General features: G+C 35.6%; 3 protein-coding genes and 1 long non-coding RNA gene across 13 annotated transcripts; 2 read left to right on the top strand and 2 right to left on the bottom strand.

Annotated features, from left to right (window-relative positions):
• Positions 1-12,586: 12,586 nt before the first annotated feature.
• Positions 12,587-53,737, bottom strand: LOC149807460 (adenosine 3'-phospho 5'-phosphosulfate transporter 2-like). Its single transcript, XM_089966858.1, has 10 exons — positions 53,597-53,737; positions 47,729-47,996; positions 44,100-44,221; positions 42,234-42,388; positions 35,044-35,151; positions 32,871-32,968; positions 26,556-26,648; positions 25,399-25,510; positions 22,263-22,332; positions 12,587-21,602 (listed from the first exon to the last, which is right to left on the bottom strand). Exons 2-10 carry the CDS (start codon positions 47,972-47,974, stop codon positions 21,437-21,439), a joined length of 1,170 nt encoding a protein of 389 aa, XP_089822984.1. The 5' UTR covers positions 47,975-47,996; positions 53,597-53,737; the 3' UTR covers positions 12,587-21,436.
• Positions 53,738-53,806: 69 nt separating this feature from the next.
• On the top strand, positions 53,807-131,821 carry LOC149807459 (THO complex subunit 1-like). Of its 3 annotated transcripts, none has more exons than XM_089966760.1 (21): positions 53,807-53,904; positions 59,019-59,092; positions 64,421-64,481; positions 67,650-67,716; positions 72,228-72,346; positions 75,540-75,588; positions 76,086-76,181; positions 79,342-79,418; positions 82,496-82,554; positions 83,463-83,571; positions 85,172-85,303; positions 85,660-85,760; positions 87,440-87,557; positions 95,704-95,816; positions 101,276-101,407; positions 102,502-102,585; positions 106,680-106,827; positions 111,271-111,436; positions 122,691-122,738; positions 127,673-127,860; positions 131,202-131,821. In XM_089966760.1, the coding sequence occupies exons 1-21, from the start codon at positions 53,854-53,856 to the stop codon at positions 131,298-131,300; spliced, it is 2,091 nt and encodes a 696-aa protein (XP_089822886.1). In that variant the 5' UTR covers positions 53,807-53,853; the 3' UTR covers positions 131,301-131,821. The 3 variants fall into 3 exon arrangements, with proteins under 3 accessions (XP_089822886.1, XP_089822903.1, XP_089822894.1); XM_089966768.1 differs by lacking the exon at positions 53,807-53,904 and adding an exon at positions 54,011-54,037; XM_089966777.1 differs by lacking the exon at positions 122,691-122,738.
• On the bottom strand, positions 114,600-154,227 carry LOC149807457 (uncharacterized). Of its 8 annotated transcripts, none has more exons than XR_016422682.1 (7): positions 152,626-154,227; positions 143,844-143,999; positions 140,925-140,995; positions 138,891-139,101; positions 132,914-133,050; positions 118,441-118,546; positions 114,600-114,921 (listed from the first exon to the last, which is right to left on the bottom strand). XR_016422682.1 is itself a non-coding variant. In XM_089966812.1 (3 exons), exons 1-3 carry the CDS (start codon positions 138,694-138,696, stop codon positions 114,898-114,900), a joined length of 252 nt encoding a protein of 83 aa, XP_089822938.1. In that variant the 5' UTR covers positions 138,697-138,878; the 3' UTR covers positions 114,600-114,897. The 8 variants fall into 8 exon arrangements, 3 of the variants coding, with proteins under 3 accessions (XP_089822938.1, XP_089822924.1, XP_089822917.1); XR_016422680.1 differs by lacking the exon at positions 152,626-154,227 and adding an exon at positions 148,294-148,347; XR_016422683.1 differs by lacking the exons at positions 118,441-118,546; positions 132,914-133,050; positions 152,626-154,227 and adding an exon at positions 149,008-150,029.
• Positions 139,110-143,310, top strand: LOC149807458 (uncharacterized). The gene is made up of 2 exons (XR_016422685.1): positions 139,110-140,578; positions 142,696-143,310. It is a non-coding gene; the product is annotated as an uncharacterized LOC149807458 (long non-coding RNA).
• Positions 154,228-239,712: the final 85,485 nt, after the last annotated feature.

The raw sequence follows: 239,712 nt of genomic DNA, 5'->3' as shown, positions 1-239,712 counted from the left end.
TCCAAAGAGTTACACCAGTCAAGAACAATAAAAAACAATAAAATGCCAAGCAGGACAAATATATTTTTGCAAATGCTTTTTTAAGATGTGAACTTTAAATGTCATTACTTTTTATTTCTACTCTGTGGTCTTAAAGCAAGCAATAGAAAAGAGAAGCAACAAGCTTTGTATAAATTCAACAGATAATTTATTTGCCTAGAATACAAAAGTGAATATGTAAAAAAAAGTAACTTACAGTATTGCAAATTAAATCCCAAATAATCCTATAAATACAGACAAAAGTCACATTGATTACAGTTTCTGAATATACTTTAGTGGAAATCCAAATTAAATCCAACTCTGGAATTGTGTTGATGTCCCTGTGGTTGCCTATGTAAAGTTTTTGTTGGATCACAATAATGCAGTCCACAAATATATTCTTATAAATATTTCACTATAAATTCAAGACTATTTCCAAGAATGTTATTTTTGATGATCATTTTGTATTTCCAGTCAATAAATAATTTAAATAAATAAAATTCCAGCTCAAGTGAACTACTGGACACAACAATGATACAATTGATTCTGGTTAGATCTTAAAGCACCGTTGAAGAATTTCTAGAAAAACAAGATTTCGTAGTCCTCTACTTTCCCTCAGGTCACAATTAACATTTTCTAAAAACTATTACCTAATGGAAATTAACCTTGGCTTCTTGTTCTAAGGTTCTTGGTGTTTACAAAATAAAATCTTAATTATGATTAGAATATAAAATGTGGTAAACAAAATGTCCTTGAATCTGGCAAAAATCATAATCCTAATAGTTCGCTGTCTATTGTTTACAAAAATAGAAGAGATCAGTGATTCAGGTCAAGTAAAAAACGAACTTGATCTTGGACAAGGTCGAGTCCAACAACAATTTTCCTTAGCATATAATGAAATAAAAAAAAGAAATAAAAAACTGACAAAAAACAATGCAAATTAAATATACCTAATATCTGTGTGATGAAGTTTATACCAGTTATATTGACAAGTTTCATCGCTTGGTATGGAAAGCTTAGCCCATGTAAATAATACATGAGATTGCATTATTTTTTTATATTTTTTGTTTTATTGCCTTTGTTTTTTAAAGTAACAAATAGAACAAATAAAGAATAAACAAGTGGGGTGCCTTTGTTTTTTAAAGTAACAAATAGAACAAATAAAGAATAAACAAGTGGGGTGATAATCTTTAGCCAGCTTCATTCAGCATCTTACAGAACCCACTCTTAATCTTGCCTATTGCTTTCTGTTATTAGAGTTAAACCTTGGTGTGTACATGCAAGCATCATGTTCATCTTACAGTGAAGGGGATGCATTGAGAAAATTATGATGGTCTTTATCCGCTTATCATACAATGTAAAAGACAAAGTGCCTGATATTCATCAGCGATAATGGCAAAGCAAGATTCAGTGAGAACATAGATGATGTATACTTTCTTGTATTAAAAACACCTACAGATGACTGATGGAAAGGCACAAAGTGTATGTGGGGGGGTTATTTGCAAGGCTTCTTAAGAGAATGTGCTAACCAGGGTTGAGCAGAAGTAGTAACTCACTGTTGATAGAATTTGGCACCATTCTATCCAAGAGATCACCAGCATCTGAATTTTATCTGAGCAAGCAGTTGATGTTTTAGCACTTTTATGGCTAAAATAAGCCAGAAGACATGGTTAATGTATTTTTTGGCTTAAAATGGCTGGATTTGAGAGGTAGTTGTTCTTCTTATTATTATTGGGTAATATTACTGTGGTATTCAAAGCATTTTAATACAATAATTAATGAAGGTTATAAAAAACCTGGGATAACTATTTTAGTGTATCTTTTTTCAGCTAATAATATACAGCCTGCTGAAAGACGGTATTAAACCCAACAAAACCAATTAAATAAATGATGTATCCCAAAAATATTATATTGATTTGTTGACCTAAGAGACACATTAGTGATAAGTTTGATTTATCATCGCTATGATAATGTTTTACCAGATATTATATTGATTTGTTGACCTAAGAGACACATTAGTGATAAGTTTGATTTATCATCACTATGATAATGTTTTACCAGATATTATATTGATTTGTTGACCTAAGAGACACATTAGTGATAAGTTTGATTTATCATCGCTATGATAATGTTTTACCAGATATTATATTGATTTGTTGATCAGATCATGTGCATCTTTGCCACATACTCAGGTCCTTTGAATAGGTACCTGATCTGTCAATAGATATTAACATACAGTTGTGATAGTTTTGCAGATGAAGTCCTTATATAAAACACATGTTGGTATCCATACAAAGTAGTACCCAATACTGGGATCTGAAATATGTGTCTGTCTGTATCTATACCAAGTAGTACCCAGTAGTTGGATCAAAGATATGAATCTGTCTGTATCCATGCAAAGTAGTACCCAGTAGTTGGATCAAAAATATGTATTTGTCTGTATCCATGCAAAGTAGTTCCTGATACTGGGATCTAAATATGTGTCTGTCTGTAACCATACAATGTAGTACTCAGTGCTGGATCTAAAATATTTATCTTTCTGTATCCAAACAAGGTCGTACCAAATACTGGGATAAAAAATATGTATCTGTCTATATCCACACAAAGTAGTACAAGATACTGGGATCAGAAATATGTATTTTATGTTTGTACACATACAAATCAGTACTCAGTGTCAGGATCTAAAATATATATCTGTCTGTATGCATATGAAGCAATGCTCATTGCCAGGATTTAAAATGTGTATCACCTATATCCAATCAAAGAAGTACCCTATACTGGGATCTAAAATATATATCTGTATCCATATGAAGCAATACTCAATGCCAGGATCTAAAATATGCATCTGACTGTATCTATGCAAAGTAGTACCTGACACTAGGATCTAACATATGTCTAACATATGTATTTACATTTGTATACATACAAGCATTACTCTATGCCTTGTCTTAAATAAGTATATGTCTGTATCCATACAAATCAGTACTCAGTGCCAGGATCTGAAATGTGTCTGTGTCTGTATCCATAAAAAGCATTGCTCAATGCCAGGATCTAAAATATATATCTGCATCTGTATCCATACAAAGCAGTACTAAATGCCAGGATCTAAAATATGAATCTGTCTGTATCCATACAAATCAGTACTCAATGCCAGGATCTAAAATATTTATCTGTCTGTATCCATACAAAGCAGTACTAAATGCCAGGATCTAAAATATGTATCTGTCTGTATCCATATAAATCAGTACTCAGTGCTAGGTTCTAAAATATTTATCAGTCTGTATCCATACAAATCAGTACTCAATGCCAGGATCAAAAATGTATCCGTCTGTATCCATGCAAAATAGTACTAAATGCCAGGATCTAAAATATGTACCCATATGAAGCATTACTCAGTGCTAGAATATGTATCTTTCTGTATCCATATTAAGCAGTACTCTGTGCCAGGAGATAAAATATATATCTATATTTGTATCCATATGAAACAGTGCTCAATGCTGGAAGTTAAAATATGTATTTATGTTTGTATCTTTATGGAGTAATACTCATTGCTAGATTTTTTAATGGCTAACATAGTTCACGTACTTACTATATTATTAATCATGCTGCACAAAATGTGCAGTATATTTGCTACTTAAATTGATATTATAAACACATTTGCAGATTTTGAGTTCTTAAAATTGGAATAGGTCTTAATATTGACTGAAAAACTGTTGATTTAAGTAATGAACATTTCTTTATAGGAAATTTCTTATCCAGTTTGATCTCATACAGAAAATATATATTACTGTGTCCTAATAAATGGAAATTGATATCCATAACAAGGAATATATATATATATTGTTGTGTTATTGCATTAAAACATAAGATGAGACGCTGTATTCTATTTATCAATAACTTTAATATATACAAACGACTACTGTGAGGTCTTAACACAGAGTGGTATCAAAGAGGCAGATGCCTGTAGATAGTACCAGTGGAGCCATGACTCGTGCACAGAGGGTTATGATTGGTCAGTTACACATATATAATGTTACATCTCTCTCTGATAGCAATGATTACAATGATCAACGACTATCTCTGCGACAGACTAAGAATGCATTGTACATTTGTTAAAGATCCTGTTGCTTGTTTGATTGCTATTTAATGTACACAGCTGGTCGTTATCTTGAATCACCATCTGTGTTTATCAACAAAACCATACATTGTGCTACACTAATGACTGTTCTATTAGCTGAGTCTCTCTTATCTGTGAGTACAGGATTTCACAACTGTTTCTTATCCAGGATATGTACAGGTTTTCGGAAGTGATATTACACTGACTCTGTTATCTTTGGTTTTACAAGCCTTCCAGGGGCCCCGAGTGGCCGAGTGGTCTAAAGCGCTCTTCGTTATGGATCACTGCCATCTCACCTCTGTCTGCGGCGGTTCGAGTCTAGGATTCAGCCAATGTGGGTATGTGAGAAAGCTTGCCAGTAGCTTCTCGTGGGTCGGTGGTTCTTTCCGGGGTTTTCCCGGGTTCTTCCTCCACCATTAATACTGGCCGCCATGTATAGCCTATCGTGTGCTGAAAAATGGCGTTAAACCCCACAACAACAACAAGAAGCCTTCCATAAGGCGTGTAGTATCCGCTTTGCTGACAGTCTAGTGGGTTTGTTGCATCAGGCTCAGGTGTACTTTGACTGAAACATTGAGATTCCACTGATTGTGAAATTGATTTACTGGCATTTGCAGGAAGTGATACAGCTGTACACAGTGTTTTCAATCTGAGAGAAGAGTGCATTTATATTACATTGCAGGGGGTGTTTCATTAGTTTTCATGAGCTGATGTCTATTGCCACATTAAATCGTACCATCTTTGGTGCGAACTGAGTATGACCTTTCATTGTGTTTTCTTATTATAACGGCAGGATCCCAGTTTTGACCTTTGATTTGAACTCTGACTGATTCCCCTTCCTTATGTTGTTTTAGTATTTTTGCACTTTTATCATTATAATTCTATGTTTTCTTGTAGCGAAGTGTAATTTTCTTTTTGACCTTGGTGGTGATGGTTGTTTTGGGAATTAATTTTTCGCAAGTTGTTGGGAGAATTGATCTGAGTTGTCCATTCCTATCAACAATTGTGCTGGTGAGAACCTGATATCAAGAGCAGTGGCTTGATACTCTAATATGACTATAAGCAGTTCTCTGCCATTGGCTTTTGCTTTTGAGAGAATTCTCTTTACAGTTTGAACTGTTTTCTCCACTAGGCCGTTCGACTGATGGTATGTGGGACTCGGTGTAATGTGTTTAAAGTCCCATTCCTTTGCGAAGCCTGCACACTCTTGGGAAGAATAGTATGTTTGATTGTTGCTGATGACTTATGGTATTCTGAAGTGCACGAATATGCTTTTCATGTGATTAATAACAGTGCAACTTTTTGACCTTGCAAGTGCCTTAACTTCAAAGTAGCAACTGAAATAATCTATTACAATAATGTACTCTTTATTATCCCATATAAATTGGTCTGTAGCGACCTTTTGCCATGGATATTCAGGGACGTCATGGGGGATGAGAGGTTCCTTTTGGTTAAAATTTCTGCGCTTCAAGCAGATAGTGCATTTTGACACTAAATTGGAAATGTAAACTGAGATTCTTGGCCAAAACAAGACATTTCTGGCTCTTTTCAGACACTTCTCAATACCTGAATGTACAGTTTCTAGCATTTTCTGCCCGAGGACTTGTGGTATGACTATTTTGTTACCTTTCAAGATTAACCCATCTACAGCTGAAAGTGTATCTCTATAATTCCAGTAGTCAATTATCTCTGATTGACAGCTTGACCTCTTGTCAGGCCAACCTTCAATTATGACCTGTTTCAGTATGACTAGCTGGGGGGATTGTTCAGTGAGAGATTGAATTTCTTCCTTCTTATGATCAGATACAGGTACTGCTGATAACACCATATGCACATGCATATCTATACCTTCAGATAAGGTGGGGTGTGTATTAGATAAGAACTTATGGGAGAGTGTCTGCTACGAGTATGTTCTTACCTTGGTAATGTTTTACCTCTAGGTCATAATGTTGCAGTTGCAAAAGCATGCATTGTAGTCACAGTGGGGCTGCATATAGGGAAGGTGGTCAGTTTGAACATGTACCTTTCTTGCATATAAATATTGATGGAACCGGTTGCATCCGAACAGTATAGCGAACATTTCTTTGAGTGAAATTAATTTCAGTTTTAGTCATTGATTTTGATTTTGATTTTTAATTTTTTTTTTAAATGTAGCTTTAACAATTTTTCAGTCATATCGCTATGATGTCTGCAGTGTGGCAGTTTGTAGTGATGTCTAGCACTGGGCCATCATGCTGCAGACATGTAGCATGATGTCCCACCCAGTCACATTATCCTGACACCAGGTCAACCAGTCCTAACACTAACCTCTTAATGCTGAGCACCAAGCGAAGCAGCTGTTATTACCATTTTTGTAAGTCTTTGGCAGGGTTAGGTTTGAGACCTTCTGTTGACAGAATGTGCCAGAAGTACTGTACTTCTGTGACACCTACTTCTAGTTTTTCCTCTTTTAGCCAGATTCCTTTTTCAAAGGAACGTTAGAGAACATTTCTCAAATTTGTATCATGTTCTTCACGTGTGTGTCCGAAAACTAGTACATCATCGCAAATCGAAACAATGCCACCTAAACCTTCAAAACTCTTATTGATCTGCCTTTGGAATTCATCCCGAGATGATTTCAAACCAAATGGGAGATGCAAGAAATGGTAACGGCCGTAAGTGGTGTTGAAAGTTGCCCAATATCCTGACCGTGGTGAAGTATTTTGCATCTGATAGGTAGGATATCATCTAATATGTGCACAGGGTAATGGGGACGCAAAATTGCTCTATTAAGATCTTGTGGGTCAAGACGTACCTTTAGTTTACCCAATTGCTTTTCTACAACAACCATAGAATTTACCCATGCAGTAGGTGATGTAACCGGGGCAATGATATTTTCATTTTCCATGCAACCAAGTTCAGTTTTGAGTCTGTCTTGAAGTGCGACAGGTACTGGGTGCACTTAAGGTGTAGCCTTGGGGTCGATGAGTATTGTACATTTCCCTGGGAAAAGACCTATGCCACTGAAGACTTCCACTTATTCCTTGAGAACAACTGCCTTAGTGAGGGGCGTACTCTTGTTACATTGTAAATTTGACATCTGTGTCTGAACTGAGTATGTAAATTTAACTAAGCCTAACTCCATACAAGATTGTAAACCAAGTATAGGTGGTGCATTCATTTTAACAATGTAGAACTTTAGTTCATGTGTACGTTCAGTGCGTTTACGTGTGAGATTGACTGTACCCATTGTACTCAATAATTTGCCATCATATGCGGATAATGTGTTTAATGTAGGTTGAAGGGGATGCTTTATGCCTTGCTTTTGGAATATATGCGAGGGTATGATGTTAATTTGAGAGCCAGTATCCAATTGAAAATCAAAAGAAACTAAATTAGGTCCTACCTCTATCGCCCCATACGCCTGGCCATTGGCAATTATATTCCTTTTTACACTGTCAATATATTAATCCACGTTTTGATGTCCATTGTTAATCACACTGACCGTTTTTGATCTACAGACTTTCTCAAAGTGATTGAGTTTAGACACTTATTGCAAGTCTTTCCTTTTGCAGGGCTCTTGTCCTGGCTTGAATGTGATTTGTATCCGCAGTGTCCACAGGTCGCATTGACGCTCCGTCTGGAAGATGTGGTCCATTTCTTCTTCGGCTGTAGTTCTTTTGTCTTGGTCTGTCGTTGAATTGTCGCATGCACTTCCAGTCTGGCTGATGTAGACATGGTCTGGAGCTGCTCCTGAGTATATTCATGGCTTTGACTGATGTTAATAGCCTTTTCCAAGGTCAACTTTTCACCTTCGTTGATAAGTTTTTCTCATATCCTTGACAACGATACACCGAAAACAATTCTATCACGAATCATGTTGTCTTCGTCTTTGAAGAGACAGTCCTTTACCAAGAGTTTCAGTGAAGTCACATATTGGTATATTGTCCTGGAGCCTTGAATTTCATTGTTAAACTTGAATCTGGCAAAGCCTGGATTTAATTTTGTTTGCACGTGATGTTTGAATTTTGTAAAGAGCATTGATGGGTCCTTTTTATTTTCATCCATCAGAGTCCATGTGTTAAAAATATCTCTACCTTTGTCGCCTACCCAAAGTAGAATGTAGTTGGCTTTTACTGCATCACTTCTTCTACCCATCGGTCCGTTAAATATTAATTCACAGTGTTGTTGGAATTTAGCCCATGATGTGGTAAAGTTGGAATTGTCCCAGTCCATGGTAGGGGTTGGTACGCTGGAAAGATCCATTTCAAAGGTATTAAGTTCGTATGCAGAATTTTCAACATTGTTAAAGTTTAAATTTGTGCAAAATCTTCTATGGATTGTAAAGTTATTGTTTCAAAATATCCATTTATGATCCTTATGCTATTCCAATTATGATCACATCTGACACCATGTTGTGTTATTGTGTTAAAACAAGATGAGATGCTGTGTTCTATCAATAACTTTAATATATACAAATGACTATTGTGAGGTCTTAACATAGAGTGGTATCAAAGAGGCAGATGCCTGTAGATAGTGCACAGAGGGTTCCAATTGGTCAGTTACACATGTATAATGTTACATATATGCTTATCAGTCAAGGCGAACTGCAAAGATCCTGATCTACTGTAGCATAATGCAGCTACATATCAGGGTCCATGGTGTTTATGGCATTGATTTACTCCAAACTGCACTGCACAGATCCATATTTGCTGGCGCAGTGTGACTTCAGATCTTGGTCTGTGCAGTTTGCAGTTGGACTTAACTTATAAGTGAGTATATACGGTAGCTAAATTGTGGTACCCAAAGGATGGTGGGCCTTCTTTGCGCACAGTATATTACACTTGTATAAAATTTGTTTGAATTTTCTGATAAAGAAGATTAATGAGTTTGATTATCCAAAAGATTTTTTCTTCATATTTCAGGGTAATATATATATTTTTGATATGGAAGCAAGGGTATATTACTTAATGTATGGTATGTGAAATTCTAATATAAATCATCATATACTTGACAGTGCTTAATTAGAATTTATGTCCCTTGTTCAACTATCATTATTTACCTATTTTTAGTTCACAATTAAATCCTAGCATATTGAAAAACACTTCACATATTAAGCAAAAGAACATGCCCCATTAATCTCTTTCCATCTGTCAACACTATATTGCATAAATACACCTCAGATTATTTGTGGAGTTTGCCATTAGAAAGAAAACAAAATGAAAACAGATATGATAGGAACAACCTCAGTTGTAATTTTCCAGATAGAAGCAACAGTGTATTTTAGTAATGAGAACAAAAGCAGAAGGCCAGTCCTAAATATTAGTAACAGAAACAATGAACTGACCACAGTTTGGTCTTGTCCAGTACCAAAACTTGTACAAGACTAATAGCAAACTAAATTACATCTCAGTTCATAGGAATGGACAATAAGGATCTGTATTGTGCCAGGTTATTTTTTTCAAATACGTAACTGTGCACTAAAATTATTTTCAGTACATGACCTGATGCAGGTTTTAAGTAGTGTCTGCCATGGAAGTGTTGAACAATTTTTTTTTAGATGAAGTCTTCTATATTAATATATTTTTTAATTATTAAATTGTAATATATTTGACTTTTTTTTACCATTTGAGATTGTTTTTTCTTCTAGTGACTAATATAGTTTTAAACATTTATTATAAATTTGTGTCAGCAATATAATGAATAGTGAAATGTGGTTATCACAAGTTTTGAGAATATTAATTATACATGTAATGTGACTGATATTTCTGATGATGACTAAGCAATTTTTCCAGTTTTTGAAATCAGTATTTGTCTGTTTCTTCTCATTACAGCAGTTGTGTCTAAAAACATCACTGAATAAATACAATTTTTATATATATATAATCAAGATCTGAAGTTACAAGGATTGAAAATATCATTTTGGGAAGATAAAAGTGGTGTCAGAAACCAGTGTCCAAACACTTGGTGTCAGAAATCAGTGTTCAAAACTGGTGTTCAAAGACAAACAAATCAGATACAATAAATAGTTTGTAAAACAGAAAATCTAAAGTAAAAAGTAATAAACAGTGTGAATCTATACATTTTATTTCATATGTGCTATAAAGAAAGTATAGCTTATTACAAACATTATAACAATGCCACATGAAAATAAATAAAATAGTACTTGTCATTTGTAAAAGAAATGCCTTGCAGTGTCATGCACATAGGTCTTTATGTGAGTGAATGGCAGGATAATTCTAACTAAATGTTTGATTTCTTTTCACTTTATGGATCTGCATGTGATGTTTTCTCCACAAAATGTTTTTAGATCTTTTTTTAAGTGATGGATATTCTTTGTACAAAAAGTCAAAATTATTATGAACTATCATAAGATTAAAGAAAACCTTTACCTCAGGTGGGAGGTTTTGATTAATTGAATTATTAAATGTATTTATATTGTACAGTAATTGATCATTATAACACATCTTTGTTATGATTGTAATTTTAAGGGTGTGATATTGTAAGTTTTGTTATAATAAAATTGAGTGCTTTTTAAAAAAAACTTGACTGGTCTAATACCAGGAAAATTTATGTGATGACCTGTCAACTAGTATCTGTTAGCAAATATTTAACTCTCCTCTAATTTCAATGTGAGTTCTGTCAGCAAATGTGCATATCTACTCCTCCAATTCCACTGAGATCTGTCAGCAAATGTGCATGTCTACTCCTCCAATTCCACTGTTAGATCTGTTGGCAAATTTGCATCTCTACTCCTCCCTTGCCACTGCCACACTTGTCATGAATCTTTACACGTGCAGGGTTTAGTTGGTCCAAAATGAAAAACTGCCCTTAAAGCATTCAGTATGGTTGTCTGGGTGGCCAGCTTGAAATTGTAATGGCCACTCTTGTCATGAAACTTGATAAAGCATTATATAACATCCCTAATTTTCATTGATCCTAAATAAAAATAATTTTCTCTTACATCAGGGCAACCATGCTGTTGTAGCTGTTCTTTAAAAATCGTGGAGAGGATTGCAGTGAACGTATCTTCATTCAGAGGTCTGGTTTGTTCTCATTTAAATTATCACAGTTTGGACATTCATAATGCCCACAAAGTTTGGACATTCATAATGCCCACAAGTGCAGGTATTTTGAAAATCTTGTAATTGCTGGTCTTCTTAAACCAATAAGACCATTATGAAAGTCGAGAAAAGATCATCGACAGGTCTTGTTGATCCCAGATATAAAACAGTGCTTTTGCAGTCAGTATAGCTTACGAGGTCTTGAAATTCTTCTTATTGCTATTCCAGATCCACTGGGATGATTGTCATGAAAGTGTATACACATTCATCCTTTGGTCTATTTCATTGAAATGAAGATGGTGTTCCTCTCATATTGAAGTGCCCCACCAAGTACCATCATTTTGAAACTGTTAATAGTTTTTGATGTACACATCATCACATAATCAAGGGTAAAATTTGGTGGTCTGACCAAAAAAGCCTGTTCTGATCAAGATTTCAAGACCTAAATTGATTTCCTTTTTATGCATCAAAAGAGATTTGGTTGAACAAGACAGGAATGTTTTCACAATTTATTTCTAATTGTGTTATTGCTATTCTTTCTGAATGCTTAGTCATATTTGACACATGGTTTACATTAAAATGCAACATGACATTGAATTGGGATAAAAATGATGTCTATTAACCTTACTGCTACCATCTTATCACTATAAAATTATAAGATACTGGTGATGTGTCATAAAGATTTTAAGACAAACAGATCAAATGCTGACCAATGGAGTTATTATTCTATCCGACTAAGTTTAGAAATATGATATAAATGTCATAGCCATTGTATAATATCTTCATCATTCTAATGTTATCACATAGTTATGTTAATATTTTTTTTCTTTTCCACTTTTTTCCCATTAAATTAATTATTGATTCTATTAAATTTTATCAAGATGAAGATTGTGTCTTTTATTACTTACAATTTAATAAAAACTCTTCCATGTTTGTACAGTCAAGACAATACAATGTGCTAGGAGATCTTTCACATTTACAAGTTTCATTTAAATTAAATATACATCTACAAAAAATTGTCTTTTAAAGCTGTACTACAGCAAAAGTCAAAAAGTACTTATCCATACCAGGGCTGCCATGCTTCCTCTTTTTCCCGGACATATCTTTCTTTTCAGTCTTTAAAACTTTATACAGATATTTCTACAGATGCACCTGCTCTCCTTAATGTCCTCTTTTTTTTTTAAAAGTTCAAATATGGTAACCCTAGTCCATTCCTCTGCAACAGGTCTTACTGGCTGCAACAGTGTCTGAACTTTATAAATTTGCATGTGAAAAGACAGAAAGATATAAATTATATAAAATTAATTTCTTTTATCAATATTAAGAAGACTCAATAAACAGTAAATTAAACCATAAAGCAAGCACATTTCATTCCAGATTTTTTAAAAATTATAACAAAAGAAGCATGTGCCAGCACAACAATTTTATTATAATCAATGTGAATTGGATGAAATCTGGGGGACTGATGCATTATAATGTAAGTGTAGCAGTAAAAATAGCACTTTTGTTTGTTTGTTTCTTCATTTGCAAACATCAACAAAAATAAAATATGTGCATTATTATTTTTAAAAAAAATCTCATATTTCATAATGAGGTACTAAAATGTGTAAGAGGAGAACAAATTTATATTATGACGGTGGCAAAAGAGCTTAATTGCCACAATGGTGATATCACTTTTGGAACTACTTTCTTTTCTCATTTAGGAATTATATCTGCCCTTATATGTTATTCAAGTCTGTATTTCTATATTTAGGCCTAATTCATTTTTTTCCTCTCATTCTGTCTAGATCTGGATTTAGAAAATACATCTGCTCTTATCTATGTTATTTAAGTCTGTACATGTATTTCCATTTTGTAGGCCTATTTCATCTTTCTTTTTCTGCCTTTCTCTTACTTGAGATGAATGTGTCAAAACTGTGAACCTCAAGTATACATTTTTTAAATCAATAATGTGCCTTCCAAAACAACCAAAAGCAGGCTTCATAAATTAACATTATAAAAGAAATTGTTTTCAACAGAATCCTGTAAATTATTAGTGACTGAACTTAATGAACTGTTGCTATTGGATATTCCTCCACCCACACTATAATATTATGCCTTTTACACTCTATGACAAACGTACACATTTTTTAGGAAAAAAGCTTGATTCAATATAGTAATAAAATTGATTGAGTAGCAGATGTAATTCTCAATACAATCATAATCGTGCATAAAAAGAGAGAAATTGGGCACTGATGAGTGTTGACTGCAAACCGAAATGAAGTGACAATCAAAATTTGTGTGCAGCATCTATTACCAAACCTGACTGCAAGCCTACTGAAACTAAAATGCCATGTTTGAATGCAGACTGAACAAAATAAAGAACCCAATGGATCCAGTAAACTCAAGTCATTAAAATCTTTTGTTACACTCAGAAATCTGTTGCATATGACTGGTTATTTTTTCTACAATACCCACACCCCAACATTTACTGTATCAATCTGCACAAGAAATGAGTTAACCAAAATAAAACTCTCTTCATTTTGGTTTGAAAATATTCATTATTTTTGACAAAATACACAATCTGACACATTAATCTGCACAAATTAAAATTGTAAATGGTCCCTGTCCTAAAATTATTATAAATTTCAGAACTTTTTTATCAGTGTAGTAATGCAGCTGTTAATCACGTTGGAGAAAATAATCCAAAGCAAATCTTTTTTGAGTATATAGGAAATATTTCACTTGTGATGATACAACACATATTTATGTATATAATAATAATAATAATAATAATAATGAGGACCTTGTATAGCGCCTAATCTTTAGAAGCTCTAAGCGCTTTACAACATTAGACAACACCTATAAGATAAAAAACATATAATGATATGATTACAAAAACAAACACCATGAAATTAGAAAACATAAAAAAGCATGCTGAGAATATTTAAGGTAGGAAACATTATTAGGTCTTTAAGTTTGTTCTTGCAGTCGAAATAAGTGATAATCATGCACTTGTCAAAAGGGCAAAGAATATTCATCATTGATAAAAGGAACGAGACAGACTGCTCATTCATTTACTTAATTTTTAAAACTTTATCATAATCACCTACAGTAAGCCATTATTTATTTGAATCCAAAATTGCCTTTTTCTTATTGATTCAACTCTCAGAAACAAGGCATTCCATCAAAAGGACCAGCAAGTCAGTTTGACTTGACTTTGACAGAGCTCAAGTTTGTATTGTGCTATAAATTCACTGTATTTTTTGTGTGGAATACCAATTCTTGTACCAGTATATTTCAGGGTTGGTACATATTGCTAATTTAAAGACCCTATGAACAATGATATTTTCAAGGAAAGAATTTGATGCTTTTCCCAATCCATAAATTAAACCATCCACAGAAATATAATTTTTCACAAATCCTAAAACTGTATATCCACAACAATTAATTCATTCAAAGTATCAAAAAAGTGTTCTGCAGAATACTACATCATGTCTTTGAAAAGTCTTATAGTGGAACACCATATCTATCTTGCCTCTGAAAAGTTTTCTAGTGGAGCAGTGCATCTATCTTGCTTTTGAACTGTTTTATTGTGAACACTATATCTTGCTTTTGAACAGTTTTTTAGTGGAACACTATAGCTATCATGCCTTGGAAGTTTTATAGTGGAACACTATAGCTATCATGCCTTGGAAGTTTTATAGTGGAACACTATAGCTATCATGCCTTGAAAGTTTTATAGTGGAACACTATAGCTATCATGCCTTGGAAGTTTTATAGTGGAACACTATAGCTATCATGCCTTGGAAGTTTTATAGTGGAACACTATATCTTGCCTTTGAGCAGTTATTATAACAGAACACTATATCTATCTTGCCTTTGAACAGTTTTGTAGCAGAACACTATATCTACCTTGCCTTTGAATGGTTTTATAGTGGACAATACATTTTGCCTTTTGAATAATTTTAAAGCAGAACACTATCTTTGCCTTTGAACATCATTTTAGCATAACACTACACCTATCTTGTCTTTGAACAATTTTATAGTGGAACACTACATCTATCTTGTCTTTGAACATGTTTATATTATGCATTATTTGACAATACAAAATTAAACAAAATCAACATGCTGATCAAAACAGTACCACCAGAAAGTTATCCTCAGTGTATGTCATACTATTGCTAATGCAATCAAGAAAACATAGTAAAAGTACTATTGTACAACAGTAAGACATGGCTTTAGCGATGAACCCTTCTGCACTCATCTCCCTAAATAGTTCAATTTACACTATATGAAATTTGTTCATTAAAAATATGGTTTCTAAAGATATGTAGTCTCCCATATCAGTGATCTTTCAAGACAGTTTTTACTTTACAAATATCAAAACACAAAACAGGAAATACATCATGCAGTGCCTGCAAACATGACTGCAATCAGCTGAATTTCTGTGGTACACAAGAAATTTTTAACGGTGTGTATGCCTGAAAAATGAAATGAACCAGTTTTACCAAGCAAACGTAAAATATGGAAAATGTAATATTTTACATTTTGCTTGGTGAAATCTATTTAACCTTTTGGTATGCATAATGGCTTCGACATTCAAGCATATCACACTTAAATGTCTGACAGCATTATCATCAAGATTTGCACTGGTCCTTGAAAACTCTGCTGAATTTGACAATGGCAATATCAAGGCCTTGAAAGGTATGAAAATCAAGGTTTTAACAAAAGTGCTTGAATTTTAATAGCAGATGACTTTTAATTGACTTTTAATTTTTAACTGAAAAACAATATAAAGTCATTCTTAATTGCAAATGGCAGAAAACATGTCACAGTACTAATTTATATTACATGAGCTAAAAATAGACATAAAGTGAGCTCATGATTAGTTAATCTCTACATTGTATTCATTTGTGTATGACCCAGAATCCAGGAATTGCCATTTATTACATATTCTTGTTATTCATTGAGTATTGAGATAAGGTCATCAGCAAATTTCTACAAATATTACAGTTAACATACTATCTATACTTGCTTATAAGTCAAGTCAAACTGCAAACAACAAAGACCCTGATCTGCCATAGTATAATGCACCTGCAGACCAGGGTCTATGTATTTTGTTCAAATGATTACTCATACCAAATTGTACAGACCCAGATCTGCCATTGCATTATTTGATGGCAGATCTGGGTCTGTGCAAGTACATACGGTATCGATCGGGTTTAAAAAAATGGTCTGTCCACTCCCATTATGCAACAACCCTTGTAAATTATTTGTTCCATATATTAGTTAGCACATGACTCTCGTAAAGAGTATACTGATTGGTCAAAGGTTAAAATTCAAATCCAATGAATCTTTATGTAATGGAAACGGATGGCAATGGAAAGAAGAAGCATGCTTGCAAAACATGGCATCCCGAGTTGTTGAGAGAGACCATGACATGAAAAGTTTGAATAAACGTTAAAAAAAACATGGAAATGAGAATGGCTGGAGTGAAAAGTTGATGAAAATTTAGTTGGTCAGTTTATGAGAAAACTGAACGCTAGAGGACTGGAATTTTGTGACCTATGCTCTATGGTAATCGCAGTTGGAAGTTTGGAACAGCACCTACAAAAGAAGCTGCATACTGAAAAACTGAAGCTCAGAAGGCATCTGGAAAAAGTGCAATTAATTACTATAAGAAGAAAGATTTCTTGCCTGAAAGAACAATGTAACCCTGTCAGAATATAACATTGCATGTTGCCAATACAAGCACCAGCTTGAAAGGATAAACCCACTCATTGAGAAGGTAAAGAAATGATTGCACAGAGCCAAAAAAAGTCAGTGATGACAAAAAGCAAGGCTAAAGAAATCTTTGCCAAAGCTGCAAAAAGTGCCTGACTGGCATATCAACAGGTTGTGTCCATTGGAGAAAAAGACAAGTGAATGTATGGGATTATTTGTATATAATTGATGTACTTGGGTGTTTATTTTACAGATTTGTCATAAAAAGAGATAAGTATAATACATTTGTTGCAAAAACTGAGAAATTATTGTGACTTAATTATAAGGTGAACATGAAATAACTTCAGCATCAACAGTATTGGAGAACAAATTCATGTGACTATAAACACTGTGAAATTATTGAAGTCAAGTTGAACATTTTGGGTAAGGTTATTAATTTTTCAAAAGATTATTTTGGTTTATTTTATGATCATAAGTTGCACCAGGAGCAGTTTTTATCAGTGTAAATGAACTGCCCCTCGAGACCCCATTGGGGGAGGACACCCAAATCCCCCTTAAAATTTGTTCAGCTTTTTTTTATGGAAGACCAAAATCATGTCTGATAACTGGATGTCATTTGGCTACGACATCCTGTTATTGATAGATACCATATGTACTTGCTGTAGAAATCAATGCCTGTTCATATCAATTATGATTGATGGCAAACAAATAGAAGCCTGGGTGGTGAATAAACACAACTGGTAGTGAGCAATAAACTCATTGTCTGACCTTACTAGCAGGATATTAAAGGATATTTCATTACAAAGAAATCTGACCCCAGAAGTTGACTTTGGATTCTTTTAGATGTGCTGATTTTTGTGTGTGAATATATACAAAGTTGGCCGACATTGGGAAGCTTTGGATCCTTTTTACCAGTATTCATGGGAATTGGAAAATAAATTGAAACAATGGAACAACTTTTAAAGCAACACAATCTAGTGCTTTGTGCATGGATATTGATGACTCAACACCTGCCAGAAGATTTGAAGGAGAAAATAAAGTCAGAGAGTTGTTGTTGTTGTAGGGTTTAATGCCATTTTTCAGCACATGATAGGCTGTACATGGCAGCCAGTATTAATCATGGAGGAAGAACGTGGGAAAACCCCGGAAAGAACCACTGACAAATGATACGCTACTGGCAAGCTTTCTCACATACCCACGTTAGCTGAATCTGAGACTCGAACCCATTCAGACAGAGGTGAGATGGCAGTTATCTGCAATGGAGAGCGCTTTAGACCACTCGGCCACTCGGGGGCCCCAAAGTCAGAGACAAGATAATCATCAACAATATGATCATTAACAAGGATAAAACTCCTATGTACTTTGTACTCATTCCTGGATGGACTGTTGATAAGAAGGGGGTTGGTTATAAGTGAGAGAATTCACAAGAATGGTCCAGATAAAAAAATCTAACTTTAATTCACAACAGGAAGATGTGTTGCCTCCAATGATAATTTTTCACGGCATGAGGGAGCTAAAAATTAACCATGCACCGCAATATGGATCATACATGTGGAGGAGAGGGGTTGTGTTGATAAAGTGATGCTGCAGTTGATTAAAGTGTTTTATTTCAACTACGCAGTTTAATGTTTTTTAAAATAACATTTGAGTACATTTTCTGACATGTACTTTTTGAATGTTTCATAAGATGTTCCACAACTTACAGCTCAAAGAAAATGGCGTGTCCCTGAACATACAATGCACACAAAAAGTTACTTAAAAATTAATTTAGGGTGTCCCAAGAAAAATGATGTCCCAGAATGCATAGTAAATATGGTCTAAGAAATCTTTTTGTGAAAACCTCATGCTGATATTAGCTTTCAATATGGAGAAGTTGTGATTTTCAAGGTGGCCATTGTAGAAGCCATACAAGGTATCAGATTGGTTCCAATTTTAATAGGACTAATAAAAAATCTTCTTGTGAAAACACATTTTAGCAGGAAAAGTGATAACATGATTTTAAAGATGGCTGCTGTAGCAGCCATATTGGATATCAGAATGGTACAATTTACAATAAGGACCAATTAGTACATCATAATTAGTTTTTGATTGCAAACTCGGTCAATATGACTTTCCATTCAGGATAAGTGGCAATGACAAGAATTTCAAGAAGGCGGTTGTGGTGGTCATATTGGATGTTAGAATGGCACCATTATCTTTAAAGACCAAACGGACATCAAAAGAAGTCTGTTGGTGATAACCCCAAATCTGGACTTTCTTTTCAGGTGAAGTAGGACCAGCTAGTCATAATAAGAAATATTTCAGTGAAAACTCCACATTTATGTTACCATCCATACAGGAGTAGTGATAATCAGATTTTAAAAATGGCCACTGCAGTGGACATCGTGGATGTAAGACTGGTACCATTTTCATTTAGGACCAACCAGACATCATTAGAAGTCTTTCAGTGAAATCCCCTTGTCAATAAGACGATACATTCAGGAGTAGCAATAATGAGATTTTCAAGATGGCTTTCATGGCGGCTATTATGTTCATCAGACTGACACCATTTACACTTAGGACTAACTAGACTAAGGGATGAGAGTGTACCATTTTACAGCAGTCTTCCCAGTAGTTCAGGAGAAATAGCAAAGCAAATATGTGCTAATCGATAGATAGACAATCTGTATCATTTTCAGATATGTCAATGGTATGAAGGTGTGTGTAAAGTTTCAAGGTAATCCTCCAAGTACTTAAGAAGGAGTAGCAATATCAAATGTGCTAACAGATGGCAGGATAATGAGCACCGTTATTATTTAGGACCAACTAGACATCATAATAAGTCTGTTTTTGGAGGGGCCCCGAGTGGCCGAGTGGTCTAAAGCGCTCACCGTTCCGGATCACTGCCATCTCACCTCTGTCTGCGTGTGTTCGAGTCCAAGGCTCGGCTAGCGTGGGTACGTGGGAAAGCCTGCCAGTAGCTTCTCGTGTGTCGGTGGTTCTTCCCTGGGTTTTCCAGGGTTCTTCCTCCACCAGTTATACTGGCCGCCATGTATAGCCTATCTTGTGCTGAAAAATGGCGTTAAACCCTAGAACAACAACAACAACAACAACAACAACAACAATTGTTTTTGGAAATCCCATGTTGAAATTGTTATGACCATCCATGGATATAGTTAACCTTAAGGAACATTAGACTGGCACCATTTTCATTTAGGACCAACCAGACATCATAAGAGATCAGTGAAAAGCCCATGCTGATGTGGTAGTTCATTCAGGAAGAGCAACAATAAAAAGATTTTCAAGATGGCTGCAATGGTAGCCATACTAGAAGTCAGACTGACACCATTTTCATTTAGGACCAACTAGACACCATATGAAGTCTTTTAGTGAGAATCCCATGTTGATATGACCATCCACTTACGTGGAAAAGTGATAACAAGATTTTCAAGACGGCCCATGCTAACAGATGGATGACAGACAAGAAATGGTGGATGAAAAGATTATCCCATCTGTCTTAAATTAAAACATATAAAATAGATACTGCATAACAAATGTGAAACACTGCTCATCTTTAAAGTTCATATATCTCGAATTAATACATTCATACACAAGTGAATCTAAGATTTCAAAAAATTTATCTCATAATTTATTTTTACTACATAAATAATTTAAAGTTTTAATCTTTACTCGAATGTGTCTACCTTAGAGATCATTGAATGAACAAGCCTGCTAGGTGGATAGCAAACAAGAAAAGCAATTCTGTCCATACCTACAGAGAAATTATACCAGAAAATATCACATGAACATAGAGTAACAAAAAGACCAACAATAATTGGCTAATACATTAAAAAAAATCTATAAATAAAATTCCCCCAAAAACATATTTTAATAGTTATAAATCAAAAATGCAACAACTTATGTAAAATCCCTCTAAATGAAAAATATCCTTCAGTAGTAAGCAATTCCCTTGACAACACTTGTTAGGATATTCATTACATACACCGATGTCCTTTGTGCTATGCTTGGATGGATCAACTGCATATGTATGCTAAATTTGTTTGTTGAGGCAGACCATTTTACAACCAAGATACAGTTGAAATTTCATGACATTAACTTTGACAAACAATGTGGATGTTATAATATCTGAAACATGTTCCTGTTACATGTACAATGAAATTTCATGATACTAACTTTGATGAGCACTGTAGAAGTTATAATATCTGAAACATGTTCCTGTTACATGTACAATGAAATTTCATGATACTAACTTTGATGAGCACTGTAGAAGTTATATCTGAAACATGTTCCTGTTACACGTACAATGAAATTTCATGATACTAACTTTGATGAGCACTGTAGAAGTTATAATATCTGAAACATGTTCCTGTTACATGTACAATGAAATTTCATGATACTAACTTTGATGAGCACTGTAGAAGTTATATCTGAAACATGTTCCTGTTACACGTACAATGAAATTTCATGATACTAACTTTGATGAGCACTGTAGAAGTTATAATATCTGAAACATGTTCCTGGTCCATTCTAATGCATTCTAGGTCCATACACATTATACAACTGTTCCAGGTTTAGTGTGAACAAGTTTGGAATGAAGGCCAAAAGCTTGTTTGAATTTGGCCCATATACTGGCTATCTTCATATCCCATGATGCTTTGTTCTTACTGTAGACATTCAAGTAGATTCCAAGGATAACAATAAGCCCTGACCAGACATATCTGCAAATAATACAGTAAAAATAACATTATAAACACACATATCAATTTGAAATAAGATCATATACAACTGATGTCAGAAAATGTTTAAGATTCATCTATTGGTGATATATGCCCCCCCCCCCTCCCAGGTCAACAGTTTATGAAAAGACTCCTATTGAAAGTAACCTACGGTGAAGCACTCACAATGTGTAAAATACTTACGTCAGTACTCTACAGTCCAGTACTCTCAATTTACATACAACTTGTGCTACACATTGCTTACATGGTAACATTAAAAAATATATTAAAAACAAAAAATTCTAAGAATCAAATGGCAACTCTACCCAACATGCCTGACATGTGTAACAACTTTGGTGGAAACATGTTAAACAGTCGGATCTTTATGTCTGTATTATTTAATATATTTTTTTTTAAAATAAAAATCTTCCTAATTTCCTAATTGTACCATTTTACCTATTTTTAAGCCTTTGGGGAAAACCCCCAAATATCTATTTCTCACTAGGTAGGCAAGTATACTACTGACATTTGTGTTTCTGTCAAACGATTTTGGGCATAAGGAACACAGATATATGAATGAACTGACACAACTGTACGGATTTAATGGAGGGGTATAACAATTTCTCCAAAGCCCCTTTTGAAAAAATATGTTGATGTACTTACTGAAAAGTAAATGGTTTTGTGAAAAACAGGAATGAGAGAAGAATGGTAACAGCTTTTCTACATGTTGTGACTGAAATAATAATAAAGAAATATTATAAGTTATTTTTTTAGTAAATCATATTTCTCCAAAAAAGGAAATTTTGTAGTACATAGGTAACTTCAAAAATAGTTACACAACCACATTAACATTAGGAATTACTTCTAGAATCCAGCCCTCCTGTTGACTTGAAAAAGTCTGTTTATATAAAGGGAAATAAGTCTTACAGATTACATTCTCTTATCACACTAGGAGGTGCTATGTATACTGGATATTGTCAGTTTCAAATTAAACCGCTCCGGTGTCCTAGTGGTTAAAGTGTCTGCCTCAGATGCAGGAGGTCGTGGGTTCGATCCCTGGCCGAGTCATACCAAAGACTTACAAAAATGGTACTAACAGCTGCCTTGCTTGGCACTCAGCATTAAGAGGTAAGTGTTAGGACTGGTCAGCCTGGTGTCAGGATAATGTGACTGGGTGGGACATCATGCTACATGTCTGCGGCATGACGCCCCAGTGCTAGACATCACTATAAACCGCCACACTGCAGACATTATAGCGATATGACTGAATTTTTTTCAAGTTATGTTAAAAATCCAAATCACAACAGTTTTAAATTGAGCACTATCTGAGACACGATGCTTCACAATGCAGACAGGGTTGGGGGGGGATTTGTAGTAATGTGACTAAGTAAGTGTTTTCAAAGAAATATAATTTACTATGACATTTCCTTTCTCTGTCAAACAGATTACTCATCACAGAAACATTAGGAGCAGGAGGAGGAGTAAACGCAGAGAATCCAATCTCTACCTAAAAGCACCCTGTATGGTCAAAATAACTCTCCACTTTTAAGGGTAAAACTGTCCTAATGATAGCTGATACAACCAAATTTAAGCATATATACATGTGCAAGAAGCTATCCTATGGCCTCCAGCACTTGATAAATAATTGCAAAGGAAGATTTTTCTCAGGCAAATCCAGTGAAAGTTGAACGGTCCAAGAGTGGTCTAATGACTCTCTGGGCATCAATCACAGGATCTATTAGATTTAACTCCTTTAAAGTGGACCGGGCATGCCAACTGATTCCATTATATTTTTAATGGCTGTATTGTGCTGAGAAGCAAGGCTCATATAAATAGCTCATATCTTGTGAGCTGAAGCCCTCATCAGATGAACATGTTCCTGAAGAGATCAGAGTACAGTGACTGGATGATTTCCTTTAGCCGGGATGATAACGCTTGTGGGGTTATATCCGGTTTCCCTAGTTTTAGTGGGAGGAAAAGCCTCTGGTAACTGGACCAGATGGACTTTGTGTACTTCAGTTAAAAGCAGAAAGCATGTACTGGGTCCTGTAACTTTGTCTCTCTTGAAATATCAACCAACAAGAAGGTCCATATAGTTATTTTCTACTTGGCAGAAGACGAAACCTGGTTGTGTCATTAAAATGACTGAACCATTGCAACAAATCTGTAGTAGTTTGTATTTGCAGTAAGCATGGAGCTAACTGAATGTTGAAGCTACATTTATCAGGAAGCATGTTTTGTATAATATTTGGATGATATTAAATGGTAACATATTTGTACAAAATATCTCAAATTTCAGACAAAGACACACAAACTTAGTATTTCCTACATAGTTTGACTTACTGTACCACCAAAAGTGACTGCTGGATGGCTAAAAGAAACAAAATAGAAATCCACTGATTCTCTGAGGCCTGCTGTCAGTTTGCAGCAAAAGTTATAACTGACTATATCTGGTATATTGAGTGCCACCTAATGTGGTTAGAGGAGGTAAGCTGAACAAGTTACTTCCCTTTGTCTAAAGAACAAATTTAGTTTTTCACGTCCATAGGAGGGCTGGGATTCTGAAGGACTGTATTCATTCTGTTCCCATAGTAAATCTATGCAAACACCATGATATTAAAAATTCAATAACTTTACAATTTAGAGTGCTGAGGATCAAACCTATATCCGTATATATGCATCCTGGCTGACAGTTTCTATGCAAAGAAAACCATACGAGCCACGGCATTTTTCAGAAATATGTGTTTGAAACATGTGCTCCAAACAGTCAGGTGCTAATTTCAGTAATAAGTGTTCCAAACTTAAGTCTGTTAAAGGACTGAAATTTCATCAATAAAACAATGTCTCCATTTTGTTCAGTTACGACTAAGGTAAGCTCTCAAAAGATTCTATTTACAAAAATATATCTTTCATTATCAACCAATCCTGGCCAAGCAAACCCATATATACTCTATTTTATCTTCACCCATTTCCAGACTGGTTCCCATTCTTCCATAAAGTTAGTACCATAAGTCCTGGATGTAGCTGAAATAATTCCCAACATTAATGTGATTGAATGAAGTATTTGATTGAGAAAATAATTTTCATTGTAGTTTTTGTATGTATTTACTAAAATATGTGATTTATGCGAAGCTCTGTAAAATATACTATATATAAGTATATACAAACTTTAGTTGTTGTTGTTGTAGGGTTTAACGCCATTTTTCAGCACAAGATAGGCTATACATGGCGGCCAGAGTAATTGGTGGAGGAAGAACCTTGGAAAACCCTGGGAAGAACCACCGACCCATGAGAAGCTACTGGCAGGTTTTCTCACGTACCTACATTAGCAGAGCCTGAGACTCGAACTCATGCAGACAGAGGTGAGATGGCAGTGATCCGTAACGGTGAGCATTTTAGACCATTCGGCCACTCGGGGCCTCAAACTTTAGTGAAAATCCGTTTTAAGATATAATCAAATGTATTATACAAAATTAAATTACAAATGAATATTTAATTATTTATCTATTTATTAAGTGATTCTATGTAAAATACAACATAAAATTGAAAATGAAGCTTTTATCATCATGGATTTCACACATTTATCCTGTTCCACTGCTAATAAAGATAGAATTTGCCCAAGACCTACTTACATTTATAATCCATGGAATACAAAAACTCCAACTTTCATAATTAATTTTTCATTAGGCTGAGAAAATAAACAAAAGATACAAAGAAATAAGCTCAAAGAAACGTTTATAAACTGCTGCTATGCAACACACATTTATACCGTACACTAAAAATCTTGAACTGTACATACCTGTCACAGACATCAAGGCACCAAATCTCTTAACGAGTGTGAGTACAACAATCAATCCTAAATAACCAGTGAGAGAGAATATTGCAGCATAACCATACGTCTCCAATGGATGCTGAAAAAGTAATATTGGAAATAACTGATAACTGAAATGTTTACAAACAATAAACTGAAATATTATTTAAGCGAAAATCTCCTTAAGTCATGACAATAAAGAGATGATGGATAATTGTATCTTTTTTATTAACAGCACCAAACTGTAAGAGAAATGGGATTAGAAGACTCTGGTATCCATATGACACATTATCAGATAATTGTATCCTTTAACAAGCAAATACTTTTTTCTTTATTAGTAATTGCAATGCAATAAATATTACTATGTAACAAAAAAATATTACCATGTAATAAATATTACTAAAAGCAGTAAATACACATTCAATGTGGAATATTTTTTTTTACCAGATATCTCCTAATTATTGCATAACATAGCAACTGACAACAAAAAAGGCACCTTATTAAAGAGTGACCTTTCATGAGATGGACAAACCGATTAAAACACTTGCTTGCAAGTCCTGTCCAACTGAAAACAAGATAGATCCTGATCTGCCATCACATAATGCACCAGCAGATCAGGGTCTATATTGTTTATTCCACTGCTTACTCCTAATAAGCACATTATATGATAGCAGATCTGGGTTTCTGCTTATAAATGAGTAGATAAGGTATTTGGTGTTTTGAGCAAGGTGACATTATTATAAAAGTGTTGCCTATATGAAAGAAGTCTATCGAAAGGAGCTTCACTATATGTGATTTTCAACTTGGATTAAAAAACATACAACACTAAATAACTGGATTATTTCCTATGCATTTTAGTTATCTATAAACTAGTTACTGTCTGTTGTGAATTAAAAGCTCAAGCAAATGGCTACTAACTAACAAAGTAACAACTTTGCTTGGACTTAGTTTACTGAAGTGAGCTGCATAAAATACTACTGAAAAAATGTATTCTATTTATGACACTCATGCATATGCTGCATTACTCAAATGCTCAATGAGGTTGCAGATGAAAAGTGCAAGGTGAGCATTTATAGTTTTGTGTGTGCTAAATATTCATCATCTGATGTTATGAAATGAAACAAAAATCATAACACTGTACTTGCCTCTTGAAAGAACTTTACAGCTGGCATTAAAGTACCTGATACAATCAAGCCAAACAGAATGTACAGGAACCCAATGGAGTATGAATACAGTACCTGAAAGTAGATCAATCTGCAAATAAACCTGTATTCATATGATTGACTGCCAAAACAGTTCAATTATAGTGACACATTAATTATACTCCCAGTAAACAAAGTTGGTGGTGGCGGCACAATATACTAGAGTGAATCTGTCTTTCACCATCACTTTTTACTTAATATTTCCTGAACTCTTTCAAATATCTTCATGAAACTAAGTATGCTTTTGTATCATGACAGAACACCGAGTCCTGTAAAAATTGGAGTCTGTCTGATCAGTATTTTAAGATACTAACTTTGATGAGCACTGTAGAAGTAGTAATATATGAAACATGTTCCTGTTACATGTACAATGAAATTTGATGATACTAACTTTGATGAGCACTGTAGAAGTTATAATATCTGAAACATGTTCCCGTTACATGTACAATGAAATTTCATGATACTAACTTTGATGAGGACTGTAGAAGTTATAATAAGTATTTTAAGAGTTATCCCATCTCTGATACAATCTATATCCTCTCCCTTCTCCAGCTAATGTCTCCTACACCGTTTGAGACATCTTCATGAAACACGGGATGCATTTTTATCTTGACTGGCAATTCTGTCCATCCTTCTCACATAATCTTGTCTAGTTAATATATTTATGTTTGAGATATCTTCATAAAACTGCAATGCATCTGTATCATGAAATGACTTTATGCCCCATATGAGATTCAGTTAAATTGGATTAATATTTTTAAAATTACCTCCCCATCCTGAAAACTGTATTTGCACTTCATATCTCCTCTAAGTTGATATGCTTTTATATTATGACCAGACAAACTGTCTCGTAAAAGAATGGACTCTGTCACTCAGCAGAGTAATGAGAGCAGAAAATTATACACCTACCCCATATTTAATAGTCTTCTGTGTGAGCACTAGTAGGTCATGGTTGACTCTGGATATTACTGAACAATGAGTCTCAATGACCTTGGCATTTGATCAGGGTATGTGGTCTTGAACTAAGCATACAAACATTCACAAAGTTCCATCAAAAAATGTATTCTACAACAAAACTTTGTGCAAAACCTATTTTTTTCTCTAGTCACAATGACTATGAACTTAAGAATATTTGACCCAACATCAATTGGCTTCTTCTTCTAAAATGCAAGTGACCTCCATAAACTTTGGTCAATGTAAGTGGTCTAGAACTAAAGCTATGATGTCAAAAGTCATTTTTCTTATTTCAGGTACAGAGACCTTGACCTTTGGCCTTTTGACCCTCAAATCAATATGTTTCTTTCTCATCAATGTATGTAAGCCATCCACAGACTTTGGTGGAGGTATATGGTAAAGGACTGATATTTCTATCCAGAAATGGCTTCAATTCCATTCACAGTGACCTTGGCATTTGATTTCAGATTTAGCAGTCTTCTTCCTTACTACAAGTCATTTACAATGTATAATATTGGTCTCTGATGTAGAACTAAAGTTACTATATGAAAACCATTATTCTTTTTTCAGTCACAATGAACTTGATCTTTGACCTGTTGACCCCAAAATCAATTGGCTTTTTCCTTACCCAAAGTACAAGCCATTTACAATGTTTGGTAAAGGTAGACTGTGTAAAATTAAATTTATTGCATGGAAAAAACAAAGGCTACAGACAGACATATCGACTGACATCATAACAATATATTCTCCATCCTTTGGTGGGCATATAAAACTTGTGTCCATTCAATACTCTGTCCCATGCTTGACATGTAATATCTTCATAACTGTTGAGATACAGTGGAACCCCGCTATAACGAGATGATCGGGGTCCATAAAATCGGATCGCGTTAAAAGCGGGGTCGCGTTAATGCGGGGTTTTACAATATTTAACTTTTTTTCCAAGAACATATACGTGTATACATGTACAATGATCAAAAGTCGGCTTATCATCAGATGAATATTAACTGGAATGCATTAATTAAGATATATTCAAAACAATCGATGGCTAATATATTTATAGGTTATTACTGTGCATTAAAAACATTTACTAATTTTTATTTGTTTGAACGATAATACAGATTGACCGATAATACCAGACTATCGCTATATCATGAAAAGTGTATCAACACCGTATGCTACCGTGCCGTCGTGGCATGCAGTTCATCCATAATGGATGTAATTTCATTGAAAATCGTACAGATTTAAAATATTCAATAATTTTGTAATAGTCTGAATTCGTCGTGTAAAATATAGGATGAACAAAATATTGAAACCATTTACTTGCCGTCTGATATCGTACAGTCATTGCATGCAGCTATTCCCAGGTCTACATACGGTGTCTGTACAAATTTCATACCGCTAAAATTTTATCATATGCGACAACTGCAAGAATAATTAACAATCAACGCATGATTTCAGTGTGCAAATAACTTTTATTTCAGATTTTGTGAACATCAAAAGAAACATGTGAAAACTGCTAAATTAATCGTTGCGCAAAGTGCAAAGTCAGTGTGGTTCCAAATTTAAATTTCATCATTTCTTGAAAAATATATCCAATGACGTTTGCTTCTTTGCCGCGAACTGTTGGGTTCTAGCAAAGTCAAGAATGTTTCTTAATTGAAGGACTTTGACACTGTCAACATCTTGTGTTTCCAGCCACCTTAAACTTGCTTCTAAATGTACTACTGCTTCAGACACTTTTGGTGGGGGAGTTGGGGTGTCATCGTCATCGTTATCATTATCGTCACTGGTTTCAGGTTCTGATTGTGCAGCTTCATTCTTCCTGCTGACATTTGTAACAATTTCGTCATCTGATATGTGTTCGTATATAGGGCAGATGTCATCTACTGAATACCAGTTAAGGATATCATGATGACTGTGCTCGTAATTTTTGAGTGCTTCTTCTGCTAAACGTACGTCGTCTTCAGTGAATCCTGTAAATTCAAGCTCATCGTCACTATCATTTTGTGTCGAGGGCGTAAAAGCTGGCCCAAGACCCTTTATCCAGCATCGTTCAATGCAGCGTGCAGTGATAGCATCCCAGGCTTTACCTCCAAGGTGACATACTTCTTTTAAGTTGAGTAATGCCAATGATGTGTCGATGGATGCGTTATTATCTGCTACCATTCCCTTTATCATTTCACGGCGATAATTTTGTTTAAATACGGAAATTATGCCTTGGTCAAGTGGCTGGATTTCTGTCGTAGTGTTTTTCGGGAGGTATGAAACTTTGATCTTGCCATCACTGCTGACAAGATTTTCCGCTGGGGGGTGGGCAGGGCAATTATCCAGCAGGAGGAGAGCTTTTTCCTCCAGCTTGAGTTTTCGTAAATGAGCCCGAACATCTGGAACGAATGTTTTGTGAAACCAGTCGTCAAATATGGAGCTATTCATCCAAGCATTCTTGCTGTTAGTGTACTGAAATGGAAGTGCCTTCATATTTACATGATGAAAACATCTGGGAGCTTTCGATTTTCCAATCATCAGAGGTCTGACTTTGTGGCTGCCAGACTTGTTAACACAAAATAAGACAGTCACTCTGTCCTTCCTCTTCTTGAAACCTTCTCGTTTGTGACTGTCAGTCTTGGTTGCAAGGGTGCGATTGGGTAACATTTTATAACATAAACCAGTCTCATCGCAGTTGTAAACTTGGTCGGCTGTGTAGCAACCGTCCTCCAGCAACTTTTTAAGCCCAATCGGGTAGGAATTGGCAGCCTCTTTGTCAGCGGAGCGGATTTCCCCAGACACAAGAACTTGGCTGATAGCGTGCCTTTTCTTGAATCTGTCTAGCCAGCCATTACTCGCCTTAAATTTGGAATCATCTCCATTGATACGGCGATCAAATTTCTCTGCCTGGGCTTTCAGAATTGGGCCAGAAATTGGAACACCTTCTGAGCGAGCTTGTACAAACCATTGGTACAAAGCTGAATCTAGGACATTGTCATTAGCTAACTTAACCCTTTTATGCTGTAAACCAGTTTCCTCTTCAAGAATGTTGGGTAGACTACGGAGCTTTCCTTCATCTGTTTTCCACCCTCGCAAAGTGGACTCGCTGATTCCTAGATCTCTGGCAAGCTGAGTTTGTTGTTTGCCCTTCTTTAGTTGATCTAGGGCATACAGTTTCTCTTTAGCAGAAAACGACTTGCGTTTTTGAACTTGCTTTTCCATAACAGTAAAATATTTTTTTATATAAGCAAACAACGTACACAGATAAAGCTCGATAACTAAGTAATGAAGGCCTGCAATGGTTACGAATCACTTTTTATATAAAACAAAATTAAGCTGAACGGATGTACAATTTCATACCCTTTTAATTTACAGATAATAAAGTGGATATTATTTACTTTCAACTGTTTGTTGTTTGATCACACTGCCAAGCACAGCATACATGTTGGCGGCTTTCGTCCTTTGATGTTTATTAAATTGCGCGACTCTTGTATCAACCACAGCTTTGTCTGCTGCTTGGCTGTGATTGCAGTTAAATAAGAAGCCCATGTCGGCTATTGTTTGAGCAACGACTGTATACAGAATTCATGGAAGACAATCACAAAGACGATTTACTGGCTTTACTCATGGATCTGTAATAAGTAACACTTCCGATAATGTTTACTTCGGCTTAACAATTCAAAAACCTAATGAAACCAGTTTTCTCTTCTAGAGTAGAATACGGAGCTTCACCACAACCTGTTCAAATTGATAAATTTCAGAAGCCAAGCGTTGTACACACTATTTCTCGTACGTTATATATATCGTATTATTTTAGAATTCATACACGATCACTTCTCCAAAATCACTTAAAGAACCTGGATAAATTGTTAAGTTCCGATCGTTTATTATTAAAAGTCATACGCGAATTCTTCCACCAAATTATAATAAACGTTTTACACACTATTTCTCGTATGTTAAACAAATATTTTCACGGTCCGATAAAAATACACGTAAATGAATTTCAAATTTCAGGAACCATGCCACGATCATATTATTTTAAAAGTCACAACTAATCTCATGCCCAAAATGAAGTTAATTTCTTGTTTTGTTTTTTTTACTTTTCTCCAAATTTTTTTTTCTCCATGTGTGAATGAATATACGAAATTTCAGGAGCCATGCTACGATCGCGTTTTATCCGAATTCGCGTTATGGCGGGGCGCGTTATGGCGGGGTTCCACTGTATCTGCATGAAACTTGTTATCATGACAAGAATGTATGTCACATATAACAATGGGCTTTGTCATATTATTACTGTGTGTGTGTGTGTACGTGTGGACACGTGTGTGTGTTCTTTGAGCACTCAACTGACTAAAAAATCTAGCTATTTCTCCTTTTCATACAAATATTACAATTCCTTACGAAAAAGTTATAAATTTTGTTGCAAACCTTACCTTGTGTCATAAGATCTGATTATTAAAATTAGATGGATATATTTTTTTCACAACAAGAAAAGATGATCAATTTTATGAGATAGGTCAGGAAAATATCAAAATGATAGAAATCAAAATGTTACATGATTAAGAGTCAAATAGATTCAGATGCAATATCACAGACTTTCAAAGGACCAGGATGAAAAACATACATGTACATCAGGGTTACTTAAATATAAATGCAGAGACAGTTTCGTATTTTGCATAGTGTTAGAATTTTAAGGAAAATGAATTTCCCCAAGTTTTCTCACTGGTTATACTGGCTATTTAAAAAAAGGCCTTGCATATCTTAGGTTTTGTTCAAAGAACCTTTAATTCCCTTTATTTTGGTGTATGATTGACAGGTATAATATGGGTTATAGAGTATACAGCTTGGCCTTAATCCAGATGTGCACCTTTCAAAAACTGCTAGCACTGCTTGGTCATTTTCACTTCCTGGACTTCAGAAGTAAATTGTATTAAAAAAAGAGCCAACAACTTTCTTACATTTTATATATATGTAGTTATTCATCCATTACACTTTCAGAAGCTGGTATTGTCTAGTTGGGCAAATTCATTTTCCTTATTTTAACAGGTGCTAAAGATAGTGTTCTTTAGACTAATTCAGGCTGTTTCTTTTAGCATAAGGGAGCAGTCAATTTTAGTTAGCAGTGTGCTTAGATCATGTATAATTTCCATAAGTACAATATCCAAAGAAATGTCAGCCACATTACATCAAAGTAGCATAGAAGCATGTCAACATTCTCTCCACTGTGCATGTTTCAAACACAAACAACTTCACCTTACATACATCACTCTCTCAAAAGTACATATTAACTCATGAATGCCCCCTAAACAGTTTACTTACAACTTCGGCATTGCTACTTCCATACTGCTTGAAAGCCTGTTCTTGAACATTACCTATAGCACCATCAGCAAACAGTGCTAATGATATAAGCAACACACCTGTAAAGGAAAGGTTTCAGCATGTCTTAATCAAGATCAAATATTGATAATAGTATTATTTACACAACAGCAACAAACACTTTATAACTAAAGTCACATTTTTGTAGTAAGTTTCTTTAAAATGTAAAATAATGCAAATAAGGAAGATCTTACACAAATCTTTATTTTTATGCCACAATTTAGTGGAATGATACTGTGATTCTGTGTTTTTGTTGTCATGGGTTTCAGTGGACAGTATATTTTGTGCAGAAGAACTAGTGATCCAAAAAGGCTACTGGCAAGCATTCTCAAATACTCATGCTGGTTGAGCTTGAGACTCAAACCCATGGGGACAGATGTGAGATGTCAGTGATCTTTCAAGGTGAGCACCTTGGACCACTCAGCCACCTGGAGACCCCCCCCGCACCATTATGATAACCTCCTAAGGTATTACACATATAATTATATTCATGATCCTTTAATTACATGTTTGACATGCAAAAATGCTTTGGCCAAACAGGATGCTGTGAATAATATACAGGCCAAGTGGAACTTTAGTAAAAAAAATTCAGATTTAGAAAAAAAGAAGTAATTTCATAGTTATTTACTGGCATAAGTTAAGATGTTAAGTACATGCATTCCTTCATAAAACTGCAAATAATCCTTGGTTTTTTCATGGAGTACTTGTTTTCTGTTTCAATATTATTAAATTTTTCAGAAGACCACTAAATATTTTCTGTTTTTTTGAGTAAGCATGTTTTATGTTTACTGAATGTTTGCTTGCTCTCTCTGATAAACATAGTGTCCGGATGTTGGCATCCCACTCAAAGTTTTCCTGTCTATTATATCAATAGTACGGCAAGTAAATGGTAGGTATCAATGTCAACACTTTCCATTTTTATCAACAAGCTCTCTAATAACAGCACAATGCCTTTCACAGGGTGTCAGTGATAATATAAGCTTAGTCATCCTACTTTAGTTATAGGTTTCAGATTGCATCTTACACAGTTACAATCAATGTAGGCAAGGCAAATTCATCTACTATTAGGTCATTTTTGGGGGGTGGCACGGCAATTTTTTTCTCAGCTGGGATATTTTCTTTTCTTTTATCTCAAGATAATATTTTTGGCAAATAATGTAATGGATACAATATGTTCTTATTTTGCAGTAAATCAATGCAAGTTTTTTCCCCCAGCTATTGAGAGATGGTTAATTTTTATCACAAAAGTGCCAGGCCCCTGCCACAGAACATTAAATTGTTGGTCCTAATATAATTGCAGTATACTGTGGTATGCATAGCAGTATCCTCAGAAATTCTGTGGTATGAAATTTTTTGTGGTATCCAGCTCTACAATGAAGTATTCCATAATCTATTCAGCAGTCAAAAGCTTCATACTTAAAAGAAAACAACTTCTTTAGCCCAATTTACTGTTGCACAACATGAAACTGTGACCTATTTATAATATGTATAGACTTAGGTGTTTACTCAAATTATTATGAACATCATGAAATAGGCTATCTGTCATTAAACTCATTTTAGGTCATTCGCATTTTTAAAACCTTATGAATATTTAATTAGTTTCTTAATGACTGAATACTAAATATCAAGAAAAGGAGAGATTTTGAAAAGCTGAATGAGTACATGGCATGACCCCATATTCTCAAAACCTGACGAGCTCAAATCTCCAGTGGAAGCTAAATATCCAGAAACTTAGATTTTCTGTAACTCTGATGTGAATTAAGTCAGACTCAAAGAAATGTCAGGATCTTCTTTTCTATTTGTGGGCTAAATTTCAATTACATAGCATACTACAAGGAAGTGTTAACGGATGGACAATGAACAGTGAACAATGCATGATGGGCAAAGACCATGTAACATACCACAAGCTTTGGCTAGGTGATTCTTTGAATCCTGATTAGCAATTAACATGCCAAAATTTTCCTACTTCTCAATATATTCTTATAAAAGTTACAGGCTGTCAAAACTTTTTAAATTTGATCATGAGCTGGAGCTTTGTGCTCAAACAGTTTCAATCAAATGGGGTCTGCTATATAAATATTGATACAACGATGTGAATGAGGTTAAGATTACATACCGTATGTATTAAAGTTTGGAGAAACACTGTTATCAGCCAGTGTAAAAAGCGCCAGTCCAATGACCATGCATAACACAGCTGTCACATCAATTATGCTATACTTCTTGCCTACAAAAACATGTCAGTAATGAGTTGCATATATTTGTTAACAGCATCAGGGTCTGAAAAATCTGAGTTTAGTGGTCATTATGATTCGTCTGTAACATAAAAACTTAAAATTCAAATAATCTAGCATATTACATAATTTCATAACTTGTTCTACAATTTATCAAAAACATATTAAAATATATCATGAAGGATAAGAATTATCAATGACATGTTACAATAAAAAGGGAAATAACTCTAAAAGTTCTTGTGGCTAAAAGTGAATTTTATTGTATCATTGCACTATCTACTGGCAGTGCACAATTTAGATGCTGTGTACTAACATTACCATATCAATTTCAACTATTGTTCTTTGAAAGCTAAAATGTGTTTAAACATTAGAGTACATGCTGAATTTTTCAGTGTAATCCTAACTTTTTATGCTCTATATTACAGTAATGAAATCTTTAGTGAGTGTTCTGCCATTTTAAAGTTACAACAGTATTGACAATATGCCATTTTTACTTCAGCCTTCATTTTTCATTCAGAAATGTGAGAGTAAAGATCATTATGCTTTAGTGTAGGATAGGAAACTGCCACAACTGCTGTCAAAAATTTGAACAAGACACACTGCAAAGCCTTGCATCTGATGCTAAATTCTGACCCTTGGGTGGAATTTTCCTATCCTACACTGATGTATTGATGGATTCTATTGTTCCTACCTGAGAAGGCTACATGGTTTAGTAATAAGACAAAAACAGTAATTCTTGCTGAAATCTAATTATTTTTCTAAACTAAACAATTTATGTTCTTTCTAATGATGCAAACACTTTTGATAAATTACTAAGAATTTCTAAAGCCATAATCATACCAGTATTGCTAGGATTACGAGGACATTGTGCCCCTTGTCTTTCATATTTTGGGAGGCTCAAACAATGTCAAAGAGACAAAGAAAAATAGCAGATTGCACTTAATGAACTAGTAGTGGTAACAAACACCCAGAAATCTTATTTGCTTTGACAGTTTTGCCACTTTAACTGTCATCTGTGCTGCACTTTGATTTTTTCCTTGAACACTTATCTCAATGTTATAAACATTTACCAGGTGCTCAAGCAACCCATAAAACACTGAGATGTTTGAATATTTGGTTGACCTGAAAAGAGATACAATATGGAATTTTCCATTTCAGATCTTTCTCATTAAACTTTGGTGTTCACTCATTGATAACTTATTTATCAATTTTTAAATATTTTTTCTGAATCATTTTTCTCTAGAAAATAGCAAATCATCCATGAAAATCAGCCCATTGTCTCCTGAAGTCATCCATAAAAAGTAGCCCATTCAGTCATGAATTCATCCATAACAATTAGCCCATTTTGTCATGAATTCTTCCATAACAATTAGCTTCTGTCATGAATTCATACTCCAAACACTGATGACACTAGTGTTCATCAGTGTCTTTGCAGTACAACTTAGCAGACTACAACAAACCTTCAGTGTTTTCATTGCCAAAATGTCGTTTGAATTGCAATCTTAAAGTTGTTATTGCTTTCAGATGTTCTGGCCATTGCTAGGGCCAAAGTAAATATGAACAGATGTGTACCATAAAAAGTAGTTGGCAGAATTTTAAAATTTTACCTGTCCAAAGAGTGTGCCCATAAGGTGTACTGGATTCAAAATTTATGGGGTCACAGGAAAAACATAACAGAAAAACACGCAATCCCAGACTCAGTGTGTTACACTGCATACCAATAATGTGTCTCTTTCTTTTCCAACACTTTTTCCTAGTGAGAAATGGGAGACAACCCAATTTTTGCAGTAAATTGTTTCTTTTGTACTAGGTATCTGATATCTGATTGTAATATTTTAGGAGTACATCCACAATCTCGCAAATCCAGTCTGCCCAAGCCAAAAAAAGACATTTGTCACATCTTTTGACTTGTTTTTGCAGATGTCAGACTAGAGTGGTCACCCTTAAATATAGTACCTGGCACCTAATCCCATCAGTTATAAGTTACTGTTGGAGCAGATGTGCATGCTCTAATAGTGAGATATTCTATGGAGGGTGTGTGTCTGTGATTTCAATTTTTATGTAGCTTTAACAATTTTCCAGTCATATTGTTATGATGTCTGCAGTATGGCAGTTTATAGTGATATCAAGCACTTCAGCATCATGCCGCAGGCATGTAGCATCATATCCCACCTAGTCACATTATCTTTACACCAGGTCAACCAGTTTTAACACTAACCTCTTAATACTGAGCACAAAGCCAGGCAGCTGCTAGTACCATTTTTATAAGTCTCTGGCATGACTCTGCTGGGGTTTGACCTCCAACATCCGAAGTAGATGCTGAAACCACTTAGGCAACTGGAGTGGTCATGGATGGCTTGTGATGGTGTATCCATGTCATGATTAGAAAAAATATGATCAGAGAAACTATATTTTACTTCAAAAATTTGGCTTCTTCTTCAAATGCAGTACCCATTCATAACGTGCTTGGGTGAATGGGTAAGAGGCAAATGGAATTCCCTTAACCTGCAGGTTGGCCATATCTTTGGTTTACATATTTGAAACTTCTTTGAGTCTTGAGTTTGGACCTCATTTTGAAACAATTTTCTGCTCACATACATACCTCTTTTGACTGGCTCAGTCTGTTTCAGATACCACTTAAGAACTTTGATGGGTCCTGCAGTTTTTCTGGCATGAAGATACCAAAAAGACAGGTGCTTCAAGACAAAGGACCAATTTCCCATGAAGTTGTTCTTGGAAAAGACAGCAGCGGCCATCATGAGAGAAACCAAATTATTGGGGCAGATTGTTCAGGTCAACTAAAGCTGTAACTAGGTGACTTGAAAGCTAGTCTTGTACAATAGATGAGTTATGGAGGCTCTGGTGATGTCAGTGAAGGTCATATCTGGCAGTTTATACTAGAGTGATATACTCAACAAAAGATCATGGAGATCATCTCATTTGGTGATATGGGACTTCATTCAGTCTGAAACTTATCAGAGGTGTGATAGGCATGTTGTATTTTCAATGTTCCCACTGTTAAAATGAAGTCATGCAGACAGCATTCTTTAGTGAACCAGTGCCAAGTATCATGAAACAAATTGCTGCTTGATCTTAGAACAAGGAACTGTGATCTCAATCAAGAGAGCTTTTAAAATTGGTCTATTTCAACTGCAAGAACATACTTAAAGATTTAATAATGTTTACTTCCTAAATTATTGTTGGCAATTTTTTTTCATGCTGTAATTTCACTGTGTTTGTTTTGTGATCTTGTCACCATACAGGTTTTTGTGTGTTATCTAATATGGTAAAAGCGCTCACAGCTTCTAAAGATTAGGTGCTGTACTAAGTTCACAATATTATTAACAAAGTTTCATCTGCCAATGAGATAGAAGAGTGATCGACAACATTAAGGTTACGGAGTTTTAATGACACCACTAAATATGAATATTCCTTGCTTATTTAATCATTTGAGCATTAACACTTAACAGAAACTTAACACAATTACCATTTCTTCACAATCTCTAAGAAATTTCTAAAAAAGTCAATCAACTCATTATCCCCACATCCTATGTTTAAGCATCATTAGATAGTACATTAGTACCAAGGTCTGTCGATTTATGATACATTAAAGTAAAAATGTTGTTCTACAGTGGTACTATATAATGTCGACAATCTACCTGTACTTAAAAATACAACATTAAGACACAAGTTTTAAGACCAGATTTTTTAAGGCTAAAAATTACTTATATCAGTACTTGAGTGTGTGTCCAGATTTGAGAGTTTTTGCCATTAGGTCTAAAGCAGATCAGTCCAAAGTTCATGTGGACAGGTGAATGTTTGCAAAATGTTGTTGTTTCAGGATATAATCTGATTCAAGTCCAATCTCCACAGTCCTACATCATACATGCCAACCCCAGGCAAGGAAAAAGTGTAATCAAGTTGACAAAAAGAGTAATCTGAGCAGAAAAGGAGTAATCCACATATAACACGATAAAAATTCAATGAGCATAGATACAAAATTATTTATTTATCCCTCTGGACTTTTAACATCAATTACTGCCTCAAGTTTTTGTATATAACACTTTGAGCTTTAAAAAGCAACAGACTCTCATACTGTATTTCAAAACACTTTGTACCAGCTGAGACTACGAATGTTTTGCACACCAGTAGAGCACTAAGTACTGGGTTACAGAGCCTGGATCTGAATTCAGTTTTATTTTTGTTAACAATACTGAACAATCTCTCGCAGTCAGCATTTGAATGGTATAGTACCAATATTCCTTTTATAACCTGACAAAGAAGAGGAAATTTATATTTTACAGTTATTGGGTCTTTTAGCTGGGAAATAAGATGAAAAAAGTCAACTCTGTCTGCATGAAGTACATTATCAAGCAAATAAAAAAAATGTTTTCTCCCGTGGAATCTACTGTTCTTTCTGGTAATGAAAAAAGAGCACTCTGACTTCTCCCTTTTCATTGTCAAAGTATCTTACACAGACTGGGTACAACTTTCTGTCATAATCACTATTCCTGTCTGATGCAATACTAAATGGCCCAATTTTCATAGCTTCTGCAATTTGAAGTGAAGTATCTTCTGCTAAACACCTAACAATATTAGATGATTTTTGTTCATGCATATGCATGTTTTCTGCAATTTTGGAATCAGGAAATATTTGTTAGAACAAAGGACCAATGTAGTCTTCTACAGCTTGGGGTAGTCCGTGTCTATTAAGAACTCAGTAGATAACACCTCTGCATTTATAAAATACGTGTCCACAATTTAGTTCTGCTGTAAATAAGAAATTACCTTAGTATTGGATTTAGTAAAACAAGGTAATTCAAGGTTTCTTTGTTTTACCACCATGGCCAATATTAAAATCCTTTCCACACAGCCTGCAAGGGGCATGAAGCTGCCTTAGAATGGAACACTGTATTGTGTAATTCATGTATTCATCTCTGAATCAGTTTTTCGTCTTTTCCTAATCTATCTGTGAAATTATTTTAAAAACCGTTTTGCTCTAACACACACATCGACTAGAATAAATCTGACTTGACTTTTAGCATGAAATACCTTCAGACTGGTTCTGTACCAGATATGAATTAGAACAATGAATCTGCGAGCAAAGATTAAAAGTTAGAAAACCAGTCTGTTCTCTCCTAAGTCATACAGCTGCTATAAATAGAAACCGAGGTGAAAAGTTGAAAGTAGAAACCAGCATGTTTGTTGGAAATAGAACAACTACTATAAATAGAACATAATACTGTTAGGAAAGTGCACACGAGTCTTCGGACGAGCGTACTCTTATCTCATAGTTACATAGAAGCCGCCTGTTCTAGAATACGGTCCGTGGAATTAATGGGATGATAATAAAAAGAGAAAACGAATTATATTTTTTTTGGAGGGGATATACCGAAAACGTGTAATCCAAACAGTTACGAGTAAGGCGTAATTTAGTGAAAACGAGTGTAATGATTACACCAAAAGCGTAATGGTTGGCATGTATGCTACATAGGGATCAAACAGACACCAATCAAATTTTATGGTAGCTGACGTTTTAGGATTCCCAGTTCACTTATTTCAAGTTATCTATCAGATGAACCAATGCATTTCATGTTTGGGATAGTTATAGGTAGTAATGGCATGTGTTACTTTCAGAAATCTTAAAGCTATGATCTGATTGGTGAAACACAAGGTCAACAGAACATGACTTCTCAATGGAATCCATCAGATCTCCATACAGTATCTTTGAGATCAGATTTTAATCAGATACTACTGACGACAACAAAAAATAACATCCTATGTAAGATTTATCAAAGTGTAAGATTTATCAAAGTGTAAATCTTTTAAACTGATGAAAGAAGCATTCCCTGTTAGGTGCCCACTATCAAAGTCTGGCCTAGTGAAATCTCCCCATTTACATTCAGTAGCACCTGTGTAGCAACATAAATTCATAGACAATGGTTTTAGGTTCATGCTTACTATTGCATATAACTTACCCTCACAGCTTCTTCTAAAAAATTATGTTAATTTTCTCCTGTAATTATATTCAGCCAATTAGTGACCTTTGTTCTTTTAACCCCAATATTAAACATTTCACCATACATACTAAGCTGGTTCTGTAGCTTGTAAAATAATCAGTTGCATTGACTTTTGGCATTTGCATCCTTATAAGCAAATTTCATTGTTTTATCATTCAACTAGCTCAATTACTTGGAGGTGATTGTAAAACATTTTTCCTCAGACCAGTCTGAGCACATATTGTTCAAATTGCACCCCATAGTTTGTACAGGAGGGGTGATTACTGCAGCTAACTGAAACACTTGCACCACACACCTAATCCTGTTTTTGTTGCTGACACCAGTAAACAGAGAAAGCAAATGGGTAATGTAACAAGTTGAATTTTAGGCTCTATCCAGCAGCAGTCCACCCTAGTCTGACAACTGCCTAGACAAAAGGAGTTTAATGAGTTGAATTTTAAGTACTATAGACCAATGTGCAGGTAAATACGATGGTGTCAGTTAGTTTCCAATTAGTTTATCATACAAAAATGTTAGACAACTCAAGTGCAAAATATTCTTCTTTACTGAGTACAGATAGATTTTAAAATAAAATTGATTAGATGACGAAAAGAAAAGAATCGGATCAAAATTTGAGATCCTCATAAAAAGCTTGCTGACCAGTCATTTGCAGAGGTAGTGACTGGCAAATGACATAATCTGACACCAAGTACCCTATCTAGTGGGAAACCACTCTAGACTGGCAATCAAATGACCATTTCACACTTCAGAAGCTAAAACAAGTCGAATGATATGATCATTTTTTTTATAGCTGGATTTGCATGGAAGTGGATGTACTCTTAATGTATTATGATTGGGTAATATATCTGAACAAGAAATACCTCCATTGTGTTCATTTGAGATAAGAAATCACATCCTCTGGACCAGAATTTGTGGGCAGAAACTATGCAAAGACTTGTTCATGCATTCATATTCTGATCTTCTTGTGGGATTTGCCTGTAACACACCAATGGATATGTCAAAATAAATTATTCTCAATTTCTGTACACATTCTGGACTTAACATATAGCACTCACCCTGTATAAGAACACCTCCTATCATAACTGGTATCAACTTGCAGCACTTGAAGATAACCTGGGTTGGATAATTAAGGTAGCCCACTGAAGTGTTGGACAGACCCATAGTTGCCACAGTTAAAAAGGAGAGTATAGCATATGTACGTAACGGTATTCTGAAAGAAACAGGAAGTAACGGATTTTATGCATATGATACTATAAATTCCAAATAAGATGTGATTTGGGAAAGGGATTGCTGAGCGACACAGTGTTAAAAAACTTTCACCAAATCTGTCCATTGATGCCCTCCTCTTAGGGGCATAATAAAAATAAACATCATATAGATAGCTGGACAAAGGCAACACTATTTATCCCTCTACCAATGTCATGGTGGAACATAAAATGATTAAAATAAACAATAATCCAATGCCCACTTCACAGATGTTTCATCCTTCTCTGAATCCCATTTTATGGAGTAAAATTCAGCTTCAATAAGTTTTGTTGCTGACCATGAAAATATCAATGATTTGTAATAAAGATGGCTTTAATATTATCATTCATGGCAACAAAGTGCAAAAAATCTTTTGTTTTTTCAACATCCATCTGTTTTACCTCACTTTAAACTAACTGGGTTGTTTCTCTCAGTGCATTTCAACTATGTAAATCAACCCAATGATCACTATGGCCACTACGGGGCCATCCATTTAGTATGTATGCATGGAGAGGGGTTAACGCATACACTTGCGTGGGGGTGTCTACTGATAATGTATGTACCCATATGAAACGGGGAGAGGGGGACCTTGATAATAATTTGTCTAATATGTAACCTGTTCGACTCACAACATTTCAATTTTAGCAGACAATAGACAAACTTTTTAAAGTTACACAGCTTATTTATTTGATGCAGCCAGACAGTCAACATTGGTGGACCATCTGTTTTATCAAACACGTTAAGTTTATTAATCCTTGATTGTTTCCGCGTGGATCATATACAGGTCGTTCTATAGAATTTGGGGGGTGGATGTGCATCCAGTGTTCTTACACAGGTGGATGTGTGGGTGTAAAAAAGTATGCATGTGTACAGGGAGGGGGGAGGGGTCAAGCTTTGCCAGATTTTTGCATACGTACTAAATGGATGGCCTGTAATTGCACAAATTGCTCAGTGGTGACAGATTTCCATGAGCATTAAGTGTGAAGCTGTGTGGATTATGTTTATTATGTAACAGCCAACAACTTTAGCCACTGCTAAAGCAACAGGTCAGAGTCAATAAAGGTCTTCACAAGACTGAGTGGAAAAAATGTCTATTTAAACAAGACCATGTCAGGGCATTTGGAAGTAAAAAAATCATGTATCATCTGATCATGATCTGCAGGTATGCATACATAATATTACAAATTTAAACAGGCACATTCCAAACTTTGTAAAACCAGAATAACTAACATAAAATAAACTAAATATACTCCAGTGCAGACTTTAAATTTTGATGATATTTTGATTTTATAGCTTTTCAGACAGGCAGAAACAAACACAGAGAAATGTAGAGTCAATTTATCTCTGACTGCTCTGGTGGCCTAGTGGTTAGAGCATCCGACTCGGATGTGGGAGGTTGTGGGTTCAATACATGTTTGAGTCATACCAAAGACTAATAAAATGGTACTGACAGATGCCTTGTATGGTGCTCAGCATTTAAAGGTTAGTGTTAGGACTGGTTGGTCTGGTGTCAGGATATTGTGACTGGGTGGGACATCATGCTACATGTCTGTGGCATGATGCCCCAGTGATGCATCACTATAAACTGCCCTACTGCAGACATTCTAGCGATATGACTAATTTTTTTTTAAAGCTATGTTAAAAATCCAAGTCACACACACTCACACTCAATTTACCTCCTCTTCCTGTCTTTCTTGGGCACAAGCTCTGCCAATCCAAATAAAGTGTAGTAAGCAAACTGAACAAGGGTTAGATACCATCCAAATGGCTGGAAGCCTGGTAGTTGGAAAAGCAGCTCCTTAATGTTAAAATGACCAGTATTACACAGTCATCTTTTAATTTCTTTTAATTACTCATTAATCTGTTTTTCAAAATGTGAGTCACATGATATATTTGATGACACTAAATCACAAACAACACCCTTACATTATATATACATAAACTGATGCTGAGTAACTATAACAACAAAATCATCTATTTGGGAAAAGAAAAGAAAACCTCACATTTATGATACCATGTATGTAGCTAGTTATTGAAGTAGTGCCTAGTGGTGATGCCAAACTAAATTCAAATTTATTATCTGATGAATGAAATGCAACCACATACTTTTAAATGAAACAGAACCACACAGTCCTTGTTTCTTCAATGGGAAGGCTTCATTAGTTTATGTTCTCAGCATACTCAACAAACACTACTTCTATATTATTTTGAAGCTAATTGTTGTTTTTCTTTCAGGGAACTCACTATTTTGAAATTGATACATAAACTGAATAACACATTCAAAACCACCAAATATAATTTATTAACTGCTGTCACTGTTGTCATCAATCAAGAGGTGAAGGGAATAAAATCCATGGACAATATTTAGAATGAATAGAACCATGTCCTCGGCAGACAACTGTGAAAGTACTAATGCCACAATAGAAAGAACATGGAGTATTCTTGTTTATATCAGCTATCAGCTCAGATTTACTCAATGCAAAGCAACTATTTCTTCATACTGACATGTGAAATGAATGGCAATGTCACACTGTTTCATTTTTGACAATTTAAATAAAAGGCAAATTCCCAATGTTTAATTTGTTGACATGTGAAATAAATGGCAATATACCATTGTTTAATTTGTTGCTGACATGCAAAAAATGGCACAGTCCCTTTAATTTGTTGACATGTGAAATAAATGGCACACTCCCTTTATTTAATCTGCTGACACACAAAATAAATGGCAATGCCCAATTTATTTATTTGCTAACATGTGAAATAAACAACAATGTCCTACTGTTTAATTTGCTGACATGTGAAATAAATGGCAACGCCCCACTGTATAATTTGCTGACATGTGAAATAAACAGCAATGCCCCATTGTTTAATTTATTCTTCCTGTTGTTGAATACTGATTAATGAACTTTTCACATGTACTTGTTTTACAATTTTAAAAAGTCATACATTAATCACTGGTGAGAGACTTATAATTGACAAATTGCAGCCATGGGGAAAGGTATATGGGGAAATGTACTGTATATAATCTCATGTATAAACTCATTTGCATATAATCCAATCCCACAAACTGAATAGGTATAAACACTGAAAAGCCACATATAAGCCGACCCACAAGTCTGTGATGACATCACAAGCTGCATGCAGTAAGTTCAAAATGCATTGATTTAGGCAAACTTAAGAAAAATTAATGTTTACCCCTTTCAGAGTTGGCATGTATGATTGTTACACTGAAATGGTAAAAGTTTATCTGAAAAGATAATAATTTATATAAGTTTCTGGTTTCTTATTGCTTCTGCCTGATTCAGGTTTATGTATAACTTGATTGGACGATGACAAGAATTGAGCATTCATGGGTTGCTGTAACAATAACTATCCCTTCCGATTCAAGTTAATTTTTTTTTTAATGCTTTATTGCATTAGACTTTTATATCAATGGACCAGTATTTAATTTTTATTTTGCCTTGAAACTAAAATTTACATTTTTATTTTTCTTTCGTAAAAACCTAACTCATTAAAATGTGATCCCAGTACGACAACAACAAACTTCAATAGGGTTTGGTTCAACGCATGCATTTAGGCTAGTGAGAATATTTACATAATGGTGCCACCGCATGTACACTGTAGGTTTAATCATGCGCTGAATGAAGTTCATTCCTTGGATTAGAATCATGGGCACCACTTGACTCAATTTTAAGGATATCTCCAAAATACAGTAATGAAGTTTTAGAAATAATGCTTCAAAAATTATGCTAATACCATAAAAACAGAGTTTGCTTTGATGCAAGTGACCTTACATCCTGTTTTAAAAACCTACGGTAATCATGCTAATATTACTGAGTGAAAGGCAATTACACATCAAAGTACAGTACTGGTATAGTTACTGGTCAAAATTCCGTCTTAACCCTAGCCAGTTTCAGGGTTTTAATGATTAACTGGCCTGTATTGATGTCGAAAAACAAAAGACAGTTCCATCAATTATAAACAAAAGAGACACAGAAATATTAAGCTTTCCAACGTGTGGAAAATTATAATTTGGTTTTCAGGCCAAAACCAAAATCTAAAATAGACTGATCATGACCTTAGTTGATCTATATTCAGAATGTTAGCATTTATTATTGGCATTCTTTCATGAACATGTAACGGTTATGCTGGTTGTGTGCCATGTACAATGAAACGTGTGGACCTTTTCATAAAGATTACATCAATTTTATAGGATCACTTATATCACTGAAAAAGAGTAACGTGTGAACATGTGGATCAATGTAAATGACACAGCTATTAACAACTACCTGAAATGTTATCAGGAAGAATGCAATTTGGTCGAAACACTGAATAAAGCAAAAATCTGAAGGCAATATGTTTCAGAATAAACAAGGATTTAAGTGACATAAAGCACAATTTGCACTGTGTTAGTACTGTACATTATAGTACAGCCTGGTCTCCCAGCTTGAAGCTGTCCTTTATTTAAATTCATGCTGGAGAAATCAGAAAATATGCAGATGCAAAATAATTATAAAAAATTAACAGTAGATGTAGTTTATAAGTTTAGTAAGTGTTGGGACACCAAAAATCTATTTTTTTACATGCATTTAAGTCTTAGGACATGGAAAAAAATATTTTTTTCGTGTCCCAAGATTTACAGCCATTACAGTTGTAAATTATTCTTTTTCAACTTTCAAGTCTAGGCCTTGGCCCCCAGATAAGCCAACACCCACCTTCTTCCAGGCCTTTAATTTTTCCTAAATTATTCTGCTTATAAACAAGTATATATGGTAAACAAGATCTGTGTTTGTAAAATGTGTGCCACCAGTACAGACAAAAAAGACCTACGTAGCATGAGTCTAATCAGTCATATATATGTGCAAACAAACAAGCAGATCAAATGTTATTTGTTGACTTCGTGTGGGTTTTACTTAACTGTGCTACCAAGGTTTTTACTTTTCGTCCAAAAAGTCTAAGCCCCACACTTTTTAACATGTGTAAAAAATTAAAATATTGCTATTATGTTTTGAAAATATAATTGTGTCATTTACAAATGTATATAAATATGCATGGTGAATTTTACTTTTTTAAAAATTCTTTTTATTTAATCATGCTAAGAAGGTATTTTAAAAAATTAAAAATGTTATATAATGCCTGAAAATTTCAATCTAAATATGCATACAAATATGTTTTTTTAGAACATTTCATGCATGCATTGAGTAATTTTTGCCTAACTATGCTAACGAGTTTCTTAGGATGATAGATAGAAAGGACCAAAGCAAGATGCCCCAAATGCAAACAGCTTGGCATAATAATGGAATACCTGCATGTATCCATATATAAGGAAGAAAAAGAACACAGCACCAGAGCAGACCATGAACTGGATGATTGTTGAGGAGTGAGTCAGGTTCAAACATAAGATCCAAACTTCATTCTGAGGGGTCTGGTTTTCTGAACCAATATCAATGGATGTACTGCTACCTCCCTTTAGGACATTTTCAGCATCACCTGGGTTCCCATTAGTGTACTTGGAGCGAAGCCCCATGACTGGGACAGAAAAACGGGACATAGCTCAATATAACGTCAGATGCCTGCAAATATAACACAAGAATTCCATGAAATACTGTGTATCAATTACTCTACTATGGCATAATCCAAAAGACTCTGCAGTCATAAGAGCAAAAAACGCAGGTCACAGTAACCTTAAAAGTTGGTAAATGAGGTGATCAATATTGCTAAGATAAATACTCGTACTAAATTCCATAAATGTACACAAATAAGTGTCAGGAAAACTAATCTAAATACAATAACTTAACCTAATTGCTGGCAACTGCAACTTACTTCAGCCTCGAGTGACTTGAACTCTCAAAAATGAATATACCCATCAAGCTTCACAACTGTGTGTGTGTGTGTGTGTGTGCCTGTCCGTGTGTGTGTCTGTGTGTGTAAGAGAAACCAAGCTAAATGTACAAACATAACTGCAGAAGCCTGAAAGGTAGGTCACTATAACCTACTTTTTGTGAGGTAGAGTATCAGCCAAGATGAGTTTCATAAATGTACATGCAATGGTGTCCCTATGTCTCACCTACAAATCTCAGGTAAGACAACGAAATGCATAAATACAGATAATGATAATGTTAGTTATCAGGACACCTGACTTTTCAGACTGGTAAAGTTTTCCCTTACATGTACATACAACAAAATTTCATTTATCCAATTTTTATCTATCTGACTGTTGTCTATACTCTTTTATAATCCAAGTCCAATAGCAAATAACACAGACTCTAATCTGCCACTGCATAATGGACTGGCGGTTCAGGGTCTAAATAATTTTTTCTCCTTCTGCCAGCACATTATAAAATGGATTTGTAGTGTATGCAAGTATAGATGGCAAATAAGTGCCATTGTAATACAAAGACCTTAAGAAGAGTGATTTACTGTCATAAAAATTAAATAATGTTCGTTAAACAAAATAATTATGAAATTGTTAAATACAAACATTTAATTTGTATTAATTATACTATATTGCTCTATGTAATTATATACACTCAAACACATTTTTAGTCAAGTGAAGGTGAATTTAAATTTATTGTATTGTATTGTTGATGTAGGGTTTAATGCCATTTTTCAGCACAAGATAGGCTATACATGGTGGCCAGTATAACTGGTGGAGGAAGAACCCTAGAAAACACCGGGAAGAACCACCAACCCACTAGAAGCTACTGGCAAGCTTTCTCACATACCCACATTAGCCGAGCCTGAGATTCAAACCGATGCAGACAGAGGTGAGAGATGGCAGTGATCTGGAATGGTGAGTGCTTTATACCACTTGGCCCTGAATTTAAATTTAAAGCTGTGATTGAAAAATATAGTGAAAATGTTTATTTTCATTCATTTGTAATAAAATTAAAGAAAGAATGATGACAAAACTAATTTGCTATCTTCCATATACATGTACTAGTAATAGAAGAATAAAGCAAATATTTTTACCCGGTGACCTCCATGAAACTGATCTGTTCCATCACTGTTCCAAACTGTAACATTTATTAGTGGTAACTCATGGATTAACTGTTGCAAGATTAATCTTCTTGTCTTTCAGCATAATATTCATTGCCATGTTGAGAAAATGCAACGTGCATTTTTAAAATAGCTCACTTTTCATCGGGCTTGTGTGGGACTTTGTTACTAATGAATACTGTTCTGTGGTGGTAAAAACATGTGAATTATTCAAAAGGACTGGTTGGATCCTTGGGATTTAAATATTTCAAAATTAAACATAACCTATGTGGTCTTTATAGGGGTACTCTACAGATAGTATGTACTTCTGAGAGAGTGACAGGTGTAATGTGAAGTTGTTTGCATTTGCAACATGCACAATGGGGAGAATGCTGGCATACCTCTATGTTACTTTCATGTACTGTGACTAAAATTTCTGGAATGTTGTACTTATGGAAATTGTACAAGACCTAAGCACACTGCTAACCAATATGGCTGCTCCCATGTGCTCAAAATAATATGCCTGAATTAATCTAAAGTAAATAATCAGTCATTAGAATAGGAAAAAGGAAATTTGCAAGATGAGAATACCAGTGCATAGAATGAATGACAAAATGTATAAAAATTATAAAATATTATCAGCTCGTTTTTGTGAAGTTTTACATTGAAGTCCAGGTAGTGAGAATGACAAAGAGGAGCTAGCAGTTTTTTTTATAGGTGCACATCTGAAATAAGGCCAAGCTGTATGCTTTTAATTTCAAGTACACGCATCAACATGCACCAAAATAAAGGGAATTAAAGGTTCTTTTAATAATACTGTACTAAGATATAAAGGCCTTTTTTTTGAAATAGCCAAAATAACCTGTGAAAAAGTCCTGGGAAATTCTTTTTTCTTAAATGTCTAACCCTATGCAAAATATGAAACTGAAGAGTGCCAACTTTAAAGTTTCTGAGGTATTACTGTAAAAGTTGGACTGGTTCTCTGACCAAATCCACTGAATATTATATGAAGCTCAGATCTGATCAAACACAATCAAGTCAGTTTCTGTATTTGACTTCCATGATAATATTTTCAGTTTTTCTTCAATTAATCAGTAAGTCTATAATTTAAGGATCATTTAAATCCTAAGGGTTGTTATGTCTGGAGATGGATAAAGTCACTTTGTTTAATGCTTCTTGTATGAACAGACCTTGAAAAATAGACTTTAAACAAAAAATTTAACCAAAATCACTGAAACACAAGTATGATTCTTGCTTTGGGGTGCGAGAGGTTCTGGGTTCAGATCCCGGACAAGCCCCCAATTCTTATGTTCCGTGTTTAGGCTCGAATAAACAGTAACATAAGAAAGAGTGAAAACAACAAGCTTTGATAAATATAATACGAAATTTATTTCCCTGGAAAAATTCTGTAAAGATGAAAATATATGAACTTGCGGTTTCCAGAATCAAATCCAAAAATAACCCAAGAATAATCCAAGATGGAAACAAGTGTTTCTATTATCAGGCATTTATGGAAAGATTCAGGTCAAACTGAATTTTCTGGAAAATATCAAATTACTTGTAAACAAAATTAAATTGCATTGATATGTAAAGAAAATAAAAAGATTCCAAAACCCACAAACAGTCAAATCAAATACAAATTAAAGCAAATATATGTAACAATAGATCACAGCAACCTACATTTTTAAGATGTTATAGTACTCATCAAGATGCATCCCCTTACCCAATTTCATGAATATGTATGTATGGTGCAAAAAACATATCATTTGCTAATAGAGTCTGCCGTTAGTCAAGATCAACAAAATGAGCCTGTGAAAAAGCAACAATCAACTATACGAACAGCTGGAGAATGAATGACTGAAATGTATGCAGTAAAATCATCTTTAATGAAACATGGGAAGCAGAAACATAAAATCCCTAAAGTACAACAGAATAATGTCAGCAGAAAAGGATGCACAAGATGCAGAAACAAAGTTAATCATTCTTGGGACCAATGTCCAGCAAAAGAAGCAGAATGCCACAGGTGTAAGAAAAGAGGACACTATGCAAAATGTTGTCTGTCAAAATCAGCAGTCTGCACAATATAATTGAGAGTGGAACCTGGATTTCTAGGGACTGTTAGCACAAAGAATGGTCAGCCATGGATAACGCAGGTGAGATTGATCAACACTTCACTTTTATTCAAAATTGATACTGGAGCTGATGTGACTCTAATTCCTGAGAGGGAGACCAAAAACTATCTAAAACTGTATGGACCTGGAAACTCTGAACTTAAAGTGCTGGGAAAATTTACATATGGACTGGAATTTGAATTGAACAATGTGCTCAGTGTACAAGACATATTTGTTGTAAAGGGACTGATTCAGGCACTCCTGGACAGGCCAGTGATTCAGGCTCTCAAGATTATTGAACAGGTAAATATATCCTCAGTAAATGCCTCATATCAAAATTCACAAAATGCAAGCAAAATTCACGATAAATCTACAAATTTAGATAAGGATTATCACGAGAAATTCCCAAATTTGTTAAAAGGTCATGGGAAAACAAAATGGTTCCATAACATAGTTAAAAAAATGCCAAACCTTATGCCTTATCTACCCCAAGAAAGGTTCCTATCCTTTTACTGAATAAAGTTCAAGAGGAGTTGGATAGAATGGAAAAAATGGGTGTTATGTCAAAAGTAGATGAGCCCACTGAGTGGTGCGCAGCAATGGTTGTCATTCCGAAACCAAATGGTATGGTAAGAATTTGTGTGGATCTAACTAAACTGAATGAATCAGTTAAAAGAGAGAACCACCCACTAAAATCAGTTGAAGAATCCCTTGCAAACCTAGCAGGTGCAAATTTTTTCATCAAACTTTATGCAAACTCAGGCTTTTGGCAGATAAACCTGTCAGAAGATTCATGCACTGTACAACTTTCATTTCTTCTTTTGTTATGTTTTATTTTAATCGCCTTCCATTCAGAATCAGTTTAAACACCTGAACTTTTTCAGAAAAGGATGTCAGAAACTCTGAAGCAACGTGGCAGAACATTCTGTCACATGGACGATGTTCTTGTTTTTGGGGAAACGCAGAAACAGCATGATGAAAAACTAGAAATGTTCATGAAATCAATTTAAAAGGCCGGCATCACTCTGAATGCTGAAACATGTTTATTTTCAAGACTTTCCATTAGGTTTCTTGGGCATGTTGTTGAAAAAAATGGTTACCGACCTGATCTTGAAAAAGTCAAAGCTATAACTGAAATGAAACATCGAAATGCGTAACAGAGATATGACAATTTCTCTGTATGTGTATGGCAAATCAGCTAGGCAAATTTAGTCCAAAGTTGGCAGAAAAATCAAAACCATTATGTGAGCTTTTGAAAGGCAAAAACTCGTGGGCTTGGGGTCCAGATCAAGACCATGCTTTTAGAGATATCAAGCAAGAAATTATATCTTCACCAACTTTAGCACATCATGATCCAGATTGAGAAATAGTTGTATCTGCAGATGCATCTTCTTTTGGACTAGGTGCTGTGCTATGGCAGAAGCATGATAGCACTCTGAGACCAGTGGTGTCTGCATTGTGAGGTATGTTAAAAACTGACCAACGCTATGCTCAAACAGAAAGAGTCCTTTGCAATCACTTGGGCTTGTGAAAGCTTCAGTAGGTGTTTAATTCGGTCACAATTCAAACTTGAAACTGACCATAAGCCATTAGTACCACTAATGAGCACAAAAATCTTGGGAGATTTACCCACTAGAATTCAACGCTTTAGAATGTGTTTGATGAGATTCAACTTTTGCATAGTTGTTTCGTTATGGGAACCGATTTACCGGTCTAAGTACCCCCACTGGCCACCGGGAGAACAGGCATTTCCGAGTCGAAAACAGGAAACTGAACATGTTGGCCAAAATATTCGTCTACAACATTCAATTTCAGACCAGATGCACAGTACAGTGATGTGCAATTATAGAGTCGAAATAACATATAATGTCATATAATACCTATTTATGAAAGTCACTATTCCTTGGGAACGTATAGCACGTCATAGGCCTAAGTGATTCTTGTCAAATAATTGTTATGAGAACATTGTATGCGCCCTCGGGATTACCATTCTCTGTGTTTTTTATGTTCCACACAGAAGAAAAAAGAATTACTCTCATTCCTGCGTACCGGAGAATTCACTGGCACTAATAAGTATACCGTACCTATCCATAAAACGAGATTGTTATTGGGGTGCTTGCTTTTCCGACACGTTGCCACAGAACCTGAGGTAAGTTAGTTAGCTGGATTAACGTAGTTTTCGTACTGTTCAGACCTGAGGTCATTCAAGCTTGCTATTTTATAGAAATGCGGGAAACCAGACTGCGGACAAACCATCAATTGGCATATCGTTGGCACTTTCTGTCAAACAACAAAATAAACCAAGAGTAATCCAATTGCTAAATCGCCTTAGAAGGAAAACATGGCAGCTTCCACGGATTTTGATTTTGGTCAAGCAAGGGATAATTTTAAAGTAATTGCTGAAAATATCGATAAACCAAAAAGTCTGCACGATCGCAACTAGTCCTACAAAGGAAGACACATCACCCGATATTTTTATTCTGGGGAGTGATAAAACAAAAACAACGTGTGCTATGTCTTACATTGTAAGACTAGCTCGCAATTACCTTTCTGAAACTTATATAGAGAATATGCTCTGAAACGAAGCTTTTTACGTCCTGATTTCCATTTACATTGATAAAAAGAGGCATCACCTGCAAGCAGTCTTCATAAATACAACCATTATTCACTTTTCAGTTATAATTTCGGAATATTTTCGTTATTTCAAAATAAACGCTAGTTTGCCCTTTTACGATATTTTAAAGACATCAGCAGGGATGGTCCTGGCTTTTAAAAAGCTGTCGCCAAAAAAATCGCCAACCTCAATATTTTGTCGCCAATTTTCAAAAAGTGTCGCCAGAACAAGTAGTGTACATTTTTCCAAGTGTTAATTCAGTCTATTAATGTAACAGGCAATGAAAATTACAAAAGATGGGTTAGTTAATTCTTTAATTACAACAAGCATTAACAAAATCTTACAAAGTGTTACATGAAGATCCGTCGCAATTTTAGGGCTGCCCACTTGTTGAATGCAGTTTCAAAGTCTAATTTTTCACATCTGTACATGCTGATTCTCATGAAATTCTCGAGAGATGAGATGCAGAGTTTATTTCTGATGTCAGTTTTTGTGAGGTTCATCTTACTGAATCCACGTTCACAGTCCACAGCACTGACAGGTGACACCAATAGTCTATCAGCAGTCCCCCCCCCCCTTATGGCTAGCTTCACAAAGCTTGTAGTGAATTGCTTCCTAAATCCCAAGAATGATCACTGAATGCTGTATAAATTTTCTCGACAAACAAAATAGGATCTCCATTCCCACGAATGAAACTTACACGAGTCAACACCTGGCAATATTGGACCGTATATATAAGCATAAATTCACACCCAATTTAGAGATTCTTTCACTCTTGTATTTTGAGAAATAAATAATTATTATTAATTATGCAAAACTGGTTGTTGTTTTTTTTTGTGCTATTTCTCGTTTCGGAGTTTAAGTGTCAGCAGCCGTAACACGGATTGATGGCAAAAGGAAAAGATCAATGAGTAAAATGCTGCACTGGCGACAGACATAATTGTGATTGAGATTTTTCCATTTCCTTTGTATTTATACACAGTAGTCGGTACTTCAAAGGTTATCAGTTTTCTATGAAGGTTCAGCAAAACTATTGTACTGGTATATGTAAAAAAAAACAAAAAAAACAAAACAACAACAACAGAAGATTTAGACATTCAATTAATTGTATCTGTTCTATTCGCGTCTTCAGAAGTCGGTCAGTTGTAGGTATAGTTCGGTAGCATGATTGACTGTATCACAGCATACAGTACTCAGCCCAGATGTCAGCATAAGCAGATTATGATGTAACAATGCACTGTAAAGATGGGGTTGTCAATACGAACAAAGGATTGTTTGTGTAACAGATTGATTCCAATGCATTGCTTGGTCAAGTTTGTGGCTTCCTTTCGTTCTCCCTTTTAATTTATCCAGTCCAAATCTATGATTGTATGTACAAATTAAATAACCAAAAAGTCAGTCGCCAAAAAAATCGCCAGATGGGATATTTTTGTCACCAATAAGGAAAAAAAATCGCAATTTGCGACATTGGCGAAGCCCAGGACGATCCCTGCATCAGAGTATGTAAAGTTTGACTAAAACATTATGACTTTACTTTGTAGAAAAGCGTCGTTATTGGCTGCCAGTTGTGCGAGATATTCCTGAAAATTTTACTTTTGTTACGATGTTAGTCGACATCAAAACACTCTACACAGCGCCATTAAGGTAGTAAGACCCAGACGCCCAAAACATAAATATCAGCGTCGAGGTCTTACATGTAGGACTAAATTCAAGTGGGGGGGTGTTGCTACTATATTTGTGAAAAAATGGCAATATATTTTGGTAATAATGATATCCCATTTCTTTCTAAAAAGTATCTGTAACATTTAGTGGTGAGTTTTTAGAAGAAAATCTTATAATAACAATATTCCATACCTTGTCTACAGACTTTTAAACTTTTAAGCTGTGCAGAAAAATTGTGGAGTTTGTATGCAATTAAATAAAAATGTTACTGACACTATAAGTAATCCATTAAGTGGCAAGTAGAAGTGAATTTTGTTTAAAACTGATAATTTGAACATCAACTGTTTTTTTCTGTACATTCTGTTTGCAGATAGGTGACATTTTAGTTGGTAATGAAAACCTGGAAAGTAGAACCTCATAGATATGGAGGCCTGTACTAGCTATAATTACATAATTAGACATGTCTGATGGTAATCATAATGATGGAAATAGCATCGGTTTTAAACATTGTGTTGACTGTAAAACAGAAGAGTTTGGAATATTTTTATAATCTTTGTCCATATGCTCTTTCTGTACATGCTGTATAATCTAGCTAGCTGTATTGAATTGAAATATTATAATGCAAGCAAGCATGGCACATCTACCATAAAATGCTTGCTAGTTCCCTTTTATGACATTCAGTATGTACAGTTGAAGGATTGCCACAATTTTCTACTATCTTCCAGGTTTCTTCACATAAAGCAGTGTGAGTTGATATGTCAGTATGAGATGACATGTCAGTGACATACTCTTTCAGATACTCCAAATTTATTATTCTGTGACCATCCAGAATGTAGGAGTTTTACTATCATCATGAAAAACATGCAGTTTTCTAATATGCTAAATTGAAATGTGATGACTAACAATTTTGGTGACTTTTTCTTCAGCTATTATCCCTTTCGTCATTATCAGTTGACATGGTGGACACATTTTTTAAGCGATTGGCACCCTTCTACCTTCACATCTCTTGATAAACACAATTCCATTATGACTTGTGTATATTTGTAAGTATGTGGACCAACAGTGGCATTAAATTGCCTCATTAAATTCTTCTGTCTAAAGGATCCCAAACCTTTGCATGTGATTATACTGTAGCATGATACAAACTGTCCTACCCATAGTCTTCATATGAAAACAAAGAATCAATCACTAATTTAAAAATACAATCTTTCCATGCACATGGCCTAATTGACATGCTACACATTCCACAGTATAAAAACATGAGGACATCTACATGTATATGTGTCATACTTGTGTCACTGACCACCTTGCATTACACTTAGTATACAACCCTCAAGTAGTTTTAATTATCTTTGACTGGGCATTAAATAGCAGGGCTGAGGAAAAAATTTCCCAATGATGAGTTGCCAGTATTACTAGTCCCTGTACTCATTATTCATTGTGACCCCGCTATAACATGGTTGTTGAGATCCATAGAACTTGACCATGTTATAAGCAACCATGTCAGGTAGCTGAAGAAAATGATGCATGTACCTCAAAAAATTTGCGGGTGGGGTGGGGTTTGGTAATAAATGTGGGCACAAAAATACGTGCTTCATTGGCACAGTTACCATCTTAAATTGATGCATATTAAATGAGAAACACCTGTAGTGAAAACAGAGAAGGCATATATAATATTTTACTTTATTCAGAGAACCATGCATTGGTACATATACATGTATACTGTTTATTTATACATGTCTAATGTATAGCAAGAATAGAGTATAAACACCCTGTACTCACCCGCGAATCTCATCACATTGAATCCACAATACAAGTAATTCCATCAAAAATATGCACACACAGAGCTTTAAAATAGTCAATAATTTTGTCACAGGTCATATAGGTCTGAATTCAGTGGAAAAAGATAGCACAATCACATAACGAACGATGAAGCACATATACTTTTCAGTACGTTCCAAGTAGGTAAAAGTTAGTTTGCATTTTAAGCCGCTGTTGGTAGCATTCATAAGCATAAACTTTTAGTGGCTTCCTTTCATGGTTGTATATACATGTTTAAACAGCCAGCAATGCCACCAATTAAATAAAATCACCAGATGGTATATTTTACAACCAGAAGGGGGAAAAAATCACAATCTATGACATTGGCAAAGCCCAGCGTGATCCCTGAACAAACTTGTTAAGCATTATTTTTCATACTTTTAAGAAGAAAATATTTTTTTGAGCACAAGAAAAATATGTGTATATAAAATTTCTGGAGCCACACCACAACCGTGTTATAAAGGAGCATGCTATAGCAGAGTCACACTGTACTCAGCACACTACATGTCTCCACCAAAACTGCTGATATTTTACTAAAGAAGCATAGGTATCTGATACAAGCTAGATACTAAAATGAGTCAAATCCACGAAAATGTTATGTTGTAATACATGGCACCAAAAGTAAATATAAGATACAAGCTTTGTAACTGCAACATATACCATTATTTCCTAGTGGCATCTACAGTGACACCTCTTAGCAGGCTAGAAGTAAATTTTAAAGATAAATTTTCCTTTTCCATGAGCTATCAGTCTTTGTAAGTTATGAGACAGCTTGTCATATTATATGATTTTCCTCTGGTCAGACAATGTTGCACTTGCCCCAGATCATTGGTATTTTCAGGACTGTGTCACATTATTAATACATTGTCCTGCTGAAGAACGATGCCAGCAGATATTTCTAGAAGTATTAAATTACTTTTCATGAGAAACTTTGCATTTGAAAGAATAGTTCCAACCATCTCACTTTCATGCTAACTGATTCATCAAGGCACCATAAAAGGGAAAATTGCTGATTGGCTAAAAGAAAATTTGTATGCCATGATCCCAGCTGGATTCTGACAAATATATGTTGTCTTGAAATTATGTACTTTATAAATAGATTATAAAGCATGCATCATGTGAAGGTCATTGGTCATTGGCTGAGACGCTTGAAATATTTTATTATATACTGAAGTTAGCAAAAAAAATCATGTGGAAGGTAATTACATACCCACAGAAATCTGTAGATTACATTATGACAGTTGCTAATAGGTAATAAGGTAAACTGGAATAAACTATTTTGTTTTTAGTTTCTTATAGAATGTCTCACCTTTTCAAACTGAATGCTTAGGTCTTTTATGGTGATACATGTAACAACTGATGGTCTGGTGAATGATTTAGGTGTTAAATTAAACCTTTCTCTTTTACAGGATATTGTGAGACAGTCTGCTTTACAGTCATCTGCAGCTGACTGCTTATCATATGTGGAAGTCTATGAGGGAAGGTAATGGAAAACAGGGAGCCTTTCTGAGAAAATTAAAAAAGTTTAAAAATGATTATATGGATGTTTTACATGTCTAAGATTTGTTCATCCTTTAGTTAATATGCACATTTAAACTTGTACATAAAATTCATCAAACTTTTCCTATGAATATAAATGTATTTATGTAATTATACTGTTGCCTCTCATCTAAAATCAGAATGAAGATGCCTTCCAGTATGACACATCAGATATGAGGGAGATGAGTGCAGTCACTGTTAGATATGCCAGTCTTTTAGCAATAGATGTGTTGGCTTTTACTAGTGATGGTGATGGAATTCATGAGTTCAGAGTAAATTTTATTTCTCTTTCAATTTAGATACAGTGGGAGATTGTTCCACATAGTGAAGCAGGCCAAAGATACCCCACCCCCCAAAAAAAATAATTTTTGAGCTTGGCCTTTGGTCCTGTAAGACCAGATGCATGGGGTATTTTTATATATCCATTTGATTCAGTATGAAGTTACCATCTTGCCTTCTGGAGCCATATTGGCCAACCAGCCAGTTCAGTGGTCTCAACCCAGACTCTGTTATGGGTATCATAATGATAGATCCAACTATTTAACCAGACATATAACTTCATATATCTATAAGGCCATGAATCTTAGTGAAAGATCTATCTGTATAGCGTAGCCAACAGATACATGTGCAGATCTGGAGATTGGGACAGGTATGGTAGTAGAAACTCTCTCAGTCTCACTATGCTGCCAGTACAACTTGTACCAGTCTGACAACCAGGCCAACCACTATTATGGCTAACCAGCTGTTTGTCCTTGTGTGACAGAATCACCTGTTAGAGCCAGCTTTTCCATTTTCACTGCCTACCATCAAAGTATTAGCTGTGGTTTATTTACCTCAGGAAACGGTTTATCCAGAAATAAAAGCAGACAAAATCCAAGAGTAAGCGAGTGTGAAGATACTTCTGTGCAACAGCCCTTCTCTAGTCAGACCATGGAATGGATGGAGTTAAGTTTTAAGGTGCAGGCAAAGAGATATGCCAAGTGTTGCTGACTTTAGATGCCCTTGACCCCCTATCACCATGCATGACTAAAAAGCCAAAGCATTAATCAACATCACTGATGAGGTGGAGCTTCCTTGTTTATATCTGCTTCCCCAATCAGCAGAATTGTAGGAAATTAATGATTGATTGTCTGAACGTGTCTGGGGGTATGCTAAAGCCTTCGTTTCAGAAAGCCATGTTCTCATTTCTCTGGTACAAGTACAAGATAGACTCCACCACATACCATACTAAACTTCCAGCATTGGATAAAAATGTGATGACTGTTAACATGTCTGCCCCACAGTTTTATAAAGTGGACATCGAAGTTGATTAGAAAAATTGTTCCTGCATCTTCCATGCAGGATCTGGCCTCATTAGTGATTTTTCTGACTGGTGGCAAATTGGCAAATTAACATGCATGAGAGTTGGTGACACAAATTGCACAGGTCACTACAAGAGGAGCTCACCATATGGCTGCCTTTGCCAATGTGGATTTCATAAATGTGATGCATGTTTACAGACTCACATCTTGACTTTAAGAAATACTTCATTTGGCTCACCATTGCTGTGTGACGGCAAAATTGAAGAAGTTTGGAGGCAGGAAGCTCTGGAACTGCCCCTGCAACTGGCTGCCCCACTTGTATCTTCATTTAGGAAGCAGCCATCCTTGCCACAGTGGAGGGATGAAAGGCAAGCCAGGCAAAAGCGATCATTTATTTATACCCTAAGAGTTATTCAGATCCCAACCTTATGGCAGCAGACAATAGCCATATCAGGGTGTCATAAATCAATTTGGAGGGGCTTCTTATTTCATTTGTCCTATCCCACCTCTTCTTCTCCCCATCTAATAGTTGTGCCATTGGATAGGAACAAGGACTATATTCTTCAGCAGGGAATACATTTGCTCATTGACAAGCAGGAAGTCTGAAAGCCACAATCTCTGGAGTACATTTAACAGCTGTTGGCATGGTGAGGCAGAACATAGATTTAAGTCATCTGCTTAATTCTTTCTTCTGCCAAAGAACAAGATGGAGATGGCAAGGTCTATCCAACTCTCCGTCAGAAAGGATGAGTATGAAATCAGTCTCGATCTCACAGATGCATACTTTCATATCCCTATTCACCCAATGTGATGAAAATTTCTTCAGTTTGCTTATCATAGTAAAGTTTACCAAGGCACCATGGCAGAGATATATCGGCATGATAAAAATCTTTCAAACCTAACCAGACAATTTTGATTTGAATAGACTAAAATCCCTCACCCTATTTCCAAAATGGAATCTCTCCTAGGTCTTAATATGGGTCAACATAGAGAAGTTTCTTGATAGCTTTAGCTTTGGCTTGCAGGGTGAGCAAGTGACACACCCTTACAGTCAACCTGAACTAACTTTAACTTAGATCAGATGGTTCATTGAGCCTCATGACATAACCAGGCTTTGTGGCCAAGAACTGGTTACCATGAGTGGGCAGTCAAAGAGTTGTCAAACACTCCTTCTCATCTATAGATGAGTTGAAAACAGTGGCTATGCATGATCCTGTCTGCGCCCTCAAGCACTTCTTGAAGTACACACAGACAGTTTTGGCAACCGCAGAATGCTCTTTCTTCCTGTGAGGGTGGGAAAGCAGGATATCACCTATCAAGTCCTATCTTCATGGCGTAAATGGGTTATATGCTTGGCATACTCTGAAGTCTCAAAAAATGGAAGTCATGTCATGAGGATTTCAGCTGATGAAATTAGAGTGATCTCTGTAAGCTTTGTATTCCAACATGTTTAAATCTGCGATGTGGTGATCCAGTAGTAATCACCTTTTCCATCTCTCTGACCATATGTTCACACTTCTTTTAACCACAAATGTTCAGCAGCCTTACATATAATTGGATGCCATTTGTTCAGTGAAGTAAAATTGTTGTATTCACATGGCATGTTGCTTGTTACCAGCATAACTTAAGAACCATTCCAAATATTATGTTGCTAGTTTGTATAAGTATTGTTTTGTAAACTTTTTTGTGGTTTTTGTTTCATCTATTCCAACTATGCCTCTTGTAGAGCACATTCTTGTTCTAACCTGGAAAAATGGAAATAGCTTGCAGTCAGCATAGCACAAGAAACATTCAACATATTCTGATGGAATTTGTATAGAACTTTTTGTCTTAGATCTAGATGTGCCTTGGGGGGGCCACGAGTGGTCTAAAGCGCTCTCCATTATGGATCACTGCCATCTCACCTCTGTCTGCGTGGGTGCGAGTCTCGGAATCTGCCAATGTGGGTGTGTGAGAAAGCTTGCTAGTAGCTTCTTGTGGGTTGGTGGTTCTTTTTGGGGATTTCCCGGGTTCTTCCTCCACCATTAATACTGGCCACCATGTATAACCTATCATGTGCTGAAAAATGGTGTTAAACCCTACAACAACAACAAGATGTGCCTTGTTTGGGTTTTGTCTCATTTAGGCCATTTTTGAGTAGAGTTATGGCCCTTGTCAATCCACTTACGTTGCGCTCTACAGTTTCCTATTTTGCATAGGGTTAGAATTTTAAAGAAAAGAATTTCCCTGGCTTTCCTCGCTGGTTATACTGACTATTTAAAAAAGACCTTGTATATCTTAGGTATAATTCAAATAACCTTTATTTCCTTTTATTTTGGTGTATGATTGATGGGTGTAATATGGGTTATAGAGTATACAGCTTGGCCTTACTCCAGATGTGCACCTTCAAAAAAGTGCTAGCTCCACTTGGTCATTTTCACTTCCTGAACTTCAGAGGTAAATTGTATGAAAAAGAGCCGCTAATGTTTTTTACATTTTATATATTTGGTAATTCATTTATTGCACTTTCAGATGCTGGTATTGTCTAGTCTGGCTAAATTCATTTTCCCTATTTTAATAGCTGCTATGGATAGTGTATTTTTGACTAATTCTGGCTGATTTTTTAGCACAAGGGAGCATTCATTTGAGTTAGCAGTGTGCTTAGATCATGTACAATTTTTTTCTCCAAACGTACAATAGCCAAAGAAATATCATCCACATTACATTAATGTAGCATAGAGGTATGCCAACATTCTCTCCATCGTGCATGTTTTAATGCAAACAACTTCACCGTGGACAGAGTTAAATCACTTGTCTATCAGCTTCATATCTTTATGGAGCTTTAGCTCAGATTGAAAGAGTTGGATTTTAAGTGTTCATTGTCATTGTTTAGAGGAGACATGATCCCTGTATGCCTATTCTTATTGTTTGTTTCCCAACACAGTTTCCTCTGTTTAAGGCCTTATGGTGCCGATTGTATTCAGCAGGACTTATTGATGCACCCATTTCCATTGTCTCCAATTATTCCTATTACTGTTTCGAAAAACTTTTTGCTTTTATATGATAAGCTTATGTTTGACTTAAACTGAAAATCTGTGCCCCTAGGGTGAGGTCAGTGAATGCTAAGAAGAGAGATAGGGTCAGTTTTAGCTGCATGAGTATTTTGATAGTTTCCAAGTTATGACCCTGGGGTCAGTGTCAGTTTCACATATTAATGTGTCGTTTATATTCAGTAAGTGTATATGATTGCAGGGTGGAGATCTTGGTAGCTATCAAGTTAAGACCCAATTGCTATGTCCTTGGGATTGGGGATAGACCCTGAGGTCATTATTGCTTGCATGTTAAAATTTGTTATTATTGCAAGTAAGTTTGTATATGGTTACAGGGTACAGATCTCACTAGTTACAGTTATGACCCTGTGGATAAAACCCTAGGGGTAAGAATTGACCCAAGGACTAAAGTCACTTGCATATTTAAATTTGACTTTTAATATCCAATAATTCAGATATGGTAGGTGATATTTTTTCCACCACTGGATCATTTGAACTTTTTAAGCGATATATTTTCTATACAAGTTTTGTTTTAAATGACTATGTATATATGTGTGAATGTATGTACCGTGTAGTGTTGTAGGACACCTCAATAGTGGCTGTTTTGTGCCAACTAAAGGAAATGTTTTTAAAAAAATATAAGATTGAATTGCACACCAGTTTAGAAAGAAAAACTCCTTCAAATAAATCTAAACATAAATCACAACACTAAAGATGTTAAAATTCTGTAAAATGTCTATAAAATAAAAGATTGGTAACATGTAAATGTTTTAAACAATTGTTATAATTGAGCGTTTCAGGAAAAATGTAATCATTTAGGTCTGAGTAAAGTGTAAGTTCTGATAAGTTGTTTCTTGGCAAAATTGTTATTTGATGAAGAAAATCTTTATTTAATTTTACTTATGCAGTAGTACAGTATTTGTGTTTTATTCTTTATTGAAGTGATTCAGACAAGAAGCCAGCTTTGGACCAAGCATTCAGAGATGTTCTGAAAGATTTTATTGTAAGTATAAGGAATTTGCAATATAATTCAAAACGATCCTATTAAGTCAAGTCTACAAATGATAAATATATTTTGTAAATGTATATTAAAGAAATATCTTATTTGTAGCTTGTGGACCTACATTGAAACAAAATGCGTTTATTGTAAATTTTTGAAATAATTAGTTAGAGAGATATTAGTATGACTTAGCAAAATAAAATGGGAGTAACTCTAAATGAAAAAGTACAAACATTTTGTAATAGTTATTGTTGTTTAAAGTCAATAAGCATTTGAGAGACATATTTTCATGCACTTGGTTTTCATCATTTAGCAGTCAGTAGACCATATCCATTAGGAGTGAAACGATACACAGCCTTCGATATGACAAATTATTGATACACATATTAACTTGATGTTCTTTCCATAGTTAGAAGGTCTGTCAGTAGTAGGTGGTGCCCTTTTCTCGGATTTACTGGTTGTATTCCAGTATGCAGATTACAGACATATACTTTGTATTTATTTATATGCAATTCCATCTATGAAAAGATAACACAAATAATTTCAGACAGACTACCAGTTAGTTGCAGACCTGCCAAGTCTTACAAAAATCACCCTTAAGGACACACAGTACTAATTATACAGAAGAACTGTGAACCAGTCTAGAAATGGGTGAACAAATAATAGAGTATTTACGGGTTTGGTGGTCCATGATTGGTTAATAATGAAAATTAAAATTTTAGTAAAAATATCTTTTGAGAGCTTATACTTTATGTAATTTTAAAAAAATATAGACAAATTTCTACTGATGCAATTTTAGTATTCTTACAGGCCTGACTCAGGAGTACTCAGTAATGAAAGTAGCACCTGGTTCATTTGGTGCAGAATCAATAACAAGTGTTTCATGCACATGTAGATAAACAAAATGCCACAGCTCATATGGTGTTCATAAGCTTGCACCAAGGTTAGATGTGCATGGAGAAATATAGGTCTCATCATCAGCATCCATAAATTTTAAGTTATTGAATTTTGAATATGATAGTGTTTCCATATGTTTACCATTGGAGTTGAATTAGTACCACGAGTCCTTAAGATATGGATTTGCAGAATAAAAGGAAAAACTATGGAAATATGATTGTTGTGGTAAAATCCAGATAATTGGCTCATCCATGTTTGATTTTTGATCCAGGTTTCATATTAACTTTTATAGTGAAATTAGAGAACCAGACTAACTTTACAGTAGTGCCTCAGATGCTTTAAACTGCACATACAAAGCATCTGCATGAACTGTTGATTATAGATTTTTTTATTAAAAAAATGGCATCCAGTTAGAGATGCGTGTTAAAGACAAAGGGAAAAAATAAGCCTCTTAAAAAAGTTTTAATGATCAGTACAGAAGAATAAATGGGAATATCCAGATTGTTCTGAATAAAAGGAGGAAGGGACACAATTACGTTTATTGGACATCATGTGTTGATTTGGGTATGTGGTATAATGTGAACTGAAGAAAAAAGATCCAAAAAGTACATCTTGAAAGATAGCAACAAGCCATTGAGCTGTATAGGGCTTGGAACTAAAATTTATTCAAGTTTACTAGAGGTAAATAAAGTGCATTTGCATTTTACAAACTTTTAAGATTAATATAATATTTACCGTTGATGCATCAGTTTGGAATATCAAACTTTTTAAATACATGTTTTTCCAACTTGACAGTAACAGTATGACAATAGCAGTACATGGTATTTTGTTATGCCTTACTGAATTACGGAAAAAAAATCAACTGCCTTACTGAAACGATCTTGTTAGGGTTGGCATGTCTGTAGTTGTCAGTGATTGTTTTTCATTGTTCTAAGCCATTTAAGGCTGCTCCATTTGAACAGATACAGGACTCACCATTGCCACTGGACATATGTATTTTGATCAGATAAATATCTTTACTTCTTAATTTAATTTTTTTCACTCTTATTTGGCCAGTTATTTTTAAATCCCATTAGGCATGTATGGTTAGTAGCACATGTTCCAGGAGGGCTAAATTCTTTCAGAAAAGAAATAAAAATTGCATTCTAGGGAAATTGGCAGTCTTTTAATTTGGATTGGTCTTCTGCCATTTGTACATATGCTGAAAGGGTGATTGACTGGCATGCCATCTGTGTTTTTTTCATCCAGCATGTACAGCAGACTCATATTTAACTGTTCTCAGGCTCAAAATCACTTGTATCTCCATTAAAACTTTCCCAGTTCCAATAATCTGATATGTCATAAATTTACAAATTTATTTTCATAATAACTATCAAGAGCAAGTATTTTCCAAATGAAATCACTGTCTGAAGAAGCACTACACTGAAAGCCAGCCATTTGGGGTCTTCTAGGCAGCCTGTATTCTAAACGCGCATTGTAAAACTTCATTGATGCTAAAACTTCCAGGTTCAAATCATAACATCATACTTCTTCCTGGGTACAATGTGGCAGTCAGATTTAATTTAACAACCATTCATGTCAAGAACAAGAGCCGAGATGCATAAATAGTTGCCAATCTTAAATGATGATTGGTGGTTATTGTTTGCCTTGGACCAGAACAAACAATAATCACCAATGAGAATTCAGTTTAACATATTTAACTGTGAGACACCAGTGGTGTAGCTTTCAAATTTCGCAAGAGCAGACAAGATACAAATCAACAAAGAAACATAACATAGAAATGCTTAATAAATGATGAGTAAGGTACTTTATTTGGAACATAGTTTGGAATGTCTCCTTTAATCTGAAAAAGCTGTTCTGATAAAATAATTAGCATGACATTAACTGCAGCGGGGGCAGAATAAATGCGAGTGATATCTCTTTGTGTTAATTTTGTAGAATTTGAGTTAGTGTTATAAAGTCTTTTTGTGTGCTTTTGCTAGCAAAAATGAATGTCTGTGTCTGCATCAGCTATCTCAGATGAATTCTCAATTTAAAGAAAAGGAAGGCAAATAACTAATAATGACTGATGACGATTAAAATAACTAAGATATGGTAGGTATCATATTGTATCTATTTTCCACCTCTTGTATCGATATAATTGATATGTGTATTGATACAGCAAAAATATTGATGCATTGATGTATCATTCATCCCCTAATAGCCACTCACATGGTTTTAGTCATTCAGTAGACCATACACTTGTTTCTATTCCTTGAATGCTTTATATTTTAGATTGGTGGCAGAGGATGTGATGAGTACATGAAATTGATTACTATTGCTATCAATGCTGCTGAAAAAGGTATAGTGCTTCTACTTAATTTTGTTTTTAACATGTCTGACATTAGCATTCTACCAGTCCTGTAATTCTCTCTCTCTCTCTCTCAATCATTTTTTACATTTTTCTTTATTTTATATAGAGTTTTAACATTCTTTACCTTTTATCTTTTATTTTGTGATACTACACATTTTCGTTAATGGAAGGGTTCATCTACCCAAAATATTTCTTGCAATTTAAAAAAAATAATAATTTAAACTTACATTTTAATTGCACCATAAACACAGTACCATGACAACATGCCAATAAAACATAAAAATGCATGCATACTTGTCTTACATTGCAGCCTGCAAAAGTGAAAATTTTCTTCATTTCATTCAACAGAATTGTTTTAAAATATTCTTCATTGTACAATTTTGAATATTTCAGAGCAGTAAAACTACCTATTTAGTAGGTGATGTCTTTGAAGTTATTATTAGCATGAAAATATTAGCTCGGAAAATATTTATCAAAAACCAAAAAGAGATTGGATCACCACACACATACCCAGAGTTACTTATGGACTCTAATAAAAATAAACAATCAGCATATAAAAATACAAATCAATTCATAGACTCAGCAGGACTTAGGAACAAAATATAATTACTATCCCCACAAAACCAAAAGACCCAGTAACTAGCTAAATAAATTTAGAAGCCACCACATAAAAAACCATAACATATCATTCAATTTTATAAAAGTATTAATAAATAATTCACTTACGAAGCACCTATAAAAAACTAAGGAAACCGCAAAATTGGATGTCCTAGATGTCCTTAACGAACCGAGTAATCAGCTAGGATTCCTGTCCTAGATGTCCTTAACGAACCGTGTAATCGGCTATGACTCCAGTCTCTTGCTAAATAAAGTATAAATAACATTCAGTCTCTAAAAACATCAATTAATAAATAACTTAAAGAGGTAATATCTAAAAACTTATAAATAACATAACGTAGGAAACACACCCTAAACACCTCGACTAGTAATACCATAATAACCTTGAAAATCTCTCTTCAGACATGATATCTACTAAGAACCTCTATAAACAGCATAGAACATCCCCCCTCCTTTTAGAACATTTTGAAGAAGAAGAAAAAAAAAATCTCAAAAAAAAAAAAAACCACCAGGCAAATGCAACAAGAAACCAGCGATGTAAAGCAAGCAGGACTGTTCCTGAGCTCTCCTTCCCACTAATGACAGCCAACCATTCAACTGTAGGGACCTTTATGGACCCACAGATTGAGGCCAAACTATCAGGGTTCCTTGAATCCATAAAAACCTGGGGAAGGTGGCACCATCCCCTTCCCCAGGAACAACTAGCAGGCTGCGGTGCAGTCAGAAAAAAGTGGCACATGCACAATTGTGCGAACGCTACTATAATTAAACTCAACAACAAAAAAAAATTAGCACCTGACATTAATTGACATAAAATGATTGCATTGAATCTGGTTGGCCAAATTACTGTTATAAATTCTGTGTTAACATTTTTCCAGCATCAGTTTAGATTTTGATATGACAAGCAAGATTTACTTTACCTTCTACGCAGAAGTTCTTTCACTTTAATTAACTCATTCAGCCCCATCACTGTTATCAGTATCACTGCTGCTTTGCCCCAGCAGCACTAAGCTGTGTCTAGCTGCTTGTGTCCCAGAGAGTTTTTACCTGTTTGGAAAATTTTGTAAATATCATGCACATACATTCACTCTTACCTTAATTTCTCTTCTTATATGAAATAAATATCCACAAAATTTTCATCAATTATTCCAAATGAATTTGTCTACACAATGATGTATTTTTTTCCCTATTTATCCAAGTCATTCACAACTTATTTATACACTATTTACAAAATTAATGGCAACTTTTTTTAGAAATACCACATCATCAGCCCTTAATTTCATTGATATAAACCAGGAAAATTTAATCTTTGATATGGTTTGAAACATTATGCACATAAATTTACTTGGCATTGTTCACATCCAGTTTTTGGTTCAGATCAAACTTTGTTCACTGAACATATTTGGCAGGTTTTTTCTTTGGCATGACCACTGGCCAATATTGACCTTGCTGAATCAGGGGTTGAACTTCTACTTCTCTTTTCCTTTTACCTACAAATCCTCCAAGTAGTTGATGTGCAAGATTTATTCTAAACTCCAACTGGGTTATAGCTCTTTCACTGTTGTTTTTGGTGATGATATTATGGTTCCACGATTCTTTCATCAGCAAATATGAATTTACTATGGAAATGTCGAAAACCAGATACTTCCACCATTTCCAGGACTTTCTACCAGTGCTTTAAGTTGCTCTGCATGGTCTACTCCATTCTACTCCATTCATGTACATGTTGTACAGTTTGACTGGGAGTGGACATGGAATATCCTTGATGGAACCATCTTTCCGCTTATGGCTAACAGATGTGCCTCATCGTCTGAATTGGTGCACAGTATAGTGATATTCTTCTTGTCACGCCAAACTGTAACTCTCATGTCTCTTTTCTGTTTAATTATGTTTTGGCCCTGCTCCTTCAGCTTTACTTTGTGTACTCCAGATGGAACACCCTTTCGATTTGATCGAACTGTTTTTGCAGCCATACATACCATTTTGTTGAAGCTGAAGAAATAGGTCTAGAGATGTAAAAGAAACTTGATGTAGACATGGTGTCCAAGACGAAACAAAGGTTCCATCAAATCAAGAGCAATCTTTTATCCAAGATTCAATTCTGGATTGTTGTCCTTCCAGTATAAACCTGAAAGTCCCCAACATATCCATTATGAGGACATGTTCGAACCCATACTTTGATGTCTTTCTTGGTCGGTTTTAAAGGCACGTACGGCTTAAAGCCCAGTCGTCCTGAAAATCTAAGTCATTGCTTCATCAGTTGACACCTCACTATCTGGGTTGTATTCTCTAGTGCATGTGTTGTGAATACGCTACAATATTGGTCGAATGTGGGCCAGTTTGTCATGACCAGGTGTTCTTCGAGGTGGGTTGTTGCTGGTGTCAGTCACATGAAAATATTTCTTTAGATTTTCAAATCTTGCACGACTAAATTTCAGTTCAATGCAGGAAGGATGCAAAAGTTTGTCCTTATACCAATACATATCTTTGGCTGGTGCTGGAAGGACTCCCATAACAACATCAGTCCGAATCAGAGCTTTTATCTTGTCTGGTGTTGTTGGATACCATGTTTTGTTTGGTGATACCAAGATGCATTTTTGGGCATATGCTTTGGTTTTGTTTGCAATGTCCATGCACAGTTTCTTTGGAAATAACAAATGAAAAAAATTAATTTCTCTTTTTTCCTTGTCCATGTTCGTTGTAGGTCCGGTGAGTGTGTGTGATTAGGATTTGTAACGTAGCTTTAACAATTTTTCAGTCATATCGCTATGATGTCTGCAGTGTGGCAGTTTATAGTGATGTCTAGCACTGGGGCATCATGCCACAGACATGTAGCATGATGTCCCACCCAGTCACATTATCCGGACACCAGGCTGACCAGCCCTAACACAAACCTCTTAATGCTGAGCGCCTAGCGAGGCAGCTGTAAGTACCATTTTTGTAAGTCCTTTGTATGACTTTGGCTGGGGATAAAACTCACGACCTCCTGCTTCCGAGACGGACGCTCTAACCACTAGGCCACCAGAGTAGGTCCGGGATTTGGTCTACTAAAATCATTGATTTGGACAGACTGAAGATGATCATTCCAATCTGCTAGATCCGCAAGAACTCTATCCTCATCGTTATCAGCATCCTCTTCTGATGACAATTCAGTCTCAGAAACTGCTATGTTTAAATCTAAATCTCACAAAACATCTGACTGCTGAATATATCTTTCCTCTGCCTGCTCAGTATTTTTTAGATCAAACCCGAGAAACTTCTCATTTTTGCTCTTATCATCATCAAAAATCACTCTTACGTCTACCATCATTTATGATTTTTCTTGAACAGAACACGTGTAGTGAAACTGCTCTTAATTAGTAACCCTTGGTTTCTGAGCAATTCAAATTTGCACAAAGGAAAGTAAAATCAGTTTTGATTTGTTTCATGCTGGTATGATTCTTGGAAAAAAAACCATTTGTAACCAATCAGAGATGTTGTATCTAACACACATTCACCACGACTGTAGACAGGATCGGCCATTGAATGCAGTAAACAAACTATGACTACAAGCAGTATCGGCCATTGAATGCAGAAACAGGATCATGCGTATAGATAGGGTCAGGGTGGAACGAGTTAAAATGATCAGATTATTCTTCTGAACTTCTGCTATGGCCAGTTGGCTACACGTTTATATAAAATGAGTTTAAAATACACATATATGACAGTACATGATGAATTATATCACAGTATTATGTAACTATGTTGTAGTGCCATATATTGATGCAGTAAGCTTATGTTTATTTTCACATAAAAGTAGATCTGAATATTTACGCAAAAATATATTTGATTTGATCTCCAAGTAATCTTACTCCCCTATTTGCTTTATCTCTATGTTGCAGATATATGTTCTGCCACAGCACCATTCCTGATGCTGGCTGATGTATTTGACATGATCACACTGTCTGAGTGCGAGGTTGTTTTCAACTTGATAGAAGATAAGGTCCACACATGGAGATCTGTAAGTTTTTTGCATGTCAAAAAGATAAGTGACATACAGCTCACAGTGTATTTACTTAAAATGATATCTCAGACAAATTAAAGTATTTGTTAAAGTTACACTTAGGATTTTGTATGCGATAAAATGAGGACATTGACATTCAGTTTTAACCTGTGCAATAAAATGACTTTCATTAGACCTCATGTATACAGCTATCTGCAGCTGTTAAATATAAAATTTCTACCACATTTTAAAGTTGCAAGTTCTATATTTTTACAGGTGTGAAATAGATGAAGGTCAAGAAGAGTGGACGATATAAAATATTGTTTATGTTAAATCTCAAAAAGTCAGGAGCATGAAAAATAACCAGCTAGATCTCCATCCCCTTCACACTGCAGATGTTTTGTCATCCTGGTTATTACCTTCACACTGCAGATGTTTTGTCATCCTGGTTATTACCTTCACACTGCAGATGTTTTGTCACCCTGGTTAATATATAATATATGGTTGAATCAAATCAACAACACCAGTCCATGTAGTCATAACAGATCTTTATATACTTCGATGTTATTCTTGCTCTAAATACAGGTTAATAGCACAGTGTATTCCAGGTACTAATAATGCAGTAATACCAGGTAATCAGATTCAGCTTCCACTAACCATGTTCATTGCATTGATATTCGTAAAATCAATGTTTGTTTTTCCAAGCAAGGAAATGTAGTATGGCTAATTTTCCTAGGGTACCAAATTTGCAGATTTCATTGTTGCTTCAAACCATGAAATTAAAGACCCAATGAATAATTAGCCATGTATAATAAAAAAGCACCCCCCCCTTCTTACTGTATTTCATTTCTAGAGAACAACAAAGTTACTTGATAAATCAACATCATTTCTGTAACCTGGTAATAAAATAATAGCTTTTACCTGTGTTTATTTTATTTTAACCTTTTAAAAAAAGAATTATAAAGCATTTTATATTTGCACATTTATCAGTACAGTATCTGGTAGCTGTTGTTGTTGTTGTTTGGTTTAACGCCGTTTTTCAGCACACGATAGGCTATGCATGGTGGCCAGTATTAATGGTGGAGGAAGAACCCAGGAAAACCCCGGGAAGAACGACCGACCCATGACAAGCTACTGGCAAGCTTTCTCGCATACCCACATTGGCCGAATCCTAGACTTGAACCTCTGGTAGCTGTAATTTCCACTCTGCCTTAACTTGAGAGATAAATAAGGATAGAGAGAAAGGAGAAAAAGCATAAGGTGTTCAGATTTTAGTATTTCTGAAAAGGAAAGAAAAAGTAACAAATTGTACTGGTATGTGAAAATTAGATTTAATAGTTTTTAAAATCAGTCCCTCAATTGAAGCAGTTGCTGTTGAAAAATGAAATAATTCTAAAAGCACGTCTAATTTTATCCATGCATTCTTAATGCAAATGAATAGCAAAACTGCAGAATACTAGTATCTTTGTCTGAAGCACAATTTCTAATGAAACACTAAGCACATAAACTAATTACAGCAGAGTATTATAGTGCATACTTCACTAATTTTTGGACAAAACCACTGTATCAACATCATATCAAGTCTCCTGGCACATACAGATGTTTGTCAGTTAAATAATCTTCAAATTGCAGGATTAAACAAGTCCAACTTTCTCAAAGCCATGAATAATCAAGTCCAATCTTTCACACATTGTCACATGAGCTGCAATTCTCCATTCAGGATGAATTCACTTGATTTATGAGGTTGCAGAGTTCACTAACATAGCACAATGATTATCACAATGTCCTTCTTGGCCTGGATAGCATACCAGTTGTGGCCTGTATAGCATACCAGTTGTGGCCTGTATAGCATACCAATTGTGGCCTGGATAGCATACCAATTGTGGCCTGTAAAGGATACCAGTTGTGGCCTGTATAGCATACTAATTGTGGCCTGTTAAGCATACCACTTGTGGCTTGTATAGCATACTAGTTGTGGCCTGTAAAGCATACTAATTGTGGCCTGTATAGCATACTAATTGTGGCCTGTTTAGCATACCACTTGTGGCTTGTATAGCATACTAGTTGTGGCCTGTAAAGCATACTAATTGTGGCCTGTATAGCATACTAATTGTGATCTGTATAGCATACCAATTGTGGCCTGTATAGTATACCAATTGTGGAAGTGTGATTTTAATTCTTTGTTGTTTATGTTTATTGTAAAGTCTAGTGGTTGAAGTTGATTCATACGTAAGGCAGGTACCATCTAGGGAGTGATTCCATTGTTTCACAGTTTAGTCAACATCTGTGCACTTTGGTAGGCTCAGAAAACATAAAATATTGACACTGCTTGCAAATTGCATTGAGCAAGGGGCAGCTGTCATGTGTTTGGTACACATGTGCAATGATGGTGCACCTTTATGGATGGTGTTTTAAGGAAGGGATCATACATATGTACTTTAATAACCAATTAGCTTAGTGTTGTTGGCTGCATTAGCTCCCACTAATGATTGATTACAACAGGTGTTTGATTTGTTTGCACACTTGTGGTAGAAGCAACCACCATTTGTTGCTGGCATACTAATATAATATTATGTATTATTTATTTGGAGTATTTGTGAGGTTAATCCACAAAATTAAATACCTGCAAATATTCAAATTTTTACAAGTATCATGGTAATCACATTTATTGTACCCAAAGCCATCAAAATCTAGTTGCCCAACCCAGCCGTTTCTTTAAGATACTTAGTTGCTTGAGGCTAAAATTCATTGTTTGTGTTTTTATTTGTTTATGTGGGTAACCTTATCAACTATAACTACAACAACTGGACTGCTTTGGATAGAGCATCCACCTCAGATGCGGGAATTCACGGTTTGAACCCCAGCCGAGTTATACCAAAGACTCATAAAAATGGTACTAATGGCTGCCTTGCTTGGCACCAGCATTTAAAGGTTAGTGTTAGGACTGGTTGGCCTGGCATCAGGATAATGTATCTGGGTGGGACATGATGTTACTTGTCTGCAGCATGATGTCCCAGTGCTAGACATCACTATGAACTGCCACACTGCAGACATTGTAGCTATATGACTGAAATTATTTTAAAGGTGCATTAAAAATCTAGATCACACACACATACAACAAATGTATGCATGATTACACTATCATTTCACATTTTTGTTTTCATTTATTTTCTTCAGTGGAGTCTAAATCTATATCACTTTTTACTTTCAGGAAATGTTTTTTGAAGCTGGAAAGAACTACCTCCTTAGAATGTGTAATGGTATGTATTGACTGTTTGATTCTTGACACCAAAACACATACTTTTATATTGGAGCCCTGTTTGGAATATTTCTTTGCTGTTCAATTTAGTTCTTGATTGATTTCATTGATGTGCAAAGCTTCTCATTATCTTCACATTGCTTATCATTAATTTTACCCAGCTGTTAGATTTATTTGTATTTGACTTTTTTGTTTCACTCACTACCTGTCCTTTTCAACAGTGAACCATTCTTTGATGTTGTCGCAGTATTTACTGGTATCCTGAAATCATTTCAGTCTGATCAATGCTTAGCAAAATTATGTGCAATAAACCACACATAATAAACTCAATTCAACCTCAATGATAATCATATCTTCGCTGTGATGTATATATTAAACTTCAGGTATGCAGATTCACTTTATAAGGAGATTCACTTAATAAAGACTATAAATTATTTCTATGCACATTGTACTGACCATGTTATACAATATTGATTTTCTTTCTATGTCTGTCATTAGACTTGCTGCGGAGGCTGTCCAAGTCACAGAATACTGTATTTTGTGGGAGAATACAGATGTTTTTGGCAAGGCTCTTTCCACTGTCTGAAAAATCAGGTTAGTTGGCAGTTATCCAGTATGAAAATGTTTATTTGAGGGCAAGATGCTGTTGGAATATTTAACACAACAAAGGGAATTTTCTTTCAGGATATGCTCTACATATTTTGTTATTTCAGGGCAGAAAACAATTTTTTTCATCAACTATTTCACATGTCCCACCATCCTTGTCACTTGTCCCAAAAATTAAGTCACTTGTCAACCTTTTGTGAGATTTATGCTCTTTATATCATAGAAAGAACAAGTGAAATAATGTACAACATTTAATTTCTTAAAATAATTTATCAAAAGCAGGTCTTTAGATCTTTTCAGTTTTCCATTGTCCATGTATCTTATATGCACTGTTTCTTGCTTCAGTATGGTTGCATCTGTACCTCCATCAGCAAAAGTGGAATGCAATTTACTGGAACTCAGTATTTCCATAACTTTTTCTATCTAGACTTGGTAGTTACATAGAACAAAGTCTCAAGCCCTGAATCTGAGTCAGTGAAATCAAGTATGGGATAACTACCAACCTAATGTGTGTCTGAAAATTTCTTTCTCCCTTAGTGGTATTATATTTTATGTTTTGTTGCCACAGATTCTGACTTACATCTCTTTGGAGGAATAGTTACCTCATGCTTAGTGGCATATTTGCATTTTCCCCCTCCATATTCACATGAAGTTTCCTTTTCCTTATCTTTCTTATTAACTTTCTTTTGACTGCTCTGGTGTCCCAGTGGTTATAGTGTCCACTTTGGATGTGGGAGTTGGCGGGTTCAAACCCTGGCCAAGTCTTAACAAATTCTTTAAAAAAATGGTACTACCATCTGCCTTGCTTAGCACTCAGCATTAAGAGGTTACTGTTAGGACTGGTCAGCCTGGTTTCAGGATAATGTGACCTGGTGGGACATCATGCTACATGTCTGCAGTATGATGACCCAGCATTAGACATCACTATAAACTGCCACAAAGCAGACATCATAGCGATATGACTTAAAAATTGCTAAAGCTACGTTAAAATCCAGATACATGCACGCACACACACAACTTCTATCTGAAGATAATTAGTATATTCATTTGATCCATTTTGACGCCTATTTCTAATATGATCATGACTTATATTTTGTCCTTTAATTGAGAAAGCTCCTTATTTTGCATTATTCACTGATTGTTTTGCTTCAAACACAATATCAAAAATGGAAGCTAATCCGCTGCATAATCAATTAAAAATTAAACAATCATCACTGCCATTTAATCAGTTCATAAAGGAAACCATCACTAATGTCAGTAAAGTGCCTTTCATTGATTTAATTGGATTTACTCGTGGGATTAAATTCAAAGAGTACATCATTAATGAGGATCTGGTTTAAATAAACGGTACAATTAATCGTACTAGTTTTGTTTTGTTTCATGTGCCTTGATTGACCAATAAATTGTTTACTTAGCCAAGTATGCAGTCAGGTGGTAATTAAATGTATGCACATGCAACAGTTAACAATATACGCCAGTTGGTGTGATACTGAATGTAAATAAATACATATGGAGGGGTAAAATCAAGTATCCAATATGCCTAGAAGGCATAATGGCTAGATAACATGATTACGAACAAGCACATCCTTTACTAGCAACTTGGTCCCAAAAACTGCTTAGTCCAACTGAATAAGATTGGATATTTGGATACGTTGATAAGATTCCAATACATGATTAGCTTCTGGCAATGAACCTTATTCTCTGTCACATACATTTGCTTGTCTTATTAATGTTAGGAAATAAGCTCTACTGCCTCCTTAATACAGTAACCCCAGAAAGATGAAAATTCTGTCTTTCTTTTCTAGTTAGCAAATGGACAGAATGATAAACACCCTTCATTACTTCCCCTTGGCACTGTTAGGTCGCTACCCATAGACCATATATTGACCTGTTTAAGTTTTGCTCTGTACAATCCACATCATTATGCTTAGCCAGCCATAATCCAATTATCTTTGTGATTTTTAACCATCTATCAACAAAATCAGTATATTTATTTTGTAAAAAGGTATTTGCTACATGTTGCAAGAAATATTTTGTGAATTTAGCCAACAGTTTGGTGAATATGGTAGAGGATTTCATTATTCTGATTTTGTGCTCTATCTCAGTATCATGCTCTTGTTATTTACAAATGCTTGTTTTCTTTTGCTTTATTAACAAGTGTTGATTTTTTGTATAGGTCAATACTATTTTCCAAATTATTTTGTTCATGTCTGTCAGTAATGAACAGTGGCGACAAAATGCAAAACTGTTGAAGACATGCATGTTACCTGTCTGAGATGCACTTAGACTTTGAGGGAATTTGGATCATGGTGCTGAGAAAAATATATAAAGGGCCAGGAAAATGTATGAAACACTGAACAGAACGTGATGATCTGATTCTGCATCCCAAGATGTCATCACTTGCAAGCATCGCCATGGGATAGATGTTTTCTTTATTTACCTGGAATGTAATATTATAGTTGATTGACTATGCTATGAGTTTTGTCACATGCTGCTTAGGAGTCTTCATTTTTGCATAAGTATTGAGGGGTGTATGTATTTAGTACCATTGGTTTCCCATTTACTTTGTTAAATACCAGTGTATGAACTTCATTTTCATCTAAACTGCTCCAGTGGCCTAGTGGTTAGAGCATTTGCCTTGGATGCAGTGGGTTGTGGGTTTGAGCCCAGGATGAGTTGTAACAAAGACTTATAAAAATGATACAAACAGCTGCCTCACTTGGCGCTCAGCATTAAAAGGTTAGTGCTAGGACTGGTCAGCCTGGTGTCAGGGTAATGCGATTGGGGAAGACATCATGTTACATGTCTGCAGCATGATGCCCCAGTGCAAGACATTACTATAAACTGCCACACTGCAGACATTGTAGTAATATGACTGAAAAATTGTTAAAGCTACATTAAAAATCAAAATAACACACACAAACACACATTTCCTTCTGAATACTTCCTTGACAATATAAAAATAATATGTCAAGGACAAATTACAGCAATGCAGATTTTAAAAAAATGTCATTATAGAATCATAGAAGAAGGGAGATAAGAATATCTTCAAAACAACAATTATCTGATTTTGTGTTATCATATTCTTTATGTATTTTAAAGTTACTAATATTGTCTGTACACAATGAACTATTTTTTTTCTTGACAGCACTGAATTTGATGAGTCAATTTAACCTGGAGAATATTACAATCTTCACCAATCTACAAGCTGATGTCAAACCAAAGGTATTTGGATTACTTTGTGTGTTTTGATTATTGTGTGTGTTTGGATTACTGTGTGTTACTATTGTATTGAAATAGTGGAACCATTAGAAGCTGTTCATGTTTTTTTGACACTTCTTTCTAGAGAAAAAAGATAAACATCACAACAAAGTTAAACAGTGAATTCCAGGAAATTATATTTTAAATATTACACAAGAGTCACAAGCTGTCACCATAAAAACTTTTCATGGGTTCTTTCTATGTAGTGATTTTCCTGCATTGATGGCTGACAATATGCTGTTCAGCTAATCCTGTTGGACAAATACCCCAAATTTTAGATGCTTCAATTTCATATCAAATATGTTATGGATCAGTGCTCTAGTATCCCATCTTCTATAAAATAACAGTTTGAAGATAACTGTCAGTTTTCCTTTCCAAATATTGCTTGTCCAATCAAAGCATTGCTGTCATTAACTTGTAACTCCTGTAACAGGACAGACAAATTAGATATTTAGCTGATGATTTCTTTTTTAATCTGGATAATAATTAACATAAATCTATTACAACTTCATAATGAATAAAAGCAGCATCAGACGTTGCATCTGTATAGTTAAGAGGTTATAAAATGTGTGCATTGGTCATATACTCATCATCCATCAAGTAACTTAAAACGTTACATTAGGAATTTACAAATATTCTCATGTAAAACATTTTTGTTTGTATTTTTTAAGAAATTAGTAACCATTTGCAATTAGCACAGAACAACAAAAGATATATCATCATTTCATGTTCCATTGAATTGGTATTTAAACTTTATAAGGGTAGAAAGCGCAATTTATGTAACAAGGATGGACAAATAAAATTATATTTCACTATCTAAAATTCATAAAATATTTGGGAGCAAGTGATTGACAGGTTTGGTGCTGGAAGTAGCTACACCACCATCTGTTGATAATATTTTGTATTTAGTTTCCTCATTGCCCCTTATTTACAAACTTTCTTGAACAGTTGGGCTGCCAGTGTTAATTCTGATGTAATCTTAAAAACAAAAATATTTCTTTATAATGTATTACTTATTAGTATTTCAAAGATGGATTAGAAAAAGGCCAATAATAAACGAAACATAAAATAACAGAATCCTCCAAAGATGAGGACACGAGGGCAGCATCACGTGACGTCTATTGCAGGCCGTGTGGAAATAATTTTACTATTTGGCGCTAAAAGTCATCAGATGTATTCTAGTCGATGTTTGTGTTAGAGCACATATATTTTTTCAAAGAATTTCACATTTGGATCAGAAAAAGACACAAACCCCCCACAAAAAAACGAATCTTTCAAAGATGAATACATGAATGGCATAATTCATCGTTCCATTCTCGGGCACAAGGGCTTGCATTGTTGCTTAAAATTGACCTGTCATACATAGTACATGTATGACAAGTCAATTTTAATACATATAGTACATGTACGACAGGTCAGTTTTAAGCAAAGATACGAGTCCCTGTATTCTAGGGCAGCATCATGCTCATTTTAATATTGGGCATGGTGGTAAATTTGATATGGAGAAACACTTGAAAACAAAGAAACATCGAATTAGCTCGTCTTACGAACTCCAATACTAAGGTAACTTCTTATCTACAGCAGAACTAAATTGCGGACATGAATGTTATAAATGCAGAGGTGTTATTTACCGAGTTCTAGAAAGATAATGAAGATCTTGCTATTGGTGCAGAAACAAGAGAATTAATAGAACACAATTCTACTCTAGTTGTGATGGTGTTTGATGATAATGTTAGAGATTATTATGCTACAGGCTGTGATTACGTGCTCCAGAAATTCCCCTGTGGAGATGAAGTGCTTTTAAATGCTTCAGTTGCTGATGCAAATGAGAGACAGTCAAAAAGCTTAAAAAGTGTTAGATTCTTTGTCAAGAGATATCCCTTTCTATTGCCATCTTTGCCTACCTTGGCTCATCTGGAAGGAGAATTCCTGCAGTATGAAGTTGGGATTCTACCTGACAATATACTTAATGCAGATAGATTTGATGTGCAGTGGCACCTTATTTCCTAGCTAAAAGACACAATCACTGGAAGATATAAATTTCCTCTTCTTTGTCAGGTTATGAAAGGAATATTGGTTCTTTACCATTCTAATGCTGACTGAGAGATTGTTCAGTATTGTTAACAAAAATAAAAGTGAATTCAGATCCAGGCTCAGTAACCCAGTACTTTGTGCTCTACTGGTGTGCAAAACATTCATGGTCTCAGCTGGTACAAAGTGTTTTAAAATGCAACTTGAAAATCTGTTGCTTTCGAAAGCTAAAAGTGCTACATATGAAAACTTTAAGCAGTAAATGATGTTAAAAAATGAGAGGGGCAAATAAATCATTGTTTGCTGAATTTTTAGCATGTTATTTGTGGATTCCTCTTTTTCTGCCTGGATTCCTCTTTTTGTCCACTTGGATTACACTTTTTCCTCATCAGGGGTTGGCATGTATGGGGAGGAGGAGTTCACATAATATCACATAAAGATCTGACTTGTACTTAGAAAAAGAATTTAGAATTTTAATTTGAGTGCATTCCGCATAGTGTGAAATTATTAAAGAACAGATTTTTTTCAAACTATGCAAAAATATTGGCCATTGAGGTTCTAACCTGACCCTTTTGGACCCATATTCCTGAATATTAGATCCAACCATACTTATCATAATGCAGCAAATGAATACTGTAGTCACCATATTTTACCCAAAGCTACTCTACTGTTTTAAACTAGCTTACAAGTTACTTCCAACTGCAAACAACATATAGACCTTATAGTTTGCATAATGTACTAGCAGATCTGGGTCATTGTTGTTCATTCTACTGATTGTTTCCAACAAACTGCATAGACCCAGATCCACTAGCACATCATGTAACAGCAGGTCTTGACACTTGGATCTGACCTATAAGCAAGTAATGACAGTAACTGTTCTGAGAGTAAGATTATTGTAAAGAGCAATGTTACATTATAATATCTCTTCAGAGTTCTTAATCTTTTTGTCCAAATCTTGTTCATTACTAATGGAAGGTTCTATTCATCTCATGGAGGTTACTGTCTTTCAGAAGGCTGAGGCAGATACAGAAATGGAGGTTGAGGAGGGGGAAACAGATGAACAAGCCAGGCAAGTACAAGTATACAGTTTTTTTTGTCACTTGGTTCTGTTTGTGGAATTTGCTTTCCCAAAGTTTGATTTTTTTGTAAAAATGTTTTGCATTAACTGCATTGTTTGATGTTCATATCTCCAATTTAAGTGATTGATCTTAGCAGTTGTTTGATTTGTGCTTTTACTTGGGTTTATTTTGTTTTAAGGAGGTGACATCCTTTGTTGTAAGCATGTTTTATTTTCTTCTTCTTCTTGTTTTTTTTTCATGGTATTTATAGAGGTAATCCACAAATTTAAAATACCTATAAATATGCAAAATTTGAGAGGAAAATTCATGTATGCAAGCATTCATGAAAATCTTATGTTCGAAAAACCAACAAAATTGATAGACACTAAAATAAATTAAAGTTTTTCTACTATTTACTTTAATATGGAGTGGATGAACTTACTATAACTGTGAAACAATCAAGAAATAAATGCTTAATTCTGCCTCTTTTTGCAGATTTTGAATTCTGGAAACTGCATTTGGTTCTGTCATATTTAGAAATGATATATACCATCTCTACTTGCTTACAGTCAATTCCAGTGGCAAACTACAGACCTAAATCTGCCATTGCACAATGTACCATCAGGTCTGGGTTCGTGCAGTTTGTTAGTAGTAATCAGTAGAACAAACTTAATAGACTCTGATCTGCAGGTGCATTATGCTTCAGCAAATCAGGATCTTTGTTGTTTGTAGTTTGACTTGACTTATAGTACAAGTGGTATGGCTATTTTTGTGTTCCTTTTATAATACATTGGCAGAGTTAATTTGTGCCCTTTAATCTTACTGTGAATAAAGATGCAGGGGTGCAACATGGAGAAAACTATGTGAGAAATCTGATCGTATAGATTGTCCTTTACCTCTTCTTTATATCTCACTGTAGTTCAGTGCCAATAGACTACAACCTGTACAGAAGATTCTGGTCCCTTCAAGACTTCTTCCGCAAACCTACACAGTGCTTTGACAAAACCCAGTGGAAAATGTTTGCTTTGGTAAGACTCATTCAGGTCTGGAAAATGTGGAGTTTTAACCTGTAGAGTTATTCAGTAAGTATATGTTACTGCATTTGTATGGGAAAATATGAACAAGTTTTTCGGATGGAATACTGCACGACCTTGGGAGTGCAGTATATCCATCCGACACACGAGTTCATATTTTCCCATACAAATGCAGTAACCTTTTTTATTATATGCTCATTTTTCTTATTCTACCTTAGGCTTAATTATATAAACAAAATACACAACAAGAAACAAACTAACTGAATGTATGCCGTATTCCAACTAAATACACAAGTGCAGATTCATCATTACACAACAACAATATTACTGCGCACATAACTCCGCCCAGATAAATTAGAACTTAGTCACACGCTAGACATAACTTTTGAAAGAAAATGGCATTTTAGACTACTTAAAATTGAAATTTAGATTCATATTGTGAATGAATGCACATTGCAACAATTTTACCATTTGATCTGGAATGAATAGATTTTGGTATTTTTGTCGATTCTATGAAATTTAGTGATTATGGACTAGATTGATCTGTGCAAATTCTACATGAAATACATCAGATTGAAATAGCAAGGGAGAAGCTTGTTAAAATCTGCAAGTGTCTGTTCTGTCATTGAATATTTGAAATCATAATGTGGGAAAAATATGAAGTATTTCAATTGTAATCATCATAAAGGCACTATGAAATTTAATGTTATTTCATTTTGAGTGCAGTAAGGAGGATGTAATTACACTTGGAATATATTCGAAATTACAGTACAATTTTGAAATGAGTAATCAAGCTTGAGAACCCATGACATAGCTCATGTAATTCGGATTGCAGAACTAAGAAAGAAATTGAGGATGTAAAACTGTAAGCATATTTTTTGCCATTCTTGGCAGCTAAAGAAGACAGTTTATGTCTTGTCACCTGCATGTTATTTGTAGGTACCCAGAAATTTTATGAAATCTGGCATCTCCCACCTAAATCCAAAAAATTTTATAAAAAAACGTTGATGCAGAATGTAGCAAAGCAGCTGATATGTGGCAGTCCACGAAACATCTGCTTTAGTTCATTCAGAAACAAATGTAATCAACAGCACAAAAAGTGCTGGCCATCTGCGTCCATTGTTTATTTACAGTACAAAGTAGTTCCTTAATGAGTGCATTATGAAGTTGCACGTGAGTTCAGTATCATAAAATGCTGAATTCTGACAATGCAAAGTTAATGGAGAAAAAATTAGCATATAGTAATATTTCCTATTGGTGCTAATTCTTCTGAAAGAATAATTCTTGAGAAATTTTTACTGGTTTTTAAGCTAAAAAGTATAACACTTTGATTTTAATCTTTGTATCGTGTTTCAGATTATGGTATTTGAATGCATGCCATTATTTCTTTTAGTTTTATTCTTGTTCTTGATGCACAATAGATACTTATACAAGTAAAACTGTTGCATGTTTTATGAAACATGACTGAACATTTTGAATTCATTGGTGCAATATAATTATTTAAAACTGAAAGCCAGTAATCAGGGTAATTATATAATCTGGATTATTTACGTGCAGATCTTTAGCATTTTAACATTTAAGACTTGCATTTCAGAATGCAGATCCAGTTCTTAATGCTTTTGCTAGTTCCAAGCTAGATGATGTGAAGTCTTCGCGAAAGAAATTGAATGTACCAAGACCTGGTCAGACAGATACCTTTTTTGCCAAGTACTTAACAAGTGAGAAGGTAAGAATTTTGGTTCCAGTATAGTATTTTAATCTCTTCCATATATAATCGGAAAAGATATATTGTTTTGCCTGGCTTTTTTTATAAGTGAAGAGAAATTATTTTTCTAGTTATTCCAAAATATTAGAATAGTTTTTAGTCAGACGAGAGGTCAGTTCTCTGTACCAGTTTGTTTATTATCATCTAATCCAGATGTGTTTCTATCGGCATTGAGATTCATGTCTGCATGTAAATATTGTTTTGAAAAGATAATGCAGCTTTCTCATGGTAAAAGAGATTGTCACAAAGAGATTTTAAGCTTTGTGTAAATTGACTAAAGTCACTTCTGATATTGTAAAATTGAAATTTTGTTTTAGCTGCTGGATCTACAATTAAATGACAGCTACTTCCGACGATACATCCTGGTGCAGTTTCTTATCCTATTCCAGTACCTAAATGCACAAGTCAAGTTTAAGAGGTGAGTTAACATTTGATTTACATTATTCCTCCATGCATAATCACTTTTTTGTGTGTGTTGCTTGACTGGTGTGATGGATACGTTGCAACAAAAACAGTCACTATATACAAAATCTACCTTAAGAGGGAGACAATGGTTCTAGATCCAAATCTGCTGTTATGCCTTTATTTTGTTCATAGTAAGGCATGTTTGGAATGTCTGGTGAATAATTTGGTATATACCTTAAACATAATAAATACACACGATACGATTCTGCAGGACAGGAAAGAAATTATATTTTACATGGTAAATTATATGTTATGTTATATTACATAACTTTGTAATTTGATGCACAGATGCCATTCATATAAAATTTAAACATGTCAAAGATGGGAAGAAAATGGTTTCTTAAATGTACATTACGAGAACTTGTCCTTTATGTCGAGGTGTCTGCTAAGATAGATTTCACAATATTTTTTATTTTCTTCGAAATTGAGTGTATCCAGTGCAACCCCACTATAACATACTAACTGGTAGCCATAGAACCTGACTATGTTATAGACTGAACCATGTTATAAGCAACCGATTGCTGAAGAAAATGATGCATGTACCCCAACAAATTTGCAGGGGGGGGAAGGAGGTAGGTAATAAATGCGGGCAGTAAAATACATGCTTCATTGGCACAGTTACCATCTTAAATTGATGCATATTAAATGGGAAATACACCTGTAGTGAAACCAGGTAAGGCATATATATTAATTTACTTTATTTAGAGAACCATGGATTGGTACATATATGTGTATACTGTTTTATGTATACATGTCTTATGTATAGCATGAATAGAGTATCAACACCGTGTACTCACCCACGAATCTCATCACATACACTGAATCCACAATGCAAGTAATTCCATCGAAAAACTCCACACAGATTAAAAATATTCAATATTTTTGTCACAGGTCATATAAGTCAAATAGGTCTGAATTCAGTGGATAAACATAGCACAGTCAGGTAACGAATGATGAAGCACATTTACTTTTCAGTACGTCCCAAGTCGGGAAAAGTTAGTTTGCATTTTAAGCCACTGTTGGAAGCATTCATAAGCACAAACTTTTTCCCTGCAAAAAGGAAACTTTCACTGCACAGTAAACATACGCAATCTCTTCCCCAAAATGATAAGAAACTTTTTGCATTTTTTTGTCTTTGTACTACTCAGAAAGATTTTTTTTCGTGTGTGAGAAAAATACATGTATATACAATTTTGGGAGCCACACCGCATCCATTATATCCGAATTCACGTTATAATGGAGCGTGCTATAGTGGGGTCTCACTGTATTAATGTTTTGTTGTACATTATGCTGAACAGAATACAATCTATTTAGCTTTAGTGGTCAGCTTATGGAATGTTCAGACATCTGTCATCTTTTGTTATCAATCATCCACCCTTGTCATCTACTAGTCAATTAGGACACTTTTTGCTGCTTCTCCTAAACTACATGGAACAGACTGCCCTTAAGTTTTGCACACACATTCGTTCCAAGAACTAGTGCTTATTATAAATAGTTGATTCAGGTACATGAGAGTAACCATGCTGAAGTTATTAAGAAGACATAATTTCAATATAGTAAAAGATTTGAAGACCAAGACTTACTTATCAAAACTTAACATTTGTTAAAAACGTTTTCTGGCTGTTTCTTCAGTTCCAATCAGGTGTTGACAGAAGAACAGAGCACATGGGTGAAAGCTACCCAGGAAAAAATTTACATGTTGCTTCGGGAGACTCCTCCAGATGGGGAACAGTTTGCCAAGACAGTAGAGGTAATTGTTACAGCTGGTCATTGATTTACAGTAGATCATACTTTTCAGAATTGCTTGGTCTTTGACTGTCCTAGCCATAAGGCCAGGTTAACATATGGTATCATTCTGCATCAATTATATATCATCCATTGTCTGTTATCTATCATGTGCACATTAATATTTGTTTCATGTCTCTCTGGAGGCTATAAATCTAATCTAAATTTCATTAAACTTGGAAATGTGGGCTTATATCATCAGAATGATTGGTACAGCTTGTTACCACCCCTTTTTTTCCCCCCAGGATCATGTCTCTTCGAGATCAGCACATCTGTGTACAGGGTTGCTAACATTGTGCAGGCCACAATTAACTGTTAGTATGTGCCAATATTGGACACTAAGTTGATGAAAAGAAATGTTTGCACATGAAAAATGGGCTCTATTGGGCTCTATTTATTGAAACTAGAATAAATAGATTTATGGGTAAGATAAGCTATCCAGCAAGCTGTGGTGTATGTTTGGGGTCAGGGTGTGCATGCATTGCATTGTGGGTATTTGTGAACACAATCATGACTTCTGTGAAAACAAATATGTTTTGGGGTCAGAACATGTTCAAAGCAGGTGTTAGTAGATGACAAGTCTGCATTCAACTGTTTTGATGCAGGTGACTAAGTAGCAGTAGAATAAGACTAAATCTAGACATTAGAATTACTCGTACTTTTAGTGCGGGGCCCCGAGTGGCCTAGTGGTCTAAAGCGCTCACCATTCCAGATCACTGCCATCTCACCTCTGTCTGTGTGGGTTCGAGTCTCAGGCTCGGCTACCATGGGTACATGAGAAAGCCTGCCAGGAGCATCTCATGCGTTGGTGGTTCTTCCCAGAGTTTACCAGGATTCTTTATCCACCATTTATACTGGCCTCCATGTATAGCCTTACTTGTGCTGAGAAATGGCGTTGAACCCTACAGCAACAACAACAACTTTTACAGTGTTTTAAAGATTATTTAAAGTCCAGAATGGATGTGTTGTTCACTTACAATGCAGTGCTTAAAAGAATCAAACCATCTTACCCAGCAACAGCAAATATAAAAAAGTTTCAATACTTAATTTTGATTGTTAAACCTTGGTAAAGTTACTTTAAAGTAGTTACTGTATATATTTTTTAATTGGTACATTTTAAAGCTGGATATGTGTTGTTTCCTGCACATTGATGGGAATGCTCATTTACAACAATTTTACAGTCTGTGCTCACTTTGGGAACTGGTGCCTTGCCATATTCAGATTCTAGATGTAGAACTGGAGAATGACCTATGCATATTTAAGAGGTGATATTGCTTCTGACAGACTGAGTCCTTTCTGACTCTTGAAACTTTACTTTTAAAGAGTTCGATCAACCATTATGAATAAATTTTTACATGTACATAATAAAAGGAATGTGTTGTTCTAATTTTGCTCAGCATTTATAATGAATATATACACATTCACAAGTTTAAAGTTGAAAGTTTCAGTTTAAACTTACTTTGTAATCTTCCATTCATGGAAACCAGATATTCATTGTTATAAAATTCTATTACATAATGTATGAATTGTTGTGCTCAAAAGTGTGATCCTACCAAATGATGGAATTGTAGTATAGGATTGGAGATAAGTTAAAAAACAATCAATGACCTGTTGAAATATAAGGTTTTGGAATAGCATGCTGTGCCTAGAGTCCATAAAGGTCATCATTAGAAAGAAAAAGAACAATTATTGGGAAGAATTATGAAAATACTGTGTATAGAAATGAAGCTTTTAAATTGTGTATTTTCTGATTGTTATATTATATAAGCCACATTGAGAAAATACATGACAGCCATGTTTTGGTTAAAATTATGGACATTAAATCTACGAAAATAAACTGCACTTCTTTTTTATGCATATTTCTTCCTTGTGATTTTAAAGAAGAAATCAATAGCCTTCTTTTCTGTTTTTTTTAAAATATTTTTTTATCATAAGTTGTGACCCAGTACTTCGATTTGTAACAAACAAAGTTTTGTTTACATGTCTGTAAGTCTGCAACCATATTGTTCCTTATTTGTCCTCAGAGTTGTCATTGATATTTCATCTTTACCAGCACTGTCTTGAACTCGGCCATGCCAATTATTTTATCCTCAATAGCCACTGAATACAGTTTGCTAATTGTGTTGAGATTTCGTTTTGCTGCTGGAATCAGCTCTAAATAAATTCATACTTGTTAATGCAATCATATAAAAATTAATTTGCTAGCACCTCCAGAGACACTGGTTACCATCAATATAGTCCTGACAATTCCAACCTACAATGGTTGCTGTGGTTGTGATTCCATTCACGCCACTATCAACAGTTAATAGCTGCAGCAAGATCACAAAAGGGATTTACAGTCAATACAGTTCTCTTGGTGATTTCATCTCACAGCTGTTTCTCTGCATTGATTATTTTTTCATGTTGGTAACATTAAGTGTCTATCATTGATTTTCTGTTTCCAGGCTCGTCATATCCAGGTGCATTACACACATCTAACCAATTAATCTTTTTCATTGGCATAATTCATACAGTTATAGAAAACCTCTTCTCAGGAGTCCAGCAATTGTGCATGCTGGTGGTCTGCCACCCCTTTCATATAAAAACACACCAATTACACTTAACACCTTTTACATCTGATGATTGTCCTTGTCCAATACCTGTTACACAGACAAGTGCATCTTTGTTGAATAACACTCAAGATTTTTTGCCACAGTTGAGTCATTGTTGGTGCAAAATAATCATTGGTGAATGTAACTGGGGTGGATACCACTTTGCCATTATAGAAACAATCCCAGTGTGTTTTCCACCTGGTGGTACCACCAACACTTGAGTATTTTCACGTGCATGTGTGATGATTATAAGCTGACCTCGTTATTATGAGTACATCCATATGAATCCAGTGGTTGATTTCTATTTGGCCCGTAAACAATTATATTTCAATGTAAACAAGGGTCTGGTCACATCGTTTTAAAGCAGATATTCGTTGATAATTGGAACAAATTAACCATCAATACTAGCATCCGCTGTTAATTGCCCTGTCTGTAAATCCTGCAACCTCATCACTGCAGTGAGAATCCATTACTTACACATAACAGTAAACTCTAATCTTAAAACAAACACAAAAATAGTTAAGTATCTCTCCAGAAAAATGTTGAGTAATTCGAACTGAATTTCATTTCTGGCAACTAATGATGTTGAAATTGCAAATGTACAAAACTGTATCAGGAGTGCTAGCTGTTTTTAACATGTGATATTGATGTCTGCCAACCAAGGTGTTATTCATAATTGTTTTAACATTACCATTTTACCCCACCCAGCTTTAATCCTGGTTATGATAAACAAATATGATCTGGACTCATGCACCTATAAATTGTGATGTTTAGGTATATCAAAACCATTTCCATCGAGAGAATCCACACTAAGCCGGCCATGACATATGAGTGAGTCAAAATTTTCTTCTCCTTTTTTGATTAATATTCCTTAAATTTGGATCGATGAAGTTGCCACACATGGTCAGGGCAAATCTGCATTCTTTGCATCCATGTATTGTTTTACTGCAGCCTCAGCTACATCAATATAAATTTTGATAAATGCAGCCAACACAAGTGTCTCCAATTCCCCCTTTTTCAGTGATCTTAGCCAGGTTTTTTTGTGACAGAGCCTCTAAGCTTGACAATGATATCTCGAATGCAAACATTAGATGTTGCATTTTATCAGTTTGACCTTGAAAAATAACAAGCTCACCTGGATCACCACCAATAACAACACGACGAGTAAACTCCACTTTGGTGGCAAACCTTCTGACATATCAACATCAGCCCCACAGGAAGCTCAGTAATATTTGCGTAATATTTTGCATAATATTAAACACACTTTAATGTGAAATGAATAAGTGCTTATGGGGTTGGTGAATACAAAAATGTAATTCAGTCCTCAGTCTTGAGCAGAATCTGTAACCACGAGGGCTGTCCTCTGGTAGATTTATTTGTGCCCAGATGGAAATGCCAAACTCCTGACTTTCATCTTTCCTGTTCCAAACCAAAGTACAACTTGTATGGATGGCTACTCTACCCCAAATCCCTGAAAGAGGGAAAAATTAACCATAAATGCAGTTTTGTCAGTCAGAACCATTAGCATGTGGTGCTGATGCCACCACTCTGAAAATATGAAAAAGGAGGCTCTTCTACTTGTATGAGCAAAAGTACATCATCCCCATAGAAACTCAATACTGCAAACAGCTAACTTCTTCATCTAGCTGTTGATAGGAAGATAGCCCCCTTCCCCTCCAATGATCAAAAGCTATTGTATCATGATCTCAGACATGCTTTTGTCTCATGGAATGGAGGACATGGACCAAATAACAACCTTTCCAACATTTTGGTTTGTTTCCACCAGACTGAAGGTGTGGCCTTCATTCACATGAAAAGGTTTGAATGTGGCCAAAAAAAGCATCGTTTGAACCCTTGTCTAGAACTTCAGTATCTTGCCTGTCATTAAGACTTTCTACTTGCCTTGGTTCCAGCATGTGGAACAAGTGATCTGAAACATCTGCAGTTCTGTCAAGATGGTTCAGTTTCCTCAATGATGATCCTGCTTTATTGGCTGGAACAGGCACCTACTCATTGGGTAATCAATGATATATCTTTAAATATGCTTTCTTCCTTGAACCTTTTGATCCAAGAGTGTCTTGAAGGTCCTATCAGGGCCTGAAGCCTATCAAGCCAATCTGAAGAGGGAAATCTTCATTATTCCTACCTCAAGTTGATAGAAATGACTTTATTAATCTGGCATTCTTATCCAGTATATCATGGGTTATCCCCTCAGCAAATAGTGGACTAACCCAATTTCTGATGAGTTTTTACATATTTCAGCTCACAATATTACATTGTTGCCACAAACAAAGTATTTGAGTGACCTACTTCCTTACCTTCATAGCCAATTCTTTCAAGGTTCGGCCTAAGAAACATCTCATCCTAATAGCTAACTTCATGGTGGTGGAGCCAATAATAGCAGTGCAAACGGGCTTTATGCCCAGGTCCATAGCAGTGTCCTAACAACTCGGGTCACTTTAACTCTGCTGAATTTGCAAGAACATATTTTTTTTCATTTATTACAAGGGCAGTTATGAATAGCTTTTGCTATCCCTAGACCATCTTTCTTTGATAATGAGGCTGCTTCATATACAATTTAGGCTGAAGTCAGAATTGACATGAAGAAGAAACCAAATTTTCGATGATAAAATATGTTTCTTTGACTTGGATATCATACTATGGGCACACCCTGCCAAGCCCATCCTTCAGTTACATCCCTGTAAGCATGCACATCCACTCCAGTAGTTACTTTGGGCTATAATGTTGTTTGGCATCAATACCTACATCCAAGGGGATGCTACTCTCAGAATTATTTTTTTTTATAACAAGCTGATAACCTTTTAGGGGGGCGCTCACCAGTTAATATGTACTTTTGAGAGAGTGACATATGTAAGGTGAAGTAGTTCGCATTTAAAACATGCACAATGGAGAGAATCTTGGCATACCTCCATGCTACATTAATGTAATGTGGATGATATTTCTTTGGATATTGTACTTTTGGAAATTTTACATGATTTAAGCACACTGCTAACTAAAATGACTGCTCCCTTGTGTTAAAAAATCAGCCTGAATTAGTCTAAAGTACACTATACATAGCAGCTATTAAAGTAGGGAAAATGAATTTTGCCAGACAAGACAATACCAGCTTCTAAAAGTGCAATGAATGAATTACCAAATATATAAAATGTAAAAAAAGTTATCAGCTCTTTTTTATACAATTTGCCTCTGAAGTTCAGGAAGTGAAAATGATCAAGTAGAGCTAGTACTTTTTTGAAAGGTGCACATCTGAAGTAAGGCCAAGCTGTATATTCTATAACCCACAGTACACCCATCAATCATACACCAAAATAAAGGGAATTAAAGGTTCTTTGAATGAAACCTAAGATATATAAGTTTTTTTTTAAATAGTCAGTATAACCAGTGAGGAAAGCTGGGGAAATTCTTTTTCTTTAAAATCCTAACCTATGCAAAATACGAAACTGTAGAGTGCCACCTAGGTGGCACTTTACAGCTTTGTATTTTTCATGCGGTTAGATTTTTTAAGAAAAAGAATTTCTCTGTTTTTCCTCACTGGTTATACTGGCTGTTTTAAAAAGACCTTGTATATGTTAAGTATTGTTCAAAGAACTTTTTACTCCCTTTATTTTGGTATATGATTGATATATGTAATATGGGTTCTAGAGTATACAGCTTGGTCTTACTCCAGATGTGCACCTTTCAAAAAACTGCTAGGTCTGCTTGGTCATTTTCATTTCCTTGACTTCAGAGGTAAATTGTAAATAAAGATTCAATAACATATTTTTTTTACATTTTATATATTTGGTAATTCATTTATTGCACTTTCAGAAGCTGGTAGTCTTGAAAAGTTCATTTTCCCTATGTTAGTATCTGCTAAAGATAGTGTACTTTAGACTAATTCAGACTGATTTTTGTAGCCCAAGGGAGCAGTCATTGTAATTAGCTGTGTGCTTAGATCATGTACAGTTTCCACAAGTACAATATCCAAAGAAATTTCAGCCACAGTACATGAGAGTAGCTTAGAGGTATACCAACATTTTCTTGATGGTGCATGTTGCAAATATAAACAACTTCAGATTGCATCTGCCACTCTCTCGGAAGTTCATAATATCTGTATTGCGCCCCTTCATGATGGTTGCAACCATTTTTAAAGAGCTGCATTTGTGAGGTTGAAGGCATCGTTATTATTGGATAAATATTAAAAAACTGGTGAACAGAATTTGAACAAATTTAACAGCAAGCTTCCTTGAATGAAGGCTTTGAAATGGGTTTTTTATCGATGATGATGATTCATGGTCAAATAGTAGCTACCATTACTAAAAATAGAAAAACCTTAAATTATGTCTATTTTAAAAAATTAGTAAAAATTTTACCAAAATTGAGAAAAAGCATTCTGGTGTAAAAAGGCTTTTCAGATTTCTCCAGTGCCAATCTGCCATCAAATATGGGCAATGTCTCTAAACATAGGAAAGTCTTAAAATTACTTTATCAAAAAACTCACCAAATAGAATTCAACCAAAGTTTGAAAGCTTCATGGTATAAATGCTTAATTTTGTTTTTATTTCTTTGATTCTGATTTGCTATTTAAAAAATATAAAATCCTTTAAGAATCTTCTTAAAAACAGCTTTTTAGAATGTAATCAAATTCATCAGAAAGCATCTGGGGATAAAGGTCTTTTAAATGTTGCATAATTAATGCTGGTCCATTATTCAGTATAGTAAAAATAAACTGTTACTAAAAACGGAAAAACCTTTACAAAATATTTGTCAAAAGTTGACCAAATTTCACGGAAAACATGCTGGCATAGAGTTTTTCAGATCTGTGTAAACGATGTTCTTCTACCATCTAATATGGTTGCCATTACTTAAAAATATATAAATGCCTTTAAATGTCAGAAGTTTATCATTCTAGCTTGTTTTCTTGGCCAATTATCCTTGTGCTTGGCTTCGAGGTAGATTTCAGTCAGGTGATCAGTCTCAGAAACACTTTGGCCTCTTGTTTACAATGATCTGTAGATTTTTCTTCTAACTTTAAACAGTTATAGGGATTCATAGCAAAGTTGGTTTTATCAAGAGTCCATAGTTTGGTGTGTATTGATGTAAAGGTAAATTTGCAGATACCTTTCATTAATGACTCTTCTGTATGAAAGAAACCTGCTCATCTAGAATACTCTGGTATCCTCAGTATGAATCTTGTTTGATTGACTTTTATATAAAGAATGACTTTCAGTTATGAATACAGGACACATTTTTGTTTCACAAATTATTTTGTACATATTTTCTTGTATGCTATAAACATATATGATTCTTGAAATGTTTCACTACACCAACACAAACATAATTTTTGACAAATGTGATATTATGATATAACCTCTTTTGACAGGTCACCTGTTCGTAAAGAAACATATTTCTCTGGTCCCTTAACATTTATTCTTAGATTTTACTATATTTTAATGTACTGCAGCAACAGTACGATTTACACTATTTAATTAATAGACCCCTTTCTGTTACTTATTTTAGCATATTTTAAAAAGAGAGGAGAACTGGAACAATTGGAAGAATGATGGATGTCCTAAGTTTGAGAGAGAGAACACAGATCCCCCACCAGAAACTACATCCAAACCCAAACAAAAGTAAGAATTGACTCTATGGTCCTGCTTAGACAGACTCCATTTCAATTATATGATTGATTCTCATTTGATATGAATTTGGATGATCGCTTCAATATTTATGGTCTAGAATGACATGTATGCACACACATAAACAGCATATGCTATAGCACCAGTTGTTATTCTGCCACCCGCACTTATCGCTATAATGTCCAGAATTGATTTCCTGACTCTTCAGTTCACCCTTCACAATACCAATCTTACCTACCACTGGACCACTCTGGTGGCATAAGTGGTTAGAGTGTCCATCTCGGATGTGGGAGGTTGTGGGTTTGAACTCTGGCAGAGTCATACCAAAGACTTATAAAAATGGTATTAGCAGCTGCCTCGCTTGGCACTGAGCACTAAGAGGTTATTGTTAGGACTGGTCGGCCTGGTGTCAGAATAATGTGACTGGGTGGGACATGATGCCACATGTCTGTGGCATGATGCCTTAGTTCTAGACATCACTTTAAACTGCCACGCTGCATACATCATAGTGATATGACTCAAATATTAAAGCTAAGCTGAAAATCCAAAAACACAAACACACACAAGTACCACCAAATGCCAAGCTAAATATTGAACAAAATTGTAAATAAAATGTTGGTTGATTGCAATATTGAGTGACTGCTTTTGACTGATTGTAATATTGACTGCTTTTGACTGTAATAGTGAGTGACTGTTTTTGACTGATTGAAATATTGAGTGGCTGCTTTTGATTGGTTGTAATATTTAGTGACTACTTTTGACTGATTATAATACTGAGTGGCTGTTTTTGAATAATATTGAATGACTGCTTTTTAACTGTATGTAATAATGAGTGGCTGCTTTTGACTGATTGTAATATTGAGTAGCTCCTTTTGACTGTAATAATGAGTGGCTGCTTTTGACTGATTGTAATATTGAGTAGCTCCTTTTGACTGTAATATTGAGTGACTGCTTTTGACTGATTGTAATATTTAGCGACTGTTTTTGACTGATTGTAATAATGAGTGGCTGCTTTTGACTGATATTGATTGACTGCTTTAACTGAATGTAATATTGAGTGGCTGCTTTTGACTAATATTGATTGACTGTTTTTGACTGATTGTAATATTGTGACTGCTTTAACTGAATGTAATATTGAGTGGCTGCTTTTGACTAATATTGATTGACTGTTTTTGACTGATTGTAATATTGTGTGACTGCTTTAACTGAATGTAATATTGAGTGGCTGCTTTTGACTAATATTGATTGACTGTTTTTGACTGATTGTAATATTGTGTGACTGCTTTAACTGAATGTAATATTGAGTGGCTGCTTTTGACTGTAATATTGAGTGGCTGCTTTTGACTGTAATAGTAATTGACTGTTTTTGACATTGTAATATTGAGAGACTGCTTTAACTGAATGTAATATTGAGAGGCTGCTTTTGACTGATTTAAATATTTATTGGATGCTTTTGACTGTAATATTGAGTGGCTGCTTTTGACTGGTTGCAATATTGAGTGACTGCTTTTGACTGAATCAGAATTGTACCTGTGCTATTTGTAAATAGATCAGAAAATCATGAGTTTATTTGGATGATAGATGAACTCAGGAGTGATTTACAGTTCTTGGTACACTTGTTTTCACCTGAGATCCAGTCATTCTGTACTTCCTATGTTGTTTTGGATTTACATTGGTATCTTACTATAAAGCCCATCAGTATATCACTGTCCCATTTATAACACAGCTACTGGGGTCCCTCATTATCTAGCCCATCTGTATTCCACATGCCCTTTATATCACATTTACAGTGATTCCTTAATATAAACCTCATCTGTATTGCACTGCCCCTTTTACAATATGGGTACAGTGATCCCTCACTATAAACCCTATCAGTTTACCACTGCCCCTTTTATACCTCAGTTGCAGTGATCCTTTAATATGAAGTCAATCTGTATACCACTACCCCTTTTACAATATGGATACAGAGGTGCCTTACTATAAAGCCCATCAGTATACCACTGCCTCTCTTATCACATCAGTACCGAAGTCCCTAACTGTAAACCCCATAAGTATACCACTGCCCCCTTCATAACTGTATAGTATTCCCTCACTATAAATGTGATCAGTATTCCACTGCCCCTTTTATAACAGTTACAGTGATCCTTAAATATAATGCCTATCTGTATTCCACTGCCCCTTTCATAATGCAGTAATCCTTTAATATAAAGCCCATCTGTATTCCACTGCTCCTTTTATGATGCAATTACAGTAATTCCTTAATATAAATTCTGTCTGTATACATTAGCCCTTTTAAATATGGAAACAGTTGTCCCTTATAAAGCCCATCAGTATATCATCCCACTCTCTTATCACATGGTTAAAGTGGTTACTCTCTGTAAAACCAATCAGTATACCACTGCCCCTTTTATAACATGGATACCATGGTCCCTCACTATAAATCCCAATCGTATACCACTGCCCATTCTATAACATGGACACAGTAGTCCCTTACTGTAAAACCTTTATTATACCACTGCCCGTTTTATAACAGGGGTGTAGTGGTCACTGACTATTAAACCCATCAGTATACCACTGCCCCTTTTATAACATGGATACCATGGTCCCTCACTATAAATCCCAATCGTATACCACTGCCCATTTTATAACATGGATACAGTGGTCCCTCATTGTAAATCCCATTAATATACCACTTCCCCTTTTATAACAGGGGTGCAGTGGTCACTGACTATTAAACCCATCAATATACCACTGCCCCTTTTATAACATGGATACCCTGGTCCCTCACTATAAATCCCTTTAGTATACCACTGCCCATTCTATAACATGGACCCAGTAGTCCCTTACTATAAACCCTTCATTATACCACTGCCCCTTTTATAACAGGGGTGCAGTGGTCACTGACTGCTCCTTTTATAACATGGATACCCTGGTCCCTCACTATAAATCCCTTTAGTATACCACTGCCCATTCTATAACATGGACCCAGTAGTCCCTTACTATAAACCCTTCATTATACCACTGCCCCTTTTATAACAGGGGTGCAGTGGTCACTGGCTATTAAACCCATCAATATACCACTTCCCCATTTATAACATAGGTTCAGTTTTTCCTCGCTATAAAAACCCATCAGTATAACTTGGGTATGGTCATGTATCTCATTAAATAGGTTAAATTTTGTTTAATTCTTGCTGCTAAATTTAATTCACTTATTTTGCCAATTAGAGTCAATTATTATATGTGTTTTTTTATCATTAAATGTGTAATTTTTAATATAGCCTTATTGTGTCACAGCCTTGTTGAAATTTAGCTCATTATAAGGTTCTATAACAACATGGGTTATAAAGCGGGATCACAGTACATATAGCAATTTCTAGTTGTGAGTTATTTAATTAAAATAATTTTATTATGTCTAGTATTCAATGAATCCAGAAGAGCTTACACAAATGCCTGTCATTGTCCATTCATCCAGCATTTGTCTGTCCATCTAGTGTTATCCCTATTACTAAACTACTTGGAAGATTGCCACAAAACATGTAATACACATTCATTTCAGTGTATGGTTGGTCCTAAGTGAACATGGCACCCCTTAGACATTCAAAATTGCTACCATGGTAGAGATCTTGAAAATCTTGTTATTCATACTTCTCTTGAATGGATAGTGCTACTACTTAGGGTTTTAACAACAACAAAAAATCTTTTCAGATGTAGTTTGTCGTAAATAAAATAAAAAAGATGCCCATCAGACTTCCAATACGGTCATGATGATGACCAATTTAAAAATCTTGTTTTGTTACTGAATGGATAGTTGCAGCAATGTATTTTCCGTTCAGTGAAACTGGAACTTATCTGTTACCCACTATGGCCACCAGTCTTGTTATTGCTGCTTGACCTGAACAAATGGTTGTAGCAGCATGGTGGAAATCATGTTATTACTATTTCTCCTAAATCAAAAGCCGTATCAGCATTGAGTTTTAAACAGAAGTGAAAATTTTAAAAACTTTATCACTACTCTTCTTTTAGTGATACTAATGAAAATGGTGCTGATCTGGCATCCAAAATGGTGCCACCATTTTGCCCATCTTTAATATCTTGTAATCATTAATCCTAAATGGAAAGTCATATTGTCATTGGATTTTTTTACAAAGTTATTATATTTAGCTGGTCCTGAATGAAAATGGTGCTGATTTGACCTTATATTTGATCATAGTGGCAGCCATCTTGAAAATTGTCTTGACCATACAGTTCCTAAATAAAACGTCATTGCAATATAGGGTTTTCCTAAATTGTCTTGACTGTACAGTTCCTAAATCAAAATCATTGCAACATAGGGTTTTCACCAGTACACATCTTATGTTGTTTAGTTGAATTAAAATGATGCCAGTTTAACATCCAATGTGGCCACTATTGGAATGGATAGTTACATCAATATGTGGTTTTCTTAAAAAGTCTTCTTGTAAAGGAAAAGGGTGCTTCACAGACAGCCAATATTGCTGCCACAATGAACATATTGAAAAACTTGTCACTCATTCTCCTGTTTAGATGGTCATATCAACATGGAGTTTTCAGAAAAGTCTTCTAACTGCATCTAGTTTGTCAAAAATGAAAATGGTGCAGATCTTATAACCAGTATGACTCACACAGTGGCTGATTTTAAAAATCTTAGGTCTGAAAGATATTAGTTATGGATTCAGTTCTCAGAAGTTGACATGAAGACACACTTCGCTTATGGGTATAACTTAGCATGAGCAGAGACCACTTCATTGATCTTCTAATATATTAAGTTCAAGGTCAAAGGCTGAGACAAATAATTTTGTAATTGACATATTTTGTGAACATAATAACTCAAACAATAATAAGGTATTTTGTACCAAATTTAGTGGGGCCCCGAGTGGCCGAGTGGTCTAAAGCGCTCTCCGTTACGGATCACTGCCATCTCACCTCTGTCTGCGTAGGTTCGAGTCTCGGATTCAGCCAATGTGGGTATGTGAGAAAGCTTGCCAGTAGCTTCTCGAGGGTCGGTGGTTCTTTCCGGTGTTTTCCCGGGTTCTTCCTCCACCATTAATACTGGCCGCCATGTATAGCCTATCGAGTGCTGAAAAATGGCGTTAAACCCTAAACAACAACAACAACAACCAAATTTAGTATAATATTGGAGTTTCTCAATAATATCTGAGATGGTTTCAGTACTCCGCAGTTATTGTGCTAGTTTTGTTTGCAGACAGATATTTAACTATTTGTAAGTGGGTGGGTATTAGGGTAGTTCAGCTATGTTAGGATATAAACAAAAATTGCAAATTAGTTATGCATTTTTTGTTTATTGTGTATTTCATGTCTTCTGGCTGGCAGTATGTATATAGTAAATTCTGTGTTACATCATGTACATTTATATACATATTTACCAATAAAAACTATGTGTATTCACTTTTCATTGTGATTTTTTTTTTATACAGACCTAAGAGGAAGAGAATAGGAGATGACCTTCAGTCAACTGGTGGCAAGGTCATCCGAATGGGAAATGCTGAGTTGACAAAATTGTGGAATCTTAACCCTGACAACATGGAAGCCTGCAAAGCAGAGAAAAGGTAGATCTCTTAAAATGGAAAATATTAAATTTGGCAGAGATTCCCACCATTCTTGATTTTACAGAATTATTAAGAATTCTTAGTGAAATTCCTTATGCTGAATTATATTGATGAAATTCCAAACAGTTATAATTCTGGGGGATAACATTTTGAACAGGTTGATTATTTTGTTGACATATGTAGAAAAAGTATTTCAATGCCAGTAATAGGGTCTTCAGTTAGATTTAAAGTTGAAGAGTGAGTTGCCAAAGAAGGCAGGGGGTTTGGTAATGTAATAGTAGCCAGGTAAATTGCCATGCTTCCTGCTGATAAGGAAAGCCCTACATCATCTAGACTGGTATATATGATGTATTTTTCTATGTAAAATGTTACTGTGTGAACAAACAAGCAGATGCTATGTAGCTGAAAAATGGAAGCAGAAATGAAGAGACTAACCACTAATTAAATTTTCAGAGGCCATAATATTAACAAATGCATAATAAATATACTCTGAACACAGGATTTCATATAACAACTTTATACACTGTTTGATATCTATTTTTGGCATAACTTCTTTTGAGATGGAATCCATAAGCACCGCATTTGCTTTTTGAGGTAAATGTTTGTGAAGTGAAATATTGTCAAATCAGCACTTTAAGTTTGCCAGCAGAATAGACTCTAATGACATTTAATCATTCTATATTTTTCTCTCAATTTTCAAATAAATGTTTGTTTTTCTAATGGCATGTAGAAGAGGATATCATATGCTTACAATATATTATGAAAATAAAAAATCTCCTCATTTAGCCAATATCTTTAGACTGATTGTTATTCTCCAGGGCAAAATGTCCCTGAAAAACAAGACTGGTTCCCTCTCTTTCAAATAAGGAGTCACAATGGCTCAGTTGTTAGGTGTTGGATTCTGCCATCAAATCAGTCTATGTTGATTAATATGGTGTCCATGGGAAAGGCACTTTACTCCATTTGCCTCTTCAAAATGGCCTTTTTGTGTTCTCCATACCTCTAACAGGTCCTCATAAAGTACAGATCAGATATTGACAAAATATATAGTGTAATGTAAGGACATTAAATAAACGTACAAATACATTTTGTAGGTTATTTTTGCCAAGCCTTGAGGAATTCTTCACAGAAGCAGTAGAACAGGCAGACCCAGAGGCAATGGTTGAGGAAGAGTACAAGTGAGTATTCCATTCATATTGTAATCGGAGATTTTCCAAACCAATGAAATTAACTCTTGTCAGGAATTTATTCAGAAACAAAAGATGACTGACATGAATTGTCAAAAGTCAGAATGGGACCAAAATTCCCAACTAGTGATGTCCAAACAAATATTCTTTCTATGAAATGTTTGTTTGTTGGTTATCAGAAAAACTCATCTTTATGATAGGAGAGCAAAAACCTTCATTGGATCAAGTCAGGTTTCAGAGATGTAACTGTTTAAGCATCACATTTTGATATGCCTGCCTGTTTGTTAGGAATTTGATTTCCACACAGTAACATTAGTCGTCCATCATCCACAGTTTCCAAACTTTGTGTATAGCTTAAACTTTTAGGGAAAGGGTGAACCCTATCTGTTTTGGGATTAAAGGTTAACGGTCAAGGTCATTGTAACAAAAACGAGGGACACAGTTTCTTCATTATAACTTGAGTTCTCCACCAGCTTACTGACTGACAAAAGAAGGTCACTGTGATTGACGAAAGAAAATTTGTTTCCACATGATAACTTGTGTTCTCCAGCATCATCAGTTACCAGATTTTGTGAATGGCGTGCATTTGGGATAAGGAAGAACCAGACTGGTTTGAGCTCAAAAGGTCAAGGTAGCTCTGAAAGAAATTATAAATGGTTTCCACACAATAAATGGAGTTCTCCATCAGCCTGTCACTTTAGGGATCAAAGGGCAATGGTCAAGGTCTGTCTGACTAAAAGAAAATAAATGGTTTCTGCATAAAAATATCAGGTGAATAATGTGTCATTCCTGGTGCTCTTGTTTACATTTCAGCAGGAAGTCGACAAGTGCTGTTTGTGATTTCCTGTATTCAGGCTGGATGTCATGTGATATCATTTTTTAGCAATCCATTATGCATACAAGCAGGAGAGGATTAATGCTGATTTTTTTCTCTCATAGTTCAGCAATCAGCATCTAATGTTACTTTTTTTCATTTAACAATAATGCAGTTTCTGGAGACTATGTTATGGTTATAATAGTTATACCAGTTCAGGTTGAAAAACAGAAAACATGCAGTAAATATTATTGTAAATGTTTGAAACCTTTGTTTAGAAATGTTGTTCAGAAATAATTAATTCATAAAACTAATCCTTTAAGTCTATAAGATGGACTCCTGCAAAGATATTACAGTGATATAGGCAAGAAAAAAAACATGATTGTTTAAGGTTCTTCACTTTTTAAAACAAATCAATCCACAGCTAAGAATAATGTGACAATTATGTTGACATCATCAATATGACATCACTTTGTACATAGGTGTGACATAGGAAAGTGATGCAGTTGCAACAAAGGAAAGAAAACTTTGTACGCAGTTTTAATAATTACAGTATGAAGAAAATGGCTGTCATTTAAAAGTATAAGAGACCTTCGCAAATCTTAAGTGATTTCCAACCTGCCATAAATTCGGCATACAGACTTTCTCTTGCAGAAAACTGATGTGATCACAATAACTGTGTCATAATGATGAAATTCACTCCCCATAACACCTGTGTGTGTACTTGATGCAAGGAATTAATTTCAACCTTTGCAAATTTGATGAATTTTTAAATGCTCATTCAGTAGTAATGGTGGAGTATTTTTTTCCATAGTCTTTTGTGCAGTCATCCTTGCTTGGGTATAGATATATAACTTGGAATAACACAAGAGCATTCTGTAAACTTCCATCAGTTTTGGATTGATTGAACCTTTGGCTAAGTTAAACTATCCTTGTTTAAAAACAGTTAAATACTCCAAAATTTCACAAATGATCATCGCTAGGCATGTTCTATTCTGTCTTGTATCACATGCCAGTCAAAACAAAGTTATAGATGTAATTACTTTGCAAGGAAAAATTTGTGTTCAATTTCTAATAGGAATCTGAACAACTTTCCTATATTCTTATTGGCATGTATATTTAATTTGTATTGATTGATTGACCTTTGTCCATAACTGTACATTGTAAGGGTCAGTTTGTAAACATATTACATAGCTAATTGTTGTCTATGATTGAAGATTATATTTTTAAGATAATTATCAGTTGTAGGTAAACATGTTTACTTGGACTTGAGTTCAGGTCATTGTTTTTCCCCTTGGAAATTACTGGTATTTGTCATGTTATATGCTAAAATTTTAGTAAGAGACCTGACCTTGTTTTAAACTTTGAATGGAAATTAACTTTTGACCCTCATCTTGATCACTCTGGTGGTTACATCATCCATCTTGGATTCGGGAGGTCATGGGTAGTAGCATTAAGAGGTTAGTGTTACGACTGGCTGGCCTGGTGTCAGCATAATGTGAATGCTGGTACCATTTTTTTAATATGTCTTTGGTATGACTCAGCTAGGGTTCAAACCCATAACCTTCCACATCTAAGGTAGATGCTCTAACCACTTAGGTCACCAGAACAGCATGTATCATATTTAAAAAAATAAAATTGATAAAATCAAAAGACCGAAAATAGAATCAGTCATTGTGACTCTCTGGCCAGGGTCATTACAATATTTAGAGTCATTGTGACTCTCTGGCCAGGGTCATTACAATATTTAGAGTCATTGTGACCCTAGTATGGATATCGCAGTGGGATGATTAAGCTTAACTGTACCTGACAGCGTGGATATTAGAGAGACTATTGATAATAAAAGGAAGTGTTAATACTGAAACCTACAGTGTTCTAGCTGCACTATTGATATAATAGGCAGCAAAATATTGAGTGGGATGCTAACACCCAGGCATGATATTTATAAGAGGGAGCCAGTAAACATAAAACACACCTCAGCAAATGAGAAAATATTTAATAGATTGCAGAAACTACGTCAAGTTCAGACAGAAAACAAGTGCACTTCTAAAAATTGTAGGATGATTTGCAGTCTTACATAAGAATACATATACTTACTTCATTCACATATGCAAGTAAATGACTAAAACATGACATATTTTGGAGGGGTTTGTTTTTGTTTTTATAATTCGAACTTTTAGGAAAGTTGGATTTTGCCCGAATATCCATCACGACTGTCCATTGGGACACTGCATTGGCATATTTGACACATGTTGGATATGTTTATAAAGGATCATAAATATAATTATATTTGTAATATTCACCATTGAATTGTGACATACAATAGATACAACTGTTTAAAAAGTGGGTAATATTTTTTTACTATTTTGTCATTAATAATGAAAACATGCTGTTAATATTATTAAAGTAATAACAAGATTCCTCTGGAATCTACTGGCATACTGGTGCAGTGAAAAAGTACTGTGCTCTGTACCACTAGAAAACTACGGTAAACCAGTATACCGGTAATGCTGCACACCGCTACTGTGAAACAATGCTAGACTGACCTGTCATGGGCAAGTTAATATGGAGATCCTGAGTTGCCCAAGTTGCCTCCCACTTGGCATCACTGGTGGAGTCCAAAGGAAAGGGGGAACCAGTGCAGTTCAGAACCATTTCAGCTGCTGGAGTTGCCTGCAAGGTGTCTAAATTGTCATCAGACAACCTTAGGGTCTCCACTCTAAATTATCTTGTCAAGGTTTACTCCCTTAGTCCTCTCTCCCAAGGCAGTTGGGACTTTTTAAAGTATTCTGTCACTAATAATAGCTGAAAGAATATTGAAAAATTCACCACAGTTGATTGGTGAAGATCATTGACTCCTCCCATGAAATACACAATGAAAGACCATGTTGGCGAGTGAATTTTTTTTCAGTATGACACAGTTATTGAGATTTCTGCAACAACAATCATGCATGGCCAGTTTATGACGGGTCTTAAATCGTCAAGATTTCCCAAGGTTTTGTGCACTGACATTATGTTGACATTATTGTTTTCTTACACAGAATGTGTTGCAAGAAAATGTTCTTTCTTTTCATTTAATAAGAGACCAGAGTTGCAACCATATAATTTCTTTCTGAACTCTCCCCAAAGTTCATAGCGCTACAGTATACCTTGGTAAAATATTATAAGCTAATGATGACAGCTGTTCAATAAGCACTGATTTTTGCAGAAGCAAACCTACTTAATTACAAAATTACTTTTCTGGAACTGTGTGCTATTATTTGCATTTCAGACTGACAAATGACCAGATTTACCAGTGGAAGTCACTGCGTTTACTTGCTAGGAGAAGTCCACATTTCTTCAATCATTCCAACAATCCTGCTCAACCTCTCAACATATATCTCAACCAAATGCTGAATAAACTTGCTAAAGAAATGCCGGTAGGTATACACAGATATCTTCTGTGATTGAATTTATTTATATTACTGAACCATTGCCACAGATATAAGATGTTCACTGTCAAGATGACCAGACCAGCTTTGCAAAAATCCAAACTTTCCATCCTAAGTTTAGAAATTCTATTTAAAGAAATTAGAGGTAAAATATTTAGGTTTCTTCTTAAAGGTCTATACCTGAAAATTACATATTCATTATTTTAACATTATTTAGCATCATTTACAAATTATTGCATTTAAAGAGTAGGACCCTAGCGAATGTTTTTACAGGTTTTCTTTTGTTCCTGGTATGTATGCAGAAGTGACATTTCACTTGGAACAAAGAACTTGCTGACACAGAGATTATGTATGAGGAAATTGCATTAGGTTATGAAATCAACAGCGATCCTTTGGAAATTAAAGAAATTGAAATGACTTGTTAATTCTGCAGATTATATTGTCATTGTTGCATCAAGAAAAGAAAAAAACCAATACAGACAATTATTGGAAAAATTTGGAAAATAAAAGCATCAGATTCACATTTTTGTTCAAAATTATCTTCAGTAACTCTCTTTGAATAGCAGCTACAGTTCCATAAAATGGCACATTTACGATAAAGCACATTTAAATGTAAGCCCACTAACATAATATTTTGCCATGTTTTACTTGATATTTTGCATTGTTTTAATGAAGATGTGTGTTTACAGTTCAAATTGTTTTTTTCTTTTCACCCACTTATTTACCCCAATGGTTGATTAAATGATATCTCTAAATCCTTTATACCAAACTTAAAAGGATTTAATATGTGGATTTGATTGCTTGTAATATGCTTGGAAAAATGCACTAGAATGAGCAGTAATGCCTACTTGGAAAAATACACTAGAATGAGCAGTAATGCCTACTTGGAAAAATACACTAGAATGAGCAGTAATGCCTACTTGGAAAGCTATTCATTATATTTCCAAGTTTTGCACTGTATAATTGTTTGATCTATTTCCTTCATATTTCTTCTTTTAGAGGAAAAACAATAGCCCATTTTCTATTTTTTGTTTATAAATTTGTGACTGTATACTATCATCCAAAACCTTGAAATAGATGTCTTGTGAGCATCATTTACAGTTCAGAACATGCATGCTTGGCTGCATTGCTTTGATTGATAACTCACTTGCAGATTATTACATCACATCATTGCTTCAAACTGCTATGTATTTATACAGTGTTTAACATCTTGTTTTGACCCACACAAGGAAATAAGTTAGCCTTGACCTTTGCAGAGTGAACATTGTTAATAATACTAACAATTTCATGTGATTCACAATTGTTCATGTTTATATCTTAACATGTTACTGTTTCATCTTTCCAGGTTTGCTTATGGTGTTTGTCTTTGTCATGCTGATATTAATAGAACTGTGGATACATGCAAGTCCATTCTTTGGGGGCTCTGCACTGCATAATAATTCACTTATTCCCTCTCAGCATGCAGCATCATTTGGGCATTCTGTTTCCATCCATTCAAATTACAGCCATAACAATTTATGGTGACTCTGCCCCAATACAGTAGCAAATCTGCCTTAACAGTTATGTCAGTCCATCATACTGGTGCATCTTCTTCAAACATTGGCAATTCTGCCTCGTCATACCAGTGATTTTGCCTCATTGAAAGTGTATGTCAGCTATTTGACCTTGACAGTTCTCTCATTCAGTAGCAGTGGCCATCCTGCCTCTATTGTATGTCAGCTATTCAGCCTTGACAATTCTGTCATTTAGTACTGACAATTCTGCCTTATAGATACTGCATGCTTCTCTACCAGCATACCACATAAAAACCTTATGCAGTACAGAGTGAGACTCAAGGAATGCCAAAGATATATAAATATGTACTGTTTAATAACTGTATAATAGTTGTTTAATAAATATTTTGTATAGACTACTTCACTATTATTTCTTCTTAAGCTATAAGGTACAGTCCATTTAGCTGTACACAGATATTGAATAAAGTGGCAATTTCGGTTTTCAGTCCACCTGTCCAAGTTCCTACTATAGTACATTTTGTAAACTTAAAACTTGAGTCCAACTGCAAACAATGAACTGGCAGATATGGGTCTGTTCAGTTTGATAGGAATAATCTGTAGGACAGATAAGATAGACCCTGATCTGCCTCCATATTATGCAGCAGCAAGTTATGGTTTGTATTGTTTGTACTGGGACATAAAAGTGAGATTATATGGTACCAGATTTTATTCAGATCAACTACTCCAGTGGTTCGAGCATCTGCCTCAGATGCAGGAGGTTGTGGGTTCGAACCCCAGCCGAGTCATACCAAAGACTTATGAAACTGGTACTAACAGCTGCCTTGCTAGGTGCTCAGCACTAAGAGGTTAGTGTTAGACTGTTCAACCTGGTGTCAGGATAATGTGACTGGGTGGGACATCATGCTACATGTCTGCGGCATGATGCCCCAGTGCTAGACATCACTATAAACTGGCACACTGCAGACATCATAGTGATATGACTGAGAAATTGTTAAAGTTATGTTAAAAATCTTTGTCATACACACACATAGTATTCAGATCTACTGAGCCACTTTAAAGATAAGGCTGATTCATATCAAGCATTCATGTTGACGTGATGAATATATTTGTGATTTCACAGCCAATCTATTTTCTGTGGGTTGCCATAAGGTTATTTTTCAACAGTTACAAATATGAAATGGAAGAACCACTCAAAACTATGCATAGTTTAAAAAAGAGTGAAGATGAATTCAGATTGTTTAGGTAAATAATGCACAAGTTTGTAAGGCTGTTGAGTTTGGGCAATACTAAGAAGCTAGCACTTTTCACAACGACTCTAAATGATTTATTATTTGAACTCAAAATTCTATCAGAATACTCCAGTATGTTGCTGTCAGAGACATTTTCATATGAAATCAGATTAGATCCAAGTTAAACCCAAACTTTCTAACAGCTCTCAAAACTTCGAGTTACTGTGAACCATCATTGTTGCATAACTGGAATGGACTTAACAATGTCACTGGTATAGACAATTTCTGCTTTAGCAGGTGAAGAGTTTACAATTATAGCGACGTCTTGTGTACCAGGAAAGTCATTACTTGCAGAAAAGTGTTACGTAAATTGAATTTATATTGTGTGCTTAACGTTTGTATGTGATTGAGGGTTGTGGATAGAGTTTTTGCATACCCGACATTTATCCTGATTTTAAGTGGTAAACAAGATGTTTACTGGAATTTCAGTTCAAGTGGAATCTGCTTATCAGAAACATTCAAGGCTTATATTAGTTTATGGAGCTAAAATGTAAAGTCTTTAACGACTACTTTTTTAGTGTATTTTTGAGGTTGAAGGCACATCCAGTGATGAAGATTTACTTTATTTGAAGGCTGAAATAATAATAAAGGGAGAAAAGATATGCTAATAAATAATTTTTCATTTAATCAATGAATTAATAATTTTAAAGAAAAGCAATTCAGACAGAAGTGGGAATTATTATAATAAATGCTGATTGATAATGAATGAACACTAAATTGAAATGAGAGCAAGAGCTATAATGGAAAATTCCAAAGTGCAGATAATTTTGGGATGAACTAGGTCTTCAGATATGTTAATGTTTTCATGAGTTACTTGAGTACTTGATAAAATATTTCTCACAATAATGTAAATGTTCCAGGAAAATATAGAACAGTGCAGATGACAAAGTTATTGTGACAAAACTTTGAAAGCAAAATAACATCTCATTTTTTTGCTTTAATAGTGCATTTGCATCAAGTATTATCTACTATTTCCCTCCGATTTTTAAATATGTGACCTCAGATTTGGAGGATGGATCCTTCTGTTCCCCGTCTGATGGAGTCTATGTGCAACAGTGAATTTGTGTTTATTTCTGCCTTTCATTTTAACTTGGAAAATTTTAAATCAAGATTAGAACTAGTTTGTTTATTATATGAATTATTAAAGGGGTATTTTGACAAATTAGAGGCATACTGTAACTAATTAGAGCATTACTGTGACGTATTAGATGCATACTCAGAATAATTAAAGGCATACTGTGACTAATTAGAGGTATACTGTGACTTATTAGAGGCATACTTTGATTTATTAGAGGCGTACTGTGACTAATTAGAGGCATAATGTAACTAATTAATTAGAGGCATAATGTGACTAATTAGAGGTATACCATGACTTATTAGAGGCATACTTTGATTTATTAGCAGCATACTGTGACTAATTAGAGGCATACTGTGACTAATTAGAGGCATACTTTGATTTATTAGCAGCATACTGTGACTAATTAGAGGCATACTGTGACTAATTAGAGGCATACCATGACTTATTAGAGGCATACTGGTTAAGGCATCAAGTTGTGGTGGAGATGTTGAATTCAGATGAATGTATTCATGTTCATCGTATGTGTTTTCCATTTATTGTCTCTGTCCAGATCCATTCCTCAGAGATGCAGTCATCAGAGAATGCCCAGTCTTCTGCAGAGACCCAGGCTGGAGAGGAAATGAAGACAGAGGTCGGTGAGGAGGAGGATATAAAGGAGGCACAGGAAGAGGAGGAAGAGGTGGTTGAGGAAGAGGAGAAGCAGAATAAAGAACAAAGTAAGTGAATTTGAAGTCTTGGTACAACACTACCTTGATAACTTGCACCCTAATAATGCATGAACCTGCTTAAAATGCAAGGTCAGGACAACAAAATCAAAATCAAATTGGTATTTGAAACCTTGATATATCATTCATTTTATCATCATTTAATACTACCTGGAATTAAATCAACATTAAGAAATTCTTGACATTCAGTAAGAAGTCATATATTCTGTTACATTTTCTTTCCAAATGACATGCTTAGTACACCAAAAATAACAATATTCAACAAAATTTCAATCAATGACAGTGTCACTAACTCATACTGGAGGCAGCACTTTAATAAATAAATACCAATTAAACAATTTTTGTCAAGTGAAATGTGGGGTTTTTTTTTTTGGTTTATGTATGATAATCATCATAAATGCAATGTGCCCTCATATATTCAAATGTGAAATGTGTCAGTTTACTGTAACAGCAATTAAGTGCTGATCATGTTTTGATATTTGACTTGTAGAAGTATTTATTGTATTGTTGCACTGAATTAAAAGCAGACCTGCTTTGTATTATCATGTTATTATGTTATTTGTATCAAATAAAAGAAAAGAAGGGTTGGAATAAAAGAAAAGTTAAAAGCCATGCAAATCCTATTTGCATAAAAGATAGTGGCTCCAGATGGCGTCAGGTCAACTCATTTTAATTGATCAATTGAACACTACTGTTTTCTGATCTAAAAGAGTGATTCAGAAAGTGAGTATCAAATTATTAATATTGCATCAAACCATGAAGTACTATGAAGAGGTTCCATGTAGGCCCTAATTATATTTTCTCTAAGGATATTACAAGCAATCTTATCTTAAAAAATGCTCAGTTTTGGAAAAAAGGATTTAGACATGTCATTTAAGCATTCATCAGAGAAATATGAGTGAATGCGCAAGCAATAGAAAGAAAGATCGAGAGAGGAAGACAAAAAAGATTATTGCAAAATGAGTTATCCACTTTAATAAAAAAATTTAAACTGAAGTCACATATCCTCTTTAAACATTTGCTTTATAGATTTAAGATGGAGAAATATGAGCAGCAAATATCAAACAATCAGATATTAAGTTAGGTGAAAAAGGGCCAACTTTAAAGGGGTCTGGATCCCCCATGTTTCATTAAAATAATTGGTTTATTTTCAAATTTGTAGATAAATTTAACTAAAAATGGGGCTCTTCTGCATTTATGTATTACAGCTGTAAATACAAACATAATATAAAGTTTGAAAATACACAGAGACCATACTTCTTTGTTTAAATGCTCAGTACTTTCATAATTCTTTTCAATGATTTTCTTTAGTTGTTTTCTTTTTTACCTCTGAATCTGTTGATGACCCTCGGTGTAGCAGCAGTCTTTTAAATGTCATAAATTGCCACAAAATCGCTATTCATTTCATAGCCTATCACAAATTTCCCACATTATATGTTAGCAAGTTATTTGTTCCGGTGATATTTCACTTCTGTATACATATCAGGGCAAGGGCAGGTAAAACATGCATGCGAGAGTCATCCTTTTAAACAGTTTTTCATGATGAAATAGAAATGTATAATAATGAATATGTAGGTTTCAGGCAGGATACAATAAAAATAAGCAGCAAACATCCATATTTGACCATGAAGGCACTTTTATCTCATTAATAAGTTTGATTGCCCAGGCATACATGGCTGCAGCAACTGTCAACATTACAATTTTTAAAATCATTTTAATAGATCACCTTTAGGTGCTTACTTGCTTTAAACCTGTCATATTTTCTGTCAGGTTTGATGGGATAGGAAAGACGAATGATGTTCACAATCTTCGTCAGTTTTCAAGTCAATAACTTAAACAGTATATTTACACACATAATGTAATCAGACAAATAAACAAAAGACTTGCCCATATTTCATTATAGAAAATGAACATGCTGAATTAATAAAAAGCTTGGGAGATGACAAACAACTTTCATCCAACACTTTGAATTAGAATATTATCTGCAAGTATTTATGTTTCCACATTTACATAAATTGTACTCTTAAGGACAACGTTAGTATGCATTGTGGTATTATCCACTATGACATCTTCGCTAGCTGTGGTTCCGATATGTTAACCTATTTACATCTTGACAGATTGATCAGATATTTCAGTGTTTCGGGTCTGTGAATTTCATTGGATGCGATGGCAAACCACCAAACTCAATAAAAATCAAGCCATTCTTCCATTTGTGTTCAAAACTGGAATGGACTCATAAATAAGCAATTTTCCACCACCAGTACATGTTTGTACAAATACATCCTTTCCTCAAATACACCTGCAGTGGCATCTTTCTTCTATGTAGTCAGACTTTAAATATTAAACATATAAAATATCCTTTTGAAGTCAGTTGCCTCCACCATTTTCAGCCAATGTACAGTGCACCACTTACATGCTATTGGCTAGTAGGCATTACATACTAAGGAAGGAAACTCATGAAATCCAATAGATGTCACTAGTGCAAAACACTCAGATATCTGATCGATCTGCCAAGGTGTAGATAGGCTCTCATATCGGAACCATGGCTAGCGAAGATTTCATTATGATCACTCATTTTTATTAACACAGAGGAAAATATGTTTAAATTAATTTTTGTTGTTGTAATTCACTCTGTTTTGGAAGGAAATGACTAATGTACCAAATTAAATTCAAGCCTTGCCCTTGGATGAAAGTCACACCTTTCAGCATCTTTTTGTCTGGGCTGTGCACAGATTTCATTTTGATTTAAGAATAAAAACCCACATAAAAACATTAGCATGTGGAATGATAGCATGGTGGAATTTTGAAATGACAGTTCTGATCATGTCTTTCGATCATGTATCCACCAAAACACTGACCGTTTGATGGGAGGAAACCTTTAGGCAGTGGGATTTTTATACCTTAGGTGGCTATATAATAATTATCATGTCTGTTCTTCCTTCAATAATACTAACTTCTAAACACAAGGTACCACAAAACTTGGTAAAGTTGCTGTCTTAGTAAGAGGGGTGGTTAATTGGGTTTGACTGGTGTTATCTAGAGGATGACCTCCCTCGACATTATAGCCCGGCGGGAGTGAAAGAAGAATAGAATTTCAACAGAGAACTGATTGAGAATACTGGGAAGAAATAAGGCAATACGAGCCCCCTTTGACAAGAAAATAACAAATTTATTCAGAATAAATTAATAACAGCAATTCCAATTCCAGTTAGATTATGTCAATAGAATTTAACAGGTGTGTCTAATTTGTATTTATTTCATCATCATAATGAGAGGTGAAAAGAGCGCAATGTCCACGATTGATGTGCATCACCTTTCTTCCCTTTGACCGTATACCAACGTCTCCTAGTTCATCCTTCCTAAGCTCTATGCTTTGCCCCCTTCATGGACTTCCTAGTCCTTTTATTCTGACCTCATCCTTCTCTTCCTCGGACTTCTGTCTTCAGTCGGTCTCATCTCTCTCCCAGAAAGCTGTTCTTTAAAGGACAAAATTACCTCATAATTCTGTATACTCCACTCTCTAGAGGTACATAAAATTCACTTACATCACTCAGAACATGTTGGCTCCACACACTATGTAAATTCTGACTTAGTACACTAGGACATTGACCTCCCAGCAGCAGGTCTTAAATTACCACGTGAGCATCTATCAAATATTACTGTACTATTTTACATATGCTACTACATGTTCGATTACTATTGCATGAGATTCACAAATTGTAACTCACAACAATTCTTAACCTACAAGATTATTCAAACATGACAAAATCAGATATAATTAGGTAAGTATCGTTAGCTCATGATAATCTGTATTGTCCTAACAAACAAAGGAAGTTATTTCATATAACCCTATGAAATCCTACACATATGAACATTTGGATCGCATGCAGTCAGTTCTACCGGTGAACTAATAACTGTATAATTAAAAGGTAAATTGCATAACAATTCTAGCATCAACACATTTCCATAAATTGAATAAACGATACATAATATGGAAACCTAGTCATAGCAAACACATTTGCATAAAACAAACAATCAAATAATAGAATATTACGTGAAACTAATATTGCGTATCTTATTGCTGTTCTCTTTCAGAACTTGTGCATCCTAGCACAAAAACCTGTCTTTCTTTTTACAAGATGGCCACCTGGTCCCTTTCTTGTTTAACGAGGAAAGCACTAATCTCTTTATGCCTCCCCAGAGTCGACTACACTTCCTCCTTCCAGGAAATGTTCAGACTAAAGGATTTCGACCTAGATCATCACTTTAAAGTCAGATTGTTCTAAAGTGTATGCCTTAGTTTATTCTGCCCAATCTGCAGCAGTCCCTAATTTTTCCCAAAGAAATAATTCCTTTCATCAGCTTTAGACAGCTCAGAATCTGTGACTGACCAAGCATAAAAATTTCCCTTTGAAAAAATGATAAGTGGATATAGGTTCCTACCAAGCAGTTAGGGTTGGTAGCTCAAATGTTTACTTTCTAAGGACCATGTTAAGGTACCCCAGTCAATTTCACTGAGTTGGAATGCTGCCCTTTTGAAGTTTACACTAACGTGGGGGAGATGAGCGAAGAATGGTCAAAGTGACCTTTCACAAGGACTTCTGGTTTAAATGCGATAAAATTTTAAAGTCAATGCATTTAACATTAAAGTTCACTGCAATTAAAAATTTGACACTTCACATTGCCCTTTGTGACTTGCAGCCCAGTGCAGTGTATGACATTCTTGTGAGTGCAGCTGGTCTCAGTTTTCAGTGGATTGTCAAGAACTTGTGATGGTCATTATCTGATGATGTCCATATCAACAAATTAATTTGCTTCTGCCCAAGCCAACTTTATGGTATAGACAAAAACATGCCAGCAGAACTAGTCTATTCTAGTCTACCAGAAACTTCTGAGCATTACTGGTGTCAGACTTTTTTTGATTGCTTTGATACTAGGTACATGTTAATCAACTGTAGATGTGCATGTCAGCAAATCACCTTGGGCATTATGTTTTGGTAAAGTTATTGTTCGTTTGAGCTCACCTCTATTTTACCACCCAGGCACCAGCTCCACACAGAAAAGTGTGTGTGTGTGTCTCCTTATTGACTATTAAGCATTTATTTCTTCCTAGGGCCTAGGCAACAGTTTGGAATCAGTTTTTTAGCAGTAACTCTTAGGGGTGGGTGCTATGTCCATTCTTGGTCCATTTTTTTGATGTACCTTAGGTTTTGTGTGCACTGTATAATACATACCTTTATACCTGGAATCATTAAACTTTGTGAAGGAATTTACTGTGACAAGTAGTAGACTTTCACCACAAATGTTGGTCACTGTGACCTATATTTTATACTTCGATAAAATCATGTGCTACGGGTTTATTTTTTGGCATTGTTTATGCTAAAATCATTCAAATGATGAATGATGTATCTCTGTTAGTACCATACCCTTAATAAATCACATGTAGTGTTTGACAGAATATTATGAATACAACTAGTCTCAGTTTTCAGGTCACAATATTTTTTAGTTATTGGGGACCCCGAGTGACCGAGTGGTCTAAAGCGCTCTCCGTTACGGATCACTGCCATCTCACCTCTGTCTGCATGGGTTCGAGACTTGGATTCAGCCAATGTGGGTATGGGAGAAAGCTTGCCAGTAGCTTCTTTTGGGTTGGTGGTTCTTTCCTGGTTCTTCCTCCACCATTAATATTGGCCGCTCTGTATAGCCATTCGTGTGCTGAAAAATGACATTAAACCCCACAACAACTACAACAACAATTAGTTATTGATTTTTGATGTCACTGTTTTGTTAGGGTTATTGTTCTTTTAGGTTCTGCAGCTGAATGCAGTGTTAGCAAAAGAGATGGTGATAGGATGAATGCAGATTTTCTTGCAAACTTATACTGATCACAGTGGTTGCCATATAAAGATGTGCTGATTGACAAGTCTTTGTGCTCTGTTGATTTTTGGGAGTTATTGCCTGTTATTACTTTCAGAATAATACAATATATGACCGAATATTATGAGTTATTGCCTGTTATTACTTACAGCCTAATGTAATATATGACAGAATGCTATGAGTTCTTGCCTGTTATTACTTACAGCCTAATATGATATATTGCAGAATGTTATGAGTTATTGCCTGTTATTAATTACGGCATAATATGATATATGACAGAATGTTACGAGTTATTGCCTGTTATTACTTACAGCCTAATGCAATACATGACAGAATTCAGTGGATTGCAGTGAAACTCCAATCTTGGTTCTCAATTTCCACCTCTTGGTACTCAATTTGCACTCTTGGTACTTAACTTCCACTAATGGTACTTTATTTCTACTTTTTTTACTTAATATCCATTCATGGTACATAATTTCTACTAATGGTGTTTGATTCCACTCTTGGTACTTAATTTCCACTCATGGTACTTTATTTTCACTCTTGGTACTTAATTTCCACTCATGGTACTTAATGTGAGGAAAATGAATTAATAGCCATCACAGTCTGAAGTTTAACTTTTCATATTTGGAAGATCTGTGTTGGACATATGTATTCTTGGGTTACATGTGTTAGGGAGGTTGTGATGAATCCTCATTGTTTTATATTGTTGCATTTCCATTTCTGTTTTCATATTTGTTAAACGACAGAAGCAAAATTTCTTAGACTATCAACAGCTTTAATATTATGAGATTCTGCAACTAACAATTTTAAGTAAAAAAATGGGAGACATAAATAAGTAAATATATATTGAAACTGCATTTAACATCACTGATTATCTCTTCTCTCCCTCTCTCATACACACACCCCCACACACACACGCATGCAGACACTTTTTTTGGATTTGGATTCCCTTGTATTCTTTGTAAACATACATACTCATGCGCAGAAATCCAGTACCGTTCAGAGATAACTACCTGTGCAAAGTCAGCCATTGTTATGACAGCTTATGTAGCTACTAATAGCCTGAGCCCTTTATTTCATGCGACATAGAAATCGAGCTGTTTTGCTAAACTTACTTTTCTTATCTCAGTCTAGTCATCTCAGTCAAGGTGTCCATGTGCTCAGAACTATTTTTAAAAAAAGAAACCCTTGTTGTCTTATGCTTTGCCTGACACAGTTGTTCTGAAATCAAACAACAACAACAACAAATTATAACAAAACATAGTAACTTAAGGTCAATCCATCTTTGAGAACACACAAGACAAAAACATTTCGAGAGAGACAAAGACACATGCATACAATGTCAAGCTTTTTGTTATTATGCTAGTTCATTTCACACAGCATGGTCAATTTTATCCTGTATGCAGACCTAGTTCAGCACATTTTCAGGTCAGCATCATTAAATGTAGCTAAAGCTACCTAATTAGTTTTAAATACTTCGTGTAAAAGAAATTAGCTACATTTAATGATGCTGACCTGATAATTGACTGTGCTACAGATAGGATAAAATTCTCAATGCTGTGCAAAATGAACTATGACAAAAAACAGTGATCCATGCACAGAGACTATAGACCTATACACTTCATAACCTCCCAACCCTCTTTAACTACGGAAAACTTGGCCAGAAATGTGTTGTGTCAAACATGCTTTATTCTAATTTTGTTAAACATCTCCATTGTGCCCCAGTTGAATAAAAAATATTCCAACAATATTTAATGACAAATAATACACTTACCAGCCAGAAGGAATCATTTATCTGTCAACAAATTACTCCATAAGCAAATTTCACCATAACACTTGCCATATTTACAGGACAGAAAAATAAATTTTCAAAGAATCTGTGAACTTGAAAGTTTAGCACATGGTTATCCACTAGGGTCCGTATTTGGAGGGTCTTTTATATGCGTGGGTAATTTTACAATCAATATTAAGGACAACACAAGTATGTCACAAACAGTTTTACCTCCTCCAAGGAAAAGAAGAGCTATATACGATAGTGATAATCACTAATTACCCATGAATAATCTAATGCAACATGTTAATCTTCATTACGACGTTTTATGTTGTTATTTTTCTTTGCTCGTGCATATAAACTGTGTACTTCGGATGAACATCACACAACCCTGATTAACATATTTGTATTAATGAACTGCATGTAAACATTTGCACATGAACTACGTTACACCAGTGAAGAGTTCTTTTTACTTTAAAGGAAAATATTGGGTGAGAAAAAATTCTGTGTTGATTTTGGACCGAGACAAGGAAACCCCAGTCGTGGGGTTACATTATATGTCTCCCCACAAGGCAAGCCTTGTAACCCCTTGACTGTAATTTCCTTGTCTCTGTCCAAACCCCAACATTTATTTTATATCTCTGTGTATTGGGAAATTAACCACCAGATTTTAAAACTTTTGTGTTGTAATAAAAAATCATTCTTTTGCTGAAATATCCTTATCAAAATCAGTATTTAGCTTCTATCAGATTATGCTCAGACACTCATGTTAACAAAACATCTGAAGTTTTGATAATTTTCTTTTGCTGCATACTACTTGGATGATTTTTTTAAATGGATGCATACTTCCTCGATGATTTTTAATTGCTGGATAGTACCTCAATGATGTTTAATTGCTGCAAACTGCCTCAATGATTTTTAATGTCTACATACTACCTTGATGATTTTTAATTGCTGCATACTGCCTCAGTGATTTTTAATGTCTACATATTACTACCTTGATGAGTTTGAATGTTCACATCCTACCTTGATGATTTTTAATTGCTGCCTACAACCTTGATGAGTTTGAATGTCTTCATTTCTACCTTGATGACTTTTAATGGTTGAATACTACCTTGATGACTTTTAATGGTTGAATACTACCTTGAAGACTTATAATGGTTGAATACTACATTGATGACTTTTAATGGTTGAATACTACCTTGAAGACTTTTAATGGCTGCATACTACCTTGATGACTTTTAATGGCTGCATACTACCTTGATGACTTTTAATGGTTGAATACTACCTTGATGACTTTTATTGGCTGCATACTACTTTGATGACATTTAATGGCTGTGTGCTACCTACTACCCTGATGACTTTGAATGGTTACCTACTAACTTTGTCATTCTTTTCTGTTACACTCATAAGCATAAGAAAAGACCTGTACAGTTTCTTTCTTCAGCTGCTGCATCATTAATGGCTCTTACTAACAGATATACACATGGGTGTACAAATCAATAACTAAGGAATTTATTGGGCTTCTGCCCCTGATTAGTGATCATGGTGATAAGTGCTTGTAAACTTGTAACTTTAGGATCAAATATAAGATTCTTATTGCTGAAAATTTAGTTTGTCCTCTGTTTGTCTGCTATTTTGTTTTATATATTTGGAATTTTTCAAATTGGGAGCAGTTGAGGATTGCTGAATGTTTCTGGATACTGCACAATAAGTAGGATTGCCTTGAAACACTATACCATCACATTCATGCCATGGTCTGGTTGACCCTAAATGAAAATGGTGCTGCTTGGCTGTCATGAAAATCTTCTTCTTGCTACTCCTCCTTTATGAGATGGTTACACATGTATCAATATGTGCTTTTCACTAAATGACATTTTTTCATGTCTCGTTGGTCCTTAATGAAATGGTACTGATTTGACTTCCAATATGACCACCACTTTAGCCATCTTGAAAATACTGTTATTGCTAGTCCTACATGGATGGTCATATCAACATTCGGTTTTCAATATTTCTTGTGGTGTCTAGTTGGTCTTAAATGAAAATGGTGCTGATTGGACATCCAATATGGTCACCATAATAGCCATCTTGAAAATTTTGTAAGCCTTATCTTGAACATATGTTATACTCTCCAGATGGATTGTCACATCAACATGGGATTTTCGTCAGTATACTTCTTATCGTACCTAGACCACTCCGGTGACCTAAGTGTTTAGAGCGTTCCCCTTGGATGCATGAGGTCGCGGGTTCAAACCCTGGCCGAGTCATATCAAAGACTTATAACAATAGTACTAACAGCTACCTCACTTGGCATTCAGCATTAAGAGGTTAGTGATAGGACTAGTCGGCCTAATGTGAGGATAATGTGACTGGGTAGGAAATCATGCTACATGTCTGCAGCATGATGCCCCCAGTGCTTAATATCAGTATAAACTGCCACTCTTCACAAAATGTAGCAATATGGCTGAAGAATTGTTAAAGCTACATTTTAAATCAAAATCACACACACACACTTATGATACTTAGTTGGTTCTGAATGAAAATGGCTGTTTATCCAAAATGGCTGCCATGATAACTGTCTTAAAATTCTTGTTGTCACTAATCCCCTTGAATGAGTGATCACTACAATGGGGTTTACACAAAGTCATAATGAAATGATGCCAGTCACACATTCATTATGGCTGCCATGACAACTGTCTTCAAAATCTTGTTTTCACTACTCCCCCAGAATGGATGACCATTATGACATAGAGTTTTCACTGAAACATTTTCCATGAAAATTGGGCCATGCTGGCAACCATTATGTTCACCAAAGTAGCTAATTTAAAATCTTATAATCGCTGAAGAATTTCAACACTTTACATTCAGAAGGAAGAAATGGTCTTATCTTGAATTCCTGGACATTTTTCCCAGTAGAGAGACGCTTGTTACATTTGTAGTGATGTAATATCTGGTTTTATGTCGGTTAATGATAATGTACCATCTCATTATGGCTGAATATTCAGTCACTATTTCTTTCCGTTCATTCCAATGATTATTACTCCTTTGGATTCTTATTTTTTTGTCTATTATATTAATCATGTCTTAATATTTATTGGCAGTCAACATCTCTCTCTCTCACACTCACACACATGCACAACCACGGTGATCATATTTTTTGCTTTTGGGAACTTTTTTTTAATTTAAATAATTAAATATGGATCCATCCAATGTTTAAAAAAATCCAGGTGTTTCAAAAACATCAAAAGTTGCACATGCTAATTGATGCTAAATTACATTGAAGTTTGGTTTGTGCATTTTAGAAATTTCCAGAAATGTTAAGGTGACAGAAACACACAGTTTTTTATTAGTTACATTACAAAATATTATGATCTTGTGAAGAAATGAAAATGACATTGTTACCATTTTGGAAAAAGCACAGTTTCTGAGCATGCATATTGGCATGGAGTTGAATTTTTTTTCTTTAAAGTATTATTTCATTATCATTTAATCATTTGTCATTCTGCACTTTTCATTTTACTTTGCACTTGTTTTAGATTTTCTCTGTTTTATTTTGTGTTCATTTTTCAATCCTTACATTTTCTTTTTTAACAGGGTTCCCACGCTTCCCGGAAGTCAGGAAAAAGTCAGGAGAAATAATAGGTTTGTTCCTGACTGGGAAAAACTCTTAAATTTTGCAAATATTAATCAAAGTTGGGGGGAAAAAAACAGGAATTTCATCTGCCACTTGATCACATATAAATATGTAATTGGGTCATAGCTGAACATTTCAGAAGTTACATTATGAAGTTTTTACTGGAAGTTTGAGTGGTTGGGGAACTCTTCAGTCAGTTGAGATACAATTTGTGTATGGATCATTTGGGTGCTTGCCCCAAACATATTTGTATTGTCAATTAAAGTGCTTAGGCAGTTGGATTCATCAAGTACACTTGTTGCTCAATGTCTGCACCATATTGGTATATTTTTTTGTCTGTAAAAGTTATGAAGACCAGTCTAGCATCAGTATGGCTGTAACATATGATCCTAGTGAGAAAAATAATAAAGTTTTTATTCCCACATTCCATTTTGGTATGTAACAATAATGAAAATGTATTGTGTAAAATCTTCACTTAGTAGTTGATAGTTCATACTGGGAAAGCATTGACAATTTGTAACCTTCCTCAGTTCATGTTTGCAGTCAGTTTTACTTTCAGACCTTGCTAAATACTTAGGGATGATTCCAGCGCTGAAAGTTTCAGGACACTTCCCAAGAATTGGGAATTTGTAGTGCGAAACAAGTAATTTTGGGAATTTTTAACACAGTCTTATGGTTTTTAACTTCCTTTTCCTCATCACTCGTAATTCTCCTGATATCTCTTTATGACAGAAATTTAATATTAAAAGACAATCTTTATAGTGTAAACCAAAATTTGTTGTATATTGGTAATCAAGTTTTGTAGCGGAATTACCTTCTTAAACAGCAGTGATAGAAGTTATGGTCATGGCTTCCAAAATATTTTTAAAATACAATTCCCAATATGCAAGAAATTATTATGTTTGTTAATCAGATATGATAAATATTTAGGCTTCATCATACATGATTATGTTTATTACAGGTGCTACTGATATAGAGGTTACCTGTGATCATTTGACAGAATTATTTCCCCATCAAATTAAAGTTCAGTTTTGGTTTGAATAATTGGAATCATTGCAAAATATTTACTTAGCAGACAAAAGTCAACAAACTAAAACACTAAACATAGTTGAAACCTGTATTTCCTTTACAATGAAAAATGTATGAAACAGAATGTCTAAAAACATAATTTGGTTCATTAAAAGTAAAGTAGTGGAAAGAGTCAGTTACTGTCTTTTTGTAATTTTCCCTTCAGAGAGGAATGTAGAATATAAAAAAAGACATTTAATGTTCCATAGTTGGTGCTGATTTGATGATCCTAAATACTAGAAAGCATTTCTACAGAATTCCTGCCAAACATGAAAAACAAGTGAAACATTTAATTTGTTTTTCCTGATCTGAAGCAAATTATGACTTTATGTATCTATTGTATCCAGGTCAGTTACTAATATGATAATATATATGTATGAAAAGGAAACTTCTGGTATTTAAATGGTTGCTGACTTTTTTATAACTGTAATTCATTTTTGAGAATGCTGTTTTATTTTATACAACCATTATAGGGAAGCATATAAGGAAAGTTTAACTACATTTATAAACTCTGTATACCTGCTTCTCCCTATTTTCACCAACATTGCCCTATTGTTGTTAGAGAGAGGATATTGGAGTAAAGGGGCTTGGACCCTGTTTTATGATAATTTTTTTGCACTTAAAAGCAATGCCAATCTCAATGGAATTAGTTAAAGGTTCTGCAAGAATAGATTTACTAACATTTAATTGGGATATTTCAAAATAAAAATTCCGGGGTTGCCAGTCGCCCCCAATTAATATTAGGAGAATGGCCCTGTACTTAGAAATGTACCAACTTCAGTACTGGGAAGATTTTCAGTGCAAAATCTCATGCTCTGGGTGTCCTTGTTAATGACTGCATTAAATATACAGTCCATAGCAAAATTACATTAAAAGTATATGTTATAGCACCAACCAGGCATTAAGTGCAATTTTTATAAAAAATAAAGTCTTTTCTTTTATGCCAAAGTATATACAGTAGTGTTGCATCTTACACAAGGTTTATGTTCCAAAAAGTGGCGCGTAAACCCCAATTCACATATTTAATCTTAAAATTGTCATAAATCGACAATAACGTACTGTACATGGTTTTGTATATATCCTGTGATACAAATGTATTTGCTATGAGAGTACATCCATTACAAAATTATCTGAATTCGTCACAGTGTAGTAAAAAGGATAATTTTTCCTTAGAACCAGAAGCCACTCCCTCTTTTGCATGAAGCTTGAACTGTGCAGGAAAGCTAAGAGCTTATTTTTGCAACACTGCCATTGATAGGCACAGGTTTTGAGTTCATAGCCCCATTGATAGGCACAGGCTTTGAGTTCATAGCCCCAAACCATAAAGTTTAATGCTTTCTAAATAAAGTTTTATCATGCACTTGGCTCATCACTTTTTGGATGCACTCAGTGTAATCTCATCAAATTTCCTTTCCCTTGAAATTTGATGGTATGGATGCTTGATTCGTTGTGGCCATATTTGCACACCACATTTGAGACTGACATATCTTCTTTTAACAAATTCAGAACAACCACTTTTTCCTGCAGAGTTTGCACAAATCACTGCTTCTTCGGTTGAGTACCAAATGAAGTAAATGTGATTGGCTTACATTTCAGCATCATGTTGAACAAAAGTAACACTGCTTTAAACACTAGAATCAAATCAACAAGGTGAGATGCTTGCACTACGAGATACACATGGCAACTGATGGTCACTGGGAGGGTATAAGAACTATGACTGTGTTTCAGTTCAAGGTGGTGTGCTCTGCCTTGCACATGCAATACAGTGAAATGACATAATGGCATACATGTATTGGGACATAATGCATATAGTTAAATTTGCGTTAAGTTAAACTTGCATGAGATGTGATATTTCTGTACTCTTTAAGGGCTTTATGTCCATATTTAAAGAAACCATGCGTAAAAGATGTTTTTCATTCCAACACAAGCATTTAAGCACAGTGCTAAAAAAAATCCAATAGCCTGATGCCTGGGGCTGCTCAAATTTCAGATTGGGCCCCTCCTGTATTGTAAGTGAGGTGCCCATCGGGCTTGTTCAAAAAATCTAATTTACATAAGAAAACTTCATTTGTGCTGATGAAATGAGGCAGTTTTTTTGTAACATGGCAGGTCATGCTAAAAATAAGATTTGTACTCCCAAAACCCCTTGCACAGTCATGTTTTGAAACTTATGATTTTCAGTAATCTTCAAAAACAGAACTAAAAAAAAACCACTTCAGTATATGGCCATTAATGGTAATCAGTCATGATTGGAGCTGATGTGAAACTATACTTTGGACAGTTTAAATAGAGGCAATTAAAAGGCAAAAAGTTCATGTATAAACCACCATTTCATGTATTACTAGCGTGATTGTTTGAAGACTGCTGTGGGTGAACCCATTATGCTAATTTGCATAGGTAATAAAGATCGTGAAATGGAAAAACCCAATAAAGGTAAATCAAACTGATGCTATGTGCAGGTAGACGAACATAGTTATTAAATATTGCCTTGAATGAGAATGTTTAAGCCATCTGTTTTAAAGATTAGTGACAAATTTGTGAACAATGACAACGTTTCTTTGAAGTCTGATTTTGCTGTATATATAAAATGGAAAGCATGATTGTTTCAGTTGTAGAAATAGTGTTCAAGTTTTATTCATTTTTGAAAGTGATTTAGGAAGCAAAGCAAGCAAAAACATGTTTCAGATCTCTTGGTTGATGGAGTTTTACTTTGTGAAGCATATGGCAAACAATATATCAACATATGTCATTCCTGTGTGCATTGTGTCTGTCAAAATAGGAACACAACCTGTATATAATATATTCGACACGCTAAATTGAACATTCCAATTAGTTCTCTTTATTATTTGTTATTTAAATCTTGTTACAGTAATAACTATTAATTGGCCTATGATTTTAGAAATGAAATAGATCAATTGAAAGACAATAAAAAGCACACACTTGTGAATGCACAGTTGATTTGTTAATAGAGCGTTACCACCCACACTGGACAGAGGCATTTAAATGTGGTCTGGGATTGTTAAATTTGAGTCTGTGTCTAAAACAAATTTTCTTTGAGCACGGTTGACCATAGTAAAGTTAACGTTTTTATTCTATAAATTAAAATGAGTTACATACAACTTTTTATGAATTTCAATAGTTATGCTTGTTTCTGGTGATAACACCTTTACTTTTCTTACATGATCGTATGATTCTTACAGATGTTATGGGAAATCTCCAAATAAAAACAGTTTTCATTTAAAAAATGCATGTTTTTTTTATCCCATACATTAAGAGTCATAAGTGATCCTTGAAAAAATCAATTTGACCAGTAAAAAGCCTTAAGTTTTTGTTTAAAAGAAGCATGGGAACCCTGTTCTAAGTTAAAATTGCAGATTTGAGGGCTTGTGTCTGTCTTTCTATTTATTCACTAATAACTATAATCTTCCAATCAATTAGTAATAAGGCTTAATTTATACCTGTTTAAAAAAAATGGCATTTTAAAATTACTTGAAGTAAAAACTGTTGGCAGGTATGTATTAAAATGAGAACATATGACCGTTCTGGTGACCTAAGTGGTTAAAGCATCTGCCTTGGATGTGGGAGGTCACAGGTTCAAACCCCGGGATGAGTCATACAAAAGGCTTATAAAATGGTACAGGCAGCTGCCTCACTTGGCACTCAACAGTGAAACGTTAGTGTTAGATCTTCCTGAGTGGGACATGATGCCACATGTCTGCAGCATATTGCCCCAGTGCTAGACATCACTACAAACTGCTACACTACAGACATCATAGCGATATGACTCAGATTGTTAAAGCTACGCTAAAAATCCAAAAACACATACACAAATGAGGTCATATAAAATGTTATGCATTTGGATTCTTTATTTTAGACAAAACTGCCCCAGATGATGAATCCCCAATTACTAGGAACAATGTCACTGCTGTGGCTGATATGCTGGGTGAAGATTGGAGAAAATTAGCTGTCAGGCTCAAATTCCCTGAGGATGACATTGATTACTTTGAGAGTGAGAACCAGGAAAACAGTCAGCGTGCCAACAAAGTTGTAACTATATGGCAGGTAAATTGGTATTGAATGATGATGATGTTGATGAAAATAGAAGCTTTGTCTTAAGTATTAAAACCATTGGGCTTGAGCACCATCTCGGAGACTAAACTAGATTTGAATCTTTGTCAGCAGTATATCAGCATATTTAGCAAGTGTTTACTTCTAAAAATGACATCATAATTTAACATAACATAATGTAACAGAATGAATGTAAATGAATATCATATATCAAATAGATTTTTGGCCAGTGAGTTATCGTTTTATTGAAACATTTATATAACCATAATACACAGAACAGCAAGTAAAAGACAAGTAATGGCTGTTAAACCACATTTTCAGTATCATCAGTCTTTCTTTCACATGCACACAAATATGCACACATTGTTTACTGTCGATTCCAGTTATTAACATAGAAGATATTCAGAAATCCCTTCCATATTTCTATATCTCAAAATATCTCTCCTTGAAATAAACATGGATAAGGTAATCCTTCGCTTAATAGGAACTAGTTTTTAATCCTCTCATGTATAATGATTTTTAAAGCCTTTAAGTTCCTTTTACAAAGGTAAATTTCATGTAGGCCTTTCATGGAGAGGTACATAGTGGCAGTACTTACTGTCCCATTTTAATAGTTTTGGAAAGCTATTTGAACCTTTTAATTGTGAAGCCCCTGTTTATGTTGTACCCTAAAGAGAAGAGTGAGTAGTAGTTTTTGATCATTGCTCACTACGTCTATTTTCAGTACACTGTATACTCACTTTTAAGTTGAATCCAACTGCAAACAACATAGACCCTGCTCTATCTGCTGTTACATAATGCGCTAGCTGATCAGTGTCTGTCTGTTTTTCTAATTAATCCTAAGAAATGGCATAGTCCCAGATCTGCTGGTGCATTATGCAATTTCAGATCAGGGTTTGAGCAGTTTTCATTTGTACTTGACTTATAACCAAGTATAGATGGCACATTTAAGACCTTGACCAATACAAAATTGCTAATTAAAGGTCTAGACATGGTGTTAACTCGTTATTGCCAAATGTTTTTATGTATGCATATGTCTTACAAGATTTTAACAGGACAGGTGTTATCAAAAGTACAATTGATGTATACATGTCTGTCCATTAGTTTCTTCACCTTTGTCGTGTGTATGCATGCCTCTACACTTGGTCATAGTCTGTTCTAAGCCATTTTTCAGATTTTTTAAAAATGAACTTTGGATAATATGCACTCATTGATGCAGTCCACTGCAGTTTGTATTGACCAGAGTTGACCTTACTTTTGATATTTTTAGAGGTTAGTGACATGTGACAAATCATAGATGAACAGAAATTGAATATAAATAACATTTACCACAAATGGACAGGTCAGTTTTCCACCAAGGTACCAGAAAACTTTAAAAGCCAATTTTAAGAGATTCATCATGTGATAGCTGTGTCATAATCCTTATCAATATCATCAGCTTTGTCACTGTCACATCATCACTATTATTGCCATCATGACTGAGAGCTATGTAACTCAGTTGGAAGGGAATTGGACATATAATCTAAAGTCAGTTTCTAGGCCAGTCTGGGTCAGCTGCCTCGATGTGTCATTGGGTGGGGCTTCCACTGGTATGATAGTCTGTAATGTGTTAAAAGTACCGTTAAAACCAACAAACTCACGAATACACACCCACAAAAAATCCCAACATCAAGACCACAACACCTCTGCCATTAGTAACATTTTCATTGTCAATAATAGCATTAAGAAGCATGTTTTATTCAAACATTTTATCATCATTGTCATCATTAGCTTTATCCTCAACATGATCCTCGCCAGTATTATTTCTGACACTCAGTGCATCAAGATTACTTGTAGCGTAGATAATGTTTGCATTTTGTTTGTGTATTTTTGTGGTATTATGTGATACTGTATGTACTCATTTGTAAGTCGAGTCAAACTGAAATCAACAAAGATCCTGATTTGCCATAGCATATTGTGCCTGCACATCAGGTTCTGTGTTGTTTATTCTACTGATTATTCCTAACAGGCTGCACAGAGTGCATTATACGATGGCAGATCTGGGTCTGTGCAGTTTGTAACTGGACTAAACTTATAATGGAGTATATATGATATACTGTAATATCATTTATTGTTATTGGGCTAAATTTTCATAGTTTTGTATTTAAAAAAGGGCATTTTCATGAGTACTTATTTTGTGGTTTTGCCTGTAAAAGTTTGCATATTAGTAGGTATTTAATTTAATGCCCCAAATAAAGAATACAAAAGAATAAAACTATGCCAACTCAAATGGCGGTCACTTCATTGTTTAAAGCAATACTGCCACTTCTTTGAGCACAAATCAAAGACCTGGAAAGTTCAATACTTACACCATGTTTTTGACCAAATGAATAACATCAGTTGAAGCCGATGCAGCCAACAACACTAAAACAATACTTCCATTTCTATGAGCACAAATAAAATACCTGTCAAGATTAATCACTTTTGCCATGTATTTGTTTGAGTGCTCAACATCAAAGGAAGCCAACGCAACCAACAACAGTAGGCCAATCAGTTAGTAAAGAAGAATTAAAGTCACACTTCAAGTGCTATGCTAAACAGGTCATGGACGCCATTAAGGAAAAAGATGTTACTTGTGACAATCAGTGCACAGTATTAGCAAACATTGCAACCTCATTAATCAAGCCAGTTCATGCTGAATGGATAATTGCAGCTCACATGACAATGAGTGAAATATAGGACCTAAAAAACCATGTAGAAGCTAATATTTAATTACCAGATTACAGTATTGACCTTGAGTTATCAAATACGTGTAGCTGTGTTAATCTCTAGGAATGAAACACTAAGAAAATGGGGGGGGGGGAATCATCCTACGTGGCTCATTTTTCATTGGGGATTTAAATTCGTGGTTCAAGGCAACAATGAAAACCATGAAAATTGCCCCCCCCCCGCCCCCCCCCGAAAATTGATGATACTACTCTATATAATGTCAGGACAAAAAATGAACAGTCTCTAGAAACAGGAAAATATATGACAAGAGACTGAATTCATTCTTTGCATGGTTTGGGGAAAAATTACGTTTATTTGATACTAAGAGTGGTGGATTGAGGAAGACGCCTTACTGTTGTCTGTAGATGGATTGCCATTTATTGGATCATCAGATCTGTGGTTGTAATGACCATAAAACCCACAAAATATTCAGTACTCCACAGAAAATAATTCAGTTTCTTGAACCATTTTTCTTTAAAAAGATAGAAGGCATGGATAACAGTATGGCATCCTCTGAATAAATATATGTAGAAATTACTTCCTGACTTTAACTAATAATACTAATTCATACTATATTTTGTTTCCAGGAAAATGAGGGAAACGGTGCAACGTTAGGGATTCTGAAAGCTGCACTGAGGGATATTGGTCGCTCTGACATCTGTAAGAGTGTGTTTGGGATTTCATGAGATAGCATCCAGCCATGACAAAGTGTGAGATTGACAGAAACGAGTGGACAACACATTTTATAGAATAGAAAAGCAGGCTAAGGCTGAGTTAGACTTAAAACTGATTTAATCTGGAGGAGATAATCCTCATGCATCTGTACTATGCCAGAACAAATGAAGAGAAAAGTAACTTTGATATGCTGATATGCCATATAAAAACTGTAGTTTAGGACTTTAATGACATGCCTTCCAAATTCCACAACGGAGATCTTTCTTTGCCTCATGTGATGTTGAATGATTTTTCTTGGAAGAGGCTTATTTAAAGCATGCAGGATGATAGGGAAGAATTTCAGTGGCATAATTTAAATTTTTTATTGTTTAGGCTAGTTAGAATATTATCTTCACAGTCAAACGAACCTCAACCTCATTCCTATGAAAAGAAGACAGAAAAAATACAGTAGTAATTAAGAATCAAGAGCTTTTTTATGACCAACATTTGTGAGAATTCATATTTTATAAATTAAAGATTGCCCGGTTCATAACTGTCATTGAATCCATATGAGTGAAACTCATCTTATCACACACCTTTATATCAAGAACACCTGTTCCATTTAAAGGACATTTGATCATAAGGACATCTGCCCAACATAGAGGTCAATTTCCCTGCAAACAACATACACCCTGATCTGCAATTACTTAATGTTTTAATCATTTTCCTATTAAGAAAAAAAGAATGAATAACATTCGCACGTTCCTCTCACAAAGGGATATTGGGATGTACAGATTTGTTCTGAAAAGAAAGAAGTATAATATATTTGCTGCAAAAATTGATAAATTATTGTGACTTAGTTATGATGTAAACATGAAATAACTTCACCATCAATAGTATTGGAGAACAAATTCATGTAACTATAAATATTGTGAAATTATTTAAGTCAGGTTGAACATTTTTGGTAAGTTTATTAGTTTTTCAAATGATTATTTGGCTTATTTTATGATCATAAGTTGCACCAGAAGCAGTTTTTTATGAGTGTAAAATGCCTTTTTGGCCACCTAGATCAAGGGTGCTGTCCCTCGAAACCCCGTTTAGGGAGGAACCCCAAACCACCCTTAAAATTTTTTCTGCTGTTTTTATGGAAGACCAAAATCATGTCCGAGTATGGAAAGCAGATTATTATTGCAGATCTAGAGACTGCCAAGTTTCCATAGGAAACAGCTTCTACCCAAGTAAATTCAGTTTATAAAGACTGATGAGAACTGGGTGCACAAACCAAATCATATTTAGAGCTCCAGTGACCATAAATTTTGACTTTTGACCCCAAAACAGCATCCTTCCTCTACTCAAGGGCTGTCCAAATGAAGCCTGAACAGTAATAATCTGCAGCAAACTAAGGTTGTCGTGCAGAAACGGAAAGACCTACAGACTATTATTTATTCCCATAAATCTTTCAGTTTGGGTGAGGGGGTGAGGATGAAGAATGATGATTACAAAAGTACTTTTACAGGGATAGCTTAGTTTTGTTTAAGAATATAAGAGCACATATACAAGCTGTTTCATGGACTTTACAAACATTACTGAATATGATATCCATCAATGACCTTTTCGAAACGAATTTAAAACTCTTTCGTGTTACCTTCTGTTTTTATATTCCTCCTTATCTTCCAGGTTCCAATCTGTTTCTTTTAACAGTCTTTCCTGCATTTCAAAGAAACTAGCCAAAAAATCTAAATTATATTCCATTTCCAGCTGCTTTTCTTCTGGCTTGTTTTCCTAGATTAAATGAACAAAAATATGAATCAAAATAAGGTCGGATTTTCTTATGTTCACTATTTTTTTGTGCCTAAAAACTTAAAAACAATTATTAAAAAAAAGTAGGGATATTGTCATATGATTCATCTGTAAACCCATATGTCTGAAATGTCCTTAAACTCTTACATGACACGAAAATTGAGTCCATTTTCTGCAAGAAAACTTATTCTTGCAGTTTAAGCTGAAATGTCTTCTAACTCTTCCTATACCATTAGAGCTAAATAAGTCAAGAATTCTTTAAATATTTCAATCACATACAACTTAAAAATACAAAATCTTTAAAATACATGAAATTTAAAAAAAAATAAAGAGCAATTTCTTGAGAATACCATGATTTCCTGTCTGTCATCAAAGTTCTTTAATGCGGTTCACATTAAAATATCTGTTTAGGTACAACGAAATCTACTTGACAAGAATGTGTTCCAGGGTTAGAAGTGAAACTGAGTTTTAAAATGTTAGGTTATTGTAAGGTCTTTTTCAAGGTTTTTAAATATTTTGTGGTTTATGGCACAAAACAGTTGCAGGATTATGTCCCTGGTGAGCATAACTTTTAACAAATCTGATAAAGAATGCCTTGAGTTTGTTCCTGGATATAATGAAAATAAAGAGATAGCAAAAATTAGTAAATAATTATAATGACTGGATGTCTTTAATTTCAATGGTTCATGTACTTGCTAGACTGCTATGCTAACCTAAAAAAACACCGTGTGCCAACAAAACACTTTTTGTGGGGTCGGAGTAGAGCCATTCACCATTTTTTCAAAACTGTCCACATAGTGCCTCAACACAAAATAAACTGCAGCAAACATGCAGAAATAGAGAGCCATACAGACTACTATTTATATATTCTCATAAACCTTTCAGTTTGGGGGAGGGGATGGGAGTGGCTGGTAAGGAAATACTTTTACTGGGGATAATTTAATGGAGGGCATAGTTATGGTTAAGAGTATAATAGTACATACATACATCAAAATCTTAGAGATTGTTGCTGTTGTTGTAGGGTTTAACGCTATTTTTCAGCACAAGATATGCTATACAGTATAACTGGTGGAAGAAGAACCACTGACACACAAAAAGCTACTGGCAGGCTTTCTCACATGCCCAGATTTGCCGAGCTTGAGACTCGAACCCACGCAGACAGAGATGGGATGGCATTCATCTGGAAACATGAGCCACTCAGGTCCCCTCTTAAGAGATTGATTGATAAAGTAGTTTTGACCAGAGACTTGCAAAAGAAGCTGACCTGGGATGGTCAAGAAAGGATTCTCACATGCACTAATTGTGAATTATTCATGCTCAGTACTAAGATAACTAAGCACAAAATAACAACACAGTAAAAGCAGTTTCATGGCCTCAACAAGCATTACTGAATATGATGTTCATCACTGACCTGTTCTAAACGAATTTAAAAAGGTTTCATGTCATCTTTTGTTTGATACTGCTCTTCATCTACCTTGTTCCAATCCATTTTTCATAACAGGCATTGCGGAATTTCAAAGAAACTGGCCAAACATTCTTAATTATATCTTCTATTTCCAGTTCATAAATTCCATTGAACAGCTCATTTTCTCTTGGCTTGTTTTCCAGGAGAAAGTGAAAAAATAACACTGGTCAACAGTGAAATCATTACTGACTTGAAAAGGCCCTAATCTGTAGTATTTTGGTGTGCCGAACACGAATATAACCGTGAAAAATTTGTATTGGCTCTCGTTTTGAAGATATTCATATACCTCATTTTCTATGTTTCACTGTGTAAATTTCTCCAGTAGGACTGCAGCAACATCCGGAATAATGATGTAACATTGCATAATACCATCATGCTCACATCATCCACAGTTGATTGCATCATTTTCTGATGCAATGCAATACTAATGCCATGCGGCTGCTGAAGTAAGTTGACGTCAGCAGTGTACTATACATGTGTAGGCCTATTATACTAATGCCAGGCGGCTGCTGAAGCTGACGTAAGCAGTGTACTATATAAAGCCCAATCAGATAGGTTCAGCATTTAAAATATTTTAGACGTTGTGCGAGACAGTTCAAGCTACTGTTACATAAAACTTATTATTTTATCCATTTACGTACAATAAAGAACAGTAATGCCTCGAAAGTGTGTTAATACCGCGGACAATTTTTGCTATATTTGTGGGGAAGTGACATTTGCCAACCAGAAGAAAAGTATCAATTCTCAAGTGAAGAAGGCATATCATCTTTACTTCGGATGCAAGGTTGGTGACCAAGACAAGCCTTGGGCTCCGCATATATGCTGTGCTACATGTACAACACAGCTTTCACAGTGGTTGAATTGCAAAAGGTCATCAATGCCGTTTGCAGTCCCAATGGTGTGGAGAGAGCCAAGCAACCACCTAAATGACTGTTACTTCTGCTTGGTTCCTCCTCTTTCCGGCGGAATAACGAAGCGAAAGAAGTCGAGAATAGTCTACCCAAACATTCCGTCTGCATTGAGACCAGTTCCACATGGTGAGGGACTTCCTATTCCAGAACCTCCAGCAGAATATTCTCTTGATTCATCTGACGAAGACAAAGGTGAGTCGACCTGTTCTTCTCCTGGTCCATCAGCATGCAGTGATCCAGATTTTCACTGTGGTGCATCATCAACCCCACACAGAATAACACAGGAAGAACTAAATGACCTGATTCGTGATTTGGACTTATCAAAGAACAAGGCAGAATTGCTAGGATCAAGACTCCAACAATGGAATCTTCTAGAAGAAGATGTCACAATTACTGCATATCGAAAGCGCCACCAGCAATTGGAGCCTTTCTTCAGAAAGGAAAGTAATCTGATATTCTGTTCCGATATTGAGGGCCTCATGAATGCTTTAAAAATCACTCATGACCCACAAGAATGGAGACTATTTGTGGACTCTTCGAAACTGAGTCTCAAGGCTGTGCTTTTGCACAATGGAAACATTCTTCCATCTATTCCAGTAGCGTATGCTGTCCACATGAAAGAGACATACGATAACTTAAGGCAGCTACTGAATTCCATTGAGTATAACAAGTACAGCTGGCACCTCTGTGGTGATTTGAAGGTAGTTGCCCTTTTAATGGGACTGCAGCAAGGATATACAAAATACATGTGTTTCTTATGCGAGTGGGATAGCCGAGCAAGGGAAATGCACTACATGAGGAAGGAATGGACTCACAGGCAGAATGTAGCCATTGGAGAGAAGAATATCCAACACCCAGCTCTGGTTGAGGCTCAGAAAATCTTGCTACCACCCCTTCACATCAAACTAGGTTTGATGAAGAACTTCGTGAAAGCCATTGACCGGACTTTGCCAGCATTCCGATACCTGCATGAAAAATTCCCTCGACTCAGCGAAGCAAAGATTAAAGAGGGAGTTTTTGTGGGTCCTCAGATTCGAGAGCTTTTCAAAGATGACCGGTTCAACAACTTGCTGGAAGGTGACGCGAAACAAGCATGGAATGCTTTTCGCCTAGTTTCTACAAACTTCCTCGGAAATGTTAGGGCAGAAAACTATAAGGAACTAGTAGAAGACATGTTGATGAAGTATAAGAAACTTGGCTGCAATATGTCTTTAAAGATTCACTTCCTTCATTCCCATTTGGATTTATTTCCTAGCAACTGTGGTATTGTTAGTGATGAACACGGCGAACGTTTTCATCAAGATATCGCAACAATGGAACAAAGATACCAGGGAAAATGGTCCACTACAATGCTGGCTGACTACTGCTGGACACTCCTCAGAGATGCTCCCGAACAGCTGTACAAGAGACAGGCGAAGAAATCTAAGATGTAGTCAATGACTTGATTTTTTATAGGTAGGCTATTACAGTTGACCTTTTACTATTGGAATGCATTTCGTTATGTAAACATTAATTTCTTGCAGATTACAAAAAAACTAGAGCCAATTTTGCAATTTGACTGTCATATTCGTGTTCAGCACATAAAAATTGATAAGAACTGACAAATTTTATTTCAGTAACATGACTTTTGTAAAAATTTGTTGTCCAGTGTAATAAATAAGGTCAAATTTTCTTATGTACACTCAATTATTTTTTTTTTTAAAAAACCATTTATTCTCCCTGCACATTAAATAAACATGGAGGATATTGTTATACGATTCATCTGTCCACCTGTACATGTGTTTCAAATGTCCTTAATCTCTTCTTACATAGGACAATTGAGCCATTTTCTGAGGGAAAACAGAACTTATTCTGCCAGGTTAAGCTCAAATGTCTTTGTACTCTTCCTATACTGTTAGAACTAAACAAGTAGAGAATTCTTTAAATAGTTCAATCACATATGATTTTAAAATATAAAATCTAAACTATACATGCAATTAATTTTTTAAAAAATAGAAATCTCGTGAAGGCTATGATTTCCTCTGTTTGTTATCAAAGTTCTTTAATGCAGTTCCCATTAAAAAAATCTCACTGGGTACAGTTAAATCTGCTTGACAAGAACGTGTTCCACGGTTGGAAGTGAAATTTATTGTTTACAAGGTTTTTAAATATTTTTGCGGTTCATGACACACAACAGTTACAGGATTATCTCCATGGTAAGCATAACCTTTATTACAAATCTGATAAAGCATGAGCTTGTTTCTAAATACAGTGTATAATGAAAAAGAAAGAGAAAGAAACAATTAAATAATTAAAATCACTTAATTGGCATGGTTCATGTACTCTCTAGAGTGCAAGGCTAACCTAACAAAACACATAAAGTACTTTTTGTGGGGTCAGAATAGAGCAGTTTACCACTCTTTCAAAATTGTTAGTCGTTTATTATTTATTTAGGTTTCCTTCAGAGTTTTTTAAGGCTTTTTATGTTTCTAAGCTCAAAAATATTTTTTAGTTCTTTCACGGTTGTTGAGGTCTACCTCTAGTGTTCTGTTGTCAGTGGAAACTGGTAAGGTTCACACCCTTCTGAAGGAATACATGTGTTAGATTATCATGTCCTATATGCAATTGCTACATTTTCACCTCATCTGTAAATCCTGATGGTTAAAGAAATATTGTAAAACACTATACTTTTGGACTCAGGATAAAAATGTTCGGACTCAGTGGAATTTAAATTATTACTGTAAGTTATTTTTTCAGTTCTTTCAAAATTTTACTTTGTTATCTAGGGAAATAATTTGTTGAATTTTTACTAAACTTACTGGATTTTGCTCAGTTACTTTAAGATCATATAGTCTTAACAGAAAATATATTAGGATATGCCTTAAAGAGTTGGTGTGATGGCCGATTTTTAAAAGGAGGCAGGGTGTATACAATTTACATGATGAAAAGATATTGTGCCAAACCATAGATGAAGGATCACACTCTTACACTGAAGCATTATACATTAACATGCATGTAGCATGGAAACTTATCTTGAGCATAAGTAACAGTAACTTGAAGAAGCAAACCAAGATTAATAGAAATGATATAATAAATGTTCATATTTTCTCTATAGTAGATGTTGATACTTTCTGTAAATCCTGATGGTTACAGAAATATTGCAGAGTAAATATTCTGACTTACCTGGCCAAATTGTGTTTTGGGATGCTGGTATTTGCCATCCCTGGGTCTCCCCAGTCCATGGTATAAATATGTCTGAGAGGTGGTCTGCATTCCAAATTTTCATACCCATATCCATATCCATTATAGTAGCCATATGGAGCATAAGTAACAGTAACTTGAAGAAGCAAACCAAGATTAATAGAAATGATATAATAAATGTTCATATTTTCTGTATAGTAGATGTTGATACTTTCTGTAAATCCTGATGGTCACAGAAATATTGCAGAGTATATATTCTGACTTACCTGGCCAAATCGTGTTTTGGGATGCTGGTATTTGCCATCCCTGGGTCTCCCTGGTCCATGCTATAAATATAGGTGCGAGGTGTTCTGCATTCCAAATTTTCATATCCATATCCATTATAGTAGCCATATGGCTCGAATGTATATGCGTAGTAATAATCATCTAAAGAGTGGTGACGGAACTTGCTGCTTTGACTACAGAAGGAGCGTTTACCTGGAAAAATACAAGTAATGTTAAGTACTGACTTGTAAGATTCCAACATCTCAACATGCATAGCTCTCTGAAGTGTTCTCTTTATGTTGTTGGGCTTTTACAGTCTATAAAGGTCCAGCTATTTCACAGATCCAACCTCAGCAGTACGTGTAAGCATATGTGAGGTAAAAAGTATCGTCATATTTTAGAGTGCTCAGCAGCAGCTAATATGATCTCTTTGCCATATACAGTACTACCTGCTTATCTCGATAGCCTTGGGACCAAACATACAAATTAAATTTGTGTATGCAACAAGCTGTTATTTATTACCTTACGGTTGTCTGGAGAGTTGAAGGCTGAGTGTGGGATGTTTTCTGAGGTGATATAGATGGTTGAAAATGTTTTTCACTCACTAGATGAAATATAATTATTATTCACTCGTAGCAAGCACATTTTGTTTCCATGTTATGATCTTCTTACCAGATACGGTACTAAATATATATCTTCACATCCTTGAGCCCGTGCGTACAAGTGAAATTTGTCTGTAGGAGGTGACCTCTCATCAATGAGTAGGCGGTACGTCTTTTTACTCAAATATACACATTAAATATATATACTTCCATTAAGCTTCACTTCTTTTTTCTTTTTTGGGGTTTGAAAACATACATCCATTAGTTTATGACCAGTTTGTAACCGTTAATTGTTAAATTAAACACTTTAATCCCCCACTTTCGATGTTATTGACTGTTGACGTGATTTGCATAACTCTACTAATAATTACGAGCACGTGACTTGGACTAGACACGATGCTTTACGTCTGTAAATAGTATAAGTAAGATAAAACTTTTTCCATTAGGCTTCACTTCTTTTTTCTTTTTTGGGGTTTGAAAACATACACCCATTACTTTAAACAAATAGCTGAAATTCACATAATCTTTAATTGGGTTGAACATTATTGACATCTTACGGACGTTTTAATTGAATTTTCTTCTTTTGATGAAGTGATGTTATAACATTAAAATTACAGAAATAAATGCAATAAAATAAAAAAAAACAAATGAAGCGTATGTTCTTAGTTCTGAGTACATGTCTAAGAAAATAAATTGACGTAACAAGAATTTGGTCATCTGTCCATGAAACACTAAATAACATGCTTATATAGGTAACTGGAATAAGAGGTAGTCGTCTAAATGAATACCTTTCAACTAATGTTTTTCTTTAATGATTAGTAAAGTATTCTCAGTGAAATCTTAATTTCTATATGTGACTCCGTATTCTAGTGAAAGTTGTGAAATTATTGTAATAATTAGCAAAAAGTAGTTTTAGTAATACCAAGAACGTTAATTTTCCTTCAAAACACGTGGTTATGAAAGTGTTGACTTCACAATATTTTGGTCATCTGTTCATGATACACTAAATAACATGCTTCATGATACACTAAATAACATGCTTCATGATACACTAAATAACATGCTTATATAGTTAACTGGAATAAGAGGTAGTTGTTTCAATGAATACCTTTCATAGAATATTTTTGTATTTTGCAATGATTAGTAAAATATTCTCAGTGAAATCATCATTTCTACATGTAACTCTGTATTCTCGTGAAAGTTGTGTAATTACTGTAATAATTAGCAAAATGTATTTTGAGTAGAACCTTAAAAACTTGGTTAAGAAAGTAGTTGCCAGGGTGTAATTAAATGGTTATTGATAAAGAATATATTAAATTATTCTCATGCAGAAAAATACAAAATGTATTAGAAGGTGAAACTAGTTAACATGTTGATACTTTGTGTAAATCATGATGGTTAAAGAAATATCACAGAGTAAATATTCTGACTTACCTGGCCAAACTGTGTTTTGGGATGTTGATCCAGCCGGGAGGTGTACTGCATTCCATATTCATTATAGTAACCTGGAAAAATACAAGTAATGTTAAGTACTGACTTGTAAGATTCCAACATCGCATAGCTCTCTGAAGTGTTATATTTATGTTGTCTGACTTTACAGTCTGTAAAGGTACAGTTCTTTCACAGAAGTAACCCCTGCAGCACATGTAAGCATATGTGAGGTAAAAAGTATCTTCATATTTTAGAGTGCTTAGCAGCAGCTAATATGATCTCTTTGCCATATACAGTACTACCTGCTTATCTCGATAGCCTTGGGACCAAACATACAAATTAAATTTGTATGGGGCACTTGTTGTCAGCAAGTAGGATTTACACTGAGAGAAATAAACAATGACAATTGTTATTAACTGCAGACAAAACTAGTTTGTTTCAAACAAACTTGCATGTTGACAACTTGCATTTGTGTTAACACTGTAATATAATCCATACTGCATCCATTTGTATTGGCCTCTATGCACAATCAACATGAACTGGACAGAGCCAACAAGTCCCTGACGTCTCACTCAGGTGGGCATAGCTGGGCCATAGTTAGCGTGTTTTAAAGTTATCTCTGATGTGTATGAATTGGAATTTATGGGATGAACTTTTAAATCAAATGTCGGCACTTGTCTTTTTGCACATCAATATACATGTGATTCTACCTCAGGTAGGACAATATATGCCATTTTAAAGGCAGTCTACCGTATATCGAGTTTTTATAGTTACATTCTATTACTTTTATCACTTTAAAAATGTTTTATGTAAAAAAGAATCAGTATATTTGTATTCTCCCCAGATTACAGGATACAGTTGGAGCCACTTCACTAGCAACTGGAAATGTAATACCATGCAATGAAGCGTGGTAATCAGGTTACAAATGTTGACGTGTATGCAAAAGCTGTTAATTTATTACCTTACGGTTGCCTGGAGAGTTGAAGGCCAAGTGTGGGATGTTTTCTGAGGTGATATAGATGGGTGAAAATGTTTTCCACTCACTAGATGAAATATAACCGTTATTCACTCGTAGCAAGTACATTTTGTTCCCATGTTATGATATTTTTATCTTTGTACCAGATACGGTACTAAATATGTATCTTCACATCCTCGAGCCCATGAATACAAGTGAAATTTGTCTGTAGGAGGTGACCTCTCATCAATGAGTAGGTGGTACATCTTTTTACTCAAATATACACATTAAATATATATACTTGCTGGTATATACATATACGTAGACCAGTTTGTGTCCGTTAACTGATAAATGTAAACACTTTAATCCCCCACTTTCGATGTTATTGACTGTTGACATGATTTGCATATAGTAAGCTAATAATTACGAGCACGTGACTTGGACTGGACATGATGCTTTACGTCTGTAAATAGTATAAGTAAGATAAAACTTTTTCCATTAAGCTTCACTTCTTTTTTCTTTTTGGTTGTGTGAAAACATACACCCATTAGTTGATACAAATAGCTGAAAATCTTTAATTGGGTTGAACATTATTGACATCTTACGCACGTGTTGATTGAATTTTCTTCTTTCTTTTGATCAAGTGATATTATAACATTAAAATTACAGAAATAAATGCAATAAAATAAAAAATATTAATTAAGCATATGTTCTTAGTTCTGAGTACATGTCTAAGAAAATAAATTGACTTAACAATATATTGGTCATCTGTCCATAATACACTAAATAACATGCTTATATAGGTAACTGGAATAAGAGGTAGTCATCTGAATGAATACCTTTCATTGAATGATTAGTAAAGTATTTTCAGTGAAATCTTAATTTCTGTTTGTGTCTCCATATTCTATATGTGACTGTGTATTTTATATGTGTGACTCCGTATTCTATATGTGACTATGTATTCTATATGTGACTCCGTATTCTATGTGACTCCGTATTCTGGTGGAAGTTGTGAAATTATTGTAATAAGTAGCAAAAAGTAGTTTTAGTAAAACCGAGACTATGGGTCGATTAGTCCCCGAATCCTTCAAAACACATGGTTATAAAAGTAGTTGACATAACAATATTTTGGTCATCTGTCCATGATACACTAAATAACATGCTTATATAGTTAACTGAAATAAGAGGTAGTCGTTTCAATGAATACATTTCGTAGAATGTTTTTGTATTTTGTACTGATTAGTAAAACATTCGCAGTGAAATCATTATTTATACACGTAACTCTGTATTCTGGTGAAAGTTGTGTAATCATTGTAATAATTAGCAAAATATATTTTGAGTAGAACCATGAATGTTAACAGTCCGACTGCTTTGTTTAAATACACCATTAAAACAATATAAATTTACCTTTAATATTAAAAATTATGTATTTCAGTGCATTTTTTTAGTGTATTTGAGTGAAAAGAAACACCAATGAGTGGGATTTACACTGAGAGAAAATAAATAAACATTTTGCTTCACTGAAGGCAAAATTAGCTTGAAATACACCTGTATGTTGACAACTCACGTGTTTGTTACCTTTCTGTAATACAATCCATAATGCATTAAGTATGAAAAATCCAGCAATTTAGAGTATATGTCACATCTTAGAAAATTCGTGTATAGGTCACATCTTAGAAAATTTGTGTATTGGTCAAATCCCGTTAAAAACAAAAACTGATAGTCCTCTATTGGATGAAATATATGAAATATCCCATTGTGAACAAACACGTCACTAAATAAGTAGCACGCGATGTATAGTTGTTGTTTACATGCTACATGTATTTAAACTGGTCCAGATTTTAGTCCGTATGAGAGAACAACTGTAATAAATCTTGCTCTAAAAAGGGGATGGTGTTATTCATGGGGAAATGAAAACTTGTTAACAATTAAAACTTATACATAAGCATGTATCCGAGATGCCTTACCTTCAGCTTTCTTGCGTCCAGATGCTGAGAGGGTTGGACAGGCTTGTCCCTAATCATCCTCCGAGGAGCAAGTTTGGAGCATAACTTCCTTTGCTAGAGGGTGCATTGTTTTTAATGAAGATCTGGCTCGCATGGACGACGGGTGCATTGAATTCGCTGTAAAAAGACAACTTTCATGGAAATAAATAAATACCCATTAATCAATGCGACGCCAGTATGAAAGCCTGGCGGTGACATCAAATACTTATATAACAAAAAAGTACGTGCTGGAACTGGCAAATTGTAGACGTAAACAATTAGAGAACAAAGAATTTCCTGACATTGAGGTAGTCGTTTCAACGAATACCTTTCATATAATGTTTTTGTATTTTTAAGATGCGATTTATACGACGCATACAATTTGTTTTTTAATCCCTACATAATCATGTCAAATTTGGTATTAACAATAGACCACGTGCCTGCAGCACTGCATTTTGTCAACATGACGTCTTGTCAGTATGCGCTGGCAGATCTAGGTTAATGCAGTTTAGTTGGAGCATTCAGTGGGGAAAAAGCAATGCGGACCTTGATCTGCCAGGGTATTGAATGATACAGATCAAACAAAGTCTATGTTGTTTGCAGCTGGATTGGATTTGAGAGCAAGTATATTGAGTTAGCCAAAAAATCTAAATTTTATATCAACATGCATAAAACGTACTTTTGGTAGAAAATGTATTGAGTTGTAGAAAGAAAAAAAGGTTAAATAGATGTAATACATGCAAGGAAAATCGTCAAACTGTATTTTATCAAAGAATGCATACTAAATAGATGCATAAATCCTTAGACAAAACAATGATTTTCTTGTATATTTATTTTATATCGACTGATTTTTATTTTTCTCACTTTCAAATATCTGCTGCATCCATTTTGCAAATCTGCATGGCAGAATCCATTCAAAATCACTCAGCATATTTTAAATAAATCGGTTTATTTCAAGTTTAATTTAGTCAAATTATTTCAATTTGAATAAAACATTTTAGTTTAGTACATTCATTTCACTTTAAAGAACACGTTTTGTACTTTATTATACTATGTCCAGCAGAGCTTACAAAATAATACAGTAAAAGTTGTAAAGACTTATTGATGAATGAACCATATAGTTAGATTTGCTATTATTATTATTATTATTATTGCATATTGTTATTATTATTATTGCATATTATTGTTATTATTATTATTCACTAAATCATAGATATGTATGCGTGGTTTTCTCCATACAAGATTGTTGTATCCTGCTCACTTTAATCTATTCTATACACCATTACTAACTCTTACAACAATATTTTACAAAATTCTTTATTTTTTATGGGTACAAAAACAATAATTTCACTAATAATTGACAGCTTACTTAGATGTGAAATGGTGGACTGCCTCTTTCTTTGGCCTGATTGAGTAATTAGACTTAGATAAACACTTCAGACAATATATAAGTTAAATGTATATGTATGTATAAATTCATCAAGCATCAGTTTCCAGAATGAAGCACACTTTGACCATGACGATGAATGTTGATTTCGCTGTTTTGGTGGGGTATGTGGGGTGGTGGTGTTTGTTTTTCGTTTTCTTAATTATTTTTTGTTTTTGTTTGTTTTCTAGTAATCTGTGGGCCCACTAATTTAATTCTCTCTCGTGTAAACATTTTAAGGTCTTTTTCTTGCTCGGCCTTCCAGGGGATCCTTCACAGTATGTAACTTTTTACTGCCATGTTTGCTATTTATACGTGTTTATTTGTATTGTTCTATTCATTTTAATCTTATTTGAATAAAGTTAGTTATGGATGTGAAAAATGTGAAGAATACATAAATATGTCCATATTTGTTTGTATTAGTGGCGGAAATTTTAGAAATTATGGTTTGGAACAATAATGATATTAAAGGTATATTCATAAATGGATATGAAAATAAAAGGGCACAAGATGATGACGACACATCGTTTATTACAGTATGGATCAGAAAACACTTTGTACGCCTTGCAGAAACATTGGACTTATTTGTATCAATGTCGAGACCAATCGTGAATGTAAACAAAACAAAAGTTTTTAAAAAATATGGGCATTTAAGACTTCACAGACTCGGATGTGTACACATTTAGGATTTTATTGGGTTTCAAATTTCAGTTCACTAGGAGTTTAATTATCCGTGAAGTAAGTGTGTGTGTGTGTGTGTGTGATTTGGATTTTCAACATAGATTTCACAATTTTCAGTCGTATCGCTACGGTGTCAGCAGTGTGGCAGTTTATAGTGATGTCTTGCACCGTGGCATCATGTCGCAAACATAGCATGATGTTCCACCCAGTCACATTATTCTCGCACAAGTCCGACCAGTCTTAACACTAACTTCTTTAATTGTTGAACGCCAAGCGAGGCATATATATATATATATATATATATATATATATATATATATATATATATATATATATATATATATATAGTGTTAGGGAGAGAAAGAGAGATGCGTGTCCAACACCAACAATGTGTGAAATCAGTTTGATGAATTTCGAGCAGTATGTATGTATGTATGTATGTAAGATTTTGTAATGTTTTGGTTTCAAATAAGGAATTATTAAATAAAACATGTAGGGATTTGCAATTACAATCTAATGAAGTTTCAACAATAGTATTGACTGATACCTATACTCCCTAGAAGTAATGTTTTGTGTTTGATGCAGTTCATGTAAACCGCAATCATAACAAAAAAATAGCGCTTTGGTTAGCTGCTATTATGTGACAGTTAGCTACACCTATCTGCAGCATTGCAAATGCCTTTTGCCTTCTTTCCCACCCCAACCCTCTTGCACGTAGTTAAAAACGGCAATGTAGTTTCGATGTTGCATTGTAACACGCTGGTGTTATGAAATAATTAGGACCGAAATATTCCTAGCTTAAACAGTGTAGAATACGTTGTGAATCTCTAAATTTACAACATGAAACTTTGTTAACAAATCAATAATGACTCAAGAATTTCATTTTTAAAACAAATGTTTTGCTAAATATAAAACGTTCATACATTCTGTATGAGTATCTTATTGCTGAATCAGATTTTAATGCCTTCTAATTGTTTAAAACAAAGAACGAAAACTTATAACACACATTATAAGATGGTGATGCATGTGATTCAGTGTTGAAGTAGTCAGGTCGATGTTATTTACAGCATCCTACACCCTCTCTTGCTAAAGGTACTGTATATGCTCATTTATAAGCCTGCCAAATTGAAAACAGATTCTGGACTGGCGTATCATAACATGGATTAGAATATATGTTTTTTGTTATACTGTCAATCCATAAAACCGCACAGACCCAGATATGCCGGCGCATCATGCGAAGGCAGATCTGGGTCTGTGTAGTTTGCAGTTGGACTTGTCTTATAAGTCAGTATAGATCTTAATTAGAAATTTTCTGGACATTCTTTTCATTTTCATCTGAAATGAGGATAGGAAATTCATGTTGGGGATTACTACTGAATGCATCAAAGCACGCCTCTGTGTGTGTGTGTGTGTGTAAATTTTCATTTAGCCTGATGTTTAAGGATATGGAAGTCGCTTTTTTTCTCAAACCTTTATTCATTTAAAATCAGCTCTCACCCTCTCACTCATTACAATTACTATCATAAAGCCCTTTATATTCTGTAGTGCTTTTAATTAAACTCAAAATTCTTTGGTAGGAAGTTTATTTTTCATCTCTCGCAATACACGAATGTGAACGCGTTTTTGTGGGCGAGTCTTTCAATATCAAAAAGACAATTCTTTACTGTCTACTGTAGCCCAGCCGGCAGGTAACTTCCATGCAATGTAGCAGATGTCGGTTACTAAAAGGTTATATTGCTGTAGCTTTCTAATTGGGATCATAAAACTTGATTCGTCTACTACGAGCCATAACAGGAACATCTGTGATGACTACTGTATGCAGTCTGTGCCTGAAACATCGTGGACAGATTAATTCCGTGTTGACATGGACCTCACGTATTCAACAATGAATGCACTGTATCATTGTATTGGGAAAAGATTTGTGTGCGTTGGTGTATTATCTGGAAATTGAAGCAACATTTTTTAAAAAATGAGACCTACAAGATGAATTTGAGATGTGCATTTGAAATCTGCACCTAGCTACGATGTCGTAGCCTCAACTCGATTTGTTGAGTCCAAGTAAGGGTACTAATATTAGTACTAATCTGCACCATGATTAGTACTAATATTACTACCCTTACTCGTACCTCGTGGACAGGGTACTAACATGAGCATATACGTGTTAATGGAGCAAGCCGGGTGTGAATCACACCCGGCGCTCTTTTAGCCTAATAATAACATTTTAAACATATTCCTTGCATATAATCCAATAAATTGAGCAGTCCTCTTATTTGATACCGGAAGTATCGAAAATCATTGTAGAAATAGTTGTAAAATCTCGTTTACTTTTTTCAGCCGATATTTTTGTTTAGATCGTCCGCCATGTTATTTCAAATAATGATTACTTCCGTTCTCAGCCTCGTTTGTTTGTGTGCCATATAAGGACATTGACGCCCTATTTGGAAATGTAAACAAATCGTAGTAAAAATTTGGCGCCGTTTGGGTCAGAAATTCTGCGCATTAAAAGTAAATACGGTTTATCGGCAACTTTGAAATTCAACCAAGAAGCGATTATTCGCACTTGATTGATAATAATGTAGCGTAAAATATCCAAAATATGTTCTGGCAAGCCTTACGTAGAAAAGAGGTCACGGCGAGAGTCTCGCGTTATCTGTCATGGCGGACAGGATAAGGTTAGAGTAACCATGCCAATTTATTTTATCGTGTAAGGGCTTAATAAATTCAAAATAAGCCAAACTTCTTTCACAACATGATTATACTTATGTAGTTGATTTCTACACTGTTTGTTTTTCTTACTTTAGTGATGATTTTTTTGTGTGCTTCATTACATGATATGGGATCAGTTCGTAGCCTCAACCACAACAAATCAAGTTGAGGCTACGACATCGTAGCTACACCATGATCATTTGTAAACGACTTTACGAAATTTATATGACAAATAAACAAGGAAACCATACATTTGTATGCTCTCAGTACACTGAAAAAGGTATTGCTACTAATTTTAATTCAATAATTTACTGAAGGTACCCATTCTGATACCTTAAATTAAACAAATCAAGGTTAACAAGTAGCAAAAAGATGATCTCTCGGTGTCATTCGGATGCCGAAGGTCGCGGGTTCAGCCCTGGTAGAGTCATACCAAAGACTTAAAAACAGTAGTAGCATATGAGTCGCCGCAGCGGACAAAAAGCTGGTTCAAATAGAACGCTGCAGTTGAAATTTGAATGTCATATGTCCAGAATTTTAATTTAACATGTTATATCAAAAATGACTGTCCTTAAAGTGCCATTTTCTAGGTCGAGATTTTAGATTGTATCTGTTGAATTAAACAGTAGTGGTTGAAAGTTATATTTTGTATGTCGAGGTTTCAGATTGTGTCGTTTGAAATACACGGCGGTGTTTGAACTTTCAGTGCCATACGTCGAGAATTTCTAATTTACGTATTGGTTCAAAGAGTTTATATTGAAAGTTCCATTTCATATGTTGAGTATATAGAAAATAATCAGTTGAATTACACAGCGCTGGTTGAAAATTCGATGCCCTATATCCAGTTTTTAGATTGTATCTTCTGAATTGCACGGCAGTTGTTGAAATTTTAATGTCGTATGTCGAGAGTTTCAGTTTAACATGTTGAATCACGTTCATCATGCTGAAGGTTCCATTTCGTATGTTGAGCTTTTAGATTGTATCTATTGAATTACACAGCGGTGATTGGACATTTTATTGTGTTTGTCAGAATTGTTATTTTTATATGGCGAAATGATGCTTTAGTGTTAAAAGTAACATTACACAATGTACACTTCAACAATTCAAAATAATATCGAGTATTAAGATACATCATTCGTGTATTCAGTTATGAGGCACCATTACATTTCATGCATTTTCAGTTTAAAAGTTACCATTCACAGGTCGAGAATTACTATGATTTTCTTTGCTAGATGTCGCTCTCGTGAAGGGACCGAGTTATTTTTACACAAGGAGGCTGCTTCTCGTTGCTGTGAAATTCAAATGGTGAAATCTAAATACTCAACATATGAAATGGAACTTTCATCACAAACAGTTACATACAACGTGTGAATTAGGGATTCTCGACATATGATATTGAAATTTTAACCACCGCTGTGTAATTCAGAATATACACTGTAAAACGTCGACATAGGAAATAGAACTTTAAACCACCACTGTATAATTCAACATATAAAATCTCGATCTAGAAAATGGAACTTTATGGATTTACCGACATATGACATCGAAATTTTTTCAACTGCAACTTTCTGATTGGACCAGCTTACCGCTCGGCATTAGTGTTAAGACCATGATGCTACATGTCTGCGGCATGATAACCCAAATGTTGTTGTTGTAGGGTTTAACGCCATTTTTCAGCACACGATAGGCTATACATGGCGGCCAGAATTAATGGTGGAGGAAGAAGCCGGGAAAACCCCGGAAAGAACCACCGACCCACGAGAAGCTACTGGCAAGCTTTCTCACATACCCACATTAGCCGAATCCGAGACTCGAACCCAAGCAGACAGAGGTGAGATGGCAGTGATCCGTAACGGAGAGCGCTTTAGACCACTCGGCCACTCGGGGCCCCTGATAACCCAGATAAAGACATCACTATAAACTGTTACAATGCAGCACACACAGAGAAAAAACATTGTCACGGAATATGGCCAAAACAATAATTTGAACAATTTGGGCAATGTTTTTTGAGATGCATACAGCGTTACCTAGGGTAGTTCATACTTTAAAAATAAAATGACTGGTCAATATATGCTGGTCGCTCGTAGAAGATCCCCCCCCACCCACCCGTACAAGAATTGTTTTCCTGGAAATAATTTTTTCTATTCGTAAATCTGTTCACTATGCAACATTTCGAGTACACACAATCTAGGAACTTGGGCATTTCTTCCGACACTCGCATTCTTATTGTTCTCACTGTTAAAACGAAGTCATACACACAACGTTCTTTTGCTTTTGTTGTTGAGTTTAATTATAGTGGCGTGCGCACAATTGTGCATGTGCCACTTTTTTCTGACTGCACCGCAGTCTGCTAGTTGTTCCTGGGGAAGGGGATGGTGCCACCTCCCCCAAGCTTTTATGGATTCAGGGAACCCTGATAGTTTGGCCTCAATCTGGGGGTCCATAAAGGTCCCTACAGTTGAATGGTTGGCTGTCATTAGTGGGAAGGAGAGCTCGGGAACGGTCCTGCTTGCTTTACGTCGCTAGTTTCTTGTTGCATTTGCCTGGTGTTTCTTGCGATTTTTTGGTTGGTTTTTTTTTCGATTTTTTTTTCTTCTTCAAAATGTTCTAAAAGGGGGGGGGGTGTATGTTCTATGCTGTTTATAGAGGTTCTTAGTAGAAATCGTGTATGAAGAGAGATTTTCAAGGTTATTATGGTATTGCTAGTCGAGGTGTTTAGGGTGTGCTTCCTACGTTATGTTATTTATAAGTTTTTAGATATTACCTCTTTAAATTATTTATTAATTAATGTTTTTAGAGATTGAATGTTATTTATACTTTATTTAGCAAGAGACCGCAGTCCTAGCCGATTACACGGTTCGTTAAGGACATCTAGGACATCCGATTTTGCGGTTTCCTTAGTTTTTTATAGGTGCTTCGTAAGTGAATTATTTATTAATAGTTTTATAAAATTGAATGATATGTTATGGGTTTTTATGTGGTGGCTTCTAAATTTTTTAGCTAGTTACTAGGTCTTTTGGTTTTGTGGGGATAGTAATTATATTTTGTTCCTAAGTCCTGCTGAGTCTATGAATTGATTTATATTTTTATATGCTGATTGTTTATTTTTATTAGAGTCCATAAGTAACTCTGGGTATGTGTGTGGTGATCCAATCTCTTTTTGGTTTTTGATAAATATTTTCCGAGCGGGTTGATATTTTGGGCATATATTGAATACGTGGTGTAGATCTTCGGTGGTGTGGCAGTTCTTTTGCTTACCAATTAACCACCTATATATCTTAGACGCAAGGGCAATGTGATCATTTTCAAGAGTGCGCTTAAAACTCGCCTATCTGTTGTACAAGACCAATTAAGACCTAATGATATTTACTTAATTATTGCCAGCATGTTTCCTTTTGTAATTTCATGTTTATGTGCTATATAATATGGTGAAACGCATAGAGCTTCTAAAGATTAGGCGCTGTACTAAGTTCATATTATTATTATTATTATTTAAAGTAAACATGAACCAGGGTCCTCCAAAGGATTTTTGAGTTGCAGTCTAGGTCAGCAGTCTTAAAATGTTGTAGCCACAACACACACAAATTGCGGACCCAATAACAATATCATGTTCCCTTGCATTAATTTAGACCATTATTGAGTGTATTGTTGTCACCAGCATATATGTCATCAGATTGCTAATGCTCATTCATTCTTTAATGTCTGTGCAGCTAGAATGAATTTATATATATATATATATATATATATATATATATATATATTCTTTCTCTTATATATCTCTATACATCTATCTCTAGTAGTGTACTCTATGCTGGATTGATCAATACATCTCAACATCAGTGGAGCCAGATCAAACGAGTCAGCTTATATGCGAGTTCAGTGATGAATAGGGAATGAAAAGAAACTTGATGTGAACACTGTTACTAACACATTAATAAACAATTTGGTTACCTTGAAGAAAGAAAGCACTTCCTGTATAAATCTGCAAAAGACAGAGTCAAGTTTTGTCAATGCACAATAACCACGGTCGTTCTGACACTCATTCTTGAGAAGGAAAGTCTTCCGATTTTAGCCAAACCCTTGCCATGAGACGAACGAAACAAACTGCCCGCAAGTCGAAAAGACTAAAATGCATAAAGCAGGAAAATTCGGTGTAAATATGCAGTGACAGAAAGAAGGATAATACATATATAATATAACACTGAAACATAACTGTGGACAAATAGACTATTGTAACCCACGTGCTGCACGTGCAAAAGGATATCGGAGCTGGAAATATATTTCGACACTGAAAGAATACATACAAGCGAGGGACAATTTTTACAATGCCGTTACAAGAAAGAGGCATAGGAGATTGACCTGTCTGAAACACCAACAGAAAGACGACCTGCTATGTAAATGGTGTGTGTGTGTGTGTGATTTTGATGTTTAACCTGGCTTTAAAAAAAATAAGCCATATCGCTACGATGTCTGTAGTGTGGCAGTTTATACTTATGTCTAGCACTGGGGAATCATGCCGTAGACATGTATCATGATGTCCCACCAAGTCACATTATCCTGACACCAGGCCGACAAGTCCTAACACTAACCTCGTAATGCTGTTCGTCAAGCGAGGCAGCTGTTAGTACGATTTTTGTAAGTCTTTGGTATGACTCGGCCGGGGATAGAACCCATGACCTCTCGCATCCGAGGCGGACGCCCTAATCACTAGGCCACCGGAGAGGTAGTGAGAATTGTAATGGTCACTTTTGATGTTAGAACCAAAGACTTAACCAAATTAGCAGAAGGATTAAATAGAAAAGGAAACGGTTAATAAATATTGAGGCCGAAAGGAAACGAACCAAAAACACCATATGAGAAATTATCAGTTGGAAGAGAAACAGCAACAGTTAAAGAACCAGCACACAACATGAGAAAAACTAAGAAGAAAATAGAAGAACTACATATATCTGATTTACCTTTGGAAATCCCACTAGAAGCCACAGTTGGGCGCTTTGAAAAGAAATTTCACATCAAAGCTACAAAGGCTACAATTATACCCACCCAGGACATACCATTAAAAACGGAATCAGGATACTTGAAATAGAGAAGAAAAAAACGATGAAAGTTTTCTTTTGACATGGTTTCCTGGTAAAGACGTGGTACAGAGGCTGTATACATCACATGAAATACAATAAATGCGGAAAGGTAGTCTAAAATAGCATCTGTAAGAAACAGAGACTTCACCAAGTGAGCAGAATATTTGAATAGGAAAGAAGACAGAAGATATTTCTTGAGGCCAGTAGGGGAATAATCCAGTAATACCATATGGGAAATTGTCAATAGGAGGAGAAACAGCAATACCTAAAAAAACACAAACCATCATGAGAAAAATCAAAAAGAAAACAACAGAACTTCATATATCTGATTTGGCCATTGAAATTCCATTGGAAGCTACAGTTGAGCACTTTGAACAGAAATTGCAAGACTTGGTAAAGAGGATACACACACCATAGAAAATGCAACAAATGTGGGAAAGTAGGACATGCAACAAATGTGGGAAAGTAGGACATGCAACAAATGTGGGAAAGTAGGACATGCACCGAAGAAATGCACAAGACAACAAGAGCAGACAAAGCAACAACGGACAACTCACATCAGTAAACTAACGATATATCCCAAACAGAGCAAACAGCAACAACAGAGAAAGAACATGAGGAACAACAACATAAACAGTAAAAAATCAAAAACACAAGAGCGAACTAGGAAAAAGGAAAAACAACAACAATAACCAAAAAAGAACAACAAAAGTACAAGAGCAACAACAGCAACCTAACGATAAACCATAGAAACAATAATAACAACGAAAAGTTAAAAAAGAACAACAAAAACAACAAAAATGAAACAACAGGAACAAACCCAACAAAACTCTAGTCAGACCAAAGTAACACAAAAAACAGAAACTATGACATCAGACTTCATGAATGTAGAGAAGCCAAGACTGAAGAAAAAAGCCAAAAGAAACCTTAAGAAACAACAGGAGAGAAGAAACTATTACAAACTAGATTTTGACTAAAAGCTAGAAGAAGAAAACGTTTAATTGAAAGAAGAAACAAAAGATCCGTAAAGGACAAAAACCTTACAATCAAATGGACACTAGAAAAGTGTTCTCTTTTAAATGAAAAATGAGACACTAATACTAAATTATATGATTTATAGCACTTATCAACACATGTCACAGAAGACCCGAGTGGCCGAGTGGTCTAAAGCGCTCACCGTTACAGATCACTGCCATCTCACCTCTGTCTGCGTCTGTTCGAGTCTCGGATTCGGCTAATGTGGTTATGTGAGAAAGCTTGCCAGTAGCTTCTCGTGGGTCGGTGGTTCTTTCCGGGGGTTTTCCGGGTTCTTCCTCCACCATTAATACTAGCCGCCATGTATAGCCTATCTTGTGCTGAAAAATGGTGTTAAGCACTACAACAACAACAATGCATGTCACAACGCCTTTAGATACCCATACAATTAGATAAGAAGCATACTCTCTAGATTTAGGAAAAAATATTAAGGGATATCCCCCCCCAAAAAAAAATGTAAGTCACAAGACTAGAATGTTTGAGTGCAGTCGTATATAATTATGTGCGGAAATGCAGTGACAGAACGTTAAAATATTAAAACAAAACATAACTTTTAGATAAACAGAGAACATTACTAGTAAGAAGTGTTAAACCTGAATAAAACGTGCAGCCCGTGCAAAATGGCGAACTGCAAGAATTGACGGAACTAGAGAAATATTTAAAAACACGAAGAATAGAAACAACAGAAGGCGCATTTTCAGAATGTGCATACTAGAAAGGAACGCAGGAAATAGATATGTCGGAGATACCCGCGAAAAATGACCATACATGAGAACTGTTTTGATAGCTCTAGAATTTAAAAATAAGGATTTTACTAAGTTGAAAGACGGACTAAATAGGAAAGGACCTCAAAGCTACATCTTAAGACCGAAAGGAACTCAGCCGATATTTCCATACCGAAAAACAATATTGGAGGAGAAAGGGTATACATAAAAGAACCAACACCAATCCTAAGAAAAATAAATAAAAAGACGAGGGAACTGCCACTGGAAATACCTTTGCAGGCTACAATAGATTGTATTGAAAAGAAATTAAAAATTAACGTAACAAGTGCTATGATGGATACATATGCCCTAATTCCAATCAAAAATGGGGTAAGAATCATTGGAATTGGAAAAGAAGAAATGAAGAAGATAAAGCCAGTTTTCTTCTTGCATTGCTTTGCAGTGAAATCGTGGTATAAAGGATGCATATATCACTGAAAATATAGACATTGTGGGAATACAGGATATACGCTGAGAAAATGTCCAACACCCAAGAGCAAATCACAAGGCGGACAAATATGTTACATAAATGACAATATTTCCCAGTCAGAAAGAGAAGAGAAAGGAAGAGAATAGCGGAAAACTACAGGAACAACAACAACAGCAACAAGTAGGATCAACTATGACAACTCATAAACAAACAAAAAGCAAGAGAAAAGACAGCAACAACAAGGCTCAAAGCGATAACAACAGGAGGAAATACAGCAACACCAACAAGGTTTACTGCGACAACAACAACAAGAGAGAAGAAAAAGGGAGGAAGAAACCAGAAAATGAAGGAAAAACGGGACAAACTCGGAGAATGATCAGAAAACGTGGATAATGGAGAAATGGAAAAGGAAAGTAAAAAGGGAGAAAAGGAACGAAAACCGATGGTGGATTGGAAGATAAAGTCTACGACAGTAGGTACATATCATTAGTAGCGATATGATTTAGTATCTCTTTAATAATTCATATATATATATATATATATATATATATATATATATATATATATATATATATATATATATATATATATATATATATATAAACACAACGGCTTGCACCTCTTAGTGTGAGAGAAGAATGAGTTTTTGCACTCATGCACGCATAAAATGATATGATAGAAAACTTATAAAATTTGGTAAAAGTCCATCCAAAATAGAGAACACAAATATATAACACTAGAAATGAGCATCAAGTTGCAACAGACTCCAGGGCTGGGGTCACATTTAAAATTGTCTTGTGGGAAAGGGAGGGAAATCTGCCCAACATACTTAATTTTGGAGGGAGGGTAGTACCAAACTCGAACCCCAAGCTTGACCCAGTAGGAATAAAAGAACCTCCACCCTATGCTGACTCGAAAAAAAATTATAGAAAAACGCCTTCCGGTACCCATACAATTTGGAGGGGATAGTCCTTTAGTTCTGACCAGCTATATATGCTGGGATGGATTAAGGCATGCCAACAACAAAGAAAAGAAGAAATATAAATGGAATAACAATGATTTTAGCAAAACAAATTGCAAGAAATAGGGGAAACAAGCTCTACTATGAAACATTACTGGTGTAAAGACGTTTGACTGAGAAACACGTGTTGCACGTGCAGTTGAAAGAGGCAAACAATAGAGAAATGACAGAACTGGAGATATATTTTAAGACAAGGGTTGATAGAGAATGGATCTTTTCTAGAATGTGCTTACAAAGACTGCACACATGAAATTGATATGACAGGGATAATCTTGGACAAAGACCAAGCATGACAACAATGATGGCAGCTCAGCAATTAGAAATGAGAATTTAGCATGACAGAAGCACTAAACAGGAATACTTGCAAAGGATATATATATTAAGACCCCAAGGGATCCCAGCCAATATTCCCATACGGGGAAATGACCATGAGAGGTGAAACGGTGATTTTCAAGAAACCAACACCCGCATTAGGGAAAAGAAAGAAAAAGACTGCAGAATTACATCTATTGGACTTATCATTAGAGAAACCCTTACAGGCAACAGTGGCTCTTGTCGAAGAGAGAGTCAACATCAAAGTAACAAGCAAGAAAGGACACCTACCCGCAAAGTCCGATTGAGAATGGGATAAGAGTAATACAAATTGAAAAAGCGGAAATCAGGAAAATTATGCCAGCTTTGTTCATACATGGATTTCTAGTGAGATCATTGTATAACGGGTGTATATACCATATAAATTGTAGAAATTGTGGAAACATTGGACATGAACCACAATAGTGTCCAAAGTCCCAAGAAGAGAGCAAAAAGCAAGAGAAACAAGTTTATGTCTCGGAAATGACTTATTTATTCTAACCAAAAGGAGAAAGGGAAGGACGAAACATACAAATAAAAGGACCAACATAAACAAAGGAATAAACATAAACAAAACCCACAGAATATGCATGCTCAATAACAGAAACAAAAGCAACATCAGCAACAAGGAGATGAAACAACATAAACAATATGAATATAATGGAGAGCAGCAAGTCAAACAAAAGAAACATAAACAACAACAATAATCAATGCAAAACACAGCAATTAAGAACAATCAAGGGCTGTTTATGGAATGGAATTTAAAAAGAGACGGGGTTTCTGGAAATTCAATGATTCGTTGAAAAAAGACAAAGAAAAGGTAAAGAAGACAATATAATAAATAAAGTTACCTTATACTATTACTACTAGTACTACTACTACTACGACGACGACGATGATGATGATGATGACGATGATTATTATTAATTTACTTCAATATTTAACTGACCACTCCGGTGGCCTAGCAGTGAAAACGTACGTCTCGGAAGCGGCAGGTCGTGTGTTCGAACCCATTCATACCAAAGACCTATAAAAATGGTACTAACAAATATACATTATTATAAACTGCCACACTGCAGACATTGTAGCGATATGACTGCAAAATTATGTTTCAAATAAAAGACGCACACAAACACGTACTTAAAATTTAAAAAAGTCATATAAAAACATATTACACCTGCGATGAAACTGAGAATGGAAAACACTTTCTTTCTCAACCGTTATAAACAGGGCTCACAAGGAGGGGGGATATACCCTGGTCCTTAATTTTATTATTTCTTACCCCAGGGCCCGTGATCGCTCTCTACGGCCCTGGTTCCAAGTATTAAAATCTTAGAGACCAAATTCTACACACACTCTCTTTAGTTTTTACATTTTCTATTTTGGCAAACCTATGATAACTATAGAACAAAAATACAAAAATAATTTTTATTGTGCAGAAATTATATTAGAATGATAAGAGATTTAATTCATTGACTGAACTCACAACCTTTTTAATAGCAATTGAAAAGGTCTTATTCATTGTTATTCTTCGTATTTTAAGTTTATGCATATTTTCTGTATAAGCGTTTTCTACTGTAATCGGGACCACATATGTTATGTTTTGTTACTGATGGGGGAGACAGTGTTGATAAGCTTATGCTTTCTATTGAATCCCCCAAATCATATATTTGCAATTGCATTTAACAAGGTTTCTTAAATAAATATGGTTTAAACTAAAATCATAAAATACATGTATATGTGGTTTTCTCCCGAGTTGTTTCCCACGCAAGATTACTGTATCATACTCGATCACTCTCTTAACTTTTCGAGCAATAACTGAAGAGTTGCTGATCTTAGTTTGTATAGGCAAAAACATTAATTTCACTATTTGACAGCAACTACTAATACAAGCACAACAAAAACAATTATTCCGACCACCGCTTCGGTGGCCTTGTGGTTAGAGCGTCCGCATCGGAAGCAAGATGTCGTGGGTTTGAACTCTGGCCGAGTCATACCAAAAGACTCACAAAAATGGCACTAACAGTTTCCTCGCTAGGCGCTCAGCTTTAAGAGGTTAGTGTTAAGACTGGTCGGCCTGGTGTCTAAACATCACTATAAACTGCCACACTGCAGACATCGTAGCGGTAGGACTGAAAAACTGTTAAAGCTACGTTAAAAATGTTATTCTTCGAAATTCTTTAATTAGAAATCCGCGCCCTCATATTAGAACATTTGTCTTACGTAAGAAAGGGGGAAAAAAAACGAAAAGGAATCTGAAAGGAAACTGAACGTTTTGAAAATTATTAAAAACAAATTTTAATTTAGTGAGTGTGGGGGTACTTGAAAATTGGAAAATTCGTCTTGAAGAAATAAGAAAAGAAAAATTCAAAGCGATGATTCTACGATCCATAAATAAATGAATAGAGGGAGAAAAAAAATTATAGCTTGAAAAAAGACGTTAGAAGAAGACAAATACCAAAAGTGAAAGATGAGTCAGGGTGAATTAATCACTTTTCGGTTCAAAATTTTAATGAGGTGGAAAAGGTATATGATATTTTATTTAGTAAACAAGATAATAATATCGGAAAAATAGTACTAGATGATATACTTGGAAGATTGGAGGTTTCAAAATAAATACAAGATGAATAAAAACAGGGGGTGACATGACTCCTGAAATCTTCAAAATGCCTAAAAAACAGAAGTAATGGTAAAAGTCCAGAAAGTGCTGGATTCACGTTTAAATTTTAGAAATTCGTTTGGAAACATTTATGGCAGTGTTTGATAAATTCAATAAATCAATGATTCAAAATGATTATGTAAAATAGAGGGAGGAAACTATCACATTATTGCTAAAGGAAAATAAATGTAGGGAATTTGTGACAATTTGGAGTCATTACTTTGTTCAATATTTCCTAGAAAACGACCTGATCAGGCACAGATAGCAGATATTAATACAGGAAAGTCAAAAAGGCGTTTTGACAGGTAGACCTATTAGGGAGGTAGTCAGATTGATATATAATGTGCTTTACAGAGGAGAATAATATGAAAGAATATTATTTTACAGGTTGATTTTGAATAAGATTTTGACTCTGTCGTTTGCAGATTTATACAGGAAGTGCTTTCTTTAATTTTGATGAATCATTATATATATGTAGCTTGAGCATATATTTTATAATTTTATATATTCATGTTTTAATTAGGAAGAAGTAGGCATTTTATTATTTTATGTAGTTAATGTTTATTATTTTTTTTATTGGTGTGGTCCGTTTCAGAATAAACATCATTTGAAGGACCCCCTAGTTCCGAAAGTTAAAAGTTTTTTTTTGTTTATTTGTTTTTCCCTCCGTAGTGTGCATGTTTGTTTTATTTATTTTAGAAATTTCATTTTGAAAGATTTTGATCTAGGTTTTCTACACGTGCCTAACTAGTGTATCATTTCTCCTCAACCCAGACTGGTTTTTGAAGTTAATTATACAAGTGATCCAGGCCAATGGATCAATGGTGTCCAGTGCTTGTTATGTATTTATTGCTATATTGTTTGATGTTTTTATCCCTTTGTGTTTTTGTACGGACTGGTTTATATGATCAAATTCGATTAGAGTTGTTATTTTACTTTGTTGGAGTTTTTAGAAGCCTTTTAGTGTAGGTAGTTGGTTGGAAGATAGTAGGTATATATGTGTGTGAGAAGGTGTTGAATGTGTTCTTTTTATTTTTATTTTGTTGTGCTAGAAAGATCAATAAGTAGGTATATAATAGTATATACAGTCGTACAAGGATCTCCTTAAGTGTGCCCAAAAAAATAATACTAGTATTAAGTTAAAATCATAATTTCTGAGATTTTAAGTTAAAAATCTTCCCTTCTCGTTTTCATAATGGAGTTGATATATAGTATTAATTCGTTATATATTTTCTTGTCGTTGATGTTATTTGTAAATAAAAATTGTGCATCATTTACTGTTCCATATTTAGTTGTGATTTTATCTTTTAAAAGTTGTCTTTCTGCATAATTGTTAGGACATCGTATTATCAGGTCTCCTTTTGAATCTATATGCTTTTTACATAGTCTACATTGTGGTACCGCATTTATTATATGTCTAACAAAAGCAGTCTTACCTGTCATCCAGCTTTCGTGTAGTTATAAAAATAGTCCACCTTGTATAGAGGGTGATTTTATTCCTGCAAAGTTTTTCCATATTAATGTCCAATTTAAGTTCGGGTATTTTAGTTCTATTAATTGTTTGTCCTGACAGACTATATCGTTTAGAGTTATATATATATATATATATATATATATATATATATATATATATATATATATATATATATATATATATATATATATATATATATATATTTTTATGGCATATATTTTGATTATCTCTGTATTTGTATAGTAGTTCAGTTATTCTTTTACGTCTTCCAGGCGGTTTTAGTAGTTTAGTTGATAAATTGTTTTTATATATTGAATCGTTGAAGCGACATAGATATCCATATATATATATATATATATATATATATATATATATATATATATATATATATATATATATATATATATATATATATATATATATATATATATTGCCTCCCATGGTAGTTGGGGTGTATTATTCAAATATTTAAACGTATTTAAAATGTTAGTTTTCTGTATTAAGCTTAAATTAGGTATGGCTAATCCTCCTTTGTCTTTAGGTCTGCATATATGCTGTTTTTTAAATAGTGGATTTTATTATCCCAGATGAAGCTCAGTATTCGCCTTTCTATATTGTTAATCATGGCTTCAGTTAGTTGTATCGTGCTCATTGTGTAGTTCAATTGACTATACATGTAGGTTTTAACTACTTGTACTCGGTCCATGAGGTTAATCCCTGTGTGCAACCAAGTTTCTATTTATACTTCTATCTTAGTAACTCACGATAGTTCTTGTGACTAGAGTTCATTCCAAAATAAATTCCTAGTGCTTTTACTTGTTTTTTAATTAAGTTTGGGGGGTGGGGTAATACAGGGTGATTACCTCGCCAGTTTCCTATTAATAAACTTTGTTTTATTATGACTGATCGCTGCACCAGATGCTTTTCCAAATTTTGTGAATTCATATTGTAGATGTTTGAAAGAAAATCCATCTCTGGTAAAGTTGGTGCAGTCGTCTGCATATAATATAGTTTTAAATTCTTTTCAAATTTGGTATTTTTATTCCCTGAATATTGTTATTTTGGTTGATATTTATGCTCAGGGATTCTATTGCTATTACATATAGCAGCATAGACAGGGGGCAGCCTTGTCTGACAGAGCTTTTTATATTAATTTCCTTAGTAAGCGCTCCATTTACTATTATTTTAGAGGTGATATCTTTATACATAGCTTTGATCGAGTTTATCACATTTTGGCCGAAGCCACATTTTTCTAATGATTTAAAAATAAAATTATGTTCTATTCAATCGAACGCCTTTTCTTGATGAAACAGATACATTACTCCCTTTTCTCCTTTAGCATTCAAAAAAGATTTGTTATTTCATTAATTGATAGAGTATTATTAGTAATATTTCTTTCCTTCCCCTCCTCCAGCTCTGGTTTATATCTTGTTTAAACAATTTCGTATTCTATTGGTTATGATTTTGCTAAAGATTTTATAGTCGTTATTTAGCAAGGTTATAGGTCTCCAGTTTTTATAAATTCTTCGTCTCCCTTCCCTTTATAGATTAAAGTAGCTATTCCCTCCCTTGGTGTTTTCGGCATATCCCCTTCTAACAGTATATTGTTATATAATAGTTCTAAAAAATCAACTTATTCGTATTTAAATGTGATATAGAAGTCCGAGGTAATGCCGTCGGACCCTGGTGATTTCTCTTTTTGAAGGCTATTAATTGCTTCTAAGATTTCTTTATCGGTGATCAAGTTTTCGCATTTCTCCTTATCTTCTGTAGTAATTTGCCTATAACTAGTTTTTCTATATAATTATTAATTATTTCCTTGTTGATATTTTGGGATTCATATATTTTTTGTAGTATTGTTTTATATATTCTAAAATGTTTTATTTTGGTGGATTATGTCGTTTTCTTGTATTGATTCTATCTTTTTATTTTCTCACCTTTTAATTTTCATTCTTCTGTATAGCTATATCCCCTTTTTATATACATTCTCATATTTCTCTGATCTTATTTTTATTCCCTGTGTAATCCCTCTTTCAATTTTCTCCCATTTATTATTTCATTATCTAATTTTGTTAATGGCCTTATAGATGTCATTATTTCTAAATATTTTTCCTTTAGACATTGTTGTTGATTTTTTTTGTCTTACTTGATATTTCGTAATTCGTTTAATTTCACTTTTGATTTGTTTCCCAGTCTTTCATTATGCCCCCAGTATACTTTTCCTTTAAAATTTTGAGGTATGTGCGAACAGTGCTCACATACAGATCATCCTGCATGAGAGCACTGTTTATTTTCCACACTCCCTGTCCCCATTTTATAGTGTTCGGAATAGTTATTTCAAGTAATACTAATTTATGATCTACTATTTTTTCTTGTAGAATTTCACATTTCTTAATTGCATTTGTCTCGTTTTTAGATATGTAAAATGTATAAATACGACTTTCTTTATGGATTTCATATTTAAACGTATATTCCCTCTTATTATTTAAAAATCTACAAGCGTCTACATTATTTGTTTTTATGAAAGTATGGATCCATTTAAATAATTTTTTAAAATCATTTTCCGTCAGTCTATCACTTTTATCTTCTGTTAGTATCCAATTAAAATCTCCTCCCATTATACATGGTTCTAAAACATATTTTTGAGTATAATGATTTATATTTTGAATAGATGTAGTATTCCTGTTATTTACACCTGGTGGCGCATATATATTAAATATTTTCCATTTATTTATTTTTAAGTGAATTAGACGTCCTTTTGGTTCATTAGGTATTTCCATATTTTCAGGGTTCAATCCCTTAGCGAATTGCCTGATAATTAAAGCCACTCCAGCTCTTATGTCTGTAGGGTGGTTACTAATAAAGATTAGTGCATTTAGTTCTTCCTCTAATCTTTTCATCATGTGTTCCGGCATTCCGTGCGTTTCTTGCATTAATATTATATCACATTTATTAGCTTGTGCTATGATATTATCTATTTTATTATTTATACCATTAGTGTTCATAGTCAGGATTCGCAGGTTTGATTCCTCCATCTTGACTATGGGCTAGTCGTTAAGTTATTATTTTGTGTAAGTAGGTTCTAGTTTACATAATCGTTATTTGGTTATTTTGCAATTTTGCTAGTGGGTAGTTATTTTTGGCCCCGTATTCTTCGATGCTGATTGTTCCTCTTTTATCTTCTCTGTTGAGACTTACTGTGCGTCTTGTTTGCTCTGTTTCTTTTGTTTCTTTTCTGGATTTTCTTGTCTCGTTTCTTGGTGATCTAAGCTCGTCATTAATCTCTTCTTCTGACAGTGTTCTGGGCGTTGATGCTGTCCTTTTTTCTTTTTTTGTGTTATTGTTGGTGTTGCAGGCTCTTGTCTTGGTTGAGTTGTTGTTGTTACCACTTGTTGCTCCACTGAAGTGTTTGTGTCCATTGTCTCTTCAATAGTCGATATATCTGGACTTGTCTGTATATTGTCAAGAGTTTGCTCCAAATTTTGTGGTGTTGCTGTTTTTTGCGCCTCTTCGAGGACATAGAAGGGGGCTATCTGTCTCTCAATCAGTTTTACTTCCTGCTTCTTTCTTTGTATTTGTCTGTCTCTAGCTCTTGCCCTTTTCTTTTCTGCTGAGCTAGTTTGGTCGGCAGATTCCCATTTATCGTCTGAGCTTCCTGTAGTGTCATTTTGAGTTTGTAGATCTTGTCCAGGTTCTGGTACTTGTACAAGAATCTTTTCTGTCACTGTATCTGTTCCCTTGGGTACTGAATTGGACAGTGCTTCAGCATATGATTTGGGGGCTGTGTTAATCTGCCTTTCTGTATCCTGCGGTGGTGCTTGTTGCTTGCATTCTCTCAGTAGGTGTCCAGTATTCCCACATTTGTAGCATTGCCGGTCATATTGGCATCCTTTATACCACGATTGTATAATACTCCTGTGTATATTGAGGGGAATCCCCAGTATGTGGCCATTTGTGTAGTAGTGATTTTGATGCCGTACTTATTTTGCAGTTTGTTCGTTAATTCGATCGTCGGTATTTCAATTGGGAGTCCCGAAAAATGCACATCTATCATTCTATCACCAATTTTCTTGATCAAGGGCGGCGGGGTGTAGATCTTCACTGGCTTGCCTCTGAACTCGATTGTCTGATCATTGTCATATAGTGGCTTTCCTCCTTTTGCGAAGAGGAAGTATAGCCCTCTGCCACCATTTTGTAGGCCTAGTGGTTAGAGCTTCCGCCTCGGGTGCGGGAGGTCGCGGGTTCACACCCCAACCGAATCATACCAAAGACTTAAAGCCGGAGACTCGAACCCAGGCAGACAGGGGTGAGATGGCAGTGATCCGTAACGGTGAGCTCTTGAGACTACTCGGCCCCGGATAACCCAGTTAAAGAGATCACTAAAAACTGTCACAGTGCATACATCGTGGCGATATGACTGAACCATTGTTAAAGCTACGTTAATAATACACCCCCACAAACAGTCACGCACATGCATACACACACAATAAAAACACATTGGCACGGAATAAGGCAAGAATTTATTTTAATGCTTTAGACCAATTTGGCTAATTGGTTTCTTAGACGCATACAGCGTTATCTAGGGTAGTTCATATTTGTTTTTGGTTGACTGGGCAATAGATGTAGGTCGCTCACTGCGAGATACCCATATATCACAATGTGCACGAGTACTTTGCCCCTGGTCGTGTACATTTTTTTCTCTCCGTATTTGTAGGAAACATTGTCTTATGCGAGAGGACGGATCGCTTGGATCTTGTAATGAAGTGTCAGTACACCCACAATTGTCTACAGCCATACGGGTAAGTGCTAAATAATATACACGTCAATGTTGGTGGGGCATACAATCCAGACTTTTGTGTTATTTTAATAAAATCGTATTTTTCTTAGCAAATGCAACATTCAGCAATTTTCAAGCCATGACTGAAACTATACACAATTTACGTGTTGTTCAAAGTACTCTAACTAGAGAGAATTAGAGGTCTTCTTTTCTCTCAGCTCTTAAAACCTGTTCATCTGCCATCTAACAGAAGTCCTTGGTGGTAGATCCCAGTTTCCTGTACCTTCGGTTACCGATTCAGTGTTTTTTTTTTTAAATGGACCATTCTGTCATAATTCTTTAGGATAGTTACATCATTATTATTCATAAAATTTGTAACAAAAATGTGAATTAAGTTGTGAAAACTGGGATTGACATTATTTGCACAATTTTTAATCTGTTCCAAATGAAAGGCATGTAGTTAAACCCGAGTTGAAAGACCACTACTATTAAATATCAAATGGCTTGCGAGACAAGATTCTCAATATAAAGATTTGTTGGTTATATAGCATCATAAACTGTAAAGAAAGTCAATCGGTCTTGGCATGGAATGATGAATAGGCAAATGAGGTTATCTGTCAAGGCAAGTTTAATTTTAAAATTGAATCGAAATATACATATTTTCACCACACATTATCAATTATCAAGGAAGAAAATTGTTTTTGATTGTAATGTATATTAGACTTGATTTACATTGTTTTAATTTATATGATTGTAAGTTTTAAGATATTTTTATTTTTAAATTCATTGTCAAAATAATGTTTTGTTTACTATGAACTTTATTTTGTTTCTTCAGAAAATAGTTTGACCTTGACTCTTTAGTGGTAAACACATAAAGCTTACCTAGTTCCTGACCTTGTTTTCAGAAATCACAGACAAGTAAACAACTTTTCATTTTTATCTTATTCTTCGAGTAAAATGATTGTTTTTTTTTTCAAGGTCATACTGGAACTAGATTCTTTTAGAGGTAAATACTTCTCAAAATTTCTGGAGAGTTGACTCCCATATGGAATCTTTTACTTTTCAAGTTACTGTATAATCTTTGTTTATAGAGATATTTCTCAGTCTAGGTTTTTTTCTTTACACTGGAAAGTGTATGTTTGTGACCAGTTTGGGTATTACATTTTAATTCGAATTATTTGGATTCTAAAAGATTAATTCTTTTTCCTGGAAATATTTGAGTGCTCATACTTAATTATTGGACAAAGACATTTAAATTTTATTCTGAAATTCAAACACCGGATTATTATTTTCTGAGGGTTACAAAGGGCTGTACACATCAGCTCTACACTGACTACAGGATACGTCATCACCTTCCATTTTGGATTTTTTTCGTCGGGACTCCACCTTGAATTCAATTAGATAATTTTATTACTAGGACTTCTAAAATTTAATTCGTGGATTATTTTTGGATTTGATTCTTAAAACCGTAGGTTCTTTCTTTCATTTTTTCTTCTTCAGGGAATTACATTTTGTTAAATTTTTCCAAGCTTGTCGTTTTTCACTCTTTTGTTACTGTTTATTAGAGCCTAAACACGTAACATAAGATTGGGGCAAAGTGAAAAATACAATAATCAAGTTGAAAATAGCGTATGTACTGTGTACAAGTTAATTTACTGTAACAATCAGTACTTGCACTGTTGTTTAGAACCGGACTTGTGTTTTGCAGAGGTAATGCAACCATGGCAACGTATCGCATGAGACGGACATTACCAGCTGGAGAGAAACCAGGGAAGGTGTTTACAAGGAATCTTGAGGTCGATCTTTGGAATGCCAGATCTCTGTGAAATGGAAGGTCTGAATTTAAGGAAACATATTCATTGCACGCCACTGAGATAACAAGTAATGTTAGTTTCATGTTGTATATAATGGAGGTAGTATTGACTTATAAGTAATTCAGTGGGAGCTCTGTTGTTAATCTGGATTGTTAGTGATATCGGTGTCTTCCTTTTCCTCTGTACAGGTGGATAATGACTCTATTCAGGTATCGTACAGAGAGATAAATGGTCTTGGATTTTTGAATATTGTGAGTAGCTTGCTTGTATTGTCCAGTTATTCAACAGTACTATCCATTAATGAACTTTGGTATTGTAGCATCATGGTTCAAAACTTGTTCAGCAAGGTGATTTCTCATTTACTCGGAAGAATCTGTATGCAGATATAAGATAATTTGTATTGAATTTTGCGAGAGTTTGTATCCTCATCCCATTTGTCAGCATCAATCCACTGGTCCCATGCAATGCATTGATCTGACTTGACTAGCTTCCTTGTGTTGAAGGAATGTATGCCACTGACTGCTAAGTACTGCATTCCTCTGTTGCATTACATTCTGAGAAAAATCCTGTGAATGTGCTTTTTTCTGACTAGATTTGATAGATTGATACTCGTGCTATTTTACTGACTGGATTTACTAGATTGGCACTCGTGTACTTTCTCTGACTGGATTTAATAGATTGGCACTCGTGTAATTTCTCTGACCGGATTTACTAGATTGGCACTCGTGTAATTCTTCTGACTGGATTTACTAGCTTGGCACTCGTGTAATTTTTCTGACTGGATTGACTAGATTGGCACTCGTGTACTTTTTCTGACTGGATTTAATAGATTGGCACTCGTGTAATGTTTCTGACTGGATTTACTAGCTTGGCAGTCGTGTAATTTTTCTGACTGGATTTACTAGATTGGTACTCGTGTAATTTTTCATCTTAGCAATAGCATCATTGTCGAAATTCATTTTCATAAACTCCCGATATTGGTCACCTAAATATTGAAGAATGTAGTTGACTGTGAAACCCCCAAGACTGTGAATTGGATATAACGTCCCAGATTATTATGTAAAGTTCATTAGGTTTTACGTCTCCAGTAGGATAATAAGCAATGGGAAATCGGAAGCCAGTGTATCCAAAACATTACACCTGTAAAACGTTTGATGCAAGTGTTTGCTTTACCTCTTTCTCCTTTAGAATTCTTAATGCTTCTGCTTCCTCTCCAGTATCTAACCATCCAATCAATTTATATTCATTGCATTTCATATTCAGTACAAAATCTTCGTGAATAGAAGCTTCGTCATGAATTAGACCAACAAAATACTCGGTTGGGAGGAGATTTAGATTTTTGGCAGTACAAGTCCACCTGAACATGTATTGATTGATGCCTGTATTTTGTTTTTATATCTTTGTAGTTGCCTCCCAGATGGCAAAATGAAAATGTTACTGTCTTTTAAGTCTTGAAATGATTGGGGGCTTCGCGACCAAAAAAATAGAGCACTTTTTAAGTTTTGTCCATCGTAGTGTTCTTGCGTCTTTTATCTTCAAGGCATCCTGCTGACTTTTCAAGAATAATTTCATTTCATCTGTGGCACTTGTAAATACACTAAAATGTTGGTTAAACCTTGTTCATTGGTACATTATATATTTATCCATTTATTCGGATTGGATTTCTTAGAAAACATAAACTCTAGAGTTTCTACAAGCATTACCTGTGCTTAACCAGCACAGAATATCTTCGCAGGTTGAACATCTCATTTTTCTTAAAGTAGATGTCTTTGTGTTACATTCAGTACCTATAATTTCGGATAATATTAACTGGTATTAATTTATGTACAATTTGACGACCAGTGCAAAGTTTTACATGATTTACAATGTGAAGAACATTCTAAAAGTTTGAGACTGTTTTGTCAAAGTAATTAGAACGCCCAAAGTGTTCATGTTGATTGGATGTCCACGTTCCTTAAGTTCCCAAATGTTAGTACAAAAATTGAAGGTGATTTCTTTCAAGACTCTAGTTTCATTAGACATTATCAGTTATCAGGTAGATCACAGCACAATTTTTAGTCTTTGAAATCAGCATTGATGAATGGTTCAGGTAATTTTGAATATTTGACAAATCTACACTGCCTGTTTCCAATTGGAATTGTAATCCTTGTTGTGATATTCAGTGTACGCACGTGTTTTGATATTGTTAATGCGGATTCTTTATGTATGTTTACTTATAGGGAACAGTAACAATCTGCAAAATATGCGTATTGACCTGCATGTAACCTCATTGGATTTGCATTCTTGTTCATAATATGCTTATAGTTCCTTTGAGTAGACTGTCTCGTTGTTGTCTTTGACAATATATGAACACAACCTGAAAAAGTGAATATAACTGTGCTTAAAAAAAACAACTAATCCCAGCACTCCCTTACACTGTCCACCATACTCCATGATTAACATTGACGTATGACCTAGTGGTCCAATTCATAAATCACTGTGTTAATCGAGTCTCAGTCAATACACATGCACATGCACTTTCGAAGGTCTGTGGAGTTTGAAGACATAATAGATAGTTAGTGACAAAACCCAAATCTGCAGCCCCAACCACAATGGGCATATGGGCATAACCCTATAACAGGGGTGGAGGTTACCAAGGTTGATAAATGTATGTATCTGTATATATGTATGTATATGTATGTATGTATGTATGTATGTATGTATGTATGTATGTATGTATGTATGTATGTATGCATGCATGCATGCATGCATGCATGCATGCATGTATGTATGTATGTATGTATGTGTGTGTATGTATGTATGTGTGTGTATGTATGTATATGTATGTATATATATGTATATAGGTAAATATGTATGTATATATATGTATATAGGTATATATGTGTGTATATATATATGTATATAGGTATATATGTGTGTGTATATATATATGTATATAGGTATATATGTGTGTGTATATATATATGTATATAGGTATATATGTTTGTGTGTATATATGTGTTTGTATATATATATATATATATATATATATATATATATATATATATATATATATATATATATGTGTGTGTGTGTGTGTGTGTGTGTGTGTGTTGCTTTTCAGCTGTAAATCTTTTTTCAGGTGAGGACCATGTATATGACAGAACGAGGAAGGACATGCCGAAGGTTGTGAAGGACTAAAAGAACTGCACCTTAAAGTGGAGTGTCTTGTCATGTTGCTTGTTAATATATCTGAACTCTTAAATGGGCTTACAGGAGAAGCCATGGAAGCTAATACAGCGAACGTTTCTGTTGGTATTTGTGAAACAATATGCTTTTACTAAGTAAAGTGTACAATTACAGAAATATGTAGGCACACGTTGGCAGATACCATTAAAGATGGCTTTTCTACCAACTGTCCACAAGGCGCAGGGACTTAAGAGTTTCAGTTGACTGCCAGAATATGTCTCAGTATGGCCAACCTGTCACTGCAAGAATATGTCTCAGTATGGCCAACTTGTCGCTGCCAGAATATGTCTCAGTATGGCCAACCTGTCGCTGTGTTAAGCCGAGATTCAAAGAAAAAAGGATCGCAGCTTCTGAACTTTTTAACCAGTCTAGTCAATGAACCACCTGTTGTCACTAATTTTTATGCAAAGACAACACTTGTCATGTTGTGTGCAATCCCATAAAGTTTCTGATATATTACCCTTTTGATTTTCACATTTAGAAGCAGAAACAGACACCAGTAACTAAGTGCCTAGTGGCAATGCCATTCATTTTCTAGAAGTAGAAGGAAGAATGTAGCAGAGTATCAGCAACATAGCGCCGTTTTCGCTTCCCCAAGGAGCTGATGTCCACACTTTGCTCTAGGAACTTCTGCACAACAGTAAAAAAAACCCACATTAATCTATAGAAAATAGTTGCTGTACCTTCTTGAAAAACACACGAAGAAAACTCGTGTTTGTGGAATATTTTTGGAGCAAGATAGGACCACTAAAGAAGTACTTTGTTTCCACACCAGCAGTAGCGAACAAGGAGTGTGCTGAAATTTACAAGGAATGTAATCAAGTGCTTACAGGTGACGAGTACCAATGGAAAGTCAACCATTCGCTTGGACAAATTCGATCCTCAGGACATTACATTGTAGTGTTGAGACTGTCATGCTCTATTCGCAGAGAAATCCTAAACATTCAAAGTCAATTAGGCATCATGCAAAAGAACAGAACAAGGTCGAGGAAGAGCGTAATGAATCACGTGGAAGATGTAAAATAAGATGCATCTCAGGTTGGTGCTGACATACCCTCAAGAAAAGAACAACGAAGATAATAGTGCAAAAATATGTACATTCCCAAAAATAAGTAGAACAGTTTGTATTGGAGAAGAACGTGTTGAGCACTTGGAAGATGATTAAATGGATTTAGTAGACACTTCAACACAACAGGATTCACTACAGGGTTCACTACATCTAATTAATAGGAAGCAAGTCGATGCGACTTCTTCAGACAGATGCAAATTGGAATTTGCATGGTTCCAAATGTTCGTCCTTTTTAACTTTAAAGTTAACGAATGACCACACACTGAATGAATTATGGACAAACTTATTTTTATCGTTTAATGGGAGTTTTTAAGCTGCAGGTAACATCCCGAAGAGTATTCTTGATGAAATAATTTCTAAATATTCATTGAGCATTGCTTAGCTAAGGAAAGAGCGTCTAGAGAGGAATCAAGCATTTAAAAAGGAGCCCTTCGCCAGCAATTAAGAAGGAAGGAAGAAAGACTGTGAAAAATTCAGAGTCCAGTATGAAACGTAACATAAATAGCAGTGGTAAAGGAAAGTTTAAAAAAATGTACAGTTCAGTGGACTTGTGAGGTCTGTGGCAAAGGTGCAAGTGAGAACTCGGTTGCTTGCAATCAGTGTGATATATCTTCCATGCTGATTGTACAAGAATTGAAGACCTTAATGTATTACCAGATGAACGGTTTTGTCACAAGTGCAGAAAAGCAAGAATCAGAATATATGTAAAACTAATGCAGCTGTTAGATAGGAGCCTGCAGAAAGTGATTTGTTACATCGTTTATTCTATGATGGCATGCTTAATTATGATTGGGACAGCAAGCTACCAATGGAGTCGAGCAGGGCAGTCTATTGGCTCCGAAAAGGTATCTAAATCGTTATCAACAGAACAGGGGCCCCGAGTGGCCGAGTGGTCTAAAGCGCTCACCGTTCCGGATCACTGCCATCTCACCTCTGTCTGCGTATGTTCGAGTCCAAGGCTCGGCTAGCGTGGGTACGTGGGAAAGCCTGCCAGTAGCTTCTCGTGGGTCGGTGGTTCTTTCCTGGGTTTTCCAGGGTTCTTCCTCCACCAGTTATACTGGCCGCCATATATGGCCTATCTTGTGCTGAAAAATGGCGTTAAACCCTACAACAACAACAACATCAACAGAACAGTAGCGATGCACCAATTTGTACGAGGAAAGCATTATGCAGTTTGTTATTTTCAGATATACTGCAAAGAAAACAAACATTTCTAAATCACCACCATCAGGAGATACATCCAAATTTCAACCACAACTGGTAACAAATTGACATTATGATATTTATTTGTATACTTGATAGGTGCAATATTTTTTATCAAATATGTCGCACTTTATTACATTTTCTAAATAACATGTCAGCAGACAGGTCAATGTGTTCAGCAAACCAGCCCTTCCCTTTTGAATGTCCATTTTGTGGTTTTTGACTATAATGTCATTGCTTATGGATGAACTTGGAGATATCATGAAAGCGATAGTCAAAAGAAAATTTGAATATCCTTAAATATGTGTGCTTTTCCTTATCACGTTGGACCACACACACTTCATTAATGGGGAAGCATGTGGGGTTGGTGCTATTAAATGCATGTGACTACATATATACAGTAGCAATAGGGCCATGTTAGTACAAGTTCTCCATCTTTCTTTCTGAGTGATGGATTTCTTATTTTTCAAGCGCTATTTATAGTTATATTGATATAATTGCTCTAAAACAGCATATTGTGACATTGACCAAAACAATAATAGTCGGTCCAATACTAATATTACTTATATTCCGAACATTCTCACTCGTATAAAAATATTGAACATTTTTAAAAAAATTGATAATTAGCATTATCTACGCTACTAAGCTTATTTGTTCATGGCATAATAAAATTATCAATTTATTTCTTTGCTATCGTCTGATTGTATTTAGCGCTGAACTGTGGACTCTAAGTTTGTTCCTTTTCTTATATTGTTACGGGTTAGATGCCCTTCCCTCGATTCATGGATAGATATACTCCTAATTTTCTTTGTACCGAACCCCTGTGGCCTCAACAATCATTACTGAATACGATGTTCATCGCTTACCTGTTCTAAACGAATTTGAAGTTGTTTCATATCATTTGTTTGATATTTCTCATATCCCTCGATCCGATCAGTTTCTAGTAACCGACGTTGATGACCTTCGACGAAACTGGGCAAAAACCGAATCATATTCTTCCATCTCCAGTTCTTTATTTCCATTGACCAGTTCGTTTTCTCCTAGCCTATTTTCATAGAGAAAGCAAGAAAATCGAAACAAGGTCAGATTTTCTTATTTACACAACTATTTTGCCTAAATCATGTTTATTTTCCCTGTACATTAAAAGAGACGTTGGGGATATTATAGGATTCATCTGTACACCCGTACGTATGTCCAAAATGTCATTAAACCCTTCTTATATATTTGATATTCCTCCTCAGCTTCCACGTTCAAATCTGTTTCTTTTAACACTCTTTCCTGAGTTTCAAAGAAACTAGCCAAAATATCTGAATTATATTCCATTTCCAGCCGCTTTTCTTCTGGCTTGTTTTCCTAGAGAAAGTGAAAAAAATATGAATCAAAATAAGGTCGGATTTTCTTATGTTCACTCATTTTTTTTACCTAAAAACTTTAAAAAAAAACGTGGAGATATTGTTATGATTCATTTGCACACCCGTACATGTCTGAAATGTACTTAAACTCTTCTTACATGACGTATGAAAATTGAGACCATTTTCGGCCATAAAATTTATTCTTGCAGATTAAGCACCGATGTCTTCCAACTCTTAACATACCATTAGAGATAAAGAAGTAAATAATTCTTTAAATATTTAAAATACATACAACTTTTAAAGATTAAATTTTTAAAATACGTGCAATATAAAAATATTAACAGCTTTTTTTATAACATCAAATATTTTCTTGGTTTGTCATCAAAGTTCTTTAATGCATTTCACATTAAAATATGGGTACAATTAGCTCAACTTGACAAGAATGTGTTAGTGTTAGAAGTGAAATTGCATTTTAATAATAAAATTATAGGATATTAGGTTTTGTTCTTTAAGGTTTTTAAATCTTTTTGTGGTTTATGACAGAAGTTACATGACTATCTCCTTGGTGAGCATACAATTTATTACAAATTTGATAAAGTATGCTTTGAGTTTGTTCCTAAATATAATTAAAAGGAAGAAACAATTAACAAATACAATCATTGGACGTCTTAAATGTCATGGTTGATGTACTTTCCAGAGTGAGCCACTTAGGTGGCCTATTGGTTAGAGCGTCCACCTCGGATGCGGGAGGTCGTAGATTCGATCCCCGGCCTAGTCGTACCAAAGACTTGCAAAAATGGTACTAACAACTACCTCGTTTGGCGCTTAGCATTAAGAGGTAAGTGTTAGAACTGGTTAGCCTGGTGTTAGGATAATGTGACTGGGTGGGACATCCTGCTACATGCCTGTGGCATGATGCCCCAGTGCTAGAAATCGTAACGATATGACTGAAACATTGTTAAAGCTACGTTAAAAATCCAAATCAGAAACACACACACATACAATTTCTACAGTGCTAGCTAACCTAACAAAACACCGTGTGCAAACGAAGCACTTTGTGTGGGGTCAGAGTAAAGCCATTCACCACTTATGAAAACAGTTAGTCTTTCCTTAATCTTTTTTTTAGTCTTTTTTATGCTTCTAAGGTCAAAATGAAATTTTAAATTTTCAAGGTTCATTCCATCTTTATTTCCTCCTTTCGGAGATTAATAAAAGAATTCCTCGGTATGGGTGATTGTTCAGAATATTTTATGCGATTTGGATATCCAACACACGAAATGACCAGAGTTGCGATAAACGGACCTGTACCAGATTTTGACTCGACTGGATTTGCTTGTATCGAGTCATTTGAATTTGCACCGAAAATCCTTCTTCCGACTGTCGCTGTTTGGTTTGGAAAACATTTTAGCGAGCGTGATTGGGCTCCAATAGTTTTATTACGATATATGCTTGGTGTAAAAATATTGATATCGTTCATTGTAAGTGAAACAATTATATCATATTGTCCGCAGAAACAAGTTTGGTTACCACAACAAAAGAAATATTCTGATGATGAAAATCCAGATATAATTGATTTTGAGAATAAAATCGCAAAAGATCTTCGCAGAAAAATAATTGCCAATTTACCCAAGGAAGATCATATGATCATAAACGGCATAGTACACGATTAACTATAGATGATGCTGAACTTGATTTTATAATTGCTGATACAACGGAGAGAAACTCATTTATATGTCGAAGTAATGTTAACTTATCGGACGGAACTAAATTAGGTGCAATTGTGAGCTACATTGATGGTAAAGTCACTTCAGTTTACTCATTTAAGATCTTCAATGCTCGCGTACGTTTCAATAAATTTATTGTCGATGATAAACATATTTCCTGATGCTGCTGTTAGTCGCCTCAGATTCATTTTATATCAATAAAAAATACAGGATTGCTATAACAATTACGTATAGGCGCTGATGCATCATGGGGCGATGGAGAATAAAGCGAGAGAAGTTATTCTGAATCTGCCGACGTTGAAATTAAAAATATTTATTACACACAAAAATCAGATATCAAAATTGTCATCAGCACCATTGGTATATGATCCTGTGACCAGCTACACGACTGTTTATCTTAATGGACCGGGAGGTTGTGTTAAAACAACACGTGTGATCGAATTATTTCGTGGACTTGATATAATTGTATTAACCCCTACACATAGACTCGCCAGAGAAATGAACGAACGAGGAGTAAAATCTCATACTTACCATAGTTTTTTTCCGATCGAAGGGGGATACATATACTCCTGAACGAATGGGTGAAAAATATATTCCAAAGATTATTATCTGGGATGAAATATGCATAGTGTCGCTGGAGACGTTAAAAATATTTCTTGACTGGTTGTTGACAAAAAAAAATACTGCTGTTTTCTTGTGTGGCGATCATTGTCAACCGCAAACATTTGTTGGATTGTCTCTGCAAGAATGGTTAAAGACAGGTGTTGATCATTATGAAGAAATAACGAATGATTATAGAGCACTTGATCCAGAATTAAGAGAGCTTAAGAAATTAATCAGACTTCAAAGAAATAAAATTCAGTGTGAAATAATGCGCGAGATAATTTCAGAAACACATATAAATTATTTTTGGAATATGTGGAGATTATATGATTTGACAGTTTTAAGTAGAGAGATAGTTCGTGATACACTTTAACAACAATTATTTCTGTTACATAAAATTTTCAAATTTACCTGTACCTTTGTGTTATCGTCAGCATATACGCGATGGCAGACTAACGACGTTGAAATTCCAGGCTGCGGTAGCAAATAAAATCTTTTGTACTGTTTTAGTTCCTTTGAGTGTTGTTAAGAGCTTGTTAACGATGGACAAATCTCCGTGGGCTCTAGGATATGCTATAACGATTCATTCGTCAGAAGGATTAACTATTTCTGATACAAATATTTTGATTGTTGATTATCGTATTGAATGGTCAAACTTAGTTTATCTTGAAGTGTCTCGAGTCAGAAGAATATTGCAGTTGCGGAGGATTATCATAACTTCAAAAGAAAATAATAATCAAACTGCTTACAATGGAGATGATATAGTAAGAAAAAGTTAAATAGTTTTAACAATGTGAGAAAATTTTTCTATAAACGCGACTTTGATCTCGATGCTGAATTTAGCTGAGAAAACAACATAATAATTATTGTGTGAACTGTAACACAGTAATGTTGTGGCAGTATTCGAATAATAATCCAAGACAATTTACCGTAGATAGAATTAATACTAGTCTTGGTCACACGCGAAAATGTGATGCTGACCCGTCTTGAATGTAATCGATGTCCACGCGCTAGTTGACAAAAGTAAATGCGGTGGTAATTGTATATCCTCAGGAATTACTTGTAATTGTTCATGTACAAATCCACGCTGAGGAGCACTTGAGTCTAGTCTCTAGATTGCAGGTCTACCCGTGGATCTTACCACACTGGAAATGTTACGTGTCGTCGCACTCCAAATATGATCAGTTGCTTTTTTTACCACCTTCGAGTTCACCAGGTTCATATAAATATCTTACAGACACATTACCTATTACTGGTTGTTTTGAGAAGGAGTCATGTCGTTGTACTGGTATATGTTTTTTTTTGTGATTGCACTGATGAGTTTCATAGAAATTGCACAAGTAATTTCATTATTTGGAGCAGCTATTACACTTGGCAGTTTTGCAACCCATTTACGAGATCTCTTGTCTTTCTGAATTATTTCCTTCGCATACTGATACCCAAACAATCGTTAAGCAAGTGTTCGATTAAATTGTTCAACAATTGCCAGATCGCGATGAATTGCGGTATGCCCTCCTCTGATTTTGTCTTTGTTTTTTCATCAGAGATTAAACAGCACCAAGAAATTCCTTGTTAGGATCTACCCGTAGCAACTGTAGCCATCGTGGACCACCTTGTGGTCCGGATCCTCGTTGATAAATTCGTTCAAATGCAGATGCAACTTTACTTGCTGTTTTTATTTGATAGTGGTTCTGCTTCTTTATACATACTTGCAACGTCAACGACAGTCAAGGCGTATTTGTATGTGCGCGATTGACGTCTACCAGTTTTTATGGTATCATGCAGTAAAAAAAAATATCTGCTTGATGAACCTCATTGAGAGTGCTGACATGAAAATGTGCGTACTGAATTTCTTTAGGTGTTGGTAGTTAAATTTGCCATATTGCCAGTCGTGCCAAACAATTTGCAGCAGCAGAACGTATGGCATTTTCTGCACCAGCAAGTTTACTAATCGCTGCTCTACCCCTCCCCTTGCACTATAACAAATCGATTCCATTATAATAATAAAAATAATAATAATAGGTTGATTAATTACCGGCCCCTAATACTAGTTTACTTTTCATCGCGGATTTTACTAGCAAGCTAGTAAGTTTTTCTCTAAAAGATCTATTTTTTATGGAATTTAACGAGTGAATCAATTTCACATCTATCGTTATTGTAAATCCTTATTTTTATACGCTACATCATGAACGTGACATGCTTGATTAATCGCATGCTCTCCAGGTCTTGGTTGGTCTAGTTCATCATGTCGGATATCAAGTCGGGTTCTAGGACCACAATAATTTTATCCAGGAAAATGTTTTTCTCCTGGATATTTAGCCCATGGAGCTCATGGTAATTTTCCTAATAAGACAGCCATATCTCCATCTGTCTTCATACGAGACGAAATAAATTTATATTTTTTGTACCACATCTCACACACTTGCCTGTAGTGCACTCTTTTTATTATTTTAATTTATTCTTGTTAATCCACTTGTGGGAGTGGGTCCTCTGCATCGAATACAATATAAATCCATATTATTTATTATATTTGTACAAAATGGATGTCATTGATTTTTCAGCGATACCAAAGCAAGAGCCAGTCAAACATCATCCAGCGCTACCAAACTCTATCAGAGCAATTATCATAGGTCATCTGGGTCTGATAAGACGCAATTATTACTTAATCTGATAATGAGATGGCTCAAGTGAGATAAGTTATTTTAGTGGTACCATCCGCAGATGATCAGCGATCCTACGATGTGCTTAAAGATTTTAACGAAAATGCAAACTTTTTGGACGAGGATGGTAATGATATTATTGATTTTATCACCAATATCGATGAAGCCACATCTGTAGATTTATTAATAATCTTGTAGTATACGATGCTGTGATGCTGAACAAACAATCAAATCCAGCTTGGATATTTTCTCGAGGCAGGCACACAAAAAAAAAACACAGACGTGATTTATGTTACTCAGCGATATACACAAATACCTAAAGCGATTAGAGATAACTGCAATATTTTAGTTGTGTTTAATGGAGTTGATACACATACTCTGCGAAATATTCATCAGACTTGGTGTTCAGGGGATATGGATATGATTAAGTTCAAAAACTTCTTTTCACGTGCACAAGCTAGATCTTGTAGAACTTGATAACATTTTTGGTTGAGAGACAGCAGCAGGGATGGTGACGACCAACAATGAGTGTCCGACGGGTAAACAAACACACATACAGATTTGAAAACACGAGCGACAATGATGAAGTAACAAGATGAGATAACCCAATTATAGAAAATCTCGGTCGGTTAGAGGCTTAGGTTTGACGTTATTGACCTTGTATATTTAATTTTTTTTTATGCAGCTTCATTTTCAAAAAGGACTTGTTCCAAAATTGGTCTGTTCACCCTACCCTCCCTGTTGCTCCATGGTCTGCACCATGACCATTTGTAAACCACTTTTCAAAATTTATATGACAAATAAAGAAGTAAACTTGCATTTATATGCTCTCAGTACAATAAAAAAGTTATTTCCACTCATTTTATTTCAATAATTTATTAAAGTTATCCAATCTGATATTTAAAATAGAAAAAGGTTTTTTTGTAGTAAAAAGACGATCGCTCCGGTGACCTAGTGGTTAGAGTGTCTGCCTCAGATACGGGAGGTAGTGGGTTTAAATCCTAACCGGGTCATACCAAAGACCTAAATAAAGGTACTAGCAGCTTAACTCTTGCTTATCGCTCAGCATTAAGAGGTTAGTGGTATGACTCTTTGGCCTGGCGTCAGGACAAGATGACTTGGTGGGACATGATGCTACATCTCTGCGGCATGATAACCCAATTAAAGACCACTTTAAACTGTCACAATGTAGACATCGTAGCGATATGACTGAAACCTTGTTAAAGCTACGTTAAAAATCCAGAACACACAGAGAAAAGACATAGATATTATCTTTGTCTCAATATATCATAACATGACATGAAGGAACTAAAAATGCGTGTCATGAAACAAAAAATGCTCAGCAAGTGGTGACCTAAATAACACACATGTCCAGACAGACGGACATAAGAACGCATGAACGGACATGGATAATACTAGACATAATTCTAACATGCCGTCTTCACTATGGATATATCTTTATTTCTCGAAGATAAAATCATTTGATTTACTGAGGCCTTATCCTTCTTTCATCTTTCATGCAAATTCTAAAATTCCCTTCCCCCTCCCCCCACCACAAAAGAAATACGACTTGTTCCACCTACATTGAAACAAATTAGGATAGGCAGGTCGGTACAAACATTTTTGGGTCTAGTCTGATTTATAAGAAGCATAAAATAGGAAAAATGTGTCATTTGCATCCTGAATTTAACTTTCATCATAGTTACATCCCTTCGTTAATTTTTTTCTCCCAATTTTTTTCTCCAATTGTTTTGTTTGTGTGCTTCAAAACACAATGTGGGGTCGGCAGTTACAAGTAGGGTCGGTCGGGTAACCAGAACCGCACATACGTCTTTTTATTTTGGCCATATCATACAATTTATGTAACTTGATCAAGGATGTTGATGGGAATTAATTAAAACATGGTAATATTAAGAAATATTTAATTATAAAACAATGCTGGAAGGCAAGAACAATTTTGCTAACAACCAAAGGCATGAATGAGAAATATGCCGATTAAATGAGCACGTCAGATGGCAGTGAATTAGTGTTGTTGAATGCAACTGATGATGCCATAATGTGTGCTCGCGTGTATATATATATATATATATATATATATATATATATATATATATATATATATATATATATATATATATATATATATATAATGGATTCACAAGCGTAACTAAGGCGGGAATTCAATTGCCCGAACAGTGGTGTGTTTGTAACGTTGCAGGACAGATTGAATCACCTTTTCGCCTAAATGCGTGATACCAATTTGTTAAAGCGGCCCAAAACATGTTACATGATTTTTCGAATACATATCATGAGCATCTGGATCAATTAATTGAGTTATGGATCATGTTTGAGAATAAAAGACGGAAAATCGGAGGGGCATTGTTATATATATTTAATTTAATTATTTGTTTGTTAGTTTTAATTTTTTATTTCATTACACGCTATTGTAATGTAACATTGTATGATGGACTTGACCTTGTCCAAAACTGAGTTTATTTCTGCTTGACCTGATTGATTTTTAAAATATTTTGTATTATTTAATTTTATGTCAACAACTAATACATAGCTAAATTATGTGTATGAGCTTAATATCAGGATTATTATTCAGGTGAACAAGAAGGATTGAGTATGTTTATTTAGGTTCGGGGTTTTGGAATTTCCTAAGTGGATTTTACAAGTTATTGTGTTGTAAGTAAACAAGGCTCATTAGATCATTCTAGAAGTTTATTTTCCATTAGGTAATTTTTTAATAGAAATTGCTAATTTTGACCTCAGCTCATGTAGAGAACTATATATATATATATATATATATATATATATATATATATATATATATATATATATATATATATATATATATATATATATATATATATATATATATATATATATATATATATATATATGAGGATGTGAGGATGTCGCCATGCATACTTTAACATTTATTTAACATCTAGCACTTTTAAGTTCTATTATTTTGTGACCAGTTTGAGCTAAAAAAAAATCTTTCTTCAAATTATTGAATTCAAGTGATCATTTTCTCTGGAAATACAAAAGCGCTCTGAAAAAATTATTGGATAAAGAAATTCACAGAAATTTATACTGAATTCAAACCTGGAATTCTATTTATGTGTTTCAACAAAAGACTGTTGAGACATTAGCACTCCATAATCTTTAAGAGACACGTCATCGCCTTCAGTTTTGGATCCTTTCGGGATTTGTACTGAATTTTATTCAGGATTTTAAATTACTAGGACTTGTGTCTGTAATTTTTGGATTATTTTGGGATTTAATTCGCAATATCGTAAGTTGTTTTTTCTCATGTTCACTTTATATTCCAAGGAAATAAATATATTGTTAAATTTTACAAAGCTTGTTGTCTTTCACTGTTTTATGTTACTTATTTTAAGAGCATAGGCTCGTAACAGGCATATAACGAGAAGTGTGAAAAGTTGTTGTATGATATTGTGCAAAAATAGTTTAAGTCGCTGACGTTAATTGATTCATTCTATGCTTAGTGAAGATAAATTACATGTTTAAACCATGCAAATAGATCATAGCGATTTCTTTTAGCATAGGCTGATAGTGAGATATGACTCTAGGTTTATCGTTTGGAAACTGAACATGTCTCAATACCAGGGTGTTCTTTGTTTCTTTCTGGACCCACTTGAGCATATAGGAAAGATTATATTTATCAAATTGTTTTAATGTTTGGTGGAATTGAGTGGACCAATTGAATATTTTTATGTAGCTCATTTTCCATGAACTGGTACACAGGAGGGTGGACACTCGAGCTGAAATGGAGATCGCACAACATGCCAAGATTGTGTCATTAACGTACGTTTTTATCCCAACTTGATGGAATCTTGCATAACAAACAATCACCTATTCAATTTGGCACATTTGTAAACGATTATTTTTATTTCATCTTTATCGTGCTCTTGGATTTCATTTCTCTGGCAATATTTTCGTAGAATTTTATTTTTTCCGCACTCTGCGTCATCGGTGAGTTTGTAGTCGGTATTATTTTCTGTTTGATGCAAATATAAGGTACCGAATTAAAGTTCTAGCATGGTCTCATTTCATATTGTAGTTTAAGTTGTACACACACATTATTTTCCTGTTACCGTTACGATCGATGTTTTACACAAACGGAATTTCACTGAATACTTAGACAGCTTATCTTTTCCCACAAACAATATTTGCCTGCATATAGTTAGTATAAGTAGATTTACCTATACATGTAACAACAGTTTTGCTTTCCATGTGTTAATCAATATGTCTTATTATAAATTTTGATTTAAAACCCATTTGTTCGTTTTACAGCTAAAAAATGTTTTCATAATCTCGGCTAAGGCAACTAATTCTTTTGAGTCAGTGCTAGCGTTCTATGTTAGCACAAATTTGAGCTATCCTATATTTTTAAGAATGAAACAGATATTTCACAAATAGAAAAGATTATATATATATATATATATATATATATATATATATATATATATATATATATATATATATATATATATATATATATATATATATATATATATATATATATATATATTACTTGTTTAGGCTAGAATAAACAGTAACAAAAGAAAGAGAAAGAGTGAAAACAACAAGCTTTGAAAAATGCAGCAAATAATTTATTTCCCTGGAAAAACTCTGTAAAAATGAAAAAGTAAGAAGTTACGGTTTTAAGAATCAAATCCAAAAAAACCAAGAATAATCCACGAATTAAATTTTAGAAGTCCTAATAATTAAATGTTCTAATGAATTCAAGTTCGTGTCTCGATGAAGAATCAAAGATGGAAGGCGATGACATAAACTGTATCCTTTGTGGTTTTGGAATGTCTACAGTTCTGTGTTAGTCACAACAATAATCCGATGTTTGAATTAATGAAATGTCTTTTTCCAAGAATTATGTATGAGCACTCAAATATTTCCAGGAAAAAGAATTAATCCTTTTGAATTCAAATAATTCGAATAAATGTTAAAATAACTAAACTGGCACAACAAAAGAACACATTTACGTACCAGTGTTTTAAGCCCGACTGAGGGATATCTCTATAAACAATGATAATACAGTAACTCGAAACGCAAAACAAGTTCCCGGATGAGGTTCATCTTTCCAGAACATTCAAGAATTATTTACGTATAAAAGCACGTAGTCCCTGTATGGCCTTGACAAAAACCAATCATTTTACTCTAAGAATAGGATAAAAATAAAAATTTGTTTATCTGTCTCAGTAATTTCTGAAATCAAGGTCGGAAACTAGGTCAGCTTAAGATGTTTTCTGAAAGAAATATTGAGTTTCTAGAAAACAAAACTGCATTATTTTGACATGTAATGAAATTAAAATACAATCTTACAATTAAATTAAATCAAGTATACATTATATATATATATATATTGTTGTTGTTGTAGGGTTTAACGCCATTTTTCAGCACACGATAGGCTATACATGGCGGCCAGTAATAATGGTGGAGGAAGAACCCGGAAAAAACCCGGAAAGAACCACCGACCCACGAGAAGCTACTGGCAATCTTTCTCACATACCCACATTAGCCGAATCCGAGACTCGAACCCACGCAGACAGAGGTGAGATGGCAGTGATCCAGTGATCTGTAACGGAGAGCGCTTTAGACCACTCGGCCACTCGGGGCCCCCTATATATATATATATATATATATATATATATATATATATATATATATATATATATATATATATATATATATATATATATATATATATATATTAGATTGCCAAGTTGAACATCTTCACTGTTTATACTAGACTGCCAAGTTGAAAATATTCACTGTTTAATACTAGACTGTCAAGTTGAACAGCTTCCTTGAGTTTAGTACAAGATTGCCAAGTTGAACATCTTTCCTGTTTATTACAAGATTGCCAAGTTGAAAATCTTCACTGTTTAATACTAGACTGTCAAGTTGAACAGCTTCCTTGAGTTTAGTACTAGATTGCCAAGTTGAATATCTTTCCTGTTTATTACTAGATTGCCAAGTTGAAAATCTTCACTGTTTAATACTAGACTGTCAAGTTGAACATCTTCCTTGAGTTTAGAACTAGATTTCCAAGTTGAATATCTTTCCTTGTTTAATACTCGATTTGCCAAGTTGAAAATCTTCACTGTTTAATACTAGACTGCCAAGTTGAACATCTGCCCTGAGTTTAATACTAGATTGCCAAATAGAATAACTTCCCTGCGTTTAATACTAGATTGCCAAATTGAACATGCCAAGTTGAACATCTTCCTTGTTTAATACTCGATTTGCCAAGTTGAACATCTTCCCTGTTTAATACTTGATGTGCCAAGTTGAACATCTTCCCCGAGTTTAATACTAGCCTGCCAAGTTGAATATCTTCATTGTTTAAATACTCGATTGCCAAGCTGAACATCTTCCCTGTTTAATACTAGATTGCCAAGTTTGACATCTTCCCTGTTTAATAATATATTGTCAAGTTGAACACCTTCGCTGTTTAATACTCGATTTGCCAAGTTGAACATCTTCCCTGAGTTTAATACTTGACAGAACTGAACTAAAACGTAAAATCCAAAGACTCATCATTTCAACTGATTGCATTGTCTTTACTTAAGAAACATTTTGTTGATCCGATTTCGAGTGTTGAGTCAAATGCTTAGAACTTAGCTTCTCTTAAGTAATAAATGTATTCTTTCCTGAAGAATGGATGAACAACAAACATGAATAGGCATCTAAGTTGTTTTTCATGTATATATTAAATCTTCTTTCCGTCATTCTGTCATTTTAATTTACCTTCTATTTGATCCTTGAAGTCCCATATTTACATTGCCTAGCGAATTCGAAATGAAAACTGAACCTATAACCTATGCCAAAACCACATTATGTTATGTCATTAGCTATGTCGGCTTTTTTTGAAGATGACATCGTATCCTGCAAATTAGTATTAATTTAAGGAATTTTCACGAAAAGAGTGTGATGCTCCTGACTTCCAAATCAGTATAATTGCGAAAAATGCGACTTTTCATTCCGTTAGTTTACTTCTTTATATTGGTGTATATGGTGGGAGCGAAAACGTTATAAATTCACTTTGGTTTCCATGTGTAATGTTAAGTTTTTGACACACCATGGGTTATCGTTTGCATAATGGACATATTAGCAAATTTATAACATTTTCGGATGAATCAGGGAACCCCCAAACCAGACTTACAGATTATGGAAGCCATTCGACTTTGTCTGAGAAAGATCTATTACGAAATTATACCTCAATAAACGGAATTTCAGTTGAATATTTCCAAAATATTTCTAACTATCTAAGATAAAATAGCTACAAAATATCTATCAAACCATTTTGTGGAAACTTAGCAATAACAATCATATTTTACTTATCTTAAGAATTCTAGCATATCCGTTTATGAACTGCATCAATCTTGTAGCCGCCGAAATTAAACCCAGATCAACATCTTGATGAAGCGTAAAAATATTGCTGCAAGCATGGTTCATGCGTTATATGATGTAACCGTTCTTAACTCAAATACCCAAGAGATATGCAAAATAACTTTGATATATTCAATAATTACTGCAAAGTTTATCAATAACACCAGCAAAACCAAAGTTATGATTTCTGATGAATATAGAAATAAACAAAATTTAAAAGTTAAAAGTAAGGAGATCTGGAACTTGACATTTTCAGAGATTGTTTATATCTAGAATTGCAGATATTTGCTGAGAATTAAGACCTGTTTCTTGCAGTGTGGTCCAAGCCTTCAGCTGAAAGGTCATTTAGCCTTGTAAACCAGTTGCTATGACCCACATACCTGAGTGATGGGTTTGGAATGATGCCGTAACAATTTTGAGTCATGTATTCAATACAAGATCAATATCTTTTTTTCCTTTTATTTCAGTGTGTCAACACTGACCGAAAGCTTGCGACTCTGGAACAATCCTCGAACCTTTAATGTAATTGTTGTCTTTAATTTAATGTTGATGTAAGTGTCAACTGTTTTCGTGTATTGAAATGAGAACATTCATATCACTAATGAAACCTGTGAACAATATCAGTTAAATCACGGATGTGTATACGTATTCATTTCGTTGTATTGCGCCATTTCTCTACTTCTACTGGTGGTTTGTAGCAGGATGTTCAAGAGCTTTTTCTTTCTATTTACCTGTAGCAGGATGTACAAGAGATTTTTCTTTCTATTTACCTGTAGCAGGATGTTCAAGAGCCTTTTCTTTCTATTTACCTGTAGCAGGATGTACAAGAGATTTTTCTTTATGTTTACCTGTAGCAGGACGTACAAGAGATTTTTCTTTCTATTTAGCTGTAGCAGGATGTACAAGAGATTTTTCTTACCTGTCTAGATACAGCATAACATCGTACGAACTCCTTCGATTACAAGGCCGAATCTGTAGTGTAAACTTGAACTCCTTATATTACAAGGCCGAATCTGTTAACTTGAACTCATTAGATTACAAGGCCGAATCTGTTAACTTGAACTCATTAGATTACAAGGCCGAATCTGTTAACTTGAATTCATTAGATTACAAGGCCGAATCTGTTAACTTGAATTCATTAGATTACAAGGCCGAATCTGTTAACTTGAATTCATTAGATTACAAGGCCGAATCTGTTAACTTGAACTCATTAGATTACAAGGCCGAATCTGTAAACTTGATAAGACTACAACGCATGCAATTGTTGTGTCAAACACTAATTGCATTTCAGAAAAAGAAGCAACAACAAGACATACAGTTTACCAGTATAGATTATTCTGAACTGTATCCCATGTACTGTATTTGAGAACCCACCGAATAATGTTGCAAATAATAACATACCTACATAATGGTATTCACCTTAAACCTGGTATTTAATTTTATATGTCCGAAAATAAATGTTCGTTATGTTAAATGTTTGAGCCCACTTCTGTTATCTGAAATTGTGCAAGTCGGACGCGCATTGTTGCAGGAACAAAAACAAAATCACCCCTTGTTGTACGTTCTTTTATTCCATCTTTTTGTACATAAAGGTTTTTGGAATCGAAAAATGTTTAATGTCTGGACTGTAATAAGCTAACCTAAAACTCAATCAATTGTGTTAAGACAGTAAATGCAATTAGTGCAGGATTATTGTAACAAAACAGACAAATAATGAGACCAGAAAAATTCAAACCCACTGCTAAATGCGATAATGAGGGAAAGAACCCCTTTGTAAAGCGACGTCTCCCCCCTGAACTTCGAGACATCAGATCTTTCGCACGGTTTACAAAAGTTAGTGTCAACATTGATATATGGAGAATAAAATTACCTTGCTAACACAATATTATGGACATTTCTTTACGCCAAATAATTGAACTCAATGGCAATAATATTAAAAACATTCACAAAGAGTATTACAAATTTTCTTAAAACAAATTTATTGCGTTTATTTTAAATATTTTCATGAATGTTCGCAATAATATTGCAAAATGATCTAGCTATACGTATGGCCTACATATTGAGTGCAAGGGACACCACTAGTCAGTGACAATGGGATTAAGCAGAATATTAGTTGTTTCCCCTGTTATATTTTTTCACTATTTCTGTTAGTATTGAACGTTGCATTCACACACACACACACACACACACACACACACACACACACACACACAAACACACACACACATATATATATATATCCAGAGAATTAACATCGATGACATTCCCATTTATAATTATAAACTTGATGATATCCCCATTTATAGAACTGATTATGTCGGTATTTATTAATTAATAATATCACCATTTATGAAATTGATGATATCCCCACTTACACCAATAAAATAGTTTGCCTTTTTAAGCCATCTCTGTACTTTTCAGCAGTTCTGTTGACATTTAAAAGTAACATGTTATGATGTAGCATGTTTAGTGTAATTACATTCAGCCCATGAGCCAGAGATTTCAACTTAGAATCAATAAAATTTACTATTGATTTTCATTCAAATTCGATAAAGACCCTTCCTTACGCGTTCTTAACAGCTATGTTAAATTTTAACATGTCACGAACTGACCTGCTGCTTTCACATTTTGGATTCAAAAGCGATAGATTTTCGCAACAACACATGTCGGTAACAGTCGATTAATGAGGGAAAAAAAGCTGAACGCATGCAAACAAGCAATTCTTAACTTTCCTACCGGTAAAGACAGCTATCACCATATAACCAAAGAACTCTGGAAATGAAAAAAAAAGTAGTAGCTGATCACTAAAAAGGGAATGGATTGTAATTATAGGAATAAAATGATGATCAGTACTAGACTGATTTATCAGTCAGATGTACGCAATAGACTTAAATAGAAGTGATATTACGGATTTGTACAGAAATATTATGGTATCTTAGTAAGAGGTATAAAAATTGGAAGAATATTAGAGAGAAAAATATACACTCATTTTTGTCATTAATGGTATATTAACCACATATACTTCTCGTATTACGATTGCTGCTGCTGGTATTACTACTACTGCTGCTGATACTATTATTGCTACACATGCTGCTGCTAATATTCCTGACTCTGCTACTGATGCTCCTACTACTACTACCGTTGCTGCTACTACTCCTGATCTGTTACTGCTAATATATTTTTGCTGCAGCTACTACTACTCATGCTAATACTGCAACCACTCCTGCTTTTGTTGCTACTTGTTCTACTTCACTTTCTACTGCTGCAACTGTTCTGCTGCTCCTGTTGCTTCTGGTATAAAACTGCTGCTTTTCCATTACATATGCTGCTAATATTGCTGCTAGTACTCCTGCTGTTGCTACCACTGTTTGTGCATCTAGTGCTGAACAACTTTTACTGGTGCTGTTTCTGCTGCTAGTCTTCGTCTTACAGGTGCTACTATCAAAAGTACTACTGCTGCTACTACTACTCCTGATACTGCTACTACTGCTGTTGTTACCACCACACCTGATGGTGCTACTACTACCACTATTCTAATAGCTGCTGTTACCACTAATGCTGATACCACTCATGCTGCAGCCAGTGCCCCATTGCTCGTAGTCCCACTGTGGCTGCTACCACTCCTAATGCTAGTAGTAATGCGCAACTTCTGCTAATACTCATGCTGTTGTTTATAGTGCTACTGTTGTTCCTATTAGTACTACTGCTCTTACAGCTACTACTGCTCCCGGCGCAGCCAATCCTGCAAAAGCTGCTACTGCTACTACTAATCCTGATACCGCTGCTACAGCCCATACTACTGCTACTATACTTGATGCTGCTGCTACAGCCTCCGCTATTACTAATCCTGATGATGATGCTACAGACCATTCTACTACTAATCATCCTTCTGATGTTGCTACAGCCCCATCTAATACTAATCCTGATGCTGCTGCTACGGCCCTTTTCTACTATTAATGCTGATGCTGCTACAAACCATAATGCTACTAATCATGATGCTGTTGCTAATATTCCTGATGATGTCACGGCTACAAGTACTACCGCTGCTATAGCCACAACTCCTGGTTATTGTGCTGATTCATTAATACTCCTGATGTTGGTACTCTTAATACGCCTGATATTCTACCACTCCTGCTACTACTACCACTGCTGATACTACTACCACTCCTGCTACTACTACCACTGCTGATACTACTACCACTCCTGCTACTACTACCACTCCTTATGCTACTACATCTCCTGATGCTACTAAAACTCTGCCACTACTACCACTCCTCCACTCCTGATACTACTGCTACTCCTGATTATACTACCACTCCTGATGATTCTACCGCTACTAATGCTTCTACCACTACTGATGCTTCTACCACTCCTGCTGCTACTACCACTCCTGCTGCTACTACTACTCCTGATGTTACTACTACTCTTGATGCTACTACTAATCCTGATGCAATTACTACTTCTGATTCTATTACTACTCCTGCTGCAACTACCACTTTTAATACTACTACCACTCCTGATACGATACCACTGCATTATTGTTGCTAGTATCACTATGCTACTACTACCATTCCTGATGTTACTATCGTTCCTGATGTTACTACCACTCTTGATGTTACTACCACTCCTGATGTTACTACCACTCCTGATACTACTATGGTAGTTGCATCTGCTACAACAACCACTCCTGATATTACCACCACTCCTGCTACTGCTACCACTCCTGATTCTACTACCACTCTTGGTGCTACCACCACTCTTAGTGCTACTACCACTCCTGATGCTACCACCACTCCTGGTGCTACTACCACTCCTGATGATGCTACAACTCCTGATGCTTCTACCAGTCCTTCTGTTACTCCTACTCTTGATGCTACTACCGCTCCTGATGCTACTATTACTCATGGTGCTACTACCACTCTTGATGATACTACTACTACTCCTGATGCTACTACCACTCCACATGCTAACACCACTTCTGGTACTACTACCACTCCTGAGGCTATTACTAATCCTAATGCTACCACCACTTCTGATGCTACTACTTCTCCTGATGCTACTACCACTCCTGATGCTACAACTACTCCGGATAATACTACCACTCCGGATGATGCTACCACTCAGCTACAACAACCACTCCTGTTACTAATACTACTTCTATGCTACTTTTACTCCATATGTTACTACTACTCATGATGCTACTACCACTCCTGATACTATTATGGTAGTCGCATCTGCTACAATAACCACCCCTGCTATTGCTATTTCACTCCTACAACTACTACCATTCCCGATGCTACTACCACTCCTGGTGATACCACCACTCCTGGTGCTACTACCACTCCTGATGCTACTACTACTCCTTTTGCTACCACCATTTCCTGGTGCTACTACCACTCCTGATGCTACTACCACTTCTGATGCTACCACCACTCCTGATGCTACTACCACTCCTGATGTTACTACTACTCCTAATGTTACTATTACTCCTGATGATACTATTGCTCCTTATGGTACTATCACTCTGCTACTTTTACAAATCCTGCTGCTGCTACCACTCTTGCTACTAATAATACTCCAGATACTACTGTACTCCTGATGCTACTACACTCCTGATGCTACTACTACCATTACTGATGTTACTACAACTCTTGATGCTACTAACACTCCCGATGCTACTACCATTCCTACTACTAATACCAATCATGATGCTGCTATCAATCATGATACTACTACCACTCCAGATGCTACTACTACTTCTGCTACTAATATCTTCCCTGATGCTACAGCACTCCTAATGCTACTAGCATTCCTGATGTTACTACTACTTCTGATGGTACTACCACTTCTACCACAATTGCTACTAATATTATTCTTGATGCTACTACCATTCCTGACGCTACTGCCACTACCACTCCTGATGTTACTACCACTCGTAATATTCTACTAGTCTTGCTACTACTTACATTCTAGATCCCGCTACTACTCCTATTGCTGGTCATGTGGCTGCTATTCATGATGCTACTACGCCTATTGCTGCTCATGTGGCTGCTATTCATAGTGCTACTACTACCTACTGCTGCTGCTGCTACTACTGATATTGTTTTTGCAGCCATTAATACTCCTGATGCAGCTGCTTGTATTTCTCCTGACGCTGCTACATCCGCTGCTTCCCTTGCTTCTGCTGCTGTTTCATCCCCCAAAAAGGTGTTTACTTTATACAGCTAAACTGGATTATAAATGTTACTTTTCATTGCCGTAACGGTAAATTATCATGTTTTTTTTTCTTTATTATTAATTTTATTGAACCGTAATCAACACTTAGAGTGCTTCCTAGAGCAGAACAAAGTTGAGTCGCCTCGTTTTCATTTCACTTCGTTTCCGTTTTCCCGTCCCAGTCGTTTCTGTTTTCATTTCACTTCGTTTCCGCTTTCCCGTCCCAGTCGTTTCTGTCAAACCTTGTAGAAGTGATTCTTTCACGTGACAAATCTCAGTATCTAAAAGTTTTTGTCAAAGCATATTTTCTCGAACCATTGAAACAAAAATCAAACGGAACGCTTATTAGGATGTGAGTTATTGATACATGCGGTATGTCTCAAACATCCATTGAAAATGGCCACGTGCATGACGTTATCTCATCATCACAATTACGAATGATATCAATTCATATCATTAGCAGATACAGTCGCTTTTCCGTGGTTGTGAGAGCCGCAATCTACCGTCAGGAGAAAACTATTTTTATCTCATCAGAACTTGTATAGTTAAACTCTCACAGAGCAACCCGTGCCTTGTGGAAGAAGACTACTACGTGCCCTGATTTGGCTTTCCAATGGTGCCATTAAAGCGGAAACAGCAGGTGATCCAGCTAATTTTGATAAGGATACTACTTATCTTTGTGTTTATTTCTAATTCGTCTGTTTGTACTTGCATATAAAAAGGGGTGCTGCGAGATATAAATTCCGATATCTTGCCAATATGATATATATATATATATATATATATATATATATATATATATATATATATATATATATATATATATATATATATGAAAAAGCTAGAAAGATAAACGAAAAACATTACATAAGCAAAGTCTTGTAGCATACAAAGGTGTACCGTGTCATTAAGGTTTTACATTACATACCCTCCGTTTGTTTTATTGTGAATTTGCTGACGTTCACCCTTACTCCCATTGCCTCGACTCTCTTTCCTTACGACCCGGCATTTTTCGTAGTCAACATTCAATTTAATATAAATTTGTTAAATATTTTCGACAATAACGTATCTCTTAAAATTATGGTGACCATTACTCTAATTATGACACTAAAAGCCATCAGTAGCTGTGACACAGTATCATTGGAAGTATGTTAGTAGTAAGGTGGGGCACTAGAGCCTCAATGGGAATTAGCATTACAGAGACCCCTGGGCAAATATAGCCTCAATGGAAATTTAACATGGAGAAAAATCGTGGGCAAATATAGCCTCAAGGGGAATTTAACATGGGAAATAGTCTTGGGCCACTATAGCCTCAAGGGGAATTGAATATGGGAAAAAAGTCTTGGGCCACTCTAGCCTCAAGGGAATTGAACATGGGATTTTTTTTTTTTTTAAATTTTTTTAAATTTAAATTTAAATTTAAAAAAGGGGTATTCAATTGAAAGGCTATCTCTTTTCGAGAAATATGGCTGGCCCTGAAAAGGGCCTTTGGGTTTATGTTAATATTAATATTAACATAGATGGCATCTGTCACATCTTCTTCTTCTTCTTCTTAAACTCCTTCTAACTGCCGGTCCATACACAAGTACCCTCTTGAGACATCCTTGTCTTTCTATGTAAACTCTCCTCATCCATTGACTAGTATCTGTCCTATCAACAACAGTCCACTTGGACCTGACATACATGAGCATGTCCGTCCTAAACATCATGGAAGACACAAGGGTGGATGACTCAACTGTGGTCCACATCTTGAAGCGACGAGAATAGGTGAATCAATGCAGTGAACTGCGCTTATTTATAGGTACAGGAAGGGTTGAAACGGGTTGAATTCATTCACCAATCCGAACACGCATTACAAAATTCAGTCAGCTCGCATCCAATCCGAAGAGAGCAGTCTGTGACGTCACGTGGTCTATATAGATTCGTTAGCGCTTGTGTGCAGTCAATCTTTGCGACAGTGATTCAACATGACGGAAACTCAGAAAACGATCCATTGGGGTGCACCAGCAGGGGAGACTGCCCAAGGGAACCCGGACTTACTTTCAGAAGAGGTACATTGGGATTTTGTGGATTTTCTTACCTCGCAAGAATTTGTTCCGGAACCTTCGTTACCTTCTTCATTACCGCAAGTGGAGAATTTTAGACAGAGACAGAAAGAAGAATTGGAGAAATTTATGCAACGACAAAAGGAAGCGGAACAAGCTTTTCTCCTACAGCAACAGCAACAGCAACAAGAAGAGGTAAGAAAAAAACAACAGCAACAACAGCAAGAAGAAGTAGCAGCAAAGAAACAAGAGGGTGAAAATCAAACGGCTACGGTACTGTTGGACATTTTAGCGGAGTTAAGAAGTCTGAAACAAATGTATCAGACTTCTTTATCACGACCGAAGAGAATACGACCTTCCCGAGCTAAACACGCCAACCCTGTGACTAAGCCTATCGTACCACCCTTAGTGATTTCAACCCAATCATCAGAAGTAGGCCTCGGCCGTGGCAAAGGCTTAAGGCAGTTAAAGTTGATTGGTTAAACTCACCCCTACACCAAAATAAAAAGGCCCTTTTCAGGGCCACCCACTTCTCTCGAAAAGAGATAGCCTTTCAATTTGCCAATAACTCAAAAATCAACAAAAAAACAAAACAAACCATTTTACCCTTATAGTACATGTCTGTGTATGAGTGCGTGAGTGTAGCTTCTTATTTTAAAATCAAAACTCAAAGACACTTACCTTATATCATTCATGTATTCTTTTATCCATTTTTTACAATCCAATTCACAATTCACCACAGAACACTTTTATTAAAAGTTCATTGACTTCTTCTTTCTCCTTGTTTAGTCTCTCTGTTTTTTGAATTTCTTCACCGTTTTTTCCTCATTTTCTTCCCTTCTTCTTTTCTTCTCCTGTTTCTTTGCTTCTTTTAAATAGAATTGTCTTCTTTCTTCCTCTGAAGAATCCCTCTCTTCTTTCGAAGAATCCCTCTCTTCTTCCGAAGAATCCCTCTCTTCTTCTGAAGAATCCTTCTTTTCTTCTGACTCCTCTTGTTTCTTTTTTGGGCAATCTGGAGACCAATGTCCTTTTTCTTTACAATAATAACAGGTATCTTGACTTTTGTCTTTTTTAGCCCCTGTTTTTTTTTTTCTTTTTTGACGGTCTGGACACTCTGAAGACCAATGCCCTTTCTTCTGACAGATATAGCAAGTATCTTGACTTTTATCTCGAAAGGAAGGAGAGTAGTCCGTCGGCTGGTCTGAAGAGAATTTTCTAATGACCCCTCGCAAAGCTCTGACGAAACGTTCCATCTGGGTAGTCTCTTCCATCGTTGTGCTCGGCTTGAGAGTGAAATGAATAGTGAAAGAACAAGACACACACCCTTTTATATACGCTGGTCTGCCATGACTATAAATTAGTCTATGGTGTTTACACTTGAGTCATTTGACGTTTTGCACTCAAGATGAAACGATCCCATTCATTCGAGAAGAAAGAAGAAGAAGAAAGTAAGAGGCAGAAACGTGATCTATCGCCTCGTACCAGAGCTGAAATCTTGGCACAAATTCATGCCAGTGATTTTGAAGAGGACATGAGTGAACCAGAATTTGAAACATCTAAACCAAGTTCGTCACCCTTAGTCAACCCTGAAAAATACTATTCCATTCGAGAGACGGAAAAGCGCTCCTCTAGAAAATTTAGAACCACGGCTTACAAATACACGGTGAAGTTTAAAGATTTCAAGGCCGACGTACCATTGGAGAAAGCAGAAGGGTTTATCACCGAGATGTGGGATTCTTTGCTCACCGCACTCAAGCGACAATGTCAACCCAAAGAAGACGATCGCTTGACACTATCCATAGATCACGACGGTTTGAAATCCCTTGTTTGGATCGAGTTTAGCAGACCCGCAGAACTAACCCCTTCCAAAATCATGGACAAGATTCAACACGTACAACAATCTAATGACCAGTTTGACATCACCGATGGTAAAGCCACACTGAAAATGGCTCACGTCTCTCTTCCTCAAGGGACTGGACGCAGAAAGATGTTATTGGTGAACGAGCTTCGCAGCATTAAGCGTAGCCTTGTCCAAATTCACAATCCTCAAGACCAGATGTGTTTAGCTCGAGCCATCGTGGTGGGACGAACCTATGCCAACAAGAACGACACGGCAGAATGGAAAAGAGCCTGGAAAACTATTCGACAATCGGACCGAGCCAAACAACGAAACGAAGCAGAACTCCTGTTGCAACAAGCCGGACTGTCCAAAGACACACCCTGTGGTATTCCTGAGATCCAAAAATTGCAAGATGCCCTAACTCCACGATACACCTTGAAAGTGCACCCTCAAGAAGTGCGCGGACCTCTGTTGTTTCGAGGCCAAGACTTTAAGGACGGAAAATACATTCATGTCTATTATCACGATGACCATTTCGATACCATTACCAGTATCACCGGATTCCTGGGATACAGTTATTACTGTGAGAAATGTGACTATGGCCATAATAATCGAGAGCAACACAAGCATTGTGGATGGAAATGCCCAGGATGTTTGGCCTCTCCACCCTGTCTGAGCGAAGGACCAGTGCCTTGTTCGACTTGTCTGCGCACGTTTGTCAGCCCTACCTGTTACCAACAACATTTGAAAACACAAGGTTCACAGAAGAAATGTGCTTGTCAACTGCTGAGATTGTGCCCTACCTGTGGACAAGGCATACTTACCAATAATGCCAAGGCACACGTATGTCGAGGAAAGAAAAAATGTCACATTTATCACCACATCGTGGACTTAGAACACGAATGCTACGTGCAAAAATACCAACCCCCACCAGAGAAAGAGGACGGTCACAAGAAGAAAGGCAATTTCATCTTTTTCGATTTCGAATGCATGCAAGAGACTGGCATTCACATTCCTAATTTCTGCGTGGCTCATCGAGCGTGCGAGAAGTGCATTCAAGAACCTATCTTCAGTCATTGCCCTCACTGCAGCAAGATTCCTGGAGGACGTGAAAAAATCTTTCGGGGACCGAACACGTTAGCCGATTTTGCCCAATGGGTCTTAGACCCCATCGACAAGACGTGGAGCCAAGAGGACATCGAACGTTACGGAGATTGTCATCGTCATGCCACGGTGATGGCTCACAATTTCTCCGGATACGATGGACAGTTTCTTCTCAGATACTATACGGAACAAGGCACCGAACGTCCTAAAGTGACTTTGAACGGAGCCAAAATCATTTTCATGCAAGTGGGACAAGTGCAGTTTAAAGATTCGATGAGCTATTTGGCCATGCCTTTGAGTCGAATGCCTAAAACGTTTGGAATGACAGAAATGGCTAAAGGGTACTTTCCACACTTTTTCAATACGGAAGCCAATCAACACGCCGTTCTACCCCATTTGCCTGAGGCTCACTATTACGACCCCGACAACATGCGTACCGAACAACGAGAAGCTTTCTACGCTTGGTACCAGGCTCACGCCTCGGACCCTTTCGACTTTCAGGAAGAAATGCTAAAGTATTGTCGTTCCGACGTGGACATTTTACGACGTTGCTGTGGAAAATTTCGAGAACTGTTCATGGAACACGGAGGGGTCGATCCTTTGAAGGAAGCTTGCACCATTGCCAAAGCGTGTTCCTTAGTGTACCGACAACGATTCATGCCTGAAAACACCGTGGCTGTCATCAGCCCTCAAACGACCCACTATGTCAAACGTCAATACTCGGTCAAAGCCCTACGCTGGTTACATTACTTGTGCGACAAGGAAGACAAATGGATTCAGCATGCCCGCAACGGAGGGGGTGAAAAGACCATCGGAACGTATTCGGTCGATGGCTGGGACTTAGAAAACCCCAAGATCGTGTACGAGTTTAACGGCTGCTTATTTCACGGATGTCCCGTCTGTTACCCTGACCGTAGCACTAAAAATCAGTTTTTACAACGAACCATGGAAGACTTGTACCAGGACACTTGTCAGCGGCGCCTAAAGTTAGAACAGCAAGGATACCAAGTGGTGGAAATGTGGGAACACGAGTACGATCACCAAGGATACCAAGTGGTGGAAATGTGGGAACACGAGTACGATCACCGTATGAAAACCGATCCCGAGTTTAAACGCCTCGTGGAAAGTTACCAGTTCATGGACCCGTTGAACCCGAGGGATAGTTTGTATGGAGGAAGGACCAATGCCACCTGTTTGCTGTACCAAGCCGACGAAGAGAAAGGAGAAGAAATCAAATACTTGGACGTGTGTTCGCTGTATCCCTACGTGTGCAAATATTGTCGCTTTCCCGTAGGGCACCCGCAATTGCTGACGGAACACATCGACCTGAAAAACATTCGACAATACGAAGGCTTGATCAAGTGTAAAGTTTTGCCTCCCACGAACCTATACCATCCCGTCTTACCTCACCATTGTCAAGGCAAACTGATGTTTCCCTTGTGCCGTACTTGTGCCGAAACGTGCAACCAGGACCAACCTTGCCTTCACAGCCAGGAAGAACGTGCCTTTACGGGAACCTGGGTCAGCGTGGAATTGTTCAAAGCTCTGGACATGGGATACCAACTGTTAGAAGTGTACGAAATTTGTCACTTTCCCAAGACACAACAGTACCACAAGGGTGACCCCACTCAGAAAGGCATTTTCGCCGACTACGTGGATGCCTTTTTGAAACTGAAACAGGAAGCCAGCGGCTATCCTTCCTGGTGTCACACTCCCGAAGACCAAATACAATTCAAAGAGAAATACTACGAACAAGAAGGCATCTCTTTAGACCACATCGAAAAGAAACGAAGGCAGGCGATCGTTTGCCAAAGTGATGTTAAATTGCTTGTGGGGTAAAATGGCACAACGACCGTGTTTACCCAAGACGGAATATTTGACAGAACCTTCCCGCTACTTCCAGATGATTCACGACAAAACCAAATACATGAAACACGTGGACGTCGTTCGCGAGGATTTGATCTTGGTCAATTACGAAGAAGATCTGGACTTTGTACAAGACGACCCTTTTGGAAATGTCATCATTGCGGCTTACGTGACAGCCCATGCTCGCTTAAAATTGTACGAAGCTTTAGAACTGTTAGGGGAACGCGTCCTGTACTTTGACACGGACAGTTGCATTTACATCCATCACCCGATTCAACATCACCCTGACATCGAAGGAGACCGTTTAGGAGCCTGGACAGACGAGCATCCCGACGACAAGATTCTAAGTTTCGTCAGTGGCGGTCCCAAAAATTACGGCTACGAATACCGGGACAAACAAGGAGAAGTGCACACGACGTGCAAAGTGAAAGGACTGACTCTGAATCATCGTACCAGTCGAGTGGTCAACTTAGGGGTATTGAAAGAAGCCTTGCAATCGGGAGAGGATGGAAACTTTAAAGTGACCACCTATCAACCGAACAAGATCGTACGTTTACCCACTCACCACATCGTCAGTCGACCCTTGGAAAAAGTCTATTAAATTGTACACCAGAAGCGAGTGCGACTTACCAATCACTTTACGTTGCCGTACGGTCACGTCGGTATTGGTCTGTATATAAAAAGGAACCCTAGGCAAGATCGATAGTTCATTGTTCATTGAAGTAACTTACCATGTCGTTGACGAAGAAGAATCCAGATTGGTTTGGCTTGGACCCAAGAGGTGGCCCAGTATGCACGAGAGTGATTCAAGGAAAAAAATTACTTTTCAACCCGTATTAGTGACGGTGCCAGAAGAACCCGTCACCCAGGACGGGACTGTCGTGGACAGGCCTGAAAGACCCTTTCGGGAGGACACTTGTGTGACCTTACCCCCTACTATAGAACTGGTTAGAACTTTACCCAAAACATGTTGTACAGACACTTGTGTTTATTCCACGTTCATGGTTATCATGTGCCTTTTATTCTTGTACTTAAGCCTTTGGCTTTTATGTATTTTTGTCTTTCGTATTCATGTTTGAAAAAAAACATTCAATAAACGTGTTCTGAAAAAGTATATAAACTCTTGTCCTGTTTGTTTTTTCGTGTCACAAGTGACATTTCTCACACAATGGCTACCTCTGATGTCTCTGCTCCCTCTTCCTCTACTGTCAAAGTCATCGACGAACACTTAGATCGTGCCAGTTGGGAGGTTTTGTATCTTCGCCATCCCTTTAACATGCTCATTGCTGGACCTAGCGGTTCAGGCAAAACCGAATTCGTCAAACGTTTGATCGAACATAAACATCATTTGATCGATCGGCCACCTCAACGGATCGTGTGGTGTTACAAAGAGTGGCAATCGGCGTACAACCTCTTGCGAGAAAGTCAAGGCGATTCCATCGTGTTTGTGGAAGGCATTCCTAAAGAAGACGACGGCATCGTCTCTGACTCCCGTCAAACCCATTTGGTCATTTTCGACGACATGTTAGGAGAAGACGAAGAAGAAATTAAACTGTGGTTCACGCGCAAAGGGCATCACCGTAATGCCAGTGTCGTTTACATCACCCAAAATTTGTTTCAACAAAGTAAAGCCCATCGCACCACCAGTCTCACTGCGCATTACGTGGTCTTGTTTAAAAGCCCTCGAGATAAATAGCAAGTGCAAGTCTTAGCCAAACAGTTAGGAACGCCTTGGCTGACTCAGGCGTACGACGATGCCACTCAAACGCCACACGCCTATTTACTCGTCGATTTGAAACCTACGACTCCCGAGGATTTGCGATTTCGTACCCACTTGTTTCACCACTGGTGCCAAGACGGAAGGCCTGTCCTGTACACGTCTCCGTCCTCGACTTGATTTCACTCCCCATAAAAAAATCTATAAAAACCTCAGACCCTTTTTCGTCTGTCTCACACAGTGTGAACATGACGTCCCTTCAGTCGCATCTTCCCGTCAAATTGATTCGTGCCTTGTGTGGCATCAGTCGAGAAAAAAATCCACAAACACGAGCTCGTGTCTTAGAAGCTAGTCTCAAAGAAGTCTTACGATGGTTCACGGTGACGGCACGTCAATTACTCCAAGGAATCATTCAGATTCCTCATCAAACCAAACGCTTTTTCGATCGAAACAAAGTCGCTTTGGTCCAACTGGCCGATCCCCGCATCGACACTCAAACCAAAAAACAAATCATTTTGAAACCTGGAGGGAGCGGTACTCTAGGAGGGGTCATCATTCGCTCACTTTTAAGATGGGATCCTAATGCCCCCAAAGTTATCCCCAAGACAAAAGTCCAACGAAGTCCCAAGAAGAAGAAAAAGACCAGGTCCCCAAAGAGAAGAACTTCTCCAGTGGCAGGACCCTCCTCTGACCAGACACCACCACCCCGGAAAAAGAAAAGAAGCCCCCAGAAAAAGAAACAGAGAAAATGTCCCCAGAAAAAGAAAAGTCCACAGAAGAAAACTAGTCGCAAGAGAGGCACTTCGGCCAGGACGCAACCTTACACTCGCAAACCACGATCTGCCACGGCAGTGACTGCGTCTCCGGCATCCTCACGTTCATCCACTTTTCCGTTAATGACACCCAGAACTGAAGAGTACTTGGAGACGTTGATCACACCAAGAACTTCTCCGTTGATGACCCCCAAAAGAACTTCCCCAGTGGCAGGACCTTCCAATTTAGTAGCAGTGGCTGCTGCTCACAAAGTACCTTCTCCCAAAATCAAAGTCCAAGAAAGATCGGGCATGTTACAAAGTTTACTGGATTTGTCCAAGCAAGAACTGGCTCGATTTAGTCCGTTACGTACCCCTGCACGACGTGTCATGCCTGTCCTCAAACTAATACGACGTAAAGACAATCAGTGGCGACGCGTTCCAGTATAAAAAAGGCCTGTGACCAAGTCGGGTATCAGTGTTTTTTGGTGCTCCTGAAGACTCAGAGATGTCACCCTCCAGAAAACCCCAAGGAAAGAAAAGGAAAGGACTGCCACCACGTTTAGCCAAACATGGGGACATGTTATCTGTCCTGTCCAAAGCTTCTCCACCCCTACGAAAAAAACTCATTCAAACGGCCTCCAAAGAGGTCATCGATACCGTGTGCGAATGTTGTTTGAACGTTTTGAAAGGCACGATCCCTTTGTCCAAACACCAGAAACAATGCTTAGGCAAACATCGTCACGTTCTTCGCCAAATGGTTCAAAAGAAAATTCCCATTCGTCAAAAGAAGAAGATGTTGGTCCAACGTGGAGGCATTTTGCCTCTCTTGTTAGGCCCCTTACTGAAAGGAGTCTTGGGAACCATGTTGGGAGGACTGGTGGGAGCAAGATAAAAAGGCCTTCGGAAGTCCTAAGATCTCAGAATCGACCCCTGACAACCCCATGGAAGGACGAAAACTAGCTTTAGTGCCTTACAAACGATGGATGAAATACCATCGGTGGCAAGAACAACGCACCCCGCATTTACCTCCCAATCCCAATTTGAGCGAGATGTCCCAGTTACAACACGAATTGCAGTCCTTGATGGATCGCTAAGATTTGTCCGAAACAGACAAATCGCAAAAGTACGGTCAACTCTTGCAACGACTGCAACTCTTTCACCAGAAAGCTTTAGACGAAACAGCTCTACCCACTCTGAAAGATTTTAAGAGCTTGATGAAAAGTCCAGCACCATCACCAGTACCAGTACCAGTACCATCACTACCCGTGACCAAGACAGAAAAAGAAGAAGAAGAAGAAGGGTTTCAAACTCCACCAGAAAAAGTACGCAAGTTAACAACACCACCTACCTCCAGAATTGGATGGATTAAAAAGATGATGGCCACCCCTTCTTCATCACAAGAGAAAAAGAAAGTGGAGACAGAAGTGAAACAAGAACCGATATCCCCCGCTCAGACATCCTCCTCCTCTTCAACACCTATTGCCGGTCGCACACGCAAAGCATTGCAATCCAAGAAAATACCCCAAGAGAAAAAGAGTAGCCTCTTCCAAGAGTGGGTGCCTTATTAACACACCAATCAACACAAAAAAATGGAAAAGTCTTAGCCAGCATTTACTACGATCCCTCGCATCCTGCAGGTTACGCAGGAGTTCAAAAATTGTATCGTGCTGCCAAAACGCGACTGAAAAGTCTCCGTTTACCTCAAGTGCAACGATGGTTACAAGAACAAGCTACCTACACTTTACACAAACCCATTCGACGCAAGTTTGCCAGAAGTTGCACCCGAGTGGAAGGCATCGATCATCAATGGCAAGCCGATTTAGCCGATGTCTCTCATTTGGCCAGCTACAATCGCGGCTACAAATATTTGTTTTGTGTCATCGACGTCTTTTCCAAATTTGCCTGGGTCGTGCCCTTGACTTCCAAATCGAGCAGCGAGTTAGTGCGAGCCCTGCAACGAGTGTTGAAACAAAGCGGTCGTCACCCTCTTCGATGGCAAACGGACAAAGGTACCGAATTTCTGAACCAAGCTTTCCAAAAAGAATTAAAGAAACATGACATTCATTTTTTTACCACCGAGAATCCCGAAACCAAAGCCAGCATCGTGGAACGTTTCCAACGCACTTTGAAAGAACGCATGTGGAAATATTTTACGCATCACCACACTCTGAAGTACATCGACATCTTACCGCACCTGGTGCAAGCGTACAACCAATCTTACCATCGAAGCATCGGACGTGCCCCGCAAGACGTGACTCCCGAGAACGAAGTGTTGGTGTTTGAGCGCCTGTTTGGTACGTCCCCGACGAGGGCTGTCCCCGAGAAAAGTGGAGAGTTGGCCGTAGGAGATTGGGTGCGCATTGGCAAAACCAAACGCACTTTTGACAAAGGTTACTTACCTAACTGGACGACCGAATTGTTTCGCGTCACTGGACGAGTGCATGGCCGTCATCCTGCCGTCTATAAATTGGAAGACATGAATGGAGAAGTGCTCAAAGGAACGTTTTATTTGCCCGAGTTACAACGTGTCACCAAAAAAGAAGACGACGTGTACGACATCGAAAGCATTCTCGAACGCAGAACCCGTAAAGTGGGCAAACGACGTGTCAAAGAAGTCAAAGTACGTTGGAAAGGATATCCACCCAGTTTTGATTCTTGGATCGACGCTTCACAAGTCATCGACTATAAAAAGAAGTGACCATCATGCCTTTTCACACAGACGCAGCTACGTCAACCACTCCTCCTTCACCTAGTTCTTCTGTGCAAGATTTACAAAAACAACCCTTGTGGGTGTGGTGTGGAGAACGTGTGCCTAAAACGCAAATCGTCTTTTTCTGCCAAATCTTCGTGGTGTATTGTGTCATCGGGGCAGCCATCGCCAATTTGAGTTTGCAACAAGGAGACAAACAATTGTGGACCATTTTATTGAGCAGTTGCATCGGTTACCTGCTTCCTAATCCCTCCCTGAAATTCTCCTCGAACGGGAACCACGGGAACCTTGTGTCCAGTGCCAGTCACCACTCCAACCACAACCAGAACCCCATTTTGGGCGGAGACACGCCTCTGACGTCCACTAACCCCTCGGACAGCCACAGAACTCTGGAATTATGAGTCACCAAAACCAATTTTACTTAACTTTACCCAGTGACAGTTCCATGGAGGTGTTTCCCAAGAACACGTTGTGCTGTTACACGGCCAAATTACCTCAAGCCATCCCGTTAGATCACGAAGCCCATTGGGAAGTGGCTTTAGTAGAAATCATTCACCCGACCCAAGTCCTCAATGTCCTTCCCAATCAAAATTTTTTTGATGTGGAAGTTCATGACGAGCAAATGCAACAGTGGATGGATAGCAATGTCAAATATGACAAGAAAACCCGTACACAAAGTACACCACCTATCACTTGTTCATTCCCCCAGGCTATTATTTTAGTGGTCAACATTTGGTCAGCACCATAACCTCCAGGTTTAATGTCGTGTTTCTGAAAGCTTTGGAGCATGTCAACAAAAGTGTCACCATGGAGTACCACAAAGCAGCTCGTCGCTTCTTGATGAAATTTTAACGAAGTAAAATCATGTCCATTTTATTTTGTCCTGAATTGTTTGACATGTTGGGCGGAGACATGGACATGAGAAAGACCATGCTCAAGAAAAACGAATTACCCATCGTTTACGACAACGAGTCTTTTAGCAAGTTATTTCGTGCCCCGGTAGAACTGAACCAAGGACTGAATTTGATGTTCGTGTATTCCGATGTGGTGGAGTACAACGTGGTGGGACACACCTCCGTGCCGTTACTGCGTGTCATTCCTTTCAAAGTGGATTCTGCCACGGACGCTGACGAGGAAGGTGGAAACACTTACCACGTCCACCGCGAATTTGTCCATCCTCACTATTTGCCGGTCAGCAAGTCGTATTTGGACACGGTCAACATTGCTATAAAAGGAGATTTGGGACAAAATATTCCATTCACCAAAGGAAAAGTCACGGTGAAACTCCATTTTCGAAAACGGTTCTCTCACGACTCGTAAGTAAGTCATGTATCCAGTGTACCGAGGGGTTGCTCGACAGCGAGGACACGGTTTAGGAGACATGTTAAAATCGGCCTTTCGTTCGGTGGCCCCAGTGTTGAAACCGATGGTGACACGCGGATTGCACGCCTTGAAAGATGCGGAACTGACACAAGGCAAAGAATTTCTCCAAAATGTCATCATCGACAAACAAAACCCTAAAGAAGCCTTCATGAGGGCAGGCAAAAATGTCTTGCTGCAAACGGGCAAAGACATTTTGGGCCGACAAGACACACCTATAAATGCCCTGCACGCTACCGAGTCAGGCATTCAGCAAGGACAAGGCAGAAAGAGACGACGAAGAAAACACTCTTTCACCAGACTTCAAGCGAGAAAGGCCAAGAAAAGAAGAACCGTTGGAGACTTAGACGTTTTCGATTATTGAGAAAGAACAAAAAAATGATGTACCGAGAGACTTGCGCTTGTTCCAAGTCGGAACTGGATCTGTTTGCCATGCCCCCTACCATGATGACCATGCAAGAATCCCAGTGGGTGGAATTTCACCCCGTCTCCTCACTGACGGATTCCGCTCCCATCGAGTTTGAAATCAAAGGACAGCCCGAAGATTACATCTATCTGAATAGCAGTTACTTGTACCTGAAAGTCAAAATTCTAGATAAGACTGGAGGTGCTATAGACGATGAAGCAGTAGCTCCCGTCAAAAATTTCATGCATTCCTTGTTCAGTGGAGTGGACTTGTACTTGAACAACAAACTGGTCAGTAGCAGCATGGATACTTACCCTTATCGTGCCTACCTGGAAAATCTCTTGACGTACGGAATAGATGCCAAGAACACTCATCTCAATGCCTGTGTGGTATGGGAAGCTGACGAACCTACCAAGTTTGAAATATTGGAAACTGATGAAAAGAAAGACAACAATGATGGATTTCTAGAACGAAGAAAGAGAATCACGGGAGCCGACACAAGTTTAGAACTGATGGATCGTTTGCATTTGGACATGTGGTTGCAAGAAAAGTATTTGCTGAACGGGGTGGATGTCCGCCTGAGACTGAATCGTAGCAGTACCGCTTTCCATTTATTGGCTGATAGTGACGGTTACAAAACCAAAATCCAAGAAGCCAGACTCTACGTACACCGTGTGGAAGTGTTACCTAAAGTGGGAAACGACATCAGTCAGACGTTGAGTAGAACGACCGCCAAGTATCCCATACGACGCGTGGAAGTGAAAACCTTCACCATTCCCAAGGGACAGCGATCCATGATCGAAGATCATCTGTTCCAAGGACAGTTACCCAAACGTTTGATCGTTGGTATCGTCGAGAATACAGCCTTCAACGGAGCTGCCGAAAAAAATCCTTTCTACTTTCAACACTTTGGCGTGTCCAAAATCGAAGTCAGTCGCGATGGCAAGACCTTGTGTACCCGACCTTTCGAACCTGACTTTACCAAGAAGAATTACTTGAGATCGTACTTGTCCCTGTACGAAGCCACCGGACAGTTAGGAACCAATACCAGTCACGGTATTACGTACGAGGATTATGCAGGAGGCTACGCTTTGTGGGCTTTTGATTTTACTCCAGACCAAGGCAGCGACGAGGGACATTTCCACCCTATAAAATCCGGCCAGATTCGTGTGGAAATTCAGTTTAAAGACCGAGACCCTGATGAAACGGTGAACGTCATCCTGTATGCAGAATTCGATAATACCATAGAAATCAACGGTTTGAGAGAAGTCATCCTAGATTACTAGAAACCATGGAAGACTGTTATCCCTCTTTACCTAGTGGAGAAACTTTAAAGATGGAATGTGAGGAGACTGTGGAAAAAATGTTGTGTTTTGAAAAAAATTGTTTGATGTTATCATGTTGGATTATTGTTAAAAATGTTAGAGTTGTTGTTTAGTGTTAAGTGATTTTTGAATAAAAAATGTTGTGTTTTGAAAAAATGCCTTTGTGATTTGTTTAGCTATAAGAATGTTGGATTGATGCTCTTTCATTTCTTACTATCCCTCGCATGACACTCACTGAACGTTGCGGCTCGAAAACCGTGTGGGGGATGTTTTCCTTCACGTCCGCGCTTTGACTTTAAGAACCGGGGTTGTTTCCAGTCTAACCATCCATTGTCGACTCATCGTCCTACGAAGATGTGCTCCAAACTAGCTAAGCTCAACGAAGCCTACGTGAATTTGCATAGGGTCAGACACAGTCTGATACCGAAGCCAGAAGAAATAGAGAATGTGAGAATGTTAAAAATCACTGAAGACCTGATAGAAGAGCTCTTCAGAGAAGAATGAACAAGGAAAAAGAAGAATGGACAGAGAAGTACAGACTTCAGAGACAGCAGCAACAACAACAACAACAACAGCAGCAGCAACCTGAAGCTGACAGAAGCTTTGTCGATTGTCGTATCGACACCAAAGAGTTCTTCTTCTCTTTCCGAAGAAGCAGACCTATCGCCAGAAAGTCTATCCTCAGAGGACATCGCATTCTTAGAAACTAAAAAAAGAATGCCAAAGCAAACAAAAAAACAGCCCTTTTCAGGGCTACCCCAATACTCTAGAAAAGAAATAACGATCGATTTGCCAATGTGAGTAGGTAGAGTAGTGTGAAAATAAACACTAACTCTTTTTTTTTAAAATGTGAGGGTATGTGTTTGTGTGTTTGTGTTTGTAAGTGCCTAAGTAAGTTGGTATGGATAGTAGATTAAAATGATGTCTTTTTTTTGGTGTTTGAGGTGTAGATTTGGGGTTAGATTGGATTGCTTTGCGTATGTAAATAGTCTATTGAAGTGATTTATAAAAAATTTTAAAATAGTGATGGGTAGCATAAAAAAAGTGAGTGAGTGTTTCTTTTAGGTCCGCGCGTTGTTTCTTTTGGTCATGATCTAGGTAAGATCAATTTTATGTTTCTTAGGGGGATGTTTTCCTTCACGTCCGCGCTTTCACTATAAATTGAAACTCGCTGGGCAGTCTAGCTACCCTTGTTGATTGATCAACACCAAAAATGAACACGAGACTGTCTAAACTGTTGAAACTTCATGTGCATCTGGAATATGCCAGGCGCCTGTTGAATGAACTGGCCGCGGAAGCCATTGTGGAAGACGGAAGGATGAGAGAGGAGGAGGAAAGAAGAAATAAAGAAGAGGAGAGAAGATATAAAGAAGAAGATGAAAGAAGATACAAAGAGGAGGAGAGAAGATACAAAGAAGAGGAGGAGGAAAAGGAGAGAAGAAGAAAAAATTTCAGAATCCCAGAAACCGAAAATTGGGATTCTGAAGCCACATATCCTACCTCTGCTCTCTCCCCCAAAAAGGTAAAAAGTAACTGGGGGACAAGATGTGTATGTGGCGCCAGGCCAGGAAGGTGTCACCATTAACCAGGTGTCCATGAAGTTCAAAAAAAACCCAGCCCTTTTCAGGGCTACCCAATACTCTAGAAAAGAAATAACGATCGATTTGCCAATGTGTGTAGGTAGAGTAGTGTGAATATAAACACTAACTCTTTATTAATAGTGGGAGTGTATGTGTTTGTGTGTTTGTGTTAGTAACTGTTCACGTAAGTTTGTGTGAATAGTAGATTATGGGTTTCTTAGAGTAGGTGGAGAGTATAGTTTGGGTTTTATTATATGAAATGAGAAAAGTAGGGGGATGTTTTCCTTCACGTCCGCGCGTTGCTGTTTCTTTGGTCATGATCTAGGTAAGATCAATTTTATGTTTTAGGGGATGTTTTCCTTCACGTCCGCGCTTTCACTATAAGAACCCACAGTATTCGTCGTTCAAACCATTCTACAAAGAAGATGGCTTCTAACCAAATGGACAAAATACAAACATTGCAAGACGTTTTAGACAACTTAGGAATGATGGAACAGATGTTAATAAGACTCGTTGAAGACCATTATTCCTATAGTCCCCATCGTGTAAAGATGGAAATTAATAACTTGAAAAAGGTAAAGGACAAGATTAGTGGTGTCATGAAAGAGATAAAGGAGGAGAAGGAGGATGAAGAGGAAAGAATAAGAATAAGCAAATGGAACGAAAAAATTGAAAAAGAAGAAGAAAATGAGAAGAGGAAGAAAGAAGAGGAGGAAGAGAAGAAGAAAGAAGAGCAGGAGAAAAAAAAGAAAGAGAAGAAGAGAAAGAGTGTAGGAGATAAAATAAGAACTTGGTGGAGAAAAAGAAGAAATTAGAAGCAGAAGAAGAAGAAGAAGAAGAAAACCCAAAGGCCCTTTTCAGGGCCAGCCATATTTCTCGAAAAGAAATAGCCTTTCAATTGCCTACCCCTTTTTTAAATTTAAATTTAAATTTAAAAAAATTTTTAAAAAAAATCCCATGTTCAATTCCCTTGAGGCTATAGTGGCCCAAGACTATTTCCCATGTTAAATTCCCCTTGAGGCTATATTTGACCACGATTTTTCTCCATGTTAAATTTCCATTGAGGCTATATTTGCCCAGGGGTCTCTGTAATGCTAATTCCCATTGAGGCTCTATTGCCCCACCTTACTACTTATGTTAAATATAGAACAATTACCATTTGAAACAACTAGAACTAGGTCACTGTCATGGATTATGAGGAGAGTAGAACGATGCGACACAAAAATGTACCGTTTTATTATTGAAGAAGTCACAGCCTCAATGTGACTGATTACTAGACTCTTTGAAATATGTGGAAATGGTTACGTTAATCGATTTTTAAGAAAGACGTGAAACTGCTTAGCAATTCTAACATTTTGATTAATTATGCAGAACTGAGCCACAAAAGAGCTCATGTGGACAGTTAGGATGACATGACATGGTATTTAAATGTCACCATCATATCAACATTCATGCAGTCTTATTAACAATTTTCTTTCCTCCGCTATTTCACCATTTAATTATATTCCATATGCCAATGATCGATAATAGAAGGTACCTGCGGACAATGCAAGTTCTTCACAATTGGTGTAATAGACTTTTGCGTATTTAAATGCAAAATGATGACCGCTCATAGCATGGGTTAAATTATTTTTTTCCTTTATTTTTCATTTCTCCTTTCACAGGAAGTAATAGCATGAACGCCATGGGACACTCCATTGGGCGTGCGGAAAAGTACTTAATCGTTCTTCGTAGAACTTGAGGTACTTGATTCCTTTGTGGCATTGGTCTTGTTGTCCCTATGTCACGTTGGGATTTTCGTAAAGATTATGTATTGATCGAAACTAATTTCTGTTTATCACGCATGTTTCTCTAGATTGTTTCCGCTAATACGAAATTATAGATTGAGAAAAATGCTCTTCAGAGGTAAGGATGAAGGATTGCCATGTTATGTACGAATGTGGCTTAAAAATACAACAAATTGTCAATCACACACGGCGTGTGGGGCAGAATTTGGGGATTGGGACAGTTGTCGATGCAAGTATCATAACATTCATCTCAAAAGTGGAACCAACGATTCTCGTGATAACTTTGAAAAACTATTTTTAAAATATCGCTGGCAGTTTATGATTAAAGATGATGTGATCGATAAATATAACTCGGTTGTTGGGCATTTATTTCTTGTTAGCATATGTCGTAAAGATTTATGCCCTGAATGGTAACGCTGCAATTTGAAGGTGCATCAGCAACTTTTTTCCAGTATGTATGTATGTATGTATGTATGTATGTATGTATGTATGTATGTATGTATGTATGTATGTATGTATGTATGTTATTAGTTTAATGGCACTGATTTTCAAGATTTATCTTCATCATTTGCTTTATATACCTTTAAACGAATTGTTATTGTTGCTTTAGGATCTAACGCCTTGTTTTCAACATAAGATTGGCTATACATGGCGGTCAGTATAACTGGTGGAGGAAGAACCCTGGACCCCCCCCCCCCCGAAGAACCATCGACCCACGAGAAGCTACTGGCAGACTTTATCACGTACCAACGTTAGCCGAGCCTGAGACTCGAACCCACTCAGACAGAGGTGAGGTGGCAGTGATCCTGAACGGTGAGCGTTTTAGACCATTCGGACACTCGGGGCCCATAAACGAATTGTAACATTATTAAATACTTTATCTCGTGGGACAGCATGCTTAAGTTTATTTGGAATGGCTTGTCTTTTGAAGTTTGTTTTTCTTTTTTTTTTTGCGAATTTTACCTTTACATTTACGGGGGGGGGGCACAAGTTTAAATATGTACTTGATCTATATAGCCTGCATTGTGCTAACGTGGAGAATGCTGATGGCGATAGATTAATAATATATTTAGAAGAGGAAATACAACTTTTTACAACAATACCTACCATTATCGGGCTGTATATTGTCAAAGATGCAGTTACACCACGGACATTGGTTTATAGTTACGGATTTAAATGTCCGCCATGATGTTTTAATCTTTACAAATTGCTGACAATAGATGTAACTTTTGACACAATGTTGAGTCCGCTTTAATGCATATTATCGATGGGTTTTTTTTGGTCATGATTGTTTCTAGCTCAGTGAGCTCCAAAACCGAATCTGAAGATATAATCTCTAGTGTAAAAGAAACACGTTATACGGTTTGAATAATTGCCATACTTTAATAATTTAATGGAAAACCACATTTTCTGAACAGAAAGGATGCGGAATAAACACTAGTAACAATATGAAAATGTATTACTCATAAATACATCTCTCTCTCTCTCTCTCTCTCTCTCTCTCTCTCTCTCTCTCTCTCTATATATATATATATATATATATATATATATATATATATATATATATATATATAGATAGATAGATAGATAGATAGATAGATAGATAGATAGATAGATAGATAGATACTTCAGCAGTTACCGAGGAGAAATTGTTCACGGTCTTGCATTTCCATGAAATAAGTTTTCTGGTTTCTGTTGAAGTTATTTCCGGAATAAAAGACTAAGAGAACGAAGGTTTGGCCACACGGTGTTTAAATAACCTGGAGGATGTTTTTTTCTCTGTGTGCGTCTACTTTTGGTGCCGATAATAGAAACGACATAATAGATCCTGATAATAGGGAAAACTTGATTATAAAATCAAACTTAACTGAATAACTTTTACAAACCCTTCGATAGTCATGTAAAATAGGAACACATATTTGCATTATGATGGTTGTTAGAGTGACGATGCTTATGAAAATTAGCAAAACAAATAAATACCGCATTCACAATTGTTTTTGTATTACCAGTGTCTGCTATGTTAATGTGTGGTGATGAATATACTTTTATTGGTTATCGCTAAGTAAATAATATAACGTCGTCGTACGGTAATACTTAATTCCTAATAAGCAGGGGAAACAAACGATTCTGCAAGGAGTTAAACGCCTCAATCCAGCATATCATTGGATCATATAATTCCCCAGCATATTTAAACCCCGAACACACTTTATTGACAGAGTACCAAATAGGATAAACTCACCATGTCGATCGTACTGGGCAGTTTGCTTGTGTCTTTAATAAGTAGGTTAAAGGAGATACCAACAACGCAATTGTAAATAATTTTTGTAGAACATTATGAAAAGGGATGATCTTTCAAATTAAATGGCTACAACAATTTCATGGTATGCACAGATTTTTGATTATCTATTTTGGTTAAAACAAACTTTAATCAACTTAAAATAAATGAAAATTAAGAAAGCTACGCTCTTGTGCTGGCAGTGTGCAACGTATTGGTACGGACAGCGTATATATTGCAATGTAAAGACAAATGTTTACAATATCACTTAGCTTACAGTTCCTAACATTCTCCACTCTATCCGTATGCTCCTCCTCTTAAGTTCTCACTAAACATGACACTTTCATACGTTGCTGAAGTGATAGAAGAGGAAACAAAGAATATAAACTTCAAAATATTTGTTTGCAGTACGATCCGACTGCGTTTGAATCATTTGTAAATCAGTTAAATGAAAAGTACGTGTATTTAAATGTTCTCTTCTATGATTATGTACCTTAGAATCATCGACAAAGCAGTAAATAGCGCCTGAACGAATATAACATGCAATTTGGGATCTCAGTGGTAGTACGAAATGTTACATCCCATGTTTGCGTTGTGTCATGTAAAGTGTATGTAATTATGTAAATTTTGTCTTGATTCCTCTAAGAGTCGGCCTAATTAGATATTATGCTATTGGTCTGCCCAATTAGATAGCATGATACTGGTTGGCCTAATTAGATATGCTATTTGTTGGCCTAATTAGATATTATGCTATTGATTGGCGTAATTAGATATTATGCTATTGGTTCTCCTAATTAGATATTATGATATTGGTTGGCCTAATTATATATTATGCTATTGGTTGGCCTAATTCGATATTATGCTATTGGTGTGGATCTTCAGAGAAAAATAATCAACACCTGGTTTGATGCGAAAATCCCAGTTTAAATTCTGAGATTTTGTGCCTGCTTTGTTTTCAGAGTTCCTGATACACGAGCTTACTTTACTTAATTGCAGTGGACTCGGGTATTTTGAGATTTTTAACCCCTTGGTAAATACTAGTAGCGACTTAAATATTAAATTTTACTATCCTCTATTTAGGTAATTGGTGTGTAAGTTGTAGACGCAGAGTCATCACCTGGTTAGTTGGGACAAAGCTCTAGTTGATCTCAGCAATTATTTGCAGAAAAGAGATTCTAAAGGTGATTAAAGTTCCACATGCGGCTGAAGATTAATATCAGGTAAATAAAAGAAAGTCGTTTTATGTAAAGAATATTCGTTCAGATTAATTATTTGATTAATTTATGTGTTTTAACCATGTTTTGTTGAAAATGGAACTTGCAAGTATATATATATATATATATATATATATATATATATATATATATATATATATATATATATATATATATATATATATATATATATATATTAGTTTCTTACAAGATAATCTTATGTTTAATAATGTTATCTAACCCTTTCTTTATTTCTTCATATTTGTTCTTTCTTTCTTCCTTTCTTTCTTTTTCCTTTCTTTCTTTGTTCTTCCTTTCTTTCTTTTATTCTTTCTTTCTTTCTTGCTTTCTTTCTCACTTTTAAGCCTGTCAGAGATTTAACACGTCAGTACCCTGGTTAGATTATTGAGGACACCGAATAACTGTATATGTAAGGCGACTCATGAAAACTTGACTCATAAATATTTTAGCAAAGTCGCACGCAATTTAAAACTTCTACAAAGTAACGTACGCAGTGTAAGGCTCGCATAAGCGCATCGCGAGCGAATGTAAGGCTTACATAAACGTATCACGCTCAGTTTAAGGTTTACACTAGAGTACCTCACGCAATTTAATGTTTACAGTAGAGTAAAGATGGTGAATGCGCTGAATGAAACAGTTTAAATTGCATTAGTTTTAAATAAAGTGGTACAAAAATGAACGTGATCAACCTGACATCAGAAAGGCCAGCTTTATATATTTTTAATTTATTCCTTTTGTGTGTTTGTATGTAGCTTTAACAATTTTTCATTCATATCGCTACGATGTCTGTAGTGTGGCAGTTTATAGTGTTGTCTAACACTGGAACATCATGTCACAGACATGTAATATCATGTCCCCAGGCCTGGCCCTAGGATGTGCGGGGCCCAAGACAGCATGCGGGGCCCAAGGCAGCAAGCGATGAGCGCGGGGCCCCAAGCAAAACTTTGCATTGTCTGAAAGCGTGGAACCCAATGCGGTTGCCTCGTTCGCCTTGCCCTAGGGCCGGGCCTGCATGTCCCACCCAGTCACATTATCCTGGCACCAGGACGAACAGTCCAAAACCTAACCTCTTAATGCTGAGCGCCAAGCGAGGCAGCTACCAGAACCATTTTTATCAATCATTGGTATGACTTGGCCGGGATAACCCGCGACCTCCCTCATCTGAGGCAGACGCTCTAACCTCTTATCCACCGGAAAGGTTACTCGATTTGTACGATCCTTTACATTAGAGCATATCTTAGGAACAACGAAATCATCGAATCATTTTCATTACTAATGAGTGGGATAAATACGTCGCAAGTTATATTTTGCTCAAATCATCTATCTGATGGCCTTTAATGCTTGAAGTAGTGCATCCCACTAACGTGACATACGGAGAACGGAAATTACTCTTTAATAATGGTCTGGTGCGAAAACGCACTTTGCAAAATAGCAAGTCATCGGAATGTTATTTGACAATATCTTCACACACACACACACACACACACACACACACACACACACACACATATATATATATATATATATATATATATATATATATATATATATATATATATATATATATATATATATATATATATATATATATATATTGCGCCACTGCATGAAGCGTAATAAAAATATTTTCTTATCTTTTAATTTCTAGTATACGCACCAATGAATAGTAGCTTAGTTCATAGTCGCAGTAATTCAGCCTTTATCACGAGTTGGTACTCCAGTTAGATGTATGCTTCATTTTATTAAAAGTTCTTTTTTAAAACTAAAATGAAAGTTTTAATTCTCAGTTTAAGTTGCATTCTATTTTGAATTTGACTAAGATGATAAAAACCGCTTTATTTTAATTTGATCAGAAACTTCTCAGATTAGAATGAACGAGTTATCTATGAGTATGTAGTTATTCAAGGTACAACGTTGTGGAAAGGACAGTTTCGGTCAAATAACACTATGGATATTAATGAGTACTCAGGCCAACGCAGGAAAAACAACAAAAGCGACCATACCATAACTAACTATTCTTTTTCGCTCTGAAGATTAAAAAATTAATAAGAGGCGAGAAATGCAGAATCGCATACAGAATCAGGTTGTTTGTTCAGAACCCATCGCTAGATGTAGTGTAACCACTTAGTTACACATTGTTGCAAACGGATGTCGCGTTTCAAGGTCGAATCTTAATGCGAAAGAATAGTTCATTTACATGCGACTTCCTGACACAGGCGTGTTGTTCAGTGCCTTATTAGATTTTTTGGATCGGAAGAAAAGCTGCATCAGATGAATGCGGTAATTAGCCTGACGTATTCAGTTGTTGCTCAGTTAATTTACAGTTTTGAAAGACGTAAATCATAATTGCTAGATGTCACGCAAGATATTCACTAGCTGATTTTGCATGAGGACTGGATGAACAACACTAAAACAATTTTTAAAAAATTAATTTTATTCTATCTCAAAATGTACATTCAAAATGATATTTAGGGCAATTAAAAAGACTTATGAAAAATAAAGTACATTTTATTATACGATAAGAATAACACAAAATGATTGATGTCAGTCTTGTTACAAAACTTTGTGCTAAATAAATGCTTGCTCTCCTTGTTCGGCGATAACGTTTGAGCAATTTGGTTTTGAAAAAAAGTAGCAGTCGAGAATTTTGCTCAGGACGACTACCACAAAATTTTTAAGACAAGTTCTCAGCTTAAATGAACGTAAACGTTTTAAAGTTGCTGATAATACGCCAAAATTTTGATTAGAAAGAGCTCATAGGTAATACAAATGATCGAGTGAGTGAAGGAATGAATAAATTATTAAGCAATTAATCAAATTATTCACTAACGTTGTTAGAATATAACGTATTACGATATATTAAAACCCACAAAAGCAGGAAGCTGATGAAAGCGATTGAATGCCATATTTCTTTCATTATCAAACGCTTCAGTGACCTAGTGGTTAGAGCGTCCGCCTCGGATGCGGGAGGTCGAGCGTTCAGACCCCGGCCAAGCCATACCAAAGACTTACAAAAATGGTCTTAACATCTGCCCCGCTAGGCGTTTAGCATTATGAGGTTAGTGTTAGGACAGGTCGGCCTGGTGTCAGGATAATGTGACTGGGTTGACGTCATGCAACATGTCGCAAGATACCCCAGTGGTAGACATCACTATAAACTGCCACACTGCAGACATCGTAGCGATATGACAGAAAAACTGTTAAAGTTACGTTAAAAATCCAAATGAGAGAGAGAGAGAGAGAGAGAGAGAGAGAGAGTTCATTATCAAACTGCATTTTGGAAATGGGCCAGGGAGGCTTTAAACAGTGCTGATTAAACTTGCTGGAGACCACGCTAATAGCGTTCTGGATGTTTGTGGAATGTTTATAATTTCGATAGAAATAATGCAAATCAAGGTACTCATTTTCAATTACAGTCAAAGCCTCCTAGTGGTCAACGGTAAGAAAGAAAATAGCAATCCACGCCCGTGATTTATTCTATCTTACCGGTGTATAAAAACTATCCACTCTGTCAGTGGCTTTCATAATTAACATTACTCATGATATATTCTAACTTACCGGTGTATAAAAACTGTCATGATGTATTCTAACTTAACGGTGTATAAAAACTGTCATGATGTATTCTAACTTACCGGTGCATAAAAACTGTCATGATGTGTTTTAACTTAATGGTGTATAAAAACTGTCATGATGTATTCTAAGTTACCGGTGTATAAAAACTGTCATGGTGTATTCTAGCTCAACGGTGTGTACAAACTGTCATGGTTTATTCTAACTTAACGGTGTATAAAAACTGTCATGATATATTCTAACTTAACGGTGTATAAAAACTGTCATGGTGTATTCTAGCTCAACGGTGTGTACAAACTGTCATGGTTTATTCTAACTTAACGGTGTATAAAAACTGTCATTGTTTATTCTAACTTAACGGTGGATTAAAACTGTCATGGTTTATTCTAAGTTACCGGTGTATAAAAACTGTCATGATGTATTCTAACTTAACGGTGTATAAAAACTGTCATGATATATTCTAACTTAACGGTGTATAAAAACTGTCATGATGTGTTTTAACTTAACGGTGTATAAAAACTGTCATGATGTATTCTAAGTTACCGGTGTATAAAAACTGTCATGATATATTCTAACTTAACGGTGTATAAAAACTGTCATGATGTGTTTTAACTTAACGGTGTATAAAAACTGTCATGGTTTATTCTAATTTACCGGTGTATAAAAACTGTCATGGTTTATTCTAACTTAACGGTGTATAAAAACTGTCATGATATATTCTAACTTAACGGTGTATAAAAACTGTCATGGTGTATTCTAGCTCAACGGTGTGTACAAACTGTCATGGTTTATTCTAACTTAACGGTGTATAAAAACTGTCATTGTTTATTCTAACTTAACGGTGGATTAAAACTGTCATGGTTTATTCTAAGTTACCGGTGTATAAAAACTGTCATGATGTATTCTAACTTAACGGTGTATAAAAACTGTCATGATATATTCTAACTTAACGGTGTATAAAAACTGTCATGATGTGTTTTAACTTAACGGTGTATAAAAACTGTCATGATGTATTCTAACTTAACGGTGTATAAAAACTGTCATGATGTATTCTAACTTAACGGTGTATAAAAACTGTCATGATGTATTCTAGCTTAACGGTGTATAAAAACTGTCATGATATATTCTAACTTAACGGTGTATAAAAACTGTCATGATGTGTTTTAACTTAACGGTGTATAAAAGCTGTCATGATGTGTTTTAACTTAACGGTGTATAAAAACTGTCATGATGTATTCTAACTTAACGGTGTATAAAAACTGTCATGATATATTCTAACTTAACGGTGTATAAAAACTGTCATGATGTGTTCTTATTAACCGGTGTATAAAACTGTCATTATGTGTTTTAACTTAACGGTGTATGAAAACTGTCATGATGTGTTCTTACTTACCGGTGTATAAAAACTGTCATGGTTTATTCTAAGTTACTGGTGTATAAAAACTGTCATGGTTTATTCTAACTTAACGGTGTATAAAAACTGTCATGATGTGTTCTTACTTACCGGTGTATAAAAACTGTCATGATGTATTCTAACTTAACGGTGTATAAAAACTGTCATGATGTGTTCTTATTAACCGGTGTATAAAACTGTCATTATGTGTTTTAACTTAACGGTGTATGAAAACTGTCATGATGTGTTCTTACTTACCGGTGTATAAAAACTGTCATGATGTATTCTAACTTAACGGTGTATAAAAACTGTCATGATGTGTTTTAACTTAACGGTGTATAAAAACTGTCATGATGTATTCGAACTTAACGGTGTATAAAAACTGTCATGGTTTATTCTAAGTTACTGGTGTATAAAAACTGTCATGGTTTATTCTAACTTAACGGTGTATAAAAACTGTCATGATGTGTTCTTACTTACCGGTGTATAAAAACTGTCATGATGTATTCTAACTTAACGGTGTATAAAAACTGTCATGATGTATTCTAACTTAACGGTGTATAAAAACTGTCATGATGTGTTCTTACTTACCGGTGTATAAAAACTGTCATGATGTATTCTAACTTAACGGTGTATAAAAACTGTCATGATGTGTTCTTATTAACCGGTGTATAAAACTGTCATTATGTGTTTTAACTTAACGGTGTATGAAAACTGTCATGATGTGTTCTTACTTACCGGTGTATAAAAACTGTCATGATGTATTCGAACTTAACGGTGTATAAAAACTGTCATGGTTTATTCTAAGTTACTGGTGTATAAAAACTGTCATGGTTTATTCTAACTTAACGGTGTATAAAAACTGTCATGATGTGTTCTTACTTACCGGTGTATAAAAACTGTTCATTTTATCCGTAACTTTCATTATTAACCTTAACATTTACGGATGATTTATTCTAACTTACCAGTGTACAATCGTTGCCAGCCATAAATTACTTTCACTTTAACGGGTTTCATACTGGCCCGGCCTTAGGAAGTGCGGGACCCAAGAAAGCACGCGGGGCCCAAGGCAGCAAGCGATGAGAGCGGGGCCCCAAGCAATAGAAAACATTTCATTGCCTGAAAGCGCGGAGCCCAAGGCGGTTGCTTCGTTCGCCTTGCTCTAGGGCCGGCCATGGTTTCATAATTAGCGTTACAAGCAAGCTTTGATTGTATCTTGACAGAATATCACTGACATCTTTAAAAATTAAGAACAACTGTTCTTAAATATGTAAATCAATATTGTTTTCCACTATATTATTTATCCGATGTAAGTTTGATTTATCACACACTTCTCCTCTATGTTTTGAAATGAAGACAAATTATATCCTATAATTTATGGTATTAAATACAACCAGTGCAGTTGCGCCTATACAAATATGCAACGTGCATACATTCAACGTTTCATCTTCTTCCATTAATTAAATTATGGTACATTAAAAATTGTGCAGATTTCAAAATATTATTCTAAAATGTACGGTACATTATACTGACATAGTATCAGAGAGATTCACCTCTTATGTATTACATTTTTCATTCTTTTTAGTTTCTCCTTTATTGTTTCCTCCATCGATCATTCACCACTCTACATAATTACGAGAAGGAAACAACTAATGCACCACGTTCAATATTTGACCGATTTTCATTTCCACTGCTTGCATTCTTTCCAAGTCATGCAATATTATCTCTGAGAGGATATTCCCACTTGATGTTCTGAATTGAATTCTTTCCTTGCATGGTCTGATGGTCTTGTAATTCTGCCACTGTGCGCGCGCGTGTGTGTGTGTGTGTGTGTATACACGCACACGAAGAGTTCGTCTTGAAAATAATTATATCAAGGGAATACAATTATTAGAGGAAGAAACCTTTCAAAGGATTGTTATATTTAACATGATGATAACAAGGAGCCAAGCAGTCTGAGCATCTGCTGAGAAACATAACACTTATTAGGAGCCATACCAATTTGTTTCAGTATAATTTATTTGCTTAAATCATTTACGTTCCATTAGGTTCATGTCCAGGATTGATAAAAATGTTGGATTTTGTATTGTTGTATAAAGTATTAAAAATGATAATATTGATAAATATCTGTAGTCAAGCTTTAATGGAAGAACTGTAATATGTCTACCTAGCTTGGGATATTTACATTGTACGGAAAATTGAATTTGTTGACCATATCAAGTCCTGTTGCTGTTTCATGTTGTTTTGACCATATATTAGATTGTGATTGTATAGTCACAGTCTTATTACAACGGCAAAATACAAAAAATCAAACAAACAAAAAACCCAACCCCAAGCCCAAAACCCAAAAGGACAAAAAAAGGACAAAAAAAGAAATAAGTACGTCACATTTTCACATCTGCAAATTGTCCAATTTGCATGCAATTAGACTTTGGCGTAAGAACACACCTTCGACAACCATTTGGTTTGGATTTCATTGTCTTTGTAAATAAAAAAGTGCTGGAACTCTTTGGGCCAAATTATCTTCTTTATAAACAATCAAAACCAGTTTAGAAATGTATTCGAGAGATACTGTTTGCAAATAAGCTAAATTTATTACACGAAATTGTTACGGGAAATAACAACATGAAGGATGAGTTTGGGTGAAAATGACCACGGTGAACGATAAAAATGCATTGATTGCTTTCTTTTATGACATGCATAAAAAAATTAAAAGTGCTGTATAAATCATGTTTCGACAAACACGTGTATTATTCATAGAAGAAGCCAATAACAAATTCACCTTTCTGAGCCTTTATTAGCGCAAGCCACACAGACCGTTGCGAAACCCACACATATCTCATTGAAATTAATTGTTAACCTAACGCATGTATTAACCTCTCATAAAAAGTAATGATGTACCAGCTAAATACTCTGAATTGTACTTTATAAAGGTCACATGCCTTCTATGTTTCTTTTTAAAAAAAAATACGAATATGTGATAATTATTTTTTTCATCCTTGTTTAGGCGCAGGCAGCCAGAATTTAGAACAGCCTGAATCTTAGCATCACATGATGTCTACACAATATTTAATGGACCTTTCCATAATTCATGTATTACAACTAACCTCATTTTATAGTATAGTAAAAGAAACAAAAGGACAGTGATTTTTAAATCTACTTTTGCAACGAATGTTCTGTCATCCATAAAATGGCTTATCCTGTACATTGCTTCTTTTTAAGGGATTAACGCGTAGTCTCTATCGGTTTGAAGAAAGATCGATGCAGTTTGTATGAAATATAACGCAACCTTGGATAAAATTAGATGCAAGGAACTAACGTCTAGTCCTGTACTATTTTAACAGACGAATATCTTCCAACTTAGCAAGAACTTGTTGCCGACTTTGCTATAGATATTGTCATTTGTTTTAAAAGTACATGTCAGGCTAAAAAAGATGAATGAGAAATCGCAGATATTGCTTCTTTTCACATCCACAATATGATATACTACTACTACTACTACTGGAGATAATAATTATTATTACAGTTATTATTGTTATTATTATTATTATTATTATTATTATTATTATTGAAGTAATAGTTGCAGTATAACCAATAGCGGCAACAGTTTTAGTACCTGTTGTTCTTGCTGTTGTTTTTACTATTGTCATTGTCGAATTTTCTGACACATTTGATCACAGCTACCGACATACAGCCTGGGTATTTTGGACTATTTAGAATAATGCAGTCTGGCACTCTCATAGACAGACTGGTTCAAGATATTAGTAGTCGATGGTACAAACTTAATATGATCAATACGATTAAAAGAACATAAAATTTGATTATAATACTGAACACATTTTAAAAAAAATATAAACTCATTGCTCTAGTCATTTACTTTCATTTGTTTATTTTTCTGACACATCATCTAGAAAAAAGAAAACATAATATGGTCCAGAAAGCATGCGGTAATGGTCCTGATCTCGCTCTTACGAGTGCGTGATTTTGGTTATCTCAGTTCGATTCCAAAAATATTTGAGTATATAGGAGATTACGTAATATCTAACTTCAAACGACACTTAAGATACAATATATGCATTGTCCATATTGAAAGACGTACTGATTTACTCTTATCCGTGTTCACTAATATTATGTGTCTCCTCTCAATTCCGTATCCGGGGTAGCGATCTCATTAAGACAGAATAAAGAGAAAAATATGTTGCTTTAAGCAACCGTACAATTATTCCATAAAAAGACTGTTATAACACTATTATCTTGACATTTAAAACTATAGGAATTTTTAACTCTAATTGAGCTCATAATTGCAGAACTATGTATACATTAGGCAAATATGCTTGCTGATATCTATTACTTTGCAGTTAATGGGATTGCTGAGGAAGAAGAATCAAGACAATTGGCGTAAAGTGGTGAATATGTGTGGTCGACTGAAAACATCGGACTAATGAGCTGTTTAGGTACCCAAAGGTCAGACACAAAAAATGTTGACTTTCAAAAACTCAAGAATGTACTACTGCTTTCTCCTAACAACAAACAAAAAGGTTGAAAAACTATTCCTTGACTTCTTTGAGAATCTCAAGTGGCTGATTCATGTCAGGATGCCTCAGCGTTTACAAATTTGCTAGATCTGCATGGAACTGATCCATTTTCTTGCTTTTTGTGATTTTAGAAACATGTTTGATATAAGTTCATTTGTTTCATGAAACATCAGTCACAGTGACATACTTATATGCTAATAGTTTAGGAACAATTCCGTAAGAGTTTCTCTGAATATCTTACTAAACACTGGACACCTTTTAGAACACTTGACCAAACACTGGACACATATCAGAATACTGTACCAATCACTGGACACATTTCAGACAACCTTTTCAGTCACTGGACAAATTTCAGGAACTTTTTCAGACACTGGGCACATTTCAGAATACTTTACCATACACTGGACAAATTTTATACTTTACCAAACAGTTAACACTGAACACACACTATACCAAACAGTAGATACATTTCACATTACTTTACCAAATACTAGACAAACACTTTACCAAACAATGGACAAATTTCAGAATACTTGACCAAAGAATGAATACATTTCAGAATACGTTACCAAACACTAGGCAAATTTTAGAAAAATATACCAAACACTGGACACATTTAAGAAAACTCAACGTTCTGAACATTTAGCTGCAGTCGACAACGGACTAGAAATAATGCACAGTGATTGCGCCTCTAAACATGTCTGCATTATTCAAGAAACTATAATTAGTTTCAAAGGAATATATGAAAGACCGTAAAAGGTGAAAATTAATTTAATTGTAAAATTCCTGTACTTGTAAAAGGAATATGACTTCTTATACAATGGTGAAAACGTTGGGTTTTTTGTTGTTGTCTTTTTACGTTTGTAAGAACAATATTTATCTAATGTAAAACAATAGTCTACAATATATGTGAAAGCAAATACAGCAAATCTGAAACAACAGTCAGTCAGTGCTTCATTATCTGATATCTTCTGCACAACAGCATGTAACACACTTTTTTATGTCTGAGAAAATTAAATTTTGTTGGTATGAATGCGACAATTCCACGTCCGCGCTCCCAGGAACAGAATAAAAACAAGAAAACAAGAACACACACACACACACACACACACATATATATATATATATATATATATATATATATATATATATATATATATATATATATATATATATATATATATATATATATATATATATATATATATATATATATATATATATATATATATAGTCTCATATCATTTTAGAGAGATAAATGCTAGATAAATTCGTAAATACGTAAATTCGTATCATACGTAGGGAGTTAGAGGTTAAGTCTCGAGCCATATTTAGGAAAGATAAATAATAATAATAATAATGAGGACTTTGTATAACACCTAATCTTTAGAAGCTCTAAGTGCTTTACAACATTAGACAACACCTAGAAGATAAAAAACGTATGCAAAAACAAACACCATGAAATTAGAAAACATTAAAAAACATGCTGAGAATATTTAATTTAGGAAACATTATTAGGTCTTTGAGTTTGTTCTTGCAGTCGAAATAAGTGAGTTTTGAGGGCACTCTTGAATGTGATCACTGTGTCTTTGTGTCTAAGTTCAGTGGGCAATTCATTCCACGTTGCTGGGCCCTGGTATGCAAAAGAACGCTGTCCATATGACTTTGTTTTCATAAAGGGAATAATGAGTATACGATTGTCAGAAGAGGAGCATAAGTATCTTGCTGGTGAGTACACTTGGGTGAGGTCCGATAGGTATGTTGGACTAGAGTCCGACAGTGAAACATAGCACAGAGAACAAATTTTGTGTTTGATTCTGGATCGAATGGATAGCCAGTGTAGGGTACAGAGCAGTGGGGAGGTGTGCTCTGAACGTGGTACTCTAAGTATGATCCGAGCAGCTGTGTTTTGAACTTTTGAATTTTCTGGAGCAGATATTGAGATGAACCAGACAGGATTGAGTTACAATAGTCCAGTCTTCAAAGTACTAATGAACACACAAGTGTTTTAATGGCATCAACTGGAAGATATTTGCGAATTGAGCTGATACCTCTTAGCTCAAGATATGCAGCCTTGCATATGTTCATGACATGTTAGACCCAGTATTCTCATGTCATGTGTAGGGAGATAAAGGTTGGATACAGTTTTCATAACATGTTATAGATTGCATTATTTCGGAACAATGTTAGGAATAACTATTTACAAAATATAGCGTATCACAAATCTCAGAGCAAACCAGAAGTTATAAACAGACGTTGACTTGTAATTACTTGCCAATTTAGCATACCTTGGTCATTTTTCCAGGTAAGTCATTCATGCCCTTCTGTTAGCGAAGTTACACTTTGAAAGTAAGCATTTAATTGTTCGGATAGCTTCGTGTAAAATATACTATTTGTGAGTTGTAAGCTGACAACAGAAGTTAAAGGAGCACAACACCTTCAGTGGTGAATTATCAGAATCAAGATAAATCTTTAATTAAATAATAAATGGTATAACATCTATATAGGCAATGTTTTTCATAAAAATATGATAACTCTGCCCATTCGCAACTTCGAGGGCCAATCTTAAGGATCTTACCTCTCATGTAATTCGATAGATGCTATTAGGACAACCTCTACTATTTGCGAAAAGAGGATTGACTGAGGGGTTGCGAACGCATTGAGCTATCTTTTCATTCACAACTTCTGGACCAGTCCAGCAGTCAGTGAAACTGTTCAGAGCGAGGTAGTCTGAACAAATTACGGGTTTTTTCTTTGCGAAGTCATCCTGACTAACAAAATGTATGGGGTTCTATTTTGGTAAATTACTGAGCTGATATACGTCGGAAACATTGTTTTGCCTCGCAGAAATAGCCGATGAAGTTTTACTGTGGGATAACTTTTAATGTTTGTTGTACAAATTTTTAAAGATTTAAATGAAAGAGAACAATGTTACATTAGAAATGAACTTGATATTGTACAGTGTTCATGTCAGGACAGAAATGGATTAAAGACTATATGAACGGCCGTAATCGATTTTGAAGCGATACAATTAGGGTAATCATGTAAAATAAGACGTTCATTTTATACAATTTAAATAATAATAAAGGTTATATTTAATCTCATTTAATGAACAACAAAACTATATTTCACCATTGTTAATAAATACTGTTAAAATACACTAGCATGGCTCATGAATAAATAGGTATTTTCTTTCGGGTATTATGAACTTTATGAACTAATTCCTTAATATGCCGTCTTATGGAGACTTGTTTTCAGATTTCGCCCAAATACTTAGGAACACGTTCTCGTGCGTTCTTGCTTGCTCCTGAGTGTGAGCATCCTAACAACTCGAGTTGATCTCGGAATCTAAAACAGGGTAGTGAACACTTCGCTTGTTCGCCATTTTTGTTTATGTCTATTTCGTAACAGTCGTGGCCTGAAATCTGAACTGGATAAGCTGCATGTCGGTTCTCGAATAAATCTCTTATCTTAAAGGCGTGAAAAACCTCAAGAACGTTGTCTTCGTGTCAAGAAAATTGTTCGTAGATACATTTTTTGGGGGTGGTGGTGGTGGTATTTCTGGAATAAAATCTCTCTCGTGCCTATTTTGTCAGAATCATGCATGATTTCATTTAATTGCACGGAACCATGTTAATATAACACCTTTAACCATGTACATTTATAATCGATTGAAGGGAAATGGCTTATTCCAAGTTGTGAGAAATTGTTACCCGACCTCATGTATCAACATTTGTGACAATAAAATATGTTGAAACTAAAATAAACTCGGACCTAAGGCAGCCCCGGAAACAATACAAACAATATATTTCAAGTGGGTAAAGCCTTGCAACGTGATTTATTTGTTATTATAATGTTCAGGTACAATTTTAGCAAGATTTATCTATTCAATAGAAACGCATACCTCATACTAACTGATTCCAAATCAAGTATACGCTGTTCATGTTTTAAAAACTTAGCTCTTTCGTGAAAATATTAACAAGTGTAAAATTGTTATTTAAACAGGGTCTTAAATTTACATCCTATTAAGATGGAGCATTTCGACAGTCGCATTGAACAAACTTTCTGATTGTCAGATTACAAAAAAAAAACGTTATCGAAACAAAAAAATCGATTACACCTTACTAGCGTTAATAATTGGTCATGTCTGTATGTATCCAATTTGACTGGACTATATCTGTTGTACATCGGCAGAGCAAGCTTTTTGTCGTGAAAAAGCGATGCCATCTCAATATTCCCGTGATTCTGAAAATTGTCACTAACAGGTATCTTCTTTACTTTGAGTAATTCTTAAGAGGAATATATGATCTTCAAGCAGTGTAAATTTAATGAATTTTTAAAAACTTAATCTGATTTTTTTATGAGGACAGTTGATGCAAGTGCACCTTACTTTATACTTTTCAATGTAATGACCCTTATCTTGAAATATGTATTCAACCGAGCATTGCGTAAGAAAATGCTTTCAAAACTACAAAATTTGAAGTGCTTTGCATCGCTTGGAAGTAGTAATGTGGTCATTCATGTGACAAACACGAATTAATATGTTTTCATTATGGGTCTGTCTTGTCAAATATGTGTATGCGTGTGTATGGGGTTAGACGGAAAATGGAGTATTCAGTTTTTAGTGATCTACTATCCAACACTTGGTCAGCTAAAACACCGCACTATACTATCCAACGAAAAAGGTAGGATGTGCAAGGGCGGTCAAATCACACACAAATCACAGACAAGGGGGATTGAATGTTTATTTATTCTGACATACACACAAACATACTATCACAACACTCCAAAGCAAAGGGTAGTAGTGTTTATATACACAACATACCCAAAAGCACAAAAGTTGTTTTAAGTTTTAGTTGGTTGTGATCAAATACAGACATAGACATACTAATACACAAACATACAACCACAATACAAATAAAGCGGCAATGTTTTTTAGAGAGATCTTATTTTCAGTCAACATTCCACATTCGTGACGACACCCATCAGGTTGGGGTCTACATTTAGCACATCTCCTACTCCATCGATCCCTACCCCAATGATTAAATCGATACGGAAATGGAAAGTGACGTTATTGCTGTTGCTCTTGCCATTAAAAACAAACAAACAAACAAAAAATAAAAAAATACAACAACAAAATACAACTCTACAAATAGACTGTATTGCTCTTTACTCCCCCCCCCCCCATCTTTTCTGAAATAATCAGCTTCAAAACAAGTCTGTATATGTTCTAATAGAAATCCAAGACTGCGTTGATGAAGAAAATACATACAATATTGTCCAATCGAATCTGATCCTTGTAATCTTACATTACTGAACTGAGTGGATACCCAATTTCGTCTCATGAACGCAGATCGTATATAACATTCCTTTCCATAAAGTCCACGATGTCATCTTCCAGCGTTGGTAATCAACAATAATCAAAATATTCCACGAAGTGGCTGTTGGAATGGGTTCCTAGACGATGAATGTCGTACGTGTTCATTACACATGCTTGAAAGTCTTGAATCGTTTGACGAGGGAGTTCATCTTCAGCACACACCACGGATTCCAAGAAATTGCGTAAGAACTGTGAGTCAGGTGTTGATTCCTTTTACACTTTACATTTTCCTTGAAAATATATGCCAAGTAAGTCGATTAACGGAGAGTCACCGTACTCTGTTGCAAGAGGGAATCGATACATTTCTTTTCCAACAATGTCAATGGAGATAAGAAAAGGCCACATACATATTTATACCATTTTTTCAAAATCTTCTAGTCCAGGATGAGAGTCCATGAATCCTATTGATAGTTTCCCAACCTTTCGTTTTGACATGTCATCAGACATTTGTGTTGTTTATAACTAGGATGATCGATTTGACAATTATGACAATCCTTTCTGGTCAATTTTGTCATTCCACCAGCCAAGTGACGGGCAAAAGTGTTGTGTTTTATTCTTGCCAATACATCCCCACCGCCTATCTTCATACGTTTCATCTTTTATTAGTCAACGTCCATATCTCTCAAACTTTCCTTTCCAGAGTATTATCGAATTCTGCGCACAAGATTACTTTCACTGTGATCGCCACACTAGTACAAATATAGGTTACACATGAAGGTAGCCCAGATATATATAGCGGAACTGTCCCTTGCCGTTGCCAATATCTGGAGCGACTTTTATCTTTTTGTTGACATCTCTTAGCTCCATCCCAGCATATATGGCTGGTTAGAACTTAATAGTGACACCCTGTTTTTCAAAAAGTGTTTTTGGTGTGGGTTTCCCCTGTCCGCCCGTTTGTGTGTAAGTAGTATTGTATAAAAACAATAATGCGGTAAAAAAAATTGCAGGGTTGCTTTATTTTTTACCTATCAAGTTATTCAGTTTTCTTATCCCATATAGCTACCTGATGTACTATCTTCCTTATGTCAGTGTTTACATTGGGCCTGATTTCCATCATAGTAGCTTAGATTTAGGGTTGTACTATTCCATAAGCTAGGTACGGCTATGGAACAATTTCCTTCAATTTCCCAAGTAGTTTGTTATTGTATTAAGTGACTTTGCCAGAGTCAGCTGTCCATGTGTGTACATATTTGGTGCTTTTGTTGTTGTTGTATATGTTTGTGTTTGGACAGCCTTTTTGGTCAAATTCCTAGAGTTTTTAGTCCTCAGTTATCTTATCAAAAAGAATTCTTTTATTAAAATAATAATGTGCCTGCATGTTTGTTTTGTATATGCGTGTATGTTGTGTGTATGCAGGTTTCATATGCCTTAGCATATGGGAAGGGGCTTTGGATACTCATGTTGTGGAAAAGGGATTGAAATCATCATCGCGCGGATGATGGAAAACATCTTATTTGCTTTAAGTTTTTAATTGACTGTACCATAGCACATATTGTATTCACAATCACGGGAATGGAAACCTCCATCATACAAACATAGTGGAAAGCATCCCAAGTGTTTTGGTTTTATTTGATTATGCCTTAGCACATGATAGTTTTATCAAATTATTGTGGATGTAGATATCTTGTTTGTTAAAGTGGTGGTGCCTAGGCGCCAAGATCTTGCGGTATGCGAGTATCCATGACATGAAGTTCTTTTACAAATGTTTGTGTTGTGTTTGTAATTGATGTGTGTTGTGCCTTAGCACTTCATGTATTTGTGTTAGGAGCTTAGTTCTTAATTGGTTGTAGATTTTTGGTTGTTACAATATGTAGTTTGACCTTGTGTATAAAACCGGATTGAAAACTTCCATCTCGCGGACGTGATGGAAAACATCCTTGGATACTTTGAACAGTTGGATTTCGAACGGATTTGGATCAAAAGCTGCTTTGAAGGCCGAAATGCTAATGTTTGTCAAAGATCAAATGTGTTGGTAGCTGTCCTTTGAAAACATGATGTTTTATCTTGGATCGGAACCCAGAGGCAATGGTGAAGGTTTTGACTTCACTCAACGTAGAGGATTCGTGTTTGTTGTTCTGCTCAGACTAAGGTCTGATGTATTTTCTTACTTTAGATATGACTTCCACAGGTTGTACGTCAAGATTGACTTCCTTGATATTAGTTTTGTACTCGTTTGCGTTATCAGTTTAAATGGAGTACTGTAATAATCAGTCTCAGGTGTACATCCATCGCAATGAACAAATATTTGTCTTGCAGACACATGTCGTGGTGTAAACGTTTGATCATTTTTAAAAACTATATTCTTATTTGATATTCTTTGGGGAGTCGTTAAATCCAACAGTATCGTCATCTGCATTAACAGCTATGACATCGCGTACATGTCTAAAGTGGTAGGTTTTCACGTCAGTGAAGTAACCAGATAAATGTTCTAGACTTCTTTTCTGTGTGTGAAGAGAGTTTTCAGGTATGCTTGTTGACGGCAAGTATCCTGCTTTGTTCAGGGACACATTCCATTCCAATGAACAAAGAATGCATGAAATTGTTGCTGAAATCTACCCTGGCATCGTCGCCTTTATTGATGTTGTCCGTTTTGAGAACTTTGATTTTTAGTGTATGTAACTGTTATACAGATTGATGTAATATACGTTTTGTCCTAAGATTTAAAATTCGATTGGTGCTGAGGCGGTCAAAGACATTACAGGATGATATTCTATCAATTACGATTCTTTCATTTACATCAACGTCGGTGACATGGCAAACAGATTGAGTTCTGACTTCCAACATTTCAAAAAATATCGGTGCATAATTTCTTTTTTTTAGTTTTTGTCCTTGCTGTAGCATAATGTGGAAGTAATGCATTCGCCAGAAACATGAAACAGATTTATAGGGGTGTCTCAGTGCCCTTGGAGGTAAATTCCAGTCTGATCCCACATCATTTTTCTGCTACCATAATATATTGCTTCTGCGTGACTTCACGGTACATGGGATATATTTGTTACAATTCACTTGTTAATCGTCTTTGAAAATGTAGTTTCACTGTGACTTTTCCTTTCTAAAATATAATATTTTGCCCAAGATAACATTAATACTAATACTCAGACTGTCAAAATACGATTATTAACAGCAAGATAACAATGATGTACATTTTCTCGGTGAGCGTGATACGCATTTTCTTTTTCATCGTAAGCAGTTATTGCAGAATCATCATTGAAAAGAATGACTCTCAATGACATCAGAGTAAACAAACATGAAGTTAAGTACTTCGTTTTATTCGGCAGGTAGGAATCGATCGTTGTGGAGAATGTCTTTCAATGGAAAGAGAGAGGTGTGTCCACCCAGAATAGCATGCAAAAAAGGGAGAAAAATAAATGGCCATCGTTTTGCCGTCGTAATATGATGAGAAATTATGTAGGTTTTGATATGTACACATCAGCGAGCATTCTCCAATTTCTTGCCAAATCGATCGCTGAAAATAGCTGAAAACGAAGGGATTTTGACCAATAAAATAAAATATTGTAGGAATTTTCATGGTATTGAGGATTAGTTAGCACTGAGATTTTTGTATTCATAAAAATGGCATTGGTAGAAGCTTCTTGATAGGATCGATACCTCATTGAAATAACATTAAAAGTAAAAAATAACGTTATTTAATTCTTCCTCGAGTTCATTTTCACATCATTGAATGTAACACTGATTACTGAAGTTGACAACTTGGTCACTAAACGACATCATTCTTCCTTGCACAAACGTGTCACTTTTGAGTATTCGTTCGAACAAGTTGTCCGCAAGTGGGGAACATTCTCAATAATATGCAAGTATATTTCTGTTGTTGTAATTGTTTCATACGATGTTGCTCGTGATAGGCTGGGCGGACGAATGTTCGTCTAGCAATTCTTTCTTTTCCTTCTCGAATACATGGTACGGAAGCTAAACACTCACGACATATCTCACCGAAATTACTCCCGCCTGTTAAATCATTGGTCACATTTCTCGAAACGGTATCCAAGAAATCCTGTGATACTTGCAATAAATATCGACACGATCTTGGTGAAAAGTAAGTTCACGATTAACGTGAACGTATTTCTCGTCTGAGAAATCCGGTTCTCAAAACACGACAATTTCACGAAGGAGTTGAGCGGACACATTTGATGTAAAACGAGGTGACAGTTCCTTTTGCATTTCAGAAACTCAGCACACCGTCTCTTTGGAAATACATGTATGTTGCTAAATAAATTCTGCTTCTCTCTGATTTTCTAATGCTCTTCCATGATCATTCCCAATTTTGATGTATCGTCTTTCTCTGCTTAAGTTCCAGCCATAATGACGGTACGAGCTGTAAACATTTGAATTCGGTCGTTGTTAATTTGCATGGCACTTGTCTTGTTAAATTTTCTGCATTATCCACTACCCCTTGGAGGTGAAAAATGTGTTATACTTTTCCGTCCCTGATGTGAAACTCGTCTTGGGATTGTTGAACGTGTTAATTTTTGTATAAGACTTTGAAATAAGTTAATTATGCAGATGTATTAAACTCCGTTAACACAGGAGACTTCAAACGATGGATATGATCTAGATATTGAGCTTGGAATGGTCGTTCCAATATCTCTAAAATTGACTTAAATAAATCTATTATGAAGACAGTTGCTCTCTGAAGTGGAAGATGAGACTTGAACACTGAGTTTCACCGTATACATGTAAGCCGCCCTTTCTAAAGTTTTTAGAAGTCATATAAAAATGTTCTTCAGGAGTTTTCGAATGGGTTTCTTTCTTATCTGGTCGTGACTCACTAGGCCTTGAATTAGAGGTACTGAGTAGATGGTATTGGCTCAGGATCACTCATATCTTCTTCATACTCACTATCAGAATCTTGTGCTAATACGTATATTAGTTTCTTGTTTGAAGGGTTTCATCTTTCCATCCATGATTATATATATATATATATATATATATATATATATATATATATATATATATATATATATATATATATATATATATATATATAATGTATGTATGTATGTGTGTGTGTGTGTGTGTGTGTGTGTGTGTTGAGATCCTCTTACTCTCAGACAATACACTGATTCACATATCGCACGTATCGTCATATGTTTACAGTTTCATTCAAAAGTACACTTCCAATAGGATTTTTAACTATTCCACTCGAGATAAAAAGTCAAGATACCTGCGATGTCTTTAAAGAGAAAGGAAGTTGGGTTTCAGAATGTCCGCAAAGTCAAAGAAAGGGAACCTCCAAGACCAGAGAAAAGAGAGTTATAGGTACAGATACATGTTATCTATGACAAGAAAAATGGCATTGTTCGTCAGAGTGTGCCAAGAAAGAGCAAATAAAGAGCCAGAGAAACATATGATTAAAAAAAAAACAGTTAGAAGAAGAAATCTTTGCAGTAAAGAAAGTCAAAACGATGAGATAGTCATGAGAAACTGCAGAAAAAGAAGACGAAAAGCAAAAAGCAAAAGAATAACCCATGCCAGTGAAGAAATTAAAACGACGCAGACATTAATTTAAAAAAAGAAGAATATTGATTTTTGTCATTTGTTGAAAAAATTTAATTGTGATTCTATTCTAGATAATATATTCAAGAAAACGACAGTGTTTCTTTGTATTTGTTTGCTTTCTAATTTAGATAAGAGAACATACACATACGCACACACATATAATAGAGGGACTTTATTTGATTTGGCAATCATTAAATATAATCTCTTTTTTCAGAACATCGGGTGACCTTGACAAGGACCATGGGAGTTTTGAATAACAAAACTGTATTATGTTGACATCATTAGCACTATAACAGTCTAAAAAAACCTTCTGCATCCATGACCTACCCTGTTTTTGCTGTGGAAGTGGTAGTAGTGACTGCTGCTCCTGGTGTCTCAGCGGTAGTGTAAATATAGATGATGTCATGGAATGGTTAGATGTCATGGCTCGTGAAAGTCTCTTTCCCTCTTGTTTATCTCAAGTAACCTATTATAACTCCACCAAAATGATTTGTAACAATCTGACCGTTTTGTTTCACCATATTACTTTTTGCTGTTCAAAGTTTTCCTCCATAGTTTTGCTTTCTGTGCTTCTCATGTTGTTGCTTTTGTTGCTGACGTTGAACAAACGTTTCCAACTCATCCTTTTGCTACATGTTAAACAAATATGTTATCACTGATGGAAAATGAGGTGAAGGTGACACATAATCGTCTCTTAAGACTTCAGTACACGTCCCTCGGACCTTTTCTTTGGATCATATCAACCCTTGGAACTTTTCTGTAATAAAACCAATTCACGTTTTTTCGACCATTTCCCTAACACAGATATCAGACGATACCTAATTAAGAATCAACCATGTTCCCACCAGACCAATTAAAGCAGCGTATGCATACTTCTTGCTATTGATTGAATTATGTGCCAAATCACATACATCAGCTTAAAATAGCTTTGTGTCACACTGTCAAACTGGTATCTGTAACGTTCACTCAGACATCTACAACATGTACACACACACACACACACATACAGACATATATATATATATATATATATATATATATATATATATATATATATATATATATATATATATATATATATATATATATATATATATATATATATATATATATACGAGAAGATTGACAACAAGCCCTGACTGAAATATGTTACAAGCATTCTGATTGGTGGAAGTTCTCAGTCAATTTCCAACTGCGCTGGATATGCAGAATCATGCCGGCTAATTAATAAAATGCCAAATTTTCGTGTCATTTTGAGCTCTTACTTTATTTATTATAAAAAAAGCAATTAGAGTTTTCGAGATAGACAGACACATAAATATATTTTGTAAGGTTAAAATTGTGGAAAGGGCAATATATTTGAATTTTAAATAATAAAGCAAACTGTCTCTCCTGTGATTTCATGTTAAAACGGTTATATTACAGACGATAACACACGGATTCTGATGCTATGGCTTAAGCGTGGATGGGCTTCCCTGCGATGAGTTTCGAGCGCTGTTGTTGTAATGATCGAAGAGTGCAGTCAAGGACTAGAAATGACTGTGTAACATTCACGTTATTCTTTATCAAAGTGTTATCTCAGAGCTGTCAATTTGCGTCCTCGGAATCAGAATGTCCTGTCAAACTAATTTGGTGTTTAACGATGGTATCATCAAAAACAAAACATCTTTAAAATCAAAGGTCACCATAAAAATAAAATATGTCAAATGAATGACGTCACTGGTGCACTATTTGCCTTCTCAAACATCAATTAAGTCTTCGTTATTGACAAAGGCTGTTATTGAGGCTTCCATTAGAAATTTAATTCCTTTCTTAATATATAGGGAATCTGAAAAGTGCTTTAACAATATACAAGAATCTTTAGCTAATTAAAAGCATGTCAGATATGACGAAGTCAAAAATAATTCTATCTAGCATGGCGATTGCCAGATACTGCATTTAAAGCAACCGAAATGGGCTTATTATATTAAAACCAGTAATTTTACTCCTCGCTGAGTGATCTGGAAATGTATAATAACCCCTATGCGTTCTCGTGCAAAAAGACGAATAATGGATATTGGAGCCACCATGGCCCAGTGGTTAGTGTGCTGTTATTAAATATTAAATATGTTGGTTAGAATAAATGCATCAGATAAACGTAGGCCGGAAGTCCTTGAAGAACGCGCTTTACTCAAACTGCCTCTGCACTAAATAACCTTCTTTTGCTGCTTTGCCGGAAAACATCAAGCCATATCAAACCGTTGGCACCTTGCAACTTTCGGGCAGTTTCCATAATTTTGCTTTCAGAGAAAGTCAGAATATCTAAAGTCAGCGTAACGTTTGGAATACATTGGACACATCATCTCCAAAATCTTTGTCTCTGTTCCATTACGCAGCACTTCACTATAATATTCCTGTGCTGTTATTTTTTTTTAAATAAATAAATAATACTAAGTAAGAACTGTATTAATTTTTGAACGAAGATCTGTCCCAGTTTTTCATTCGAGGCTGAATTTTTTAAATAAATATAACCTTTCAACAGAGTAAACTCAGAATTGTGGAACGTGCCTTATGTTAACACTTATGTTGTTCATGTTAATGGAAAAAGATCACAAGTTATTTCTAATTTGTAACATAGTAACTGACCACATGCAATCACTTAAGAAAGACGTTGAAAGCAATATTAATGTATCATCTCAACAACTCAGAGATATTAATGGAAATGGTCAGACTGACAATGGTTTGAATGACTGTATGAATAATATTAATGGAAATGGTCAGACTGTCAATGATTTGAATGATTGTAGGAATAATATTAATGGAAATCGTCAGACTGTCAATGATCTGAATGATTGTAGGAATAATATTAATGGAAATCGTCAGACTGTCAATGATCTGAATGATTGTAGGAATAATATTAATGTAAATCGTCAGACTGTCAATGATCTGGATGATTGCAGGAATAATATTAATGGAAAGTGTCATACTGCCGCAATGCTCTGAATGATTCTGGGAATAATATTAATGGAAATTTTCTGATTGGTAATGATCTGAATGATTGTAGGAATAATTTTTAATGGAAATGGTCAGGCTGACAATGCTCTGAATGACTGTAGGAATAATACTGATGGAATTGGTCAGACTGGCAATGATCTGTATGATTGTAGGAATAATATTAATTGAATGATTGTAGGATGATATTAATGTTTGCTAAATACGAGAGAGAGAAAAGAAATACATTTATAGTACTGGATTGCATTTGAGAGTAGCGGATGACCTTTGTCTGTCCCAGATTACATGGTGATGTTATATCATTGATCAATCTGAGAAAATATAATGTTCTGAATACTGTAATAAATCTTGTTTAATCATGGAAAGTCGGTTATGGGGAAATATTCCTCAGCCCGAGTAATTAGCCAACAGCTATGGGTAAACGTAAAAAAGGGCAATGTTAATGAGATTTCATGATAACATGATTTAGTTTCGTAGTGAATTCAGGTCAGAGCCGAAGAAGTGGGCCTTTAGCCAAATAGTTCCTGTTAAAGTTGTATTGTTTTGATTGATGATGAATCTTCGTGTGAACTATATGTGATAGAGACTGATATTTTGTACAATGGAACAATTGAGAAGGGATGATTCCATTACCTGAAGACATCTTTTACTGTTGCTATGATGATAAACTTGGTGTAGAGTTACAGACTTAAAACCCTGATTTTACTGACCATGGGATAGAGTAGG

This window comes from Sinohyriopsis cumingii, chromosome 1, assembly GCF_028554795.1.
Source record: "Sinohyriopsis cumingii isolate HCF-2022 chromosome 1, ASM2855479v2, whole genome shotgun sequence".
Taxonomy (NCBI): Eukaryota; Metazoa; Mollusca; class Bivalvia; order Unionida; family Unionidae; genus Sinohyriopsis; species Sinohyriopsis cumingii.
Note: the sequence above shows the minus strand (reverse complement) of the source record. Positions and strands in the feature narration are given on the sequence as shown.

Bases quoted from the DNA above. Each gene is read 5' to 3' on its own strand.
- LOC149807460 (XM_089966858.1), bottom strand. From the start codon at position 47,974: ATGTCCCGTTTTTCTGTCCCAGTCATGGGGCTTCGCTCCAAGTACACT. The intron at 35,152-42,233 runs GTGAGTGCTATA...ATGTTTTTGTAG, and splicing joins AGGAGGTGTTCTTATACAGG to GCAAGAAGTATAGCATAATT. The intron at 25,511-26,555 runs GCAAGTACAGTG...TTACTTTTTCAG, and splicing joins CTGTAAAGTTCTTTCAAGAG to CATCCATTGGAGACGTATGG.
- LOC149807459 (XM_089966760.1), top strand. From the start codon at position 53,854: ATGGCAGCTTCCACGGATTTTGATTTTGGTCAAGCAAGGGATAATTTT. The intron at 76,182-79,341 runs GTTAGTTGGCAG...TTTTCTTGACAG, and splicing joins TCCACTGTCTGAAAAATCAG to CACTGAATTTGATGAGTCAA. The intron at 85,304-85,659 runs GTAAGAATTTTG...ATTTTGTTTTAG, and splicing joins AGTACTTAACAAGTGAGAAG to CTGCTGGATCTACAATTAAA.
- LOC149807457 (XM_089966791.1), bottom strand. From the start codon at position 138,696: ATGCAGACCACCTCTCAGACATATTTATACCATGGACTGGGGAGACCC. The intron at 133,051-138,606 runs GTAAGTCAGAAT...CATTTAATCTAG, and splicing joins CCAAAACACAATTTGGCCAG to GAAAACAAGCCAGAAGAAAA. The intron at 132,070-132,913 runs GTAACACGAAAG...CTTTCTTTTCAG, and splicing joins GAGGAATATAAAAACAGAAG to AACAAATCTGTACATCCCAA.